The 245,638-nt window shown below is 40.6% G+C and overlaps 5 protein-coding genes and 1 pseudogene across 9 annotated transcripts; 2 read left to right on the plus strand and 4 right to left on the minus strand.

The window, feature by feature from the left end:
- Positions 1-21,533: 21,533 nt before the first annotated feature.
- On the plus strand, positions 21,534-95,559 carry pdxdc1 (pyridoxal-dependent decarboxylase domain containing 1). Of its 3 annotated transcripts, none has more exons than XM_072268829.1 (23): positions 21,535-21,746; positions 32,931-33,004; positions 35,537-35,605; positions 40,793-40,873; positions 51,958-52,107; positions 56,964-57,153; positions 62,633-62,701; positions 62,936-63,014; positions 64,128-64,212; positions 65,367-65,415; positions 65,918-66,019; positions 66,286-66,411; positions 72,098-72,148; positions 77,621-77,684; positions 82,923-83,011; positions 83,179-83,284; positions 84,069-84,240; positions 84,949-85,067; positions 86,234-86,355; positions 91,173-91,265; positions 93,102-93,198; positions 94,319-94,423; positions 94,808-95,559. In XM_072268829.1, exons 1-23 carry the CDS (start codon positions 21,726-21,728, stop codon positions 95,110-95,112), a joined length of 2,418 nt encoding a protein of 805 aa, XP_072124930.1. In that variant the 5' UTR covers positions 21,535-21,725; the 3' UTR covers positions 95,113-95,559. The 3 variants fall into 3 exon arrangements, with proteins under 3 accessions (XP_072124933.1, XP_072124930.1, XP_072124932.1); XM_072268831.1 differs by having other exon boundaries at positions 51,961-52,107; XM_072268832.1 differs by lacking the exon at positions 35,537-35,605 and having other exon boundaries at positions 21,534-21,746.
- Positions 93,873-117,102, minus strand: ntan1 (N-terminal asparagine amidase). 2 transcript variants are annotated; one of them, XM_072268837.1, is made up of 10 exons: positions 116,944-117,100; positions 111,549-111,651; positions 110,457-110,522; positions 109,714-109,822; positions 104,592-104,665; positions 99,101-99,154; positions 98,307-98,360; positions 96,550-96,647; positions 96,331-96,444; positions 93,873-96,242 (listed from the first exon to the last, which is right to left on the minus strand). In XM_072268837.1, the coding sequence occupies exons 1-10, from the start codon at positions 117,022-117,024 to the stop codon at positions 96,072-96,074; spliced, it is 924 nt and encodes a 307-aa protein (XP_072124938.1). In that variant the 5' UTR covers positions 117,025-117,100; the 3' UTR covers positions 93,873-96,071. The 2 variants fall into 2 exon arrangements, with proteins under 2 accessions (XP_072124938.1, XP_072124939.1); XM_072268838.1 differs by lacking the exon at positions 98,307-98,360 and having other exon boundaries at positions 116,944-117,102.
- LOC140203508 (U4 spliceosomal RNA) lies at positions 94,505-94,635 on the plus strand (annotated as a pseudogene).
- A 6,607-nt stretch (positions 117,103-123,709) lies between the features above and the next one.
- On the minus strand, positions 123,710-165,255 carry rrn3 (RRN3 homolog, RNA polymerase I transcription factor). The gene is made up of 18 exons (XM_072268833.1): positions 165,150-165,255; positions 152,707-152,812; positions 152,563-152,619; positions 151,895-151,984; positions 151,573-151,702; positions 149,634-149,693; positions 147,425-147,488; positions 144,481-144,550; positions 142,655-142,753; positions 141,466-141,558; positions 139,483-139,609; positions 138,163-138,293; positions 136,143-136,273; positions 133,452-133,636; positions 132,647-132,755; positions 127,490-127,642; positions 126,853-126,940; positions 123,710-125,031 (listed from the first exon to the last, which is right to left on the minus strand). Exons 2-18 carry the CDS (start codon positions 152,797-152,799, stop codon positions 124,873-124,875), a joined length of 1,839 nt encoding a protein of 612 aa, XP_072124934.1. The 5' UTR covers positions 152,800-152,812; positions 165,150-165,255; the 3' UTR covers positions 123,710-124,872.
- A 15,092-nt stretch (positions 165,256-180,347) lies between these two features.
- Positions 180,348-189,579, minus strand: LOC140203467 (transmembrane protein 238). The gene is made up of 2 exons (XM_072269531.1): positions 188,955-189,579; positions 180,348-182,255 (listed from the first exon to the last, which is right to left on the minus strand). Exon 1 carries the CDS (start codon positions 189,464-189,466, stop codon positions 188,960-188,962), a length of 507 nt encoding a protein of 168 aa, XP_072125632.1. The 5' UTR covers positions 189,467-189,579; the 3' UTR covers positions 180,348-182,255; positions 188,955-188,959.
- A 22,134-nt stretch (positions 189,580-211,713) lies between these two features.
- Positions 211,714-241,605, minus strand: rsl1d1 (ribosomal L1 domain containing 1). 2 transcript variants are annotated; one of them, XM_072268840.1, is made up of 9 exons: positions 241,519-241,605; positions 236,411-236,550; positions 231,653-231,791; positions 228,021-228,169; positions 226,841-226,942; positions 218,995-219,088; positions 218,176-218,301; positions 214,030-214,236; positions 211,714-212,469 (listed from the first exon to the last, which is right to left on the minus strand). In XM_072268840.1, the coding sequence occupies exons 1-9, from the start codon at positions 241,543-241,545 to the stop codon at positions 212,146-212,148; spliced, it is 1,308 nt and encodes a 435-aa protein (XP_072124941.1). In that variant the 5' UTR covers positions 241,546-241,605; the 3' UTR covers positions 211,714-212,145. The 2 variants fall into 2 exon arrangements, with proteins under 2 accessions (XP_072124941.1, XP_072124940.1); XM_072268839.1 differs by lacking the exon at positions 241,519-241,605 and adding an exon at positions 236,747-236,891.
- Positions 241,606-245,638: the final 4,033 nt, after the last annotated feature.

Below are 245,638 nucleotides of genomic sequence, written 5' to 3' on the forward strand. Positions count from 1 at the left end.
CCGGTGAGGAAAGGCGAATTACCGGCACTAGCTTTTGGGCGGAGACTAGCTTGCTCCAGCCAGATGACATTGGCACGCCGTACCTTGGTGACTTTGCAAATGCTTCCGCGCCGAGCAGCTGAAAGTCGGAGACTATAAACTACCAGTTCAGCCGAGAATAAATTGCCTCTAATCACCAAGGCCAAGGGACACGGGAAAACAGGGAACCAAAGGGAAACAGGGAGTCAACAGTCCGGAATGTAACATAAACAAAGAAAATTTAAAGAGACCCCGATCCGGACCATGTCAGTGCATACAGGTGTGTGTCCATGTGGTCAGTACGTCCAGGTGGTCAGTACATCCAAGTGTGTGCCCAGGTGGACAGTGCATCCAGGTGTGTGCCAATGTGGACAGTATGTCCAGGTGTGTGTCCATGTGGTCAATGCATCCAGGTGTGTGTCCATGCATGTGTGTCTTAATTTTCATTCATCCTGGCCCTTTTTGAATTGGACAAAGACCTCACACAATTAAATTTGTGTGAAAGCTGATGTGCAACGTCCATTAGTAAAAAAAAAATTCAAACCAGACATGTTCCTTGCAGCTGGAGGAGAGGTGAGTCATCTGTAATCCCCAGGGATCACCTAAGGAGAGAACATTGTTTGAAAAGCAAGGTGTTGCTTGATAACATTGACGATGATATTCTCCATTTCTGTGCTGGTGATTGAGATGGCAGTGATTAGCTGGAATGGATTTATCCTGCTTTTGTACACAGGACATACTGCAGCTGGGTAATTGCACACAATATCAGGTGCATTCTAGTTGTAGTTGTCCTGGAACTTATGGGCTGGAGTTTCAGTGAGTTGTGGAGTGCAGGTTGTCAGTACTGCAGCTGGGATATTAATTGATCACATTGCCTTTCCTGCAACCAGTGTAGTCGGCTGCTTCTTGATATACTTCTTTTTTGTTTTATTGCGGTTGGCAACCAGCTTTCAGTGCATTACCGCCACCTGCTAGACTGCTTGTGTTCCAACCAAGTATGTTCTGGAGTTCTCTTCTTTAGACAATCTAGTTCAGCCTGCAGTTCTCTATTAGCATCACTCTGTAGTTGCAATTCCTCGTGAATGCTTAATGTGTTCATTAGATAATGCCGCAAACTGCTATTCCTCCCTCATTTTGTCATGTTTTCGTGTAGTTGCATTACCTCAATTACATTGATTTCATCCACATCACTTGTAAGACTAAAATCGTCTTGTTAAAGAATAGTAATTATCGCACATTACACTTGTAAAATTGCTGTTTTTCCAAGTCTATCTGCTTTTCCAGGTTTTCCTTTTCTTGGATCGTAGCCTGCAGTTGTTTACTGAGACCTCGGAGTTCTTCATTTGCTTCCATGTTTTCATTTTATAATCTGAATGTAGATAATTCACTTTGCAACAAATTCCTTTTCCTTTTGTATCCTTATAATAATTTCCTCCATTTTCCAATCTCTTTCCAACTCACCATTGTTCTTGTCAGATACTTCTATTTGTTGTTGGAGTTCTGCACATTTACCCTGGGCTTCAACCATAAAATCTGAGGATTTTCCTTAAATTCTCAAACATTTCTTAAATTCTTGACCATTTGCAATAATTATACTGCCATTAAGATTCCATCTCCCCTGCCTGTGAACTGTTGGATCCTCCATTCAGCGTTTCCTTGACTTTTTCCCACCTAATCCCTTTAATACCAAGATACTTTTCTGCAGACTTGACGATGATTTTAATTTTCTCAGTCCTTTTTCTTGTTTGTCCTGAACAATTAATTGCATCCACCATAAAAAGCACGAAATCCTTTCTACTCATTAATAGTGTATCCTTATTTTTCATATTACAGCTCTCACAATTCAGCAGTTTATTATTCCCTGTATTTGTTTGCTTGACAGCCTTTTTTTCATCAAATTCTTTCACTGCCTCTGCATAACTGATTCCTTGAGTTACTTTTACATATTGTATCTCAGCCGCCTTCTTACTATGAATGCACCCTCGATAAGCTGCGCTGTGTTCCTCGCCACAATTGCAGAATTTCAGCCTAGCTCCCACTTCACATTTCCCATATTCATGTACTCCAGCACATCTCCCACATCCTTGTTTTCCTCTGCAGACCGCCACAATGTGCCCAAATTTCTGACATTTATAGCATCTTAAAATGTGGTGGTATATATATTCTAACCGCATAACACATATACCCTAAGTAAATGTTACTCAGCAATCTCTCTTCATCATAGTTAATCATTACCGATAAACTATCTCACTTTTTCCTATTTCTTGTAAATTTCAAATGTTTGGCCTCAATAATTTTTGCTCCTTTTATGTTCTGTTTAATCTCATCCATGGTAACTTTTGTTGGTATCCTCGAAATAACTCCCCTAGTCCACTTTATATTGTTGGGTATTGAGCATTGTACTTCTTTGCCGTCTATTTTACATAATCTTAACACTTTCCCTTGCTGAGCTCTATCCCGACAAATCACTAATAGCGATCCATTTCGTAAAATCTTTGCTCCTTTAATCTCGCCTATAATTTTGTTGAGCATCTTCGTCAAACGAATCAGGTTCCAATCACCAAAAGATTGTCTTCATTTAGTTTTATAATTGGTTTAATTTCGTCTTCTTTCCATTGTTTTGCTGTCCTGTTTTGATCATCCACTGACTCCTCAGAGTTTGATATCCCATACCTCTGCTTTCTTTTCTTCCTCTTTCCATTCTGTTCCTCTTTCCCACCGACCTCCATCTCTAGTTCACTTCCACTCTCACCAAAAACTTCCTTCAACATCTTGGCTCTTTCCTTGATGTTCTCTCTCTCTGCGATTTTCCAGTCACAACTCTGGCCTTCTCAGACTCCCAGCCCCACTCCTTCTTGATATACATTCTAATCCAATTAATTTATATAAACTCAGTGGTCACTTTATTAGGTACACCTGCTCATTAATACAAATACCTAATCAGCCAATCATATTGTATCAGAATCAGGTTTATTATCACTGGCATGCGTTGTGAAATTTGTTAACTTAGCAGCAGCAGTATAATGCAATACATGATAACACAGAAAGAAAAATAAAATAAGTAAATCAATTACAGTAAGTATGTATATATATAATTAAAGACAGTGCAAAAACAAATATATATTTATTAAAAAGTGAGGTAGTGTTCATGGGTTCAATTTCCATTTAGGAATCGTATGACAGAGGGAAACAAACTGTTCCTGAATCACTGAGTGTGTGTCTTCAGGCTTCTGTACCTCCTTCCTGATGGTAACAGTGAGAAGAGGGCATGTCCTGGGTGATGGGGGTCCTTAATAATGGGTGTCGCCTGAGGAACCACTCCTTGAAGATGTCTTGGACACTGTGGAGGCTGGTACCCAAGATGGGGTTGACTAATTTTATAATTTTCTGTAGCTTCTTTTGATCCTGTGCAGTAGCACCCCCCCCCCATCCCCTCCCCCTCCCCCCATACCAGACAGTGATGCAGGTTGTCAAATGCTCCCCATGGTACATCTACAGAAGTTTTCGAGTGTTTTAGATAACAAACCAATCTCTTCAAACTTCTAATGCAATATAGCCACTGCCTTACCTTCTTTATAACTGCATTGATGTGTTGGGATCAAGTTAGATCCTCAGAGATCTTGAAACCCCAGAACGTGAAATTGCTCACTCTCTCCACTTCTGATCCCTCTATGAGGATTGGTTTGTAATCCCTTGTCTTACCCTTTCTAAAGTCCACAACTAGCTCTTTTATCTTACTGAGGCTGAGTACAAGTTTGTTGCAGCAACACCACTCAAATAGCCGGTATATCTTACTCCTGTATGCCCTCTCTATCTGGGATTCCACCAACAATGGTTGTATCATCAGCAAATTTATACATGATATTTGAGTTATACCTAGCCACACAGTCATGGGCATAGAGGAAGTAGAGCAGTGGGCTAAGCACACATCCCTGAGGTGTGCCAGTGTTGATCGTCAGCGAGGAGGAGACATTATCACCAATCTGCATAGATTGTGGTCTTCCGGTTAGGAAGCTGAAGATTCAATTGCAGAGGGAGGTACAGAGGCCCAGATTCTGTGGCTTGCCAATCAGGACTGCGGGAATGATGGTGTTAAAGACTGTACTACAGTCAACAAACAGCATCCTGACATAGGAGTTTGTATTGTCCAGGTGACTTAAGCCGTGTGAAGAGCCTCTGAGATTGCGTCTGCTGTTGACCTATTGTGGTGATAGAGAAATTGCAATGGGTCCAGGTCCTTGCTGAGGCAGGAGTTCATTCTAGCAATGACCAACCTCTCAAAGCATTTTATCCCCATAGATGTGAGTGCTACTGGACAATAGTCATTAAGGCAGCTCACACTACTCTTCTTAGGCACTGGTATAATTGCTGACTTTTTGAAGCAGGTAGGAACTTCTGACCATACAGTGAGAGGTTGAAAATTTCCTTGAACACTCCCGCCAATTGCTTGGCACAAGTTTTCAGAGCCTTACCAGGAACTCCACTGGGGCCTGCCACCTTGCGATAGTTCACCCTCCTTAAAGGGTGACATCGGCCTCCGAGACAGAGGTCGCAGGGTCACTGTGTGCAGCAAGGATCTTCACAGCTGTAGTTATATTCTCCTTTTCATTGTAGCAACTCAATGCATAAAAACATGGTCAAGAGAGTCAGTTGTTCATCAGTCCAATTATCAGGATGAGGAAGAAATGTGATCCAAGTGACTTTGATTGGTACCACAAGGAGTGGTTCAAGTATCTCAGAAACCGCCAATCTCTTAGGATTTCCGTGCACAGCAGTCCCTAGAATTTACAGAGAGTGGTACAAAAAAACAAACAAAAAATATCAGCAAGTTGCAGTTCTTTGGGTGAGGAATGGCCAGATAGGTTTAAGCTGACAGGAAGACAACAGTAACTCATATAACAACACGTTGCAACAGTGGTGTGCAAAAGAGCAATTCTGAACGCACAGCACATCAGAAACCCACAAACGTACACTCAGTAGCCACTTTATTTTACAGCGGGTACCTAATAAAGTAGCTACTGATTGTATATAATAGTAATTGCATTCGACAGTAATGACAGAGTGAGGCATGTCATTAAGGCAGTTCACACTACTTGTAACCATAAATTTCTACTGCTGTTCATAGTCCATAGAGGGTCATGGATGCTGAGTTTTGAGCTGACAAATCTGATCTGAATCTATCACATTTAGCATGATTGATATATTGTAGATGCCTTTCTACCACAATACTTTATGTATTTACTCCATTCAAATAATTGTTTTTCCATTATCCCTTCTGAAGTGGATATCCCTCTATCTTCCTGCGTTACGCTCCTCCAATAGTTTCTTGTTCACTCCCTTCAATCTATCTATGTACCTTTGTGCACATTCTTTGTGTCCTCCTCACAGCTTACATAAGGACTTTTTCTCTGTGTTAATACATTTATTTACAAACGCACAGTTCATTCATCTAAGTCAATGGAATAGAGGTTAAATAGCTGAATACCAGGCACCGATTTCTGAAGTCCCACATGATGATTGATAGCTGATGCAAAAGTGACCCAATTCTTTGTTTGCCATAAGTTAGCCAACCTCCTATTTGTGCCAATATGTCTCCAAAATCATGCACACTCTCTTTTTTCAGTAAACTTCCATGTGGTATTTAATTGAATTCTCTCTGAAAATCCAAAATATACATCTATTTCTAACCTTTATGCACCTATTTGTACACCTTCAAAGATCTCTGTCAAAAAAATTGTCACACAGGAGTTCCCTTTCATAAATCCATGTTAACTCCACATGACTGTTCTGTGATTTTCCGAATAGCTTGCTGTTACTTCATTAATAATTGATTCCATCATTTTTCCAAAGACAGATGTTAGGCTCAGATGTCAGATGTTTGAAATGTAAAGTGGCAGATTTCAGTCATGATGCAGAAACAAAAAGAGCCATAAGTCTTGTCACTTAGACTTGACTTTACAGCATTGGCTCTGATGAGTAACTGTGGTTGCAGTGTGAGGCCTGGGTGAATGTGGTTGTTAATGGTATCATGAAATCAAATAAACTAAAACTGTATCTTGAGAGAAAACAAGCCTCCAAGAGCTTTATGGAGCAGAATTATATTTAGCTAAAAGGATGGTTAAAGGTATTCAAAGAAACTTGCTCACAGTGCAAGTGTAAGTGGTTAATGATAACACACTCAAAATGCTGGAGGAACTCAGCAGGCCAGGCAGCATCTATTGAAAAGAGTAAACAGTCGATGTTTCCAGCTGAGATCCTTCATCAGTACTAGAAAGAAAGAGGAGCAGTCAGAGTAAGAAGGTGGGGAAGGGGAGGAAGGAGTACAGTTAGTAGGTGATAGGTGAAACCAGGAGAGGTGGAGTGGTGAAATAAAGAGCTGGGAAGTTGATTGGTGAAAGGGATAAAGGGCTAGAGAAGGGGAATCTGACAGGAGAGGACAGAAGACCATGGAAGAAAGGGAAGGAGGAATAGAACCAGAGGGAGATGATGGACAGGTAAAGAGATAAGACCATAAGATATAGGATTAGAATAAGGTCATTTGGCCCATCGAGTCTGCTCTGCCATTTCATCGTGGTGATCTATTTTCCCTCTTAGCTCCAATCGCCTGCCTTCCCCAATATTCCTGCATGCCCTGATAAATCAATAATCTATCAACCTCTTCCTTAAGTATATATAAAAATGGCCTCCATAGCGGCCTATGGCAACAAATTCTGTAGGTTCATCACTTTCTGGCTAAAGAAAGTCCTCCTCATCTCTGTTCTAAAAGGACGTTCCTGAATTCTGAGGCTGTGTCTACTGATCTTAGATTCTCCCACCTCAGGAAACATCCTCTCCACATCCACTCCATCAAAGCCTGTAACCATTCGATAAGTGTCAATTAGGTCACCCCCTCATAATACAACAATACATCTTTGCTTTTATATTTTAGTCAGTGGCAACTCCATTGACAACTCCAACTAAGAGATGCACAGGCCCATTTGTCTGGACCACCGAAGTGGAGGCTGCTTTTGCAGAACTTAAATAATGGTTCACACCAGCTCCCATCTTGGTCTCACCTAACCTGGATGTTCCCTTCACTGTGGAGATGGATACCTTGGACATCAGAATGGGTGCACAGTAAACTGCACCCATGTGCATTCTTCTCCATGTGGCTATCCTTGGCAGGGAAAAACTGACATCAGGAATCAGGGAGCTATTAGCAGTCAAGTTGGCATTGGAGAAAATGCATCATGACATCCAAGATATATTTTTCAGGCACCCAGCACCATTCCTTGGGTCCAAATCCTTTCCAATCCATAAGGTATTACTAAACATCCTGAACAAGTCATGAGTCCAGAATTCTTTTTACGGTGAAGACCTGTTTCCAATCTACACCTGGGTGAGGCTGATGGTAGTGGGCTCAATGGGCTTTAATTTGGAAATGTGGAAAGTGGGATTGATCTTGAGGGTCTTGAGGAGCTGCAAGGTGTAAGCCACTAGATTTACTTTTTTGAGAACTTTGAAGGGTCCAATGAACTTGGATGCCAATTTCCTAGGCTCCACCCAGAGAGGCAAATCCTGAGTCGACAGCCAGACCTGTTGCCCAGGCTGCAAAACTGGTCCCAGTCTTTTCTTGTGGTTAGCCTTTATTTCAGACTTCCAGGTAGAGGCTAACAAAATCACTCTTGCCCAAGTCCATTTCTCCTTGCAGCGTCAGATGAGATCTTTGGCTGCAGAAACCCCAACCTCAGCCTCCTGCTCAGGGAGGAGTGGCAGAGAATACCCAAACTGGCATTCAAAAGAGGACATGCCGTAAAGTGCTGTGAGTGACCTCTGCCCACATCAAATGGTCGTTCCACTTGTCTGGTCTTTCAGAGGTCAGACATCTTAGGGTATGTTTCATATATTGGTATACTTGCTCCCGGCCATTGGACTGCGAGTGAAACCCAGAGAAAAGACTCGCTGTTGCCCCAATCAACTTGCAAAATGCCCTCCAGAAATGTGATGTGAATTGTGGACCATGATATGTGATTATGTCCACCAGAAAACCATGGATTCTGAAGCCCTGGTCCTGGACAATTTCTGCCGTCTCTGCCGCAGATGGTAACTTGTCCAAGGCAATAAATCTGCAGGCCTTTGAAAATCAATCAACAATCGCCATGATGATGATCTTCCCCCTGGAAGGTGAAAGACTCGTGACAAAGTCCATGGTCAGTCCGGAACAGGTAGAGGATGGAGGAATTTTTGAGATCTAGTATGGGGCTCCTTGTTCCGGGTGCACACCTCGTATGGCTGCATTGTCAAACCTCTTTCGCCATTCCAGGTCACCACTACCTTTTCTTGGTGAACTTGAGAGTCCTGGCAATTCCTGAGTGAGCGGTCATTCTCAATGAATGTCCACGCTGGAGTACCCGTGACCTGATGGAAATTGGGACAAACAGTCAACCCAGAGGACCAACCTTAGGAGTCTCCCCTTGTGCCTGGGCCTTGCAAACTAGTTCATTGATTCCCTAATGGCTTGGTGCTATCACCTTAGCTTGGGGCAAAATGTTGGTAGGTTGCTCCTCTCCTTTGGTTTCATCAAACTGATGAGACAACGCATCTGCTTTTTGATTCTTGCACCCTGGTCAATATGTCAGGACAAAGTTAAAATACTTGAAGAAAAGAGGCCACCTGGCCTGCTGGGAATTCAGTCGCTTAATCTACTGAATGTAAAACAGGTTTTTGTAGTCTGTCCGAACAATAAAAGGGTTCTTGGCCCCCTCAAGCCAGTGATGCATTTCCTCCAATGCCAACTTAACTGCTAATGGCTCCTGATCCCTGATGTCAGTTTCTCTCTGCCAAGGATAGCCACCTGGAGAAGAATGCATATAGGTGCAGTTTACTGTGCACCCATTCCGAATGTCCAAGGTATCCATCTCCACAATGAAGGGAAGATCCAGGTTAGGTGAGACCGAGATGGAAGCTGATGTGAACCGCTGTTTAAGCTCTGCAAAAGCAGCCTCCACTTCGGTGGCCCAGACAAAGGGGCCCGTGCATCTCTTAGTTAGAGTTGTCAATGGAGCTGCCACTGAGCTGAAGTTCCTGATGAACTTCCAGTAAAAGTTAGCAAACCCCAGGAATCATTGAACTTGGTTGACACTGGATGGTTGTGGCCAATCTCTGACTACCTGGGTGGGTCTTCGTAGAGTCCACCTTGAGATTGTCATTGGAGATGATGAAACCCAAAAATGAAATGGTTGTCATGTGAAATTTGGACTTCTCCAACTTGACACGAAGTCCATGGCCTACAAGCCTCTTTTAAATCTCCCTGACATGAGCAACATGGACTTCAAGAATAGGACATTATCCAAGTAGAAAAAGGCATACTTATGGAGAGTATCCCAGAACACATCATTTATAAAGGCCTGAAAAACTGCTGGAGCGTGAGCAAAGCTGAACGGCATAACCAGGTACTCATAGTGCCCTGTCAGTGTATTGAATGCAGTCTTCCACTCATCACCTTCCCTTATACAGACCAGATTGTACGCACTCTGTAGATCTAGCTTAGTGAATACTCTTGCCCCTTGGAGAATCTCAAAGGCAGTATCCATGAGTGGAAGGGATAATGATTCTACAATGTTATGCAATTTAATCCTTTATAATCAATACATGCCCACAGGCTCCCATCATTCTCTTGTTCAAAGAAGAAGACTGTACTGTCTGGTGAGGTGGAGGGCTGAATGAATCCCATAGCAAGAGCTTCCTTTATACATTCTTCCATTGCACTTCTCTCTGGATCTGAGAGCGCATATAATCCACCACGTATAATCCACCACGCAGAAGACGTGTACCAGGCAGAAGATCTATAGCACAGTCATAGGGTCAGTGAGGTGGAAGAGTCAAGGCCCTTCCCTTGCTGAAGACCTCTTCCAAGTCCTTGTATACAGAAGGAATTTTGACTGGCCTGGGTGTTGCAAGTTTTTCTGAGCCCTTCTTCAAGGACGACACCTGAGGCTTCTTAGGTGGTTTGACCGACCTCCGAGTCTCCTCCCTGAGTTCACTAGACTCTGGCGTATCCTCAGCCGACAGGAATGAGGTGCTACAGATGATCCTTGTGCCACTAGGAACAAGCTCCTGGGGTCTGTGATTAGGAGTCTTCCCTTTAGTTGGGACTTGGCGGCTGGATCCCCTGGGCTTTGGGTCACCTCCCACTGAAGTCGGTCCCCTTTCTGATCTTTGGTTTCGGGAAAGTCTGGGGATTGGAACACCACGCCACAAACGTACCCTCTTGCAATGACTGGCCCAAGCAATGATCCTTCCCTTTCCCCCCACTCCCACCAGTCCACAAATGGGTCATGCTGGGACAGCCAATGGTACTCAAGGGTCAGGAGTGGTGATTCAATGATGTAAAAACTAATGTCTTCCACGTGATCCCCTGTCCTCATCTGCAAGACCACAGACTGTTGCTGGATCTCCCCAAAACCTAGCAGGTGGCCGTCCACGACGGTTGCAGGCATGGATAGGCTCAACTCCCACTGAGTCGACGGGCGGTTCCTAAGTCCAGAAAATTACCTGTTGCCTCAGAATCTACAAAAGCCTTCAGCTGCCTCAAGTTCTTACCCCAGGTGAACTCCTCCTTCAAAATGAAACTAGAATCCATGGGATTGGGAATAGTGGTTGCCACCGTCACAGTCCTCCTGATACTGGATGGTCTTAACAGCTCTCAAGATGGCTGTGGCTTCGGACGTTCCCTGCAGTAATAGCAGCTGCCTTGGGGACCTCTCATCAGTGGAGAGTCTTGTGTAACCGATCTGCATAGGCTCGACAAAGTCCTGGTAGGAGACGGATTGGTCCTGGTCTAAGATTAGGGGGTGGAATTGGAATCACAATGGATTGAGGCTGGCCTTGGGCTAGGCCTCTTCGGCCTTGCATTGTAGTCCCTCATACGCCAGACAATCAAGATAGTGATCCAGGTGCAAGACAGGAGAGATTGATTGATAAACAAGTATTGGAGAAGAGTGAAAGAGGGTGAATAGCAAAAGTAGGTCTGGCTGGAATGTTGGATGGATAAGCAAATAAATATTAGAGATTACCAGGAAAAAAAGAAACACAAGTTTTTAAATCAACAATTTTAGCAAAATTAGCTTTGATAAAAATTCCCCTAGCATAATGACTTTTCATCTCCATTGTTTGTTGCTCCAGATTCCAGCATCTGCAGACTCTTTTGTCTCTTTTGATAAAAAAAATGTTCCTCTTCAGTCAGTCCCTTGATCTTGAGGGTGATTTGATTTTGTGAGTTCTGAGGTGGCTGGATGGGAGCAGAATTAGACCCTTTGGGCCATTGAGTCTGCATTGAAATTTAATTATGGCTGATTTATACCAGGAATATGGGACTTGTAGCCTGGTCCAGAAAAGAAGCAGGTGGAGTGCATGGAGAAGTTGTGTGGGTAGCTTAAGACGAGGTGTACATCTTCCATTGCCAACACAGAGCTTCTGTGTGGTCCCCAAGACATGGCCTCAAAGTTCTCTCACCTTCCTCAATACCCCTTCTCCGCTTTAAGTGACTGTGGGCTAGAAATTCCCAGGAGTCAGTGAGGATATATCTGCAGTGTCAGATAAGTACAGTATTTCAAAACCAAGATTTTATATTAGAAAAAAAATGTTTTGCTCAAATATTCAAAGATTCAAAGTGCATTTATTATCAAAGTATGTGCACAGCATGGAACCCTGAGGTTTGTCTTTCTGCAAACAAAAACATCAAACGCCCACCATGCAAAAAAGAGAACAAATCACACAAATGGCGAAGAGTGAGTGAATAACACACAGAATATTAGACATCAAACTGCAGAGTCCTTGAAATGCTCTAAGAGTGTTCAGCTTAGTTCAGTTCAGTCTAGCACTGTGCTGTTCATTGACTGTGTGCCGCAGAGCCAGTCCACACAGAAGCACCCCAGTCAAAACACGCAAAGATAGAAAAACAGAGTAACCAGAAACACACGTAGCATGAACTGCAGAGTCCTCCAGAATGAGTACACAGCCACGAGGCGTGCCAATCAAACTTTGCAGCGTGAGGAAGATTCGTGCATTTTCGTCCTGCAGCAAGAGAGGGAGGCTGGTCAAACGCAGGCTGAACACCCACTCACCTTCCACTCTCATCCTCGTCGGTTTCAATCTTGCTCGACGCTGTAATCGGCGAGGGGTAGTGGAGCCAATCGTGGGTGCGCGCTCCACCTTTTTGGCCCCACTCTCGACCTTGCTGAATTCCCTTGGAGAAGGGAAAAACCACTAGACTGCTTAGTCAACCCAAAAATGCATCATCAATATGTAAATTACAGGCTCCCATCACACGCACTTTAGCAGTGGATGCATATTTAAAAGAAGAAGAAGTAGTTTTGTGAACTTTCTGCTGGACGTCACCATTGGTCGCATTGTTTGTTGGCGCCATCTTGTTATAATCTAATACTTACATTGAATTTTGTATTGGGAAGAGCCTTAATCCATACGTTTCCTCCAGTCCGGCTTAAACAATGAAACCATCTATTTTAAAAGAGCTGGTCATGGCTTTACTGAGACTTCAATGGCAACTGGGTACAGAATAGCAGTTTGGTTTATAAGTTTTTGCCCGTATTGCTCTACACCAGCCACCAGGTGGCAGACAAACAGGTTAGGCACAATTCTCCTTGTTACTGAGGCGTTTCCCCATTCTGCAATTTTAGAAGCTGGAACAATTAACATTCAGGCCACACATGGCACTTCATTCCACTGTAAACTCATTACAAAATAAATAGATATCTTACATTGTTCTATTCTTTACCTTTCGGTTCAGGTCCATACAGTAATCTTTCACTTTCTCTTGTAACACTATTGTGATGTAAGAGTAAAACAGATAGAATGTAAGTCTCTTTACAAATGATTAAGGAGAAAATTACATTTGATACCAGTTCCAACTAATATATCACATCACACTTGAATGCTTTCTTTTCAGAATTGGCAGATTGGTGAAATGAGTAGATAGAATTTAATCCCTCTCACTCTCAATCCTCCCAATTTCTAAGTCTATTCTTTCCATTTCTCCCTCAAATCCTTCCTTATCCTGCCTCTTCCTTGCATCTTGTCACCTGAACCCTTTCTTCCTTCCTAGCAGAGGCGTCTTTCTTTTGTCTCTTTGGGCCTCCGTTCATCACCTGTCACTCCACCACCCTGCATCAACTCAACCCAACCCTCTAGATTTCCATGCCCGCCATGACGCTGACCTCTTCTTCTGTCACCTACGTCTCCGAGCCTACTTCTTTGGCAAGGATTCCCCTCCCCCTACTGATGACCCTTTCTCCTGTCTTCAACCCTCCTCCTCCTCCTGGACTCTCCACCCGGGCCTTCAACCTGCACTCGATCTTTTTATCTCCAACTGTGGCCGAGACATCAACCATCTCAACTTCACCACTCCTCTCTCCTGTTCCAACCTCACTCCCTCTGAACGCACTGCCCTCCACTCTCTCCACACTAATTCCAACCTCACTATCAAACCCGCCGACAAAGGTGGTGCTGTAGTAGTCTGGCAGACGGACCTCTACCTCACTGAGGCCAAACGGCAGCTCTCTGACACCTCCTCTTACTTACCCCTGGAACAGGACCCCACCAAAAAACATCAAACCCATTGTTTCCCGTACCATCACCGCCCTTATCAACTCCGGAGACCTTCCATCCTCAGCCGCTTTGCTTTGGACCCTCTAGATTCCCTGTGCCCTCTCTTGGTCTCCAGTTCTCTCTGCTGTCACTGACTCACTAACTCGTTAGGGATGAGGTGAGGCTTTATATTGCAGTTTCTAGTCGGCAGGTAGTGACCATTGGAGCCACTGTAGTGCTGGCTTAGTGAGGTCCAAGGGCAATATTGTATTGCGACTCAGGGACACTGCTACAGTACTTTATATAGTCCTAATCAAGGGAAAGTGGAAAGGGTGAGCAACTTCAAATTCTTGGCTATCAACATCTCAGGGGATCTATCCTGGGCCCAACATATTGACACAATCACAAAGTAGCCATGAAAGCCGCCATGTTTCATTAGGAGTTTGACACCAAAGTCTCCAGCAGATTACTATAGGTGTACTGCGAAGAACATTCTGACTGGTTGCATCACCTCCTGGTATGGAGGCTCCAACGTATGGGATCGAAAAAGCCTGCAGAAGGTTGTAGACTCAACCAATCCATCACAAACCTCCCCATCACTGAGGACATCTTTAAAAGGTGATGCTTCAAGAACATGCCATCTATTATTAACGACCCTCACCATCCAGGACAGCCCCTCAGGGAGGGGTTACAAGAGCCTGAAGACCCACACTCAACATTTTAGAACAGCTTCTTTCTCTTTGCCATCAGATTTCTGAATGGTCCTTGAACCCATGAAATTTATTAGCCCTGCACAATTTTGCTCTCTTTTCGCACAATGTTTTATATTTCTTATAGTAATTTAGTAATTTTTTTAATGTATTACACTGTGGTGCCGCTACAAAACAACAAATTTCGTGTCAGGATTTACTGAGTATGCTCACAAGAAAATGAATCTCAGGTTTGTATATTGTGACATATACGTATTTTGATAATAAATTTACTTTGAACTTATAAATATCTTTGATAATCATGGACAATTGAAGACAGTCCAAAAAGCCAATGAGAACAGGAGTTGGATGAATTTCAGAAGATGGTGGTAGTTACCAATGTACCTGCACTAAGCATATACAATTGTGAATCTAGTGCGGGAGATGTATGATTTGATCCATTAGTCAGAATAAGACAAGAAGTAGGGTGTGGGAAATAAAGCAAAGTGATTAAAGAATTATCTTTCATGAAGAGTCTTAGAGGAAGTGTGGTTCCTGAAGCCAGATAAATCTGCCCAAGGCTCCATAACTGAAGCTTCATTTTTCACTTCTAAATTCCATGAACCCCACAGCAATAGCATCATATCTTAGTTTTCAGTCATATGTCTTTGAAATCCTCAAAACGTTTCCATAAGACCATAAGACATAGGAGCAGAATTAGGCCACCCGGCCCATCGAGTCTGCTCCACCATTCCATCATGGCTGACTTATTAGCCCTCTCAGCCCCCTTCTTCCCATAACCTTTGATGTCCTGACTAATCAAGAACCTATCAATCTCCATTTTAAATACTGTATACTCAATGATTTGGCCTCTGCAGCCATCTGTGGCTATAAATTCCACTGATTTATTACCCTCTGGCTAAAGAGGGTCTCCTCATCTCTGTTCTGAAGATCCCCTTGTTCTGAGGCTGTGCCCTCTGGTCATATACACTCCCACTTAAGGGAACACCTTCTCCACAATCATTGTATCTAGGCCTTTCAATATTCGATAGCTTTCAATGCAATTCACCCCCCCACAATTCTCCTAAACTCCAGTGAATACAGGCCCAGATAAGGGGCACAAAACATCTCATAATACTCCAAGTGCAGTCTGACCAATACCTTATAAAGCCAAACAACAGGAATTCTGCAGATGCTAGAAATTCAAGCAACACACATCAAAGTTGCTGGTGAACGCAGCAGGCCAGGCAGCATCTCTAGGAAGAGGTGCAGTCGACGTTTCAGGCCGAGACCCTTCGTCAGGACTAACTGAAGGAAGAGTGAGTAAGGGATTTGAAACGTCGACTGCACCTCTTCCTAGAGATGCTGCCTGGCCTGCTGCGTTCACCAGCAACTTTGATGTGTGTTACCTTATAAAGCCTCAGCATTGCATCCTTGCATTTATATTCTAGTCTGCTCAAAATGAATGCTAACATTGCAATTAACTCCCTTGCGAATGACTCAACTTGCAAGTTAACCTTTAGGGAACTCTGCACAAGGACTCCCAAGTCACTTTGCGCCTCTGATTTCTGAATTTTCTTCCCATCTAGAAAATTGTCTATGCTTTTATTCCTTCTGCCAAAGTGCATGACCATATACCTCCCACTACTATACTCCACCTGTCACTTCTTTGTCCTTTCTCCTAATCTGTTTAAGTCTAAGGTCCTTGTAAATAACACAACTTGTTGCATCTTCTACCTTGATTTGCCTACTTGTTGCAAGTTCTTCTGTGACGTGCTTTTGGAGATCTGCTTCAGTAAAGATTTCAATTACATTCCAGAAGAAATATTATAAATTGACTGAATAATTTTAAAATAAACCTCTGCAGATATTTAAGATAAAATAAATATTACAATTTAATGTTACTTTAATGAGCTTGTTAGTGATATGTTATTCTGGGCTGCTAAAGATCCACGTTGCCATCTGTAGGTGGTAGCCCTTCTCAACATGAAATTTGTATCTAAAGAAACAAATACTCTGGGATGCTTCACTGAGAAAAATTAAATGCAACTGAACTGAAGGAAAATATCAAGAAACATTATATACCAAAGTCAAGAGGCTTTTAAATACCAAAAGACTTTGCAAGAACTATCTTTGAATGAAATTCTTAGAGCAAAGGGAAGAAAATGTACCAACAGACCTAGGTCAGTGGAGGTGAACATATTGATTTAGTAAATTCAAGATTGTTTATTGTCATTATTCAGCAAGTGAGTGCAAAGGAAAGCAGAATGATTGTTACTCAGGATCCAATGCAGCATTAAAAAACGCAATGCCACAAATAACACAATGAAAAAAACAAAAAACACCATATAACTATAAATATAAATAAATAAGCAATGTAATGCCTAATATTCATGAATGGATTACTAAATGAAACATGCGAGTCTTCAAAGTATTTTATCACAGTTTCAAAAAAGCGCATAAATACATCTCGGGCAGTTCCCTTTTTGAAAGCCATCTGACTTCTGTATGCAACAGCAAGGGTTCAAACTGTTCAACGTTCACAATACAAAGCTCTCAAAATAGTTGGGAATTGAGAGCTTGAGACTTGATTTTATTTACCACTGTGATAATGGTATTCAATGATTTGTGCAATGATTTAGGCTTTTTGTGACAAAATGTCTGTGAATTACACAGCGAATAGCAAATATGTTGCATACAGCCTTTTTTTCAAGTAAGTAATAACCATTTGGTGGCATCCTGTCATTGATGTACCCCATCTGTGTACAAGTCAGAAACTTGGTGAGCAGAATGTCCTTTTTGAAAAATTACTCAAGAGTCCAAAATATTGACTCATGTCTTTTTCTCGTCCCCTTGAAAGTAACAAATTCTGAGCCATGCTTTCATCTTTTATGAAGCAAATATAACCAAGAAGCAAAGATTAATTGACTCATCCAACTGGAGAACAAATTCTGTTGCCCTAAATATGATGCACAATGTGTCTTCCATGTTCTCAGACATTTCATCTATTTGTCTTTGAACAGAGTTGTCGCTGAGCGGAATCGCTTTAATAATTTGGTCTGATGGCTATCCAAAACCATACTCAGAACTCACTTAATGCTGGCAGAATCAGTTCTAATACAATTACATGGGAAGACTCCAGCAAGTTTCTACAGTTGCACCATGGAGAGCATTCTAAGTGATCACCATCTAATATGGAGGGGCCACTCGGGAAGATCAGAAAAAGCTGCAGAAACTTGTAAACTCAGCCATCTCCTTCAGCGGCATTACCCTCCCCGGCATCAAGGACACCTTCAAAAAGCAATGCCTCAAGAAGGTGGCATCAATTATTAAGGAACCCATCACTCAGGACATGCCCTCTTCTCGTGCTATCACCAGGGAGGAAGTACACGCGCCTGAAGACACACTCAACATTTCAGGAACAGATTCTCCATCAGATTTATGAATGAGCAATGAACTCACTACCTCATTATTTTTAAAATTTCTTTTTGTACTAACTTAATTTAATTATATATATATATCTCTTCCAGTATTTATAGATTTAAAACAATTATCTATTGCAATTCACGACATATGCCAATGATATTAAACCTGATTCTGATTCTGAATACAGGCTTCGATAATATCAGTGCTACACCGTTCACAACGGTCAGGGCTTCTTTGAATGTAGCCAGAACATTTGCACCCACAGAACTCCAAAGGATAAGGGAGGAACTAGGAGCATCTGAGTTATATTTACATGGATATGGAACAGCTAGGCTGCAAAGGCATCAAAGACACAAGAGACTGCAGATGCTGGAATCTGGAGCAAAAAATGAGCCACTGGGGGAACTCAGAGTTCAGGCAGTATCTGTGGAGGGAAACCAACAATTGACATTTTGGGTCAAGGCCCTTCATTCTGCTGCTTGACCTCCAGAATTCCTCCAAAGTTCAAAGTAAATTTATTATCAAAGTATACGTCACCATATAAAACCCTGAGATACATTTTCTTGGGGGCACACACAGTAAATTCAAGAAACACGATAGAATCAATGAAACACCACAACCAACAGGATAAATAAGCAACCAATGTGCAAAATACAACAAACTATGCAAATATAAAAGAGAGAAAATAAATAAATAAGCAATAAATATCAGGAACATGAGACGAAAGTGAGTCCATAAGTCGTGGGAACAGTTCAGTGATGGGGCGGGTGAAGTTGAGTGAGATTATCCCTCCTGGTTTAACAGCCTGATGGTTGAGGGGTAATAACTGTCCCTGAACCTGGTAGTGTGGGTCCTGAGCATCCTGTACTTTCTTCCTGATAGCAGAGATGAGAAGAGAGCATGGCCTGGGTGGTGGGGGTCCTTGATGCAGTTTTCCTTCAACAGCGCTCTGTGCAGATGTGTTCAATGGTGGGGACGGCCTTACCCGTGATGGACTAGGCCAAACCCAATACTTTTTGTAGGATTTTCCGTTCAGGGGCATTGGTGTTTCCATACCAGGCCACGATGCAACCAGTCAGTGTACTCTCCACCACACATCGATAGAAGCTTGTCAATGTTTTAGATGTCAATATTTTATATGTACAATGAAAGGAGGAAATAAAGTAAGGCATATCATGCATAACAATGAATCATCAACTCAAATTTCCTTCAGAGCCACTGCTTAAAATTGAACACTGCAACGTGATAGCCTAGTGCTGATGCCAGAGAAGTTTCATGACATGCTTTGTTCAGCTAAATCTGGAAGGGAAGTTGAAGGAGGCTATTGAAACAACCAAATATCCCAACTCATACTTGTTGGTTCAAATTACACAAGGTGCGTGTGCTGATGCTGCTTGATAGGTCAGAGTTGAGAAAATGGGATGATGGAAAAATAAAACTATTACAATTTGTGTTAAGTGTAGATGAGCGATTCAGAAAGTTTCATATAAGCAGTTTGATCTCAGTGCAGGATATCGAAGAAGATCCAAAATTAGGTATATCCTTAAAGTGGGTGCTGCTATTATTGAATAGTTAATACAGAACATGACTGAATAGAATTGGGAAATGACTCAGCAAGACTTCAAAAATTACAGAATCTCCTACTGAACAATATCTGCAGAGTCTCCAGGATCAACACCATGTTGTTAAGATTATTAAAGAGAATACAAAAAAAATTGACATGTAAACCAGTTTTGGATATGTAGATAAGTGAAACCTTTCACAACATTTCTCATGTTTTAGCCCATAAGACATAGGAGCAGAATCAGGCCATTCAGCCCATTGAGTCTGCTCCTCCATTCCATCATGGCTGATCCCAGATTCCACTCAACCCCATACACCTGCCTTCTCACCATATCCTTTGATGCTCTGACCTTATTTTGTGCAGTAAGGACCTTGATTAAACTAACAATATACATTTTAGAATTCTGCATGCTTGTTGAGTCATATACAATGGAAATAGGCTCTTTGGCTTTAATGGCCCGCACTGACCATAGAATCCTCTTTGCTAGTCCCAACATTGATTGGGAAACTGCTTCACTGAGCACCTGCACTCCGTCTACCAGAAAGAGCGGAATCTCCCAGCGGCCACCATCTCAATTCTTCTTCTCATTCCTATTCTGACATGTTCATCCATGGCCTCCTCTACAGTCACGATGAGGCAGCAGTCAGGTTGCAGGAGTAGCACCTTATATTCCGTCTAGGTAGCCTCCAACCTGATGGCATGGATGTTGACTTCTCGAACTTCCAGTAATTGCCCCCCCTTCACCATTCCCCCATTCCTAATTCCCTCTCTCAACTTATCTCCTTACCATAACCTCCCTCTGTAAGCACCCTTGTAAGTCTGTTCTGCACCCTGTCCAGCTTGATGGTGCTCATCCTGCACCAGGGTGACCAAAACTGTACACAATAAATGTTAGTGTATAAGAAATATGGGCAAATATAATTATAAACCATATAAAGCTTGCTGTTAAACAGCCATTGCAAACACTATTCTTGTCCATAATTTGCTAAAGGTAACCAATTGCATTCTGGCCCAACCTAACTTTCTGTACTTTAACCTGTAATAAAGATATAACAATGCTTTAACTGTATTACTGTATGCTGAGTGTTGTTAATGTTTAATGAATGCTAATATCATCAATGTACATCCTGAAATAAGACCAGGGTTGTTTATTTATCTATATTACTATTAAAGCCTTTGATAAGCAAGCAAACTTCATACCTGAACAATGGATAAAACATTTCAACTAAATATTAAAAGGTAAAATACTCAACAGGTCAAGTGGCAGGAGAAAAACTCACTTAATTCTAAATTAAAAGATACATACTGTATTGATTCCAAAGGAAATTACAGTGTCACAGAAGCATGACAATTGCACAGATATACAAATATATAAATTTTAGAAGAGAAGCAAGAAAGAATAAAAATTAAGTTACTTAAACAACCTAACAGGAGGTGGTCATCTCTTCCCCAGCTGTAGGTTGACTCATTATAGATCCTAATGGCTGAGGGTAAGAATGGCCTCATATAGTCTATTACTAAAAGTGCTCCTATGTTCAGCCAAGGTAACATGCAGAGGGTGAGAAACATTGTCCAGAATTGCCAGCATTTTCCGGAGGGTCCTTTGTTCTACCACAGCCTGCAGTGTGTCCAGTTTGACTCCTTTAACAGAGTCAGCCTTTCTTATCAGTTTATTGATCCTGTTGGCATCTCCCATGTCGATGTCATTGCTGCAGCACACCACCGCGTAGAAGATTGTACTGGTGACAACAGACTGGTAGAACATGTGAGGGAGAGGCCTGCATACTCCAAAGGACCTCAGTCTCCTCAGGAATTAAAGGGGACTCTGGCCCTTCTTGGACACAGCCTCTGTGTTGGTGACAACAGACTGGTAGAACCTGGAAACTTTCAACAGTCAGGGAGCATTAATGGAAGAGGAAATAGTTTAAACTTTAGGTCGAAGACACTTCGGCATGTTTGTCCTTCCTTTGAGTTTCCTGTTTTTATTTCAGATTTCCGGCATCCATACCTATTCACCTGCTGGGATTATGATACATTCCAGTAAGGGCAACCTTTCCTTTTTAGAGGCGTAGTGATTTAATGGTACAACAAAAGCAGTTATGGGTTAGCAGAGTAAAAGGCGACCAGCAAAAGGGTAACTCGTTCGAGGGAAGAATTCCAGGAACAGGGTATCGAACTCCGGAGCAGAGTCGGTGATTGACGGGTGGGGGGGGGGGAATTCTGGGATGCGCGCGCAGCTGCCCTCCCACCGCCCCCCCCCCGGGAGGGACGGGCGCCTGGTAACGTCAGCTGCCAGCGTGGAAACGGAGCTGATGGCGGAGACTGGAGCTGGCTTCTGGCCGTGGGAGTAGCGGCGAACGCTGGTCAACAGGCCGTCAGCCCGGGGCAATCCGCCCACTGATATTCAAAAGAAATCTCTCCGCCCAACAGAGAAGAAAATCATCATGGACCGTTCCTTGGAGAAGGTACGGAGGGTTTGAGGTAGGAGGGAGGCGTTGCGGAGGTAAACAGGGATGAAGGGCCCTGGTGTCAGTGGTTCAAGGCCAGAGGACGAACGCATCCCATCAGTGCCTCGGCTCTTGGAATTACTCGGTTTTCACCTCGCTTCTTTATAAAGCATTAAATAGCAGCCTGTGCTTTGGGATGCCATTTAATTTTCCAGACCTTTATTTCCGGGTGGCGAACTCTAGGGCCTAGGAGGAGTTCGGCGAGATCTGATGGTTAAAGAAACTTCCTGCTGCGATGGGCTTGAAGTTCTTCGCATCCCCGTTGTCCAAAGTCACGAACTTTGTGGATTTCTGGAATAAAACTACAAACGCTGCAGAGATCGAATTTATAAAAAAAAACTTAACCTTAAAAATTTGCTATGTTGTAGACTTAGTGTTTTGGTCAAAACTGAGCATGTTTTATAATTAACTCCTATGCACGTACACTGAATTGTGTAAAGGCAGTATTAAGATACGGGACTGGTAAACTTCAAGGGATATTCTGTACTTTTACTATAATTATAAACTGTCGAACTATAAAGTGTGGCACGCCGAAATATTTTGGTTTTGCTCTGTTTGAAATGGAGAAACACCATTACCATTTTGGTGTGACTGATAAAGACATTAGATTGTGTAGGACGTTACATCACTTTTATTCAAGTTGAATGGAATACATTCATTATCATAGTAGGAGGCTCCTACTATGTGGTATGCTAAGCATCTATGAATAATAGACCTTGTATTTAAAAAAATGAGTTCTGGATTGGACTGGAGAGCAATACTATTCGGAGTTTTGTATTGGTGACTGGTTATTCATTCAGTAATTAGAGAATTAGTTCAGGATTGTCTGTAAGCAGAATTTAGGAATGAAAACATTTATTTACATAATTATGTCTTTACTTTTTGAAACTTTTTAAGCATGCATAGAATTAGAGCACCTTGTTGCATTAAATCATATTTATGTAATTTTGTTGTATCCGATGGATAGTAGTGAAAAAAGATCTAGAGAACTTGTTACATCTGGTTTATACTCTTTAAAGTTCTCAAATCTCCAATGTGTGAGCTGACTTTCTGAGCAGCAGGGTGCGGAGAGGGTGGTCAGTGGGAGAGTGGTGCTCTTGTACTGCTTATTTTAATGAATCTTATAGAAGTTTGGTATTTGTTTCAGTAGTTTATATTAACTCTTCAAGATTCAAAGTACATTTATTATCAAAGTATGCATGCAGGATACAATCCTGAGATTCATCTTCCCACAGACAGCCACGGAATGAAACGTTGTATCATTTTTAATGCATGCATTTCTAAATGACAATAATCGAGGACTGAGTGTCCTCATAATCTAAAACAAGGAAAACCATGGAACCCGTACAAAGAAAAACGTCAAACCCCCAACACGCAAAAAAACTAATAGCGCAAACGGCAAAAAAAGCAAATGAAAAGCACAGAACATAAACCACTGACGCACAAAGTCATCGAAAGAGTCCAGACATATTCAGTACAGCTCAGTTCAACCTAGCACTGTGTTGTTCATTATTTGAGGTCCACCTTGATCAAAATTGCATAAAATAGCAACAAAAAAGGAGCAACCAGAAACACATCACAACTTGAACCACAGAGTCCAATCCACATATCACGTTGAATCAACCTTGCCCGAGACCTAAGCATGGAGCAGGAGGGAGAGAGAAACAGTTCATATGCAAGCACCTTCCTCCAGGAGCAGTGGGCAAAAAGGAGAGAGAAGCTGTCACGCGCAGACACTGTATATGTCCACGAGCTATCTGATTTTGCATGCTCAGTTGATAAAAGAAATAATTATTTGGGTTATTTTCTGTCCGTAAGGATTTTAAAATTATGTAGCTAATTGGTAAGTATAACCTTGTTATTGCTTATCTTGTGTGGTGGACACATTTAAGGAGCACAAATCTTTTTGGAGAGAAATTAATTTTTTGAGATATTAAGAAGAGGACATCTAGAAAAGAATAAATGATCTTGACAAAAAAACTTAAATTATAACAAAGTGTTGTGGATATTAACAGCTAAGGCTGGAACTGCAGAGGGAGAAATGGAATTAAAGTTTCAGGATGATGACTTTTCATTACTTGGGAAAAATTAGAAAGTAAATCTTTTTAGCTGCCGAGAGGTATCAGAATCGAGTATCTTATTGCTGGTGTGTGTCATGAAATTTGTTGTTTTTAGACAGCAGTACATTGCAATACATAATTTTAAAAATCTATAAATTATAGTAAGTATATATATTAAATAAGTAGTGTAAAAAGAGGGGGAAATAGTGAGGTGTTCATGGGTTCATTGTCCATTCAGCGATCTGATGGAGGGGAAGAAGCTGTTCCTGAAACATTGAGTGTGTGTCTTCAGGCTCCCTGATGGTAGTAATGAGAAGAGGGCATGTCCTAGGTGATGGGGGTCCTTAATAATGGATGCCACCTTCTTGAGGCATCACCTTTTGAAGGTATCCTCTGCTGGGGAGGCCAGTGCCCCTGATGGAGCTGGATGAGTTTATAACTTCCTGCAGCCTTTTCCAATCCTGTGAAGTGGCCCCTCCATATCAGACAGCAACGCAGCCAGTTAGGATGCTTTCCACGGTACATCTGTAGACATCTGTGAGAGTCTTTGGTGACATACCAAGTCTCCTCAAACTCCTAATGAAATTTAGCTGCTGTTGTGTGTGTATTGCATCAGTATGTTGGGCTCAGGATAGATCTTCAGAGATGTCGACACCCAGGAACTTGAAACAGCTTATCTTTTCCACTGCTGATCCCTTGATAAGGACTGGTGTTTGTTCCCTCAACTTCCCCTTCCTGCACTCCACAGTCAATTCCTTGGTGATGAGTGTAAGATTGTTGTTGTGACACCACTCAACCAGCTGATCTATCTCACTCCTGAACCACCACCTTATCACCAACACTTGTGGATGTAGAGAGTAGAGCAGTGGGTTAAACACACATCCTAGAGGTGTACTGATGTGGATTAACAGCAAGGAAGGGATGTTATTTCCAATCTACACAGACTGTGGTCTCCACAGGAGAGAGAACAAGGGTAATGTCTGTGATAGGCTGGATCTGCCTGGAAAATGTTTGGAATGCAGTGGGAGTGTTTTGTGGAAACAGTGGTAGAGATGTTGGAATTGAAATACAGAGCACTGGTTGCTGGAAATCTACAGTAATTGTTTATGTCTGAGGTATCTTAGCAGATCAGAGAGTATTTGTAGAGGGGAAAATAGAGTAGTCAGTTTCAGTTCTCAGACCTGCTGACAACTGCAGTGTTGTTTGGTGAAGCACCCTCTAACTCAGAGCCTGAATAGTAGTTCCTTGATACCTCCTTCTACTTTGACCATTATTTCCTATACAATCACTGACTTTGTTTCTCTCCACAGTCTCCATAGTTCCCAAACCATAGAGAGTAGCCCTCTCCTCCTTCTCAAGATTCACAAGTAGGGCCATCCCAGCAGAACTACTTCTGTCTATTCTTTCTTATTTCTTCCTACCTTGACTCTGTCCTTCATCACCTTGTTTAGTCTCCAGGATATGCGGAAGAGCCTTTGTCTCAGTCCTACTTGGATCCCTTTCTTTACCTCTTTACCGGTACATTGATGACTGAACTTTGAATAGTCTTCAGAATATGTGTTCCCGTGAACAAGAGCACTAATGGGGGCCATTATTGAATTGGTATCACTGACCTCACTTTTGCTAGGGGCTGGTATGAACTGCTGCCCTCCCTGCTCCTATACAGAGAAATAAGTGTGAACTCCTGCCATGCTGGGAAACTGAGGACCAGGAATCCATTGTGAATCCCCGCCAGGCTGCTGTTGTGTCTGGAGCCTGACATGACTCCCTGCATTTTGCTGGCATTCATGGATCAGTGAATTACCGAAAGCTCAATGTGGAGAAGTGTGGGTGGGTGAACAGTGCAATGGCTCATAGTTTAGTGCTGCACCATGATGGGCCATTACTGGTGATTGGTAAATCTCACAACATGTGTTTGGAGATCCCATAGGATCCAGGCACCAATATCAACAGATAAGAACCAGGATCAGGTTTATTTTCATTGACAAATATTGTGAAATTTGTTTCGCAATAGCAGTACATATAAATTACACTAAAATATTTATTAAAAAATAAGTTGCGCAAAAAGAGAGCAAAATTCTAGTGCAGTGTTCATGAATTCATTGATCATTCAGAAATTTGAGACAGAGAGGAAGAAGCTGTTCCTAAAATATTGAGTGTTGAGTGACTGGTTACCAATAAGGATCCACAGTCACTATGTCAGTTATGGTGCAGCTCTGAGCACCACAGCTCAGCACTGAATGGCTGCAGTATTTGCACACCAGCCTCCCTATTTCCTTCCACTCCACCACCACCACAGTTAACAAGCTGTCTGTTCCTTTTTCTGCATTCCTGCCCTTACCCACCAGAGTTCCTCCTCTCTTACTTTTGATCTTAACAGTAGGAATCAAAGTCAAGTTTATTGTAATTTGGACAAGAATGGGTGCAATTAAAACTTGCAGCAGCATCACAGGTGCATAATATTAAGTACACAACATTCACAAGAAAAACAAATTAATGATTATTATACAAAGGTATGCAAGAAAGAATACAGTTTGAACACAAAGTCCATTGGTGTGCAAAATGGTCATAGTATTGCTGTAGTATTAGGGTTGTGTGGGTTGGTTCAAGAACTGACCCCTCTCCAGTTAAATGATCATCCTGTATTACTTCCACCAAATTTAATATGATACCACCATCAGACATCCCCTTTTCTTCCCTTCCCCCTCTACTTTCAGCACTTCAAAGAGCTTGTTCCCTCTGCGATTTCTTGATTTACTCCTTTATCTGCACTAGCAATCAATCTTCTTGTGTCACTTTCATCCCATGCAATTATAGGTTTGCAAAACCTACTCTGTATCCTCTTTCCATAGAAAATTCCTGTCCTACTGAATTTTTCAAGCAACAGCACTTGTATTTCACTGTTCCAATGCCATTCTTTTCTTCTCTCATTCCTCTTCTCATTCATCTACCCCCCCCCACAGACCTGCTGCAGTTAACAAGCTTTCACATTTTCTTGCAGTCTTCACCACTATTTGTATAAGCCTCTTGTCTCTGCCCTGTTGTAAGCATTGCGTGTCCCTCTGCCTTGCACCATTGCTGACAACTAAAGATACAATTTTTTTCCTAATTTTTCCCTGTTTTGAAGAACTTTACCTTTATTTCAACTTTATTGTCTGGCTTGAGTATTTCCAGAACTTTTATTTAAGTTTCCAATATCTATATTTTTTATTTGCTTTTCATTTAAGTTATTTATAGCTTGGCTTAATATTAATTACACGTCATAAATGCTAAAACATGGAATTTGTTGCTACAAAGCAGTAAAAGCCAAACTTGCTACTTTAACTATACAGTTATATAGATAAGCTATCCTGGTATTTGTGGTAATCTTTTAACAATGAATCCAGTTCTCTCCACGGCAAATTGCCAAACTGGATTTATTGTTTACTAAATTTTGTGCTAAGGCATCCTGCTTCCCTATCCAGAAACTTTTATGCAACTCTACTTTTAATATTCTGCAGAACAAGAGATTAGAAGCAATACTAACATTTCACATATGTTCCAGGAGCCAGTCATTTTAAAAAAGGAGTGCAGCTTGTATCCTTCTACAATGGTCACTGAATTTGAAGGTTATTTTTCTTTGACGTAGTGAAATGAAATTGTGAAGTTAGTAAGTTCAATACGTCTTGTGTCATTGCAACGTTGCATTTTTGGCATAAAGATTTCTCTATGTGTTCATTTGAGTTATGTTAGAGAAATGGTATTCCCCCCCCCCCCCCCACCCAGCAGTTTTGAAAATTATCTGGACTTTGTAAATATGGCTGCCATTATCCTATGTTTGCGGTTACCAACAATGATGAAATGGCCTTCGGAGAGGAGATGGAAGAACTTGAGATCTGCCAAGCAAATAACTTCTTCCTCAATGTCAATAAGACAAAGGCCTTGGTTATCGACTTTTGAGAGCTCGCACCACTTATACCCTTCCTTACCTCGGTGGCACAGCTGTGGAATCTGCAAACAGTTTCAAATGCCTGGGAGTACATCTCACTTACACAATCTGGGAAGCTCACCAACACCTCTAATTTCTGAGGAGGCTGAAGAGAACTGGGCCATACACAGCTATACTCATGTCCCCTATAGATGCTCAATAGAAAGCATCTTAACATGCTGCATCACTGCAGGGTATGGAAACTGCACTGCTGCAGACAGGAAGGTTCTATGATGGGTAGTCAAAACTGCCCAATGCATCACTGGCACTAGCCTACCCACCATCAAGGACATGTTTCCAAAAAGGTACTAGAAAAGAGCCAGTAGCATCATGAATGATACCACCAACCCTGCTCATTGATTGTCCCACTCCCATCAGGAAAGAGGCTCCATAGCATCCAAATCAGGACCACCAGATTCAAAAACAGTTACTTTCCCCAACTAGTAAAGTTGATCAACACCTCCAGCCACTAACCACTAACCCACCCTTCCCACCACCACTACTTTATTATTCCCTGTCGGAGTCATCTTGTGTCCAGACTTCCCTGTGCCTAGGGTCATTTTATGTATATAAGCTGTCTTATGTACTTACATTTATTGTTTTTTTTAATTATTGTGTTGTTTATCTTATTGTGCTATTTCTTTGGATCCAGAGTAACAATTACTTCATTCTTCTTTACACTTGTGTGCTGGAAATGGCATTAAACAATCTTGAATTTTCCAATGCAAGCTTTGTAGTTATGAAAGTGTTAATGGCTGAGGGCAAAATGAACTAAAGAATTGCTTTGAAATTCACTATTGAACTTCTGGTACTGACATGATTGTGTAAAAAGTTTTGAAACAATGAAGATGATTTACAGTAATAAATCAGAAGACATCACATTGCAGAATGCTTATTCCTTTCTGTCTGCACTAATGTTGGCTGTTTTTCTATGTGGATGGGTACACATAAGAGATGTTTTAAAAGGTATTGAAAGAAAGGTCATTACAAATTACACAATTGTTTTAATTTTGAGAAACTGGGTGCAGTATTTCAAGTTTTTATCTGCCTAAAATTAACAATCATGTAAATTTCTGAAGAGTTGGGTTGATTTTATATTCATGTTTAATCAGCAGCTCTTTATAAAATGTTAAAACCTGTGAAACAGACTAAATAAGTGTACTTTCTACAACAATTTTCTTGTCTCTGATTATGCAACCTTTAACACAATAAATTGGTGGATGTACTGTACAGTTTTAAATTAAATGTTTTTAAAAAGATTAAAATATTTTTAAAAATTGAATCTTTGCTGTATGTGACATAACTGAAGTTCACAGTGGATAAATATGTCCAGTAGGTAATTGAGTGCTGCCAATGATTTAAATAAAAAGATTTAAAGTCACAAAGAATAACCTTTTTGGTCTTTTCCTTCACATTACAATATTTAAACTTGTAACTTTAAGACTCCAGTTTGCTTAAGATGAAATTCTAATGAAGAGCACTTGTAGGTTGCTTTACTGGTTGTTTAGTCACTGTCATTGTTCACATCTTTCATCTGTCCACAACAGTGAACAATGCATACATTTCGCACTTCTCAGCTCATGTTTAGCTCTGATAGCCGGTATAGAACATTTTAAAGGAAATTTTATGTATTTAATAATGGGGAAACTGCAAAGTTAAAATCTATGTTAATCGTTTATCTCTTCACCATTTTCAGTCCCGCAGGGAAATACTGAGAGACTATTGTTTAATTCATAGAAAATTTAGAATACTTACGTGGAGGATATTCAGTAGTGAGCATTCTATTTGAACTAAGAAATTTTTTTTAAAAAACATTGTTTTCAAAGTTTTTAACTTTAAGTGCATATTAAGCTTTGGTTGCTGTACAAAAGATTATTCATGATCTCAAAACATTGTTAGTAGAGATTTAGGATGAGAAATTTTAGACAAGTAGAACCCATGTAGTGGCAACTATCACTTCATATTTGCATGTAAAGCATAGCGAGGAAGGTGGGTTGTATGCAAACATTAATAAAATTAAATGATAATTTAAACCTTTTTTATAATGATGCTAACTGTAAGTATTAATCATATCCCACTGAAACATTGTAAATATTCTATGAAACTATGGTGCTTGAAAACTTAAGATATTTACTAACAGTGTTGGCAATTAAGGGCAACGCACAAAATGCTGGAGGAACTGGCAGATCAGGCAGCATCTATAGAAATGAATAAACCGTCTATGTTATGGGCTGAGACTCGTCTGCAGGTCTGGAAAGGAAGGAGAAAGATCCCAGAATGAAAAGGTGGATGAGGGGAAGGAGGACTAGCTGTAAGGTGATGGGTAAAGTCAGGTGGGTGGAAATGGTGAAGGGCCAGGGAAGAAGGAGGGGCACCAGAGGGAGGTGGTACTGGTAGGCATGTGAGGAAAAGCGGCAAGAGGCCAGTATGGGGAATAAAACAAGAGGGGAGGGGGGAAATTACTAGAAGGAGAAATCAATGCTTACGCCATCAGGTTGGAGGTGACCTAGATGGAAATATGAAGTTGAATTCACTCTTCTCAGGCTTCCAGCTGGGTACAGGTATCAATTTTAACTGGAGTTTCGATGTCAAACTCTGCCATCTTCATTAGGAATGATGCCTAGTCCAATGGTATATGTACGCCCATCATCTGTTCCTCCTGATTGGATGAGGATTAACCAATCAGGTTCCTGCTGACCCACCTTGTTTACAATCAAATTCCAGTTCTTAGAGCGAGAGCCTCATCTTTGTTTTTAAAAAAATTCTTTAATTTTATTTCAATGGCTTCCTTCACCAGGCTATTGGCGCAGCACAGTAGTTTTGTGCCTTCGAAGTTAATCCTATGGCTATTGTGAATGCAATGTTCTGCTATGTGCCAATTTCTCCAGGTAACCCAAATGTACTCAATTGTAAACAAAGTGGGACAGCAGAAATCTGATTGGATGAGGACTAGCCAATCAGGAGGATGAACGAACAATGGAGGTATATATACCACTGGAATAGACATGTCTGGATGTCATCCTCGATGAAGGATTTATTGTCATTTAATGCATGCATTTCTAAATGACAATAAACGAGGACTGAGTGTCCTCATAATCTAATCTAATATACACTGGGAAAGCACTGGATCCTTTTTCTTTCATCTCTGTGGGAATATGAAGTGTTGCTCCTCCAGCCTGAAAGTGTCCTAATTGTGGCAAAAGAGGATACCGTAGACCAATTTGTTGGAATGGGAACAGAAATGGGGATAGGAATTAAAATAGTTGGCCACAGGGAAATTCTGCTTTTGGTGGATGGAGCAGAGGTGCTTGACAAAGCGGTCCCCCATTTCAGATCAAGTCTCACTAAAGTACAGGAGGCCACATTGAGAGCACTGGATACAATAGATGAGCCCATCAGATTCACAGGTGAAGTGTTGCCTCCCCTAGAAGGACTGTTTGGGGCCCTGAATGGAGATAAAGGTGGAAATGAATGAGCATGTACATCGTTTCTGTCACTTGCAGGAATATGTGCCAGAGGGAAGATTTATGGAGGTGAATGGATGGACAAGTGAATCAGCGGGAGTAAACCCTGTAGAAAGTGAAGAGTGGGGAGGGGTGTGGAGGTAAAGATGTGTTTAGGGGTAGGATCCCGTTAAAGATGGCGGAAGACGTAGCGATAGATATGTTGGATGCGGAAGCTCGTGGGATGGTAGGTGAGGACGAGGAACTCTATCCCTGTTAAGGTGGTGGGAAGAAGGGGTGAGCATGAGTGTCCAGGAAAGGGAGGGGATGCAGGTGAAGACAGCCTCAGTTGTGGAGGAAGGGAAACCCCATTCTTTGAAAAATGAGGACATCTCTGATGTCCTGGAAAGGGAAGCCTCATCCTAGGAACAGATGTAACAGAGGTGAAAGAACTGAGAAAAGGGAATAGCATTTTTACAGGAGACGGTGGGAAGAGGTAAAGACAACATAGCTGTGGGAATCGGTAGATTTATAAAAGATGTTGGTGGACAGTTTGTCTCTAGAGTTGGAGACAGAGATCAAGAAAGGAGAAAGAGGTTTCAGAAATTGGACTAACTATGAAGTAGTTATTACCAGTTGCGCTCTTTTCATTCCAAGCTGATTTCTGTTTTGCAGGATCACAAGTGGTGTTATAACTGTCTGATGTAACATTGGACTAGTGCAGCATCCTTGAGGTGGTCGCTGTAATTTCATTTCAATACCACATGGTGTTTAACTCCATTCATCTTTTTAAGATAAACACTTAAATAAGGAGCCGTAGGATGCTGACCTGAATATGTCAAGCAAATGAGAAATTAAATGGTACCATGTATTTAGTGAAATTTACTGTCATTCAAGTTACACTATTTATTTTTCTACTTATGAAGGACTGCTAATGGCTATTACAGGCTATTTGGCAGAAAATTGCGGTATTTTAGGGAGTTGATAAGCCACAATAATATTGCATTAACATCTACGTTATTTGGATTATTTAGCACGCTGGCACAACTCATCCAAGAAGATAAAAGGTTCCAAGCTGAGTCATTGTAACCTCATGTGCTCGATACATCATTTATGTCTTCATGCTTTGTCTCAAATTATCTGATCACCATCATAAGTACTTTGACATAACAATAAATAGGCACTTTTGAAGCACAATTCATTTTGCAAGCTTCAGGCTTTGAATTGTATTGGAATATTTTTTTCTGACTGCAGGAACACAGTATGAAAATTTTGTGAAATCCCATTCATATTGTCGTAGCTTGCTGTAATATTCATGATTCTCTGCATAATGCATTTTTAAATCCATTTGATTTAAAGACTGAAGTGGCAGTGTCCAAATATTATTTGTTTGACTCAGCCTCCAGTTTTAGTCAGAATAGTTGACTAAACAAAGGTCAATTGTTTGACCATTGTCTATACAATGGTCATGTAAGTTGGCTTTTGCCATACATTTCAATGTTCCACTATCTTATGCTTTACTATCAGGAAGTAAGCTCTGATCAGGAAATTAATGCAGCTGGCAGTTATTTCTCACGCCCTCTCAATGGGAGTGCAACACACCTACACCTATTTTAGAACCACTATTTTGCATATTTAATAAAAGGCAAATATTTACACACTTTCTTGACAGATGGTGGACCCTACATTAGCTGAGATGGGCAAAAATCTTAATGAAGCCATGAAGATGCTGGAGGAGACTCAAAGGTTAGTTTGGAACTTTTATGATATACTGTAAATAATTTGTTTTTCTTGAAAGGTTTGGGCCAGCTTTAAGATTTTCTTAAACGTAGGAAGTAAAAGATAACTTAAAGTTAAAATGATCTTTTCTGTGCTTCTAAGGATGCTGCACAACCACATGGCACATTTAAATATGTTGGGACAAACTTGCAAGTTAATTCCAACTCATCTGAATTTACCTGCTGTAGATGTGGAAGGCCAATAATAGATGACAGTAGTTAAAACCAGATTAGATTTGTACTATCAGACTACTTTCAATTATCAGCAAAGTGATGCATGTTATTGACAATGTCATCAAGCAGCACTTACTCAACAATGAACTAGTCTCCAAAGCCTAGTTTGGGTTTTACCAGCACCATGGCTTGAAATCTTGCCATTGCCCTGATCTGTAGATGAAGCAACTGAACTCCAGAAGTGAGGTGATGGTGACAACCCTTGATATCATGGCAGCACTTAATTGAGCTTGGTGACATGGTATTGTGTTAAAACTGAAGTCAATGGAAGTCAAAAGGGAGGAAAAAAAATTTCACTGGATGTACCTCCGTACACTGGATGTAGTTGTTGAAGGTTAGTCATTTCATTTCCAATAGTGGTGTTCCTTCCGAGTAATGCCTTTGGCCAAGCTACCATAAGCTGCCTCATCAATGAAGTTCAGAGGTAGAAATGTTCATTGATAATAGTGCCACATTCACTTCCACTCACAACTCCTGAGCAGTGAAGCAGTGCGTGCACACATGCAACAGGACAACATTCAGGCATGGTCTAATGAGTGGCAAATAACAGTTGGGTCACATGAGTGCTAGATAGTGAACATTCTGAACAAAAGGGAGGCTAACCACTTGTCTTTTGATGTTATTACCATCACTTAGTCCCCCGCCATCAACATCCTTAGTGTATCCATCGAGCCGACATTCACTTGGGCCCTCTATAAATGTGACTGCAAGACCACTTCAGAGACTGAGTATCCTGCGGCAAGTGACGATACTCTGACACTCCAAGTAATCCATAAAGCATAAATTGGGAATGTGGTAGATTATTGTCCATTCCAGGATGAGTACAGCACCAACAATTCAAAAGATGTTTGATAGTATCCAGAACAAAGCAGCTTGCCAGCTTGATTGACACTCATCAACCACACTAACAGTTACTACTTCGTCCACCATCAACATACAATAGGTGCATTGTTTACAGTGCATTTTGTAAATGGAAATTACTCTCTGCAACACTACTTCACAAATGTACAGTTTCTACTACCATTAGGAAGGATGGGGCAACAGGTACATCACTACCTGCTGCGCACCATTCTGACAGTAATCATCGTCGTGTTTAAATCTAAAATTTACTAACCAAATAACACTGTGGGAGTACCTCCACTTGGAAGATTGTAGCTATTCAAACTGGCAGCTTACTACCAGAACTTCAAGAATAATTAGGACAATGAGTGCTGACCTTGCCAGTGGCATTCTGATCCCAAAATGAAATTAATAAACTTGGTACAGCATGAAAGGTAATGAGATCTCCAATAATGCATTGTAATTCCCTAAATATATTTCTGGTCGCTGGTTATCACAGTTCGATGATTGTGCCCCTAACATTAAAAAAAATGAAATCAATTGAAAATAAAATAACTAAAATATAAACTACCACTTTAATAAAATAGCTAATTGTGATCAAATTTTTTACCAATAAATAAAGCCACAGTGATTTACATTTTGGCAAAAGGAGCTTGCTTTTACCTTTTTCTTGTGGTTCCTCAGTCTCCATTGAAATTAATGGTGCTGCAGATCCTGTGGAAGGTCAAATATGTGGTAAATCCAAATGTTTGAGATCATGGAGAATCAAGCAGTAGAACACCTTGACATACACAGATCCAACTATGTACACATAAGTAACTTTGATCTTAAGACATTTAAACAGGTAAACATTTGTTGTTCTATTCAGCGCCCCTGTTATTTACTTGCAAGATATAATTTTTCTTCTGATAAACTTGATTGTTTCTTAGATATTCAGTACTCGTCCTGTATTTATTTGCCTCACTTACCACATTTGGACAAATTACCTCAATAATGTCATCAAGTTTGTCTAAACTCCATTTCCTCTTATCAATGTTTATTCTCCCAATAGTTTATCATTTAAACCATTATATTCAGCATTGAGGCAATTGTATACTGGATTAAGTAATTGTGGAGAAAAATGAAAGCATCAAATTTATTTCTTTGATCAGTGGTTCAATCAGGACTGCAAAAAATATTTTGGATTCATTGTTGTACATTTTATAAGGGCTATTTCTTTAAAAATTACTAAGATATATGAAGTAAGATCCACATGCTAATGCAATTGAATTTATTCAGTTGGCTATTAAATTGTGTTTCAGTAAATTTCCTTTTATTTATATGTGTGAATGTTCAATTTAATATTATACCAAAAAAATAAGGGAGCCATTGCATGTTTGTAAAATTTTCAAATTAAGAACTACTTCATCTTTACTGATCAAATTAGGGAGGTGGATGAAGAAAGAGAGAAAAAGCGATTTTCTAGAAAAGATATTCCTGGTCCTTTGCAGGGAAGGTGAGTAATGTTATTTGTAAATGACTTTAATTTTCTTCTTTTGCTATTTCAGATTGAGGTTTTCGTACATTGGCACTGTTCATGGAAACATGACCTGACTAAAAGTTCTTTTAAAAGATTTTTTTTTCGGTGTAGTTTAGATGCTACAGTTCTCCCAAAAAGCAATTTTGTCTATACCACATTTATTGAATTCCTTGCATTGATATTTACAGAGCTATTTATATTTTGCTACACCTGATTGGCAATTTAATTCATACTACTTAGTAAAGCATCCCAATGCATGTAGGGAATAAGAATAATGAGATAGAAATAAAAAGAGGGTTAGTGTTGGTAAAAGATTTAAGTCTGAGGAGATCTTAAAAAGGGAAAGATGGCAGTCAGTCTAGATTTGACAGAACTATTTCTGAGTGTGGGGGAAGTAAATGGCTGAAGTAAATTAAAAGGCTAGAGTTAGAAGAAAGACAAGATTAGAAGGCTGTTGTGAGGGTAGCAAACATTTATCAATTAAAAATAGAATTTTGAAGTTGATTTGCAGATAATGTTGGACTCAATGAAATTGGCAGCCATAGGGCTGATAGAGAAATAGGCTTGTGTGTGTACAAGAATCTGTGGAATAAAGTGCTATTGGTAAGTATAGCATTCAGATCTAATTCTGAAGTGAGGTTGATGTGGAAAACTGTGTGATAGTTGAATTATTCACAATTGCATCTCCACTTGGTGTGACTGAGATTCTCATTTGTTCAAGACTAGTTTTCAGCTAGTCAGTTAGAAGGGACCATGATCACTGAGGATATTGGCAAAAGATTAGAAGTGGAGTGGCTGTAGTACATCTAGAATTGGTTACATATTACCAGTAACAAGGGAAATGAAAAGCAAATTGAAACTTTGGGCAAGAATTATTTGTATATCATTCACACATGTGGATATTTCTGGTATTGCTGTTATTAATTGCCCTTTGGACCATCTGTCAGTGACAAACAATCATTATGGATGAAGCACTGTCATGTTTAGTTCTTATCAGTACAAGATACTACAATTGAGATAAAACTGCAGGGAGTTGCTGTGAAGTAAATGTTTACATTAGGCACTGTAGAGTAATCAGTGAAAGTAAAGCAGTTTGCTCCCTAGTATATGCTGTCAAGTCCAGGAACTCCAGTTTCATGTTTCACTTAACACATGACTCACAGATGAGTGGAGCATAGACATTTACTGTTTAGAAGTCCTTAGAAGTTCTTTGAGTCTTCATCACCAGATCTAATTTGATCAGCCAGGCTAAGTTTAACCAATGCACACAAAATGTTGGAGGAACTCAGCAGGCCCGACAGCATCTATGGAAACGAGTAAACAGTCAATGTTTCAGGCTGAGACCCATCATTGGGCTAAGTTTAATAGTAGGCATGGACTCAGTGGGCTAAGGACCTATTTCCATGCTGCCTGATGGTATGACTCTGACTCTAGTCTATAACAGCAAAAAAAATGTGGATACCAGTATACCTACTAGCATTGATACTAAGACTGCAATAACAATCTCACCTGGTCCCTCAGTACCACCTTTTAGACCAAGAAACCACGGTAGCATCTCCACTTCCTGAGGAGATTGAAGTGAGCAGCCCCCCTCCCCCCAAACATTCTAACCAATTTTTACTGAAACACCATCGAGAGTGTCCTAAAACGGGCTGCATTACAAGGCATCTGACCTCAAGTCCCTATAAAGGATTGCGAGGACTACTGAGAGAATCATTGGGTTCCCATCTTCTGGCTATTAGAGGTACTTATCAGGAGTCCCATGTACCCAGGGCCCTTGCATTGATTTGAATTGAATCGACTTTATTACTTACACCCTTCACATACATGAGGAGTAAAAATCTTTACATTACGTCTCCACCAAAATGCGCAATGTGCAATTTGTAGTAGTTTATAATAAATAGTATGTACAACAGGACAGTCAATATAACATAGAAATGCAGTTGTGTCAGCATGAATTACTTGTTCTGATGGCCTGGTAGAAGAAGCTGCGCAGAGCCTATTGGTCCTGGCTTTTATACTGTGGTACCGTTTCCTGGATGGTAGCAGCTGGACCAGTTTGTGGTTGGGGTGACTCAGGTCCCCAATGATTCTTCAGGCTCTTTTTACATACCTGTCTTTGTAAATGTCTTGAATAGTGGGCAGTTCACATCTATAGATGCACTGGGCTGTCCGCACCACTGTCTGCAGAGTCCTGTGATTGAGGGAAGTACAGTTCCCATGCCAGACAGTGATGCAGCCAGTCAGGATGCTCTCAATTATACCCCTGTAGAAAGTCCTTAGGATTTGGGGACCTGTACCAAACTTCTTTAGCTGTCCCTCCCATCTATTCAGCAATCTCTTTGATTCCCCACCATCAAGGGGGCATTAGGACAAGAACTGCATCTTCTCCCAGTTCATAAGATGACTGAACTCTCTGCCACCACCCAGGTCTCACCTCACATGAAGCACCAGAGTGTTATACTTTTTTGCTTTTTAACTTGAGTTGGAAATGCACCTTATTTATTAATTGTGATAATATTACTTTGTGTTATTGTTTGAGTTACATGAACTGTGTTGTGCACCCTAGTTCAGAGGAATGTTTTGTTTGGTGCTATACGCATGTACGGTTGAATGACTGAACATAACTTGAAGTTATCAACCCCTCCGTGTATGTGATAGCTCGTATATAAGCTTTGACTGTAAACTCGAATGCATCACTGGCAGCAGCCTACCCACCATCAAGGGCACGTATACAGAAAGGTGTCGGAAAAGGGCTAGTAACTTCATGAAGGATCTCACCCATCCTGCTCATGGACTGTTTGCCCCACTCCCATCAGTGAGGAGGCTATGTGGAATTCACAGTAGGAACACCAGACTCAAAAACAGTTACTTTCCCCAAGCAGTAAGGCTGATCAACACCTCCACCCACTAACCCACCCCTCCATGCCCCCAACCTCCACTCTTTATCACTTCCTGTCAGTCACCTTATGTACGTACACTCCTGTGCCTAGCATCACTATATGGAAATACAATTGATGTATATAAACTAACTTATGAATTTATATTTATTGTCTTTTTATTATTGTGTTCTTAATCTTGTTTTTGTTTTGTGCTGCATTGGATCCGGAGTAACAATTATTTTGTTCTCCATTGTACATATCCTGGAAATGACATTAAACAATTTTGAATCTTGAACACATTCCTGAGTCCACACCAGCTTGTCCACGCCAGCTCCAGTCACATACAATCTAACATTTGCCATCATAAGATATAAAATGTAATCCAGCTCATGGCAAGTGAGGATCACCAGACCCACAGGAGTGGGTGAGCTCTGGAGGAACATGCCATATTGACCAACACTTCCTGTAATACACAGCATAAATTGCAAGCATGCAAATCTTACAATAGCATATCAACCAATAACAAGGTCTTAGTGTGTTTCTCAGATTAAACTGCCAGATGAATTTTATGGGACTTGCATTTTAAGCATTTGAATTTTACTTATGAAATGTGATTTGCTTGAATTATGCCACTTAAGCAAACATTTATGGGAATATTATGTTTTCAATTAGTTTTAATCACAGAACTTGAAAATTAAAAATGTTTTCACATGGCAAATACACTCAGTGGCCAATTTATTAGTTACACCATTATACCTGCTTGTTAATGCAAATATCCAGTCAAATTTTGTAGCAACAACTCAATGCAGAAAAGCATGCAGACTCGGTCAAGAGGTTCTGTTGTTCAGAGCAAACATCAGAATGGGGAAGAAATGTGATCAGGGTGACTTTGTGGAATGATAGTTGGTGGCCTGATTATCTCAAGCTGTTGATCTCCTGGAATTTTTATGCACAACAGTCTCTAGAGTTTTCGGAAAATGAGGCAAAAAAAACAAAAAAAAATCCAGCGAGCAGCAGTTCTGTGGGTGAAAACGCCTTGTTAATGAGAGAGGTCAGAGGAGAATGACCAGACTGGTTCAAGCTGACAGGATGGCAACAATAACACAAATAACCCAGTGTGGTAACAGTGACACAAGTAACCACACATTATAACAGTGGTGTGCAGAAGTGCATCTCTGAACGGACAAACGTTGAATCTTGAATTGGATAGGACACAGCAACAGAAGACCACACAGGGTTCCACTCCTGAAACAAATAAAGTGGGCGCTAAATGTATATACATTTAAGTTAGGATATTGAACTAATTAATTTTTTAAATGATCTGTATATTAAGAAACCAATGTTTAAGTCTTAGTTCTCCAATAATCTTTCAGTCTCTGCACTGCTTCTAGATTAATACCCAGAGATACAGTAAGTGTATTTCATTGTGAAAATCTCTTTTATGGAAATACTTTAAAGCTAATGGTAATAAATATGCTGTATTAATGCAGGGAATTTGACAGTGAGCTAGTTTTCTGAGAATTTTTGTCTTGTTAAACTAATACTAGAGTTTACAGTGGAAACCCATTCTCATTAGTTTTGAAAAAATCTTAGTTTTTTTAAATAACGTGTTTCCATGGATTCACTAAAAAGTGCCACTGCAAAATGTGTAGATACAATACAAGCAGTCGTCAGATTATGTCAGGGTTCTGTCCTGGGAACTGTTCATAATCCACACTGTTCGTAAGTCAGAAATGAGCAATGACTTGTGTGTGGGAGACGATCACAGAAGCAGATGTGATGGGAGAGTGAGTAGGCACAGGAAGAATAATTGCCAGCTTGCCTTACTGATTGAGTGAGCAAGTGGGTCTGCTTGGTGCTCCCAGCTCTGTTGTAGTTTGGGAGGGAATGGGAATGAGGTTGAAAGTGAAGAAAGGAAGCATGTGGAAGTGCCTGTTTCCACCTGGCAGAAGATGCCTGGAGCTCCGCAGCATCCTGCAAATCAATCTCACTTGTCTCCCAAATGTATTCCTATGTACAGGATGTTTATTAGTTGAAGCTTTGTTATCCAGGGAGGAACTGTTTTTTTTAACTTTTAAAGGTGAACTACATTTTAAAATTTAACATTTTAGATGATGGCTCTATTGGAAACAAAATCTTAAATACTGCATAGACTAAAACCCATCCTCCAAAAATGGCATTTCCATTGAGAAAACAAATAGTTCTGCCTTCCAGTTTCAATCGACAAATTGATTTTAATTAAGTGATATTTGTTTTATTTTAAACATTTTTTTATTCACAGTGGACAGGACATGGCAACTATTCTTCAACTAGTACAGAACCTTATGCATGGAGAGGATGAGGAGGAATCACAGTCAATTCGGTAAGCTATTATAGTCTCCAAGGGGCAAAGTAAACCAATGTTTTTATGTATCTGAGTTGTGCAGATAAAACTTGGTATTGTTTTCTGCTTGGAAATGGAGAGAAGTTTGACTCGTTCAGCAAATTATTTGTAACTATTACTACTCAGTGGCAGAGTGTATGAAACAATCATTTTGAGCAAAAGATATCAACTCTTTATAATTACAGGCAAGCATCTACAGAAATCCCAGAGCTTATTTAGTCACCTACATAGTGTCACAGAGAGTAGATGTAAAGAAATTGGAGATTCATCTGTGTTTGACATGAAGTGAAGGAAAATGCCTTTTCTGAGTTAAATATCTTTTGAAGAAAGTAAGTTGGGATGAATGAATGTTGTGATTTTATTTGACCAGCTTATCTAGGCCCCTAGTTTGTGCGAATAACTACCAGCTCCATACGTAGCATCTTAAATTTTAGTTGATCATAAAATCATACAGCATGGCAACACGTCATTTACCCCAACTTGTGGCAGTGTAGTGGTGCTGCTGTCTCACAGGTCCAGTCGTCTGGGTTCAAACTTGATTTCTAGTGCTGCCTACGTGGAGTTTGCATATTCCTCTTGTGACCCATATTGGTTGCCTTTGGGGTTGGGGGCAGGCTCCAATTTCCTCCTATACAGGTTTCCCCCGCCATCCGAAGGTAGAGCGTTCCTATGAAATGGTTTGTAAGCCGGAATGTCGTAAAGTGAAGAAGCAATTACCATTTATTTATGTTGTGAGTGTTCGCAGACCCAAAAATAACCTACCACATCATGCCAAATAACACATAAAACCTAAAATAACAGTAACAAATAGTAAAAGCAGGAATGATATGATAAATACACAGCTTATATAAAGTAGAAGTACTTTTCCATAATCATTGTCTGAACTGTTCTCCGTAGCGAAAATCTCACGCAAGTGCTGTTGGCAAAAACACGGTGCAAACGCTCTCGGCAGAAAATCTCACGCAAGCGCTGTTGGCAGAAACTCTCTCTCCAGTAACCTTTAAGCTATGAAGCTGCCAAATCATACCAAATAACACGTCAAAATACACAGCCGATATAAAGTAGAAATAATGCATGTACAGTGTAGTATCACTTACTGGAATTGGGAAAGCGCGGAGCACACTGATGGTGGTGTGTTAGGCTGAGTCGTCGGAGTTTGGGTGGTGCAGTGGCCCCCATCCTTCGAGCAGCGAACCGATACCGGTCCGCGAAGCATGCAGCGGTAGCCGGGAGACACACAGCACATCTTTAAGAAAAAAGCCGTAATAAACATGCTAATTAATTAGGTGCCGCCCAGCATGTAATTGTCGGCTCAGATCAGTGCCAATTACCGATTGCATCGCCTCTGATCTGGGCCGACAATTATGTGCCGGGCGGCACCTAATTAATTAGCATGTCTATTTTGGCTTTTTTCTTAAAGATGTGCTGTGTGTCTCCCGGCTGCTGCTGCATTCTACGCGAATCGGTATCTGTCCACGGCCTGGGTGTTGGGGTGGTGGGACACTGGGGTGTCATCTCGTCGTGTGTTTCCATTAGAGCAGGCAGCTCATCTTCTCCTATGACTGCCCGCCTCAATGTTGAAGGTCGAGGTTCGTCGTCTGCTGTGGCTGATGTGGAAGGCTTGCTTGACTTCTGAGCATTGCGCATTTTTCTGTCATACAGTTCTTTGTAAGCACTCAAACCATCCTGCAAATATCCCCTAAACCGATGTACCCTTTCAAAATTAAAGTCGTACTTTATCATTACTCATTCGGTTTCGATTGTTATCCTTTCCTCTTCCAATTGCATCACCTCTTCATCTATCAGTTCTTGGTCATGGGATGCCAAAACCTCTTCAGCATCATCTTCGTCAGCTTCCACAAGCCAAACTCACTTAGTCCTTACTTCATTCACCATGATGAAAATACTTAATTATGTCTAGTTTTACGCTAAGTGTAACACCCTTACGAGCTCTTACAGGTTTTTCTGATATCATAGAACTCATCTTGCAAATGGCTGCTCAGAGGCACGTGTTTAAGCAATGCCGGCGAGAATGCAGTTCGGAATCCAGGGGAGAGCGGCTGCTCGGGGCACGCGCTGCTTTTTCCGTAACAGTGAAAACACCTTCTGTTAGCGAAAACAGGGTACTAATGTAGGTCTTTCATAACAGTGAGGTTTTGTAAAGCGAACGTTCGAAAAGCGGGGGACACCTGTATCCCACAGACATGGAAGCTGTAAATTCAGCACTGTAAGTTGCTCCTAGTGTGTGGGAAGAATAAAATGAGGTTAATGTTGAAATAGTATAATGGATGCTTGATGGTTGCCCTAATGAGAGGCTAGGGAAGAAATAGTGGAGGCCCTTGTTGTTTCCTTTGTTAACCACTGGCAATGTTCCTGAAGATTTAGAAGCTAACAGGCCTGGAAGGCTGAATTCATTTCAGGGGAAGTTGCTAGAGAGAAATTCGGTAGGACAAGATCTACAGTAAAGACCTGAATGGAAATAGTCAGCATGATTTTGCACATTGGTGTTTGTCAGTCCTTGTCTGTTTATGTAAAGTTTTTCATAAAATTGTGTTGTATTTCTTTTTTCTTGTAAATGCAATGCCTGTAAGAAAATAAATCTCAAGATGGTAGGAGGTTACGTGTGACAAATCTTTCTGAGTTTTTTAAAGAGGCACCTAAGGAAATGGATGTTGTCTTCATGGACTTCATTAAGGCCTTTGACAAGGTCCTGCGTGGCAGGCTGACTTGGAAGGTTATTGTGCGATATTCAAGGGGAGCTAGTGAGGGTGATTCAGAATTTGGTTGATGATAGAAAGCAGAGGGTGATGGCTGAAGGTTGATTCTTTGACTGGAGACCTGTAACTAGTGGGATACCCAAGGGTGGGTGTTGGAACTTCTGTTATTCATTATTTCTATAAAAGGTTTGGATTTGAATTAACATAGCATGATTAGAAAGTTTGCTGATGATACTAAGTTAGGGGGACAATGAATTTCAAAGAGCTATTGGTCAGTGAGAGAAACATGCTGAAGGATTGCAAAAGGATTCGAAGCGAGAAGGCTGCAAGTGGAACGGCTAAGGATTTTCGGAGTGAAGGCATTTTACTACTCAGGGTAAACATGGAAACATAGAAAATAGGTGCAGGAGTATGCCATTCAGCCCTTCGAGCCTGTACCACCATTCAGTATGATCATGGCTGATCATCCAACTCAGAACCCTGTACCAGCCTTCTCTCCATACCCCCTGATCTCTTTGGCCACAAGAGCCATATCTAACTCCTTAAATATAGCCAATGAACTGGCCTCAACTGTTTCCTGTGGCAGAGAATTCCACAGATTAAAGAGAGGCAAGAATGCGCAGGCGCGTGACGTCAGACAGTAGAGTGGGAAAATTTTAAAAGAAGACTGCCATATCCAGCAGGCAACGTGCAGAGTGAAAGCGTAGCAGAGTGATAGGGCTTTGGCTCAAACAGGTTTAGGCGGTAACAGGGTGAGGTAGGTTTACCTGTGTTAATTGCGGAAAGGAAGTATGTGTGTGAGGCTGCTGTTCTGTGCTTGGTGTCAGATGTGGGAAGTCCTGGAGTCTCCCAGCCTCCCGTACGGCTATATCTGCACCCGGTGTGCGGAGCTGCAGCTCCTAAGGGACCGAGTTAGGGAACTGGATGACCTTCGTCTGGTCAGGGAGAGCGAGGAGGTGATAGAAAGGAGTTATAGGCAGGTGGTCACACTGGGGCCATGGGACACAGACAAGTGGGTAACAGTCTGGATAGGGAAGGGCAAGAAGCAGGTGCTAGAGAGTACCCCTGTGGCTCTCCCCCGAACAATAAATCCTGTTTTGAGTACTGTTTGGGGGTGGTGGTGGTGGGGGGGGGGGAGACAGCCTGCCTAGGGGAAATAACAGTGGCCGTGGCTCTGGCACAGAGTCCGGCCCTGTTGCTCAGAAGGGTAGGGAAAGGAAGAGAAAGGCAGTAGTGATAGGGGACTCTATAGTTAGGGGGTCAGACAGGTGATTCTGTGGATGCAGGAAAGAAACTCAGATAGTAGTTTGCCTCCCAGGTGTCAGGGTCCGGGATGTTTCAGATCGCGCCCACGATATTCTGCAGTGGGAGGGAGAACAGCCAGAGGTCGTGGTACATATTGGTACCAATGACATAGATAGGAAAAGGGAAGAGGTCCTGAAAACAGACCACGGAGTTAGGAGGGAAGTTGAGAGCAGGACCGCAAAGGTAGTAATCTCAGGATTACTGCCTGTGCCACGTGATAGTGAGTATAGGAATAGAATGAGGTGGAGGATAAATGGGTGGCTGAGGAATTGGAGCAGGGGACAGGAATTCAGATTTCTGGATCATTGAGACCTCTTTTAGGGCAGGTGTGACCTGTACAAAAAGGACAGGTTGCATTTGAATCCCGGGGGACCAATATCCTGGCGGGGAGGTTTGCTAAGGCTACCGGGAAGAGTTTAAACTAGAATTGTTGGGGGGTGGGAACCGAACTGAAAAGACTGGGGAAGAGGCAGTTGGTTCACAAATAGAGAAAGCTTGGAGACAGTGTGTGAGGGAGGATAGGCAGGTGATAGAAAAGGGACGTGCTCAGACGGACGGTTTGAGATGTGTCTATTTTAATGCAAGGAGTATTGTGAACAAATCGGATGAGCTTAGAGTGTGGATCAGTACTTGGAGCTATGATGTGGTGGCCATTACAGAGACTTGTATGGCTCAGGGACCGGAATGGTTACTTCAAGTGCTGGGTTTTAAATGTTTCAGAAAGGATAGAGAGGGAGGCGAAAGAGGTGCAGGCGTGGCACTGTTGATCAGAGATAGTGTCATGGCTGCAGAAAAGGTGGACGTCATGGAGGGATTGTCTAAGGAGTCTCTGTGGGTGGAGGTTAGGAACAGGAAGGGGTCAATAGCCCTACTGGGTGTTTTTTTACAGGCTGCCCAATAGTAACAGGGATATCAAGGAGCAGATAGGAAAACAGATCCTGGAAAGGTGTAGTAATAATAATGATAAAGTATGTTAAAAGGTTAACACGGTTATTAAACATAGCAGCCTGTTCTTTGTCTCTGCGAGAAACCTTGATGACCGACAGATGTGTGACTTTTGTTAGAGCACTATTTCTTCTTGAAGATAGTCAGCTAGGGTTTTAAGATGCTTATCTCCTTGTGTAGTCATGCATAGAGATAGGACAGCTTCAGTCTGTTCTGTGTGTATAAGCCATTATGACTATTTTGTAATTTGTCTTTCGGGGCTGTCATGTAGTAAATAACTTCAAGTGCCTCCAGCCTGTCTTGTGTGGAGGGGTGGGGGTATCTGGATGAATATATCTGTGTTGTGAGGGGAATTGTTAGTTAGTGGATTGTGCAGGAACAGTCATAGACTGTTCCTGTTTGAGCGACTAACTGAGTAAGCCCCGAGTGCTTGGAATAAAGAGTTTGTACTTATACGGTCTCTGAGTGACTTTATCCGGATTCGACTTCCACAATAACAGAGTTGTTGTGGTGGGAGATTTTAGTTTCCCAAATATCGATTGGCACCTCCCTAGAGCAAGGGGTTTAGGTGGGGTGGAGTTTGCTAGGTGTGTTCAGGAAGGTTTCTTGACACAATATGTCTACAATTAAGCCTGTAAGAAGAGAGACTGTACTTGATTTGGTATTGGGAAATGAACCTGGTTAGGTGTCAGATCTCTCAGTGGAAGAGCATTTTGGAGATGGTGATCATAATTCTAAATCCTTTACAATAGCATTGGAGAGAGATAGGAACAGACAAGTTAGAAAAGTGTTTAATTAGAGTAAGGAGAATTATGAGGCTATCAGGCAGGAACTTGAAAGCTTAAATTGGGAGCAGATGTTCTCAGGGAAAGATATGGAAGAAGTATGGCAAATGTTCAGGAGATATTTGTGTGGAGTTCTGCATAGGTACATTCTAATGAGACAGGAAAGTTACAGTAGGGTACAGGAACTGTGGTGTACAAAGGCTGTGGTAAATCTAGTCAAGAAGAAAAGAAGAGCTTACGAAAGGTTCAGAGAGCTAGGTAATGTTAGAGATCTAGAAGGTTATAAGGCTAACAGGAAGGAGCTTAAGAAGGAAATTGGGAGAACCAGAAGGGGCCATGAGAAGGCCTTGGCGGGCAGGATTAAGGAAAACCCCAAGGCATTCTACAAGAATGTGAAGAGCAAGAGGATAAGACATGAAAGAATAGGACCTATCAAGTGTGACAGTGGGAAAGTGTGTATGGAACCAGAGGAAATAGCAGAGGTACTTAATACTTTAATTCAGTACTCACTATAGAAAAGGATCTTGGTGATTGTTGTGATGATTTGCACTAGACTGAAAAGCTTGAGCATGTAGATATTAAGAAACAGGATGTGCTGGAGCTTTTGGAAAGCATCAAGTTGGAAAAGTCACCGGGACCGGATGAGATTTACCCCAGGCTACTGTGGGAGGCGAGGGAGGAGATTGCTGAGCCTCTGGCAATGATCTTTGAATCATCAATGGGGACAGGAGAAGTTCCAGAGGATTGGAGGGTTGCGGATGTTGTTCTCTTATTCAAGAAAAGGAGTAGAGATAGCCCAGGAATTTATAGACCAGTGAGTCTTACTTCAGTGGTTGGTAAGTTGATGAAGAAGATCCTGAGAGGCAGGATTTATGAACATTTGGAGAGGTATAATATGATTAGGAATAATCAGCATGGCTTTGTCAAGCGCAGGTCATACATTACGAGCCTGATTGAATTTTTTGAGGATGTGACTAAACACATTGATGAAGGAAGAGCAGTAGATGTAGTGTATATGGATTTCAGCAAGGCATTTGATAAGGTACCCCATGCAAGGCTTACTGAGAAAGTAAGGAGGCATTGGATCCGAGGGGACATTGCTTTGTGGATCCAGAACTGGTTTGCCCACAGGAGGTAAGGAGTGGTTGTAGATGGGTCATATTCTGCATGGAGGTCAGTGACCAGTGGTGTCCCTCAGGGATCTGTTCTGGGACCCTTACTCTGTGATTTTTATAAATGACCTGGATGAGGAAGTGGAGGGATGGGTTAGTGAGTTTGCTGATGACACAAAGGTTGGAGGTGTTGTGGATAGTGTGGAGGGCTGTCAGAGGTTACAGCGGGACATTGATAGGATGCAAAACTGGGCTGAGAAGTGGCAGATGGAGTTCAACCCAAATAAGTGTGAAGTGGTTCATCTTGGTAGGTCAAATATGAAGTCAGAATATAGTATTAATAGTAAGACTCTTGGCAGTGTGGAGGATCAGGGGGATCTTGGGGTCTGAGTTCATAGGATACTCAAAGCTGCTGTGCAGGTTGACTCTGTGGTTAAGAAGGCATATGGTGTATTGGCCTTCATCAATCGTGGAATTAAACTTAGGAGCCGAGAGGTAATGTTGCAGCTATATAGGACCCTGATCAGACCCCACTTGGAGTACTGCGTTCAGTTCTGGTCACCTCACTACAGGAAGGATGTGGAAACCATAGAAAGTGTGCAGAGAAGGTTTACAAGGATGTTGCCTGGATTGGGGAGCATGCCTTATGAAAACAGGTTGAGTGAACTCAGCCTTTTCTCCTTGGAGTGATGGAGGATGAGAGGTGACCTGATAGAGGTGTATAAGATGATGAAAGGTGTTGATCATGTGGATAGTCAGAGGCTTTTCCCCAGGGCTGAAATGGCTGCTGCAAGAGGGCACGGGTTTAAGGTGCTTTGGAGTAGGTACAGAGGAGATGTCGGGTAAGTTTATTACGCAGAGAATGGTGAGTGTGTGGAATGGGCTGCTGGCAATGGTGGTGGAGGTGGATAAGATAGGGTCTTATAGAGGGCTATGGGTTACCCTCGTAATTTCTAAGATAGGGACATGTTTGGCACAACTTTGTGGGCCGAAGGGCCTGTATTGTGCTGTAGGTTTTCTATTTTTTCTATAAATGGATTTTAATTTTAGGTAAATGTAAGTTGATGCATTTTGAACAGTAACACTAGGATAGGACCTATACAGTGAATGGAAGGGCACTGCTGAGTGCTGTGGAATGAAGGAACCTGGGAGTACAATTGCACAATTTGCTGAAAGTGGCCATGGAAGTACACCAGTAAGTGATATAGGCACGTGGCATGCTGCCCTTTATTCAGGTCATTGCTTTTAGTAGTGTGGGCATTATGTTGTAACTATACAAGTTGTTGGTGAAACCTCACTTGGACAGTTTTGATCACCCTGTTCTAGAAGAGACAGTGTCAAACTGGAGAAGGTGCAGAAACAAATTGCAAGGATTCTTCCATGACTAAAGGGCCTGAGTTATAGCGAGAGGCTGGCTACACTGGACATTGAAAGGTTGGAGAATGAGGGGTGATCTCACAGGAATTTTATAAAATTAATGGATATGGATAAGGCGGATGGTTCCCAGGGTTTCCCAGGGTAGGGGAGTTCAAAACTGGAGAGCATAGATATAAGAGAGGAGAGATTTAAACAAGATCTGAGAGATAACTTTACACAGAAGTTAGTAAGTACCTGCTATGAGCTGCCAGATGAAGTGATTGAGATGGGTACAATTGCGACATTTAAGAGACATTTGGAGGGCCAAATGTGCCAGCTGGGACTAGCAACGAGGATACTCTGCTCAGAATGGACCTGTTACGCCTAAGGTCTCTTTCCGTGCTGTATTACTTTGACATTATGATCTTGAGCTGAAGGGACAGTTTCTATTGTATGATGTGATTTGTGAGGAGTGTGTAGTAAGTTAGGAACTTCAAAGAATTTGAAAATATCGACAGTCATCTTGAATGTTAGAATGAAAATGAAGATTTGGAGGGTGTAGTCATCGAAAGCATTGTATGAATGCAGTCCATTATCTGCGCTAGGTGTCTCTACTGATTTTTGTTTGCAGTCAGTAGGGGAAAAAACACTGCAGTGTACACTGGTTGAATTCCTCTGGTAAATATTAGGAACTAATACAGTTTTATAGTACTGTATTAGTAGTGTTCTAATTTGTTCTGTATTTCATTTAAATATGTAATTGTTTTACTCAGTTGATTAGATAGTGTGTCTTTTTGTACCTTTTTAACTATTTCCATGAAACTTTGGCTAATTGGGCTGCTGCTTAAATGTACTGGCCCAGATGTGTCCTAGTTAACTAGAATCCACTGTTTAGTATGGTAGTGACACCACTTGAATGGGGACACCATGGAGGTTCTAGTGCAGGCAAAAATGAAGTTGGCATGAAAATTTTTTGAAGCGTGATTCTCTTCTGATAACTCCATAAACACATCGAAATAGATGCCATCTACAAACTCTTAAGAGCCAAAGAAATGCAAGCCAATAGAATTCAAGTGTCAACTGAAGGGGTAACCAATCAGGACTGAGGCAAGCAAATGAGGGCTTGTATAAATGTGAGCATTCCCAGAGTGAAGCACCAAAACCTGCTCACTGAGGATGTCACCTCGTCTGATGAAACACCTGCAGGCTAATTTCCAAGCTTGGCAAACACCATAACATCAAATGGAATCTACTATATTAAAGGTAGACATTAGTGGATTTTTAATTATTATACCGAGAAATGTGGGATAAGAACAGAAATTATGACATTGAGGGCGATTTGAGAACCTGAATGGCCTCCTATTTCACGTAGTCCTTGTATTCAAGTTGTTTGCACACACTTGAGTGCTAGAAATGCATTTGTGGAAAGGTTAGCCAGGGCACATAAGAAGATACAGTCTCGCAGGATATAACACCATTAAAAGGTAAATGAAGATATGAGGTAGTACAATTAAGGAACTATTTCAATCAAGTTTACATTTCCTTAAATTCTGTCCAGTGTTTGAGAACCATCTTAAGAAAATTTCTGAAAAATATCAACAGAGCTCTGCTGAGCCAAAAAAAACTTCTTTACGGGTCCAATAAGACAGGGGTCCCCAATCCTTTTTTGCACCGCGGACCGGTTTAATATTGACAATATTCTTATGGACCGGCCGACCTGTGTGTGTATGTGTGTGTGGGGGGGGGGGGGTGTTCAAGTAGGGTCAAACTCACCTGAACATGTCTTTTACAGTTATGGTTGCCAACTTTCTCACTCCCAAATAAGGGACAAAAGTAGCAGTCAAATCCCGGGACACTTTACCCCAGGAAAGACTACCATGACCATGAAGCCTTGCGCGGGCATCTGTGCACATGTGTGACGTGCACATGTGATGTGCGCATGCGCGTACGTGCCGATTTCCTCCCCCCCAACAAATCGGTTTTGCCTTCATCTTCCGGACTATACTGTATATACATTATTTCTACTTTATACAGGCTGTGTATTTATCCTATCATTACTGCTTTTACTGTATGTTAGTGTTATTTTCGGTTTTATGTGTAATTTGGTAGGTTACTTTTTGGATCTGGGAATGCTCAAAAAATTTTTCCCATATAAATTAATGGTAATTGCTTCTTCGCTTTACGCCATTTCAGCACAAAAGGTGTCATAGGAATGCTCTACCTTAGCGGGGGAAATAAGGGCGGTCCCGTATGGGACAAACCAATTTAGCCCAATATACGGGATGTCCTGGCAAATACGGGACAGTTGGCAACCCTATGTTCAAGTTCAACAGTGCGTGACAGGGAATGAAGAAAGGTGCAGCTGACTCATATTGTTTCCTCGCGGCCCAGTAGCACATGCTTTGCGGCCTGGTAGCACATGCTTTGTGGCCCTGTACCGGTCCGCGGCCCGGTGGTTGGGGACCACTGCAATAAGATGCAAGTATATTTCCAAAACCAGTATATAGGGGATCTGTCTTCAATTGAGATGTGTATTTCTACTGAACAATGCAATGAGTGAAATGTATAAAAATTCATAAATTGCTGATCAGCGGAGTAATTTAACACTGGGCCACAAGCACTTGGTGTTACCTGTAAGGCATCTTCAATGGGGAAGATTGAAGGAAGGGAAAATGTTCATCTGAAAACCCTTCTATGACATTCCCATGACTATTACATTTGATATTATTATGTTGGAGACATAATGTGTTGGTAGTCTAGGTGTTATTAATTAATTGTTCAAATGTTTTATTTTAACATATTTTGAATGGAAGAGACTTCTTAAACTACAGATCTCTATTTAGCAGATTACAGAATGTTGGTGAACAAGGTCACATTTCCTTATTGGGTCATAGTTTGGCGGCGTATATTTCTGTGCTGGACAAAGAAAGATTGCGAAAATTAACCACAAGGATTTTGTCAGATACTACACTCTGGCTCTGCAGACTTTTCAGGTAACTTCTTGGCAATGCAAAGCTCAAGTGATTATGTACTCTACTTATTTAAGGTAACTAAATATTCTAACATTCTCCCAAAAGGTGATAGCTGTCAATTTTTTTTACTAGCAGTTAATTATACTGTAATTTTTTTAAATCATTTTACCTTTGTGAAATCTGCATAATTGCATGTGTTCTACTGGAACAACATTGTTCAGACTCTATAATGTTCTCTGTATAATTCTCTTCAGAGAATTTTCTTCTTTGTAATAAAAGATTTTTTAAAAGTAAAATAAAATCAACTTAAAGCAAATTGAATGTTAAGTTATTTGAAATCAAAATATTCCAAAGCAGTTAATTTTATACCTGCATGCTTTGTTTGGAAAGATTACAAAAACAATTCTCAGATTGGTAAGTTTTTTCATAAAATGGTGTGCTTTCATCCATTGATTTATTTGATGTACATTAAAACTAAGAATTTATTTGAGTACAACACAAAACAAATGTATCATCTCTTTGATAATTTAAAGAAAAAATTCTCAATTTTATTTAGTTGTAAACCTAACCCTCATGGAATACATGCATTAACTATTCGGTATTTCACAGTTCTGTTGTATTTTAATGCTGTATTAAGATGTCCTAATATAAATCTGGCCTTCTGTACAAAATAGTTGTAGGTATCATTTGCAAGAATAAGTGGAATCATTTTGTTCTATGAGTTCGTCCTATATTTTCTTTTTTTAAAAAAAGGAAAATAATTTGTTTCATTATTGCCTGTTTTTCTGGTAGGATAACTGTTTAGTTTTGTTTCTATAGAAAGAAAGGAATGTGAATGCTAAAATATACTATCAGAGGGACCCTCAAAATAAAGAGTTGATCAATTTCAGAGGCTTTTAAAATTATGGATGACTTCTATAAAGCAGGCAACATAATATTGATGGGGAAGGTAGTGATGAAAGATTACTGTTATTCTTAAAGGGTTAGAGAAATGTTGAGACGTAAAATAAAATCAAGAGTATGTATCACATTTGGTGGCTATCTTCTTTCCAGTTTTGACTGCAGTCTGTTACAGAGTCGGCCTGGAAACATCAAAAGCAGATGATCTCATTCACACTTTCACAATGATAAATCACTTAGTGAATACTGTACAGGACCCAAACACTTATTATATTACAGCCTTGTAATAGATCCCACTTGTCATTTCATACTAACCAATGGTGCAGAAGCCAAGGGTGATCATAGTGTATGAAGGAAGAAAATTTCAAGAGCACAGATGAATGAGACTAGCATTCATTAATATGGCCTACATCACTAAACTAAGGTAGTATTGTCTGTCATTATTTTTATAATACTTAGATTTTGTGATATTTTATACGTAAATAACAAAGCCTGTTTTCCATTTAAGAAGTGAAAAACAAGAGTTGGTTAAAGCATAAATTATGTTGAAGAGTGCAAAGACAAATTGGAAATCATATCCTTGTGAAAAGGGGAAGTTAAATTTGCAGATGGCGGGAGCAAAAAGCAACAGCAGGGAAGATTGAAAAATCTGTAATGGAAATTTGATATAGGATTGTAAGTAAAGTATTCAGGATTGTTAGAGAAGGTGGTGAGGGTATAAGGACGGGGGGGGGCGGGGGGGGTGATAGTGGAAAATAAATAGATCAAGGATAATACTACAATTATTTCAAACTAAGGGCTGTTGAGATCTGGAAGGTAAACCAAAAATAGTATTTAATCAAAACAAGATACGATTGGACCATTTTTTTAAAAGGATACACGATACACGTCCAAGGATACACGGTGTATCGGAAGGATAGGAAGGTAGGCAGAGGGGGAGGCGTGGCTTTATTGGTAAGAAATGATATTAAATCATTAGAGAGAGGTGATATAGGATCGGAAGGTGCGGAATCTTTATGGGTTGAGCTAAGAAATAGCAGGGGTAAAAGGACCCTGATGGCAGTTATTTATAGGCCTCCAAATAGCTGCAGGGATGTGGACTACAAATTACAACTGGAAATAGAAAAGGCTTGTCAGAAGGGCAGTGTTATGATAATTGTGGGGCATTTTAACATGCAAGTGGTTTGGGAAAATCAGGTCGGCACTGTATCTCAAGAGAGAGAATTTGTAGAATGTCCACGAGATGGCTTTTTAGAACAGCTTGTTGTTGAGCCCTCTAGGGGATTGGCTGTACTGGATTGGGTATTGTGTAATGAACCGGAGGTGATTGGAGAGATTGAGGTGAAGGAACCCTTAGGAGGCAGTGATCATAACATGATTGAGTTCACTGTGAAATTTGAAAAAGAGAAGCCGAAATCTGATGTGTCGGTATTTCAGTGGAGTAAAGGAAATTACAGTGGCATAAGAGAGGAACTGGCCAAAGTTGACCGGAAAGGGACACTGGCGGGAAAGACAGCAGAGCAGCAGTGGCTGGAGTTTATGTGAGAAATGAGGAAGGTGTAAGACAGGTATATTCCAAAAAAGAAGAAATTTTTGAGTGGGAAAAGGATGCAACCGTGGTTGACAAGAGAAGTCAAAGCCAAAATTAAAGTAAAGGAGAGGGCATACAAGGAAGCAAAAATTAGTGGGAAGACAGATGATTGGGAAGTTTTTAAAAGCTTACAGAAGGAAACCAAGAAGGTCATTTAAGAGGGAAAAGATTAACTATGAAAGGAAGCTAGCAAATAATATCAAAGAGGATACTAAAAGCTTTTTCAAGTATATAAAGAGTAAAAGACAGGTGAGAGTAGATATAGGACCGATAGAAAATGATGCTGGTGAAATTGTAATGGGAGATAAGGAGATGGCAGAGGAACTGAACGAGTATTTTGCATCAGTCTTCATTGAGGGAGACATCAGCAGTATACCGGACATTCAAGGGTGGCAGGGAAGAGAAGTGTGCACAGTCACAATTACGACAAAGGAAGTACTCAGGAAGCTGAATACTCTAAAGGTAGATAAATCTCCTGGACCAGATGGAATGCACCCGCGTGTTCTGAAGGAAGTAGCTGTGGAGATTGCAGAGGCATTAGCGATGATCTTTCAAAAGTCGATAGATACTGGCATGGTTCCGGAGGACTGGAAGATTGCAAATGTCACACCTCTATTTAAGAAGGGGGCAAGGAAGCAAAAAGGAAATAATAGACCTGTTAGCTTGACATCGGTGGTTGGGAAGTTGTTGGAGTCGATTGTCAAGGATGAGGTTACAGAGTACCTGGAGGCGTATGACAAGATAGGCAGAACTCAGCATGGATTCCTTAAAGGAAAATCCTGCCTGACAAACCTATTACAATTTTTTGAGGAAATTACCAGTAGGCTAAACAAGGGAGATGCAGTGGATATTGTATATTTGGATTTTCAGAAGGCCTTTGACAAGGTGCAACACATGAGGCTACTTAACAAGATAAGAGCCCATGGAATTACGGGAAAGTTACATACGTGGATAGAGCGTTGGCTGATTGGCAGGAAACAGAGAGGGAATAAAGGGATCCTATTCTGGTTGGCTGCCGGTTACCAGTGGTGTTCCACAGGGGTCCGTGTTGGGGCCACTTGTTTTTACATTGTACATCAATGATTTGGATTATGGAATAGATGGCTTTGTGGCTAAGTTTGCTGACGATACGAAGATAGGTGGAGGGGCCGGTAGTGCTGAGGAAACGGAGAGTCTGCAGAGAGACTTGGATAGATTGGAAGAATGGGCAAAGAAGTGGCAAATGAAATACAATGTTGGAAAGTGTATGGTTATGCACTTTGGCAAAAAGAAATAAACAGGCAGACTATTATTTAAATGGGGAAAGAATTCAAAGTTCTGAGATGCAACGGGTCTTGGGAGTCCTCGTACAGGATACCCTTAAAGTTAACCTCCAGGTTGAGTCAGTAGTGAAGAAGGCGAATGCAATGTTGGTATTCATTTCTAGAGGAATAGAGTATAGGAGCAGGGATGTGATGTTGAGGCTGTATAAGGCGCTTGTGAGACCTCACTTGGAGTACAGTGGGCAGTTTTGGTCTTCTTATTTAAGAAAGGATGTACTGACGTTGGAGAGGGTACAGAGAATATTCACTAGAATGATTCTGGGAATGAGAGGGTTAACATATGAGGAACGTTTGTCTGCTCTTGGACTGTATTCCTTGGAGTTTAGAAGAATCAGGGGAGACCTCATAGAAACATTTCGAATGTTGAAAGGCATGGACAGAGTGGATGTGGCAAAGTTGTTTCCCATGATGGGGGAGTCTAGTACGAGAGGGCATGACTTGAGGATTGAAGGGCGCTCATTCAGAACAGAAATGCGAAGAAGTTTTTTTAGTCAGAGGGTGGTGAATTTATGAAATTTGTTGCCATGGGCAGCAGTGGAGGCCAAGTCATTGCGTGGATTTCAGGCAGAGATTAATAGATATCTGAGTAGCCAGGGCATTGAAAGGCGGGGGAGTGGGACTAAATGGCAGAATGGATCAGCTCATGATAAAATGGCGGAGTAGACTCGATGGGCCGAATGGTCGACTTCTGCTCCTCTGTCTTATGGTCTTAAGAAGTAACTAATCATGTACTCGTGACGAATTTGGAAAGATGCAAGGGGAGAGATGGTTTATACAATTTAACCGTACAGATCTTAAAAAGAATCTAGAGAGGTGTGGTGTGCCACGTGGTTTTCTTCTGTTCAATAAACTGTAATTTTATTACATTCTCAGGTTTAGAATTCTGTTGAAGTCTCATTCAAGGCTGTAGCTTCAGGTGGTTCCAAATTTACCATCTGTCTTCTCACTTTTATGAGAAGGGATAGTTTAAACTTGCTCAATGGGTGGGAATTTATTCCAGATTTTATAGATGAGCATTATATTTGAAATGCATGATAATGAATTTAGACATCTAATTTGTTCAGGTATGAAAATGGTTCTGCCTATTATCATGAAGATGATCGAGAAGGTGTGTTGAAAGTCTGCAAACTCGCCATTCACTCAAACTATGAAGACTATGCAACAGAAGGTTTTAATGTCTTGCACAGGAAATTACCTGTACTGTATATCAGTGCTGCAAGCAGAACGGGTCTGGGCCAGTATATCTGCAATCAGGTAAAATACGTTACTACATTACATGCAAGATGGCAGATTAAATGGAATTAATTAATTTTGATTTATTATGTTTTGAAAGGATTAGACATGAATAGATAGTCAGATCTGAGGAATGCCATCCAGTGTATTCTTTCTGTTCAGCTTTTGGAAATGTACTTGCATTTATGTTTCTGAAATTTTCTACCATTTTCTGTAAACTTAAAAGCATAAGGGAACAAAATAATTGTGACAATACTGAACAAAGAAATAGCTTCCAGTAAATATACCCTGAGTTAGGGTAACCGTCTGGTGAAGGTATGACTGATCTCCAAAAACTGCCTATATTAATTTTGTGGCCTTAAAAATAACTTCAAACAAAGCAATTAAATGACAGTGGCATTTGTAGGAAAATTGTGCTTTCCAAGAACTGAGCTGATGAAAATAGACAATTAACAGCCCATTCCATTGATGAGTCTGCACAGGTAGTAGAGCAAAATCTAAAATTCACATTTTAATTATTGCACTTAAAGTAAAAGGTGCATAGACACGTGATCAAATGAAAAATAAAAATATAACGAGCAAGCTTAAACTTTTTATTCCAGAAATCATGTTTTAAAATGTTGCTTTTTGAAATATCCTGGTTATGAAATTGGAATTCCATACTTGTGTGAAAAAAGTACAAAAGTTAAAGTTAACTGAGCGATAATTGTTTCATGCAACACACATCAAAGTTGCTGGTGAATGCAGCAGACCAGGCAGCATCTCCAGGAGGAGGTACAGTTGACGTTTCGGGCCGAGACCCTTCGTCAGAACTAACTGAAAGAAGAGCTAGTAAGAGATTTGAAAGGGGGAGGGGGAGATCCAAAATGATAGGAGAAGACAGGAGGGGGAGGGATGGAGCCAAGAGCTGGACGGGTGATTGGCAAAAGGATATGAGAGGATCATGGGACAGGAGGCCCAGGGAGAAAGAAAAGGGGGAGAGGGGGGAAAAAACACAGAGGATGGGCAAGGGGTATAGTCAGAGGGACAGAGGGAGAAAAAGAAGAGTGAGAGGAAGAATGTGTGTATATAAATAAATAACAGATGGGGTACGAGGGGAGGTGGGGCATTAGCGGAAGTTAGAGAAGTCAGTGTTCATGCCATCAGATTGGAGGCTACCCAGACGGAATATAAGGTGTTGTTCCTCCAACCTGAGTGTGGCTTCATCTTTACAGTAGAGGAGGCCGTGGATAGACATATCAGAATGGGAATGGGATGTGGAATTAAAATGTGTGGCCACTGGGAGATCCTGCTTTCTCTGGCGGACAGAGCGTAGGTGTTCAGCAAAATGATCTCCCAGTCTGCGTCGGGTCTCGCCAATATATAGAAGGCCACATCGGGAGCACTGGACACAGTATATCACCCCAGCCGACTCACAGGTGAAGTGTCGCCTCACCTGGAAGGACTCCTCTACTGTGAAGATGAAGCCACAGTCAGGTTGGAGGAACAACACCTTATATTCTGTCTGGGTAGCTTCCAACCTGATGGCATGAACTTCCGCTAATGCTCCACCTCCCCCTCGTACCCCTTCTGTTATTTATTTATATACACACATTCTTTCTCTCTCTCTCTCTCTCTCTCTCTCTCCTTTTTCTCCTCTCTCCTTTTTCTCCCTCTGTCCCTCTGACTATACCCCTTGCCCATCCTCTGGGTTTTTCCCCCCTCCCCCTTTTCCTTCTCCCTGGGCCTCCTGTCCCATGATCCTCTCATATCCCTTTTGCCAATCACCTGTCCAGCTCTTGGCTCCATCCCTCCCCCTTCTGTCTTCTCCTATCATTTTGGATCTCCCCCTCCCCCTCCCACTTTCAAATCTCTTACTAGCTCTTCCTTCAGTTAGTCCTGACGAAGGGTCTCAACCCAAAATGTCGACTGTACTTCTTCCTAGAGATGGTGCCTGGCCTGCTGCGTTCACCAGCAACTTTGATGTGTGTTGCTTGAATTTCCAGCGTCTGCAGAATTCCTCGTGTTTAAATAATTGTTTCATCAAGGTTTAGTATTTTATTGGTTTTTATAACACTATGATTAGTGTGCACAGAAGTGAACTTCAAGTCAGTGGGCACTGATACCAAATATCCATGATTATCTTCACTGGCTCAAACAGCTCTGATGTTTGCATTTGTGTCTGGAACACTATGCCCAATGCAAGTGCAGGATCGATAATAACTACTGTTTAACTGGAGTGTTAAACAGTAGTTATTACCAGTAGGGAGTGTTTAACTGGAAAATTGCAAGAAAGAAATTGCTTTCGTTCTTGCACAATATTAACAACCCATTGGTACTTCATTGGCAGTAGATGTGGTCTACTTGGATTTTCAGAAGGCCTTTGACAAGGTGCCGCACATCAGGCTGCTTAACAAGATAAGAGCCCATGGAATTATAGGGAAGTTACTAGCATGGGTGGAGCATTGGCTGATCGGCAGAAAACAGAGAGCTGGGAATAAAGAGATCCTATTCTGGCTGGCTGCCGGCTACCAGTGGAGTTCCACAGGGGTCGGTGTTGGGAGCACTGCTTTTTACGATGTGCGGATTATGGGATTAATGGATTTGTGGCTAAATTTGCCTTTGATACAAAGATAGGTGGAGGAACAGGTGGTTTTGAGAAACAGAGCCTGAAGAGAGACTTAGATGGTTTAGGGGAATGGGCAGAGTGGCAAATGAAATACAATGTTGAAAAGTGTATTGTCATGCACCTTGGTGGAAGAAATAAACGGGCAGACTATTATTTAGATGGGGAGAGAATTCAAAATCCAAAGATGCAAAGGGACTTGGGAGCCCTTGTGCAGGGTAACCTGAAGGTTAACCTCCAGGTTCAGTAGGTGGAGAAGAAGGCGAATGCAATGTTAGCATTCATTTCTAGAGGTATAGAATATAGGAGCAAGGATGTGATGTTGAGGCTTTATAAGGCACTCGTGAGACACTTGGAGTATTGTGTACAGTTTTGGGTCCTTATTTTAGAAAGGATATACTGACATTGGAGAGGGTTCAGAGAAGATTCACGAGAATGATTCCAGGAATGAAAGGGTTATCGTATGAGGAATGTCTGGCAGTTCTTGGGCTGTATTCCCTGGAGTTCAGGAGAAGGAGAGGGTATCTCATAGAAGCATTCCGAATGTTAATAGGCCTGAACAGATTAGATATGGCAAAGTTATTTCCTATGGTAGGGGAGTCTAGGACAGGAAGGACACAACTTCAAGATTGAAGGACGTCCATTTGGAACAGAGATGCGGAGAAATTACCTTAGTCAGAGGATGGTAAATCTGTGGAATTTGTTGCCACGAGCAGCTGTGGAGGCCAAGTCATTGGGTGCAATTAAGGTAGACATAGATAGGTTCCTGAGTAGCCAGGGCATCAAAGGGTACTGGGAGAAGGCAGAGGAGTGGGGATGACTGGAAGAATTGGATCAGCCCATGATTGAATGGTGGAGCAGACTAGATGGGCCGAATGGCCGACTTCTGCTCCTTTGTCTTGTGGTCTTAGTTTGAATAATGAACCATATAAAAGAAATTCGCATTATTTACTTTAGACCAGACTGAAATGTGTCACTAGAAAAACCAATTGATGAATATTAATTTGTCATTCAGGATCATTGTAGCTTTTTATAAATTTAGTTTATTTGTGACTTGAGGTGAATTTGCCTCATAAATTTTACAAATTTGTGTAAGTGGCCCTTGTAAAACATATATGGAAGAAAAGTTGTGCCTCGCCCTACTTATTCCAGAATCTGGTGATGTGATCTGAGCAGCAACAAATCCCATGGTGACATCATGTGGACAATTGTTAAGTAGCAGAGCCCCAGTGGCAGCTTTATTAGTATACCATCTGAGCATGATTCTTAAGTTTATAGAAATATTATGGAGCTCTGCCTCAGGACATCATACAATCCTGATAACCCATTCCATCCATGCTAGGTAACAGATGTTTATCTATACTAATCCCATTTCCCAGCAATTGGCCTGTTGCCCTTTATTCTATGGTTTCCACACAAATACTTAAATGTTGTCTGGGTAACTGCATCCACCACATCCTTGGGTAGTGAGATTCAGGTTTCAGCTACCTCCTGGGCAAAAAATACTTCCTTGGATCTTTTCTAAATCCCCTACCCCTGACCTTATAGCGGCCCTCTCTTGGTAGACATCACCTTTGAAGAGGAAAATATTCTCATTATCCTCCTATTTTTGCAAAATTCAGCCAGGTCTACCTTGCCCTGCCACTTGACAAAGGAAAGAAAACTGGCTTATCTGGTCTTTCTTCATAGCTAAAATACTCCATTAGTGCAAATTCCTGGTAAATCTCCTCTGCATTGACTCTAGTGCAGTCATATCCATAAATTAGTTCAAAAATAAGAAATAAATACACCTAAAACTTGTCATTAAAAGCACTACTGCAAAAGAGAAATAATGTTTAGAAAGTAATTTGCATTCTCCTTGCATTAATCTCCAACCTTGTATTTTAAGATTAAGGGAAAAATATTTAAGGTTAGTGGGTAATTGAGCAATACAACTTCATGAGCATAAGCTTTTTAAAACTGCGTCATTTTACAATTTTTTTTTGTTGCGCATTCGTCAATAGAACTAAGTTAGGAAACTTAACTGCACAGCTCTTAATTAATCAAAGCTCACACTTTATTGTGTCTTCACAAACAACAACATAACTATGTTAACCCCAGGACAACAACTTAAAACATGAATTCTACTGTTCTCCTTGTATCAATACTCACTCAGACCACTCTTCCAATTTAAAACCCTGAAATAGGGAATCTCAGTTTAGTATCTATGCTGTGCACAATGATGAAGTGATCTGTAGTCTATGCAAACCCTTCAGATCAATTTAATTATTGCCACCTGGTTAATTCCTGAAACCCATAATACTCCTACAAATTATACAAGTTTAACTAAGTACAGAAACTTGGGCTTTTATAATTGTAATGCTGCAAGCTCTCAATAAGTCTTGAACTTCTAAGTTTGGTAGCACTTATGAAACAGCAATAGTTTAATGAGCTGGCCCAAGATTATTAGATTAGATTATGAGAACACTCAGTCCTCTTTTATTGTCATTTAGAAATGCATACATGCATTAAGAAATGATACAATGTTTCTCCGGAGTGATATCACAGAAAACAGGACAAACCAAAGTCTAACACTGACAGAACCACATAATTATAACATATAGTTACAGCAGTGCAAAGCAATACCATAATTTGATGAAGAACAAACCATGAGCACGGTAAATAAGGTCTCAAAAGGCCCCGAGTCGATCGACTCCCGAGTCCCCGATAGCAGGCGGCAAAAGGGAGAAACTCCCTGCGATAAGCCTCCAGGCACCGTCAACTTGCCGATGCCTTGGAAGCAGCCGACCACAGCTGACAATTCGTTCTAAATTGCTAATATTTAGTTATGAGAAGATGGGGAACTGCAGTAGACATTAATAATTAAATTGTATGCTTTTTATCTTTGTATTTCAGCTTGGTCTCCCTATTTCTTGTATGTGTAGTGTTCCTTGTAACACTATGTTTGGATCTCAGCATCAAATGGTAAGTTTGTAATAAATGGCAAGTGGAGAACGACAGGGAATTTGTGCTTTTAATGTTCACCTGTTTTGGGTAACTCCATTACGATACCACCGAGCCCAAACAGATTATGTACTTGTACTGACTGCAGCAGAATTGCAAATTCCAATCCCTTTTCCCTAGCATTATTATGTATGATATTGTTATGGAAACTCAATTTGTGCTATCTTAGTAATTTATCATTCATTGTTTTGACAGGATGTAGCCTTACTGGAAAGGCTCATTAAAGATGATATTGATTGTGGAAAGTTTCCTCTTTTACTTGTTGCCAATGCAGGTATGCTGTAAGAACACGCTTTGCTTTAAAAAAAAAGATTATCACCTTAATTACCAGTGCTTCCAGAAGTTATCCATGCAGCATTCGTGGGTTAAGGGGGAATGATGTCGTCTTTATTCGTATGTCTAAATCATGAGTGCACAGATGCTTTTGGTCTTAAGATTAATCCCTGCAGCACCCATCTTTTGTCTGCAACCTAATCATAATCTCAGTATCCTTGTCTTCACAAACCACGTAGCTTGCCTTTGTTCCAGTGTTTGCAATTATGGCAACCTGCTTGAGCCTATAACACCTCCATTTTTTCACCCACCCTCCGCCCCATCTCACCATACTTTCACATATCATCATTCTTGCTTTGAGTTGCTTGCTGTTGAAATATTTGTGCATGCCTTTGTCATCTCCAGGCGTACATTCCATACCCTTGCACCTGAGTTAGCACATCCAAAGCTATTTCCTATGTTACTTGTGCTTCAAATATTGCTTATCCATATATCTTTCTGATGTTTATTTACTTTGGCCCCAGCTTTCCCAAAACCACCTGTTGTAAATTTACATCCTTGGTTTGAAAACACCTCGTAGTTAGTTTTATCTGTTTCTTTAATTTTGTTTAACAAATCCCCTGGAAGCAGTTTTTCTTTAACTTGGTCACCTTGTGCTGTGCTAGTTAGTCACTAGACCATGTTTCTTTTCATGCCCTCTGTTTAAGAGCTTCTTTGCAGGCCATCTCCATGACATAGTGTTTGGTTAACTCTTTGGCCACGGTATACCTCTGCAATTTCTCTTCCATCCTCAAGAGTACTGAATTATTGATCCGCTGGCACATGATGTTGCACATGACGTGAGTGCGTTAGTTGATGCTTATTCACTGCTGGAATCCTGTAGGCAGCGTATGCAACACTGATACGATTATCAGCTCTAGGATCTAGAATTTAAAAACAGAGAGCCTTTATTTCAATTTATTCCCACTAACACAAAAGCCTATTAAACAGGAAGGTTTTGTACTTATTTTAAAGTTAGTACCTCCACTGAGATCCGCTGCAGGCACAGCTATTGGAGATCTATTTGAACTGTTATTTTTAATAACATGCAGTTTTTAAAAACTTTTTATTTTAGGCACACCAGGTGCAGGACATACAGATAAACTTGTGCGATTGAAGGAGCTCTGCAGTCAGTACAAGATGTGGCTGCATGTAGAAGGGTAAGAATAAGTACCTCTAGAAAGTCCCTGCTGAATTTAATGTGACTCCTTAACTAAATAATGTTCTTGTTCCATGAAAACACATACTATATTGTTATTACATACAGGTAGGAAAGTACTTAAATGATTGGAGGTTTACTGTCCTTAATCAAGTTGATGTGTCACAATGACATCAAATAGGAAGAATATATTAATCTGCACTAGAGGCAGATAGAATGATAGTACTCTATTAAGTGCATATTTGTAACTAATATGATTGTAGAACAAAATAAGGCACAGGAGGAAGCCATAAAGTTTTTTGGAAGTCACCACATCATTCTGATTGCCTTTGTCACCCTCTGTTATCTGATTTTTTTTAAAATCAAATCCGGCTGGTTAAATAGCATTTTTAACTTTTCACAAGTTTGTATGGTAATCTTTTCTTCCCAAAAGTTAGTCTCATTACATGTCTGATCCTAATATTGCTGCAAGTACTGATCCAACACTCTTTTTGAAAGCCACAATTGAATCCACCTCCAGTCGTGCTGTCCGGCATTACATTCCAGATACCTACCACTTTTGATGATACCACTTTTTTTGCCACCCACTATAAATCTGCATGCTTTAGCTCCCGATCCTTTTATCAATAGGAACTGTTTCTCTCTTTCTACCTTCTCTAGGCCCCTTTATTTCCCCCCACCCCCCAATATCTCTAACAAATAGTTTCTCAACATTTCCAGTCTAACAAGTATCATATTATCTTTCACCATAATCTAGCCTTTTCATTATCCTCCTTACTATACCTATAGGTTCAAGCATTGTTTGAAAGTTTTGTAATACTCAAATGGACTCGCCGCACTAACCCAAGGAACATTACCATAAACTTTGGCTTCGCTTTCTGTTTTTGAAACAATTCCTTACCTATCATGTTAATCTCCCTTTTATTCAATTTGTTTGTCTTGTTAGCAAAAGTATAATGTATCTTATACAACTCCTTTTGGAAATTCACAAACAGCACATCAGTCAAGTTGCTTCATCACCTTCTGTTACTGATCAAAAATTTTAAATTGAGCTGGTTAAGTAACACTTAGCCTTTCTCAAATCTCCTCAAAAGCTTTCACTAATCTCTGGTGTATAGCTGAAATCATTTTTATTTTTTTGTTTTTGTATTGCAGTGTTAATTTGGCCACATTGACACTTGGTTATGTTTCTTCATCTGTACTGGTTAGTATCATTTTCAGTTGTGATGTACATCTAAGTTAATGCATTTTTGAAATTCATATGATCTTTAAAGGCTCTTAGAACTTGAATTATTCTGTTATGTACTAGTATTCATTCCAAAACAATGTGGAAGGCAAATACTATACAATTCACACAAAATGTTTGAGGAACTCGGCAAGCCAGGCAGCAATCTATGGAGGAGAATAAACAGTTGATGTTTCTGACTGAGACCCTTCATCGGGTCTGGAAAGGAAGGGAGCAGAAGACAGAATGTGGGAGGAGGGAAAGTAGTAGAAACTAGCAGGTGATAGGTTGGGGAGGTTTAAGGCAAATAGTGTATTACTTTTAGAAAGCTTTGAGACCAAGTATTGTTTTAAATTATGAAATGAGTCCTCAATGTATGACTTTACTTTTTTACATGGATTTGTTAGGGTTTATTAATTAAATTAATTGAATATTGCATTAGACTGTGTTCAGTGCCGGTTTTGACTCTCTCTTTTTGTAGGCTGCAACTAAGTGTGACAGCGTGACCTTGACTTTAGGACCCTGGTTGGGTCTCCCTGCTGTGCCTGCAGTGACATTATATAGACATGAGGATCCCTCACTGGTGAGTAGTTGCTATATTGACTAATAGGTGGGGGGGAGGGGGAGAGAGTTAAGAATTTATGCATGGAATCTAATTCATATTCTGAAATAAGTAGTAACTTAATATTTATAGTCATAAATATTTGCATCGTTTTCGACTTAAAATCCAGTAAAAGAATTCCAAGCTATTACAAGTAAAAATTTCTAGAAGAAGCTAGTACAGTCCAAATTTAAAAGATTATTCAAAGTTTTTGAATTTTAGAATATGTCCTGTACTTTTTATTTTAGTCTTTAGCTGCAGGCCTCACCACAAGTCAACCAGTTGAGAAACTTCGAGCTTTGCCTCTCTGGCTGTCTCTGCAATACTTGGGACACGATGGAATAGTTGACAGAATCAAGTTTGCTTCTCAGTTGGTAAGTGTTAACTTTGATTTCTGTTATTTTATTCCTATTGATTTTATCTGTGCTGTTTATCCGAAGAGTGGTATTTCAGATCTGCTAAAATGAAAACTAATAATTGTTATAAATCTGTGCATCGTCTTTTGGATGATAAGAATTAGTGTTTGAATCATAGTTGTAGAATCATACAGTGTGAAAACAGGCCCTACAGCCCTACTCGATGATGGTGACTGAATTGCCCAACAAACTTCACCCCTCTGTGATCTCTGCTACCCTCCAACTCTCAACCATGTCCACTGCCTTCCATCTGTGATCTCTGCTGCCCTCCGACTCTTCCTGAAGCCATCTTGCATTCCTGTTGAGTTTCATATTGTCAGTAAGCTTGAATTACACATTCAGTACCCTCATCTAAATTTATTTTCAATAGAAAGGACAAGACCTAAACACTGCTTATTGAATGCCTCTGTAGTCGCAGTCTCCCATGCAGAAAAGATTATTCCTTCTGTGTATGTTAGCATTCTCTCTGTACATGATATTATATTGCCCCCCCCAAACCCATGAAGTCTATTTTTGCATCGTAATCCCTTGGCACTTTATTGAAAACTTGAAAATCCGAATGCATGAAGTTTACTTGCTGAGGGTGGGTAAAGATTATGGTGATCTATCCTTAAATAGAATTCACCCAATCATTATATTGTTATTACACTGTTTATAATTTATTTTCTTCCTGTAATTTGTAAGCTTATCTAAGAACTTGAGGACAAATGAGAATATTAAGTGGTGTTTTAAGAGGATGTGTAAATGGAAAAGCAGAGTTTGACTTATGTGGAACATAGGTTAGAAAGACATGATGTGAAACAGTCTAATCATTAGCTGAGGCTTATCTGTCAACACAGTCAGATCAAAATGTTGACAACCTAACTAGTAATGAGATATTGAACCTAGGTATTATGCTATACTTGACATTTTATATACCTTTGTCTTTCTTTAGCTTTTATATTTTCGTGCAAGATGTGTAAATGCAAAATTATTACTTAAGATCTCTGAAGGAAAAGTGGAAATCTGAAATAAAAATGTTGTAAATGCTTCCTAACTGCAGTTTGAACTTATTGAGTCTAGAAAGCTCTAATTGGACTTGTTTGAAGATGAGATGTTCTCCTTGAGCTTCATTGGCAGTATGGGAGCAGTAGGTGGTAGAGTAGAAAGATTACTGATGAAGTGAGACAGTTAAAATGTCTGTGAGTAGAAACTTTTGGTTTTGCCTGGCAAATGAATAGTGATGTTCTGCAAAAATCACATAATTTGCTTTTGCTCCGCAATAAAAAAGAAACCGTGGTGAGAAGTGAGTATGTCACGCTAAGTTGAAAGCAGCACAAGCAAGCAGCTTCTTCATATGAACAAAGTATTTGGGATGCTGAACAGTGAAGGGATAAAACAGTGGGCAGGGAAAAGGAAGAGTGAAGCAGAGCATCTCGGAAAGAGCAGTCTGTTTGGATTGTTGTTTTGAAGAAAGGTTGATGTGTCCATTGGTGAAATCCAATCAGAAGTATTGAGATTAACGTTCATTTTATTGTCAAAGTACGCGTGTTCAATGAAACTCTGATATTCAACTTCTCCAGATAGCCATGAAATACAGAAAAACCATGGGAGTTGTTGAGAAAAAAGAGATCCATTCTCCCCCCCCCCGCACGAAAAGGAAAAGGAAACAAAATTTGCAAACTCCAAACCACCCCCCCACCCCCGCTCCCTCATACAAAAAACTTAACAGATCGTCCACATGGAAAACAGCAGCTGGAACATAAAAAAAACCTCAAGCCCCCAACCCTCATTCACAAAAGAACAGCAACAATAACATCAAAGCCCCCAACCTCCTCCCTCCCTCGCACAAAATAACAGCAACAATAGCATCAGAGCCCCTAACTCCTCCTCTCACACACACAAAATTAACAGATTACCCACAGAGGAAAAACACCAACAAGAACATCAACCCCAAGTCCCCAACTCCTTCCGCGCAAAAGAAGTTCTATGTCGCCCACCCGCCAATCAGCAACAAGAAAGAAAACATCAAAAACTGAAAGAGACCTATGCAAAGTACAGTCCAATAATCACATAAATCTCAGAATTTTGAAAACAACCTCCTGTTAGCATGGAGGAGAGGAGCTGCATGAATTCGGACCTTCTGTGAAGGGTAATCACCATGCCAAGTCTGAATGCCACCAACCTGGCTACCAACCACTATTAACCCCATGGCCTCTGTGGAGAGCAACCACTGACCTCTTCCACAGTCATCTCAATGTGTTGAATGTGAAGTTAGATGGAATAAAGAACAAAGGGGAAACAAAGTATTTTCTGTGTCTTCATGCTAACATTCATCCAACAAGGGCACCTGTATCCCTTTGCATCAGAGCCCTGTGGTCTCTCAACATTTAGCTAAGTAGCTTTATTTTTCCTAACAAAAATGGTGAATTTTACACATTTTGTTTCATTCTATAAGATCTTTGCCCATCGATTTAATCTGTCTATGCCACTCTGCAGCTACCTTATGTTCTCTTTTCCGTGTGTCATCAACAAATTGAATAACATTTCCTTGAGTCTTTCCATCCAAGTTGAGCCCCAGCACCTATGCCTACGGCACACCTCTTGTTCCATCTTGGCAGCCGGTAAAATATCAATTTATGTCTACTCTTGTTTCTACCCAGTAAATCTGTCTCTTAAGTTTTTAATGGGCTTCGGTTCACATGTTGGTAAAGGATAGTGAGGACTGCTGAGGACCATTAGGGTCTCTCTTTCAGCCATTATAGATAATTATCAGGAGTGCTGGGCATGCAGGGCCCTTAGCATTGTCAATGATCCCTTCCATTTGTCGAACAATTACCTTGACCCCCTACCATCAGGCAGGAGGTACCATGGCATTGGGACAAGAACTGTTAGGATAAGAAACAGCTTCTCCCCCCAGGCTGCAAGTCTTTTGAACTCCCTGCCACCACCCACGTTTCATCACATATGAAGCCCCTTTAGTGTTATATTGTTTACTTTTTAACTTGTCTATGCACCTTATTTGTTAATTTATTTGCGGTCATCTTACTTAGTTATGTGTGTGAGTTATATGTATTGTTGTGCACCTTGGTCTGGAGGAATGTTGTCTTGTTTGGCAGTGTATGTGTGCATGGTTGAATGACAACTTGTACTCTAGTAGATAACTTGTTCCCTTTACAATATGTATAGACGTGTCCATGTTTTGAACCATACTTCAAAAAAGCAGTTAATAGTGATTTTTATTAATACTTGCATCAAAAAAAGATTAGCTGCTTTTTTTTCCCCTGTAAAATATAGTTGACTCAGCACCAATACTAGCTAGTGGACAGAACAGACTCAGTTTTAGGCATCCTTTCTAAACTTTTTTAGTAAACAGTGATTCAGCTACGTTGTATGGGTTGCACAGTTGGCTGTTCATTGGGTCAAACGGAAGAATCACATTCCATTTTACAGAAATATGATTCCTTTATAACCACATCTTTTCTGTTAGGAATTCTAACTCCTTTGTATTTGTGGAGGGGTGAAGAATATCTCACCATCTTTATTGTAACTTACTCTTGATGTATTGCACTGACATTTTAACCAAATACTCCGTGGGAAATAATTAAAAGTAGTTGTATGGATCATTCGAAGTTCTAATTCACCTTCTAGATGTAACCATACTGAATGGGTGTGAGGAGTGATATTTGGAGCCTTGAAGATCAGTTATGGGAGTCGTACTCTTCTAATTTAAAATAATGCCTTGGAATCAAAAGCTCAAAGCAAAATTTTTAAACATGGATACCAATCTTGGAAAGAGGGAATTGAATCTGAAGGGAATACTAAAGTAGTACAACTTATTTGGAAAAATATATATAATTGAGTGAAAATGGATAAAATTTGATGGTGTTGCAGATCAAAAGGAAAGATGGAAATTTGAGTTAGTAAATGGTGAAATTGGGAGATGTTTTGGAGTAATGAGCATTAGTTTTAATGTATACACGTGTTAATGAAATAGCAACCAAAGCAAATTATTAGTAGACAAAATAATGCCCTTAATTATAGGAAATTTATTTATTTGAGAGAGAGACAATGTGGAGTGGGCCCTTCTAGTCTTTTAACCACCCCTGTCTTCATCTGCAGACTTGGCCAGAAAGCCATCATTTGGATAAAATTCCATCATCCAGATCATTGAGATATAACATAAAAAGAAGCTACCCCAACACCGACCCCTATGGCACACCACTTGCCACTGGCAGCCAACCAGAAAAAGCCCCCTGTATTCCTCCTTTTGCCTCTTGCCAATCAGCCAATCTTCCATTCATTCTAGTACCTTTCCTGTAATGCCATGGGCTCTTGTTAAGCAACCTCATGTGCAGCACCTTGTTAAAGGCTTCCTCAAGCAACATCCACTGGCTGTCCTTTGTCTGTCCTGCCTGTTATTTCTTCAAAGAATTCCAATAGATTTGTCAGCAAAGGTTCCCCTTAAGAAAACTATACTCTTTGACCTATTTTATCATGTCCCTCCAAGTACCCCAAAACCTCATCCTTAATAATAGACTCCAAAATCTTTCCAACCCCTGAAGTCTAGTCTGATGTTTGAATTGAACTCTGAACTCCATTGCCCCAAGCTGTAATAGCACAGTGCTACTCGTTACACTACCTTGAGCCAAATTGCACAGTGATCAGGTAAATTCTTGAGTATTATGTTCAGTTTTTAGTCACTGAATCTCAAGCAAACTTATAGGCCTTGATCAGGCAGAGGGATCACTGAGCTGGCCCAGGGTTCTTCATGTACTGTGGTTGTGAGGAAAATTACAAACTTGCTCTTTGCAGTTTCAAGGAAAGTTGGACATGGTAATTGTGGAACACTAAATTAGCTGAAGTAGGGCACCAGAGTAGCGTAGCGATTAGCACAATGCTGTTACATCTTTGAGGCGTTGGAGTTCAATTCTGATATCAAGTGCTGGAGTTTGTATATCCTTGTATGAACATGTGGGTTTCCTCTGGTGCTCCAGTTTCTTCTCACAGTCCAAAGACGTACTAGTTTGCAGTTTAATTGGTCATTGTTAATTTTCCTGTAATTAGACTAGCATTAAATCAATGGGTTGCTGGCAGGCTGGCTAAGGGCTGGAATGGCCTATTCCATGCTGTATATTTACCTAAATAAAGAAAGAAACAGACTTAAATAAGTGATTGACAAACTTAGTTCCTGTATCAGGATTTTCCTCTTCCTTGGAGCACAATGGAATTCAGAATAGAGGGGTTAGAAATAGTTAAATTCATTGATGTAATCATTTTCTGTTCTTGTAGATAAACTGTGGTAGAAATGATTACCTTGTGATAGGAATTTTGCTGAGCATTTGTGTATAGTAAGGAATATGCTTTCTATTTCATTCAGAACCATTTTGTGTTTTTTTTTGGCTGTACTAAATTAGCACTCCTGAAGTGCAAGTAGAGAACTCTTTTGTTTATCTTGTACTGCCTTCAGAATGTATCTTATTAATATCAATTGGTTTGGACCCACTCTGGTTAAAGTGTTTAAATAATTTATCAACACCCAAGGTTAAAACGGTGTTGTTTGAATGAGGCATTGAAGGATTTTCCCTTTGTATAAAGGAGCAAAATTTGTTGGTGAAATTGGGGAAAAAATGAATGCAATAACCATTACATTTATCTTTTTCAGAGTCAAAGACTACTGGAAAACTTAAAAAAATTAAGTTCTATCAGAACCTCGGTATGTATTGTGTTTTTGTTTTTGGCACCATATATGATTGATTCAGTCAAAGTGCTGTGTCATTATTAGAAACAAACTTCCAGACAAGTAATAGTTCAAGAGTTTCTTTGGTTAATTATTAGTCCCTGTTGATACGGTAGATAAATGTAATTGCTTGCTACCTGTACTCTAGAAATTACATTTATTTTAAGCAAACACTTTTGCAGGATGTTATGTCAATGCAATTTTTCAACTTCTTGCCACTTATTTAATATCAAGCAGAAAAAAGGTTCTCTATATCAGTGCGTTCAGCTTTGCAAACCAATATTTCCCTGCACCTGATTTGATTTGATTCCACTTTAAAGTATTGAGTTAGTTGACATTTACTTACATTTAAAATTTCAGGTAACAAACAGCTAATAATAAATCCATTTTGCTGAGTAATAAATTAATGCAAATTGAATGGTCTTGTATTTGTAATACCTATTTTTTAAAATTCAGAATATATTGAGCAAATCTGTCAACTCTATTTCTACAATATAGCCAAGAAAAACTTATGCTGCATAGTGTGTAAACACCATAATTATTTTTCTGAATGCTTTGCAAAGAAAGTGCATGAATGTTCTGCTTTTTGCGTTGTATACCTTGACATTTATGGATGTGGTTTTAATCTTCTGTTTAAGCCTTTAGATGGGAACACATAGCACATGGAAGTTGCAAGGCTGTGTAGAAATAGTATCACCAGAAAATTAGCTCCTGAAGTTAGGAGTGTTGCTGTATCAGGAGATGTTGTGGGTTAAGAACTTGCTTGTCAGGAATATAGATGAAGAGAGTTGCTTAAGTAGCTAGGTGTAAATGGGTTGAAGTTTGGGGATCACCACGTGCATATTAGAACAACTGCTAATGACAAGAAGTACAAATACATCGCTACCATGGTGAGGCAGGATCGGGAATTGTTAATGTTGCAAAGAATAATACATGCAAGTGATAGAAAGAATATAGGAGTAGAGTTTCAGCCCAAGATCAAATTGGTAAAAGAGATTGCAGAAGGTTGACTTCAGCTTTAAGTAGACAATGTAATTTGAGCAAGGTTATGAAGTTAGTGGGAGAAACTAAAGGTGAAACATGGTGTGCTATTTACTTCTTTGCTTGTTGCTTAATTTATTCATTATCAAAGTTTTCTCTTTTGTATATTGGAAAGGGCTTTTCATTCCATCTCTCCCTGCGCATCTCTCTCGGTGCACCTCTGCCTGTCCTGCTCTGCCGGATGGTCCCTGGTGAAGAGAATTAGCTGCTTTATCAAAAGAAAATCTAGAATTTTGGTGTATACGTATTTTGGTTAAAGCACACGCACTGACGTCAAAACTGTTTGATTATTTGGCCACTGATCGTGCATTCAGATGTAATTATTGTAGTAGTCTGTGAATTATCTTCTATTTATAATGTTTAATGTTTTGTAATAAAGCTGGTCTCACTAAATCATTTCAGGAAATAATCACCAAACCCAAGGAAATGGTATTTACTGGAAAATCTGTAGGGAATATCTTGGGGGAGATTATTTTGGCAATAGTAGGTGGGATTAAAATATCACTAGCTAAACTGTTTTGACTTGCATCTAATTCTTTTTGAACTATTAATTATATGCTGTTAAAAGATGTAAAGTGACATGATCCATTCAAATTCCAACTTTCTAACTTCAGCTTTTTAGAATATTACTATCTACAGTATTAATAAATACAAATGTAATTATGTGTAGATGGCAGGGATTGGTTCATTGTACTTGTTGCAAGCTGCATGCAATGTAAGTCACTTTGCTGTAGGTTGCTTTTCAAAATGGCTGCTGATTGGAGTAATAATGTGAAGTTTTCCAGCAAAAGGAATATCTCCAGCTGCTGTTGCAGATAGCTTTTCAAAATGTTCACTCTAAAAATATTTCCTAAATTGAAATAGTCTAGATGATTAGATGAAATATTTCCTAGTTTGAATAGCTTAACCGAAAAAATGAAGGCAGATGAACCAAATTTAAAGTTGACTGTGAATCTGTTTTGGGAAAAATTGTTTTAAGGTTTCATAACATTAATTCTTTCACAATTTAAATGGTGATTGATTATGATGCTTCATCCAATCATACCAAATGGTTATTTGTGATCTATGCTGTATAGCCTTCTATCAGTACTACAAAAATATCCCCATTGAGGCATATAGATCCAAGTGTTTGTCATTGCAAGCATACATGAAATTTATATTCTGTAAATTCTATTTGAAAATGTTGTGGATTGTGAATGGATCATGTGCAAATAATTCCTATTGGCTGTTCTTTTGTATACTAATAGTACTTCGAATGCTCACTGTCAGACTGTTTACAAGTTGCTGTATATGCATGGCAAGTTATGCATGTAATGAAATGTTCATTTTATTTTGTTAGAGAAAATGGTGAAAAAATGTTTACTAATTGCATGGCAATGAAAGGCCTTTGACATATCAAAGAACATAATGAAAGCATGCTATTAAATACTTTATACAATAATGTAAACAACTACAGTGACAGGATGGGTAAAAGATCAAAATGTATTTAAAGCCTGTGTTAATCCTTTGCCTTCAGAGTCCTATCATATATTTAAGCATAAAGTTTCATATCTTGTCAGAAACTTATTAAAGTTGTTCACTTTTTAGCTTTTTAAAATTAATGTAAACATTGATTTTTAAGGCATACTTTTTTTTACACGAAAAGCTAATATTATAATCAAAACTTATAGATGTTTTGTCTGATGGCAAAGTTTTAAACAGTCTATTGCACCATTCATCAGATCTTTGCGGCAGTAGATTCAGACTCCATCCCAATTAAGAGTAGCTACAGTTAAGGTAGGGAACCTTATGGAATCCTGAAATTGTTCTCAGAATTGAAGTTGCTTGATCATCACAATTTTACTTCTGTGTTGTCTGTTGATGATTCTAAAGCTGCTGATGCTTATGTTTGGCTTTATTTTTTTTAATTATGTATCAGTTAGGTAAATATGTTGTTCATTCAATCCCAGTATATATCATCTGGAAACAGTACACTGCAAGGCCTTGTAATTTGGTAACTTTAATGTTAAATGGGATCATGACAGCAGTGATATTGTGTTAATAATAAAACGTTATTCCAGTAGGTAAAAAGAAATTACTGGACAAGATTTGTTGTTAATTTCCCAAACAAATAATCAAACATATACTGTAATTATCAGACAAGAATGGACACTTGAACTTGAACCACTATCATGTTGAGTTCCAAGAACTGAGCTAAAGTAAGGCAGGGTTAGTTTTGACAAGAACCAAAATACTAATATTCATGTTTGCCTTCCATACTTCTGTTTGGTTTGGCAATTGTACTGTAGGAACAACAGGTGTTCCTCCTGTAGCCGCAAGAAGCAAAGCTGGAATTTTGTGTATTATTGCCTGTTTATTCAAGTTTATTTAAACAAAAAAAATTGTAGACTTCTGAAGTTTGTTCCAGCTAATTCAAATTTAGACACTGCTTTACACTGCATTAACTACTTGCAAAGTTGCATCTCAGGTAGAAATTAGGACCGATGACTAAAGGATCATTTATAAATGTGGACTGTCAGAAATTATTGAAGAATGGATGAGAAAATACGTATTTTGGTGTGCTTGCAAGGGAAAGCGTGGAGAACAAAGTAATTGGAGTGGGAGCTTACAAGGAAAAGTTTTGGAACTTGGTCTAATGCAGGCAGGTGGGTGAGTAGAAAAGGAAGAATAGAGGAAGGTACGGAGATCCAAATGAGGATGTGGTTGTAATATATTCACTGGGAAAACTTGGAAGTTAGTGTGAGACAAGGGTTTGCCTTTACACAAGATGAAAATAAGATGATTTTGTTGTAAGTACCTTGCTTCTGGAAAACAGAAAAGGTAGAGATGAATCAAATCTAGTCATAATCAGAATGATTGAAGTAAGGAGTTGGAAATGAGTGATTTTGTTGATAATTTGCTTCTGGGCTATTTAGAATTCTAAGGTTTTGTAATCTTCTGATTTAGCCTGATTGGGTGTATAGAGAAGGAATTGAAATAGGTAATAAGATAGCAAAGGTGAAGTTTGGAAGTGAAAATAATGGCGGAGGATAAAATAATTACTTTGAACTTTATTTTAATATAGTTAATTTTATGTTAGTGAAACAATTTTTTTAATCAACAACACATTTTTCACTGCCTCATAGTTTCCTCTTTCCATCCAAGAGTCAAGTCCTAATTCTTGCTATATATTTTTCTTTCCTTGTCAAATTCCTTTCTGTTCCCTTCTCTTCTGAAGACGTTAATTCCTTGCTGGATGCCGCTCACCTATTAGTACTTCGTTCAGTTGGCCTTTCATGTCAGCCATGACGGTGAGTGCCAGCAGGATAATCAGTTGTTGGAAACATTGGTTTGATACTGTCTTCGCCTGAGGTCCATATAGCAGCATCCAGCAAAGGCTGCTGGATAACTGTCAGGAGACGAACATTTTGGCTAACCCTCTGAAAATTGAAAGCATTGAATCTCCCTGTATGAAATCTAATTTGGCTCAGCATCAAAGATCTAACTTCATAATCCCTTTCCTAATGTATTGGGAAATCCAGTGTTTTGCTATGCATTATTGTCCTTATCATTTTGTTGACTTTAAAAAAAAATCATTTTAATGTTCTGATTTGTCTGTTTTCCAATGCTGAACTGACCTAACCACAATTCCAGAACTGACACCCACATTCCTCCCTTGACTGGCTGAAAGTTGCTTTTAATGTGGTTCTTTCAAGAGTCATGTGTTAGGTTATTAGCAATGAACCTACACATCAGACAAGTGAGTTTCTTAAGTGTTGCATTTGCTCAGTGAAAGAACACTCTGAATGTGCTTATTTAATTGTTGACATTCAGTTATGTAGTTAATGCTGCAAGATTAATTCTGTTCAGTAAAATGGCAGAACATTTTGGATATCAGGGATCATGCATGGATGTTCTGTCTGTAATAAGGAAGTACAAAATAATATTGATTGCAGTATTTTTAAACTCTTAGGATGGAGCATGTGTATGTGGATCCCACTGCATCAGTCTTTATATTTTTAGTCTTTTAACCTTAAGAAAAATAACTCCTAAAATTAGAAAATGTCAAAGGCTTTTTATTACTACTTTTAGACCACATTTTGCAGTTTTGTGTTTGAAGTAAGGATTGAATTGGAACCAAAAGAGCATTTATGGTTAGAAATTGGTTTATGGGCTCTGTTCACCTGTTGCGCTGTGATCAAAGTGGAGTTCAGTGTTTTTAGAATCAGACTGCGAGAACAACCTTAAGTACCGGTTCTCTTTCAATATTAGTGGTTAGATTTTACCATAAAGATCATTGCAACTAATTGATAAATGATTTTGGTTTTAAAACTGTCCAATAATCATGTCCATAAACCAAATATTCAAATATTATTTCTTCTTGATATTGATGGGGGACTTAATGTTTCTTTTCTTTTTAATTACAAGGTTGAAGATGAACTGAATTCTCCAGTGGTAGTTTTCAGATTTGTCCAAGAACAGCTGAAATCTTGTAAGAAGCCTGAACAATTCATGCTTGGCAACTATTGTTTAGTTCATTAAATCTCTATTACCATCAGTCACTAAAATGTAGCATTTCATGCTTAAAATGGAATACTTATGTGTCAGTTAACTCACTTATTTCTGTATCAAGTTTCAAAACCTCTCTTTAGAACTTCAGCGCATAATTTAGTAGTAGTGAGGGATGGTGATCAATTTCTGTCTTTTGGGTGAAGTATTAAATCTCTCTGCCTCTTCACTTTCCACAGGATAAGTTATTATTATCATTGAATCTCCGTTGCTTACATGGGTAAATTTGTCTATTCTATGACAAGAGTGGGAGTCAGCTTCTGATTGTTGAGAGCTGTGCATTTTTAGGCATTGTACTGCTTTGGGGGAAATGTGACTATCTATTCAGATTGTAATGCCATGGATAGTCCAAGAAAAAATGAGATTGCGTGCATGGTCTCAGAAATGAGAATCTTGGATAATGATGACCTGTGAGCATTGGGTTGGTAGGGTGATAGTACCAGACAGAATACTAATTCAAGTGTAGATAGAAATAATTAAGTTTCAGCTTCTACCAGATCTTCAGGACACAAGAATACAAGAAAATCAGAGTAGAAAGAGGCCACCAGACCCCACCATTTAATGTGATTGTGGCTGTTTTGTGCTGACCTCAACTCCGGTTCTGTGTCAATTCTTCATACCTCTCTCCTTCTCAATCTAGCAAATATTTGTCCACCTCCACTTTAAATATTTCTAATGATCTAGTTTACACCACCTACAAAGAATTCTAGAGATTCACCGTCCTCCGCAAGAAGGAATTCCTAGATATGTCAGTTTTAAGTGATCAGTATCTTATCTTTCATTCATGCCCCTTGTTCAAGACTTACCCAGTAGTGAAAACTTATTGACATTTACCCTGTTAAGCCCTTTTAGGATCTTGTCTGTTTGATAAGGTCACTACTCATTCTTCTAAACTCTAAGGAATACAAGCTCAAACTCAACTGTTCAATCTTTTTTGGTTGCTGCTGTGTCATGTCATGAGGTCCCCCTTTCCGGTAGGTGCATGACTCCACTGAATTGTGCCCACTCCTTGCTAAGTTCATCTGCAGTACATTAGTTGTCACAAATACCATGCCTGCTGGAACAGAGAGCAGCTAAGAAAATCAGCACTTCACTTCAGGTGATTTGATTCTGACGGGGGGCGGGGGGTGGTGTTTATTGTGTCGATGATTGATATGAGTAAATCCAGCCTATTTATGGTTGCGTGCAATTTAATCCAACGAATTGAAAGATGGGCATCATTTCCAGTAATAAAATAGAATTCCTTGGACTAGTCAGTCCTTACATGCACTGTTATATTTATTCCAAATATCAGCAGTAGCTTTTCCACAATTTGAAAATAAATCAGTTGTAATCGAACACAGAACAGTACAGCACAGGAACAGACCCTTCAGTCCACATTGTTGTACTGAACCAAATAAATTAGTCATCAAATGGCCAACTAATGCCCTCTGCCTAAACAGTGTCCATATCCTTCTATTTTTCTCACTATGAGTGTCACTATTCATAACAAAGAAAATCACAAAATTAACATTTTGAAGTAGCCATCACCTTGCTCCCAAGAGCAAGAGGTGGTGTCAGGATCGATACTTACATTGGCTTCAGTTTAATAGTTGAAAGCAGCGGTAGGGTTTGTAGAAAAACTATAACAAATACTGTAGAAACAAAGAGAATTAACACCTCAGGTCAAAGGCACTACATCAAACTCTTCTTGCACCTGAAACATTGACCTTGGTTCTGTTTCCACAGATGCTGTCTGACCTGTTAAGGAATCTTTAATCATTTTCAGTTTTAATTCAGATTTCCAGCACTTGCAGTGCTTTTTTTAATTTGTAGTTGAATTTTATCTTCTTACAAATCTTTTATCTTCTGTGGGCAAGTTAAAAGCATTTTTCTGAGTATTGGAAAAGAATGCCTGAAAAGCTGCCTTTGTGGTGCTCATTCCTTAAACTCCTTGTTTTCCATGACCTATCAACTCACTTGAAAATTTACCAATGAATCTCTTTCCATTGCCTTTAAAGGGAGTAGATTCAATATCACTATAATTCATTCTGAAATCAAATTTCTCGTTGAAATTGCTAATGGTCATCAAAAAGTGCTGAAGGTGATCAGTGGATTTGGCACCATTCAAGGAGCGAGTGAAAGAGAGTAACTGCTGGAGTTAAAGCCTTTTCATTAGGAATAGGAAACAGACTTTGAGGGCAAGAGAGAACAAAAGAAATGGTATGTGATGGTATGGAATACAAGCGTACATGTAAGGAAAGTACTGTGGATCTTGGAAATGCTGGTCCTCTGGAAAATATTGCTGTCAGGGCTCAATTCAATAATGTGCCCAATCAGGTGTTGATATGTTTTTCTGCAAGCTTACATTGACTTTTCTTAGAACAATGTACAAGGGCAAAGACAAAAAGAAATCAAGTGACAAGCAACTGTAAGCTCGGAATTGCCCTTGCAGATCTTTTTTTAATGTATACAATGCTGGTAAGAAGTATTTCCACCCCCACTCCCCAAGGTTTTCATGTTTTATTGTTTTACAACACTGAATTACAGTGGATTTAATTTAGCTTTTTTGATACTGATCACAGTGAAGACTCTTCTGTGTCAAAGTGAAAACAAATTTCTACAATTTGGTCTAAATTTAGTACAATTATTAAATACAAAATAATTGATTATATAATTACTCACCCCTTTCAAGTCAATGTTTAGTAGATGCACCCTTGGCAGCAATTACAGCCTTAAGTCTGTGTGGATAGGTCTCTATGAGCTTTGCACATCTGGACTCAACAATTTTCCCCCATTCTTCCTTACAAAACTGTTCAAGCTCTGACAGATGCATGGGGATCTTGAGTGAACAGCCCTTTAAGTCCAGCCACAAATTCTCAGTTGGTTTGAGGTCTGGACTCTGACTTAGCCACTCCAGGACATTAATTTTGTTGTTTTTAAGCTATTCCTGTGAGGCTTTGGCTTTATGCTTGGGGTCATTGTCTTGCTGGAAAACAAAATCTTCTCTCAAGTCGCAGTTCTCTTGCAGACTGCATCAGGTTTTCCTCCAGGATTTTTCTGTATTTTGCTGCATTCACAAGTCCTCCAGGGCCTGCTGCAGTGAAGCGTCCTCACAGCATGATGCAGGCACTATTTTCTTCATGGTAGGGATGGTGTGTTTTTGATGATGTGTGGTGTTTGGCTTATGCCAAACATAACGTTTAGTCTGATGGCCAAAAAACTCAATTTTGGTTTCATCAGACCATAGAACCTTCTTCCAACTGACTTCGGAGTGTCCCACATGCCTTCTGGCAAACCCTAGCCGAGATTTCATGTGAGGTTTTTTTTCAACAGTGGCTTTCTCTTTGCAACTCTCCCATGAAGCTTCTGGGCAACAATTATATGTGCAGTCTCTCCCACTGAAGCTTGTAACTCCTCTAGAGTTGTCATAGGTCTCTTGGTGGATTCCCTCACTAGTCCCCTTCTTACTCAGTCACTCAGTTTTTGTGGACCATCTGCTCTAGGCAGATTTACAGCTGTGCCACATTCTTTCCACTTCTTAATGATTGACTTAACTACACTCCAAGTGATATTCAGTGACTTGGAAATTTTCTCACATCCATCTCCTGAATTGTGCTTTTCAATAACCTTTTTACAGAGTTGCTTGGAGTGCTTTTTTGTCTTCATGGTGTAGTTCTTGCCAGGACACTGCAGTTGGACCTTCCAGATAAATGTGTATTTTTACTACAATCAATTGAAGCACCTAGACTGCATACAGGAGATGTCCATTTAACTAATTATGTGACTCTTAAAAACCAGTTGGCTGCACCAGTGATGATTTTGTGTGCCGTATTAAAAGGGGTCAATTATTTTGTGTTTTATATTTGTAATTAATTTGTATCACTTTGTAAAGATCTGTTTTTACTTTGGCAAAAAAGAGTCTTTTTCTGTTGATTTGTGTTTTAAAAAAAAAGCCAAATTAAATCCAATGTGATTCAATGTTGTAAAACAATAAAACATGAAAACTTAAGGGGCGGGGATACTTGTTATAGGCACTGTATATTTAGGATCTAGGTATTGCTGCCAAAACTAGCATTGTGAGAGTACCAGAAGGACTGCAGCAGTTCAAGCCAACGATGCTGTTAGGTAGGGAGTTCTATGATTTAGATCCAGTGGTGTTGAAGATGTTTGATTTAAAGGGGAGCCTGCAGAACATTGGCATTTCTGACCTAATGATGGAGAGGAGATCATTGAAGATGGCTAAGTGTATGCCAATACTCTGAACTCTGGCAAGTATGGTTTGGGTCTAGGGGAGATTGACAGCAACAACAACCTTTCTGTATACAAAGTATGACTCCAACAACTGGAGTGTTCTTCCTTTTGACGCCCCTTGACTTCAGTTCCACAGAGCACATTGATTCCTCCCTCAGTCAAGTAGGTGTTCTGCAGAGCAGTCATCCAAAGTGCAAAGCCTCCACTATGGTAGAGGAGCCAGTGTTAGGACGGTGAATGTAGTGTACGAAATTGAACAAACTGTAGGTAAATTACTGCTTTATCTGGAAAGTGGATGTTGAGAGAGGAAGTAAGATGGTGGACATCGCATTGCAGGAAAATTGTGTGGAACATTGGAGAGGAAGTAAGATGGTGGACATTGCATTGCAGGAAAATTGTGTGGAACATTGATCGCAATGAAATTGTGCACACATTGTTTTTGTACTGTACTTTTCCCTTCCATGGCACGTAGAGTAGAATTTGGGAAATGTCACAGCTGTTTACATGGTGTTGTACACAGCAATGGCCTCTTCCATCTCACTGCCTACGCCAGGTATCAAATGCCTAATTTCATTTACCAGTATTTGATTCATAGCTTTCGATACCTTCACAACTTGGAACATTCATCTTCACTAACTACACAGCCATTGTATTCCAGGCCCCCCTGGGTAGGAAAAGTTCTTCCTAGGATTTCTTCTAAACCTGCTGCCTCTTACCCTAAACCTGTGCCCTCTAGCTAGGCAGCTATGCAAAAGAGAATGGTTTCCTGTCAATACGACTCATAATATTGCATACCTTTATTGGTATTTCTGCCCTCCCCCAACCCCATTAGCTTCCTAAATGTCAGTGAATTTTGAGAAAAATAATAAATCCAAACAGATCTGCAGAAATTCTTTGTAACTTCTGATCTTTTTATGAACAATTTCAGTTGTAAATGGGGCTCAATATCAAACTGCTGCAGCTCCAGAATCCATGAAAGACTGTGAAAGTGAGATTGGGGATGCACTGAATCGTTGGGTAAGAATTTAATATAAAATTGGTGTTTTATTAAATGAATTCATCTTATCACAGATTATCATAAAATTTAGTATCTTTTTGGATCAATTGCAACTTAAGAAATTCAAAATAAGTTAATAATAAATACATTTTTAAAAATATTTTGTACTTTGTATTTCCGTTAACAGTTAGGAGAACAGCTCGGGCAATTGGTTCCAATAAGTGGTATAAATGTTGTTGAACTTGAAGATGAGGGAGTCTGCATCCGATTTAGTCCATTGATGACAGCAGCAGGTGAGTGAAGAATATCTTAGGTTTGGCATCTAGTGTAACTATTTTCTTAGTTTTTTTAGTCATCTTGAGTTAACATAAATTTTGGGCTGTTGCTCTGTGATATTGGATATTTATCTTTCCTCTGGTTGTAAAGGATTCCAGACGGAATTAGGGAAAGAACTTTCCAAGTAACAACTTTTTCTGAATTCAATTTTAGATGACAGGACAAAATTAAGATATTAGCCATGCTACCACTACTTCACCCAGTCTGTAGCTAGAGCTGTACACAGTATTGAACTACTAAATGTATATCAGAGTTTTATCTTGGCTGGATGGATATTTTACCTGAGCCATATTACAGTGCAATTTCTGGTGCTGATTCCAGTGGTCTGCTGCAATCAGTGGGGTCTATAGGAATATTAGGCGGATGAAATCTTTCACACTTTCATGAAAAGGTTTCACCAGTTTTCATACAAATCTATATGCATAAATTTAGATCTGTATTGGTCTGATTTCATTAATATTTTGTCTTTATACTTATTTTATACTCCTTATCAATTTGTTTATCTTGTAATCTTTGTTTCATGTTAAAATGTTATTTGAACATTTTAATGTATTTGCAGGTTTCAGTTATTCAATGAATTGATAGACTCTTGTTTAACAATGTTGCATGTTTATGAAAGAATTTATTTTATTTAATCTTAGATCTATAAAAAATCTGTATAGTGTGATGTTCAATAAACATTTATTTGGTATTTTGTATTCTTTTGCCATTTACTCTAAAGAGATTCACATATTTTTCCAGTTTTAAACACCAAGCCAGAACATGTGGACCAATTGGCTGAACATCTGAAAGCAAAAATTCCCATGCTTATTAGCACCTTGCAACTTCGAGAAGAATTTAAACAGGAGGTTTACAGGACAACTGGCCTTTCATATGTTGAAGATCTGAGTTGGCCTGGATTAGGTGCTATACGGTAAGCCTGGCAAAATGTGTCTAATCAAAGATATTTTTCCTGGATATACCTACAAGATGTGCATTGTAGTCAGTTATAGAGATAAGAATAAGAATGTAGAGAGACCCATGTTCTGTGCTTCTAAATCCAGACTCTGCAAGCCAATAATATTAACTAATAAATTGGACCATGAAATTAGCATAAAGTAAAATTCTTCTGATCAGTCTGAAGTACAGAATTGTCCAAGATTTCCTTGCCCAATACCATTAGTTACTTGGAGTATTAGAAAATGTTTTTGTTTCCACATTAATAAATATGTCCTTCCTCTGGTCTGCTTAAATATGGTGTCTGATATCACTGCAGTTATAGTTCCCAAGATTTCTTTTATTTATTGATAAATTGTCATATTAAGATCTCTTAACCATGTTTATTTTCTGCATTTTTCTCCACTTATTTGAAAAATTCTCGCACCAAAACGGGTTCCAAATCTTTTTTGTGCCATGGACCAGTACCATTAAATAAGGTGTCTCTGGAGCCCAGATTGGAAATCCCTATTTCAAAACAATAATATCTATTCTTCTCTCCCATTGTAGTCCTCTCCATTGGAATGGACTACTTTTGAATCCTCCCAAAACAAACACAAATGTGAAATGCTAACTTAGTCAAGAGACAACCAATGAGTTGTACAGAGTTCAAATAATAATACTGAACTATGCAAATTACCTGCAGGTATGAAATTAACAATGAAGACCCTGACCCTGCGAAACATTCACTGGAGATGGAAAAAATTGCTATAGGATCGCTAAAGAAATTGAAGGAACTTGACTCCGATGTGCTGTTCTCAACAGGTTTGAATATTCTTCCATCTGTAGAATTAAATGTGTAAAGCAAATTGGGTAGAAAATATGCAGCATAGTTATTTAACTGCCCTAATATCCAGAGACCAGGATGGAACATTAATTCAAATCCCATTGTGGCAGGTGGTGAATTGAAATTGGGATCAGTATTAGTGACCCTGAAACTACTGTTTTAAAACCCACCTAGTTCATAAACGTCTAACTATATGTGGACCCAGACCTCCTAATGTGTGGTTTAGAGCACAATACTTCAAAATGGCTTCATAAGTCACTCTGTCCAGAACTGTTAGGGATGGGTATTAAATGGTCTCAAAACTCAGATCCTGTGAGCAATTTAAAAAAAAATTTATCCATTTCTGATATGGGAAGAGTACATAGGAGAGCAAAAACTTGTTGTAAAGGAGAGGAAAGGAGAGATTATTCTACAGTAGAAGGGTGTTGGGTGAAATCCTAGTTAGCAGGAGAATGAAACTACCACATTTTCATTCTAATTTCCATTAAAAATTACTAAACTTTGAGAAAGAAACTTATTTTTGCAGATTTTTTTTTAGTCTGAAGTAAAAAAAATAATGCTGTAGACCTCAACAGGTCAGGCAGCCCCAGCAGATAGAAAGGCAGTTATTATTTTAGGTTTAAAACCCTTCATCAGAATTCATTGATGTCATATCATTGGTTAAAGTCACAGCAAGTAATTATTTTGGCTTGCAGGCAGTGTTTCTAATTCAGAAGTTTGTTTCTTCTAACAACTTTTCCGGGTTGAATCCAGTACATCTGACTTGGATACAGTTCTGTTTGAAGCAATGAGTGCTTCATTGCAAGTTAGTCGACATAATAAATGACATTATGGGATGGAACAAGGATAGAAGCTTTGGATATTATATCCTTGTAGCAAAACTCCTGTGCACTTGCTAGTCACTTCAGGCACCCACTTTATGGTTGTACAAAACTGACCAGAAGAAAAGTATTTGATGTATTAAAATGGAAATGAAGACATTTTATAATATCTGCATAAATTTGTAGAAAAGGAATGTTGAATGTTGTACTTAATATTGAAAATGGAAATGTACTTATTTGAGGGATATTATAATTACAATTTTGGCTAAGTTCTTATCCCATATACAACAGTTAATATTCACTTTGATATTTTGAATTTGTAGGGCCTGAGTTTGGAGGGGAGAAGAATGCCATTTATATTGGTATGGTAACTGATAATTTAGATGTGCCAGAACTTGTGGAGACCATTGCAGCAACAGGGAAAGAAATAGAGGAAAGTTCAAAGGTCTGTACAACAGTTTCAGTTGTCCTTTGTCAGCCAATTTAATTTGTTTGATATAGAGCAGTACAGCACAATACAGAACAGGCCCTTTGGCCCAGAAAACTCTGCCAACCTTTTAACCCACTCCAAGGTCGATCTAAGTCTTCCCTCCCAGATAGTAAAAAGATTTACTTTTTCAAAACTTAATTTATGTATTAATAGCTATAACATTCTTTATAATTGTTCAAAAATGCATTTAAAATTAACAGCACTGTTCTTCAAGAAGTTGAGTTGTATTATCCAGAAGGTGCAGTACACAACATTCAAGTATGCACCAACTGACAGCCCGAGCTGCTGTCATCTTAGTTGTCATCAGTACTTGTCATCTTAGGGGTACAGAAGCTTTCTTCTGTCCCATTCAGCCATTAACAGTCTTTCCTTTAGGCATACCATCTGTTCTAAGGAATCCCTGATATACCTCCAGTGTAGCAGAAGTGTGTAAAACCAGGAATGATGTTATAGAGGTGAGACACCACCCTTCCTAATTCCCATCCAACAAGTCTTGTGGATCAGTCTGCTGTAGGATTATGAGCCTAAGTCCAGATCGAGATCCCTCTGCAGTCCTGAGTACTGCTGTCCAGGTTCTTTCCTGGTACTAGCCACAATTACAGTGAGCCCTTAAGGCACAATGAGTTGCGTGAAGTTCCTTCATTTGTAATTGTTATTAAAGACTGAAGTATGCACAACTTGAAATATCGAGGTTGTGGAAAATGTTTGCCCTTGAAAGTGTGAACAGCTCACCATGTGTATATATAGAAAATAATACTTGTATTTTTAAGTGGCTTGGACAAAACAATATGTTTCTCATCAATTGCACTTCAAAATAGTAATTACACACATCTGAATTAGAACCTTGAGAAGATTACTCAGCTCCTCCACCTTTTCTATTTCTCATCAAACTATACCTGTCTTAACACTTCTGCATTGGATTTGTATCAGGAGTTCCTTGGAACAGATGGCATGTCTCAAGCTAAGTACTTGAACATTGATTACTTCCTCCATCCTTTGGAGAGAGTTAGAAGGAATTGCCATACTCTGGGAGAATTTTTTTTTCTGCATATCTTAAACGGTTATTCCATTGTCCCCCCACTGTTGTAACTCAGTGCATTTTTATATTTATATATACGCACACACTGCGTACACTCTGAAGTGTAATTAATGAGGAATTGTTGAAATTTGGTACTAGATCAATTTCAGTCAGTGACTGAGGCATTAGCCAGTTTCCCATTATCCCTGTCAATGCAGCTTAACCTTCCTGGAAGACTGCTAAATTGTCATCCATGAGGAACGAACAACCAGTTCTTTAGCATTGCAACACATTGATTAGTAACACTTGGTGACCAACATTGCACTCAGAGTGCGATATGAGATTAAGCCAGTGACAGTTGAGGGTGATGATAAATGAATAAAGTGCTGCCTAGAGGGAAGCAACAGTATAACTGGGAAATTAAAGTTTTCATGTGCTTTATTTCTGCGAAGTAGTCCTACAGTGAAAAATGATCAGAAATTTAAATAACACACATCAAGGTTGCTGGTGAACGCAGCAGGCCAGGCAGCATCTGTAGGAAGAGGTGCAATCGACGTTTCAGGCCGAGACCCTTCGTCAGGACTAACTGAAGGAAGAGTGAGAGGGGGAGGGGGAGATCCAAAATGATAGGAGGAGGGGGAGGGATAGAGCCAAGAGCTGGACAGGTGATTGGCAAAAGGGATATGAGAGGATCATGGGACAGGAGGTTCGGGAAGAAAGACAGGGGGGGGGAACCCAGAGGATGGGCAAGAGGTATATTCAGAGGGACAGAGGGAGAAAAAGGGGAGTGAGAGAAAGAATATGTGCATAAAAATAAGTAACAGATGGGGTACGTGGGGGAGGTGGGGCCTTAGCGGAAGTTAGAGAAGTCAATGTTCATGCCATCAGGTTGGAGGCTACCCAGACAGAATATAAGGTGTTGTTCCTCCAACCTGAGTGTGGCTTCATCTTTACAGTAGAGGAGGCCGTGGATAGACATGTCAGAATGGGAATGGGATGTGGAATTAAAATGTGTGGCCACTGGGAGATCCTGCTTTCTCTGGCGGACAGCGTAGATGTTCAGCAAAGCGGTCTCCCAGTCTGCGTCGGGTCTCGCCAATATATAAAAGGCCACATCGGGAGCACCGGACGCAGTATATCACCCCAGTCGACTCACAGGTGAAGTGTTGCCTCACCTGGAAGGACTGTTTGGGGCCCTGAATGGTGGTAAGGGAGGAAGTGTAAGGGCATGTGTAGCACTTGTTCCGCTTACATGGATAAGTGCCAGGACGGAGATCAGTGGGGAGGGATGGGGGGGACGAATGGACAAGGGAGTTGCGTAAGGAGCGATCCCTGCGGAATGCAGAGAGAGGGGGGGAGGGAAAGATGTGCTTAGTGGTGGGATCCCGTTGGAGGTGGCGGAAGTTACGGAGAATAATATGTTGGACCCGGAGGCTGGTGGGGTGGTAGGTGAGGACCAGAGGAACCCTATTCCTAGTGGGGTGGCGGGAGGATGGAGTGAGAGCAGATGTACGTGAAATGGGGGAGATGCGTTTAAAAGCAGAGTTGATAGTGGAGGAAGGGAAGCCCCTTTCTTTAAAAAATGAAGACATCTCCCTCGTCCTAGAATGAAAAGCCTCATCCTGAGAGCAGATGCGGCGGAGACGGAGGAATTGCGAGAAGGGGATGGCGTTTTTGCAAGAGACAGGGTGAGAAGAGGAATAGTTCAGATAGCTGTGAGAGTCAGTAGGCTTATAGTAGACATCAGTGGATAAGCTGTCTCCAGAGACAGAAAGATCTAGAAAGGGGAGGGAGGTGTCGGAGGCAGAACGCTCTGTCCTCAGTAAGTGCCTCACATTTGTCTCCCTTCGCCCACACCTCAGCGAGTTCCGTGTTCGCCATGATGCGGAACTTTTCTTCTGCTGTCTCCGTCTCCGAGCCTACTTCTTCGGCAAGGACTCTTCCACCCCCACCGATGACCCCTTCTCCCGTCTTCAATCCTCCTCTTCTTCATGGACACCCCGCTCTGGTCTTCTGCCTGCTCTGGATCTCTTTATCGCTAATTGCTGACGGGACATCAACCGTCTCGAATTCACCGCACCTTGTCCCCAAGCATGCAGAACTCGTTGACTTTATTAACTTTGCTTCCAACTTTCACCCTGCCCTCAAGTTTACCTGGTCCATTTCCAACACCTCCCTCCCCTTTCTAGATCTTTCTGTCTCTGTCTCTGGAGACAGCTTATCCACTGATGTCTACTATAAGCCTACTGACTCTCACAGCTATCTGAACTATTCCTCTTCTCACGCTGTTTCTTGCAAAAACGCCATCCCCCTTCTCGCAATTCCTCCGTCTCAGCCGCATCTGCTCTCAGGATGAGGCTTTTCATTCTAGGACGAGGGAGATGTGTTCCTTTTTTAAAGAAAGGGGCTTCCCTTCCTCCACTATCAACTCTGCTCTTAAATGCATCTCCCCCATTTCACGTACACCTGCTCTCACTCCATCCTCCCGCCACCCCACTAGGAATAGGGTTCCTCTGGTCCTCACCTACCACCCCACCAGCCTCCGGGTCCAACATATTATTCTCCGTAACTTCCGCCACCTCCAACTGGATCCCACCACTAAGCACATCTTTCCCTCCCCCCCCCTCTGCATTCCGCAGGGATTGCTCCTTACGCAACTCCCTTGTCCATTCATCCCCCCCCCATCCCACCCCACTGATCTCCCTCCTGGCACTTATCCGTGTAAGCGGAACAAGTGCTACACATGCCCTTACACTTCCTCCCTTACCACCATTCAGGGCCCCAAACAGTCCTTCCAGGTGAGGCAACACTTCATCTGTGAGTCGACTGGGGTGATATTCTGCGTCCGGTGCTCCCGATGTGGCCTTTTATATATTGGCGAGACCCGACGCAGACCGGGAGACCGCTTTGCTGAACATCTACACTCTGTCCGCTAGAGAAAGCAGGATCCCCCAGTGGCCACGCATTTTAATTCCACATCCCATTCCCATTCTGACATGTCTATCCACGGCCTCCTCTACTGTAAAGATGAAGCCACACTCAGGTTGGAGGAACAACACCTTATATTCTGTCTGGGTAGCCTCCAACCTGATGGCATGAATGTCGACTTCTCTAACTTCCGCTAAGGCCCCACCTCCCCCATCTGTTACTTATTTTTATGCACACATTCTTTCTCTCACTCTCCTTTTTCTCCCTCTGTCCCTCTGAATATACCTCTTGCCCATCCTCTGGGTCCCCCCCCCCTTGTCTTTCTTCCCAGACCTCCTGTCCCATGATCCTCTCGTATCCCCTTTTGCCTATCACCTGTCCAGCTCTTGGCTCCATCCCTCCCCCTCCTGTCTTCTCCTATCATTTTGGATCTCCCCCTCCCCCTCCAACTTTCAAATCCCTTACTCACTCTTCCTTCAGTTAGTCCTGACGAAGGGTCTCGGCCTGAAACGTCGACTGTACCTCTTCCTACAGATGTTGCCTGGCCTGCTGCATTCACCAGCAACTTTGATGTGTGTTGCAGAAATTTAAATGTTGGCTTTTTTTGAAAGATACTGAAGTAAGATTTTTTCCTATTCTTTTTCACTCTTTGAATGGGTTGGACCATGAGCTTTTTCCTTGTTTAGTTGAATTAGTCCATGGGTTGAGCAGAGACGCACAAATTCAAGTCTCTGGTAAACTGTGGCATAGTTAAAGAAATACTTGGACTTTTAATGTTCAGTTCGAGCACCAACAATATTATCTAAACTTTGTATTTGTTTTGAAGTTGTTGGAGAACATGACTGAGATAGTGCGAAAAGGAATTGTTGAAGCAGAGCAACAGCTCCAAAAGGCCAGTGAGGATAAACTCCTTGAAGAAGTAGGTACAAATACTTCCAGCTAATGTTTCAGTATACTGGATTTTATTTTTTTGAATGCAAAAGCAAAATTCTGCACATGCTGGTATTCTGAAATTAAAGCAAATATTGCACAAAATAGTAGATTAGGCACCATTTATAAGGAAGGAGAGTATTATTGTGATATCTTTTTCCATGGATATTTCCTAAACTGCTGAGTTTTTCCTGCATTTTTTTTTGGGTTCTAAACATAATTGGTAACAATGTAGATTGCACCTTTAATGAGTAGTGTGTATTTTTACCCAATGAAATGTTGATAGTTGTATCATTCAGTTAAAAATCTTCAAATTAGCTCTTTAAAAAATCACAACCTAGTTATATTAATATAAAATGTAGTGCTAGAGCTATGTGTAGAAGTAGAACATTACAATTCAAACTTTGACGGTCTTTCCAATCATGTTTCTTGGCTGTCTTCAAATTTGAAAATAAGAATTGTGCAAATTATTGCTGCTCTCTTCCAGTGCCGGAGGAGCAGACAACATAATTCAGGTGTCACTATAGCTTATTTTTACTGGTCCCAACTAGTACTCATTATATCACTCCAACTTCCGTAACAAAGTTTGTGCATGTTTTAAAAAAATAGCAAAAATTACGAAGTAGAATGAGAGATCAAGATTGGCAGATCTTTATCATATGAGTTTTATAACAGCCAGAGGAAAGCTGTCTTTGACTCTGCTGGTGTGTGTTCGTATAACAGCCAGAAGAAAGCTGTCTTGACCCTGCTGGTGTGTGTTGGTATAACAGCCAGAGGAAAGCTGTCCTTGACTCTGCTGCTGGTGTGTGCTCTCAGGCTTTTGGATCTACTGCCCGATGGAAGATGGGAGAAGAGAGCAAGCAGGATGTGAGGAGTCTTTAGTTATGTTGGCTGATTTCCCAAGGCAGCAGGAAGTGTGGACAAGAGTCAGTGGAGGGGAGTTTTTTTTTTTTGCTGGACTTGCCTGTGTTCACAACTTTCTGCAAGTTCTCATGATCTTGGGCAGAACAGTTGCCATGCCAAGCTGTGATGGATCCAGAAAGAATGCTTTCTTTGATGCATCTCTACAATATTAGTGAGGACATTATTATCAGGCCAAATTTCCTTAGCCTTCTGTGGAAGTGAAGTAGCAGTGTGCTTTTTTAGCCATAGCACCTACATGGCTGACTGAGCTGGAATAAATTGATGATATTTACACCTAGGAACATGAAGCTCACAACTATCTGCACCTTAGAACAATTAATAGAGATTGGGGTGTGTACTCCATCTTGCTTCCTTATGTCAGTGATCCCCTCATTTGTTCTGCTGACTTTGAGGCAGAGGTTGTTGTCTTGATATCATGTCATGTCTTAATGTTAACCAATGCATCATCTCATTTATGCTGCTTTGGAATGTGTGAAAATGTTTGAGAATTGCTAGGCATATCCACAGTGGGAATTGACATTCAGTGAGCTTTGAAGGATGTTATTAAAAATAATTGTTATTTGAAATTATTTCAGCTGAATTTTGTTAGAATATTTGCCCTTAGGGAGCAAAAGTAATTCTACAGGCAAATTCTCATATGTCAGTCTGAGAAGAATGAGCATGGTTTTTTATTTTAATGTAAAATGTTTTGTTTTAATACCAGTAATTTGATTTTAATGTGAGCTGACATTTCAAATATACCAAGAGACTTAATAATTGCAAATTAATTTACAGCTTGTAGCTGGTGATAACAGTATCATCCATCAGCTTCAAGTTTAATAGCACAGGCCAATTTTAAATAAAGGCAAGAATATAACTATTTATATTTGCTTATTTATTGTCATTTTCTACCTTTTTGAAGGGAGTTCTGCGACAGATTCCTGTAGTTGGCTCAGTGCTGAATTGGCTGTCTCCAATACAGAGCTCAATTAAAGGAAGATCATTTAATCTTGCAGGAGGTGAGATATCAGTTGTTAATGTTTTTTCTTAATTATACTCTAGGTTTTAGGTTTCATAATTCATTCAAAACTTTCTCTCAATGAATTAAATATTTTAACAATGGTTCTAAGCAAGTTCATTTAAAGTGAATAATGGTTCTGATCCAATATAATTTTACTTCTGAGGAAGTTCAGGGATTTTGACTGGGTGATGATGATGGTTATATTTCCAAGTACAGATAATGTGGTGGAGTATAACTTGCAGATGTGATGTCCTTGTCAATCTAAATGGTGGTGGTCGTCATGTGCTTGGGAGACAATAGATTCCATTTTGCCTGTGTTTTATACTCAGTATTGGTGGGTGCCATCCTTGCCATCAAATAAGGAGATTCTATTCCAGAGTTAACCAAGAGAATTAATTGTAGGGGCTCTGGCTAATTTTTCTCCACCCCTGCATTTGGTTTGTTGTTACATTTGGAAGGGAAGTGGAAGATTAATCAGGTGAAGTTCCTGAAGTTGAACTTCAGTGTATGTTACAGTACTAGTTTCCACCAACTGTACCAATTTAAGATAAAGTGCAATCCAACCATCAGTTCCACCATTTTGCAATCTGACTGGTGTAGGGGATCTCCCCTAGCAAATTGATGCCATCCATCTTTAAGCATTATTTCAACATGAGGCAAATACAACAGAGCATTTTTTCATCGGTACAAGATGGCACTTTATTTTAATAACAGGACAGAATCCTCAGTACAGATTAAAATGTTAAATGAGTACATATATATATTGCTGAATATGCATCATATGCTAAAATAAGTATTTTTTAGTAAATCTCTATTTAAATGCTAAAAATCATTCTTACTTGTAGTTGAGCACAAGTTTGATTGAAATGTTGTAAAATCAGTGTGGTGTTTGTTAATTTTCCATGCTATTTGTAAAACCTCAGGTTTTACAATTTCTGCTGTTTGACATTTTAGTTCATTTTCCCTTCTAAAGCATCATCAGTTTTTTAAGAAGTGTTAACCACTGCTGATTGGTGCATTTCACCTCAATAAATGGATATCCAATTTTTAATAATCTAGCTAGAAAGTTATCTTTGAACTTGTATAGTAACATTTTTTTCTTTTTCTTGGTTTTGCAGGTTTACTGGAGTCAACAGAGAATGTGCTTGCAACAAAAGCCCAGACTTCTCAAGGAACCCCACCTGCAACACCCACAGTTGTTCACACTAAACATAAATTACCAGGTGTGTTTTTGGTTTTCATATTCTTAATGAGTTTGTTAGCTCTACGGATCATTTCTTCATCTTAAATAAGTGTGATTCTTCAGCTTTGCACAGTGGCAGTATCGTAGCCGATGAGGTTTACCTGAGGTGTCATTATTGCTTATTGAAGACTTTTCTCAATACCCCACTATGATGACTTGAAAAATGTGTGATTCTGAAAGTAAAATCATTGGAACAATGAAGCCAACATAAAACAAAAATATAGAAATTGGGGGGGGGGGGGGGAGAGGAACTGCAATTGCTCAAAAGTTGATGTATTGTTATTAGTCAATACCTATTCAAATCTTTAAACTGATTAAGTTACTAGTATCAATGACAGACATGTTATGTAACTTGTGCCTTTAGGACAGAAAATGTTTCGAAGGTCATCCAAGACTTCTGCTTCAGATATGATCAGTGAAACTTCTTCAGTGAGTCACACAGAGGAAGTGGGGGAATCCAAAGTCAAGCATGAAGAAACCAGACTTGACTTTGAAAATGATGTTCACAAAGCCTCTGAATCTTCTGCTCAGCTGAATGTTAACTTGGACCTTCCTTCAGACTGTGACCCAGAAAAAACTGATACAAGTGGTATCAACATACCAGTGGTTCACCCAAGCTCTGTACCAACAGAAGCTGATGAAGGTGTGGAGGAAGAAAGTCTTAGATAAAACAACTAAAAACACCCTTTTTTTTTTAGCAGTAAGACCTCAAATTGGGAAAAATGGATTCTAAGTGAACTGTGCCATATAATACAGTATGACACTACTGTTAAATGCCTTTAATTAGGATTTGCACATGACTGTGACATGACTAGGAATTTCATGTTTCCCCATTGGAAGTTTGATTTTAACTCTAGTGGAGGCAGGGAAGTGGGGTGAATCTTAAGTGCAATTGTTCTGTTTTCTGTAAAGTGCTAAGAAACTGATACTTTCCTTCCTACATTGCAGTAGAATGAAGTATGCTAATTTCCTTATGAATAGGTTAAATTGTAATTATTTTAAAAATTAAAACTATTGCTGTTAATTTTGCACATGGGTAATTTTTGTCCTTTAACTGTATATTCTCTCTGTACATCTTAATTTAAAAATAAAGCCTATGCTTGAATGTAATTTAAGCTTCAAGCAAATATTGGTGTTTGGATTTTTAGTTCACAAAAATCAATTAAATTATTTGAATGAAATTGAGGTTTATTTGGGGAAAAATGCAGTGTTTATGGTTTTAAAGGTATTGATATCTGCTATTCTGTCCCTCTGCACATTGAATGTGAAGATTTCTGTCACCACAATATTCTGTGGAAAGGTTCAAATAATTTAGGTGTTTAAGAAGACTGATGGGGGGAGGGGGGTAAGAGTTCAGGAATAATTCAAAAGGCTATACCTCACAAAATCAAACTTATTATAGATGGCATCAATAAAATGATTGCAGTATTTTCACACGGACCCTCTTCCAATCTGTCACAACTTCAAAGAACCGCAGCAGAGTGTTTTGTGATATTGTCATTGACGAAATTCCTACAGCCTAACATGTTAATTGAATGGAAATATCAGTTTGAATGGTCAAGCCTTCAAGTTCAACACTTTTAATGATTAGAAGGAATAACAACATTTAGGGGTAAATGGTACAAACTTCAGCTAGCATAATGGAGCCTCCGCCAAACACCATCTGCAGTTTTTTTGTAGTTCCTGGGCTTGCTGTTTGGAAATGGTGCCTCTTCTGGAACAGCGCTTAGGAATTTTAAAACATTCTTCCAGTGCTTTATGAAGTGTGGTGGTTCAACCAGCGGGGATGTTGAAAAATACTTAAAGAAATATTCAAAATTAAGTGATTAGAGATAAAAAGAAATACTTGATACAATTTACTACTTTCTGATGAGTAACTTACTTTACCTCTAACAGCACATGATCAGGCTGCTGCAACCAGAATTTGGCATGTGGAAATGGCTTCCACTCATATGGTTCAATCTGCAATTCTTCCACTTTTGAATCATAAATTGACATCATCTGCAAGGATGAAACAAACACAAGGTCATTTCTACATTGCCACATCAGCTCTGTGGTTTAAAGTAACATGAAAATGACAGCTTTTGAGGCAACTTTGAAGCTTACCGGACCTGCCAGAAAAGTCCGAGCAGAACGAATATCCTCATCTGGACCCCTCTCTGGGAAGGTTGCTTGAAAGATATCACCAGTTTTCACATCTACAGCTGATGAATAATTAAATATACAGTAACAATTAATTTCATTAATTTAAGCAGCCCTAGGCAATTAATACAGCAAGACAGCATTTCATACTGATAGACATTCTGCATGTGTGGCGCGTGGCCAAGTGGTTAGGGCATTGGACTGGCGATCTGAAGGTCCTGGGTTCGAGCCTTGGCTGAGGCAGCGTGTGTGTCCTTCAGCAAGGCACTTAACCACACAATGCTCTGGTCTACCCAACTGAGAATGGATACTGGCAAAAATGCTGGGGGTTAACCTCATGATAGATGGGCGTCCTATTGGGGGTGAGGGGGAGAGAAGAGGAGTCTCATACTCTCAGTTGCTTCACGCCACAGAAACCGCCTGATGGGGCATAAGGCTTATGCCAGACTTGAGTATTTAAAACACATTCTGAATGGATACTTTAAAAACTTTTGTTTTCCCCCTTCCCCTAATCTAAAGAGCCCATAATCAGTCACTTTACATACTTGTATGATATTTGTGGAACCAACAATATAAATAGCTCATTGCCACGTTGGACTGTGAATTACTCCAAGTTAGATTTTCACCAATTGCTTTGATCAAGTGAAAAAACAACAGATCAAATATTGGATTCCAGTTAATTGGGCCATCTGCTTAATTCAGACAAACATTTTTCTAACCAACATCAGTCACGTGCATGTCATTAGCCGTTAGACACTACATCATACCTAGAGGGAACAGTTTAAGACTGTGAGTGTGTGTCCAGAAACAAAGATTTTTGTCACAGATAATAAGTAATAAACAGATAATTCCAAACTGTTTTGCTCTCTGCTGTTTCAGCTGCAGAGATGCCAGATACGGCCTTGAGATGCCAGAAATGGCTGGAAGTGAAAATGAAATGATTTCACTACTTTAAGCTAGGAATTACAAAGAATTAAGATATTGACAATCATCTTGAATGTTACTAAAATGAAGATTTGGAAAATGCAATTGTCAAAAGTACTGTTTGAAGGCAATCCTCTATCTGCATTGATTTTGTTCATTTACAGTCAAAAGAACACATCAGCATTCAGTGAACTCTGCTGCTGAAAAACATTAGGAACTAACAGTTTTATAGCACTGTAGTTTTGGTAATGTTCTAATTTATACTGTAATTCATTTAAATACACAACTGTTACTCAGTTAAATGGTACTTTGTCTTTTTTTAAAAAAATACCTTTTTAACTTTTCATGAAACTTTGGCTAATTGGAGCAGCCACTTAATTGGGCCTAAATGTCCTGGTCCCAATATGTCCCAATTAACCAGAATCCATTGTACTTCCCTTTAACGAGGCTGTCCGGCCATGTGAATATTCTCAAAATTGTGGTTTGTATTCTGTATTATAGGAATAAAAGATGATCAACTTGGAACACTTCCAAACCAATATTTGATTATATTTATTCAAATGCAAAGCAAATAGGTTTTGCCTGCTATGGACAAACAACCTGGCAATATTCAGGATGGAGTTGAGAGAACATTCACTTGGATAAGGGCTTCCGTGACTCAGAACCATTTCACAGCAGAAATTGGCTGGTCCAGTGGATTGACAAAAATAAGTACTCCGGATGCAGGAGTGATTTGGATATTTCAAATTGTAAACATGAAATTATGGTAAAACAGAAAAATGCAACAAAATATTCACCTATTCCATATATCACAGGCCAGTGAGTATTTTGCTGCTTCACATCATTAAGCTCTACAAAAGAAAATGTTTCAAGAAGGTTATTTTATGCCATTGTCACTTGCTCTTCAGTTAGTTTAGAAGTGAGGTACAGGGATCAGAAATTGAAACAATTTGCATACAATGTACATTTCATGCATTAAGAATGAACTTCACAACAAATGCAAATACTGTGCCCTAAAATATAGGCAATTTACAAATGTAGAGCTGACAAGCTGCACATTACTAGGTCCAACTGGTTGCAATCTGCCATAATTAGTTGGCACAGGTGGTTGTGGAGGCCAGGTCACTGGGTGCGTTTAAGGCGGAGATTAGTCAGGGTGTAAAAGGTTATGGGGAGAAGGCAGAAGAATGGGATTAAGAGGGAAATGGATCAGCTATCATGAAATGGTGATGAGGCTCAATTATTCATGAAGGGCAAGAACTAGCATGTGGCAAAGGAAAGAAAAAAATTGTATCTCTGCTCCAGCACAAATAGACTCGAAACAGTTGAGATGCAGTAAGCTAGAGCTAGTAATGGAATTCAATGATCCTGCAGAGCCTAAAGGGGTTTCAAAACATGACAATGCAGTTTGATTAACATGTGGGAGGCAGAGTACCTTTCTGCAAAAGTCAGTGGGTTTCTGTTGACATTAAATGTAGAAAATATAAAAAACATTGCTTAGGCAATTTTGTTTAAAAGGAATCCACATAAAACGGTCAAATTCTAATTCCCCCATCCTTAATGCAAATAACTTAAGGAAAACAACTTTTACCTGTTACACAGTAGGTTTCTAAATGAATCTTCTCTGACTGACTGTTCAAAGCTTCTGCAAACGGATACAAGGTATATGACATTAAACAAAATGCTGACTTTTTGGTTTGCAGATACCCGATTTACTGCTAACAGATTTTGATACAAGTCAGGATAACCAGGTGCCAAACTTCACTGTCAAATTAGTGATAAGACAAACATCAGCTGGGTATAGAATAGGCATTTCTATCAATAATTCTAGAGAGTTTACAAGATTAGACTTGCTACTGACACTGATGCGCATTTTCTAAAAGCTTAGGATATATAATTCTTAAAAGTACTTGGCCAGCATAATTAATAAATTCTGACAAAATAGTTACCAGACTGTGTTGCATAGCACAGTGACTTTTTTTTAATTTTTTTTTAAATGGAAAGTCTGTTCATTAGTTTTAGAACAAGATTTTCTCTGGCATAGCTGAATCTTACAGACCAGGAGCTAACTTTTGCCACAAAATGGAACCATTCAGCCCATAGGGTGAATGCTGGTCCCCACCATAGCAATCCCATCCAGGAGTTCCCAACCTTTTTTTTTACACCACGGACCCCTACCATTAACCAAAGGGTTTGGGAACTCCAAGTTGGTAACTCCTGCCATTTTCCCCCCTCTTGCAAGTCATCTTATTCCCATTTTTGGTTTCTTTGCCATTTACCTACACCAGAGTACAATTTACAGTAGCTGATTAACATGTCAGCATGTATGAGAGAAAGATCAGAGCACATTATGATTGGGAGAGCATTCAAACCCCCCAAATAAGCAGCATCTGGAGGTCAGGATCAAATGAGAACATCTCCCTCGTGTCCATTAATTTACCCAGATTCTACTACTACCCAACGACACAAGGGATAAGGATACCCACCAACCTGCTGAGTTCCTCCAGCAATGTGTGTACTGCTCTGGATTTCCAGAATCTCTTGTGTTTATATTAGCTAGTTAACATATCAGTACGTCATTGGTATATGGGAGGAAAATGGAGCAACTGATCAGACAGAACATAAAAATTTAACAGGTATAACAACAAAGGTCAAACATCAATAAGTTTTACAACTTGCAAAACTGGTCTTACTCCTTTCCATGTAATTTTATTTCTTTACCACGGGACTATATTCTTTTCTCACTGAGCATCAAATTCCTTAAACAACAGGAATTCTGCAGATGCTGGAAATTCAAGCAACACACATCAAAGTTGCTGGTGAACGCAGCAGGCCAGGCAGCATCTCTAGGAAGAGGTACAGTCGACGTTTCAGGCAGAGACCCTTCGTCAGGACTAACTGAAGGAAGAGTAAGAGATTTGAAAGTGGGAAGGGGAGGGGGAGCTCCGAAATGATAGGAGAAGACAGGAGGGGGAGGGATGGAGCCAAGAGCTGGACAGGTGATTGGCAAAAGGGATATGAGAGGATCATGGGACAGGAGGTCTGGGAAGAAAGACAAGGAAGGGGGGAACCAGAGAATGGGCAAGGGGTATATTCAGAGGGACAGGGGGAGAAAAAGGAGAGTGAGAGAAAGAATGTGTGTATAAAAATAAATAACAGACGGGGTACAAGGGGGAGGTGGGGCATTAGCGGAAGTTAGAGAAGTCGATGTTCATGCCATCAGGTTGGAGGCTACCCATACCATTCCACATCCCATTCCCATTCTGACATGTCTATCCACGGCCTCCTCTACTGTAAAGATGAAGCTACACTCAGGTTGGAGGAACAACATCTTATATTCCGTCTGGGTAGCCTCCAACCTGATGGCATGAACATCGATTTCTCTAACTTCCGCTAATGCCCCACCTCCCCCATCGTACCCCGTCTTATTTATTTTTATACACACATTCTTTCTCTCACTCTTTTTCTCTCTCTGTCCCTCTGAATATACCCCTTGCCCATCCTCTGGTCCCCCCCCACCTTGTCTTTCTTCCCGGACCTCCTGTCCCATGATCCTCTCATATCCTTTTTACCAATCACCTGCCAGCTCTTGGCTCCATCCCTCCCCCTCCTGTCTTCTCCTATAATTTTGGATCTCCCCCTCCCCTTCCCACTTTCAAATCCCTTACTCACTCTTCCTTCAGTTAGTCCTGACGAAGGGTCTCGGCCTGAAACATCGACTGTACCTCTTCCTAGAGATGCTGCCTGGCCTGCTGCGTTCACCAGCAACTTTGATGTGTGTTGATCAAATTCCTTCCTATTTTATGTACCAGTTACTTCCATTTGCTCCAATAATTCCCACCTTCTTTCATTCAATCACTTTATAACCACCTCAAAGGCATGCCATTTCTGCTTCCTCATCCCTGTTCGCTGGCGGCTCCCCTCAAGTATTAGCACCAGTGCAATATTTCGCACATGATAAAATACCATGCACAAAGACTTTACCCAAATCGCGATCATCTCATTAGTTACAAACAATTCCCTAAGCTGCCACTTGAATTCAGATAATACCTGCCGTAGAAGAACCTGGCCTGATTGGAGTCATGGAGTCAAAGAGAACTACAGCACAAAAACAGGCCTTTCAACCCATCTAGTCCATTTATACCCCTCATTTTTTGTATACCTCTATCAAATCTCCCCTCGTTATTTTCTGGCAAAGTCCTAACCTATTCAACCTTTCCCTGTAACTCAGGTACTCAAGACCTGGCAACATCCTTGTAAATTTTCCTTAGCACTTTCAATTTTATTGACATCTTCCCTATAGGTAGGTGACAAGAACTGCACATAATACTCCAAATTAGGCCTCATCAACATCTTATACAACTTCAACATAACATCCCAACTCCTGTTCTCAATACTTTGATTTACAAAGGCAGATATGCCAAACAGCTCTTTTTACGACTCTGTCTACCTGTTAAGTGCAGCAAGTTGACTCGGGTCTTCTGCAATGTCTCCAAAGGTATTGCTGTCAGTTATCTGCAAAGCTTCTTTTTATACATTTTTCTATCTCTCAGATATCAATTACTATTATTATAAAAGTCAGCTCCTTTATATGCATGTACATTTTTAAACTTCAAATTCCTGTTGGCACCATTCCATAAAGATTTTAATCACCATTTCTGTGACATCCAGGTTTGCATCTCTACAGTTTACCAAACTGTCTATAAATTCCACAATGTCACAGGATGTTTCTATCAGAACATTCTCGTCTGTTTTCCTGTCCTTCCCCTCACAGAACTATATTGGCACAACTCTCAGGCATCGATAACTTGAACAGACTTCAAATTGCTTCATTAGTTCCTTACTGCTCACCATAGGTAGGATTAAATTAATTTGCAGATCTTCAATGATATACAAGCAAAATACAAAGCCACAGGAGATATTAATGCGCTTCCTAATGATAAAGAAACCACCAGTAATCACGTTATCTTGTGTTGCTGAAACTTCCAAAAGCTCAAATGGTAATACCCCAAAGGATATTGATGCAGATACAACTTCTGAATCAATGTTAGTGGAAAGCCCATTCCAAGTTTCTTAAACCAGAAAGCAATCTTTACTCACATAGCAAGACACAAATTAACTATCTCCCTCTATTTAGTCAAGGACAGACACTCCAAAATTGAATAGTGAAAACATTCTGCTTTTATCTAAACTACAGTATCAATTCAAGTTAAAGTTTAACCCAGAATGGGAGGTGGGACAACTTGTTTATTGTAACAAGGAAAAATGAGTGGTAGAAAAGTGGTTTATGCAAATGTACTTTCAAGCCATTCATTGTCATGAGATATTTTTGAACCATAAATGTCATAGCATATAAAATATTATGAATAAGAGGAAAATAAAAGAGTTATTGAGGAGAGCCAAAAGAAATAAGAGTTCAGAAAGGCAAAGTGATTAATGTGGGCAATGAGAGACTTATACATTTGCCAGATTCATATTCCACAACAAATTTCGCACCCTCAGTAAACTCTTGTTTATTAAAACTGTAAAGCTCCGCTATATTGGCTCGTATATGTCTAGAGGAAATCCCGCCCGGCGCCCGCCTGGACGCTCCCCGCTTGGTCGGTTGCTGTACCACTGCCACACAAATCGGTCCCAAACATCAATCATCAGCCAGCACACACAGTACGTTGTACCAAGTACACTTTATAGATATTACTCAGTCTATGAAATTAATATCAGTTCGATACAGAAAAGGAAGTAATGGAAAAAGGTGCCAGACTTATCAAAGTTCAAGGTCTTCGTGCACAAGTTGGAGCTCAGAAAGTTCTTCGGAACCACCCGGACCCCGTCGACTCGCGGTTCGGGATCACCCGGAGTGATCGATTGGTGCCTTCCCGCACGTCCGTCATCCTCCCCGTCTCTCGTCCAACGCCCCGCCAAAAACCCCGTCCACAGTCATATGAGACAGCATTATCACCCCAAGAAATGATAACATGAACACCCACTAGCTAATAGCACCCTGCTGTCTGTACTAACCCAAGCAAATGTCTGGCTAGAGACTTTCTCAGCATCTAACATAACATAGAAGCCATTTTAACCCACATACACAGCAGTTTAAAAGATTAACATAACAAAGAAGCCATTTTAAATTTAACATACAAAGAAGAAACCCCGTACAAGAACACTACTGCATGTATCTGAACTTCCCATTAAGCCATCAACTGTTTATTGGCCTTCATTGGCCCAAAACCTCGACTTCAAAATTCTTATTGTATTGAAGCTCCTCCAACACCTTGCAGCAAAAGCACCCCGTGCCCTCCAATCATTAATGAGTCCAACCCTGCCAGTCATATGCTCCCTACACTGGGATTCTAGCAAATCTTCTGAATCAAGTAAAATAAACATAATATATCCACCAACTGCAGAACTGATCACCCCTTGAAAACAATGGATCTTGCACTGTTCTTCATTTGAATTTAGTAAACTGTTTAACAATTAGCTGCATCTCGTCCTCAAGGGAAACAAGAAATCTCATCCAGCTGACTCATTGAAAGTAGACACAGTGAACAAAATAACAAGATCTTGTTGTACCAGTACAAATTGTTATATAACACCATTAACAAAAGAAACATCATACAACAACATCTACATTCAAAAATAAATTCAAAGTTGCTTTTGAATGCAAAAAGCTTGATCAAGAAAGTATTTACAGAAGCTGCTCAAGGAATGGAGAATTCCAGAAGTTTGAGGTCAGTCAGAAGATAGTGACAAACTGAACTAGGAAATTGGGACTGTACAAGAGACTAGAACTGGAGGAATGCATCTCAGAGATTACGAAATGGAGAGAATTTAAAAATCACTCACATTATACACACCCCTCCTGGAAAATTTACTTTCTTAGTAATGGTGGTCCATTTGAAACAAACATAACAAATACAAGACCAAAGACAAAAGATACTAAACTATCAGCATTTTTAAAACAACAATTTTGATCATGTATTGGTTGTCCTTTCTCATTTTCCACCACAGATGTTCTAGCATTGTACATATGTGCATGTGAAACTAAAATTCCAGTAGTAAACTAACAGATTAATACCTACCAAGCAGTTCTAGGGTGAGCTTCTGAGATAGGTACCCTTCATCCATGAAACCTCCTACAAGGTGAACTTCATATCTAAAAACACAAAATTACACCATTTCAATGAGAACTTCTGGAAGGAAATACTTAACTAATTTAGAAATTAGTGGATTAATGGAAGTTTTACAGTTTTTCCCCCAGTCATACCAGTTCCTAGACAAAAGCACAAGAGGAGAAGAGGAAACTGGGAAGTTTTTATCTCAGAATACACGTTTGGGAATGTTGGCTAGTCCTGGTGGCATCTGGGAGACCCCAAACAATCCATCCTACTACTCTAGTTGCAATCCCCTCAACAGCAATCTAAAACTTGGCAGCCTCTGATAATCTAAAAAAAATAGAAAAATGCTCAGTTGGCCAGGGTGCATCCATGGAGAAATGTTTAGTGTTTCAAGTTAAAAGACCATCCTCAGAGCTGTGAAAAGTTAGAAAGAAGACAAGTCACAGAAAACATACAGGGAGAACAAAAGAGAAGTTTTGCTGGTTTAGATCAAAAGGAGATTAATTAACTTTAAATTATCAGAAAGGAAGGGGGAGATGTAATGCTGGAAGTGTAAAACAAGACTATACATTGAGAAAAAGATTGGGAGAAACAGTGAATGAGTGGCTGAAGGATTAGTGACGGATGGAGGCTTTCAATTTCTGCGTCAATAAGACTGCTCGTGGAAGGTTGGGCTTGTGTAAACTGAACAAATTGTACCAGAGCTGTAGGAAGGTTTGTTCACGTGATTGGGAAAGGATTATACCAATTAGACAAAGGAATGGAGCACAGACTATAGAACAGGGTGTGATACAGTGAAATGTTGAAAGAAAACCAAGTCAATCATTAGGTGAAGCAAACAGGGGTGGAATAAGCTAAATGGGAGAAATGCAAGACTAGATTACATTTGTTATAATAAAGGCTCTGGCTGTTGAGGCAGATAAATGCAAGAGTTCCAATCAACTCACAGGAATACATTGCTGTCAAGCCAAGATGATGGGCTAGTAATTCAACATTCCAGGATATAGAATTTTCACAGGTGACAATGGCATGTGTAAAAGAGGATGTGGCATTACTGTATGATCAAGTTCCAAGGGAGGATGTCTTAGAAGGCTCTTCAAATGAAATCATATGGGTGGAACAGGAATCTGAAGGAGGCAATCATTTTGCTGGGGCTTCACTATGGGCCCTCTCAACAGTCAGGAGACAAGAGAACATGTAAATAATTCAGGGATACAAAAATTTTAAGTTCAAGTAGATGATTGCAACTTCCCAAATATCAACTAAAACTTTGATGTGCAGGCTTGGGGGCTGGGTTGTGGTATTTTTCAAATACATCCACGAGCATTTTTTTTCTGGCCAATCCAACTAGAGAAAGTTGCAGTACTAGACACAATTTTAGGAAATGCAGCTGAGTGAGTGGGGTGCATTTCAGATACAGTGATCATAACTCTGCAAGTTTCAGGGTTGTTATGGAAAAGGGCCAAGAATGGTCTGGAAATTAAGCTTGTGGATTGGGAAGCGGCAGGAGGGTGGGAGATAGGGATGGAGCCACCTTCAATATCGTAAGACAGGACCTGGCAAAGGCATACAGGGATCACTAAGTCTAGCATTTAAACGTGAAACAGTGAGAATGCCAGACCAATGAGTTCCCATGAGGGTGAAATGAAAGGAGAGCAAACTCAGCCTGACCCACTCAGTCCTTCCAACATTTTCTGCTTTCATTTCAGATTTACAGCACCTGCAATTATTCTTTTTGCATTCCAAATAATACAAATAAGGTCACCGCATTACCTAGAAAGCATGTTTGGCTCCCCAGGTGGCAGGAAAATGGAAAGTAAAAGGGCAAGCCCTGCCACTGCACGAGAGGAAGACACGAGCTAGGGAGCTGGAGATGAACCAAGGCATCCTGGAGGGAGTGGTCCCTTTGGAACGCTGATAGTGAAGGGAAGGAGGTACCATCTTGAGGATTCAAGAAATATGTTGAACAAAGAAACAAGTGGGGTGGAAGATGAGAAAAAGGGGAACTTTATTATCAGTAAACAGAAACTCTGTGCCCATTATGAAAGAGGAATCATATCCTGATAAAAGTTCCAGACCTGAAACATTAGTTATTTCTTGTTCCACAATGCTGCCCAATTTATTTAGTATTTCCAGTGTCTTCTGATTTTCCCTCTTATTTTTTAGAACCTCATTGTTCTGAGCAGAGTGGGGGGGTGGGATTGTAAATATATTTGAGAATCTTGGAGGCAGATACAGGGTCAAAAGACATTTTTAAAATAATAGATATGATGGAGGTGGAGAAAAAGGGAGAATGGAAGATAGATCTTGCAGGAAACAAGGTTAGATAAAATGCAGTCAAGATAATTGTGCAAGCCCACTGGCTCACAGCCAACGTTCTTGTGCCAACTCCTCTCCTGAAACAGACACAGACGTTGAAAAAATATTGGACATTGCATATGACAAAATTGGAAATTAACAGCAAAGTTCATAAATTACTCAATTTCAACTTGAAATCAGAATTCACTATTACAAGACCATAAGATATAGGAGCAGAAGTAGGCCAATCGGCCCATCGAGTCTGCTCCACCATTCAATCATGGGCTGATCCAATTCTCCCAGTCATCCCCACTCCCCTGCCTTCTTGGCTAATCAAGAACCCATCTATCTCTGCCTTAAATGCACCCAATGACTTGGCCTCCACAGCCATCCGTGGCAACAAATTCCACAGATTTACCACATTGTTATATCAATGTAACATAAAAATAGGGGAGACCACCCCCCACAATCAACATGTGGAATCAAAATAAGGTTTGTTCCACATATCTCACATTGAAAAATTCTATGGGCTGCCACGGATATGGTGTTACTTGAAGGAAGCAAGAGGGATTAACGGAGAATTGATTCAATGTGAGAAAAAAAAAATGTTCAGCCAGGCAAAAGAGAAGGCAGTGGTCTCCTTTCCTTAGGGAGAAACAAGGCCTTCAAAATCATCTGACACATTTTCCCAAGACTATCTTAACAATAAGGGTAAAGCACTTCTATAGCATGTGCATGTCCCACACCAATGAACGCCATTAGTATTGTTTGTTCATTATGCGCTATGTCCTATGACATGGGCGATCATGGCTTTTCCGTGGCCATGGTTGTTCTTGGCAAATTTTTCTACAGTAGTTTGCCATTGCTTTCTGGGAAGTGTCTTTACAAGAGGGGTGACCCTATCCTTGATCAGTACTCTTCAGGGATTGTCTGCCTGGCATCAGCAGTCACATAACCAGGGCTCGTGATGGCACCAGCTGCTCACACGACCATCCACACCCCCCATGGCTTGACATGACCTTACTGGGGGGCTAGGCAGGTGGTACACCTTGCCCAATGGTGACCTGCAGGCTAGCCAATGGAAGGAGCGCTTTATACCTGCTTTGGTAGAGCCATATCTACACCCCGTTACCCAACTGTTTGTATATGCATTGATTTTTGTACCCATTGGAAGATTATTTTTGTCGCATGTACATCAAAACATACAGTGAAATGTGTCATTTACGTCACTGACTAACACAGTCTGTTCTCTAATGCAGTCTGGGAAGTGTATACATTTAGTGTTACACTGAATTACTGCTGCATTTGCAATGACAAGTTTAAAAACAGAAATGCTCAGGCAGGAGGCAGCCTGCAAATGTTCCTATGCTTCTGGCACCAACATAGTATGCTCTCAATTTACTAAACCTAACCCATACGTCTTTGGCATATGGGAGGAAACCAGGGCACCCCAGAAACTCACTCAGTCAAGGGCAGAACGTACAAACTTCTTACAGACAGCACAGGAACTGAACCCTGATTTTACAGCTAAGATCGTAAAGCTTTATGTTAATTGCTATGTGACTGTCCAAAAGCAGTCTGTCAAATGTTTGCATTTTAGTACCAAATTAATGCTAAATTTGCAAAGACAAGTTTAAACAAAACAGTGAAACATAAAGCAAGGATAAAAATCTTAAACGACTTTGACTCTTTAATATCAAAAGATAAGACAATTTGCTGTTCAGTCTAGCTCCTGAAAATCCTTCAGACCTTTAAAATCACACCATATTCCCTGACTAAATTCTAAAGAGGAAAGAAGAAAACCGGGAAATATATCAGAATAACAGATAATTACAGAAACATAAATACATGTGCAAAACATTTGGATACCTGCCAGTCCTGGCGATGAGTGGCCACTGTCTTTAACTGAGGGTGTTCCAAGCATTCCTACACCTTCCCTTGTCAAAATGTACCAAGACCTCTCCAGAACAACAGGTCAAAGGAAAAATAATGCAAGTGCTGAAAATCTGAATAATAATAATTAAATCTGAATTGTAGTCAGCTATGGAGGGGAATAAACAATTGATGTTCTGGACCGACACCTTTCATCATTAGTGGAAAGGAACATTTAGCAGACCAGGAGCTGCTACAACCAGAGACACAGACTTAACCTTCATGCCAAATTGCAACATTTCTATTTCTGAACATGACTATTCGCTCCTGCTCCAAAACCATATGGTGTGAGTGGATAGATCAAGAATTGGGTATTATGAAAACCCATCTGGAGCCAACCACATTTATACTTTTCTCCCTCCCCAAGCCTACACGTCACACTTATTGCTGTGGAAATGTCATTGACCCGGAATTATTTCTCTCCTAGTGGATGCCATCTACTCTGCTGAACGACCCCAGCACTTGTTTTAATTTCAGATTTTCAGCATCTGCAGGTTTTGTTTTTGCTCTTCAATTAACAATTACAGGTCGACCTTCACTAATCTAACTACCTGTAATCCAGTTCCTTTGATAATCCGGCACTCATTATGCTTAATGTGATCCTTCTGTAATTCGGCATTTTTTTAGATTATGAGGACACACAGTCCTCTTTTATTGTCATTTAGTAATGCATGCATTAAGAAATGATACAATGTTTTCCCAGAATGATATCAGAATGATTTCACTAATCCAGCACTCCTCAGGTCCCAATAGTGCCGGATTAGTGAAGGTCAACCTGTACTTACTGTTTTGAGATCCTGTAAATAAAAATATAAAATTTGCCATTATTTTCATTTTTCATGTACTGAGACCATACCTCCCATGGCTGAATCCATCTGACAAGGACTTGACAGCATTTAGCATTTTGGACACACACACTGCTGTATCCATTCCATCACAGTGTCCCAAAGCTGTAGCTCCACACCCTAAAAAAAACATAAGTAAGAAAGAAATAGACCAGATAACTCATCAACTTTAACACACCAGTCACCCTCAGCTTCCCATTAATCCAAAAACCTAACCATCTCAGTCTCAAATACATCCCATGATTCAGCCTCCACAGCCCGCAGCAATAGAAAACTCCATAAATTACCCGACAGATAATTAAATTCCTCTTCATGTATCCAATGGGTCCACCTCCTATTCAGAAAGAACAGGTTTCTGCTCTCCCACATTGTTGACAATCGAATTCCAGTTCTTACTTAGAGTGAGACCTTCGTCTTTATCAAAATTCTTTTCCTCTAGTTTTATTTTCACTGGCTTCCTTTACCAGGCAGTTCCAAAAACCACTGGTGCAGCACAGTAGTTTTGTGCCATTCAAGTCAATTCTATGGTCGTTGCAGTGTTCAGTGACCACCGATTCAGACCACGACCATAAGACACAGGAGCAGAATTAGGCCATTCAGCCCATTGAGTCTGCTCCACCATTCCATCAGGGCTGATCCCAGATCCCACTCAACCCCATACACTGCCTTCTCGATACCTCTGGACAACCCAAACAGGCACAATGCTGTATGTTCACATAGCTCATTTAAACTCCTGTACAACTTCCCTCGTTACCTGTGTGCCGCAGAGTCACCATATGGCAAGTAGTTGCATCTTCTGTTCCAAGTATAGATACAGAGCCTGTGGTCAAAATATCAGAATCAGGTTTAGTATCACTGGCATATGTCAAGAAATTTGTTGTTTTGCAGCAGCAGTACATAATAGAATTATAAATTACAATAACATGTCAAAACCTTTGCTTCATACTAGAGAATAAGAATACTTTTAAGCAGCTCTTAATTGGCCCTCCTAAGCAGCTAGGAGTTTCTATTTCTTTTCTTAAACATTTTGGGACAGTGGGTTAGAACTTAGCTTTTATACACAACAGAACAAAGATCTCCACTGCTCAAAGTCCATTGTTCCGCACCTGACACAATGCTACATTAAAATGATGCACTCGGACTGCAGAGCAACACAATTACATACCGGTAACTAAAAAAATATTCTAATGTTTAAAAAAAAAAGCATGCACGAATGGGAAGTCATTAGGAAGAAGATTTAGCAGCCCTAGAATAGTAATGAATTTCCAGGTCTTAAACTTTATTTTGAGAAGTGGAAGATGTCCATGTGTGTATACGATTCACATCAGAAAGCCACTTTACACCAGCACCAGTATTGACAGAGCAAAGGTTTAGGGACAAGAGCAAAGAAGTTCCAAGATGTTTGGAGATCAGTCTCTGCTGCAAAAACTTGGGCCATAGAATACTAATATACACACACATCTATATCACCAGTGTGATGGTCTGTCGGACAATTCTGAAGTTGTGGACCATATGAAACCAGGATTGTTCTTTACTCTTCAAACAAAAATTACAAATCTTTCCCGACGGAACCTGACATTGTGAAGTGAACCGAAAAGGAGAATAAGAGTGAATAAACATAGTGATGGATGTGACTATTAGCCGAATTAATTGTATAGCAAGCTTAAAGAGCAATTGTTCCGAGATAGCATTGCTTAGCTAGTAAGGAGTCATATGCTTGGGATGGTTAAAAAAAAACTTAAATCTATTAGATCTGATTCTTAAAGTAATTCGCAGCAATAAGAGAATGCGGATGGTCAAGTAGATTCTTGTAACCATCTTTAGAAAGTGAAATGTTGATGCTTACCATCCTGAGGAGTTGTTGCTGCAAATTCCCTTTGCTGAATATATAGAAGACCTTTAGAGTCCACCTTGACAGCTGGTTTTGATTTCAAAGTTTCTGCACCTTCCTGCACAAGATAAAAGCATCAGATTTTTTTGAAACATAAATTTACCTTAAGTTGCACAAAATAACTGCACTTCTTGTCAAGATGTCCATTTCTTCATAAATTACAACAACTCTTACTTTAATTGCAATACTGTGGAAACTGCAGGTTCCACCACAATTGGTTAAACTATCTGAGCTATTGCTGTTGTTGGGGTCTCTGGTTTCCGTCTCAGCTTTTCCCGGGATCTCGGATCTACCTCTCAACCAGTCCTAAACCCCAAACTCTACAGTAGACTCCACAAACTGAACAATTACACCCTTGCCTGGAGTAATGAACGGTGGTGCACCAAGCGATATGTAATGAAATTAAAACTCAGAAGTTACTAAGGTAACACACGCCAAAGCTATGATGCAATGGCAAGATTTAAATGTTCTAAAATAAGTCATAAAATGTAATTCAACCTGATACCTACCCTCCACCCCCTCCAGCAAGCAGAGCGAGTTTTATTTAATACATTATTATAATTCAGTAAAAGTATTTTCCTGCAATTTTGCTGGTCTAGTTTGTAAGTCTGCCACAACTTTATAAAATTCACTCCACAGTTAGGGCAGGAAAGCCCTTAATGACCAGATTATAGGGTAGTTTCAAGGTATGAATGTTCTTTTCCAATCAGCAATGAAATATTTCACTAACCTATTGATCCACTTTCTTTAATAATGATTTAACCAAATTAATACCAGAAAAGTGGATAAATACAACATCTTGAGATAATAAGATTTTGACCCTTTAAAGTCTGTTAGTATTTAGATTGCTCTCAACACAGAGCAGAGTTTATTCAAAGTCATGCTTGTTCAGAGAGGAGCTCACACTAAGGATGCATGCTATGCTTGGTAATCATGACTGAACCTCTTATTCCTGATATCAGAAATCTGCCATAATGCAAGTTCCATATGTAATTATCCCACTAGATATCAAAGTTCAAAGTAAAGTTAATATCAATGTATATGTCACCACATACTACACCAAGATTAAGAAATGCAATAGAATCAATGAAGAACTACACACAAAGACTGACAAACAAACAACTTGCAAGAGACAATCTGTGCAAATATAAAAATAGTAATAATAATATAAATAAATAATACCAAGAACCAAAAGTTGTAGAGTCCTTGAAAGTGAGTCGAGAGGTTGTGGGATTAGTTCAGGTGAGTGATCCATGCTGGTTTAAAAATAATAACTGTTCCTGATCCTACAGGAAGTAGTGGATATGGCCCAGTCCATCACATCAAAGCCCTCCCCACCACTGAGTACACCTACAAGAAGCGTTGTCGCAGAAAAGTAGCATTTATCATCAGGGACCCCGACTACCCAGTCATGCACTCTTCTTGTTGCTGCCATCAGGAATGTGGCACAGGAGCCTCAGGACTCCTGAGGACATTTTCAGAAGGCCTTTGACAAGGTGCCAAACGAGGCTACTTAACAAGATAAAAGCCCATGGAATTACGGGAAAGTTACATACGTGGATAGTTTGGCAGGAAACAGAGTGGGAATAAAGGGATCCTATTCTGATTGGCTGCCAGTTACCAGTGGTGTTCCACAGGGGTCCGTGTTGGGGCCGCTTCTTTTTACATTGTACATCAACGATTTGGATTATGGAATAGATGGCTTTGTGGCTAAGTTTGCTGACGATACAAAGATAGGTGGAGGGGTCGGTAGTGCTGAGGAAATGGAGAGTCTGCAGAGAGACTTGGATAGATTGGAAGAATGGGCAAAGAAGTGGCAAATGAAATACAATGTTGTAAAGTGTATGGTTATGCACTTTGGCAGAAGAAATAAACAGGCAGACTATTATTTAAATGGGGAGAGAATTCAAAGTTCTGAGATGCCACAAGACTTGGGAGTCCTCGTACAGGATACCCTTAAGGTTAACCTCCAGGTTGAGTCGGTGGTGAAGAAGTCAAATGCAATGTTGGCATTCATTTCTAGAGGAATAGAGTATAGGAGCAGGAATGTGATGTTGAGACTCTATAAGGCACTGGTGAGACCTCACTTGGACTACTGTGGGCAGTTTTGGTCTCCTTATTTAAGAAAGGATGTGCTAACATTGGAGAAGGTACAGAGAAGATTCACTAGAATGATTCCGGGAATGAGAGGGCTGACATATGAGCAACGTTTGTCCGCTCTTGGACCGTATTCCTTGGAGTTTAGAGGAATGAGGGGAGACCTCAGAAACATTTCGAATGTTGAAAGGCATGGACAGAGTGGATGTGGCAAAGTTGTTTCCCATGATGGGGGAGTCTAGTACGAGAGGGCATGACTTAAGGATTGAAGGGTGCCCGTTCAGAACAGAGATGCGAACAAATTTTTTTAGCCAGAGGGTGGTGAATCTATGGAATTTGTTGCCACGAGTGGCAGTGGAGGTCAATTCATTGGGTGTATTTAAGGCAGAAACTGATAGGTATCTGAGTAGCCAGGGCATCGAAGGTTATGGTGAGAAGGCGGGGGAGTGGGACTAAATGGGAGAATGGATCAGCTCATGATAAAATGGTGCAGCAGACTCGATGGGCCGAATAGCTGACTTCTGCTCCTTTGTCTTATGGTCTAACTCACCACCAGGTTCAAGAACAGTTTCTTTCTTCCTTTTAGCATTTGCAGAGTTTGCTGTCTTTTGCACACTGTTGGTGCAGTCTTTCATCGATTCAATTATGTTTATTAATCTATTATGGATTTACTGAGTATGCCCAAAAGAAAATGAATCTTTGATCATAAATTTACTGTGAACTTTGAACCTGAGGATCCTGCACCTCCTTCCTAATGGCAGCAGCAAGAACAGTAGCTTCACTGTGGCAGGGCTCCTTGTAGATGTGCTCAATGGCGGGGAAGGCGTTTCCTGTGATGGACTGGGCTGCACCCACTATTTCTGTAGGCCCTTCCTTTCTTGGTCATTGTTGTTTCCATATCAGGCTGTGATGTAACCAGTCAGAACAGTGTCCATCGATAAAAGTTGTCACAGCTTTAGACAATTTGGAATAAACACACCAAGTTCAATGCGTGATTGCCCGGACCTCTGAGGTTCAATGCCTGTTCTGTTCCAAGTTGCTGATGGTTATCAAAACTGCAAGTGCCAAGAAAGGAATGGTCAGCATTTTCAATCTTGCTTACAGTCTAGTGCTGCCCACTGAAATAGTCACATGTTTAAGATAACTGAAAATATTACAAAAACAGCAAAACATGTGTTAATAGCAAACATTCAGAATTACGAACCATTTAGAAAAAACCTTCACACCACTGTTAGAATCAGCAATTTCCAAATTCTGATTTATGAAACAGTATATCACAGCCAAGTACAATAAAACCCAATCAGTGATGTCCAAAGAGCTAAAACATACCTTTGGAAGGACAAACTCCAAGGCAGAGTACAAAGTAAATGGCAGGATACTTGGTAGTGTGGAGGAGCAGAGGGATCTGGGGGTACATGTCCACAGATCCCTGAAAGTTGCCTCACAGGTGGATAGGGTAGTTAAGAAAGCTTATGGGGTGTTAGCTTTCATAAGTCGAAGGATAGAGTTTAAGAGTCGCAATGTAATGATGCAGCTCTATAAAACTCTGGTTAGGCCACAATTGGAGTACTGTGTCCAGTTCTGGTCGCCTCACTATATAGGAAGGATGTGGAAGCATTGGAAAGGGTACAGAGGAGATTTACCAGGATGCTGCCTGGTTTAGAGTGTATGCATTATGATCAGAGATTAAGGGAGGTAGGGCTTTACTCTTTGGAGAGGAGGAGGATGAGAGGAGATATGATAGAGGTGTACAAAATAATAAGAGGAATAGATAGAGTGGATAGCCAGTGCCTCTTCCCCAGGACACCACTGCTCAATACAAGAGGACATGGCTTTAAGGTAAGGGGTGGGAAGTTCAAGGGGAATATTAGAGGAAGGTTTTTTTAATCAGAGAGTGGTTGGTGCGTGGAATGCACTGCCTGAGTCAGTGATGGAGGCTGATACACTAGTGAAGTTTAAGAGACTACTAGACAGGTATACAGAGGAATTTAAGGTGGGGGGTTATAAAGGAGACAGGGTTTGAGGGTCAGCACAACATTGTGGGCCAAATGGCCTGTAATCTGCTGTACTATTCTATGTTCTATATACCTTTCTTGTCCTTCCTTTCCCTTCACCCAAGGTCCAAAGTACCCATTCAATGTAAAGCAAAGGGTTGATATTGTACATCACCACTGGGTCAGCAAGAATGTCTTTGAACTTCTGGTAACCACCTCTCAACACTCTAGTCCCACTAACTTTGGTCTTTTATTCTGTTCCAATTAACCTTTGAACAAGCTCAAGAAACATCTTCTGAATCGCCATTAGATGTCCCCATCAAATTGAACAATTTCAGATACCCAGCCATTCCAGTCTTGTATCTCCCATTTTCAGAACTCAGATTCTCCTACCCCCAATTCCCCCTTTCTTTCTTAATAGTTCAGGTCATAATATCCCTGTAAATTATCCATATTGTAAGGTGGTTGGGGAGAAGGGGGAAGAAAGAGAATCAAAATAGGCAGGTAAGAAAGAACAAGTTACGGGAAAGTAAGTGACGAATAGGACTAATGGAGTTGCCTCCAGTCAGCATAAACTCATTGAGCCAAAGCTTCTCTTTCTAATGCCACAAGAAAATAGGGCAATACGATGTGGATGTCGCTTATTAACACACTCTCTCTCTCTTCGGTTGTCCATCGAAATCCGATGACAACGTCCACTTCTTTGACGGCGAGATCTTTGATGACTGTACAGTCCTATCCTGGACCCACAAGCTCTATTGCAGGTGGGACATGTATATGTAGTAGCGGTGGCAACCATGGCTGCATTTCTCCTGGCTCTCTTCTGCTGTCTTCTGGTTGTTCTTTCCATCTCCTACACGGCTATCGACACGTAGTACGGTCAGCAGCAACATCCTCCAGGTCCTCGGGTCCGATCTTGCACTTCCTTAAAGCATTGTTATTAACACAAGGCACCCCAAAGCACTCGGGGAAAAAAAGCTAACCGGGAAAAGTGTTTCCTTTCGAAATGGGTAAATCAGCTAGTTTGTACACAAACAAGCTGACAAAAAAATAAGTAACAGGAAGATGTTTCATTTTGTGAGGCTAAAGGTTAAACGTTGCCATTAAAGAGCAAGAACACAGCGAGTGCATTCGCCCAAGCCGCCGACTGAGAGCTTCTCCCTTCAGTTGCCGGCTCTCTCGCCTTCTTCCCCGCTCAGCTAAACGGGCAGGTAAGTGAGCCAAAGCGCACGGCACCTAGACGGAAAGCACTCACTCACCTTTAACTTGGAATAACGCTCAATGAACTCCCTAGTGGACGAAGGTAAGCTTATGGGTTGGTCGTTGAGAAGAAGCGGCATCTTGCAGCTCTGTAGTCCCCTGCCCCGCCGCCACCAGTCAGCTACGTCGCTCCAGCTGCATTGCTTTATGGGAATTGTAGGCACCTCCCCTCTCAGACGTACTAATGGGCAGGGAAGGCGTCGGTGACAAATGCTAAATCCCACGATGTACGGCAGCACCCCAGCTCTCCCTACTGTTCGTGTACTGCAGTGCTAGTTCAGAAGTTCGCTACGTGTGGAAGTCTCTCTTCCTTAGTTTTATAGCTAAGTTTCCTCCTGTGGAAATATACCGATTCCTCCATTACTAACGCAAGAGATGACTAAAGTACTTTGACAACAGACTAATGTGGTACATCACGCATTTCTTTGCAAAAATATGGTAATGGTTTTGAGAATGTTTTTTTAACCGTGTCTAATAATTTACGCTGTAGAGAAAATGCATTAACTGTACATATCGTTTTTGCTGCACATTGTAATATTGGCTGCCTTTAAAATCTGTGGAAATTCCTCTCAGAAGTTTTCGACCTGAAATGTTAAGAGTTGTTTCGCTCGACGGGCCACTTCCAGTATTTTGGTTGAATAACATACCAATATTTGTATAGACTTAATAGCTAATGCTATTATTTAAGATTGTAATTAGTATAATATCCAAATAATCGTTCTGCACCCCTAATTCCCGAATTCATATGAATATGCTCGCCAACTATCTACATTGAGCTAGTTACGCTATTGCAATAAATTGCAAAGAGAGCCCAGGGCAGAGACACAAGACAAAGCAGATGGAGCACGACACAAAGGAGCTTAAGGAACCCAGCGAGTCAGGCAACTCGGTGACGGGAAATGAATATTCCACGTTTTACGTCGAGACCCTTCATCCGGACTGGAAAGAACAAGGGCAGATGGCCAGATTGGACTGTGATTTTTACCAGATCTGTTTACTTAAAATGATCTGACAAACTGTAAAAATAAATGATCGAGCAAACACTTGGGGGGGGGGGTAAAAAACATCATAAATACGAGAAAATCTGCAGATGCGGGAAATCCAACTCACAAAATGCTGGAGGACCTTAACAGGTCAGGCAGCATCTACGGAAATGTAAAAATAGTCGACGTTTCGGGCCGAGACACTTCTTCAGGACTGGAAAGGATTGTGGGGGTAGGGGGAGGGGTGATCTGCTGTTCCTTTGGAGTAATCGGCTGCGTGGAGAGAGGGGGCTGCTACATGGGCAACAGCTTGCTCTGCATGCCGTACTGCCCTGGCTTGCCCATCATGTAGATAGCATGGACGACCCCGATCAACAGAGGCCTCAGTTGTCGCAAACCAAAATCTGCAACGATATTTGCGAAGGGGAAGTGGATATTATTTCTTAGAGTACAATTAAAAACATTGATATTAAATTATTAAGATTCAATTGTGTCAGATGTGAAAAGTTGATTAGTCAAAAGAAGTACTATTCTAGCGTTCAGTTTTGTATTTAATTACAAGAAGTTCCTGGTATTTGTGGGCTTCACAAACTCCATTTTAGCTCTCCAATATATCAAAGTAATGAGAAGATTTAAAAAAAAAATAAGCAGCATTTTCAACTGTGGGATAAAATTTCAAGATTCATTAATCAAAGTTTATTTATTATCAAAGAATATATAAATAATATAACCTTGAGACTGCAGTATCAAAATAGTAAGTCAAAGCAACAAGAGAATCCAGCAGAAAGCTCTTTTAACAGGAGGGAGATGTTTATAGGGAAGTTAACACTCCCAGAAAGAGATGTTGAGGCTCAGTAACTCCAGCGTTATGCTAAAATGGACCTATTAAGCCAAGAAGGCTGTTGTACTTTGTATTATAATCCATATAATTACTCAATATAAATAAAACTATTCTGTGGCAGGAAATAAAAAGATAACTTTGAAAGCACAGCTAATATGAACTTTTTATGCACATAGAGACAGAAGCAGGGAGTTTGTTTTTGTATTTTGAATGCATTCATGCATTTTGCAAACAATATTTTAAAATTCATTCTGTGGCACCTTGTTCTACAGTGAGTTTTTGTGTCTTGTTTTTTCTGCATGTCTGGACTGTGACCTCTACTCAGGGAGGGCCCATGCCATTGAAAGGATTAATTCCAGGACTGTCATTTTCACCTGGGAGGAAACAAAGTGTCCGTTATTATCAGCCTTACAAAGGTTTAAATAATTCTCGTTTGGCCAATTTCCCCCTGCTCAAGCACACCAGTTGTTTTTCTCTTGTACTGATACCCAGTGAGTGGCTGTGTCTCCATTTACCACAGTCTTCCCCTTTGCAAACCAGAGAATTTGGAATGTAGCACCAATACTTTCCCTCCCACTGTGGGAGCCTTTTCTCTGGTCCTGGGGTGCACTTGATCATCCTGTTTAGTGGTGATCCTTGGAGTAAATGTCTGTTACTCGGGTTGTACAAGGCCTGGGATACTACAATCAGCCACCCCTGTGAGGTGTAAGTTGGTGTCAATAAACGAAACTCTCGTTTTAAAAGTCCATTCACTCTTTCAATCAGCTTGGCGGTAATAAGAGTACCTGGTATGCCTAATGAATGGCCTTACTGGCAGCCCAGTCTCTCTCAGCTTGTCCAGAGAAATGAAACGTGTCATCCAATTGCATCGCTTGAGGGTCCCCATCATAACTAATTGAGTCCTGCAAACCCTATAGAGTACGGTCTTGATCAGCTTGTCAAGGAATTGTTATTAAAAAACCTGAGTAGATGTCAACAGCATAGTACCGTCTACCAGAGGTCCGATGTAATCAATCTACCGCAGCTGGACTGGACTTTTTATTGTGGTCAGTTGGCTTCTCATGAAGTTTTTTTTTAATCGTCTAATATCCCAACTTCCGTAGTCAGGTACACTGATAATGGTAAACCTCGTTGCTTAGCCCATTCAGTTGTAACCATACACGCCCAGATGACCAGCCATGTTACGTGTCTATTGTCCCAACACACGGGATTCAAGGGTGTACTCGTACTAACTGGTCCACTTTATTAATAAAGGTGGTAGACAGAGAGGAATCTTTCTGGTGGGCGTCTACATGGAAAGCAGTGGTCTTCATTCGATGGACTGTTTTCCAGATCTGTTCCCAGAGTGCCTGCCCCCACAGGGGCTTTCCCTGTACAGTATCTACAATTCCCTTTTCTGCCGCCCTGCCATTTGCCGCTGCCCAAGAGTCTGTGTATATAGGCAGCCGATCTGCTTCCGCGCTGCCGTGCAAGGTGACTGCCACCGGTTCAGTTCAGCTAGCTGGCCGGAACCGCCCTCTCCCTGCGCCGCAAAACCCTCTTCGTTCAGCGCAGCTGATGTCTACCCCTGGACACCGGCTTTCCGGGGTCTGGGGCCGTCCATAAACCAGGCATGGTGTTTATCCGCTTCAGAGAGCTGTCGGTTGGACACTCCCCATGTAAAAGGAAGGGGAGGCGTTGGGATAGGGAATTCGACCGTCTGTGTGTGTCTATCCACAGGCGTGTGGGCTACACCTGTGTGTAATTTGCCAACCCTCTCTGGACCCTTATTTGCTCGCTTTGCGATGTACCACTTTCACTTCACAACGGAGGCTTGCTCTGCTTTCTCACCCTGTTAGTAGGTCTCTCCGGGAGCGCCTACGTTATAATGCGTCTCATAATTACTCCGCTTCCCTCTCGGGGATCCGCCGTCTCCACTAACGTCCAATAGGCGTGTATCGTAGTGTAGGAGCAAATCGTGGAATGTTCACCCCGTTTTGTCTTCTCCCACCCCCCTCCATAAACTTTATACAGCGTTGTTCTGATGTACGGGTACCTGTAGCTCAAATGGCAATCGGGGTAAACAAGGGACAGGGGGCGGGGCCTGAGCCATTGTTTCCTTGGCAGCCTCGAACGCCTGTTGTTCTGCATACCACGGAAAAGTTGCTTCCCCACCCCCAGTTACTTTGTGTAGGGGTCGCAGGCAGCAGGACCGTTAGGTGTGGTATGTGCCGCCTCCAGTAGCCTAATTGCCCCGCAAACCTTTGGGTCTCTTGCTTATTTGTGGGGGTAGCCATTTCAGCCATTTTATTTCGGTTCTTTTTTCCCGGATCACTTAAGGTCCCGAGACACACTGCGTGCCCAGGCCTTCCTGACTCGGTCCCCTGTATTTTCTATGGATCCGTTCCTTATGTGGCTTACCAGCACGTCCAGGACTCCAGCTATTCCCTCCTCAGTGGGTTCCCGGAGCAGGAGGGCTGTCTGTATAATCAGGTGACAGCTTACTGGGGATGCATCGAGATCTCGAGCTATCAGACCGTGGCACAAGTTAGGGCTGTGCCCATTCTTATCAGGCAATCTGGTAAAAGTGCGTTGTCTGCTTTCCCATGTAAAGGCAAACTGGTAAGACCGTAACACATGGGCCATTCGGCCAATCGAGTCTGCTGTGCCGTTCTATTACCTTCTAAACCCCATTTTCCTGCCTTCTCCCCATAACCTTTCACACCCTGACTTCCCAAAAATCTATAAAACTCCACTTTAAGTACACTCAATGACTTGGCCTCTAGAGCCGCCTGTGGCAATGAATTCCACAGATTCACCACCCTCTGGATAACAATATTCCTCTTCTCTGTTCTAAATGGATGCCTTTCTATTCTGAGGCAGTGTCCTCTGGTCTTAGACTCTGCCACCAAAGAAAACAGCTTCTCCATATCCGCTCTATCCAGGCCTTTCAACATTCGATAGGTTTCAATGAGATTCCCTCCTTATTCTTCTAAATTCCACCAAGTACAGGCCAGATCCATCAAACGCTCCTCATATGATGTCTTTCAATCATTTCTGTGAACCTCCTCTGAACCCTCTCCAATGTCACCACATCCTCTTAGATACCAGGTCCAGGAGTGCCCACAATATTCCAAGTAAGACCTCACCAATGCATTATAAAGCCCCAGCATTACATCCTTGTTTTTATATTCTAGTCCTCTCAAAATGAATTCTAAAATTGCATTTGCCTTTCTCACCATCGACTCAACTTGCAAGTTAACCTTCAGGGAATCCTGCTCAAGGTCTCCCAAGTCTCTTTGCACTTTGGGTTTTTGAATTTTCTCTGTTTAGAAAATAGTCTCCACTTTTATTCCTTCTACCAAAGTGCATGACCACACACTTCCTGACACTATTCCATCTGCCAGTTCTATGCCCATTCTCCTAATCTGTGCAAGTTCTTCTGCAGACTCCCTGCTTCCTCAACACAACCTGCCCCTCCACGTATCTTCGTACTGTTCACAAGCTTGGCCACAAAGCCATCAATTCCGTCATCCAAATCATTGACATACAAAATAAAAAGAACAGTCCCAACCCACGTCCCTGTGAAACACTAGTCTCCGGCAGCCAACCAGGAGAGGCTCCCTTTATTCCCAATCTTTGCCTCCTGCCAATCAGCCAATGCTCCCAGTCCTGATGAAGGGTCTCGGCCCAAAACATCGACTGTACTTCTTCCTATAGATGCCGCCTGGCCTGCTGCATTCTACCAGCATTTTGTGTGTGTTGAATGCTCCATCCATGCTAGTATCTTTCCTGTAACACCATGGACTCTTTATCTTTGAAAATCCAACTGATCTTGTGACTCTGATGACAGGGGAATGGAGAAGAATGTGTTGGCCAGATCTATTAGAGCATACCATTTCTTGTCTTCCTGTGATATCATTTCCAAAGTCACTATGTCCAGGGCAGCAGCAGTTAATGGAGGTTCATATTTATTTAGCTGGTGATAATCAACCGCCATCCTTCAGCTGCAGCCTGATTACTAATACTATCATCCACTAAGAGCTGATCTGCAGAATGCCAACAAACCTTCATGCAGCCTTTTCCCTCCCCTCTCAATAAAGCTGCACCTTCTCGACATACCATAAGACCATAAGATATAGGAGAAGTAGACCATTTGGCCCATCGACTCTGCTCCGCCAGCTTGTCTGTATCTTTAACTCTAGCACTAACACTAGTCCTAACAGTGGATTCTTTTTTTCTCTCTCTCTTTCTCTCGCACACACCCTTAAAGACTACTTGTATTAGTACATTCCCATGTATTCCCAAGTATTTACTGCCTACACCAGCACAATGATCTCACAGCGCAATGTTTTCACTATTATGGCTGTAGACGTACTCCTTTCTCAAAACATTACTGTAGACTGGTTCTCTTGTACTTTCTCAAAACAATCCCATTCTAAGCCAATCACAAACAAGAGAAAATCTGCAGATGCTGGAAATCCAAGCAACACACACACACACACACACACACACACACACACAATGCTGGAGGAACTCAGCATGCCAGGCAGCATCTATGGGAAAAAGTACAGTCTTTCTCGGCCCGAAATGTCGACTGTACTTTTTTCTATTTTGTCTTACAGAATTCCATTTTATTTTAGCATATACCAAGGAGGAATCACATTTAACTCTTTCCTTACAGCAGGCTGTTTTAAAAAGCAAGTTGGCACTGTATATAATATGGTCACTTTACACCAAACTCAGTAAACAAGACACCTTATTGCTTTTAACTGGTACCTTTCAAAGTATTAGATATTAGAAGGCTAAGTATAAAATAACAGATGAATGGGTAGATTGGATGCAATATCACAGGCATACATTAAATTCTAAAATTGATTCAAACATCTGAACAAAAGTAGAAAATGCAGGAAAACTATTATAGATGCTATAAACAATTGAATAATGAATTAGTCACTCAAATCCAAGAGAATGCAAAATTTAATCAGATATCTACAATTTGAACCTTTGAAAACTGAAGATTTTTTTTTACAAAACAAGTATCTGCCTGGTATAAATGAATGACAACAAAATGAACAGGATACACTTTACTGAGGTGGTGCAAACCATAAAGGTTAAATTATTCTGGCATCAAAATACACAAAGAAATAACAAGTTTTGCCATTCTTGGATGTTCTGAAACATGAGTAAGATCTCCATTCACTGTCATCACATCATGACTAAAGTGTAACCCAAACTGAATACCAGACATTAGTTTAGCAGCAGTTAACTAAGATAGCAATAATTTAAAGCCAGACAGATAAAAAAGATCACTACATTTTACAGTTGGTAATCTACTTCCAGTTTTTGCTACAATTCAGACAGGAAAATAATTCTCAATGCATTTTGCAAAGATTCCAACTTTAAAATTGAGAATTCTGGAAAGAGCAACTTCTGAATATTGGGCTTTGAAGTTTCATCTAGAGTTGATGAATTTGTTAATTTTCAAAACAACTATTGTTCTTAATTAGATTTCCAGCATTCAAATTTTTCCTTTTTACTTCTATGAACGAATTGTACTTCTAATCAGCTGCTTAGTTTAAAATAGCCAAATCGAGTAGATGAATAGCTACGAGAAAACAAAGGGTAATAAAATGGAGATTGGTTTTGCTTCCCTGCATCCAATCTCTCCCACTCTTCCCAAAATCGCAAAGAGAAAAGTATTTCAAACATTAACAATCCTGTCATAATTAGAGTAAATCAGCCACAGGGATTGCAGTTTAAACACTACTATTTGGAAACTGCCATCATTGGTTCTACATATATTCCTGGACTTCCCTAATCCGGAAAGAAAATAAATTTGAACCCCCAACTTGAGAATCAAACAACTTCCAAACCAAAGATAATTTTTAAAAAAAGACAAATTGTTTTAAAATATAGTAAACATGTACAAATTACTATGTACACAAATATACAAAATATACACAATTGATGAATTAATGAATATTTGCATAGTAAAACAAAATAAAAATAGTCTAGACAAAAGCCAACTTCTATTTATGAAAATTATAAACAAGTTCCTATATGGATACTCCTCCATTTTATTTCTATGAAGCCATATCTGAAAATTTGTATATTTATCTCATTTATAGTTGTTCAGAGCTGATGCAGTGGAAAGTAACAGGAGAACCCATGCTGTTAGGACTTTGCACATTGGACTCAAAAGAATTTGGTATGATCCCAAAAGTCTCACTGTGCAACGACTCTCCTTTTAAGAAATCATCCTCTTCATCTTCAGCAGAATCCTATAAATTGATAGTCAGGGAAAAACTATTAAATACTTGAAAATCAGACCAATACAAAACAGATTCACATTTTACATTAAACAATAAATTATCCTTTGTTCAATTTAGCTTTTCCAAAGTTCTTCATCTCTAGAACAACCATCTTGAGCATTATAATCTCCAGTCAAGTAAATAGGTTGCCCGTCTTTAGGTTAAAAGTAGCTCCTAGTTGAAGTGAAAGATAACAACTATCATTTTCTTTAAGTGTAACCACCTTAGTCCTTACCTTATGAGATTCAATACTGATGTGCCCCGAAATATAAATAGCAACATTTCTTGAACATATTCTGACTGCCTAGCAGTTGCACCTGTTGACATTTAAGCATGTCAGCCCTTAGCAATAACTTGGGAAAAAAGGGATTTCGTTAAATATTTTCTTTAACAGTTCCTAGGATGCATATGGTGTTCGAAGAAAACAAAACCAAAGTAATGGCAGGTAGGGAATGTTATTTTACTTAACATACAATCACCACTTGCAAACAGGCCATCTGGCCCATAACGTCAACAAATAGACACACACCTGTATACCATCTTCCAGCACTTGGCCAGTAACGTTCTATGCCTAAGGCTTATCTGGACAATTCTTAAATGCTATTAGTGAGTCTGCTTCCACCACTCTCTCAGGTAGTGCATTTCACATTATCACCATTCTCTGGCAAAAAATATCCCTTCTAAATCTCTTACCCCAAATTTATATTTTCTAGATTTCTCTACCTCTGACATAGTGATAAATTTACTGCAATTTATCCTATCTACACCTTTTTCCTCAATTATATCCCCTTTTAATCTCTTCCATTCTGGGGAAAACCGATCTAGATTCCCTAGTCTCTCTTCATAACTGTGTAACACACCATCCCAGGCCACATTCTGGTCAATCTCCTCTGCACCCTCTCCAGTACTATCACATCTTCCCATCGTGATGATCTGAATTATGTTAGAGTGATTTTTGGGTTTGGACAGATACATTTAGCAATTGACTTTGGCTACCAGGCTTCACATCTGAATATGTATTGTGGATTTAATTTGGAGTACAGCTCTGAACAATAGGTTCCTAAAGGCAGTGAAACCCAGACCAGACAATGCTGATTAAAATTGTCCTTTGATGTTTGGCACATAAAATATCCGGCCCCATGTTGGGCCAGCCAGACCTTTTGACCGAAAACGTCTCCGTATGATGCCTGCTATACCTTGTTTTGTCGAATAAGGAAGAAGCTTTGTATCTACCAGTAATTTTTTTCATTCACACAACAAGAAATTGTATGCAGCTAAGTTTTCACCAGTTTAATAAAATTATATAATCTCCTTACTTTTAAACTCCTGATTAATTCTTACTTAAATTTAATAAAGTAATGGTTCAAAGAATATCAATATGAGTTAGAGTTTAACTCCTATAGTTATTGAACAATACTATAGTATCTTTCAATCTAGTACATTTAGTACTAAAGGGAAATTGTTATCTGGTGTTTCTTTGCTCATACTTTCTAGTGATACAGAGTTCAGTGGAAACTTATCAGCTGAGCTCTGAGCCTTTTGTTTAATAACCACCAGAACAGTGGTCTTTTCATCATCACAACTGTTCAAATGGCTGCTATCTGCTGGATAAGTCTCTCATGGGCGAATTTTTCTTTGCAAAAAGAGAAATAATGGATTGCTATTTACATACAGAATAAAAGTCTATGAATACGCACTCATGAAAAACAAGCCAATACAGTAAAATATTCTCCCACTAAGTGTTATTGCACTGCAGTAAAAATATATTCTGTTGGTATCGGATCTACCCACCTGCTTTGTGATTTTCTGTGAAACCTGAATATCCTGAAAGCTTAAATCCTCCCAGACCTGATAAATACCTTCAAAGGTTTTCTTAGATCTGTCAGATAAAAAAAAACTGTCATCTGTACTCAAGTAATAATGAAACAAATCATACACATGTTGAATCATTATGACTTCTGTATATTTCAAGTAAAAGATAACAAATACACTTTGGCAGTGCATAAGTTACTAATATTGTTTTAATAAAGTACAAATTGTTGATACTAATTCAAGGGGAAGGAAATGGGAAGAAACCTGTGGCTCTCAGAAACAAAGATGTGAAATATTAAACAGCTGAAAAGGGCATTTTCAAAGTGAAATCACATAGATTCAAAAACATAGAAAGCAGGGAAATACATTGTTCTCCTCCAGTAGTCTGTATCACACCTGCTGTTAAGCTCCATGACATTCCTCCCATCTGCCCTACATTTCTTCAACTTTCAGTCTCTTTCTATTCCATTTTCTCCTACTATTATTACCTAGTTTCCTTTTTCATGTATCCATATCAGCCTCAACAAATGTGAACAAATTCCATTTCCTATTTTTACTAAAGCAATTCACCCTTATTTCATTTCAGATTTAACATCAAATACTGATGTTCACAAACCTTTTAAGAATATAAGGATCAAAGGGAAAGAAGCAATCCAGCGGATTAGTGCAAACCTGCACCAAGTCACCTCCAACACCACTCCTGACAATTGGTATGAGCTGTCGATTGTTTCGTTCAATAATTGTGTAGCAGAAGACTAACTGATACTTCCTGCAATAAAAATATTGGATTAACTTGGTTAGATATTGCTCTCGCTTAATTTACGCATATATCAATTGGCCTTAAAATATTTTAACACAACTTGACCCAATGAATGATGTCACATCGTGGAAAGCCCCCACTCCCCTGAGGAACAGGCACCATCCAGCCACAGTCAAGGTGAGGAGGATCCTAGCCAGGGTAAATCCACGCAAAACTGCAGGGCCGAACAATGTACCTGGTCAGATACTGAGGGATTATGTAGCCTAACTAACAGAAGTCTTAACAGACATCTTTAATAACTCTTTGCAATAGTCCACTGTCCCTGCAGACTTTAAGGCAGCCACCATCATTTGGTGCTCAAGACAGCGACAGTGACTGGTCGAAATGATCACTGTCCTGTGGCACTGACCTCAACAATTATGAAGTGCTTTCAGTGGCCGGTAATGGATTGTATAAAATGTTTTAAGTAAATTTGTTATCAAAGTGCGCTAATGTCACCATATACAACTCTGAGATTCATTTTCTTGTGGGCATTCACGGTAAACTGGTCTGAGAAGTGGCAGATGGAGTTCAACCCAGATAAGTGTGACGTGGTTCATCTTGGTAGGTCAAATATGATGGCAGAATATAGTATTATCTATCCTCTGAAGCAGGTAGGTACTTTAGAATACTGAAGTAAGAGGTTAAAGATATCAGTGAACACTCCAGCCAGTTGATCAGCATGGGTCTTTAGTACTCGGCCAGGTACTCCACCTGGGCCGAATGCTTTCTGTGGGTTCACCCTCCTTTCACGTCAGCCCCAGAGGCTGAAATCACGGGGTCATTGAGGGCTGTGGGAGTTCGTGAAGGTGCCTCCACATTTTGACAGTCAAGCTAGCATAAAAGGCATTGAACTCATCTGGGACCAAAACCTTGTTGTCGTCTATGTCACTTGGTGTTACTTTGTAGGAGATGATAGCATTCAAGCCATCAAGCATCCTTTAGTGATTCAGGTTTGGTCTGGAATTTCTGAAGGTTGTACATGGACCTCTTGTACTTTACTTGGTCACCAGGCATGAATGTCACCGATCTGGCCCTCAGCAGATTGCTGATCTCATGGCTTATCTGGGGCTTCTGGTTAGGGGAGACTCTGAATGATGTTGTGGGAACACACTCATCTACAACTGTTTTTATAAAGGCCATGACAACTGTTGTGCATTGGTTCAAGCCCTCTGAGTCCTTGAACACAGCCCACTCCACCAACTCGAAGCAATTCCACTGCCGCTAGTCTGCCTAAAGAGCAAGCAGAGATGCAGACAGAAGGACAGCCAGATGATCAGATCTCCCACAATGCGGTCTAGGGATGGAACGGTAGGCACTGCAAATCATAGTTAACAGTGGCTAAGTGTGTTGGGATCCTTTGTGCTGTAGATGACTTGTTGATGATAATTGGGCAGAGATTTCTTCAAACAAGCCTGAGTGAAGATTCTGGCAATGAATTGAAAGGTGTCAGGATAGGCTGTTTCTTGTTTGCTGACTCGACTCTCAGTACCTCAAATATGGTCAGGATCATGGAAGAGAACTCTCCTGGTAAGTACAACAGTCAGCACTTAAATCATTAGATGTTCAAGGCCGGAGGGAGGGTGGGGGGTTGAACCAGAGTGTGACAGACCGATTATTGCTTTCAGAGATTCGTGTAGCCAATGCACATTTCCAACAATAAAAGTCAAATCCATGTCAAATATCTTTTTCATTTTTCCTGATTATATTAAATAATTTAACTTTGTTTTTAATTGAATGTTAATATTTCTTGAATGCTGCTATCAAAAAGGCCAAATCTCCTAAAAAGCTGGAGAGTACAAAAACATGTTTTGTTTGCTGTCGGATCTTCTTTCTGCAGCTCTGTGGGCAATGTTCATTCTGGGTCACTACATCCCGGCAGGTAGGACCTCAACATTTAGGATCAAAATGATAATTACCAACCATAAACACTAGCAGATCCAAAGAAACATCAGGACATGGATCAGCAAAAAGCATGGTCTGACTTGCCACTGCAGTTAATTCTGGCTGTCTCTGGTTTAAATTGCTCATAGTAGTCCAAGACATGATTTAACCTCGGTCATCAATTACAACAAAAAACAGAAGTTGGATGAATTTCTTTTACCTGTTTTTCTACTTAAGCAGTAACAGAGATTTTGTTGTATGGACATTTTCAGTATTCTCTGGGCTCAATGGTGGTAAAACATACACTGACTATTGTAATTATGTAAATTATCATGACTTCACACTAAATGGAAAGCTTATTGGAAAAATCTTGATGGTGTTCTCTGAAACTTTCAATTACTTGATTAATAGAAGAAAAATTATGACATTATATCCAATTTTATCATGAGACAACCTGCCAAAATATCACCAGCACCAGTGTATCTGGAATTCTCTAATCCCAACCAAAGGTGACGTTACAACACACTCTCAATGGTGCTGATGCTGCTTATGTAGATCTGTAATGCTGAAATCGTAATTATTTTTGAGGCATTCACATTATACATACCATATGTTTATTTAGTGATAAACAAAGAGATTTCAGATATTGCTTTAGGGTTAACTTTACAACCGCAAACACGAGGAAATCTGCAGATGCTGGAATTTCAAGCAACACACACAAAAACTGCTGGTGAACGCAGCAGGCCAGGCAGCATCTATAGGAAGAGGTACAGTCGACGTTTCGGGCCGAGACCCTTCGTCAGGACTAACTGAAAGAAGAGATAGTAAGATATTTGAAAGTGGGAGGGGGACAGGGAGATCCGAAATGATAGGAAAAGACAGGAGGGGGAGGGATGGAGCTAAGAGCTGGAAAGTTGATTGGCAAAAGGGATATGAGGCTGGAGAAGGGAGAGGATCATGGGACGGGAGGCCTAGGGAGAAAGAAAGGAGGAGCGGGGAAGTCCAGAGGATGGGCAAGGAGTATAGTGAGAGGGACAGAGGAAGAAAGAGAGAGAGAGAGAGAGAGAGAGAAAAAAATTAATAATAAATAAATAACGGATGGGGTACGAGGGGGAGGTGGGGCATTAACGGAAGTTAGAGAAGTCAATGTTCATGCCAGCAGGTTGGAGGCTACCCAGACGGAATATAAGGTGTTGTTCCTCCAACCTGAGTGTGGCTTCATCTTGACAGTAGAGGGGACTCTAGCACCGCTCTGCTCCGTCTAGCAGAATTAGTCCTTACTCTTAATTTCTCCTTTGGCTCCAAACTAAAGGTGCAGCCATGGGCACCCATATGGGTCCCAGCTATGCCTGACTTTTTGTTGGCTTTGTGGAACAATCCATGTTCCAAGCCTATACTGGTATCTGTCCCCCACTTTTCCTTCGCTACATCGACGACTGCATTGGCGCTGCTTCCTGCACGCATGCTGAGCTCGTTGACTTCATTAACTTTGCCTCCAACTTTCAACCTGCCCTCAAGTTTACCCGGTCCATTTCCGATACTTCCCTCCCCTTTCCTGATATTTCTGTCTATCTCTGGAGACAGCTTATCTACTGATGTCTACTATAAGCCTACCGACTCTCACAGCTATCTGGACTATTCCTCTTCTCACCCTGTTTCTTGCAAAAATGCCATCCCCTTCTCGCGATTCCTCCGTCTCCGCCGCATCTGCTCTCAGGATGAGGCTTTTCATTCCAGGACGAAGGAGATGTCCTCCTTTTTTAAAGAAAGGGGCTTCCCTTCCTCCACTATCAACTCTGCTCTTAAACGCATCTCCCCCATTTCACGCACATCCGCTCTCACCCCATTCTCCCGCCACCCCACTAGGGATAGGGTTCCTCTTGTCCTCACCTACCACCCCACCAGCCTCCGGGTCCAACATATAATTCTCCGTAACATCTGCCACCTCCAACAGGATCTCACCATTAAGCACATCTTTCCCTCCCCCCACCCCCCACTTCCCGCAGGGATCGCTCCCTACGCTACTCCCTTGTCCATTCGTCCCCCCCATCCCTTCCCACCAATTTCCCTCCCAGCACTTATCTCTGTAAGCAGAACAAGTGCTACACATACCCTTACACTCCCTCACCACTATTCAGGGCCCCAGACAGTCCTTCCGGGTGAGGCGACACTTCACCTGTGAGTCGGCTGGGGTGATATACTGCGTCTGGTGCTCCTGATGCGGCCTTCTATATATTGGCGAGACCCGGCGCAGGCTGAGAGACTGTTTCCCTGAACACCTACGCTCTGTCTGCCAGAGAAAGCAGGATCTCCCAGTGGCCACACATTTTAATTCCACATCCCATTCCCATTCTGACATGTCTATCCACGGCCTCCTCTACTGTAAAGATGAAACTACACTCAGGTTAGAGGAACACCACCTTATATTCCATCTGGGTAGCCTCCAACCTGATGGTATGAACATTGACTTCTCAAACTTCCATTGATGCCCCACCTCCCGCTCGTACCCCATCCCTTATTTATTTTATTATTATTATTAATTTTTTTTTCTCTCTCTCTCTCTCCTTTTTCTCCCTCTGTCTCTCTCACTATACTCTTTGCCCTTCCTCTGGGCTTCCCCCCTCCTCCTTCCTTTCTCCCTGGGCCTCCTGTCCCATGATCCTCTCATATCCCTTTTGCCTATCACCTGTCCAGCTCTTGGCTCCACCACCCCCCCCCCCCGTCTTCTCCTACCATTTTGGATCTCCCCCTCCCACTTCCAAATCTCTTACTATCTCTTCTTCCAGTTAGTCCTGACGAAGAGACTCAGCCCGAAACGTCGACTGTACCTCTTCCTAGAGATGCTGCCTGGCCTGCTGCGTTCACCAGCATTTTTTGTGTGTGCTGCTTTAACTTTACAATGTGTTATATTAATCACTTTTTCCAAGGCTTTTGCTTTTGATGTTATTTTTATACAAGCTGTTTGAGTATCAGGGGTCCCTATCTATAAATACTTAAATACATTACACAATTCAGATATGGAATGCAATGTCAAGCAGTCTTTGTACTTGGCTCCAAGATATTATATTACCAATATCCAATACTACTCACCTAGTAATAGCAGCGAACAAGTTGACAACAGAAGGTAAACAAACTTTCAGTGGGTTCAGTTGGCACATTACTATACGTTCAAAATTTAGATTTTGTAAGTATGTCAAACCTGTACAGAAAGGCAAATAAATATGTAAATATTTAATTTCAAAGCTACTTTAGCATTCATTTTACAATGCAAAATTAATGACATCCTTAAAAGGGCTTCAACAGAAATTAAATAAAACATGCATAATACTTTAAGTTCTCAGTCTTTTTATTGACTGTACCAATGTTATGCAACAGCTGTCCACTGATGGTTGTGTATATAAAGTCAGTACTGACTGGATCTCTCTGCCTTTCTGCTGGGCTCAAAGCAGTATACCATTTATTTATAACAGCAGCCCAAGCCAAACTACATTGTCAATATCTGACACCACTGTAAATACATTCCACTGTATTTTCTATCATTCTCAAGTGAGTGGATCAATTGGCTGTGGACCCTTACAAGGTTTCACTTGTTCTATTCAAACAAAAAACAGCAATAAATGATGATTCTGATTTCCCCTCCCTTAATATGACACAGCAAAGGAAATAGAATGTTTGACATTCAAAGAGTAACATTATCCATACAGCAACATTACTGGGACAAACTACGCTCTGGAAACATGCAAGTGTAAATCTGTTTTATACCGCTGTGGCGTGCAATGCTCATTATTCCTGCCACTTCATTCGTGCTGTATTTTCCATTTTGACCATGTATTTTAGATAATAACCTGCACTCTTTCAAATGATTATCAAATTTACTACCAAACTAATCAGTTACCTTTCTTCAGATTTCCATCCAGTAACTGTTTGCAATGGAATATGAAGATGTAAAACACAGCTTGGCAAGCAGAGTAGAATGACCCATGGAGAGCCACGTCACAATAACCCTTTGTTCCAGCATCTTGGCTGTCAATATAGTGGTGTAACCAGGGGACCAGCAGATCCAAACAAGCCTTCACAGTGCTAATCAAGAAAATGAAATCTTACTCAATACATTAGTTCTTTATTGGTGCATAAAAGACAATAAGAATTTAATTATCGTGTATTTACTTCCAATTAATTCAAATGCTCTAGCTACCAATTACATTACTTCATAATTTAAAAAAAAACTTATTCCATTACTTGCATCTTTATTTTGGAATTAGAGTAGTTCAATCAATCGCAAGTATTTATACTGCAATGTGATAATTACTGCACGACAACCAATCTGGCTCTAAAATTATGGAAGACAGTGACCAATCAAGATTTAAACAAAAAATATATCGTCCTTTATCTTTCAACTCCCTTCCATGGACCTCAAGAACTTCAGTAGGATTAGCACGAGTAGAACATAAAGCAGTTCAAACCTGCTCTCCCAATATCACCTTCACCAAAGTCCCCATGACCAGATATTTCTGGACAGCAAGAGTATTGACCTCAATGCTAAACTGACTGCACATAATGACATTCTGGAACACAGAAACTCAAAAATTCACAGCTCTCTGGACAGGGAAACCCAAAGATCCACATCTCCATGACAGAAGAGGCTTCTCTTTGGCCTTCCTTACCCTAAGATTATTCCCAACAGCAAACATCCCTTAGCATATACTCTGTTAATTCCCACAGGATCCTGAAGCTTTCCAAAAGATCTCCTCTCAATGCTTTGAATGTACTGATCAATCTATTCAATATTTAAGGCAACCCAATAAGACATGGTTTTTCCCAGGTGCTTCAGTTTCCTCCCACAGTCCAAAGACGTATCGGGTAGATTAATTGGTCATTGTAAATTGTGCCATGATTAGGGTAGGGTTAATCGGATTTGTTGGGGGTTGCTGGGGCCACCTGGCTTGAAGGGCCAGAAGGGCCTACTCCACACTGTATCGCTAATTAATTAAAGATAAAATCATAACTACACTACCCTGAACTCCTCTGCGTTACCTTCAGAGAATGAACAAAGCACTCAGAACCGAGCAACACTCACGTGCAGTCTCAACGAGTATCTATGTAGCAACTCTTGCTTTCTTTTAACCTCCCTCCTTGTAACAGAGGCAAAATTTCTCACTTGCTTTCCTATTTATTTACCTGCACACTAAATTTGTTTCTTTTACAAGCTTAATCCATCTTTTTCCCCCTACACATTATTTTACTTATGCAAATCTATTATTTTAATTACTTAATAATTAACGTTGTTCAGTAAGGATACTTCAACCTGATGGTTCGAAAAGCTTCCTACTCTGGAAACCTTTTGGAGAGACATTTTTAATATTATCTCCAAGGTATTGAATATAGACATCTCTCCTCACCCTATTACTGCTATCTTTGGACTACCTAAAATTTCCAGTAATCTTTCTCCTTCAGCCCGTAGAATGATTGCATTTCTTACTTTAATGGCGAAAAGATGTATCTTACAACATTGGAAAGAGCTTAATGCTCCAACTACCTTTTTTTGGTTTTCTCATACGATATTATGCTTGAATTTGGAGAAAATTAGAAGCAATCTTTATGATTCCTCACTTAAATTTGAACAGACCTGGAGATCTTTTATTCAATATTTTCATTTAATGTAATTTTTTTTCTCCTCTTTTTCTGCTCCATATTTATATACCCTTCTTGTTTTTTTTTACTGTTTTTAATGGAGGTCGGGACTGAGGACGTGATTTTATGTTTTTTAACTCTGCTTGGTTCCAAGTTAGCCCATTGCTTTGCTTTGCTTTTAGTTAGTTGCACGGTGGTTTTTTTTGGGGTTTTTTTTCCTTTTCTCTATTGATATATATATATAAAAATTAGTATACTATTATGTTACCTTATTATGTTATGTTTAAATTACATTGTTTGTATCATTTTTTTTGTATTAATACCTCCTGTTATTTTATTATATTCTAACAGTGTATTAGTGCCTATATGGCTTACCTTTTTGTATACTTATTCAATAAAAAGATTTAAAAAGGAAAAGCTTCACTGCTCTTTGTAGTTGGTTCATTATTGTTACATGTACTGAGATACAGTGGAAAATATGGTTTTGCATGCTATCCATACAGATCATTTCACCAGATCGGTACATTAGGGAAAAGCAATAACAGAATGCAGAATATAGTGTTACAGTTACAGAGAAGGTGCAGAATAGGCAGGCAATAAGGTGCAAGGTCATGACGAGGTAGCCTTTGTCCTTTTTCCATGCTAAAAATTCCCTGTAGAGACAACAGTGCTGGAAAAGATGCTGGGAGGGGAAATATTAGGCTCAGGACAGTCTATGGCTAACTGTGGCAAGTTGAACAATCAGTGCTGATTCTACACACCTGAAAGGGCATTCTAGGACATAAAGACATCATCCAACAATATTGCTCATTGTTAATGTGCCAGTCTTCACATGCAAAATTAAAACTTATAACTGAATCACAATCATGAACTGAGCTGCCCACATGATGAGTTTGGCATCTGATTGCATTATAATTTTATTATAACACACCATACAGTGAAACAGTTCACTTACGCCAGAGGAATATACGATGCTCTGGCCAGAAAACTTCCAATATAACTTGCAGCTGTTTGTCTCATTACTGCAGGATTATTCGGATTCTGAAGCATCTTCCAAAGATGTTCCAGGAAAGCCTCTGCCAGTCCCTGAAAAATTGCAACAAGGTAACAATCAGCACCTTATTCCTAATGTTATGATCTAATTTAAAGCATTTAAAACCATTTCCTACTATAATATTGTTATTTGTAGGCCTCCTGCAATAAGCTACAATTAACTGTTAAGTGTAAAAAATGTTGACAAATCAAAACTTTAAAGTTAAGCTGGTCTTCTGAACACTTATTAAATTCTGGTATATAGAAGCAGTACATTTGCAGATCTTTCCCCTGGGAAAAATAGGAATCATTCAAAACAGTACAAACTGTAAAGCAACACACACAAAATGTTGGCAGCATCTATGGAAAAAGAGTACAGTCAATGTTTCAGACCAAAACCCTTCAGCAGGATTGAAGAAAAAAGATTAATAGTAGATTTAAAGAGTGGGGAGAAAATACAAGGTGATAGGTGAAACTGGGAGGGGTGAAGTAAAAAGCTGGGAAGTTGATTGGTGAAACAGATACAGGGCTGGAGAAGAAGGAATCTAATAAAAGAGGACAGAAGGCCATGAAAGAAAGAAAAAGAGGGAGGAGCATCAGAGGAATGCACTGAGATAAGATGAGAGAAGGAAAAGGGGATGGAAATAGAGAAGGAGGGGGTTCAAGAAATCAATCATCATGACTGGGATTTCCAGAGCAATGAACTTCCCAGCTCTTTACTTCAAAATCTGCCCCCCCTCCAAGTTTCACCTATCACCTTGTGTTTCTTCCTCCCTTGCCCCAACCTTCTAACTGACTCATTTTTTTGTTAACCTGTCCTGCTGAAACATCAAAATGTTGACTGTACTCTTTTTGATAGATGCTGCCTGGCCTGCTGAGTTCCTCCAGCATTTTGTGTGTGTTGCTTGGATTTCCAGCATCTGCAGATTTTCTCTTGTTTCTGACTGTAAAGATTTCACTTTAAGTACCCACTTGAATGTGCCACAAAAATTTCTTTCCATAGTAAATATCTCCAATGATGTCTTTTCATTGGTAGTGAAAAGCACTTTTGCCCAGATTGATCCATTTTATTATGATTTCTCAATAGTTAGTGGTAGTACATTTAAATTACAGACTAGTTAATATCGGTATCAGAATCCAAGGGAAAGACATTGGTTCTATAAGTCTGGGCAATGCAGATGTATTAGTTCTGACTGTAAGATAGTTAACACTGCAACTAACAGATCCAAAGTATCAAGGAAGATATTTAATTAAATTCCAAAACCCAACATGACTAGCATCTTGGAACAATCATCTGGAATGATAAATGTAGCTGGGTTAGAGTGGGATGAATGATTCTGTGAACATCCCTTTAACAGAGTTTATACACACAGCAGCTTCCAAGAGCGAGTTGAAAATAGTCAATATATTCTGCATACCCACCATGGAGAGACTACTTTTTAAATTGCATTCCCAGTATAATAATTGACTACGTTTCAGGATGATGCAAGCAGTATGGGTGATCGTTATATAACTGATCAACTCAAGAAGATAGTATCTATTGCTAAGGACTGTCACCATCTGGGCCCTGCCCTCCACTCGTTACTGCCAGCAGGGAAAAGATACAGGAGCCTGAAGGTGCACAATCAATGATTAAGAAGCAGCTTCTCTTCCTCTGCCATCAGATTTCAGTATGGTCCATGAACACTACTTTGCTTTTCATTTTTTGCACCATTTATTTTGTATTTTTTAAAAATTTTGATGCTTTCATTACTGTACTGCTGCCAGAAAACAAATTTCATGTTATATAGGAAAGACAATAAGTATGACTCCGATATCTGTATTTATCCATTAGTCATTAAAAAACAATGAGGGATGGGGTCTATGTAAAATTCTGCAATATCTCTTCATTTATTCTTGCTTTTCAAACCCTAAAATCAATTCATGAATTATTTGGCACTCACCAGCTTGAAACTGCAGATGTAGAACATGAAAAACTGAACATGACAAGAAGCATGAGTGGGTAGAACCAGTTTATCAAACACCACTAACAAGTCACGGTACAAGTCTTTTGTCCTGGTTATCATCAACTCACCTGCATAAAAAGAAAAGGTAAACATAGCAAATTAAATAATAACAAAAGAAACACATCTCTAGTATTTGATGCTATTCATTGTCTTCAATCCTGTATTGAATTGTAATGAATCACTTGTGTCTAATGAATGAGAGTGTAAGAAATTGTATTATAAAAGCATAAATAAGAAATCTGAAATCGTAACCAAAAAAATGCTGGAAAGCCTAAGAAATCAGGCAATTTCTCTAAAGAAACAAAGGTAAATGGATTGAGCAGAATCAGTATGAGTTATGAAAAGAAATTTACATTTGGCTAAACTAATGGAATTCTTTGAATGGAATGGATGAGAAAACTAGTGGATTTTTTTCCTTTTGGACTTCATGTGCTCCAACCTTCTAGACAGGATTTTACAAAGTTGGGGATAATATACGAACAAGACTGAGAACTGGTTGTTGGATAGAATGTTAAGAGGAGGAATAAATGTCTTTCTCAGGTTGATAAGCTGCAACTAGTGGGACAACACAGGAATCAGTGTTTAACTACTGCTATTCAGGATCTAAAACCATCAAAGCTTTCGTTAACCCAAGCATTAATTTTTACAGCACACGAAAAGCTGGAGCAGGCAGCATCTGTGGAGGGAAATGGACATGGACAATCAACATTCCCAGTTGAGACCCTTCATCTCGAGTCCAGATAAAGACCCAAGATGTTGACTGTCCATTTTCCTCCATAGACGCTACCTGACCTGTTGAGTTCTTCCAGCCTTTTGTGTTGCTCCAGCTTCCAGCAACTGCAGTCTCCTGTGTCCCCAATATCTTTTCCAAACCACCTCTGAAGCTCAACTTAAACTCATAATCAAACCTACCTATTTTCACTTGCAATGAAAGCAGTAGGACCATCATCACCAATTCCCAGTTGCAAGGAATGGAAAAACCCTGGTGCATGTTTACAAATTTTTTTCTGACTTTGGCTAATCTTATCCCTGAAACCTCGAAACCTCTGGACCCTTTGTGTGCCCCTACAAGCCCTTGCAGTAGCATTTCTAACTTCTTGGGACCAGTTTTGGACTTGCCTACTAGAATTTCCTGACTAAATCTTTTTGACAATCTGTTTTTTTTACATGTGCTGCACATTACATGCTCTCTTCTGTGAAACATTTGGATCTTTTGTGACGAAAAAGACTCATAGAACAGCAAGTTACAATTAGTACCATTGACATAGCAAACATCCTTTATGTAGGCCAGCAAAACACACATCAGAATGTCCAATCGTTCAGCCACTGGGTGAGCCATCACATCACTATTCAGTAAGATCAAATTAGTTTTCTCATCTTCATCCTGTTGAGGAAAATTTCCAAAGTCAGCAAGTAGGAAAGCACAAGTAGATTGCATGTAATTTTACACTGTACCCTCCAAAATGACATTTTTCCCAGGAATAGACAACATTGTAGGCTGGAAATCCTACATTGCATTGATTTTCAAATGATGCCAGGAGGAAACTGACATTCAGCAATCATTTTCATTACTTTTGTTCCAAATTTGTTTTGTCAATCAAATGTAGAGATGGAGTTCAAGGAGTTAGAAAGTCAAATTGATTACGTGCAATACACTTTCCAAGATCCAGACATAGTTTATGCATTAATTATTCAAAATGGCATGCCTTAAATTTACTTTCTGAATTCAAGTAATAGGTAATTTTTAAAACTCAGTCAAAAATGTACTGCACTGAAACAGCCATTTGATCCACCAGGACCTTTTTGCCTGTCTATACTTTTTTCTCAATAGGTCCATATCTTTCTAGGCCCTGCCTTTTTAAATACATGTCTAAATGTCTCTCAAAAATAGTGATTGCATCCAATTTCACCATATGCTCTAGCAGCATTCAATCTCTTGTGTTAAAAAATATTCCCCACAAATTCCCATTAAAACTCCTTCCTCTTATGCATGCCTTCATTGTTTTTCATAATCCTACCACGGGAAGAGTTCTTATAATTTTATTTACCTCTATCAGGTCACCCATCAGCTTTGTCTGCTCCAGGGAAAAAAGGCCCAAAGGCCCAGTTTATCTAATCTTTCTCTGTAACTTAAATTCTTCAATCTAGACAACATCCTGATGAATCTCCTCTGCACTCTATGCAGTGCAACTACAACGTTCCCATTTAATATATATTAACTGTACTACTGTGGAAAAACTACATAATATGAACAAAGGAAAGCACTAACAACAGGAATTCTGCAGATGCTGGAAATTCAAGCAACACACATCAAAGTTGCTGGTGAACGCAGCAGGCCAGGCTGCATCTCTAGGAAGAGGTACAGTCGACGTCTCAGGCCGAGACCCTTCATCAGGGTTTTCCCTGACGAAGGGTCTCGGCCTGAAACGTCGACTGTACCTCTTCCTAGAGATGCTGCCTGGCCTGCTGCGTTCACCAGCAACGTTAAAGGAAAGCACTGTTCAAATTGTGGTGTCATGCACGAGCGATCTTTAAATCCACCTTATTGACAAAATACAAGATAAAGGATAGGCTTTTCAATTTGGTAGCCAGGCCACAGACCTCAAAGCACACTGTCCACTGATTTCTAGCATTCTCTTTCACATAAGTTTCCTTTTAACCATCAACTATCATTACTCCTTTATTGTAGAAGACCTTGTTTCCACCATAAAGCAGATAGCACAATTTTTACAGATAATCAGATAGGAATTGATGAATTAGTCAATTCACTGATAACATCAGAGAAATCCACAACAGCACATCCTATTAAGAATCTTTGTATCAATGACAATGACTCCCAGATGTTCATGTTTAACCTACATTTCCAAAGGCAGCCGTCAGAACTTCTCATTTAGAATCTGAGCAGTGGTAACTCCATCATTATTCTAATCTATATCATTTACCAACTCATACTTAAAAGGCTTATCAAGTACTATTCTGTGCTATCAAATTAATATTTAAAAACTAATCAGTATCACCTCCAGCATTTACCTAAAATGCACAGGACGGCAGTATCAATGCAAATGAGGAAAGGTACTTATGACCCACCCTGACTAATAAAAGTGGGAGAAGTTCGTTAAAGGACTTAGCATTGTAGGTGTATGTAAATTTGTGGCAATAATGAGAGGACTTGAGCAATAGCTCATTTGTTTGCATTCAATTATCAAGTTAAAAGAAAATCTTAAGAGCCAAAATACTTACCATATCAAAGAGGCCTTCTTCTATGCACGAAGAGGGCCCATTATCAGCAGCAGTTTCTTCTGCATCTTCAATATCATTGCGTGAGGCATTCACCTAAGAAAGTCAAAGGACCAGTATTACACATCCCAAAAGCTGAAACCTAATTGATTTTAAACTAAAGAAAAGTTGGGGCCTCATTAATAATAAACACCATTAAGACCATTTCCATTAGAGCTTCCCCAGTGTATCGATAACACAAATTTCTTTTGGTTGTAGTTTTCCTTTCTCCAAAGCAAAGTAAAAAAAATATATATTTGGTTTTGCTTAATGGTTTCCTTCTTTCAGACATCCAAAACTGCTTTGCAGTCAAATATAATTATTTCAGTTTGGTCACCACTGAAATTTGTTAAACATGGGAGTCAATTTTCACACAGCTGGCTCCCATGTCATTGGTAATTTAATCAGTTTTTTTCTTAAATGTTGATTGAGAGATAATATTAGTCAGGATATGGTGCAAGTCCCCTCTAAATTAATGCCAACATATCTTTCTTCAGCTGTCGCCACAGTTTAATATTGCTTCCAAACACCTTATTCTCTCACGACCATCATGGATACATAGGGTCATTTTCCAGCATTCTTCAGACTCTGGATCATTTCTTAATAATAGAGACAGTTAGCTAATGTCTCGCAAGCATTTTTTTTTTAAAAAAAGGGTGATAAAAATAGGGAATTTATAGACAAGTTGAAGACCGATATTGATACTGAGGAAAATGACACTAAAGATGCAATGGCAGAACATCTGGAATATAGTGATGGGAGTGGCCAAGTCACCATGGATTTCTGAAAGGGGAATTCTGCCCGACAAATTCTCTGTAACTATTGTGTATCGTAGAGTTGATTAAAGAAGTTCTGAGAATGTGGGGTTTTCACACTTTCACAAAGAAACTGATGATCAAAATTAAAGAACATGGGATTGAGTACCAAGTACTGATATGGATAGAGAACTAATTGGGAGAGAGGAAGCAGAGTAGGAATAAAAAAGTGTCCTTTTCCGAGTGACAGACAATGACAGTTCTTAGACAAGCATCTATTTAAACTACAATTTTTTCCAAAATAGCATTTAAAATTTTGAAAAGTGTTACTTTAAAGCCTGAAGTTCCATAGAAACATCAACAAGCACTAGTTAAAAATTTTACTTTCAGCTCCTTACATCCAGCTTTAATAATTTTTCTACGACCAGTTCCAAGATCTCCAGGCGCAACACTGGAAAATATATCGTGATCCTTAGTAAATTGTGCACATAACATTCCTAAGAAAAAAGATAAGAAACATGTATTTATACCCCTTTAAACTTCATACCATATTAGCTTTCTAATATCATATTAAAAGAATTAACCTCTAACAAAACTATAACTTTTCAGTTTAAAACACTTGATGATAACTATCTGGCTAACACAAAGGAAGGTTATTCTTTGTTAATTCTCATCTTCTGACAAAAAGGAAGCAGTCCAACTAATGCTAATAGCCTAGGAAAAAAATGCTGTGACATATGGAAGAAAATACAACACAACAAATTTACTGGATTTATTAAACTATCCCTGCTTGAAACATTCAAATACAAATATTTGTTAATGCCAAAGTTAAATTTCTCTGCAAAGCTAGGACCATCAAGTCATTATACAACTTAATCACATTGGTCATAATTACTGTAACCATTTCTGTAGCATTATTGCTACTGTTAACATTATCCAAAACACAGAAAACACATTTCCCAATTTCAGGATCCATATTGTTGGCACCCCTTTATCAATCCAACTTATTTGAAATCTGTCAAAAATCTTTAATGGCTAGCTTTATTTATCACATTGTTCCCAAAGTGGTATCACAGGTAGACAAGGTAGCGAAGAAGGCTTTTGGCATTCTTGGCCTTCACCAGTCAAGGCATTGAAGATGGAAGTTGGATATTATACTGTAATTGTACAAGATGTTGGTAAGATCACAGTAAGCATTTTGGTCACTCTGGTACAAGAAAGATACCGCTAAGCCGTAAAGTTTCCGCCGAGAATGCACAAGGATGTTGCCAGGACTCAAAGGATGAGGTTAAAGGGAAAGTTGTCCAGGCTTGGACTGTATTCCTTGGAGTGCTGGAGTCTGAGGGGTGATCTTATGGAGACTTATAAAATCATGAGGGGCATCATAAATAATGTGAATGCACACAATCCTTATCATAGGGTTAAAAATCAAGAACCAGAATACATAGGTTTAAGGGGAGAGGGGAAAGATTTAACCTGAAGGGCAACTTTTCACACAAAGAGTGATACATATATAGAACAAGTGGGTAAGGCGGGTACAATAACAAAACTTCAAAAGTATTTAGATAGGCATTTGGATATCAAAGTCTGAGTGAGATATGGGTCAAATATGAGCAAATTGAACAAGCTCAGATGGGCCTCTTATTCTGCATAGATGAGTTGGGCAGAAAATTGATGGTTTGGTTGGAACGATGTAATTAAAAAAACTTTAATCACTGACTAGCAACAATTAGTCACATTAAGTTAGTTATAATTAATTTGATAGGCTCACTAAGTAACAAACATTTACAAATATACTTACTTTAGGGCTTTTCCCTTTGGAGAGATGGATGATAAGTGACTTGATAGAGGTGTAAAAGATGACAAGAGGCATAGATCAAGTGGACAGCCAGAGACTTTTTCCCAGCACGGATATGACAAATATGAGGAGGCATAACTTTAAGGTGTTTTAAGGAAAGTATAGGGCGGATGTTACGAGGTAGGTTTTTACAGAGACTGGTAGGTGTGTGGAATGCTCTGTGATGGTACAGGCAGATACATTAGGAACATTTAAGAAACTCTTAAATGGATGACAGAAAAATTTAGGACTATGTGGGAGACCAGGGTTACATTGAGCTTAAAGTTAAAGGGTTGGGACAACGTCGTAGGCTGAAGGGTCTATACTGTGCTGTACAGTTCTATGTCCTATGTTCTTGAATTAAATAATAAAATTAAACTTACGCACCAGGGTTCTGGCGGATTTGTTAACATACGGAAACTTTTCAGCTAGTATCGGCATCAAAAATTGTGGTGTTCTGCCAAGAGAAAACAAGAAGCTTTGGTTCAATATGGAAATTGTAAAACTGAAGAGCTCCCACACAAATAACAAGAGGCATCTGTTGAGCACCTTTAATATGGAAAAACATCACGAGACATCACAAGACTCAAAAAGATTGGATACTAAAGAGTGATTTGTTCCGTTTATTCATTACTAATTTATATCAGGGATTACTCAAACTCTTATGCCTGAAAGCATCATTCTTTGAAGCAAGAACAAACAGGAAGGATTAAACAATAGGGACCAAAGGCTTTCTCCTATGCTGGCCTAAAAGCAGTCAATTGAAACAATGAACAATTCCAAATCAACTTGTTAATTTTTACTTAAAATGCACAAATAAACAATAAGAAATTTTCACAATCACTTTCCCAATGTCCTTCCACTATGAGACACCATAACATTTTAATTATAGCCACAAACAACAGGAATTCTGCAGATGCTGGAAATTCAAGCAACACACATCAAAGTTGCTGGTGAATGCAGCAGGCCAGGCAGCATCTCTAGGAAGAGGTACAGTCGACGTTTCAGGCCGAGACCCTTCGTCAGGACTAACTGAAGGAAGAGTTAGTAAAAGATTTAATTGTGCACATAACATTCCTAAGAATCTCTTACTAACTCTTCCTTCAGTTAGTCCTGGCGAAGGGTCTCGGCCTGAAACGTCGACTGTACCTCTTCCTAGAGATGCTGTCTGGCCTGCTGCGTTCACCAGCAACTTTGATGTGTGTTGCTTAATTATAGCCACTCTGTTCCAGTTACGGCATCCAAACTTGCTCAACCAGAGAATGAATCAGTTTTGTTACCACTGATAATTGTGTTATGTCAAAGACTCAAAGTACATTTGTTAACAAAATACATATACAGAATACAACCCCAAGGTTCATCCTCCCACAGAGAGCCAGGAAAGAAAGAAACACCGTGGAACCCGTTGAAAGAAAACATTGGACACCCAACAAGCGACAAAAGAACAATTTGTTGTTTTGTGGTAGCAGTACAGTGCAAGACATAAAAAATTACTATTAAATTACAATGAGAAACAAATAATCACTGCAAAAGAGGAATAAAGAGGAGAAATACACATGAAAATCCTCTTGCCCCAAGGAAATTTCGTATATTTTAAAGTGGAAGTCAACAATATAGTTATAGAATGGAGTGAAACATTGATGAACCTGCAAAAGAACCATCTTCCCATTAAATATTTGAAATCGTACATATTTATGTGCTTTACCAAATTATACTCTATTCTCTTAGAGTCATTTCAGCCTTCCATAGGATAAACTAAAAAAAATGAACTTAATAATGCTGCATTTTAATATTTTAATTATGAAAATGCATTTTATATTATAATGGCTAATCCCTGAGAAGCCTAATGGAGCAATCTAAATAATCCAAATTTTTTAAAAAACATGGTGTATTATTATATCCAGACTACAGCTAACACATTAACATATCTAAGCAACACAAAACTTACACACTAATGGGTAGAGAAAACATAGTGTGACACTGCCATCTACTAGTGGTGTACTGGAAAACCCTTCAACATTAATTCAAATTGCAGCAACAAATCTCAAATTGAGTCACTGCACTCACTTTCACTAATTATTTGATTAGCATACCTAATGCGTACTGTAAATATGTATTTAATGAATATACATTTAATGTAATTCAGTTTTTCATTTGTGTATTATGTGTTTCATTGTACTGCTGCCGCAAAGTTAACAAATTTCACTACATATGCCGGTGATACCATTCTGATTCTGAACTACAGTAACTATAAACTAAATTATCTTAAGCATCAACCTATAAAATCGGGTCAAATTATTCAGTTGATCCAACAGTTTGTCTGTGTTGTGAAGTACAGTATGCAGTTCAGAGAGTTAGCCCCAACAAGATAAATCCAAATACGAAATCTTGAGTTGAAAGTATTCAGAATAAGTAAAAATCCAAATTGTCATTAAGTACGATTAGCACAACAACGGAATACTGTCCTGATTCCACACAAAACGTTTAAGTAAAAACCAATCTGCATAATGAGTCCTAAAGTAATTGTTGTTCAATTTAGAAGTGTACAACAAACTGTATTACAACTATCTGCATCCAATTTTGTTCACTGACCTGTTACCCAATCTCACCCTCAATGACTCACTAGGTTGCTAATACCTAACCAGCATTTACATTCTCACTGCCTCATTAGTACTAAAAGGAAAACTAATCTGCTTCACTCAGATAGCACACTCAGCAGGACTGGGCTTTAACTCTGATAAAGAATGCAAAGAATTAGAGCTATAAAATCAAACTTCTCCCAAGAGATTTTCATCTTCAAAAAAAAAATTTTTGCCCAAACCAGCCAGTTCTAAACATAGTTAGGTTTTAAAACGATGAATTATTTTGTCCTGTAAATATACTTTAAAATAGTTAATGATAATGCTATGAGAAAAATTTAAAAGTAGCTATGAGATCAAAATTTGAGCTAATGAGGAATTCTATTCTCAGTCAAAGAGAAATACAGAGAATCTATATCTTCAATGTAGCCAATAGACTGGTCCGGGACTTATTTTCCATCTGGCATAGTTTTGCATTTTGTTGTTTGATTGTTAGGGTTTTTTGTATTGCTATATTTACACTCTATCCTTGGTTGGTGCGGCTGTAACGAAATCAAATTTCCCTCGGGATTAATAAAGTATATCTATCTATCTATCTATCACTTCATTAAACTTAGAAAATAAAGCAAATATATTAATCAGCAAAAAGAACTGCTTTTCCATTGTCCTTCATTGTGTACGCTCATTTAAACTCTGTTCCACTTTACTCACTGAAAGTACAAATTAACTAAATAGCAATACGAGATACTTACGAGGGTACATATTTTGCTATCATCTGCAAAGCTCGATGACAGATGTCAAAATTTCGGGAAAGATCTATAAAGTAAAAATAAGTTAAGAATTTCTAACTGCTAATAAGGCATGGCAGATATATCCTTTAAATCAGGGCTTCCCAAACTTTTTTTGTGTCATGGAGCTTTACCATTAACCGAGGGGCCCATGGACCCCAGGTAGGGTACTCCCAACTTAAATGAACAGAACAAGAAAATGATTAATGGTACCTCACAATGCTTCTGAAAATCAATGCAATACATTACATTTGTTCAAAACATAGGAAACATTTAGCATAAGCATTGGTTGAAGAACATTCAAGGGCTGGTCCACAATGACAAACCCACCATTCTGAACACCTAGATTCAGCAGAACTATAGATTATCAAACAGATCCAGATTTTCTCCCCAAGGCAACGTAGCAACAACAAGATAGGATCCACTGTCTGCAGGTTTTGATAATTCAGTACAATTTATGAGGTAAAAGTTCTTAATATCTTCCTTCTGCGGAGTAACAATTACTTTGGCAATAACAAACTGCTGGAGAATTTCAATGGATCCATAAGGGGGAAGGAATTGTCAATGTTTTGGATTCAGACTCTGCATCAGGACTGAGAGTGGAAGAAAGATAACAAGGTGAAAGACGAAAGGGAGAGGCATGAGACAGGGGCTAGTAGGTAGACAAACGAGGGGTGAAGGACGTTGGTAGATGGCGACAGGTGGGGGATAGGTGGAAGCAAATGAGGAAAAGGCAGATGGAGCCAAGTAGGGGAATTGGAGGATATAAAACAGAAACACAAACACTGCCAGTTTTGGAATGTAGAAAGGTAATTGATGAGACAAAGGATAGACAGAGAGGAAGGGAGAAGTGGACCAGGAAGTCAAGGATAAAGTAATCCTTGCAGAGGACAAAAAGAGGTGGGAAAGGGAAAAAGTATCTTCTGATGGGATCCCATTGCAGCTGGCAGAAATGCTGGATGTGGAGGCTAGTAAGATGAAAGTCAAGGTCTAGGGGAACTCTATCTCTGTTGTTTTGCCAATTTTATTGCTCTCAATTCCAATATACAGTCACCTACAATGCAGCAAAAAAAAATCCAATGGAAGTGATAGGAACCATAAATGACACTGAGTTTAAAGGCATGAATATAAAGCATTACAGTATCAAATTTAAAGCATCCACTCTTGAATAAAGATAAATGAAACTAATTAATTTAGAAATGAATGACAGATACAAGATGGTTGTCCTTGAATACCAAAGAACCATTACTGAGATTCGTGATACACTCACATTATGAATGAATTACATATGGAAAGTATCCTGTACTAAACGTACTCCTATTTTCAAAGGTTGTAGAAAAAACAAAATATGCCTCACACATCCATAGTTCCTGCAAATTAATTTCCAAGAGAAATGTAAAATTCTTACTGACTAACATAATCCAAATGGACTGTTGAATACTTTACAAAACGTTATACTTGGGCTGCAGAGGAACTTCAAGTCTGTCCATTAAAGATTTTTCCCAAAGCGTAACGCCTTGGAGATTCCCAAACAACAGGAATTCTGCAGATGCTGGAAATTCAAGCAACACACATAAAAGTTGCTGGCGAACGCAGCAGGCCAGGCAGCATCTCTAGGAAGAGGTGCAGTCGACGTTTCAGGCCAAGACCCTTCGTCAGGACGAAGGGTTGGAGATTCATGGCTTCAAGGGTTGAAGCCTTGGAGATTCATGGCTTTTGGATAAGGGCCAAAATATAATGAAAGAAACCTTTTATTTTTTTTTTTAAAAAAGGTTCAATTTAAAAAGGGGAATTTTAAGTGCATGGGGCATCAGTCATGGAATCCCTACAGATGATAACTTTCATCACCAATTAAGGCCAAAACGCAGATGATTCAAAATGACAAGTCTGCTGAATCAGAGACGTAACAGTAAATACAAAATCAATTATGCAAAATCTATAAGGACAGAAAATAACAAATGAAACTGTCAAGATAATACATTGAAGCATAAGTTACCATAGACTGGAACTGCACTGGGAATATTGTTAATAAAATTTAGACTACGTGCTTCATTATGTTATGCTTTTTAATTTAGGTATCAGTTTAAATTTTCAGGAAATATGTTTACTCATTACAGATACTAAAACAATGATTTGTATTCACTGTTCAAGCAACATGTCTAAGAAAACTTACCAACATCTTCGTCCTCAGAGTCCGAGATATCCACACCGTTTTCTTGGATAATGATTCTCGCTATAAAGCACAGATTTAAAAGGATTTATATTTAAAATATTGGGCTATGAAAATGAAGAGTTTACCATCAACTGCAAAATGATACAATTGTTTTTCTACTTTTCACCAGATGTCTAGTTTACTTTTCAAAATAAGTCACACTCCAGTAAATCCAGTACAGTCGTCAGTCTCTCCCATTTATCACATAACAACTTTTCAAACTTTCCCACAAAGCAAATATCATCGAGCCATTTTCAAGATGTTGCTCTCACCTGTCATTTACTTTCCGAATTGTCTATGTATCTGCTTAGTGAATGAAACAAACCCACACTACCAAGTGACAATAGTTTATGTAGATTCAAAACATACAATTTCATGCCTTCCACTACTCCAGCAAAGCATGGGGTCACAAACATTAGACATCAACATTCAGAACTTGAGTTGATCCCTCTTACTACCTCTTTCCAATCCATAGTGTCCAAAACTGCAAATCGCAAGTCAGGACCTTGCCCATTGTCAGCCACATTAAATAATCACTGGTTCCCACTTCAGAAAATCTCTTCTACTTCAGTTGAATATCAGTCCCATTTTGTCTCTGTGCTACTGGGTTCAAAATCAGCACTAACTTTTCAAAGTGCCAGCTACAGAAAATGCCACCAAATCATCTGCACTTTCAGCAAAAGGCAATGATCTATAAGGAAGTAAACTTAAGGGTAAAAAAGTTTGTAGATTATAGTTGTTTACAAAAGCAAATCTATCAACACACACCCAACAAAATCATTCTGCACTGAAAAACAAGTACATGAAAAAAATTAAGTTTATTTTTTATTTAGAGGTACAGCACAGTAAAAGGCCCTTCCAGACCACTGAGCCCACACTGTCCAATTGCATCCATGTAACCAATTAATCTACTAATCCATACCTCTCTGGAATGTGGGAGGAAACCGGAGCACCCAGAGGAAACCCATGCAATCACGGAGAGAATGTACAAACTCCTTATAGACAGCAATGGGAATTGAACCCAGATCACTCGCACCGTAATAGCATTATGCTAACTCCTACACTACCTGCAGCTCACAGTTCTATTTTGTTGGTTTTCAGAACTGAGGCCATGATTAAGAGGGATGGCTGGAGACATTTGTATTGTGCCGCTAGAGGTGAAATTCTTAGACTGGCACAAGACAGACAAAAGTAAAAACATTTCCCAAAAATGTTTTCATTAATCAAGAACAAAAATTGGAGGTTCAAAGATGATCAGGAAAAAGTGATAACCAACTTCAACTGAAACACATAACCCAGCAAATACACTTTTTAAAATATAGGCTACCCTGTCAAATACATTGATGCCGATGCTGAAGATGTTCTACGAGTCTGTGGTGGCCAGTGCTATCATGTTTGCTGTTGTGTGCTGGGGCAGCAGGCTGAGGGTAGCAGACACCAACAGAATCAACAAACTCATCCGTAAGGCCAGTGATGTTGTGGGGATGGAACTGGACTCTCTGACGGTGGTGTCTGAAAAGAGGATGCTGTCCAAGTTGCATGCCATCTTGGTCAATGTCTCCCATCCACTACATAATGTACTGGGTGGGCACAGGAGTACATTCAGCCAGAGACTCTTTCCACCGAGATGCAGCACAGAGCGTCATAGGAAGTCATTCCTGCCTGTGGCCATCAAACTTTACAACTCCTCCCTTGGAGGGTCAGACACCCTGAGCCAATAGGCTGGTCCTGGACTTATTTCATAATTTACTAGCATAATTTACATACTACTATTTAACTATTTAAGGTTCTATTACTATTTATTATTTATGGTGCAACTGTAATGAAAACCAATTTCCCCAGGGATCAATAAAATATGACTATGACTACTATATTAAAAATAAAGCAAATACATTTTTACCTGGTACAAAATTGGAGATGATCATATTGAGGCAAGACCTCAGGTAGACTGTCTGTGCTGACACTAAGTTGCTTAAAAAGGCCAAGTATTCCTCAACCACCAACACACTTCGACATAACCATGGCAGCTTCTGAAATACATTTAAGTAATCAGATAAGGCACTTAGTTCAATAAAATATGAAAGTTTACACATCTTAAACAAATCTTGTCAAGACAAAATATCAAAATGGCAAAATTACAGAACAAAGCCATCAATAAATGCTAGTCTACAGTGAAGCAAAGCAAAAATTCTATTTGTGAAATAAAATGTGAAGAAACTAACCAGTATTTTGCTAACGAGATACTCAAAATCTTTTGTCAGTTGTGTTACAGAGGCACGGAATTCCTGAAGCCAGTTGATTATTTGATCATCCTGAGAAGAGATATGCATAGAATCAGAAATTTCAAACTTTGACAGAAATGACAGCTAATCAGTTCATCTAACTTCTGTCAGTACACCAAGACACTGATTGAAGTATTTTTTAAAAATCTATTTATATAGTGTCTAAAAATATCTTCTGAGTGCCCCAGGGAATGTATTACAGCAAATCAGTTACTTTGAAGAGCTATCACAGTCATGAAGACAATGCCCCAGCCAAGCTGCACAATTCTCAAATAAAATGAATGTTGAACGTAGTGGTCCTAACAGTGCATCGTGCATCACACAGCAGAGCCTGAAAAGATCATTCCCGAAAAGATTTTAAAGGTGTTAAGATGTAACAGGAGCATCACTGAATCAGCTCAAGAGGTATCAATGTACCTCATTAAGAAGTCAAATCAGACAATGGCTCCAGATTTACACTAGACTGATTGACGTGATGCAAATGTGGTATTAGATTTGTCATAATAATGATATATGAATCAAATAATGATTGGTTAGTAATTGCAAGGGTTCAAGGACAAATAAACAAAATGTTAGCTGATAAAAAAACACAAGTTTAAAAACACTACCTTTATTTCGGGATCAACCAGCTGAGTCATCAGCAAATTATAATCTGCAGCATCCCCCTTAAGAGAAAAGCAGAATACAAATCAAACATCCAAATAGGCAATGAAATTTCCTATATGCAGATAGAAGTATTTTAATTTGTTTACCTGCTTATACTTCTTTAGAGTTTCAGAAACAGTTCCACCAAATCGAACAGTTTTCCTTGGTGGGGAATTAAGGAATTCACTCTCACCCAACATTGTCAATGAAAACCTTCAGAAAATTAGAAACAATTATTTGTAAATTGTATCCAGCTTCCTCTTTCCTCTTTCTGAATCTACAACACATTTATTTCCTCAAAGATCTGCCATTCAATTCCTGCAAACCGTAGCCCAAATGTCAACCTCCTTTCCTCAGTTCAACATATCTCCTTGTCAGGAACTCTTAAGCACCAGTCTATTATGTGGCAACCTGTCAAATGCCTTCCAGACATCTAAATAAACTGCACCTATATGTTCTTTCCTATGAACACTAGTTGTTACAGCCTCAAAAGATTTCTAGCAAATTTGTCAAATGATTTATCTTTGTAAAACCATGTTGATTGGTTTGATTACATTAAAACTTTCCAAATGACTAGCTTTTTCTTGCTTGATTAGTAATGAGAGCATCTGCTGGACCTCCACAGGAGGGTTTAACTGGTGGGAGGGAGGAGGATGCAAATCAGAAGTGAGGCAGATGAGACAAAATTCAATGTCAGTGTCTGCAGATGAGACAGGCAGCAGCATGACAGGGAGTGAAGAAAGAACGTTGAATTAAGTTGCATTTATTTCAACACAAGAGGCCTGACAGGTAAAGCAAACGAACTGAGGACATGAATAGCTGCATTGGATATTATCGTTACAGAAACAAGGCTAAGGAAGGGGCAAAGCTGGCAGCTAGATGTTCCAGGGTATGGGTGTTATGGTGGGATGGAGGTGGGGGAGAAAGGAAGGGCAGTTTCATTTCTGATTAAGAAGATTGTCAAAGTAATAGTCTAAGATGAAATTACTTAAAGATCATCCAGTGAGACTTTATGGGTGAAATTAAAAGGGGGTGGTCACTTTGTTGTACTATAGGCTCACTAACAGGCAATGGAAATTAAAGGAACAAATCTGCAGGGAGATTGCAAGAGTAATCGAGTTTTCAGAGTAGAAGATGTTAACTTTCCTTATATAGACTATGAAAGGCATAGTGGTAAGGGCTTAGATGGTATGGAATTTGTTAAGTGTGTTCAGGAAAATTCTCTCAGACGATATACAGAAGGCCCTACTAAGGAGAAGGCACAGATTGATTTACTCTTGAGAAATAAGGCAGGACAAGTTACTGAGGTGTCAACGGAAGAGCACTTTGGGACCATAGATCATAGTCCTATTAGTGTCAAAATATTTATTTATTAAGAGATACAGTGCAGAATAGGCCCTTGCAGCCGTGTTGTCCAGCAACCACCAACAACCTCTGATTTTACCCTAACTTAATCACAGGTCAATTTACAATGACAAATTAACCTACTAACAAGTACGTCTTTGGACTGGTCCACAAGTTCCAAATTGGGGGAAGTTTTGCCAGTATTAAAAAAGACCCTTGCAAAAAGTTTATTGGAATAGGTTGCTTGCAAGCAATGGGAATTGGGAAGTAAGTGGGAGGTGTCAGAAACTCATGATCCGCATCTTCCTGGTAGAGTGAAGGACAAGGCTGTCAGGAACCCTGGACGAGGAGGAATATTGATGCTCTTGTCAGGAAAAGTTGGGCATAGGTCAGGTATTATAGGTAGTTTGGATCATGGAGGACTTTTGGGGATACAGGAGTACACTCAGAAGGGCAAAAAGAGGGCATGAGACAGGGTTGACAAAGTATGCTTCAAGGAGATTTTATAAGTTGTTACATAACCCGTAACCGGTTAAAGAAGCAGCAGAAATGGAAAACATCTTGGAGTCTGGTATTGCTGTTAACTAACGCTACTTTATCAGTAACTACGCAATACAGTAATATAAAATCAGATAAATCAAACAGGTTAGCAAAGTTCATGCATATATAAGTGTGGAAGTATATAAAAGCCAAGCTTCTTCAAGCTTAGGAGGTAAATGGATATGTCTTACGATGATGGCTAAAGTTCAGTTTGGATTATTGAGTTGGGTAGTGTTGGAAAAAGGGGTGGGAAGAGAGGGAGAGGGAGAGGGAGAGGGAGAGGGAGAGGGAGAGGGAGAGGGAGAGGGAGAGGGAGAGGGAGAGGGAGAGGGAGAGGGAGAGGGAGAGGGAGAGGGAGAGGGAGAGGGAGAGGGAGAGGGAGAGGGAGAGGGAGAGGGAGAGGGAGAGGGAGAGGGAGAGGGAGAGGGAGAGGGAGAGGGAGAGGGAGAGGGAGAGGGAGAGGGAGAGGGAGAGGGAGAGGGAGGTGAGAGAGAGGGTGAGAGAGAGGGTGAGAGAGAGGGTGAGAGAGAGTTTAGTTCTTCAGGTAAGTTGATGCCGTCGATTCTTCGTTGTCCTCCGATATCCTTTAAAAGTCACCGAATGTGACTACAACAAGGGGACCGTCTTCTGTGGTGGAGTTATCAACCCAGGTGAGGGTTGGACACACTAGTAACTTCCCACCGGTCACCCCTTTTCCTCATTGCGAGAGCCACTGATCAATTCTCCTGATCGATCCTCCAGAAACCCACCTTTCTGCGGGTATACAACAAAGCTCATCCAGTGTCCAAAACCATGTCTGTCTAACAACCAGCTGACCTTGTATTTATCTCAGCATGCTGAACACCAGCTGTCCATCAAGTAGCTCCTCCCTTCTCTCTCTGTAGGAACTCAGAAGCTGGCAGTGTCCTTGCAGAAATCCCAAACAAACTGTGAGCAGTCTTTCTCTCCCTCTCTCTCTCGGTACCAAGCTGTTTGTGCTGTACAGCTGTACACTCTCTCTCTCTATTTTTAAAGGCACAGTCCATAAGGGATAATTCAGTATCCCGTCACAAAGTGAAAGAGAAGATTGGCAGCTCTGGTTGGCTGCTTGCTTGCAGCCATTGTGTGTGAATACTTTGAAAAGGTGATTTTCTTCTCGAGGTCTATGCCACTGGAAAACATTGGTTTACCAAAAGGGGACAAATATGGATCAAATCCTCGATTATCACAGCAATCACTTCAACTGCCACAAACAAAGTTGCACTCGAATGCTATTCAACCAAGTGGAAACAAACTGAAGCAGCGCAGACCTCAAGAAGAAAGAAGAAAATCACCTTATCAAAGTACTCACATTCAATGGCTATCCAAAATACTTCATCAGAAGGCGTCACGTCCGGAGAAACAGCCATTTAACTCCTACTCAACAGACAAGAAAGCTAACCCAACCGTACATCATAAATATTTCCCAAATGACAGCAAGAGTACTCCAAGTAGACAGAATAATGGCAGCACATAAACTCGGCACAACCATCAAATCTCTTGTCTCAAGACCCAAAGGTCCAACAGCCCACATGGAGAGAACAAACGTAATATACCAGATCCAATGTGGAGACTGCCCCAAACACTCTGTAGGGCAGGTGGGGAGAAAACTACCCACAAGGCTACATGAACATCTGCTAGCCATAAGAAGACACGATCCTCTGTCACCCATCTCAGAACATGAAGACCAAGAAAGTCAGAAGTTCATCTGGGTAACTACAAAAACCCTAGCAGAAGCACAAAACAAGAAATCAAGAGACTTCTTAGAAACTTGGTTCTCAATGGAAGACTCTAGTAACAAGCATATTGAACTGGACACAATTTACGAACCTTTGCACCTGCAGGATCGGGACTGAGGGATGAGCTGCAGACACCCAAGGAACCATCGCTCACAACGACTGATAACCAGGGAATCAGGCCAGCGTAAACCATTCAGCTATCTGATTGTCTGGGACCCAGAAGCCAACCAAACAGAACAATGAGTCGGACCAATATAAACCCAACCACCCCCAGCAATAACACTCAATTGTGCCCTGACGATGTCACCTCGACAAGGCGATGGAACATTTGCAACCTAACCAGCAGGCTTGGCGAATAACCCTACAAACATGATTTTATAAGTATATCAAGGGAGAAAAAGAGTAACCAAAGACAGAATAGGACCTCTCTTTGTGTGGAACCTCAGGAGATGGGTAAGGTCCTCAATGGTTATGTCTCTAGTTTTTAGGTGGAGAAGAATATGACAACCTTGCGATAATTTATAGGGATGTCTTGGGGATAGTCCACATTATGGCATAGGAGGTACTGGATGTTTAAGACATATGAAGGTAGGCAAGTCACTAGGTACATCCAAACATACTGTGGGAAGCTACAGAAGAAATTCTGGGAGCCCAGGCTGAGATATATGCACCAGCATTAGCAATGGGTGAAATGCTGGAAGACTGGAGGGTGGCTAATGTTGTGTCTTAAGGACTGCAAAGAACATGGGAACCACAAACTAGTAACACTGACATCTGTGGAGGGTAAGCTACTGAAGGAGATTCTGAGGTTTAAGATATGCCAGCCCTTGTAAAGACTGGGGTGGATAAGGGATAGTCAGAATGGCTTTGTGCATGGGAGATCATGTATCACAAATTTGAGTTCTTCTGAAAAAGTAACTAAGTTAGATGAAGGCAGGGTGTTGCACATAGTTTACATGGACTTCAGTAAGGCCTTTGATAAGGTTCCACATGGTAGGCTGCTATGGAAAGTTAGGTCACATGGGATTGAGGGAGAGCTAGCTAATTGGATACAGAACTGGCTTAAAGGTGAAAGCAGAGGGTGACTGTCAAGATGAAGCCACACCCAGGTTGGAGGAACAACACCTTATATTCCATCTGGGTAGCCTCCAACCTGATGGCATGAACATTGACTTTCAAACTTCCGCTAATGCCCCACCTCCCCCTCGTACCCCATCCGTTATTCATTTATATACACACATTCTTTTTCTCTCTCTCCTTTTTCTCCCTCTGTCCCTCTCACTATACCCCTTGCCCATCCTCTGTGTTTTCCCCCCTCCCCCTTTTCTTTCTCCCTAGGCCTCCTGTCCCATGATCCTCCCATATCCCTTTTGCCAATCACCTGTCCAGCTCTTGGCTCCATCCCTCCCCCTCTTGTCTTCTCCTATCATTTTGGATCTCCCCCTCCCCCTCCCACTTTCAAATCTCTTACTAGCTCTTCTTTCAGTTAGTCCTGACGAAGGGTCTCGGCCGGAAACGTCGACTGTACCTCTTCCTAGAGATTCTGCCTGGTCTGCTGCGTTCACCAGCAACTTTGATGTATGTTGGTGATAATGGGAGCTTGTTTATCAGACTGGAGATCTCTAACTATACTGGACAGTAATTTTTTTTTTGAAAGTGTTGCTTCCTCAGAAATTATCTGTGGTTACGATAGACCACTTGAAGCTGAACACAAATACAATTTCAGGTTACTTATATCATGTAGGACTTTGGAGAAACAAGAAATTAGCAACTATGTGGGCAGCACTCGCAAGAGGGCACCACTCAAGCTACGATTGAACACGAAGAGCAATACCCACAGAGTCTCCCGAGAGGGGGGCAGGATGAGAGACTCAAAGGGACGGTCAACTGGCAATGGCCAGGACAGGAAACACGACTATGAGGAAGCTAAAGCAAACAACACTGACCAAAGAGGAATTCACAGTAAGGTGTCATTGTGGGAAAGTCTGCAAAAACATCAGCGGGCTCAAGATACACCAGAGCAGGTCTAGATGTGGATCAATTGTGACCCAAGTGCAGCGCACAGACTTAGTATCCAGTGAGACGAAGGAGAATCCCAGCCAGAAAGCACCCCACAGAGCTGAAGATCTCTCCGTACTTGAGTCGCCTCAGCACCAAATAACGGACCAAGTGAGTTCCTCTTCCGCTACTGCAATCCATTCGTCAAGGAAAGACAGGATCAAATGGCCTAGATCGTCAGACAACATCGCCTGGATGCAGTTCGATGATGATTTAGACGGCACCCTGGAAGTTGCCTTAGCAGGTCCAGTACACAGAAAGATCGACTCACTCACAGCCATAGCGAACAATCTAGCTAAGGAATGATTCGGCCCAATGGAGCGGAAAAGCCTGCCCGAGTTATCGCGGCATTGAAATAGGAGGGAAAGGGAGGTTCGTCGCTTGAGGCAAATTAAAGATGCTCAACAAGAGGTTTAAAACCAGCTTACCGGCCTAAAAAGAAAGTATCAAGGACTTAACCAGTATGCTGCGGGAAAAGCTGTGCAAACTCTGGAGGGTCTACGACAGCAAAATAGGAAGAAAGAGAAAAGGCAAGCGCAGTTTGTGAGAGATCCATTCAGCTTCACCAGGACTCTTCTTGGCCAACAAAGATCTGGTATACTATCCAGCTCGAAGCCAGAGGTAGAAGAGTTCCTGCGGGAGGCACACAGCGACCCACGGAGGGGTGAGGGACCAGGAGCCAATCGGGCTGTGCGTAGACCGGAAAAACCATCAATTGAGCTGAACGTGAAGGAGCCTACGTGGCAGGAAATCCAGGACATCATCCTGAAAGCTAAAGCATCAGCTGCCCCAGGCCCAAGCGGTGTACCTTATAAGGTGTGTAAGAAATGCCCAAAACTTCTTCGGAGACTGTGGAAGGTCATGAGAAAGACCTGGGCCAAAGGTACTATTCCATCAAGTTGGAAACTGGCACAGGGATGCTTTATTCCAAAGGAAGAGGACTCTTCCACAATTGCCCAGTTTAGGACAATTTCTCTCCTTGATGTGGAATGTAAGAATTTCTTTTCTGTGCTCATAAGAAGGCTGACTTCTTACATGACGCAGAACCGCTATATCAACACATCCATCCAGAAAGTCAGTATTCCAGGCTTTTCGGGGTGTCTGGAACACACCTCAGTGATTAGCCATTTGATCCCTGAGGCCAAGCAGAAAAAAGGCGACCTAACAGTTGTCTGGTTAGACCTTGTGAACGCCTGTGGGTCTTTTCCACATGACCTCATCCTAGAAGGACTCGACCACTACTACATCCCACTGGCTATTCAAGACATGATCACCAGCTACCTAGGAGGATTCAAACTCAGATTTACATCAGCCCATTTCACAACTAGTTGGCAGGACCTCCAGAAGGGGATTCCAACAGGGTGCACCATCTCCCCCACCCTATTTATTATGGGAATGAACCTCCTAATATCAGCAGATGTAACCCGAGGCCCAACACTGGAGTCGGGCATTGTTCAGCCAGCTCTACGAGGGTTAATGGACGACATCACTATAACAACTATGTCACATGTCCAAGCAAGATGAGTATTGGAAACCCTGGACAATGTAGCCACTTGGGCGAGGATGTCCTTCAAGGCCAAGAAGTCCAGGTGTATGGTGATCAGAATGGGCAAAGTTATAGTAAGTTTAGCCTCCAAGTTCAGGGTAAGGTCATCCCTTCCATTGAAGATAACCCAATAAAGTGCTTGGGGAAGTGGTTTAATGTGTCACTGACAGATGGGGCCAATGTCACCAATGCTGTGAAGCAGACAGACGAATGGCTGAAGAAGATCGACAAATCCAGACTTCCCGGTAAATTCAAGACCTAGCTGTACCAATACAGCATTCTGCCCAGGTTTCTCTGGCTCTTCTCTGCCTTCACGTAGAGGGCATTGAGAGGAAGACCAACAAGCACCTGCGGAGATGGTTGGGAGTTCCCCAAGCTTCTCTTCAGTGGGCCTCTATATTCGATCTGGGCAACTGCAGCTTCCCCCGTCATCTGTTGTGGAGGAATTCAAGGCGGCAAAATGCAGAGCCTTATTAAGCTTGAGAGATTCCAATGACATCTTGGTAAAGCAACCAGGCGTTACAACCAGATCTGGACGCAAGTGAGCAGCCAATGCAGCTGTGGAGGCAGTGTGTTCTCTGAAGCTGCGTGATATCATTGGCAACCTCTGCGTTGGGCGGCAAGGCCTCGGCTCAGTTGACTTCCAGCAGTGGGGAAACGCAAGCATAAGGAACAGGCGAGACATGGTACAGACTGAAGCACGGATCTGTGAGGAAGAGAAGCGGATGTCAAAGGCAGTGGAACAAGGGTCCCAGGGTGCCTGGACAAAATGGGATCTGCCCATGCGCAAGATCTCATGGGCAGAGTGACGGAGACTGGAGCCCTTCCGTATTTCCTTCCTCTTGCGATCCGTGTATGACACCCTTCCTTCGCCATTACATCTGTACACATGGGGGATGAGAGAGGACCTGAACTGTAAGCTCTGTGGTCAAAAGGGGACATTGGCTCATATACTGTCCGGGTGTAAAACAGCTCCAACTCAAGGACGGCATAGGTAGCGCCATGATAAGGTGCTTCTGGCTCTTGCTGACACACTAGAGCGGGAGAGATGCAAGAAGAGGACGGCTGGCACAGACTTGAGGAAGGCCATCACCTTCATCAAAGAGGGAGCTAGGCCTTTCGTAACCAAACAACCAAAGCCCAATCTGCTGCTAACGGCCAAGTCCTGGGAAATGAGGGTCGATGTGGGAAGGAGGATGTAGTTCCCGGATGTGGTGCACACAACCCTACGCCTGGACATTGTACTGTGGTCAACCGAAGACAAGAAAATAATTCTGGTTGAGCTGACTGTGCCATGGGAGGAGGGATGAGAAGAGGCCCATGAGAGAAAGGTCTTGAAGTACCAACCCTTAGTGCAGGAGTATAAAGACAAGGGACGGCAGGCATGGTTGTTCCCTGTGGAGATTGGCTGCAGAGGTTTCCCAGCCAAATCAGCATGGCGGTTGTTGTCAGATCTGGGTCTGGACGAAACAAGCAAAAAACAAGCAGCATGTAGGATGGGGTAAGAGGCAGAACGAGCTTCTTGTTGGATTTGGAGTAGGTGACAGGAGGGGAGCTGGAAGCCAGGAACAGATGGGCAGTGATTTGGCCACCACAGCCGGCCCACCAACTGGAGAGTGTTGTGGTTAAGGGTGGAAACACTCTGTGAAGGTTGGGGACCACCTGATGATATCCACTCCTGGCTGAAGACTATGGTTACCTAATAAGGTATCTGGAGAATGCACCCTAACAGGTGTATATAACAAGCAAACTGAATATATACTTAGTTGCACAACGCTGCTGACACTTTGCAATAGTTCAGCTAAGCTAAAAACGTTTTGTTGATGATTTTCATTTGTTTCACCAATTTTAAAAAAGTAATCTTGCTTAAAATATTACAGAATTGTGTCATCTTTAACCTTATGCCTTTTGGAAATCAGGTCATCTTTTACTCGCTTAGCTATTCACAGTAACAGAAATTTTGATCGGGGTGCCCAAACTATTGCATGCCACTGTACATGTAAATGCAATGCGTGTGTGTGTGTGTGTGTGTGTGTGTGTGTGTGTGTGTGTGTGTGTGTGTGTGTGTGTGTGTGTGTTGCTTTTATACCCTAAAACCTGTCCTGCCATGCAGCATCTGCCCTGCCTAAGCATGCCTGGACAAGACAAAAAACTTCTCAGTTTACACTGTGAGCAACATTGTAACTGACTTGAATTATGAAATGAAATAAAAAATATAGGCGACTTCCAAAGAATGGTGCATGATAGGAAAGTTTCATGGTGGTTTTCATAATCATCAGCCCAAAATCCATAAGGTACATCCGAAAGTATTCAGGAAGCAAAGTCTTTGTTCTTCAGTGCTATTGGTATTTCCCAGGGGTTGGTATTAGTTCCATTACTATTTGTCATCTATATCAGTGATTTGTAGGATCAAGTGCTCTTAACAGTGAAGGTGGACATCAGGGTTTACTGAGGGATCTTGATCAGCTGGATTAGTGAGCCGAGGAATGGCAAATAGACTAAGAACAATGTGTTGCAATTGGAAAGACAAATCAAGGTAGGATATTCATAGTAAACAGTACAAATTGGAGAATATTGTAGAACAGAGGGACCAGAGGATGACCAGTATATGGAATGAGAGGTTTTTTGATAAAGGGTCCAGTTCTTTCCCGGCATATATGACAAGTGACCTCTTTCTTGGCTTCAAGCCGGGTACAGGTATTGATTATAACCAACAGAATCATGTCCGGGCAAGTCTAATAATACCACCGGACTAAACTTGCCCAGGCATCATCCCTGAAGATGGCAGAGTCTGTCATCAAAATTGATACCTGTACCCGGCTTGAAGCCGAGAAGAGTCTTCTGAGCTGTTTTTGTTCTTCTTCCCCTCTGTCATTTGATTTCTGAATGCATATTACACACATGAAAAGCACCTCACTACTTTTTTTGCATTATTTAATCTAGCTCTTTAATATATATACACTACTGTAAGCTCTTTAATATATCTACACTACTGTAATTTACAGTTTATTTTTCTCTATTGTTACATATTGCTATGTACTGCTGCCACCTGAACAACAAATTTCACGACATGCCGGTGATATTAAACCTAATTCTGATACATAGGAAGTGGCTGAAGCAGATACATTAATGACACTTAAAAGGTACTTGTGTAGGTATGGATAGGAAAGATTTACAAATATGGGCCAAATGCAGGATAATAGGACTAACTTAGATAGATATCTTGGTTGGTATAGATCAAAAGCAACAACCAGCCTGTGACAACACTGTATGATTCTACTTGCCAGGAACTGGTGTTAAGAGCCTGATCATCTCAAGGAACAATCTGTCAAAAGTTTATTAAACCTCTTTGATCTACCCTTGGCAAGAAGATCGACATTTGCACAAATACATTTACTCTTCTACATAGCTTTTCACAAGAGAAGCCATCAAAATATTCGCTTTCCTGGTTACGTGCTGCACTTGTGTAGTAACTGTGGTTATGTCCACAGCGAGTCAGTATTTAACATCCAGTCAAATCGACTTAAAACCAACCCTCAACTCTACAGCCTTATCTTTAGAGAAGAAACGCCAAGACCGTTTATGTCCTTGCTTCCCTTTCTCTAGATATACGACCAAGTTGCCCGAATGGCTGTAATCATGGACGGAAGGCTAACCGTGCCAGAGTTGAGACGGGGGTCGGAGGTCGCGGGTCGCCCACTCACCGCAGGAGAGGGCGGCCAGGAATCGCGTTCTCGGCGGAGATGGTGGGGGGGGGGCGCAGTCGCACTCTCGCCCGGGGCTGGGGGACGGGACGGCACGGTGGTCGGGGGGGGCGCAGTCGCACTCTCGCCCGGGGCTGGGTGACGGGACGGCGGAGATGGTGGGGGGGGGGCGCAGTCGCGCTCTCGCCCGGGGGTCGGGGACGGGACGGCGGAGATGGTGGGGGGGGGGCGCAGTCGCACTCTCGCCCGGGGCTGGGGGACGGGACGGCGGAGATGGTGGGGGGGGCGCAGTCGCGCTCTCGCCCGGGGGTCGGGGACGGGACGGCGGAGATGGTGGGGGGGGGCGCAGTCGCACTCTCGCCCGGGGCTGGGTGACGGGACGGCGGACGGTGGTCGGGGGGGGGGGGGCGCAGTCGCACTCTCGCCCAGGGCTGGGTGACGGGACGGCGGACGGTGGTCGGGGGGGGGGCGCAGTCGCACTCTCGCCCGGGGGTGGGGGACGGGACGGCGGACGGTGGTCGGGGGGGGGGGGCGTAGTCGCACTCTCGCCTGGGGGTGGGGGACGGGACGGCGGAGATGGTGGGGGGGGGGGCGCAGTCGCACTCTCGCCCGGGGCTGGGGGACGGGACGGCACGGTGGTCGGGGGGGGGGGGCGTAGTCGCACTCTCGCCTGGGGGTGGGGGACGGGACGGCGGAGATGGTGGGGGGGGGGGGGGCGCAGTCGCACTCTCGCCCGGGGCTGGGGGACGGGACGGCGGACGGTGGTCGGAGGGGGGGCGCAGTCGCACTCTCGCCCGGGGCTGGGGGACGGGACGGCGGAGATGGTGGGGGGGGGCGCAGTCGCACTCTCGCCCGGGGCTGGGGGACGGGACGGCACGGTGGTCGGGGGGGGGCGCAGTCGCACTCTCGCCCGGGGCTGGGGGACGGGACGGCGGACGGTGGTCGGAGGGGGGGCGCAGTCGCACTCTCGCCCGGGGGTCGGGGACGGGACGGCGGAGATGGTGGGGGGGGGGCGCAGTCGCACTCTCGCCCGGGGCTGGGGGACGGGACGGCGGACGGTGGTCGGAGGGGGGGCGCAGTCGCGCTCTCGCCCGGGGCTGGGGGACGGGACGGCGGACGGTGGTCGGAGGGGGGGCGCAGTCGCACTCTCGCCCGGGGGTGAGGGGCGGGACGGCGGACGGTGATCGGGGAGGGGGGGCGCAGTCGCGCTCTCGCCCAGGGCTGGGTGACGGGACGGCGGACGGTGGTCGGGGGGGGGGGGCGCAGTCGCACTCTCGCCCGGAGGTGGGGGACGGGACGGCGGAGATGGTGGGGGGGGGGCGCAGTCGCGCTCTCGCCCGGGGCTGGGTGACGGGACGGCACGGTGGTCGGGGGGGGGCGCAGTCGCACTCTCGCCCGGGGCTGGGGGACGGGACGGCGGACGGTGGTCGGGGGTTGCATGCTTGCCGGGCACTCATTTCTGCTTTGCCCATGAACCAGGCCTGCAACCCTCTCTCCACCGGCTTCAGACTCCGTCTTGGATTCCCAGGGCTTCCCGTTCGTCCTCAGAGCCAAGAGGCGCCCGGTACCATCGGGTGAGCGGGTGCTGTTGCGACACGTACCTGTGACGGGCTAATCTGGGACCGTGTGCTCGGTTTATCTGCTGCCAACACAGGCGACCGGCCTTCGCGCCATGCTCCTGCCCGGAAACACGAACACTTCTTCCGGAAGAACATCACCCACAGCACAGCCAGCAACTCCTCCCTCAGCGCATCGTCTGTCATGTGTAAAACCGAGGTAGCTGTCAATATTCAGCAGGTCGTGCCGTGTCAGTGAAGAGAGAAAGTACTGTACTAACTTTGAAGTCAATGATTACTTTACTAGAGCTTCAGTACAATATCCGTTTGAAAAGAGATTCACTAGACTAATTTCTGACTTGAAACGGTGATCCTATCATGAGCAGCTAAATAGTATTGATCCATTTTCTTTGGCGTTTGGAAGAATGGATGATATAATTGATAGATATGAAATCGTGACTGGGTAAATGTCAAGATGTTTCCACTAATGGGAAGTTTTGAATGATAGCACAAGAAATGCACACATTCTTCCTCTGAGTGCATGGTTTTCCTTCCATACCCCAAAGATGTACACTTGGCCATTGTAAATTAAACATAGTGTGGATGAGTGGCAGAATCTGATGGGAATGCGGGGAGAACAGGTTAGAGGGAAAATTAGCTGGGTAATGGAAATGCTTTGTGAGTCAGCGTAGACTGAGATGATATGGAAATAATGCTGGTCAGATACATAAGAATAATCCCAAGGGAGAGCCAAATAAAATGAGGAAACAGTGGGAAGAATTGCAGGAAATACTTTGACTAATAAGTAGAAGTGATCACATTCAGCTGGACAATACAAGAGCTGGGCACTTCACACTCAGTGGATACTTTATTAGGTACACCTGCTCATTAATGCAAATATCTAATCAGCCAATCATGTGGCAGCAACTCAATGCATTTTAGCATGAAGACATGGTCAAGAGGTTCAGTTCAAACATCAGAAAGGGGAAGAAATGTGATTGAAATGACTTTGACCGTGGAATTAGATTAGATTAAACTTTATTGTCATTGTGCCGAGTACAGATACAAAGCCAATGAAATGCATTTAGCATCTGACCAGAAATGCAAAGAATAGTGTTATTTACAAAATAACTGTGAATAAAAAAATTGCTACAGTACACAAATATAAAAGTACTGAGACAGTACAATACGGATGCAATACTGCTTAGCGCTGTGATGAGAGGTTCAGCAGTATCACAGCCTCAAGGAAGAAGCTCTTCCTGTGCCTGTTGGTGCAGAAGCAGAGGCTCCTGTAGTGCCTACCGGATGGGAGGAGAGTAAAGAGGTCATGGTTACGGTGAGATGCATCCCTGATAATGCTTTTCGCCCTGCCTAGGCAGCATTTATGGTAGATGTTCTCAATGGTGGGCAATTGGGTGCCGATAATGGTAGATGGTGCTGTTGGGGAGTTTTCTAGCGTTATGTGAATATAGCAGATATGAATTCAAACAAGAACTAGATTTCAGTTCTTACTGTAAATGTAAATTCAGGAAGCTTTGAATTAGCCTTCATTTTTTTTGTAAGTAGAGAATTGAAATTAGAAGCACAGGCTGCTTCATAGACTATGAAATTACATATTCAAGAGCCAAAATGTGGCTAAGTTATTTGCGCCATGGTGACTTGAGTTCAAGCTAGCAGACCAAACGGATATTGTCACTTAGCACATCAAACATGGTCGCAGGTATGGACAACTAATAGTTTTTCTGTACTCAAGAGAAGCTCTAACAACATTAATTTTGTGTATCCGGCTGTCTGTTATCAAAAGGTTTTAGAATATTTGTGTTAATTAGTCTCCCCCAAAGGTGTTTGGGTTTTCAAAGGTGTCTTATCATTTAAAATGTGTTTCCACTATGTATCTCAAAGGAACCATTTATCAACCCAAAGTACTGAAGTAACCAATGTCATTATAATGATTAAAATTGTTTTGAATCACCTGCTGTTCAAGTTTGCTGATGACACCATATCAAAGATGTGATGAATCAACATACAGGAGAGAGACTGAAAATGTGTCACAACAACAACCTCTCACTCAATGTCAGCAAAACTAAGGAACTGATGGTAGACTTCAGGAGAGGAAACCAGAGGTCCATGCGACAGTCCTCATTGGAGGATCGGTGGTGAAGAGGGTGAGTAGCTTTAAATTGCCCTCAGCCCTACCAGCAGTTGACTTGCTGCTGTTGTCCCATTCCCCTGCTACTTTAAACCCTCCCAAGTAGCACTAGCAAAGCACTTGGTGAAGATATTGGTTCCCCTCTAGTTCAAATGCAGATGGTCTTGTTTATACAGATCCCACTCGTCCTGAAAGAGAACATAACAATCTGTAAATCTGAAACTTTCTATCCTGCACCATTAGTCACAGATCGAGCAGCAGTATAGTTTCTATTTCTCCCCTCGCTAGCACATGATACTGTAGTAATGCTGAGATTACAATCCTGCAAGTCATGATTTTTAACCTTATACCTAGCTCCTTAAAATCCCTTTGCATCATTGCTACATCATCAGTATTTAAAACTCAACCTTTGGCTGTTCGACCTCACCTCTCAGAATATCCTGTACCCACTGCAAGACATCCTCGATCCTGACATCAGGGAGGCAACAGACCATTCTGGAGTCCCGATTAAGGCAGTTTCTGTACCGCAAAGTGATGTGCAGAAGTGCCTATCTGCACCCCTTACTATTGAGCTCCCTATTACTATTTCATCTTTCCCTCCTTTGATTCAGAGCCAGGCATGGCCTCTGACCTGGTCATCTCTCCCAACAGTATCCAAAGGGGTACAGACCTATTAGTGAGGGAAACATCCATGGAAGATCTCTGCTCTGTCTGCCTACTATCCTTGCTTCTTCTGGTGGTCACCCATCTATCATGTAGCTTGCACCTGACGTATAACCACCTCACTAAAGCTCTCATCTATGATATCCTTCATGATCCTGAGTACATCTAACTCCAGCTCTAGTTCCTTCATCCAGTCTGCCAGACATCGTCAGGGTGACTTTCCACATCTTGTAGGAGGTGCATTTTACTGCCCTGACTGCCAATTAATCTACACTGTCAAAGATCATAGATTAACAGGGAAGTAAAAACCTTACCAGATTCTTACCCTCTCTTCATCTGTGCCTCATCACCCATGCCCCTCAAGCCAGTGCCTCAGCTCCCCAATCCGACACTGTCCCACTTTGACAATGACCACTGCAAATCTTGATGACTGTGGTCTTTATTTCTTAAGAACATAATTGGGATGGCGAGAAGATTTTGAAAGATCTTCATAGCTGTGATCTTCTGGCTTCAGTCCATTAAATAATTGAAGCCGCGTGAATGTGCATTTGCCTGCACTTAAGCAAATGCTAAGTGGAATAGGAAAATGTCTAACCACCTCAAGAGGAATGCTACTTAGCTCTGGCACAACTCTTGTGGTGGTCTCAGCAGCCCAACAGACCGTGTGAGATAGCATGCAGGATACTTATACCAAAACAGAGAATTAAAAGCAGATATAAAAAAGGAAAATAGGGAGTGGAAATAATCCAGAAAATGTGTAGCTCAGCAGACACACCGAAGATGTCTCCTCATATGATGACGAAACATTTGCAAGTAATTTGCCGAGATCAGAGAACAACTCAACCCAACCAAAATAGGAAGTGCTTAGCAGGTCAAAACAATAGCAGTTTTAAGAGGCTTTTTAGATAGACACATGAAGATGCAGGGAATAGAAGGATATGAATTGTTTACAGGCAGAAAATATTTAGTTTAATTTGGCTTCATGTTCAGTGCAGATATTGTCGGCTGAAAGACCTGTTCCTGTACATTTCTATGTCTAAGCAGGTAATGTAGGTTTGAATTTACATACAAGTCAAACAAGGTAAGAACAGATCTTCTTTCCTGGAGAACAGAAAAGGTGTTTTTGAAGTGGACTGCAGATTCTTATCTATAATTTGATTAGATGAACCAAACTGGTAAGGGTATTGCAAAAGAAGAATTTAAGAAGTGCAACAGGGATTGCTTCTTATGTTGTAAAATTTACCCTTGATTTTTTTTCCGTGAGTGATGAAGAATGACTGAAAAGAGATGTTGTGGTTAAATATCCCTGATGACAATATGATAAATTCCAGCTGTACTTTGAGGTTTGAAAGGCCTAGTAGCCTCCTAATGCTCCTATGCTCTTGTGTTCTTCTCTGTTCTTGCACAGGTTCCATATGGGTAGAATTTGGAAGGATGATCACTTTACTGGGGTATATCATAGGCCGCCCAATAGTCAGTTGGAATTAGAAGAACAGACATGAAAGCAAATTACAAAAATGTGTAAGAGCATATCTTAGATGTATCTTCCTCTGCAAGTGGATACTTGACTTCCTCATTAGTAGATCTCAGTTGGCGAGGATTGTTAACAACTCTGCTCACTAACCATCAACACAGGTGCACCTCAATGCTGCATGCTTCGCTCCCTGCTGTACTCCCCATACACACATGACTATGTGACTAAGTACACCTCCAATGCCATTTACAAATTCGCCAACACCACCACTGTTTTTGGATGAATCACAGATGACGACGAGTCAGCCTTCTGGAGGAAGGTAGGTAACCTGGTTGAGTAGTGCCTCAACAGCAAACTCTCACTTAACATTTAAAAAAAAACAAGAGATGCAATCCCAAGGAAAACCTACCTGTGTCTTTACTTTCTTAAAGTAACCAAAAAGTCTAACAAACTTCTACAGATGTATTGTTGAAAGTATCCTGACTGGTTGTATCATGATCTGGTACAACAATTCAAACACACAGGCACGTAAGAAGTTGCTGGGCAGTTGTAGACACTGCGTCATATATCACAGGCATATTCCTCTCCACCATTAATAGTATCTTTGTGTGGCACTGCATCAAAAAAGCAAAATCTATCATGAAGGATTTCCACCATCCAGGCCATGCCATCTTCTTGCAACTAAAATTGAACAGGAGATACAGAAACCTGAGGATCTAAACCTCCTGGTTCAATAATGGCTAATTCCCTTCAATCTTTTGGTTCTTGAACTAACCAACACAACCCTAAGCACTAGAATTTAGCAACACTATGACCATTTTAATCTCTGCACAAAATAGGTCTTTGTTTTTATTTTCATTCTAATTGTGTTCTTCCATGTAAAAATTGTGTTTAATTTATTTAAATTAAACAGAGAGCTGAGTTGGGGTCAAAATTGTGGAGCACCATTATTAAGAATAATCATGGTGGAGGTGTTACTTGCTAATTGCAGTCCGTTGGTCAGGAAGTCATGAATCTAGTTGCAGAGGGAGGCACTGAATCCTAGGGTCCAGATTATAGTGACAAGTTTGCTTAGAATTGTATTACTGAAGATGGAACTATAGTCAATAAAAAATAGTCTGATATAGATGTCTTTACTGTCCAGATACTCCAGAGACAGGTATTGGGTCAGGAAGACAGAAACAGGTGAATTTATTATGGGGAACAAGGAAATAGCAGACGAGTTGAACAGGTACTTTGGATCTGTCTTCACTAGGGAAGACACAAACAATCTCCCAGATGTAATACTGGCCGGAGGACCGAGGGTAACAGAGGAACTGAAGGAGATTCACATTAGACAGAAAATGGTGTTGGATAGACTGATGGGACAGAAGGCTGATAAATCCCCAAGGTCTGATGGTCTGCACCCTAGGGTACTTAAGGAGGTGGCCCTCTAGAAATCGCGGACGCATCGGTAATTATTTTCCAATGTTCTATAGATTCAGGATCAGTTCCTGAGGACTGGAGGGTAGCTAGTGTTATCCCACTTTTTAAGAAAGGAGGGAGAGAGGAAACAGGGAATTATAGACCAGTTAGCCTGACATCAATGGTGGGGAAGATGCTGGAGTCAATTATAAAGGATGAAATAGCGGCACATTTGGATAGCAGTAACAGGATCAGTCCGAGTCAGCATGGATTTACGAAGGGGAAATCATGCTTGACTAATCTTCTGGAATTTCTTGAGGATGTAACAATGAAAGTGGACAAGAGAGAGCCAGTGGATGTAGTGTACCTGGACTTTAAGGAAGCCTTTGATAAGGTCCCACATAGGAGATTAGTGGGCAAAATTAGAGCACATGGTATTGGGGGTAGGGTACTGACATGGATCATAAATTGGTTGGCAGACAGGAAACAAAGAGTAGGGATTAACAGGTCCCTTTCAGAATGGCAGGCAGTGACTAGTGGGCTACCGCAAGGCTCGGTGCTGGGACCGCAGCTATTTACAATATACATTAATGCTTTAGATGAAGGGATTAAAAGTAACATTAGCAGATTTGCAGATAACACAAAGCTGGGTGGCAGTGTGAAATGTGCGGAGGATGTTGAGATAGTGCAGGATGACTTGTGCAGGTTGGGTGAGTGGGCAGATGTATGGCAGATGCTGTTTAATGTGGATAAGTGTGAGGTTATCCACTCTGGTGACAAGAGCAGGAACACAGATTACTGTTTGAATGGTGTCAAGTTCGGAAAAGGGGAAGTGCAATGAGATCTTGGTGTCCTTGTTCATCAGTCACTGAAAGTAAGCATGCAGGTACAGCAGGCAGTGAAGAAAGCCAATGGCATGTTGGCCTTCATAACAAGGGGAGTTGAGTATAGGAGCAAAGAGGTCCTTCTGCAGTTGTACAGGTCCCTGGTGAGACCACACCTGGAGCATTGTGTACAGTTTTGGTCTCCAAATTTGAGGAAGGACATTCTTGCTATTGAGGGAGTGCAGCGGATGTTCACGAGGTTAATTCTCGGGATGGCAGGACTGTCATATGCTGAAAGATTGGAATGACTGGGCTTGTATACACTGGAATTTAGAAGGATGAGATGGGATCTGATTGAAACATATAAGATTATTAAGGGATTGGACACACTAGAGGCAGGAATCATGTTCCCGATGTTGGGGGAGTCCAGAACCAGAGGCCACAATTTAAGAATAAGGGGTAGGCCATTTAGAACGGAGTTGAAGAAAAACTTTTTCACCCAGAGAGTTGTGGATCTGTGGAATGCTCTGCCTCAGAAGGCAGTGGAGGCCAATTCTCTGGATGCTTTCAAGAAAGAGTTAGATAGAGCTCTTAATGATAGCAGAGTCAGGGGATATGGGGAGAAGGCAGGAACGGGGTACTGATTGTGGATGACCAGCCATGATCACAGTGAATGGCGGTGCTGGCTCGAAGGACCGAATGGCCTACTCCTGCACCTATTGTCTATTGTCTATTGAAACTGAAGTGCTGATAAGGTGTAATTTTTTTGGAGGAACATGTGGCTCCTTTGGCTGGCACACAGTGGTTCAGGACCAATGAGGGTTCTGCTGAAGCAGGAGAGGACTCTGGATTTGATGTACGCTAACGTTAAGGATGCATACAGCTCCTCTCCCCTCCCCCCATTGGGAAGGTCAGATCACAACCTGGTGCATCTAAAATGTGCTACGTGCCTCTGGTGAAGAGTAAACCTGCAACCTCGAGGACAGTAAGGAAATGGTCGGAGGAGGCTTATGAGGCGCTCCAGGGTTGTTTTGAGGTGACAGACTGGCAGGCACTATGTGAGCCACATGGAGAGGATATTGATGGGCTCACAGAGTGCATCACTGATTACATCAACTTCTGTGTGGGCTGCAATGTTCCGACAAGAACTATCCTTTGCTATTCAAATAACAAGCCATGGGTAACAAAGGACATTAAGGACATCCTGAATGCTAAAAAGAGGGCGTTTAGAGATGGAAATAGGGAGGAGCTGAGGGCAATACAGAGGGGACCCGAAAGCCAGGATCAGGGAGGCTAAAGACAGGTATAGGAGGAAGCTTGAGTGGAAACTCCAGCAGAACAACATGAGAGAGGTCTGGAGTGGGATGAGGACCATCACTGGGTTCCAGCAAACTAGCAACAGAGGAGCTGAAGTCAGTGTGGACAGGGCCAACAAACTTAACCTGTTCTTTAACAGATTTGACATTGTGTCCCCTGCCCATCCCCCACATGAGTCACCTGTTGTCGGCCTTCAACCAACACATATTCTACTCTCCCCTCCTACCCCTCCTCACAGTCCCCCACCCTGCTCTCATGACTATACCCCTTCCCCACACGAAACCACCATGGTGGGCTTCACAGCTGAACAGGTGAGAAGACAGCTGAAACGTCTCAACCCAAGCAAGGCTGCAGGACCGGATGGTGTCAGTACCAGGGTGCTCAAAGCCTGTGCCCCTCAGCTATGTAGAGTACTTCACCATGTATTCAACCCGAGCCTGAGGCTCCAGAGGGTTCTTGTGCTGTGGAAGACGTCCTGCCTCATCCCTGTGCCAAAGACGCCGTGCCCCAGCAGCCTCAGTGACTACAAACCAGTGGCATTGACCTCCCATGAAGGCTCTGGAGAGACTTGTTCTGGAGCTGCTCCGGCCTATGGTTAGGCCACACTTAGATCCCCTCCAGTTCGCCTACCAGCCCCGACTAGGAGTTGAGGATGCCATCGTCTACCTGCTGAATATTGTCTATGCCCACCTGGACAAGCCAGCGAGCACTGTGAGGGTCATGTATTTTGACTTCTCCAGTGCCTTCAACACCATCCGCCCTGCTCTGCTGGGGGAGAAGCTGACAGTGATGCAGGTGGATGCTTTCCTGGTGTCATGGATTCTTGATTACCCGACTGGCAGACCACAGTACGTGTGCTTGCAACACTGTGTGTCCAACAGAGTGATCAGCAGCACTGGGGCTCCACAGGGGACTGTCTTGTCTCCCTTTCTCTTCACCATTTACACCTCGGACTTCAACTACTGCACAGAGCCTTGTCATCTTCAAAAGTTTTCTGATGACTCTGACATAGTTGGATGCATCAGCAAGGGAGATGAGGCTGAGTACAGGGCTACGGTAGGAAACTTTGTCACATGGTGTGAGCAGAATTATCTGCAGCTTAATGTGAAAAAGACTAAGGAGCTGGTGGTAGACCTGAGGAGAGCTAAGGCACAGGTGACCTCTGTTTCCATCCAGGGGGTCAGTGTGGGCATGGTGGATGATTACAAATACCTGGGGATACGAATTGACAATAAACTGGACTGATCAAGGAACACTGACGCTGTGTACAAGAAGAGTCAGAGCCGTCTCTATTTCCTGAGGAGACTGAGGTCCTTTAACATCTGTCGGACGATGCTGAGGATGTTCTACGAGTCTGTGGTGGCCAGTGCTATCATGTTTGCTGTTGTGTGCTGGGGCAGCAGGCTGAGGGTAGCAGACACCAACAGAATCAACAAACTCATTCGTAAGGCCAATGATGTTGTGGGGATGGAACTGGACTCTCTTACGGTGGTGTCTGAAAAGAGGATGCTGTCCAAGTTGCATGCCATCTTGGACAATGTCACCCATCCACTACATAAGGTACTGGTGGGCACAGGAGTACATTCGGCCAGAGACTCATTCCACCGAGATACAACACAGAGCGTCATAGGAAGCCATTCCTGCCTGTGGCCATCAAACTTTACCCTTGGAGGGTCAGACACCCTGAGCCAATAGGCTGGTCCTGGACTTATTTCCTGGCATAATTTACATATTACTATTTAATTATTTATGGTTTATTACTATTTAATTATTTATGGTGCAACTGTAACGAAAACCAATCTCTCCCAGGATCAATAAAGTATGACTATGACTATGCCTAGAAAAGGAGGGATATCTTGCACCTACTGGAGAGTAATCTTCTAATTTGTTTCTTCTATAGCATTCTGTGTTACTCTGAGTGGGTTTTAGCCTTCCTCATATTCCTAACTCTGACTAAGCAAATCCCAGAAAAATGCCCATGATGAAATCTTCCTTTCCTCTGGTGATCAATATAAGACTATTATAAGTATCAAATACTTAGGCAAAGTTCTCAGAAAGTTCTCCAGACAAATATTGTTGGAATTTTGGCAAAGTGTCCCATGAGATCTCCTAAGTATTTCAGAAGTGTTCTTTCAGATCTTCAGTAATAATGACCATGAACCATTACTATTTTAAACAGAAGAGCATGAAAGACTTTGAAATAGACAGTTGTCCAAAACCAGGTCAGTGTGTTATGCGTTGGAACTTGTTAAAAAGATTAGCTTCCAAAATTCTGTGTAACTTCTTTAATAACTGTTAGCAATTTACTTTAGTTTTTGAACTAATTTCTAAACAAGTAGAATCTGCAACTCTTTTACCAAGGTGCCATGTTGGTCAAATAACAGATTAATTCAGCACTAGAGTTTAAAGATGCACCTTAATACTTGTGTGGTGCCTGAAGCATTCAGTGAAATTTGACTTCCATTATCACTTGTCATGTCGTGTAAGAAAATCTCGATGCAGTATCCAGTGTCTGACCTGAGTACTAACTTATAGAATGAAAACACTTACTTAGAACTTAATTATGTTTTAATTTTACCTTGATACCTATCTGCTGGATAATTAATTGTGAACATTATTATAAGAAAATTTTATTTTTAAATGTTCATACTGTTCTTCTGTATTTGAACTGGAAGTTAGAATTGTGACAAAGAGCTTTTAATTAACTCTCCAAATTTCATTATCTCTGTTTCTATTAAATGGAAAATATTGACTTTTAAATGTACTTTTTCAGTGCTAATGATAAATATCAAAAGAATTGTTGCAATGACCTTGATGCTGACAGAGGTAATTGTATTAAGTGGAAAGTTAACTATTGGTGACACTAATACGAGAAAGTCTGCAGATGCTTGAAATCCAAGGCAACACACACAAAATGCTGGAGGAACTCAGCGGGTCAGGCAGCATCTGTGGAAATGAATAAACAGTCAATGGTATTTCCAGAGATGCTGCCTGACCTGCTGAGTTCCACCAGCACTTTGTGTGTGTTGCTATTGATTACACCACCAAAATGCTTCAAGTCATTCACAGAGCTACAACATCTACATTCAATATATCTAAAACTACATTATTCAGAGCTTCAGATCAGCTTATTAGACTCATTGGAAGGCAAGGCGTTCAGCTATTTGGATGGAGCCATGCTTAAAAGATGCCCTATCCAATTTATATGATATCGTCAAAAGGAATGAATATGTTGGCTCAGAAATACAGTATTTCCATACATGTATGCATTGAGTTGTGCATGGAACTTATCCCAGATATGTTGTGTCCGATGGGGATATATTAAACTAGTCCGTAAGTAATGTTAAAGGTTGCTTGAATTCTTTATACTGCAGTTTTGGAGGTAAGTACTTGATTCAGACAATGTGTCTATTAATTGAATCATCATAAGGGATGTAATTAATATCTATAGAAGATAACAGAATCCTGTGCAGTTTCTGGAAATGTCTATGTTGATTGCCCCAGAGGCCATGTCAGGCAAGACCTGGGAATAAAATAGACCAGTAAAAGCACCTGGGAGAGTGTAACATGAGCATCATAGTTACTGAGTGTAGGAGATAAAGCTTAGCAACACCACTCACATGATCCACACTTACTTCATTCTCCCATATCAGGTAAACATTATTATTTGTACTCAGCTACATTATATCTTATTAATACCATATTTGATGATATAATGTTTTTATGTCTAACTAAACACTCCATTAGAAAATCAGTATAGAGCACATTACAACATTTCTCGGAAATATGCACCTACACATTCAATGAAGTACAGACTTTTTGCTCAAATCTAGATTCCTCAGGTGTCAGTGAAGTGACTTAGCAGTAATTTTTTGGTGTTTGTTGAAAAAGTATATTGGGAGGACTATGGCCTGTTCTTCATATAATGCCATGGAATGTTTTACAAGCTATTGACTTCATTTTCAGCAGAAAAAAAAATCATCTAAAACAACCAACTCACTCTTACTATTGCACTGGCTGTCTAAATCCCTTTTGCAGATATGTTTTGCATAGAACATGAGACGAGAACATTTACAATATGTTAGACCATAAGATCATTTGAAGCAGAATTAGACCATTCAGCCTGTCAGGTCTTCACCATTCAATCACGGCTGATTTATTTTTCCTCTCAACCCCATTTGCCTGTTAATTCTCCCTATACCCCTTGATGCCATTCATAATAAAGAACCTAGCAACCTCCGCTTTAAATATACCCAATGACTTGACCTCTACAACCATTTGTGGCAATGAATTCCACAGATTCACTACCTTCTGGCTAAAGATGGGCGGTGAATCTGTCCTAAAGTGATGTCCCCTGTTCCTAGACTATTAAAAACATCCTCTCCATGCCCACTCTGTGTAGGCCGTTCATACTGTGCTGTGTGCGTTTATATTATTAGGGAAATATTCTGTTATTTCCTAGCAGCTGAGCTACTATGAACTAAACAACCATAAACCTCTACATGAAACAATCAGCTATATGGTAGATCTATATTACTGCTATTTATATAAGTTCAGGCATACTTTTAGTTGGGGTTTAGCAGGGGTTTGGCATGGGGTCTCAAAAATAAAAACGGTCTTAGAATCCAGTTTCTAATCAGACCTAAGGACCACTAGAAGGAATAGGTTCAACTATAGACAGTTCGACAGTTGCCAAGTCTAACTAGGTAGAGCACAGATGAAAAATTAATATTTTAAGCAAAGCTCGACGCTGCTTCACGTGGCAAAAGATCAAGAAAAGTCAAAGCATCCAAGGGAGAGTGATAAATTTGATCCAAGATTGGCTCAGTTGCAATACGTAGAGGGTAATGGTTTATGGCTGACTTGATGACTAGTTACCAGTAGTGTTCCACAAGGCATTTGTGGAATGTGAAATACTGGAAGATGTTGGGTTAAGTAATTTCCAAGGACAATTTCTTCAGAGAGGTTCATTACGTAATCTGTTCATAGAGTCATAGAGAGATACAGCATGGAAACAGACCTTTCAGCCACCAGCCACCATTTACACTAATTCCACTTTTTATTTTCCTAATATCCTCATGAACACCCTCCCAGTTTCTGCCACTCATTTATACACCAGGGAATACTCACGGTGGCCAATGAACCTACCACTTCATATACGTTTGGGATGTAGGAGAAAACCCAGCAAACAGTCACAGGGACAACATGCAAAGTCCACACAGACAGCATCTGAGGCCAGAGATGAATCCTAGCCCCTGGTACTGTGAGGCAGTGCCTCCTGTGCATGCTTAAAAATAAGTAAGACTTTTCACAAACAAAATTGAAAGACATTGAGCTCTCTAAAAGGTTTGCAACAAGTAAATTCAGCCATAAAACAAGTCACATGCATTTGATTTGTTAAAAAGAGTGAAATAAAGGTATAATACATTAATTGTGTTACTCAGTGATTGGGATAAATGGTGGAATGTAGCAAGTGTGGATAGCAGCTAGGCTCATTTATGTCTCCGCTTCCTGGCCAATAAACCCAACAGGTTGAGAGGATGGCTGAGTGTAAGCAGCAAGGTCAGAGACCTCTTGCTACCTAGTAGTGGAGGGAGGGGGAGAGAGAGATCATGGACTCAGGTAGAGTGGTGGTGATCATTTACAGAGGAAGAACAATATAGCTGAAGGGAGGCTCAAACCGCAAAGTGACCTCATCATGGGGTCTGATAAAGCAGAGGACACGACCAATCATAGGCATGACTTGGGGCTGAGTGGGCAGTGCAGGAGGATTGGTTAGAGGGGAATCCAATATGAATGGTAGGTCAGAAAAAGGAGTGCTTCCTTCAACACTACCCCATTCCTTGCAGGACGCATTAGAGCTAGAAATGTAATCACCTACTTGATCACCCTCCATCATCTGCTGGGTTTCCCAGCCTCTCGAAAACCTGGCATGCAGGATTAAAAGAAAAGCTATGGCACTCAATCTCATTGTTAGGGGAGCCAATTAACTCAATTAATTAATCAGTCACTATCAAAATAGAAGTCAGATACCTACGAGGTGAGTTAATGGGATCTCAAGTTCCTTGATTTTTTTAATCCTAGCTGTTCCCTCCATGTCTTGTCTGAGCTGACAATGGTTATCACTCCGCACAATGTGTCAAATGTCCCATTTTAGAATATATAAGCCATGAATAAAAGTAATATACACTTCCCGGTGATGAATTGAGATCTACTTTGAATTAATGATTAATTTAACTGAGCAACAACCTTTATTACATTTCCCATTATACAGATCCAACATCCTTTTAGGGTCATTTTACTTGTGTTTCCGGAGATATTGGAGAGACAGGATTAATTAAAGAGCTTTACATAAGAACATTAGAAATAGGAGCAGGAGTAGGCCATCTGGCCCATCGAGCAAGCTTCACCATTCAATAAGATCGTGGCTGATCTGACCATGGACTCATCTCCAGCTACCTGCCTTTTCTCCACAGCCCTTAATTCCCCTACTATGCAAAAATATAGTGAAAGGGAGATCTGGTGTAATTAATTCGATACCATTTTTTTAAAGAGGTAACTGTGTTGAGAAGATTGGTATATGTAGCCTAAGAAGATGCATGCTTTAGCCAGGGTTTCGAATGTAGGAGTAGGAAGGTTATCATACAGCTATATAAAGCATAATTTAGACCACAGTTGGAGGACTGTGTACATTTTCCTTCCTTGACAGAAAGGAACTGATTGCACTGGAGATAGTGCAGAGGAAAGTCACCACCAGAGTGCTTGGTTTGTGTCTCAGAAATGAGGAGAGACAGGACAGGCTGGATGTGCTTCGGACCAGAGGAAACTGAAGCGGGGGAGGGGGGGCCTGATAGAGATGTGCCACGTTATAAGAGGCCTAAGCAGACCAGATGGTGGGAAACATTTTCCTATTGCAGAGCTGCCTAAAATAAAACACATGGGTTTAGAGTAAGGATAGGAGTTTTAGAGGGAACATGAGAAAGAACTAATGTCATCCAGAGGGTTTTTGAAACTTGAACATATTGCCCGAGGGGCTGCTGGAAATAAAGACTCCCCCAATAGTTAAGTTTTTTATTTAGCACTTAAAAAGTCTTGGCATGGGGAAGGTTACAGTGTGAGAGCTGGAAAATGTCATTGCTGTAGAACGGTACTTGATGGCCATGTTGGACTAAAGGGCCAATTTTGCTATATGATTCTGTAACTCTATTATACCTTTACTTTCAAATAACACACTAGCTTAATTAATTTTTTTGAAGTCATGTCTGGTTGTTAGTGTTTAAACTGGAACTGGTGTTGCAGGATGTAATTGATCACAAAAACAAACTTCGATCATACTTTTGTGACCAAGTAATTTTCATGCATGGAGAAATAATAAATAGAGAAATAATAAAAAGCTGCTGCCAACTATTAAAAAATTAGCAGATGAAACTTTAATTGTAACTTCCTTTCAATGATGGACACATTCCACCTTTGTTATTTACAGTATATTTAAGAGTCTACAAGATTTGAACTTACCATTTTAAAATATGCATAAAGCAAGAAGAGTTAACAATGATGAATAAAAATACTCAGAAAAGGGCATACAGTCAGCCAACAGAAATCTAAGCACTACCATTATATTAGCAGGGACAACTTTTTTCTCACTTTAAAGACAAATATAATGAAACTGAAATCATAATTGTAATAAATGTTTTACATTTAATAAGTTATAGAACATAAAGCAGTGTAATCTAAAGCTCTCTAATTATAATTAATTTAGTAGCTTCTTCATTTCTTTTAAATTAACAATGCAGTGATTATGGAAGTATTAATTTCTATTAGAATATTTATGAGACACATATAAATGAATAGTTATGATATGTTACAAGATGCAAATTCTGATGAGTTTAAATTATGATAGCCTGGGTTATGAGGTAGCAATAATATCAAAACACCAGCATTCATCAGCATTATTCCATACAACACACATTAGATTTGAAATATAATTGTGAATGGTTTATTGTACAAATCCCAAGGATCATGCTGGTGCTCCAGTACTCTTGTCTAATCAAAAATCACTTACACTGATGTGAATTTAATGAATTCAAAAGGCAATTATGCTTTCTAAGGATGGTGAAAATTTTGTACTTAGTGAACACTCTGAACCTAATCAACTACTTTTACGAATGTACCGTATACTGTAAGTATTTCAAAATATAAGGTACTTTAAATAAAAAAATAAACATAGTTTAGAAAAGTAGTGTATTCCCCTCTGCCATTTGATTCTTTGGACACTACCTCACTTTTTTAAAAAATATACAGTATTTCCATTTTTGCACATTTTTTAAAATCTATTCAATATACATAATTGATTTGTTTTTTTTTTCTCTGCTAGATTATGTATTGTATTGAACTGCTGCTGCTAAGTTAACAAATTTCACATCACATGCTGGTGATAATAAACCTGATCCTGATTGCATTTCTATCTAAATCATAATTCTGTGTTTTAATCTGTATTTAGTTCCTGGTATATTATACTAAAAATAAACTTTAAATCAATGTTCCCTCTAATTTCTTCTACAGCTGCTTGGCTAAACCATTGCTCTGTTCAGGGAATTTTTACACAGCCTTAAAACTGTGTGGTGCTTTAATAAAACATTATATAGAAGAAAATTTCGCCTGCACAGCAACAAAGGCTATGTGCACAGGAGCATTTCTGTTACATGCAGCCCACATACCCTCGCAGCTTAGAGGGCACAGTGCTTAAATTGTGATTTTTGCTTCCTTGTACGCTGCTTGTGAGAAGTCTTTAATGTGATTGTTTGCTCAGTCAAACTGATTACATTTTCATCTGATATATCTCAGTGGTCTCTTTGAACTGATGCCTGTTGCTAATTGACTCTGAAAGAGAGGATGCTCTTGCCATAATTTTTTGGGGAAAGCTTCTTTCTGGCACCTTCATCAAATCCTATATGGTGGCATGTAAGAAACTGTGATAATTTATAATAACATAACAAAAATTATAATTATATTTTAACCTACAAAATGAATTTTTATCTAAATCCGCAAAGTGAACTATGTTACATATAAATGCAACATAGTTATTAAAGCACCAATTAAAACAGTCAATTCAGATCAGCGAAATGATCTTCAATTAACATTCATTGATCAGTAGTTTTCATTCTCTAGAAAAGAAACGGCAAGAATAGCAAGTAATATAGTGTATAATGTCAGAACAGCTAAATCCCCTTCCTAAAGATATATAACAATATTAAATAAATGTAAACTGACAGCCAACATTCAGACTTCTGCAATTCTTCTTTTCATGCTGGTAATGGGTTCTGTAAAAATATAAATCAGAATCAATTATTCTGGATTTACAGATACTAACATGAAAGAAACACAAATACATTCATGAAGGGCAACAAAGGTACACAGTATTAATGCCCAGCTTCATCATTAGTGGTTCGAAAGCAAGATGACTAACTGAGCCAGTATGACTGCAAAAAGACATGCCTCTGACTTTATGGTATCCCGTGAGAGAAACAACAAGTGGGAAGAAAAAAAAACTCATCAAAACCAAATCACTTGCAGATGGTTTGTCCATGGTATTATTTGTAGGACTGGTTGCCACTTCTGGAGACAAGTACCTTTCAAGGATTACATGCTTTTTAATGTGTGAAGCTACAACATGCAAATAATTCAGATCAAACTACCAACTCAAAACTGTACAGCTGTGAAGTTCTGCTGTCCATTAGTAACACCACTATTAGATTCCAGTGAAACCCTCTTCTACTGGGCATCTCTGGAAATGCAGCTCATTAGTCCCTCGTTAACAGCCACTGGATTCTGCGGCGAGAAACCCACCCTTCTCAGACTCCGTATATCTGAGGTGTATATGACCTTGGTCCCGCCAAACCTGTGAGGTTGGAATGTCTGGCCTACCCAAACCCCATGTGATTTACTGCCCCCCTGAAATTGTCTGTCAGGAAGAAGTAACAGATCGTACACTGCATACGATTATAAAGAAATAATACTTATGAACATTAACAAAAAGAGTTATTAAAGAAAAAAAACAAAAAAGAGACCATTATAATTAAACAGTTAAATGTGCACATAAGTTGGAGCTCATCTTGAACCTATCTGCAACTCACACACTGGACCCCTGGTCTGTGTGAAAGCACACACCACCTTCCGAATGTTGCTCAAAATCCATCTGGAACAAACAGGCTCTCCCACAGGAGTATCGGTCCTTCCTCACTGAATCTGTTCATCTGCACAAAGCACCTTGTGCAACAGGGACAGCATCCTCAGCCATCTTCCCTCCTGTCTTCTCCCAGATCCACCAAAAAAACCTCGACCAGTGTTCCTCATAAAACCTCTCCTCTCCACCTAGTATTCTCTGATTCCACCATCCTGAATGGCTGACACCAGATTCCTAAGTTGAACAACAAAGCCCTGTATCTCAGCTCAAACCCAAACAAGCTGAAAGCAGAACAGATTGCTCTTGCAGAACTGCTAAAATGAAATACATATAAGCATAGCAGTAAAAGTCTTAACCAGGGCATTACACCATTATTTTCTGAAATCTCATGGTTCAACATATTTCATTCCACAGGATTATCATCAAAACAGGAATTAACCCTGGTTGATTGAGGAGTGTAGAAGGCATCACAGGAAATGGATAAGAATGAAATGCCACTCTGGTAATGATAACACACTGGACATTTTTTATATGCCAAATAGTAGAAACAGTGTGTTCCATGAACATCACAGTTTTCAATTTTTGCAAAGCCCAGTAAGTGGGTGCACAGGATGAAGCTGAAGGCCTTTGCAATATTCCTCATTCAGTAGGGTCAAGTTCATCATCAATTTCAGCTTTATCCTGAGGTGCTCACAATCACAGGAGGGAGTCTCCGGCCAATTTGATCCACTCCATGTGATTGACCATATAGGATACTGTAAAGGTAATCCCTCAATCACAATAATTTGTGTCTGCCATCAACAAAAGGCATTGCAGAAACCTGGTGAGCTTAAGCATCAAACCCCTAACTATTTTACAAATACATTTCCATGGGCTCATTATTACTGGGTCAAAACCCTAAAATCCCCCCCCCCTTCAGTTGGATCTCAAGGATGTACAGTAACAGCTTGCGATCACACCCACATCCGATGAATGAATTCAAAAATCATTCTGAGCCATTAATGATCTTCACAAGGGGAATCAGAGCACTGAGGAAGATATCAGTGTATTCATAGAATTTCTTCCCAATCCATAAATCATTAAATCTTGACTTTTTTTTCCGGTAACATAGATCATTTGCAGAGACCTGGTAAAATGCGAGTCCAATCATTTGGCTGTGCTGATCTCAGTCCCAACAAGGATACAACAACTGGTATCCCAGGAGCAAATACAAAAGTGTAACCAAGATTTTCACTTGTGACCACAGCTAATGGTGTACAAGTACGAATGTTTGTTATGGGCACGAAGTGAAGTTATGATTACCTTGTATTGCTTGAATTTGGAAATACAAGAAAATCAATTGCCAGAGAAAATATCTGCAAGTACTTCTATTCAAAATCTAATTTTATTTTTGTTTAAACTGGTAAACATAAAATTGTGTAATATTGATTAAAAGTATGCAGTCTTTATCCTCCAATGTTCCTATGTTCAACACATTCATGTTATTCAATGTACAGGCTCAGGGAAAACAAGTTGAAACCCTTCCTTCATTTCAGTTTTAAATTCATCCTAATTGTGGGGGTATAAACAGAATACAAAATAAGGTGTAGTATGAATTACCTACCACACTATCTTGTCCTATCAATCTACATTTTCCCTATATTCCACCCATTAATGATATATCATCTCCCTCCATACCAAGTTGGTTCTGTTCTTAAATCTGCAGTCTCTCAATGTCTCCTTTTTGGATATTAGCTCCATGTGAGGATTTATGCAGTGCACTCAAGATCAAGGGTTCACAACCTTTTCTATGCCCCAGATCCCTACCATTAACCGAGGGGTCCGTGGATCCCAGGTTGGGAACCCTGGCTCTAGATTAAGGTTCCAATGCAATATCAGGAGCGATAACTTATGGTCGAGGATTATACCTTAATTTGAAAATTTCCATGACCCCCTTTAATTAATGAACAATAAAGATATCATTTTTGGTTTAACACAGTCAGAAAACAGTTTATGAATATCATTTTCATAATCTCTATTTTTGAACTAGTACTTCTGTGACAAAAGCCCTCAAAAGGCTTCCAAAGCTTTATACCCAAAATCTGAAGCAATCTTCCACCTGGAGTCTGACACACCCTGACCCCCTATTGTTTGCATCCTATTTAGATGAATGCCAGTGTATCATTCAACATTTTTTTATGCAATAGTTTTTATTAAGCTCTATCATGGGCACCAAACTTCTAACTTGTTTCTGGAATCAAAAAAGGTATGTATAGTACATCTATCATAGCCTTAAACACTCAATCTGCTTGTGTCTCTTCTTTACAGTCCTTAAGAAAGGTCTCGACCTGCCTCCTGCCACCTGTCTCCATCCTTCCATAGATGCTGCCTAACCCACTGTATTTTGTGTGTGTTGATCTCATTTTCCAACATCTGCAGTCTCTCTTCCATCTCCCCTTTGTAGTTTCTTACAACTTATTTTTCCTTCTAATTTACTGCAAACTTGGATACACAACTCAATCTTCCTTCATTCAATTCACAAATATGCTGAGACCACAGTACACATTGGCTGAGTAATACTATATATCACCTTTCACCTGAGACATTTCCTTTCTCGTTTGTTTAGCACTGAGAATGGGTACCAAGTAGTGAGACTGTGAGTGGAATCAATGCAAAAGGGATCTTGCAGCATTATCCATACAGGCATGCATTACTGATAGCCCTACAGTGCCAGGAACCTGGCACAAGACCCTGCTCTCCCCAAAGCTATGCTGTGCTGTGCCAGCAGCACACTTGAGGGCTCAGCCCTCTGCTACCATGGTGCGACAATGAACTAGTTAAAGTGATCTCATCAATGCATGGCTCAATCTGATTTGAGCCACCTCGGCAATGTATAATGTCTACCTGTAAGGCCTGGTGTCGATCAGGCTAGGACAAGTGGTACAAAAATCAAGTGCTGAAACTCTGGGCTCAGGACTGCATTCTGGCTACCCTAGAAACTCTGGCCTGGTGCAGGGGACAGACAGCAGTTGTTCCATGTGTTGATATATAACCTGAGTTGCATCACCTCCTCTTGGAAGGTAACAGATGTCCATCTTGTCATCACAATGAAATCTCTGAGCTGGGAGAGCCATGCAGCTGAAATAAAGAGAGAAGGAGACAGCAACTTCCATCACATCCAACAGGAGATGATGAGAGAGATCACACGAGGCAGGAAAGAGAAACAGAAAAGGTAGGAATACCCTAACATCCATGAGGTATGAGAACAGAATTAGGCCATTCGATCACGGCTGATTTATTTTCCCTCTCAACCCCATTCTCTTGTTTTCTCCCTATAACCTTTGATGCCCTTACTAATGAAAAAAACTATTAACCTCCGTTTTAAATGTGCCAAATGACTTAGCCTCTAGAGCCAATTGTGGCAATGAATTCCATAGATTCACCACCCTCTGGCTAAAGAAATTCCACCCAATCTCTGTTCCTTCTATAGTGAGGTTGTGCCTTTCAATATTTGGTATGCTTCAATTATTCTTCTAACTTCAGCAAGTACAGACCCTAAGTCATCAAACACCCCTCACGCATTAGCCTTTTCAATCCTGTAGAACTCTTCTGGACCCTCTCCAAAGCCAGCACATTCTTCCTTGGAGAAGAGCCTCAAAATTGCTCACAATACTCCAAATGCAGTCTGACCAGTGCCGTATGAACTCTCAGCATTACATCCTTGCTTTTATATTCTAGTCCTCTCAAAAAGAATTCTAACATTGCATTTCCCTTCCTTACTACTGACCCAGCCTGCAAGTTAACCTTTGGGGAATTCTGTACTAGGACTCCCAAGTCCCATTGCACCTTTGATTTCTGAATTTGCTGCCCATTTAGAAAATAGTCTATGCCTTTATTCCTTAAACCAAAGTGCATGACTGTACACTTCCCTATGCTGTATTCCATCTACCATTTCTGTAAATTGTCCAAGTCCTTCTGCAAATCCCCTGCTTCCTTAACATGACTCACTCTCCTACTTATTTTTATTATCATCCACAAACTGGCCACAAAGCCATCAATTCCATCGTCCAGATCATGAACATCTTCTCAGTAAATCCAAGAATTCTAACAGATTTACAAGTATCCCTCATTCTACTCCAGGGAACATTTCTTATTCTTCTGAGGTTCCTTTGAGAAGATAGCTCTGACCCTTCTATTTGAATCACTTCTGTTCATTACTTGACAGTGTTCCTGAGATCAGAACTGAAGGCAAAATCTGGCCTCAGAAGAATAATAAATGTTCTGTGGAGTACAACTAAGAAAATCCAGAGCTTCTGTCTTGAATAGCAGTCTTTTAAACTGCTGGTCTCCACTAGCATGTCCATTATGCCGTATGGCTAAGTTCCCCTTTATGACAAGAAAAACATAAACATCAGTTCCTGGGGGTGATAATACTGGATCCTATCTAACTGAAGATTGAGAGAACTTGGTCATCTCTCACTGCTTTCATTGTGGAACCTCTATCTTCATTATGGAGCCTCTGCATTTCCACTTGTAGTGTTAGTGTAGCAATTACTTCTGCTCAGTAAAAAAAGAGCACACCAACATTATAGGTGCCTGTCTCTGTAATCCTCCATATCTGTAACAAAAACCTTGCTACATTAAAAGTTCTTTTCATTTAGTTATTGTGCTATATATATTTTTGATTTGATTTTGTTCCATTATTAAACTGAAGTTATGCTTTACTACTATAACATAGATTTTAGATAGTTTTGCTATTTAAAATAGAATTTATTTGAAAGTCAAAGGAAATTGATGTTGGACATTTTACTTTGAATGTAAGTAAAATTGGTGAAATATATATGTATTTTGCGGATTACGTAGTAATAAAAGATATAAGTGTACAATCAGTTTACTCTTAAGCCGAATGATTTGCATATTTTGGCTCTTATTTCTGTTTTAGCCAGAAGAGTCTTGTTGCTTAAATGGAAAGATGCCGCTCCGGCTACTCGTGCCCACTGGTTGATTGATGTTATGTCATGTTTAAATCTAGAGAAGATTAGGTGTTCTATTTCTATACCTAGACAAGATTTTGGAACTACTTTCACAATTTTCGATTCGTTCAGCAATGAAGATGGCTATTATATGTTTGAATTTACGACTATATGTCAGAGATTTTTTTTCTTTTCTTTTAACCAAACAGCTGTTTTCTGTTTTACCCCCTCTCGTTTTTTCTATTTTGTTATGGGGTTTTGTTTTTGCTTTAGATTAGAATAAAATATACCTTTTCAATATTATGGTTAATTTACAATACATAGCTATGGGGAAATTCAATCTTGTTTCTGTTTCCATAATACCATAATGTATTTTGTATTCGTCTATGCAAGTAATTAATAAAAATATTGAAAAAGAAAATAAAGATATAAGATCATGTGACTAGTGGTACAGCGCGTTTCCGGCTTATCAGCACTTTCAATTGGACAACAGTGAGGTAGAAACAGGATGAGAGAAAGTTGCTGGTCACTGAGGGCAATCAGTTTCAATTATGGTGTCACGAAACAGCACAGAGGAATGCAAGGATGATAGTGTTCAACTTTCACACAAATCGTCCCTGTCTAAAGTCTTTAAAACATGCGAAACCCTTCGAGGGCCTTGCCCGCCTGCAGAACAGATTTTCGAAAACCAAGTTGGATTGAAGTCCCCACCCAGTAAAACACTGCACTGTAAACAGCTCAGTTCTCACCCGTCGATTTCCCAATGGCCCAGTGATAGGAACGGTTAATTATTAACCACGGGGGCAAACTCTCCATGCAAAGTAAAAATATAACTTTAAAGCGATTTATTTCGCTAAAGTGGATTAATCAACACCATTACCCACCAGGTTCAGATGGCTAGGTTTCCTGCGTCTGTCGCTTTGCCCATCGGGCTGAAATTCACCTCGGAGCTGACAGAAGCAGAGAGGGTCTTCAGAGGCGTATCACTGGCGCAGAGATTAACTGGACTCTCTTTCTTCCTGGGACCCATCGAGCGGACCGGCTCCCTGGTCCGGTTGGTCACCGTGCCGGGCGGCATCCTGCCCTCCTTGCTCCTAAAACTTCGCGAGATTCTCATGGAGACACTCCTGAAGAATCCTGTCAACTTAGTCTCCTTCTTGAGACCCACGTCGTCTTCCAACTCTTCGAGCGGCACTTCGATGTTGCCTGTGTACCAGAAGATCCACCAGATCAAGCTCATGAAGATCACGATGGAGCCGGCGTAGATCAGGAAGTCGTAGAAGAAAATGTTACAGAACACGCCGATGAGTAGCACGGTCAGCCCCACCGCGTCGAAGACGATCGCCAGCCAAAAGGCGCAGACACAGCGACCCAGGCCAGCCTGCAGGAACGCCATAGCCTTTCGCCTGCCTGCCGTCCCCCCACAGGTAATGGCGGGGGAAAGGTCGCAGCCAACACCGTCAGCCCATTCACCTGGGCGCAGCACCTGGCTGCGCGTCACCTGTGGGCGGAGCGAGTGCGTCCAGAAGGAGGAAGCCGTGATTGTGGCTCCACTTGCGGTACAAGTTGTGCACGTTGACTTGGAATCCACTCGAGCAGAGAGAGTGTCGGAACGCAGACCCAAGACCATTTACAGTTGTTTTTTTTTCCCCATTTTCCAAACCACCCTCGCCACAGCCTTTCTTTTCCCAAAGAGACGCGGGAGACTGCGGAAGCTGGAATTTGGAGGGACAGTCAGCAGGAGGAACTCTGCGGGTCGAGCAGCGTATGTGAGGATTGTCGTCGGTCCCGATGCAAGTTTTCTTTCAGAAATGTTAATAGTTCCTTCATTCCCCTCCTCCCACAGACTCTCCTCGACCCGTTCGGCTGAGCTCCTCCAGCAAATTGTTTGATGCTCCTTAAATTTCCAAGCCGACGTATTAATATTCTTGCAATAAAGACACATTTGGGAAATTCTCTAATTCTTTATCATACCCATTTAAATATTTGAGTGCCTTCGCTTATGGAAGTTAGGAATTCACTGGTTTCTGGATAAAACAAAGGTTCTAAGATTCATTTATTATCAAAGTATACAGCTCTGAAATTCTTCTTCTCCAGAAACCCATGAAACCAAGAAAAGAAAGGCAGCACGATCATCAACCCCAAATACCTTCTCCCGGTACAAAAAAAAACAGAAACGGAATGGGCACAACGATCCCAAAAATCCCCCTCCCGCACACGCAAAAAAAGGAGAAAAAGCAAGCGTAAAAAACACTGATTACAAAAAATCCGTAAGACTAAAAAAAGTCCACAGTCCAAAACACGCAGCATTTCCTCCTCTCCATATCAGAGCAATCTCACCTGCGATTAAAAAAAGGCATTCTCCCCTCTCGGTGAAGAGCGATAAAACAACACAGGCCTTGCCTGCTTCATAGTCACCCCCGTTATAAAGGATAATTTCCATAAGGTTGAAACTCCTTGCTGTTCTCAAACGATGTACGATGTGTCCTGTAAGTTCTCTGTGCAAATTATAAAGGTAAGTGTGACATCAAAGCTGACAGACAGCAGATGGTGGGCTGCTTTATTTTTAAATTAATATTGTGCTTCCACAACGGAACTTTTACACCAAGAAGCAACCCCGCCCCTGGTTTCACTTATCACAAATATGAGAAAATCTGCAGATGCTGGAAATCCAAAGCAACACACACAAAATGCTAGAGGAGCTCAGCCGGCCAGATGGCATCTATAGAAAAGAGTAAACAGTCAGTGTTTCAGCCAGAGTTCTGATCAAGGGTTTCAGCCCATAACGTTTACCCGTTTCCATCGATGCTGCCTGGCCTGCTGAGTTCATTCAACATTTTGTGCGAGTTACTTTACCTGTCACCTGCCAGATTGTATTCCCTCCCCTCCCCCACCTCTTGTCCTGGGTTCTTAACCCTTTCCAATCCTGAAATGTCGACTGGTTACTCTTTTCCATCGATGTTGGCTGTCCTGCTGAGTTTCCCCAACATTTTGTGTGTGTTACTCATTGGAATTTGCATTGCAGTGTAAAGAGCAGATAAATCACATCTGCGACTCCGATTACCAGGTCGCCTCAAGTTTGCTCTTGATGGCAACTGCATGAACCTTCAAAGCTGTAGGTTCCTGGAGGGTCATTTCTCACACTGTGGATCATTTCTCAGACTTAGACAAGAAAAGTTACTTCTCGACTCTAACATTAAAAATTGCCATTTGTAAGGATGTGTGAGCAATAATTTCACAGAATAGTCCCACTTGTCCTATAAGCAACATGAGTCTGCTTTTCTGCCACTGGGGCTCTGCTGATCAATGGATATCTATTAAAATAATAGGAATTAAATATTAAAATAATAAATATGATGTGGATGAACACACTACTATCAGCATCAGAATCATATTTCTTTTATCTTGTAGTGTAACATCTAATGACAGGCCACTCACACTCAAGCTGTTGTGGCCATTAAGCAAAGGTTTCACATACACTTATTGGAATTGCAGCCAAATTCGGTGCTTTATGGTAAAATTGAATGGTTGGCAACTGAACCTTATTTATTTGTGCATTATGGTTTAACATTGTGACCTCTTTTTGGTAAAGCACCGACTCTCACTGTGCTCTCCATGTAAAAGTAACAAGTAAACTATTTGCAAAAGAGATTTTAAAGCTGTATACATACATCTATTGATGCTTCTGGACATATCTTCAGTGATGTTCCTGGAATCATCGGGTGTTTCGGGTCTTTCAACATCATACAACCTCCTCCAGGTGACCCAGCCGGGGCTGATCAGACCCCAGCTTGTGTCCAGATGGCTAGCTACTTATGACTCCATGGCTTCCCTCTTTTCAGCCACAGCCATCTTGAGGCCCTCTCTGCCGCATCGGTGGTACTGCGGATGGCTCTCCTCTTCCTCTCTCCCTCAATGCCCAAAATGCTGAAGGCTCTAACTAAAGGCGCTATCAGGAGTTTTTGGGTCTGATCCCAGGTAGGATTAGAGCATAGTGTACTGCAGCACAGAAACAAGCCCTTCAGGCCGACCTGACCTTCATCCCATCTACCTTCACCAGGACCGTATCTCTCCAAATCCCTCCTGTCCAGGTACCTATCCAAACTTCTCTTAAATGTTGCAATTGAACCCGCAACTACCAATTCTGCTGGCAGCTTGTTCCACCCTCACACCATCCTCTGAGTGAAGATGTTTTTCCTCAGATTCCTCTGAAATATTTCACCTTTCACCCTAAGCCTTTGACCTCTGGTTGTAGTAGCGTCCAGTCTAAAGGGAAAGCCTGCATTTGTTCCCCCAATCTATACCACACATAATTTTGTATACCTCTAAACGAATTCCTCTCATTCTCCTGCGTTACATGGAAAAAGTCCTAACCTATTCAACCTTTCACGATAACTCAGGTCCTCAGGTCCTTGTAAATTTTCTCTGCACTACTTAAAGCCTGTTGATATTTTTCCTGTGAGTAGATGGCAGAACTATACACAAGTTCTGCATATTCTAACTTCAGCCTCACCAACATCTTATAGAATTTCAACATAATATCCTAATTCCTGTACTCTGTGCTCTGATTAATGAAGGCCAATGTGCTAGAAGCTCTCTTTATGACCCTGTCTACCTGTGATATCACTTTCAAGGAATTAAGGGTCTGTATTCTCAAGTCCCCTCATCCTACAGCATATCTCTGAGCCTTATCATTCACTGTGTAAGTTCTATGCTGGTTGTCCTCCAAAAGTGCAACACTACATACTTTTTTTTGCATGAAATTCCATTTGCCATTTTTCAGCCCATTTTCCAACTGGCCCAGATCATGCTGCAATGCTTGATAGCCTTCACCGTTGTCTTCTATGCCCCCAGTATTGGCATTGTCTGCAGATTTACTGGTCCAGTTTGCCCATTATCATCGAAATCATTAACAGGGATGACAATCAACTTCACACCCGGCAGCAATCCCACCAGCACAGCACTACTCACAGACCTCCAGTCAGAGAGACAGTCCTCTCATAACACTCTCAGGCTTCTCCCACTAGGTCAGTGTTGGATCCTGAATGCCAAGTGACATGACCTTCAGAATTAGTCCCCCATGCAGGGCTCTGTCAAAGAAGCTTGCTAAAATCTAGGTCAACCATATCCTTTGCCTTCCCTTCCTCAATCTTTTTGATAACCTCCTCAAAAAACTCTGTAAGATTAGACATGATTGATCAAGCACAAATCCCTAATTAGATCCCTTCTCTTCAAATACTTATGTAGCCTGTCTCTTAGAATATTTGCCAATAATTTACCCATGACTGATGTCAGGCTCACTGTCCTGTAACTTCCCAATTTATTCTTAGAATCATTCTTGAACAACAGAACAGCATTAGCTATCCTCCAGTTCTTCAGCACCTCACCTGTGGCTAAGGACATTTTAAATATGTCTGCCAAAGCCCCTGCAATTTCTGCACTAGCCTCTCACAAGATCCGAGAGGACACCTTGTCAGTTCCTGGGCATTTATCCACCTTAATTCATTGCACGACGGTGAGAACCTCCTCTCCCATAATTAGGATAGGGTCTATGACCTGATGATTGTTTTGCTGCAGTTATATAATCTCTGTACCCGTGTCCCAAGTAAATGCAGATGCAAAAAAATTCATTTGAGATCTTCCCCATCTCCTTTGGCTCCATGCAAATATGACGACAAGGGGATGAATTTTGTCCCTTGCTAAACTTTTGCTTTTAATATAGCCATAGTAACCCTTGGGATTCTTTTTCACTTTGTCTATGAGAGCAACCTCATATCCTCTTCCAGCCCTCTTGATTTCACTCTTAAGTGTTCTTTTGTGTTTCTTATACTTTTGCCAGCAGATAATCTGTTAAATTTAGCTCCTTAATAAAGGATTACACATCCAAAACGTTCAAAAGGGCAAACTGGTTAAGTGTTCCTAGTTAACTTTCATTACACGCACTGTACGTTAGATGTTTGAATAGACTCAAATTTAGGTTATTATCTTACAACTTTTTATTTCCTAAAATATCTCAGGAAAACCCCTCAACCAAAGTCTTCCTTATGTGTCAAATAGCAATTCTTAAAATATATTTCAATTATTACAGAAAGTATTTTAGCTTTATTTTCGATTACATGGAATATTATAATATGATGTGAACTTAATGTTCGCTCTGTCGATTAAATCAAAAAAATTAAAACATTATATCTATTAAGTACCATTGTGAATAAAACTTTACTGCATAATGTAAAGGGGGGGATGGATAGTGTAATTATGATAGAGGACATACAAGACATTGGAACCACGTGATTAAGCAGTTTCTACTTGAGTGCTCGCAAGGGCAGATACCTTGACAGCATTTAAGGATATTTAAATGAGCACTTGAATCGTCCAAGTGTAGAAGGCTATTGTAATAGGTGCTAGTACATGGGAATGAGTATAGATGGGTACATGATGGTTAGCATGGATATGATGGGCAGAAGGGTCCATTTTGAGCTCTATGATCAAATAGCCCTGAATATATAGGTTTTAATTTTCATTTGTTCTCTTGTACCCCAATCATTATTCCTCTTGTATTTCAATTGTCAAGACTTAGAAACTACTATATTAGGAAAATAAAGGCTGGGCTACAGGAGCAATATAGACTGAAGTTCATTGGAATGGGAGACTGACAAAGGCAAAAAGTGCAGATTGGTGAGGGACATACCAATGTTAGGAGCTCTCACTTTCGCCCAAGTCTCAATTAGTGTAGAGGAATGGGCACAGGATCATGGATTGGCCAGGGGAGTTTGCCTTGCTCGTTAACACCTCAATCACCTTCATAAATCCACACCAACATCATAATAAGTGCACAAAATACAGTAAATATCCAGGAGATCAGGCAGAATTTGAGTTATACAGCATGGAAACAAGCTCTTTGTCCCAACTCACTGATCGAGTTGTTTACTTCAGCTGGTCTCATTTCCCCACAGTTGGCCAATATCTAAACTGTTCCTTTCCATTTACCTGTCTAAATGTCTCTTAAATGTTGCATTTATACCTGCCTCTGAAGCCTCCCCTGGCAGCTCATTCCATGTACTTATGTACCACACTCTGCGTGGAAACATTGCCCCTCACATCCTTTTTGAATCCTTCCCCTCAACTTGAACCTTGCCCTCTAGGTTTGGATTCCACTGCCCCTGGAAAAAGACTGTGACCCGTCACCTTAACAGTGCCCCTTATGATTGTATCAATCCAAATAAGGTCACTGCTCAGCTCCTGTGCTCCAGGGAAACAAGCTCCAGCCTACCCAGTCATTCTTTATAATCCTACAGTAACTTGATTGTGAACCTTTTCTGCACTCTCTCCTGCGAAATGTCATGCTTCTCTTAGTAAGGCGGCCAGAACTACAGGCAAAACTCGAATTTAAGGAAAAAGATAAAACCAAATAAAACAAGTCTGGGCTGGTGGCAATCACTAAGTGCACATTTGTTTCCTGAACCCAGAAAACATATTGTACATCTTTGAAATCACCATTTTCCGTCCATTATAGGAATTCCACTTCTGAACTGGGAGAGGGGTCGAGGATTGTTGGGGGAGGATCGTGATTATTAGACAACCTTGTTCCGCTTAGGGTACGAGGTGTAAGCGAGTTATGATCTCGAAAGTGAAGAGTTAAAGGTTTTGAGCTGATCGTTGATAAACGAGTTGGGAACTCCCAGCTTATTGCCAGACGAAATGTGGGTGTAGTGACGCAGATAAGCCACCAGAGAGTGAGGTTTATGCACTGAGAGGACGGGACAGAAACTCAGCAGAGCGACGTTCCCTTTGAACTATGCGTGTGTCCGATCAACCCATGTTGGCTCTAGCATCAGGCAGCGGGCTGTCGGGCGTACAGTTTCCTCACTAATCCATTCTGTCTGATCTTCTCCTTAACGATCGGGATCCACACGAGTCCGGTGACCATGAACATCAATCCAATGGAGAGACAAACTGGTCCGAGGACGTACGGGACCTCGACCGCTCGAATGAAGTACAGGATAGTGAGGGTGACTCCCGCCAACAAGGCAAAAACTCCAATGATGAAGACGGTAACGGGTTTGTAATAGTAGACACAGTTGGTGTACCCCTCGCGCTCAGACGCATCGCGGGGCTCAGCTCGAAGCTCTGGGCGGGATTGTGACCCTCCTGAAGAGTAGTAGGTCCTCGTGCTTGTCTGTAAGGAGAATTGATCTGAGCCAAACTGCTCGGTCGAGCTCAGGGCTACGAGTTGCATTTTCCTAGAAATCTGCGGAAGTAAAAATACGTGCAATCAGTCGAAAGACATTGTTGGCATATCACGATAAAAGATTGATCTTCCGTACTGTCTGATCTGTCCCATATATGTAATGCCATGTGAACGATCATTCGGATTTCGGCTTGTCATTACTGTGCTCATCAAAAAATCATCCAGTAGCCCAGCACCGGGCAGCAGTTTCTCTCTCCTCAGATGCCGCTTGACCTGGAATTTTTCAGCAATCTTTTATTACTTCAGATTTCTACCAACTGTATATTACAGTTCCAGTATTCCCTTCCTCTCTCCCTTATTCGCGACCTCCTGCTGACACAGTAGATACAATTATGAAGCCTTCACACCGTTCTGTCAGCCACCACCAGTTTATGCCAACAGAAAATGGCGTGCTCTGTCTGTCAGACACCCCCCGGGAAAAGAAAAAGAATGAATGTCTCAAGTCAAAGAGCCTTCTAAAAAAAACAGGAGAAAAATAACACAAAGTTTCACGGAGAGCAGTGCAGAGACGGATAGGACAAAGGAAATATACCCAACAGGGCTGTTATGGTGACAAGTTGTCGATGAAGATACCTGGTTGACAGATTAATGAGAGAAGCAAACAAAGAGACGCATATAAGCTGTGAAGTCAGGGTCAGAATTTCTAAGAGAAGCCCTGCTCTTCGGGTAATATCAGTGGAAAGAAAAAAAAACCTAAATATTACAGAAGGATAACCCACAACATAACTGCTGTGCTTCCAGACTTTCTGGTTCAATCCTGCTGAAGAGTCTCGGCCCGAAACATCAACTGTTTACTCTTTTCCATAGGTGCAGCCTGACCTGCTGAGTCTCTCCAGCATTTTGTGTGTGTTGCTTTGGATTTCCAGCACCTGCAGATTTTCTCGTTTCTCTTTTTATTTCTGATTTTCAGCATTTTCGGTTTGTTTTCATTCATCAACATATGTCATCCATTTTCTCCTCATTTCCATCCTATTACAGACACTACCTTCACACTCTCCAGCTTCCCCCTTCCCTACAACTGCATTCTTGATTTCTAACTTCCCCAGTTCTGACTGAAGGCCATTGACCTGAACCATTAACTCCATTTCTCTCACTGCAATGCTAACCAGCCAACCAAATATTTAAGGAATTGCACATTCTTAATTTTACTATGAGTTTGTCTTGCAAAATCAAAATAATTTGTTGGAAAAGTAAGTAACACATGTCTTGATGATAAAAATTGCACAGATGTACTATTGCTGGTATGTGTCCTTATCACCCACTATAATCTTCAAATTTAATTTTTAATGTTCAAGATTTGACTTTAAATATTACCTTTTGGGACCAGCTTATTTTATTGAAAGTTCAGATTTTTCATTTCTGAAACATGACTCATGGGATTTAAGGGAGATCTATTAGGAACAAACCAATTTGTCACCACCACATGCAAGGTAGCAACGGGACCGGTTCTAAACCTTTGGACCAGTGGGCTGGTTCCAGTGAGGCTCCACCACTGAAAAATAAGCCCCCATTGTTTATCACCATTAACTAATACACGTATAAGATTTATTTCAATTATGTCACCGATAGTCCTTTAGCTACCCTCCACAAATGTATATTTGGAACAATAGAATATATGAAATAGATTGAGACAGTCACAATTCCTTTAAGTCAGCTCTGTTGTTAAATCTCTCTCTATTCCCTATAGTCTTTGAATTCTCTGTAGCTCCCAATTCGATCTGTCTCAGCCTTGCATACTATATATTCAAATAATTTTGTCTATTATGTTCTGATTTTTGTCATCCCTGGGTTTGATGCCCTTTGTTGACTCCACAATCATAATTTTTTAGCTGTAGCCTTATACCTAAATTCACTTGTGGCCCTTTTCCACTGTATACGTGAGCTTCCACTGGCTCTGTAATCCATTGAACTCTGTTCCCACAATGGCCATTACATGTTCATTTATTGTTCCATTTTCTCCAACATCGGTAGCAAATGCTCCAGTCACCTGAATTCCACTTTCTTAAGTTCTCTTCAAAAACTCTCTAACATTCCCTTTTGCTTGTCCATTGAAAAATCTGTTTGGACCTATTTCTTTCACAAAACTTTCAACTGGATCTCCTAACCCTGCCTTGGTTTTCCCCATTTCATTCTTGTCCCAGTTCTTCCAAATACTCTTTATGATATATTTGTCTTGTCAAAGTTGCATATAAATGTAAGTTATTGAATTAATCAACATATTTACAAATATCACCTTTAGAGTCCATCGTTTTCCATCAAAACTTCCATGCTCCCCTTAGCCTGAGATGGATACAGTAGGGGATTATAAGGGAATCAAGCGTGTGGCAGGAAAATGAGGCCGAGGCTGACATGATGTAATAACCTTTTTTTATGCCATGGACCACAACCATTAATGGATGGATCTGTGGACCCCAGGTTGGGAAACCCTGATCTAGTTAAATTGTGAAGCAGCTTTTTGAGGCTGTATGGCCCACACAAGATACTGATGATAATGAAGTCTTCTCCTATGGGTAACCTGCATAGGGATCTAAATGTACTTGCCTGGACAATATATCTCGAGTATGGGAAAACTGAGAAGAGAAAGATAAAACAAGATTTTCATCTATATGGCATTTTTCAATGGCTACAGACAAACAAATGTCTGAAAGGAAGGATGCACTTCATGACCTCGGGATGTCCTGACTACTCTGCAGTTTCTGTACTAACAATATAGTGCAGTACCAAGGTGCACTGTCTGCTGTGGACGACTTACTACACAGTCAGTTTCCATTTGCAATCAGATGAGTAACTGAACCTTAGAGTTACAGATTCAAACAGGCCCTTTGCCCAAGTGGTTCCTGGTCCCTGCTATTCTGGTTGCCCATGTTTGGCCCATAACCGTCCAAGACCTTCCCCTCCGTGTACCTATCCAAATGGCTCTTAAACATTGCGATATTACCTACCTTGGCCACTTCATTTGGCTGCTCATTCCCAGCACTCACAACTCTTAATGCAAAGAAGTTTCCTCTCAGGTCTCTCTTTACATCTCTCCCTTCTTATAATTGTATCTGTACCTTCTCATTTTGGATTCCCCAACCATGGGGAAAAGATTACAACTGGCCACGTTATCCAACCCCTCCTGATGTTATAAACTTCTCTGAGATCCCCTCTCATCCTCCTGCGTTCCAGGGAATAAAGACGGAGTTCGGCCAACCTCTCCCTGTAACTCAGGCCCAGCAGTCCAGGCACCATCTCCATAAACCTCCTCTGCACCCTCTCCAACTTGATACAGTAAGCTCTTTTCTACAACAGGGTGACCGAAACTACACAATACTCCGTGTGTGAGGTCTCACCAACAACTTAAATAACTGCAATACTGTGTAATATCTCTACTCCAAAGACCAAATCTTTATGTATATTTAAAGGAAACATTGATAGATTCTTGATTGGTCAGGGCATGAAGGGATACAGGGAGAAGGCAGGAGATTGGGGCTGAGAGGAAAATTGGATCAGCCAAATGGCCTGCCTGCTCCTATATCTTATGGGTGTATGGCCTCCTAAACACAGTGCCAGCATGCTAAACAGTTTCTTCACCACCCTGTCTATGGGCATGGTCACTTTCAGTGTGCCCTGCACTTGTACTGCCAGGTCACTCTGTTCCACAACTCTGGGCAGTGCCCTTCCATTCACTGTATAAATCTGATACCTTCTGAACAGGAAGAGACATCACAGATTCATCCAGTCAGCATTCGTGTGATCGTGATCCACATTCTATTATGATCCAGTGATACCTCAGTAAGGATTAGAATTATCATGATCTTCCTAAACCCCGTGGAACAGAAACATTTTTATAAGGATTTGAAAAATGGCACTAAGGATGTGTATTTTGTAAATAATCTGGAATATAAACAGTGCATTTCATTCCCTGAAATATCTTTTTTTTGCGTTAGGAGGTGTTCTCACCTAACAGCGGTGAAATAACTTCAGTGGCGCTCTCTCTGATACCGGCACTCTAACTGACCCGATGCCGTTAGCTGCAGAGCTGACACGGATGAGCTAGTTCTGTCCACTAGGTTCAGTGAACCTAGGGAGCGTTGAGGGGAACGTGGGAAGAACGAAATGCGATTCGTGTTGGTCAGCGCGGAGCGGGAGAGTGGAAGGCCGTATTTCCGTGGTGTATTACAGTACTCCAGTCTCTCACCTTATTAATTACTTGATTCCAACCCGGTTTTCCCGCTTCTTTGATTGGACTGCTTGCTTTGAGCTCACTTTTGGCCCTGGGATACAAAATTCAATAACACCAAAGTGTAAACCGGCACATTGAGAAACATTGCGGCAGATATCTGGCTATGGGTTGGCGAAGTAAGGACGCATTTAAATAATAATCAACACGCGCGAGAGCCGCGCAATGACGCAAGCCAGTGAAAAAACTTGAGAATATTGAGGATGAGATAGAAACCAGGTGTAACTTAACTAGTCTGATTATCCCTATGGTGAAATTGGTCGTGCAATGTCATGGAGTCAGAAAGACTCTCTCTTGGATGAAATGGTGAAGTAGACTTGATGGGCCGAATGGCCTAATTCTGTTCCTATATCACACAAAAAGCCGGAGGAACTCAGCAGGTCAGGCAGCATCTTTGGAAAAGTGTGCAGTCGACATTTCGGGCAGGACTGTTGACTCATTTCCATAGATGCTGCCTGGCCTGCTGAGTTCCTCCAGCATTTTGTGTGTGCGGCTTGGATTTCCAGCATCTGCAGATTTTCTCCCGTTTCTGTTCCTATATCTTATGGTCTTGACATATTTTGATCGTCTTCACATCTTTTTATATTTGATCCGCCTGCGCTTTTTATGCAACTTTATTTTACGCTTCAATCACGATTTTTGTTTCAATGCGGTATAAAGCTAACTGAAACAAATGCTTTTTTCAGAATGGATAACAATATAGCCAGTCCTATGAAACAGTTACTTACGACGAATAGCTTAACCATAAGACCATAAGCCATTCGGCCCATCGAACCTGCTCCGCCATTCGATCACGGCTGATTTATTATCCCTCTCAACCCTATTCTCCCACCTTCTCCCTGTGACATTGGACACCCTGACTAATCTAGATCCTATAAGCCTCCGCTTTAAGTATACACAGAAAATGTATATACAATATACCAAACATGTTTTTCTTGCCGATATTTTGCGGTAAGTTTTCAACCTAGTTGGTCATCTTGGCGTTCGAAAGTTCCAAAAAGATCAGGCGATTGGAGTTAGGGGATTTCAAGCAATACAAAAACTGCTGAGTTGGACAGCGTCGGAGGGAAAGGACGGTCGACGTTTCGGATCTAGACCCTGAGTCAGGATTTCGACCCGAAAGGTCTACGTCCCCACCTCCACCCCCCGCCACATACAAACGCACACACACACACTCACAGATGCTGCTCGATGCTCTGTAGTGACCCCAGCAGGTTCCAGCATCTGCAGTCTCCTGTCTGTACTGAAGGATTTAATTTGCTACTATGTAACCAATGTGTCGATATTTACACAGATACCTGAATGATCTGTATGGAATATCGCCGTACAGTCTGAAATTTCGGTACCTCGTTTACAATCGACTGTGAAGTCGTTTCATCTGAAGCCGACCCTGACCCTGACCCATTCTGCACGGGAGGAAAGAAGAAGAGAGAGGCGGGATGCGGGGGGGGGGGAGGCGCGAAGTTGACGTTCACGATTTCTTATCGAGGTTATATACTTTACTTACTTTGCGACTTTAGATTGCGCCCGGCAAACACTTTATACCTGCGATGGAACAGGTGACGGGGAGATATTGCAACAATTCAGCAAAAGTTTCATTGTCGGACTGATGCTGAGCATAAAAACACCATTCTGTTTTCCGCAGCACCAGCGGCTGTGCATAGGGCAGGAAAGAGCCAACCCCCAAAGGAGGCGCTATTACTTTCGCCCAGCATTTATCATGCGCGGCGCTAGTCACAATTACCATTGACACGGTTAGAGAAAGACTTCATTTTACAGCAAGATAAAGTAATTCTTCGAATCCTTTCAGCTGACGTTAAAATGATTAAGTCACATTTTCCCCTAATTATCGAATACTCCAGTCGCAAGAAAATATTTATTTTCTCTTGCATACAATAACTATTAATCGCAAATTGGTTTTCCCTCCATGTGACAAAAGACGACAATTTGTGACGATTGTTCTGTCCTAATACTGCGGGACTCATACAAAGGCGAAGTTAATTACGCAAACCACTCTAAAGTTTTCCAGTTGCGCAACGTAAAAGAGCAGATAACCAGAAGTTTCGTTATGGTGAAGCATCAGCAGAGGAAACGGGGTAAGAGAGACCCAGAGGTGGAGGGAGGACATTCCAGAACGGGGTCTTGCTGGTCTCCAGAATATACTGTGGGACGAGCGAGGGTCCAGAATGAAAAGAAACCAGGCATCTGAGAGAGTAACTTTCAACGACCGCGGAAAGATTTCAAAATATGATAATAGAAGTTGTCCTTGCTGGGAATTTTTAATTGGAACCTTGTTGTGAGATAGCAGACGGGTAGACAAGTTTAAAGAGGGAGAATGAGTCAAGCTGAGCAGACAAGCTCTGGGGTAAATCAATGCGATCAAATTGGGCGATGCAGCGGCCTTAACGATGATGCAAACACGGAAGATTTTCTCAAGGTGAAATTGGACACCGAGTTTGCAAACTCGTTCTCATTTATAGTTCCCAGCCAGAGGAATCAGTAGCAAAGGAATTTCAGACAAGTTAGACCGTAGAAGGTCCAAAGTGATGGTGCAGGAATTGTTGTTATATATGGAACTGAAGGACTGTGAATCCTCTTCGGGAGATTCTCTGGCTACAACTGAATGGGTAAGAATGGAACTAGGTGGGTGAAACCATAGCCAGCTCGTCAATATGTAGTGGCCACAGAGGAAGATGGTTTTGTCAGAGCTAAGAGGTTTAGGAAGGGAGAGAAGGGTTCTGTCACTTTCTCACAATCGTCGTGAGTGATTGTGATAACAGTCGTGATCAGTGGTAATCGCAGATTTATGGAAGCAAGGGATTACCGGGGGTACTAGCGGAAGCAGGCAGTTGCGGGGGGTGGGGGGAGTTCGGGAGGCTTTTAGATACATACGCGAATATGAAGGGAATGGAGGGGTATGGATAATAAACAGGAGGAAGACATTTAGTGCAAATTGGCGTCAGGGCGGATTGGCTTGTCCAGTTCTGTAGAGTTCTATGTTCTGTGTAAGGTCTGGACAGATATTCGGGGGGCGGTAATAGCTTCAAATACCCCTGAGGGCAGGTGGAGATAATATGGAAGGGGCGAGCAGTAAAAGGGTTTCCGTGTGAAGGGAGAAATGATAATGGTAAATTTAAAGGAGATGGGAAGACTTTCTCAAGAGCGAGAACACGTATGATGTAGGCCAGAAAGAGAACTTGGTTGGTTAGAAACTTCATGGTGTGAGGATCGGGGAACAGAAAACTCCCCGGACAAAGTAAGTTTGAAGAACTAGGTGTATATAATTTTTAAAAAAATGGAGGTGCAAGATCAGGACTGGGGCACAAAGTTGATTTATTTCAGCACAGTGAAGGTACAGAAGTAGTCAAGCAAGGAGGGTCTTAATCTTGGGAACAAATCATAGATTTCCTCGCATGTGGGTTGGGTTCTGAAGTTGTTGCAACGTGTAAATTTGCGCTGAATTATTGCATCGATTTAAAAAAGACCTTTCCTGACGCGGTAGTTGGTCGTCTGTCAGCTAGCACCTGTCGTCAGGTGTCTTTGTTAATATTGTACTTTTCAATATTCACGGATTAAATCTTGCGGCGTCATCTGCGAGGACCTGGCGATCACAGCTGCTCACGTTGAGCTCTTCCGGATAGCAAGATATACTGTAGTTTATACACACTGAAAATCACAGGTAAATAACAACATGCGCAAATCCTGCTCTGGAGAGATTTAGTTTTCTACACCAACGGAAGAATGTACTAATAAACTACAAGCCTTAAGAAAACCCTTCCTCACAACGGTCCAGAAAATAATTAAAAGACATACATCGTTGGCGAGAATTCTGAGGCGTGAATATTTTTACTTGGTGGGAGACTAGAGTCTACCTTACCACCTGTAGCCTATGAACTTAGAACAGATTCAGCCTGCTGACTGTACGTTCCTGTCACAAATTCAGCCGAAAACGATCATTCAACGCAGAGAAATAAGTTACGATGAAAGGTAAACTATTCGCTATGATTCCGTGCATCACAAAGGACAATACGTATCCGCCAGATGCTTTTTCAGGCGGTTTAAACAGGTGCAGATGACAAGGTTGTAGGATCCCTCTCATTCAAAACTGTTTAAACATTTTATATATATATATATATATATACATACACATATGATTTCATAATTCGTGCAGTGAAGCAGTATTCTAAATAGATAGCCTACTGTAATAAGCGGCACTTCACAACAATTCACATCTACATCTTAAAGACGTGTCGCAATAGATCCAGACTCAGTTCCAACAGGTCATAAAGAAGAACAGGAGAGTAATCTAGGATTTTGGGATAAAAGCAAACCGCAGAAGCATCTATACCTATGTAACATGGAAAGGCTGGCGAAAGTGAACGTGCATACAGAAAATAATACAGATTAAAAGTTAATGTAGGTCGCCTTCAGAGTGAAACAGGAGAAGTAAAACTGGGAATAAAGGGGACAGCAGGGAAATTAACAAGATATTTCATGCTAGTCTTCAATGAAAAAAAATCCTAGAAATTGCGGGAAAAATGGTCTAGCATGAACTAGGAGCTGAAATCGTTGGCAATAGATGTGAATCAGAGATGTTAATAGGATCGAAATCCAATAAAGCTTGCACTCTAAAATATTGAAAGGGATAGAAATGGATAGTAGGTTGCTCGCTTACACTTAACATAAATCACCACAGAATGGATAGGAGCAAATGTAATATCCACTATTTAAGATGAAGGAAAAAAACCAGGATCAACTGGCATAACCTGACATAAAGGCAATCTATTCGGTGGCAACAGGATATTTAGAGATTATAATGGATTTGACAGAATCAGCATGGATTTATCAGAGAGAGTTCATGTTTATTAAAACTGTTAACCTTTTTTTTAGTTTGTGTGATCTGCAAACTTAGAGATATTAATGATTAGGTTGAGGGAATTAACTGGTATATGTATTGTGAATAGCTGGGATTTCAATCTTTTTACCTCAGTAATCACTGCCTGCATTTCACAGAGACAAATATATTTCTAATCTTTTGTTTCCTATTAGCCAACTAGTTCTCTGTCCGAGTCAGTATTTTATCCCCAATCCCACGTGCTTTAATTTTGTATATAAATTTCTTGTGCAGAACTTTATCCAAAGCCTTCTGGAAATGTAGATACCTCATATCCACTGGTTCTCCCTTATCAATTCTGCTGGTTACATCCTGAAAAAATAACTACAAATATGATTTCTCTTTTAACTTTCTCTGAGTCTGTCCCTCAACTTCAAATACTCTGCTATTTCATCTTCTATAAGGAAAACTGGCATTTTCTCCATTACCACCAAAGCCAGATGAACTAGTCCGTAATTCCTTGCTTTCTGTCTACTTTCTTTTTAAAATAGTAAGATTACAGTGGCTACCCTCCAATATCATTGTAACTCTTCCAGAATCTAAAGCATGTCGGAAAGAGGACAGCAAGCGTCCATAAGAAGCTATTTAAAAAATAAATCACAGCACACCATACTGGTATGGATTGAGGACTGGTTAACAGGTAGAAACTGAGAGCAAGAATAATCCATTGAATGGGAGATTGTGATCTGTGGGATGCTAGGATCCCAGCTATTCACCAACTAGATCAATGACTTGAAAGAAGGAATTAAAAACAACATATCCGAGCTTGCTGGTGGACAGCAGCAAGAATTGTAAGAAAACCTTCAGGAGGATGTAGGCAGGTAAAATGAGTGGGCACTGTGTGGCAGGTGGCATTGTGCAGTAAAATGGGCAGTCAAGTTTGTGCACTTTGGAAATAAACAAACCACTAGAATAGTGAATTTTAAATTATGAAAGATTGTGGAGGTCGGTACTCAGAAGGACTTGAGGTCCTTGCAGAGAAATTACTGACAGTTAATACGTAGGTACAGTTAGGAAGTCCAAGGGTCTTCATTATAAGAGAATGTGAATAGGAGTGCGAGGCTGCCTCACTGAAGTTATGCAGAGCCCTGGTTGTAAGCAAGCAACTTGCAATGGAGGTGTGCACACTAAGTTTCACCAGGCTGATTTCTGGGAGAGGAAAGATCAAGCAGACTGGGTCTACTGTATATGCTCTAGATAGCAGAATGAGCGGTGGTCTTATCAAAACTTACAAAACGCATACAAGGCTGCAGAGTAGGTAGAGGGATAGTGGATCCCCATGACTGGTAGCTTCAGAAATTCAGCCATTTGGGACTGAGGGAGCTCTTCAGTCAGACAGTGGCAAATCTTTGGAATTCTCTACTAAGCAAGGCTGTGGAGGCTCATTTTCAGCTTCTTTTCAAACAGAGATAAACAGACCTTTGGAGATTAAAGAATCAAGACTTATAGGGTTATTACAGGAATGTGGTGCTTAAGAAAAAGATCAGCCATGACTTTGTTTAACTGCAGGGCAGGCCTGGGGGGAATCAGACCGTTAGCATTTACCTTCTGTTCTTATGTCATTATTTCCATTTCTTATGTGATCTTGCTGGCTTCTAAGTCATGCTATCATTTATTGTCAGGCACATGGAATACTTAGAACACTTTTACTCAGCTCAGTCACCAGAAGTTTTGAATCCTCTGTGGAAAGATGAGCTATTTCATCCACATGTATACATAACTTCTAAGGGTTGTCAAAAATCAAGAGAGTATCATTTGCCATTTCCTTTTTTTTTAATAATTAAAACTGTTTATTTCAATGTGACTGTGTCCAGTGTGTGGCTTTCTTTTTTTTAATTTTATTTTTATTTGGATAAGGAATTCACAAATATCATGTACTTTTTTCACACATATAACCTTTTCCATTTTTTTATATGTATTAAACTACAATTATTTATACATTCTTAAGTACACATTGAGATGATATAAAAGGAAAATAAACACTTAAATAGATAATTATGTACTGTGGTAAATCTAACCTATTAGGCTAAGGCAATGGTATTAGTTGTTAAGAAAAATGGTAATAATAGTTTCCATATAACCCTTCTGGACCATTTCCACTGGTCCAAAATGTTGTATATAAGCCTATGTAACAACCATTGTAGGTGTTTATATCCTAATTTGTTCATGCTTGCTCCTGCCCGCAGACATAACTATCCAATCCCTATGTACTTATTTACTTAATTTTTTCATTTTTTTATCCCTTTCCCAAATCTTTCCCTTTACTTGTGTTAATTCTCTATTTTCCAAAAGAAAACAAAAAAAAAGACATTTAGACTAGGGGTGCTTATGTTAGCAATATTACTGTGTTGGTGAGAAGAGCAGTATAAATCATTAGGAGAGTCATCTAAAGTCTGCTCGCATTGGGGTTATATATTCAATCCATTTATTCCAGATTTGATAAAATTTTTCTTTTTGAATTCTCAGGAAGTAAGTCAACTTTTCCATTTTAAATATTTCCAAGATAATTTCGTGCCAATCTTCTAATGTAGGTGGTATTGGATTTAGCCATTTTCTAGTGATTGATTTCTTACTTGCCGCTAAGAGGGCCTGCAGCAACTTTATATCTTCCTTCTGTTCAAGAAACAATACATGCCCCAAATAGAGCGTCTCAAAGTTCAGAGGTCATTTGCCATTTCCATGGCAACCCATGAGTCTGCACAATTCTCTTAATGCATTTTATGTAGTAGGTGTTGAAGATAGATTTCTTTGTAAGGTCCTTAGTTGCTGCTGCATACAAAGAATTATTCATTAGTGACAGCTAGTAGTACAAGGAAATGTTTGTGTTTGAATAATTGTTTATGTTGTAAGGGAGCACCAGTAACAGCTACATATGGTACTGTCAGACATAACTAACCTTACATGGAATGTAGAAAAGTGTGAGCTAAATGATAGTTCTCTCTGTTATGAACATCTCATATTAAAAAAGGAAATATCACAAACATTTGCTTCTTGAATATAAATGGAAAGCAATTCATAATACCTGATATAAACTAGCTACCCTCAAAAGTTTTGTTTCAGTTATAAACAACAACCCCTTGCTAGGAATGAACAAAATTAATTTTAAAATACAAAGCAATTCTAAATATTGCAGTTAGTAAATTTATTGTTGGGAGAACATGGTCCGTGCTAATCCTTGTATTTGAAGTTTTTAAATTTGTTTGCTGACCAACTGCTTAAATCATATGTAACCAGAGCTTCAGGCAAAGACAAGTTTTATATACATCCGCCAAATGAGTGGTAATAATCTCAGCAACATGCACAAAATGCTGGAGGAACTCAGCAGGCCAGGCAGCATCTGTGGAAAAGAGTAAACTGTCAATATTTTGGGGCCTGAAACTTTGACTGTTTACTCTTTTCCATAGTTACTGTCTGGCCTGTTGAGCTGCTCCAGCATTTTGTGTGTGTTGCTCGGATTGCCAGCATTTGCAGATTTTCTCGTATTAGCAATAATCTCATTTCAGCAGCTTCTAGAAATGGTATTTTTCACTGCAAATCAGAATCAGATTTAGTATCACCAGCATATATCGTGAAATTTGTTAACTTAGCGGCAGCAGTACAATATAGAGAGAGAAAAAAAATAAGTGTGCGTGTGTCTTCAGGCTTCTGTACCTCCTTTCTGATGATAACAGTGAGAAAAGGGCATGTCCTAGGTAATGGGCCTTAATAATGGATGCTGCCTTTCTGAAACACCACTCCTTGTAGATGTCTTGGATACTACAGAGGCTAGTACCCAAGATGGAGCTGACTAATATTACCACTTTCTGAGTGACCCACTGGATCTGAACAGCTAACTTCCCTATAACCTGGTGCTCATTTGCATTTTTTACTGAAGTCATTAGATTGTGATCAATTCAGGAATAATAAACCAGAACAGTGCACTGCGTATCCTTCAAGTCAAGTCCACGGGTTTGACTCTAAAAAGCCAAAGACTGGGGACTCCTTGCTCTTTATGGTTCAGATTATACACAAGAGCAGTTACTTAGACTGTTGAAATATTCTAATTATTTTTTAAACTTGCAAATACAGTGGATTCCAGTTAATTGAGACACATCAGGACCAGTACACTTTGGTCCAATTAAATGGTTTCCCCATTAGCTGAAGTTTCATGGAATTAGTTAGGGTATGAGAGACAAATTATCATTTAACTGAGTAATAAGCCATGCAGTTAAATATAGAACAAATGAGACGACCACCAATACTACAAGTGGTTATCCATCGTATCCAAAAACAACAGAAGACCTATGTGGAAGGTTTTAAAGTGGAAATGCTGTTGCACTGGGGCAGTTCTGCTCTTTTGACTTTGGAAGTCCACATCCAGTGGTACAAGTAGACGTCACAACTGGCATCTTTCCTGGTTGCAGTGTTTCGTCAAGCTCTTTGCTCTCCACAGAACATTGCAGAGTAACATCCCTCACCATTGGATCTCACCTGCCCAGTCTGCCAATGCCAACTTTGTGTGCTAAGGTGGGAATGTCCCTATCTCCCCAAGGGTATGAGACCCGCCAGCTACCCCCCACCCAGTTTGACTGTCAAAGGTAACATTGAAGATGATTGCTGATACCCTGAATTTTTTTGTAGTTCACAACTTGTTGAAGTAGTTAAGTCATTTAATTTTCCTCCTGGCTGTCTCTGGCTCTCCAAGGCTCAATGTGAAACTGCAGTGAGCAGAACAGTTATGAGTTGTCTTACTGCTTATGTCTCACCAACTATCAGTGACAAAGATCGCTGCTTTATAAACCCAATACATGCAACCAAGGCTATTTAAAAACGACTCTGAGCAGAGTGTAGGGGCTAATGGCCACACAAGTGCACGTGACTGACGCTAGTCAGAACCTGTTCAGCAAGTCTCCCAGGGTTGTCCCGACTAACTGGAATCCACTGTACTACTTAACCAAGAAAGATTGAAATTGAACTTGCCTGTGAAATGCACAACTCAATCTTCCATAACTAAGCAATGTCAGAAGACATTTTACATACATCTACTTGAGAAAATCAAGACACACAACAAAGGCCTGAAGTACAAAGCACAATTCAAAAGAAAGGTTTTATTTGGTTTCTGGAAGTTTAATATACTATTAATACACAAAATTCTGACATGAGTTTATATTTCAATTGACAGTTCTCATGGCAAATGTTCCACACAGGGTAACAAATGAAAAAGAGCCAAATTCAACACAAATATGGGCATATATTAAATAGTACTGAATTAAATTCCCATACATTAGAAGTTGAATAGAATTCTTGCAATGGATTCCCCCATTACACTGGTGTCATTAAAAGTTAACGATCTGCCTTGCCCAATACACCTCATACAGAAAATTAAAAAACATCTTTGCACAGTTTCAACAAAATACATTAGTCCATATCAAAATTTAAGCAACAATTGGCCATTCTGGTCACTCCCCTGTCAATGCACGAATTCTGTAACTGTTCCGTTTACACAGTCATTCCTATGTAATGGATATCTGACTTTACTGAATCAAGGGCAAGACTGCTGTATTGCTCTTCTATGGAGCAACAAAATCCTCCATTTTGCCTCTGTCAAAGTAAAGACATTCAATCAACACCGGAACATACCAAGTTCATGTCCTTCATACAAGAGCAAACATGTTATTAAAGTCCATTGAACTCTTGCTCCATGCAAATAGCTATGCTGAGCTAGCAGAAGAAAGTACGCGATGAACCCCAAGGTGATTACCACTGAGAGGATAACACGGAGGATTCCAAGTTTTCACCCTTGATTATTTATATCCCCTTGGAAAGTCAGAACTGCTTGAATCCAACAGGCTGCTGTTCCAAAGCCAATGGCGATGACTGCACCAACGTTATGTACTATTCTATCATTAGACAGCTGAAAATTCGCTACTATTGTCATTCCAAAAGATGATAGAGAAAGTGTTATCAGCCCAAAGATATTGAGCCATGGTTTCATCACTTTTGCTTTAAGCTGTGAATAACGGAGGATAGCAACAGCAGTCACTAGAAACGCTGTCATATTCATTACTTGGCTAAAAATACAGCTTTCAGGAGGGGTATCACCTGCAATACTTAAAAAAGGAGGGTGTAAATTGCATTTCTGTTTCCTTTCCAGTAAGTCAAGTCACATATCTTTTGGTTTCTATATGCAAGTACGTACATAGTCCAGAATCCAGCTGCTGCAAGGACAGTAATTATAACAGGTTCAAGTATCCAGCAACTGCAGTTCTTCATTTTCTGACTAATAATCTGCTTCCTCTCCATGCCTCTGCAGCCTCCCAACTGACACTCAACGCAAACTCCCACTCATGCCTCACCACAGCCATGAAAATGGCTTAGAAAATGGCAGAGAAAATATGGTGTGATGAGGAGAGGGATAACCAGTTATACATATGGTAGAGAAATTAAAACGTACTATAAATGTCAAATATTTCTGATTACTGTAATGAGCATGTACCCTTTCAATTTACTGTAAAACTTTGAATTCTTTATTCCCATGAAAGATGCACAGATGACTAGAGATGTTTTTATACAGTTACCAAAGTGATCAATGAAAGATTTCATTTACATTATTAAACTTGTGCATTTATACAATTATAATAAACAATGTTTCCCCCCCACTCGTAGTAAAGAATTTATTGACAGTTTTTGAATAAAAATGAATTCCCCTACTCAAAAATACATAGGTAATATTCATACAGACTGTGGAATCTTTTGCTTTTGTTTCTGTTTGGGTGTGTTCATTGTTTTTGGGATTCCTACCGACTTCCGCTCATGCTTTTTAGCGATTTTCTTATGAATACTTTTCTCCAAAGAGGAATCTTTTTTCTTCACTTCTCGTTTTGGTGTCTCAAGGCCTTTCTCTTTTTTCCCCGGAGTATGCAATTGTAGACTCTCTGGATTTTTGTTAGGTGTTTTCTGCGTTTTTTTGCCCTTCATTTGCGTTGATTTCTTACCAACTGGGGTCTCATTTTCATCAACTGCTTTCGGTGCGCTGTGGCTTTGTCCTTGCAATTTCTGCTCAGTGAAAGAAGGAACAAATACAAGTCAAAAAACATGTGATGTGAAAGAGAATTAAAATCAGTGTAATAGTACAGAACTAAAACGTACTATAAACGCATTATATTCTTTGATTACTGCAATGACATCTAATTTCCATAAATGGCACTAGTTCGCTTTGAATTAATAAAGCCTCACAGTGAAGTGTCCTTGTGGCACACACTCAAAGTAGAATAAAAATTCTTTCAGTTTTCAACTCTTCACTGTTAGTACAATCAAATCAGCTAAAATTTGCTTGACTTCTGCTAACTTTATAAACAGTCAAGTATATTCTACAAGGCGCCACTTTGGCAAAAATTTCTTCAACGTGAGAGCTGCACTACTAAATTAACTCATTGTTTAGTGCTCTGATGACTTGCCCACTCTCTCCTTTATTTTACATTTTGTCTTACTTTGCCCAATTCTGTGCCTAACATATCTCAACATATTGTTCCCTCCAGCCATATTCACTTATTTCCTTTTCTTCTACTCATGATTTCTATCTTTTGATAACACAGGAGGCTACTTGTCCTATCAGCACCCAGCAAAGCATCCATCTGTATCATTCTTTCAATCTGTGTACTGTGCTTTCTTTGGTTCTGCTCGTTTTCTGTCCTGCCTATGCTAGGTCTACAAGTCTTGCCTGGTCAGTGATTTTTTTTTACCTCCAAATCTCCTCTCTCTTCAGTTAATCCTTTCTTTCTGTAGCTTAGCTCGATTAAAAAATATTTATCAATCTTCAGTTTCTCGTCTACTTGCCAGATGTCTTACTCATGCTAAATCTCTTCCTCTTTCAATGACCATTCCCTGACCATTGTTTTACAGCCTCATTCTCATGTATGCCTGCCTGCATCGTTTCACTTATGCTCTGTCATATTCACCCCGTCCTTCTCTTTCTCTAATATTTGTTTTTCTCTAATATTTCATTCCCTGACCATTGTTTTACAGCCTCATTCTCATGTATGCCTGCCTGCATCATTTCACTTATGCTCTGTCATATTCACCCCGTCCTTCTCTTTCTCTAATATTTGTTTTTCTCTAATATTTCATTCCCTGACCATTGTTTTACAGCCTCATTCTCATGTATGCCTGCCTGCATCATTTCACTTATGCTCTGTCATATTCTCTAATATTTCATTCTCTGCCTGCATCATTTCACTTATGCTCTGTCATATTCTCTAATATTTCATTCCCTGACCATTGTTTTACAGCCTCATTCTCATGTATGCCTGCCTGCATCATTTCACTTATGCTCTGTCATATTCTCCCCGTCCTTCTCTTTCTCTAATATTTGTTTTGTGCTCCCCTAATGCCTTTCCACCACATTACTGTTGTCTCATTTAATCTTTTAATTTTTTTTTTTTAGTTCTCTTGCTTTGTCTATTTCGTACCAACTACCTGGATAAACTGACCAAATAATTAGACACTCAACTTAAAATATTCAAGCCAGTGAAATTAGTACACCAGCACATCATGCAAGGGCATGATTATCTCCAACAGAGAAAGCACAAAGAAAATCTACAGCACTGAGGCACTTACTTGCAATTTTGCTTTCTTTGCAGGTATTTGCTCTTCAATAGGAACCAGCTGCGGTATTTCTTCATCCGCGCTATGTTTCTGAGCAACAGAAGGCTTTGTGCTTTCTGCAATTTCTTCCACTGCTTCAAGGGCACTGGTAACCTCAGATGATACTAGGTCAGTTGGAACTTCAAAATTCCCAGCTTTTGTTGTTTTCTTCTGTTTACTCTGATTAGAAAATTTATTTATAAGAAAATATGAGCACTTTCATCACTACATTAATCATCCTTCAGTACATTGGCTACTTTGCAGTTCTCACCAATTTACTGTGCTTAGCTCATGACTTCTGCTTACTGAATATTTTCCAGCTAAGAATATTTCTCAGAGATAAGATCTCAAATCACAACTTACGTTTGACATTCCTACCGACCATGAAGTTTAATATTTCATTTCACAATTATTTGTTGAGACTGAGAGACAAGTTATTAATTGTGCTATTCTTCAAACTGAGATACACCTCACAAGAAGCCTTTACTTTCATGCCAGGAGACCAATAATTGGGACTTGCACATTGACTGAAATTCAAATGACAACAATCCCGAGTATCATCAAGTTTTAATTTGCTTCTGTACCAGAAACAGATATTCACTGATCAAAGCATGCAATTCAATCCATGTTAAGGCTTTGCCAGCACACCCTGGAATGTTCTGTTATATCTAAAGCTTCATTTTATGCCAAAGCTGAGGAAAGATTTAAAAGGTCAGATCACTTTAAGGAGGATGAGGAAATGCAGACAATTCATCCAATTCTGGCCATGGATTTTGGATTGTTTTGATTGCCTCAGAAAAATAACAAATTCTGAAGTGACTGTTGAGATTTGTTCACTTCAGAGGGAGTAACTTTTAAGGAATGAACAGACTTGATTGTCTCATTCTTTCACAAAATTTGATAGAAATTGACAATATATAACATTCTATGTGATAAAATCAACCGTTTCAGAAAGAATATAATCCAGCAAAATTGGATGCCAAGACGAATTTTGGGAGGGGTGACCAAAAGCTGGGACATAGGGTTTAATGAGAAGTAGGAGGAGAAGAGGGCATTTGGGAAGGAATTCCAAGATACACAAGGAGAAAACAGGAGGAATAATCACCTTTGGGATCCACATGGAGAGAGAAAATGCACTGAAGATCAGTGCCAGATGAAAGGAAACTTAGATTGAGGAGTTTTTGAGAAGTTGGAACGTCAACAGTTGAGGCAATTTAATGTTCAAGTTGCATTGGGAATAGAACACAAATTTACAAAACAGATAGTGACGGGAATGAGGCTGAGACACAGAGAGACAGGCAGCAAAAATCCAAATTAGCCAAAGCATACCATGGCAGAAAATAACAGCAATGTTTGGTTCAAAGAAATGGATAACATTTCTGTAGCAGACGGACTGGAGGAGGAAATGGAAACAAAGCTGGCAAGAACTGGTTGTTGCACCCTGAGACAATGTTGGTAAAGAATGAAATCAGACCATAAGATATAGGAGCAGAATTAGGTCACTTGGCTGAGTCTGCTCCGCCATTTCATCATGGCTGATCCAATTTTCCCCTCAGCCCCAAATTCCTGCCTTCTCCCCGTATCCCTTCAAGCCCTGACTAATCAAGAATCTATCAACCACTGCCTTAAATATACATTAAGACTTAGCTTCCACAGCTGCCTGTTGCAATGAATTCCACAGATTCACCACTCTCTGGCTAAAGAAATTCCTCCTTTTCTCTGCTCTAGAAGGACACCTCTCTATTCTGAGGCTGTGTCCTCCCACCATGCTCTCCACATTCACTCTATCAAGGCCCTTCACTATTTGATAGGTTTCAATGAGATCAACCCTCATTCTTCTGAATTCTAGTGAATACAGGCCGAGAGCCATCAAATGCTCCATCAAAAGCCACTAATTCCATCATCAAAATCATTGATATATTAACACAGTCGGCCCTAACCACTAGTTACTGGCAGCCGACCAGAAAAGGCTCCCTTTATTCCCACTCTTTGCCTCCTACCGATCAGCCACTGCTTTATCCATGCTTGAATACCTCTTATAATACCATGGGCTCATAGCTTGTTAAGCGGCCTCATGTGGCACCTTGTCATAGGCCTTCTGAAAATACAAGTACACAACATCCATCGATTCTCTTTTGTCTATTCTGATTGTTATTTCTTCAATTAATTTCAACAGATTCAACAACAAAATCAGGCAAGATTTTCCCTTGAGGAAACCATGCTGACTATGGCCTATTTTATCACGTGCCTCCAAGTACCTCGAAATCACATACTTAACAATCGACTCCAACGTATTCCCAACCACTGAGGTCAGACTAACTGGCCTATAATTTCTGTTCCTCTGCCTCTCTCTTCTTGAAGAGTGGAGTGACATTTGCAATTTTCCAGTCTTCCAGAACCATTCCAGAATCTAGTGATTCTTGAAAGATCATTACTAATACCTCCACAATCTCTTCAGCCACCTCCTTCAGAACTCTGATGTGTACACCATCTGATCCAGGTGACTTATCTACCTTCAGACTTTTCAGTTTCCCAACAACCTTCTCTCTAGTAATGGCAACTTCACACACTTCACGACCCCTGAATAGTGAACATAATAAATAGTGATGGCTTCGCTCATCCTAAAATTTAGCTAGGAAAAAAACTGCAACAGCAGCAAGCCAGAAGAATCAGAAACATATTTATTATCACCGGCACATGTTGTGAAATTGGTTAATTAGAAGAATCACATTGAGACTGCTGCACCATAAAAACGCTGATTTTCTAGCTCGCCAGCTTCCTTATCTAATTTCCAGCCTCTCTGACTTCATTTGAATTCAGAGACTACTAGCCTGACATATACCCAACAGCTAAACATCCTCAGCCCTCAGAGGGCGAAAAGGCTGATTTCTTATTGGAAATTGCAGCTCTTCTGAAACCAGGTAAAAGGACAATGATAGGGGATGGTTGACCACTACACTCATGTGTCGTCAGTATATTCAAAGAAAATAAAACTAGACAGCAGCACTGGAGATAAGAAAGTTAACTGATAATAAAAAGGTCAGGAACACCAGGGACAATACTGTTGGCCAGGAAGTGTGGAGGATGTGGATGGAGGAAATGCAACAAACTAAAATGAGAAATGACATCAGTAAAATCTATTAACCTAGCCAAAAGTTATAAAGCATTGGAGGATGAGTGGCGTTGGTAGATATTGTCACTATCACAGAAGAAATGGTACACTCCTTTTATTGCTACTTCAACGCAGAGACAAGGATCTGTACGTACACTCACAAGAAGTTGCAGCCACTGGAACACAATAATGCTTCCAAAGACTTGAGAGAGAAAATAGGTTAGAGCTTACAAAGTCAGAATGGATGGATGGATGGGAGGGGTGTGTGTGTGTGTGCGTGTGCGTGTGCGTGTGTAGGATGACAATGATAACACCAGAGAAAAAGCTGTGAGCTCACAATACAAGGTGGAATAGGAGTGGTGAAGAAGATCGAGTCCTAGGAAGTTTGCATTGATCATTAAGGTAGTTAGGGAAGCAACATATGATCACAAAGCAGACAAAATTTGTCCAGAAGTTCCTCATTGTTGTCAGCAAGTGGGATTTTAACATGTATTCTCATGTCATTCCTCAGATTTCTTCCAGACAGTTCCAGTTACAGATTCAAATTGTAATATTCTGGCTTCTAATCTTAAAAGTTCATGGGCTCAAGTTCCAGTCCAGAAACCAGACTGCAAAATATATTCAAACTGCAAAGGCAATGTTGCACATTGAGTTTCTATCACTTGGTTGAAGACAAATTGTTCTTTCAAGTGGACACAAGACTTCATCACTCTAAAATTAGGCAAGGTTCTTCATTCATCTGTCGCCTCCCATCACAAGAGAGATTCCAAAATTACTCATTACTATTTGCAAAACCTTATTAAAAAGTGAAGTTGACTGTCTGGTTAACCTTGAAGGACAGTAACATTCTGAGGGATAATATGCTCACTGGCTCATCATGCCTCTTCGTCAAGCACCCCAAATTTCTGTCAAGTGACATAGATGGCTATATGAATAGAAATAGTTATTGCAAAACTCACCTTTTCTGTATAGTAAATGAGTGTACACTATGACCAACTTATACTTACTGTTTTGTTTTGTTTCTTGGGATTCTTCTTCTGAAGTTCCTTAAGGTTATACATATTTGATGTATATATAGGAAGTGCAGGAGAATTGGAGGTTTTCAGGTGAAGAACTTTCACATTTTTCCATTGCTGTGGCACAGAAAAAAATTATTTAGGCAAGTTAGGAAAATAGATAGACGGTTAAGCAACCCTCATGATCTTCGGAAGATAAATAAAAAATAATAATTTCCCCAGACCAATGCTGTGTAACTTCTCTGTGAGCTTACTTAAAAAAATTCAAAGTGCTATTTGTAATTACAATTACAGATATGATAATATTAAGATAATCAGGTGCATTATACCTTGAAACAAGACTAGTAACGCTGAGTTCAAAGATCCCTAAGCCACCTTGTGCAGAGTACAAAAATGCATGAGAAGGCTAATGGCCAAGGACTAGAATTCAATTTCCATTTTGATTGTCAAAATTAAAGTTGCAGAATTCCAAAATTTATCCACCCCAAACTGCTCAGTCATGAAAATAAACATATGACTGTTTCTGCATTTAATCTTCTCTGTCCTGATCTATTAATTCCAACTTCCTATAACAATAAATTTACAGTTTGACCATTAAAACAGGTTTCAGCAATGTTCACAGCATCTAAATAAAAATGTTTTAAATGCTCGTTAAACCATGTCACCTGCAACATTTTAGTACACCGCACTCAAAGGTAACAACTCTAAATATAGTACAAGAGTTGGAGGAATGGTAGGCCAGAAACCAAAAATTGAAGTATGACGACAAAATTATCCAAACAAGCTCATAAAAAGTAATTTCAAACATACCTGGGGCAACTTTGCTTCGATAGTCTGGACAGCAGCAGTTACATTTTCCACTATTTCCTCCAACTTCATCCCAGTGTGAGCTACCTGAGAAGCACTACCAGGAAAAGAGGAAATTTGCCAAATCTTCATACTCAATAAAGGACAACTACTAATGCATTTTGCTCAAAAACATCAGAGAACTGCTTGTGCTGGAAATCAGAAATCAAATAAAAAAATGCTGGAAACACTCAGCAGACTTGGTAATACTTATAGAAACATAAACTCAGGTTGATGGCCCCTTGCCAAAGATGGGAAGACAGAAAATAAGGTAGCTTCATGTTGCAGAATACGCCAGGGAGGGATGGGGTAGACAAGTGGAACCTCCTTAATAGTCTAAAACCATGGTTTCTACGAAAATAAGTTCCAGAGGCCTTTTGGTTGATGAACTGATGGGAGTAATGAGAGAGAGAAAATTAATAAAATCTTTAAACGGAGGATAATTAGAGAATGAGAACACTAATATTGCAAAGCACAGAGCTACAGGACATGTCTATGTCAGGCTGTGCTGATGGAGAAAATAAAACTGAGTCTGCAAGTGCTATCAGTCTGGAACAACATCTACAAATGCAGGAGGAACTGAGCAGGTCAGGCAGCATCAACTGATGCAACTGAACAGCTGAACAGCTGTAGGACACTTCAGCCCAAGGTACCTCACCTGAACTGGAAAAAAAGAAGGCAGAAGCCACAATAAAAGGGTAGGAGGAGGAGCAGGAGCTGGCAGGTGAATCTGGGTGAAGGGAAGGCAGGAGCGAGGGTTGAAAATGGGGATAACATGAGAAGCTGGGAGGTGGTAGGTGGAAAGAGGAACCTGACTGAACAATAGACCATGGAATAAAGGGAAGGACGTGAGGAACCAGAGGAGAAGGTGATGGGCATATCTTCGAGTGCAGGGAGGGAAAAGAGAATGGGTAAAAGGGCCACTGAGATAAGGGTGGGCTGGAAATTGAGGTTAATGGAAGTTGAGAAATCGATGCTGGTGTCATTAGGTTAGAGATTACCAAGACGAAATATGAGGTGCGTTCTTCCGAGGTGTTTCTGGCCTCATCGTTGAAGGTAGTTGAGTTCATGGAAAGGCACATCACTGCAGGAATGGGAAATGGAATTAAAATGGTTGGCTGGCCACTGGGAGATTCTGGCTGCTGTAATGGATTGAGCAAAGACATCCAATGAAGCCCCCACCAATCTGCATTGTGTCTCACTGATGCAGAGGAGGCAGTACAGGGAGCTCTGGGTACATTGAACGACATGGAAAAGCTGAGGAGGTAATCCAAGCTGAACTGAAAGAGGAACTATTCCACTTATCCTGTAAAGGTGTGCCACAGGGATCAGTGCTGGGTCCATTGTTATTTGTCATCTATATCAATGATCTGGATGATAATGTGGTAAATTGGATTAGCAAGTTTGCTGATGATACAAAGATTGGAGGTGTAGTAGACAGTGAGGAAGGTTTTCAGAGCCTGCAGAGGAACTTGGACCAGCTGGAAAAATGGGCTGAAAAATGGCAGATGGAGTTTAATACTGGCAAGTGTGAGGTATTGCACGTTGGAAGGACAAACCAACGTAGAACATACAGGGTTAATGGTAAGGCACTGAGGAGTGCAGTGGAACAGAGGGATCTGGGAATACAGATACAAAATTCCCTAAAAGTGTCATCACAGGTAGATAGGGTCGTAAAGAGAGCTTTTGGTACATTGGCCTTTATTAATCAAAGTATTGAGTATAACAGCTGGAATGTTATGATGAGGTTGTATAAGGCATTGGTGAGGCCGAATCTGGAGTATTGTGTTCAGTTTTGGTCACCAAATTACAGGAAGCATATTAATAAGGTTGAAAGAGTGCAGAGAAGGTTTACAAGGATGTTGCCGGGACTTGAGAAACACAGTTACAGAGAAAGGTTGAATAGGTTAGAACTTTATTCCCTGGAGCGTAGAAGAATGAGGGGAGATTTGATAGAGGTATATAAAATCATGATGGGTATAGATAGAGTGAATGCAAGCAGGCTTTTTCCACTGAGGCAAGTGGAGAAAAAAACCAGAGGACATGGGTTAAGGGTGAGGGGGGAAAAGTTTAAAGGGAACATTAGGGGGGGCTTCTTCACACAGAGAGTGGTGGGAGTATGGAATGAGCTGCTAGACGAGGTGGTAAATGCGGGTTCTTTTTTAACATTTAAGAATAAATTGGTTATCCCTCTGAACTGAGGCGGGTCGGTGCTCAGGCCTCACTGTGGGAAGTCGGGAAAAATTTTCAAATGTTGCACGTTCAAAAATGTCTAGGGTGTGGTTATATGTCTTGGTTTACTGTTGAGAAGGGATTGCTTGCTGTTTGGTTAGAAAAGGAAAGTGTTTTTTTTCTACTAGAGAAAAATGCAAACTGAATTGGTAAAAATAATTTCCTATAATGTTAATGGGGTTTTGAATCCAATTAAGAGAAATAAGATTATGTCTAAATTGAAAAAAGAGAGGGCACAAATAGCTTTCCTCCAGGAAACACATATGAGCCAATCTGAACATGGAAAATTAAAAAGAATGAGCTTTAAGCATGTATTTTATTCATCATATAAATTGAGTCACAAAAGAGGGGTAGCTACTTTAATATCAAGTACTCTTAATTATGAACATATTTCAGAGACTAGAGACAAAGAAGGACGGTTTGTAAAAATCACAGGAAGAATAGAAGGTACAGAAATAACATTGCTGAATGTTTATGCTCCTCCAGTTGTGAATGGTCATTTTATAGACACATTTTTGACCTAATGGTCAGTTCTCAAGGGGTAGTAATTTGTGGAGGGGATTTTAATATTAGATTAAATCCTATATTAGATTCTTCAAGAATGGTTACTCAGAATAAACCTCTGACTCGGAAAGTGAATTCATTGATGGAGGAGTTGGGAATTATAGATGTCTGGAGGGAATTACACCCTACTAGTAAAGATTATACATATTACTCTTTCCCTCATTCAGCCTATTCAAGGGTAGACTATTTCTTTATCTTTAATACAGATAGACTCAGGATAAAAAACTATAATATTGCAACAATTGATCTGTTGGATCATAGCCCAGTCTCTATGTCTCTAATCCTGGAAAGGAAAATGAGGAAAACACTATTGAGGCTAAACTCACATATACTCAATAACCCGAAAGTAATGGAGAGATTAAGGGGAAAAATCAAAGAATATCTAGACCTTAATGACACGGGAGAAACATCACCAGTGATCTTATGGGATACATTGAAAATTATTTCCATTACCACTCACATGAAAAAAATCAATGCACAAAAATTAGCAGACCTTCAAGGAAAATTAAAACAACTTCAAGTTGTAGATAGCAACAAAAGTAATTCAAATCGAAAACAGGAAATTAGGAAATTGCAAAGTGAAATTGACGATATTTATACGTTGGAAACTCAAAGAAATTTTCTTTACCTGAGACAAAAGAATTATGAAGTAGGAGGTAAATCAGCTAGATTATTAGCATATAAATTACAAAAACAACAAGCAGACAATACAATTCATAAAATAAAGAATCCAAAGACAAAGCTTGTGGAGAGTACAATAGGGAAAATTCAAGAGAGTTTTGAAACATATTATCGAGAGCTGTACTCCCAACCCCGGGCCCCCAATGAGCCCTATATAGACAGTGTATTGAATTTTTTAGATCTACCTAAACTTACAGATTTACAAAATGCAAGTTTATTAGAACCAGTAACTGTCAAAGAACTGAACGTGGCCATCTCTAGGTTAAAGGCTGGAAAGTCCCCGGGTTCTGATGGGTTTACCTCAGAGTGGTATAAGTCCCTGAAGACACAGTTAGCCCCATTACTACTTAACACCTTTAATTGGATCTTGCAGAGAGGAGAAACTCCACCTTCCTGGAGAGAAGCGATTATTTCAATTATTCCTAAAGAGGGTAAAGATAAACTAGAATGTGGCAATTATCGGCCAATTAGTGTTAACTTAGATTACAAACTATTTACATCTATATTAGCGCGCAGATTGGAAAAGCTTTTACCTGGCCTAATCCATTTAGACCAGACTGGATTTATTCAACAAAGACAAACACAGGATTACATAAGGAGAACTCTGCACATATTAGAACAGGTTAATAAGAACGAGACAGAGACAATGGTAGTAGGATTGGACGCTGAGAAAGCTTTTGATTCGGTTAGTTGGGCATTCCTATACAGAGTGTTAGGAAGATTCGGCTTTCAAGAAAAGTTTATTAAAGTAATTCAGACTCTATATGACAGCCCTACAGCCCGAATTAAGATAAATGGGGACCTCTCTGACTCCTTCATCTTAGAGAGAGGCACTAGACAGGGGTGCCCAATTTCTCCTCTCCTTTTTGCACTATATATTGAACCGCTTGCCCAACTAATAAGACAGAGCGAAATCGTAAAAGGTATCAAGGTGGCAGGGATTGAACAGAAAGTGGCGTTATTCGCAGATGATGTTTTGGTCTATCTGAGTGAACCAGAAAAATCATTTATAGGATTGTTTACACTGTTGGATGACTTGGGAAAATATCAGGTTATAAAATAAATGTAAAGAAAACGCAGGTTATGTCCCTAAATTATACACCATCCAAAAAATTGCAGGATACATATGATCTTAAGTGGGAAGCTAAATCATTAAAATATTTAGGAATAACCCTGCCGAAGGATCTTTCAACACTGTCACAGGTAAATTATGGGCCATTAATCTCAGAGATAAAAGCAGATATGCATAGATGGAATCTTATCCCCTTTTTAAGTTTAAATTCAAGGATAAATACTATAAAAATGAATATTCTTCCTCGGTTATTGTACCTTTTCCGTACTTTACCGGTGGAGGTGGATGATAATCAATTCAGGGAATGGGACAAATGGATTTCCCGCTTCATTTGGCAAGGAAAGAAACCTAGAATTTGATATAACACCTTACAGTTAGGGAAGGAAGGAGGAGGTATGGTTCTTCCTTGCCTGAGAAATTATTTTTATGCCTCACAGATAACCTCTCTGTTATATTGGTGTAATAGGGAATATAAGGCTAGGTGGAAGGAAATAGAATTTGGATTAGTTGACAGTTTTCCTTTTCAGGCCTCAGTAGCTGACAAAGGATTGATGGCCCAGTTGGAAAAATTTAAAAACACTTGGATAAATCTTACATTAAAAGTATGGCAGAAGGTGGTTAATTCATGTGGAATTAATAACATGTTAAAACTCTTTAGATGGTGTGCATATGATACCGAATTCCTTCCCAACAGAGGAGATAAAAGATTTGAACTATGGATAAAGAAAGGTCTTACAACCTACCTCTCATTTATAGATAAAAGAGTATTACAAAGTTTCCAAATCCTGCAGGACAAACATGGCCTAGAACATAATGATTTTTTTTAGGTACCTTCAAGTACGACACTATGTTAACCAGAGTTGTAGATATACAGACCTATCAACAGTAGAATTAGAATTTTTCAAGATTCTGAATTCGGCTTGCAGTTCAATACCTAGTAAATCAGTTTCTCGATTATATAATGCACTCTCCCATGCTAAAAATGTAAATACACTGTATATTAAAGAGAAGTGGGAGAAAGAAGCGGGGTTGGTACTTTCAGAGGAAGCTTGGGAGAAAATCTGCAGCTTTCAATGGTCCTCGACTAATTCTTTGACTTGGAGAGAACATTGTTGGAAAAACATTATAAGATACTTCAAGACCCCATATCAGGAAAAATATAAAGATACAAATGTGATGTGTTGGAGAAGGTGCGGCTCCAAGGAGGTAAATCATTTTCATATTTTTTGGGATTGCCCTAAATTAAGTCTATTTTGGGAAGGTATTCATAGAACATTAGTTAAGGTACTTCGGTCCCAGATACCTCTGAACTTTGAGACGCTCTATTTGGGGCATGTATTGTTTCCTGAACAAAAGGAAGATATAAAGTTGCTGCAGGCCCTCTTAGCGGCAAGTAAGAAATCAATCACTAGAAAATGGCTAAATCCAATACCACCTACATTAGAAGATTGGTACGAAATTATCTTGGAAATATTTAAAATGGAAAAGTTGACTTACTCCCTGAGAACTCAAAAAGAAAAATTTTATCAAATCTGGAATAAATGGATTGAATATATAACCCCAATGCGAGCAGACTTTAGATGACTCTCCTAATGATTTATACTGCTCTTCTCACCAACACAGTAATATTGCTAATGTAAGCACCCCTAGTCTAAATGTTTGTTTTTTTTGTTTTCTTTTGAAAAATAGAGAATTAACACAAGTAAAGGGAAAGATTTGGGAAAGGGATAAAAAAAATGAAAAAATTAAGTAAGTAAGTACATAGGGATTGGATAATTATGTCTGCGGGCAGGAGCAAGCATGAACAAATTAGGATATAAACACCTACAATGGTTGATACATAGGCTTATATACAACATTTTGGACCAGTGGAAATGGTCCAGAAGGGTTATATGGAAACTATTATTACCATTTTTCTTAACAACTAATTTCATTACTTCGCCTAATAGGTTAGATTTACCACAGTACATAATTTTTCCTTTTATATCATCTCAATGTGTACTTAAGAATGTATAAATAATTGTAGTTTTATACATATAAAAAAATGGAAAAGGTTATATGTGTGAAAAAAGTACATGATATTTGTGAATTCCTTATCCAAATAAAAATAAAATTAAAAAAAAAGAATAAATTGGACAGATATATGGATGGGAGGTGTATGGAGGGATATGGTCCGTGTGCAGGTCAGTGGGACTAGGCAGAAAATGGTTCGGCACAGCCAAGAAGGGCCAAAGGGCCGGTTTCTGTGCTGTAGTTTCTATGGTTCTAAGAGACAGGTACAGATCAGGAGGCACTAAACAGGAAGGAAGGAAAGAAAGAAAGAAGAGAGAGTAAGACCATTACTCTAAATGAACACAATCAACAAGATATGATTTCTTTCTCTCTTTCCATGTGCACAGCCTGATCTGCTGGGCACGTTCCACAACTCAGCATTTCAAACCTTCTATGCTCCTTTGTTTTGTGTTCTCTAATAATCTCTACAATTTTTCCCTATAATGACCCTGGGCCCACCAAGTATTCCATTTGTCCTTTCCACACCTACATTCACTGCAACTTGAAATCAAAGTGTTTTCTTTTTTCCCTAGTTCTGACAAAAGTCCTTCGGCTGAAATATTAACTGCTTGACTTGCCACAAAAGCTGTCTGACACATCCTCAGCATTTTCCACTCTTGAAGTTCCCAAAATTAATTATTGTACCAATGTCTGTGAAGCAAGGCATTATCTTATTCAGCACCTAAAATTCATTCTTGCCTACAGAGTAATGACAAAATTAATATACGCTTAGAAGTTCCTCCTTATTTTTTTCCAATTTAAGAATTTTTAATATTTTTGACTGCTGACAGGACAGTAGACTGAATCGAAGATTGGGATTGCTATTTTATTTACCAAAATTTAGGGGAGAAAGGAATTGGGATTCTTGCATTGTCTTAAGTGATAGTGAGAAAAGATTCTAAATCTAGGGAGCACCCAACACCAAAGCATTCATGCAGGTACATCCCATACTGAGTTCAATGGGATTCCAATGCAAAATAAATGTGACCGTCAGTCATTAGATACATGGGAACTGTCCACAGGAAACACTAAACTGTGCATGACAATCTGTAAATCCAAAAATTTGGATTTTTACAAACACATTCATTTACCAATCTCATTCAGAACCGTTTTGTAACTGAAAACAAATAAAAATCTTGCAAGCTTAGGCCAGAAAACAGATTCTCTCAAATACTAAAAAATGTATTTTTTAAAAGCCCTAATACTCACTAACAGCTGCCCTTGCTGTTGATTGGAAGGATTGTACCCTGGATTTTCTTATTCAGTTCCTTTGCAAAATTCTTTGAAGACAGTTTTACTGACAGAGGTACTCTGAAAATAAAGAACAAAAATCAAAATCAAGTCCATGCTAACTACATTGGCTTCAGACAATATATTGTTCAGTTCAACTGTACCTGAGAGCTTCTAGGTAGTGTGGACTACCTACAGAATTTTGATCCACGTACTACAATTAAAATTATACTGAACAAAAATACATGTATATTTCTGATTTCCATATTAAAATTTACAATAAAACACACTTCTTTGTGGATCATGAAGTTAGGGACAGAGCCACTTAAGAGATTCCTCAGAAAGACGATTTTTACTGCAGCTGACAACATAACCAAAATTGTAACAGCCATCCAAAGAAAGGCAAACATAAGTAACAATGGGCAGCCTATTTTACATATAGCTTGTTCAACATGGAGCCTAAAAGAGAGTAGACTCTCACTGTAGATGCCCCAGGGTGTAGTAGTCTAGGTTTACAATTGAGGAAACACTACAAGGGCCTGTCATTCTGGCGAGGAGTTATTGTCCTACCCACCCTTAATGCAAAAAAAATCTCGAAGTGTAATTCAAGAAATGCAAAGCAGTTCTTCCAGTGGGTCAATATCTATCCCACAGTCAATATTTACCTCAATGCTGTTGTGAAGCTTTTGTGTACACAAATTGGCCACCTCATTTCCCTAAACTATAACATCGATTACACATTGAAACTCAATAGTTGGGAAGAGCTTAGCGTAAGGCACAATACATACGAAAACTTTTTTTTAAAAACTGAAACTAAACCTTAAACTTGTTGGTATGAATGTAGCAAACAGAATTCTGCCCTGTATCATCATAAGTTTGAAAGTACTCTCTGCTGGGATAGCAATATACAAATTTAATAATTATTTCTGTATCTCAGTGATGAAACCGTCGCCCAAATCATCCACTTCATTATTGAAAAATTGTGCATTTACAGAAAGCCACTGTTTGAATGAGGAAAAGCAACCACAAGAAACAAATAAATAAACTTATTTATTTTATATCGCATTCAAAGAACTGCTGAAGGCTCAAAATTCAATGAGATCGATACCTGGGCAATGTTTAATGTAATAAGACACCATGGCTAATTTACATCACTTACTTTTTAGACTTGTAAAAATGTTTCCCCACATGAGAAGGTAAAAGTCGTCTGATTCGATCATCAGCCAGGAACAGATCAAATCTGCTCAGTAAGCGACGTTTTGCTTCAAATGATTTGTACTCAGTCTTCAGAATCTTATATGGAATGACCTAACAAAATAAAACGTAGGTTAACATTATACTAATTTGCCACTTATGGTGTCACTCAATTATGTTTGAGATGAAACTCAACTTTTATTGCTTTTCTGGACACTTAACCTGGGAATGAAAGATTAGGCCCATGCAATGTAGAAATTTATTAAACCTTTTAAGGTCTTTGCTCTATCCTTTATTACTGCAATAAATATTTAACTTTACAATCTTACAAAGTGAATGAAAATGATCAGGAACGAGTGCATTTACATTAAGATTCAATGCAAAAAAAATTATCAAGTCCTAAAAGGACCAGAAAAGTTAAACAACAAAATAACACAAGCTTTGATAAATTGAGCACCATTTGTTATTTGACAAATTTTACCTTCAGACCAATAATAACATGCTTGAAATTAATATAAGCAATTAAAGCAGAATACAATTTCCAAAGAAAACAGAAAGAGATACACAGGAAGAACCAGCTAGAATCTCCAACAAGAACATTTCATTGATTATCCTTGACTATGGAAATGATTTACCTCTTTAATTTTACACACTTTATTCCTCTAATGGCTTTAATTGCTGCAGCTTCATTTTTGTATCCAATGGTGTACACTAACCGTAGGAAATTTCAGAAGCAGTCAACAAACTATATCTGAGGTCAATTTGAACAGAGTAAAAATCAGACTACCTATCGAACTGTTTCTCTACTCATCAGTTAATGTGCAGAATTAGTCCTTTTCTCAATCCTGAGCATGCCTCCAAAGGAATGCATGGTGCACAGATTGGGGTTAATTGCAGACCAGGAAACATTCCATTGACCTGAGATGTCTCCACATGCACAAATGTAGCTCTCAAACAGCAGTGATTAACACTCACTTTGGGTGCGTTGGTTTGATGACCTAGGTATTTGAAAATTATATGTAACTCAGGCTACGTCCACACTACGCCGGATAATTTTGAAAACGCCGGTTTCAAGTAAAAACGACAGGCGTCCACACTAAGTGTTTTTCAAAATATCTCTGTCCACATTAGGCGGATATTTGGTTGAATCTCCTCCTACTGGGCATGCGCAGGACACACAGAAAACAAGCGAAGAGGAAATGATATACTTGGTGCACGTTTGTCCAGTTACAGAGTAGAAAAACTTTAAAGGAATTTCTCTTGGCTGTCGCGCAGGAGGACTTAAAACTTAAAAAAAACAAATACTGGAGCGTATGGAGGCAACCAACAGGGAGTTCACGGACAGTATGACCCGGCTGACGACGAACATTGAAAAACTGACTGACTCTGTTGCATTAATAAAGCATCTTGTTAAATGTATAAAACATGCCTGCATCAGTGTTATCTTGTACTTCCATACAATGTTACATTAGGCTGTTACACATCTATTGTCAGAGAAGTACTTGCATAAATAGGTAAACCACCTTCATACAAGCAAGGACAGAAAACAGGGCGAAGTGAATATACTTATTCACTTCTTGACTTCGTTGTTAAAACAACGAACATCTGTTCCGGCACGTCATGACAGCGTTTTTAAATAGTCAAAAAAACTCACTTTACAATGTAACTCTCACGTCGTTCACACCGACTGCGTGTTATAACAGCCGTACGGCAGTGCTTGTACAGTACCAAGCAGAAGCAGAAAAAAGCATTGTTGTTGTGTTGTCATGACAACATTTTTAAATCTCTCCGGTTATCCTGTACACACTACGCCGGATATTAAGCGTTTTCAGATTTATTCACTCCGGAGAGTGTTTTCGAAAATCTCTGTTTTCGGGGGCTGAAAACGCCGGCTCAGTGTGGACGGGAGGGCAAAACGAAGAGAAAAGGCTTCGATTTCAAAATTATCTGGTGTAGTGTGGACGTACCCTCAAAAGAAGTATTATGTAACTTTAGAAAAAGTCCTGTTGTTACCTTTGTTCATTAACATATAAAAATGTGATGTACTGTTGGGCCAGGGAGCCTCTTCTTCCAAAAGTGTTCGAGTATGATGCCTGCTTGTTTTACTGAATAAAGATTTCCATATCCACCAGCTTCAGTGTCTCACCAGTGACTTTGTTAACAGTCACACATTTGGGGGCTCACCCAGGATATGAACCTGGGACCTCTCGCACCCAAAATATTTAATTTCCCTTCCCCACACTTTAAAAATCAATACAAAGGATAAAAAGTGACGCAGGCATTGGCCTGCTAGTTTGATGCTCATGAGCTGTTCTATCAGTGACCACTATGACAATTAGGCAAGAGTTAAAGAGTTACAAGATTTTGAAGGGTAATACACATGGAAACGTACATCAACAAACAAGAGCTTAAACAGAGGCTTTGAGAGGTTGACCACGACTAGAATTAACTCCTGCCTGAGCAATAATGTGGACCTGCAGCAATTTACTGATCACTGCAACAGGGCTGCAGCAGATACAATCTCAATGGCTGTCCACTTTGCTTGGAGCACTTACACAACTGCAAGATCTATTTAAGGCTACTATTTATCGATTACAGCTCGGTGTTCAACACCATAATTCCTTCAGTACCAATAACCAAGCTTCAAATCCAGGACTCTGTCCTTCCTCTGAAACTGGATCCTCACCTTCTTCACTGAGTCAGTACAGATTAGTAATAACACCTGCTCCTTCCTGACTATCAAGACTATCAACCATAATATGTGCTTAGCCCACTGCTCTACTCCTTCCAAAAACCCACGACTGTGTGGCTAAGCACATCTCAAATTCAGTAATGACATCACATCGTGAATTTCAAGATGATGATGATGAGGAGGCTTCCGGGAGTGAGGTAGACTGGCTGTTTGAGTGGTGGTGTTGCAACAACAATCTCACACTCCAATGTCGGCAAGGGTGAGCAGCTTCAAGTTTCAGGGTATCACTATCTATCCTGGGACTAACAATTCCATGCAATCATGAAGAAGGCATGTCAGCGGCTCGACTTCATTAGGAGTTTGAGGAGATCTGGAATGTCACCAAAGACACTTACAAATTTATATAGATGTACAGTGGAAAGTATTCTAAGTGGCTGCATCACAGCTTGGTATGGAACGTTCAATGCACAGTATCGCAAGAAGCTGTAGAGGTTTATAGATGCAGCCAGCTTCATCACGGGCACAACCTATACCACCATTGAGGATATCTTCAAGATGTGGTACCCAAGAAGGTGGCACCTATTGTTAAGCACCCTCATCTTTCAGGACAGGCCCTCTTCCTGTTGAAGTCCCACACTCAACAATTTAGGAACAGCTTCTTCCCCTCTGCCACCAATCAGATTTCTCAATGGTCTATGAATATTACCTCATCGTTCTTTTGTTTTCACCATTTATGTTTGTAATATCGGGACTTTTATGGCTTTGCACTGTACTGTTGCCACAAAACAAACTTCACCTCAATGCCAGTGATAATAAATCTGATTCAGATGTCTTCACACAGATAATTTCACTTCTAAGAGGCAAACTGAAACAGTATTTATTAGTTGCCCAAATTTGAAGCCTACCTGTGTAACATTCTTAAATCCATGCTTATCAAGAAGTTTTCTATAGAATTTTTGAGTCTGATCAGCATTCATGTTTGGTTCATCTTTGGTGAATAGGCAAATTTCCTTTGTTTCTGATCGAATTTTATGAGGCAAAATTCTGCAAATAAAGAAGTTCAAAATTATCCACAAAATCTTCCCACCCATGTTTTTTTTAAAAGAGTTGAATTTTCAAAGTGCAGAGTTACATAGTACTACGTAATAAAACTGAAAATTAAATCATACAGTTTACTACAGCTTCCTACCTCACCTCCTTCATGTATATTGTGCTCCCGTTTGTAAACTTAGAATACTGCTACCTATTAATGCATGCTGTCACTATCAAATATTATTCAATTTGAAAATGTCAAGCTTGCATCAGTTCTCTTCAGTTACAGGTCCCCCCCCCCCCCCCATCCGAAGGTAGAGCGTTCCTATGAAGCGGTTCATAAGCCAGAAAGTCGTAAAGCGAAGAAGCAATTAGCATTTATTTATATGGGAACATTTTGTGAGCATTCGCAGACCCAAAAATAACGTACCAAATCATGCCAAATAACACATAAAACCTAAAATAACAGTAACATATAGTAAAAACAAGAATGATATGATAGATACACAGCTTATATAAAGTAGAAATACCTTTCCACAATTATTGCCTGAACTGTTTTCTGTAGCGAATATCTCACGCAAGCGCCATCGGCAAAAACACAGCGCAAGTGCTCTCCAGTAACCTTTAAGCTATGAAGCTGCCAAATCATACCAAACAACACGTAAAAATACACAACCGATATCAAGTAGAAATAATGTATGTACAGTGTAGTATCACTTACCGGAATCGGGAAGACAGTGCCGAGCACACTGATGATGGTGTGTTAGACCGAGTCGTCAGAGGTTGGGGTGGTGCAGTGGCCCCCACCTTCCGTGCAGCAAACCGATATCGATTCGTGGAGAATGCAGCGGTAGTCTGGAGGTACACAGCACATCTTTAAGAAAAAAGCCAAAATAAACAAGCTAATTAATTAGGTGCCACCCGGCACGTAATTGTCGGCCCAGATCAGTGCCGATTCCGTCACCTCTGATCTGGGCCGACATTTACGTGTCGGGCGGCACCTAATTAATTAGCATGTTTATTTCCGCTTTTTTCTTAAAGATATGCTGTGTGCCTCCCAGCTACTGCTGCATTCTCCGCGAATCAGTATCTGTCCGCGGCCTGGGTCTTGGGGTGGTGGGACACTGGGGTGTCATCTTGTTGCCTGTTTCCATTAGAGCACCATCTTCTCCTATGACTGCCCGTCTCAATGTCGAAGGTCGAGGTTTGTTGTCTGCTGTGGTTGATGTGAAAGGCTTGCTTGACTGCTAAGCCTCGCGCATTTTTCTACCATACAGTTCTTTGTAAGCACTCAAACCATCCTGCAAATATCCCCTAAACCGACGTACCCCTTCAAAATTAAAGTCATACTTTATCATTACTCATTCGGTTTCAATTGTTATCCTTTCCTCTTCCAATTGCATCAGCTCTTCATCTATCAGTTCTTGGTCATGGGATGCCAAAACCTCTTCAACATCATCTTTGTCAGCTTCCACAAGCCAAACTCACTTAGTCCTTACTTCGTTCACCATGATCAAAAGGCTTAATTATGTCTAGTTTTATACTAAGTGTAACACCCTTACGAGCTCTTTCGAGCTTTTCCGATACCATAGAACTCATCTTGCAAACGGCTGCTCACAGGCACGTGTTTAAGCAATACCGGCAGGAATGCCGTTCCAAATCCAGGGGAGAGCGGCTACTCAGGGCGCACACTGCCTTTTATTGCGCGCTGTTTTTTTCGTAACAGTGAAAACACCTTCTGTAGCGAAAACCGGGTACTAATGTAGGTCTTTTGTAACAGTGAGGTTTCGTAAAGCGAACGTTCGAAAAGCGGGGGACACCTGTACTTGATGAGGTAACCGTAGCCTTTGGTCAGGAGCAGATGTTGTCAGGTACACTCCAGTTGGTGGTCAGCAGTGGTGGCTAAGTCACTGCGCATCTGTTCCTGACTTCCACCTCACCTCAACTCAGTGGTGGGTGCGTGGAATGCACTGCCAGTGAAGGTAGCAGATAAAATAGGGTCTTTTAAGAGATTCTTAGATAGGTACATGGAGCTTAGAAAAATAGAAGGTTATGCAGTAGGGAACTTCTAGATCACTTCTAGAGTAGGTTACATGGTCAGTGCAACATTGTGAGCCGAAGGGCCTGTAATGTGCTGTAGCTTTTTTATGTTCAACTCCTTTTTACTGCTCCATAACCAGCATGGGGCTCTTTCTGCCTCCTCTTCCATCCTGCAAGCTGCTTGGTTCTTGCTCTTTTCATCAAGGCCCAGTGCAGACAGCAATCTCCATGGAGACCCTGCCAGGAACCCTCCAGTCAATCTCCACGAGAATAGCCATGCCTGGCCATCCTTTGTCCCCGCATTCCTGGACAAACGACTGGTACTTCAGGGCTTCCTTTTGTGAGCCTCCTCACATCCTTCCTCCCATGGTCCTCATGGTTCGACACCTCTAACTGCACCATGTCACGTCTATCTCCTGCACTTGCACCCCCTCCACCCCATTGCTGGAAGTCTGCAGAGTCGAGGGCTGGCCTTCCCAGCATGAACATTACAGCCATGTTAAAAATGGGGTGAAGGTAGACAGGCAGACAGACTCCATTTATGGAACTATTTGTTTATTAGAACTGAAAGTTTTATTTCTTAAAATAGCTTTCTGCAGTTGCTTCTAAAATTAATCTGTGACCCGCTGAAACATCCTAATTTGCTGATTTGATTGAGTTACTTTAAGAGGGAAGAATTATTCCTATCACAAATTTTGGAAGAGACCCCTTGGTGAACTGCACACCAGGGCAGTCACTCAAGTTAAGTGGTCAATCTTTAAGTAAGGAAAGCTGTAACTACTGCTGGCTCAATGCTAAGTGCAAATTCTGAGCCAACATTACAATGCCTTGAACTTAATTTATTTGGATGACTAATGCTGTCCAAACATAAACCACAGCGCAGGATTTCAAAAGGGTGGCAAACGAGACTGTTCTTGACATCACGGGGAATACAGTCCAGCTGTATCTGGGACAAAGGAAGATAGCTGTGCTTGTTAGAAGTTAGTCTTACCTCTTGCAATGCAAAAATCAGTCCATGCATAAATTCCTCAGGGAAGGGTACTGGTCACAAATATCTTAGCAAATGAAGCAACCTATGCTCACATGCAGTAACAGCAGATATGTAAACACAGACGTGTATGGCAATGGCCAGTTCGAATGAGAGAATCTAACCACCTACCCTTGACATTGAACTGAAGCAGCTGCATCAATAAGAGACTAACCTCATGACACTCCTTTCCAGACCATAAAACACAGGAGCAGGTTTTGGTCATTCGGCCCATCAAGTCTGCTCCACCATTCGATCATGGCTGATTTAAATTTTCTTCTCAACCCCATTATCCCACTTTCTCCCTGTAACCCTGGACATTCTTACTAATCGAGAGCCTGTCAATGTTTTGGGTATATTTAAAGCAGACCTCACAGCTGCCTGTGGCGATGAACTCCACAAACTCATCACCCCTGACTGAAGAAATTCCCCATCATCTCCGTTCTAAAGGGATGTCCAAGTCACTTCCACCATCTACAAAGCACAAGTCAGGATCGTGTTGGAATACACCCAACTTGCCCAGATCAGTGTGGCACTAATGATTCTCAAGAAACTGAACACCATTCAGGCATTCCACCAAAGTCTGTAGACGTTCATTCCCTCTGCCACTGACACACAGTGGCTGCAGTGTGTACCATGTACAAAATACAGTGCAGTTCCTTGTCCACGCTTCTGCAACAACTCTTGAATCTGATCTTTATCAGCAGGAAGAACAGAACATAGAATAGTACAGCACAGTACAGGCCCTTCGGCCCACATTGTTGTGCCGACCCTCAAACTCTGCCTTCCATATAACCACCCCACCTTAAATTCTTCCATAGAATAGGGGCAGGAGATGTCCATGAGTACTGCAACAGGATGGTTCCCCTCAGGACATACATCACCCTGACTTAGAAATGTTTTGCTGATGTGTCCAAATCCTGCAACTCCCCTCCAGATACACCGTAGCAGCTCAAGAGGTGGCTCATCCACGCCTTTTCAAGAGCACTTAGACATGGACAATAAATTCTGGGCTTGCCAGCATACCCAGATCCTGAAAATCATTAATATATTTTGATCCATTTACTTGCACAATTAAAATCTACTCACAACAAATAGAAATTCTATTTTTTTTTGCAACAAGTAGCTTTACATCTAGTGGGTTAAAATGGTATAACTAAAGATAGGTCACTATGGAGTTAGCTGGTTACCTCTTTTACACAAGCCCTTTTTCAGCCTTGGCTCAAAACATGACATTAGAGTTGTGTGGTAAACACTTCAGAGATTAAAATCACATTTTAGTACTCATGGAATAAAATACTGCGTAGATTACTTTTTTGACAGCATTCTAGTCAAACAATGATCTTCATTCTTCAGATAGTATACACATCTATAGAGGATTTAATAGCCTACACAATTTCCTTCCAAACATGCTGAAAGGCTCCAGTAATGAATCACGTTTTGTTCTGCTCAATTTCATCTTCGTACTTCACCCATTCTGCTCCCTAACCTCTTGTTAACAGAAACCACAGCTTGAGGCTGTATAAAATATAAACAAGGAATTAATCTCCTTTGGTTTACTTACATTTTTATTGTTTGCTCCCACTTTGGAATCTTCCAAACTGTGACATTTAGCTGTATAGTCTCATCTTCATTCAGAAATAGCTTTGTGTCACTTTTGTTTTTCTTCACATATTCCTTCAATGCATTAATAGCCTTGCGTACCTGGCGAAATGAGGCAGTGAAGGGAACAGAGATCAGTCCAAAAGAACAAATCCATTTTAGGATAACAGGCACTTCAATTACAAACTCAAATAAAGTGCACCCAGTGATGCACATTTTAAAATTCCTTAATAATCTATTGTGATTTGCGCATCACTTAAAATCACATTCTTCTATCGCCAAGTCACAAAGTACGTACTGTAGATATAAACAAGTATTTGGGAGTCTGGTGGAATAGATCTGACAGCTGCTCAGGGCTGCAAGCATCTTCTACCATGTGTGAACACAATTCATGACATTTCCAAAGTGCTGGGATTGCAAACAGTTCCCCATGCCCAAATCTGAGGAGGACCTCGATTACAGATGCTCATCATTGGCTGTTTTCTCTCTTTACCTACAGAAAGAATTATAATCAATGCAAGAACCCTTCCATTCCCACCCAAAAATCTGTGACACCCCACCAAGCAAGTTAAATGGAAATTAAGGCAATGTTTTTAAATACTATTAAGTGACTTTATCCATAGTACTTCCTGGCAATAACCATTACAACTGGATAGATTTTCAGAACAATTTCAAAACTTCAGCATCTTCTTGCAGATCAATTAATTCCAGCATAATATATCCCATCTACTACTTTTTAATCACAGAACTCCCCAATAGATCTACTTATATGACCACATTGACTATCCAATTTTATTTTTTAATAGTAACTAAACCAATGGTAGGTTTTCTTTCCATTATTTATCCATACAGTACCAACCTTTCAGAAGAACAGCCCATTTCCAACTTGCAAACTGTTGGAGAACGAACGGTTCACAGGAGGGGAAGAATGTCGTAACCTCTGGGAGTTCTCTGGAATCCCGGTTAATCAGTGCAGCTACTTAATTGGGACAACTCTTAAAGAACAAAAACTAATCAAGAAAATAGCTGGGATTTCCGTCATTTATTTGGGATACGACACCACTTAATTGGGACAGGAGACTTACTGAAAAGTTTCTAACTAGCAACATCGCTTGTAATGGCTGTTGGACTCTACATCCTACTTAGAGCAAACAGTTTTTAAGTTGTGTCAGTTGCATATGTTTGTGATTAAAAAAAGTGATTTTTGGGAGTACTTTATGCAGGAAGACAATAAAAGCAGTGCATTTTAAGCACTAGATGTTTGTGCTGATTTTGTTCATTTACAATCAAAAGAACATAGCAGGGTACACAGGATGAAATTCTCCGTTGATAACTATTAGGAACTAATACATTGTTTCATACTTGTGCGATCCATGGGAGTCTCATCACTTACACCGCCACTATCTTGGAAGAAGTGCTGGAGGCGAGGGAGAAGGGCTGGCGTCCTGGTGAAGCTGAGACGGCACGCAAATTGGCCACTGCTCCCTAGCATACTGCTGGCTAACATTCAGTCCCTGGATAACAAGCTGCGCGAACTGAGAGCCAGAATCTCCTACCAGTGGGAAACAAAGGAATGTAACATTTTATGCTTCGTGGAGACCTAGCTGATGGAGGAGATACCGGACCACGCTATCAAGCCCTCTGGATTCTCCCTGTTCCGGGTGGACAGGTCAAAAAACCTCTCTGGGAAGAGTAAAGGAGGAGGGGTATGCTTCATGGTCAACAATGCTTGGTGCTACCCCAGAATGTGCATGCTCTCAAATCCATTTGTTCCCCAGACCTGGAGTACTTGGTGCTGCTGTGCAGACCTTACTGGCTGCCTAGGGATTTCACGGCTGTTATCATCACAGCAGTGTACATTCCGGCGCAGGCTGATACTGACCTGGCTCTCAAGGAACTGTACGAGACCATCAACACGCTGGAGACTGCACATCCAGAGGCTGCCTTCATCATCGCCGGTGACTTTAGTTGAGTATTGCTGACGAAAGTGTCTAAAGTTTTGTTAACACATCCAGGTGAGCACTTGTGGAGATACACACTTGACCGCTGCTACACTCCCTTCTGCAATGCTTACAAAGCTCTCCTTCGCCCAGCTTTTGGAAAATCAGATCATTCTTCGATCCTGCTTTGCTCACGTCGATTGGAATGTCTTTCATGATGAGGATGTCTCTGAGTTCACCTGCTTCATCCGGAAGTGCAACAACAATGTTGTCCCCCAGAAGTCGGTCAGGGTCTTCCCGAACTAGAAACCCTGGATCAATACTTCCGTGCGAGCAGCACTTACCACACGACACAGAGCTTACACTGCCGGCAATCAGCAGGAACTCAAGAAAAGCAGCTACAATCTGCGCAAAGCTACCAAGGCTGTGAAATAACAACACAGGAACAAGATGGAGTCAAGATTCACAATGAATAGCACACACAGGACTTGTGGCGAGGGCTGCATACCATCGCAGACTTCAACGCCAAAGGTAGTGGTGCCGCCAACATTGCGGCCTCTCTCCTAGATGAGCTCAATCGCTTTTACACTCGGTTCGATGTCGCTAACGCTGACCCTCCGAGGAAAGACAACCTGCAACCTGGTCATCTGAAGTATGCAGGTGTTTCCAACGAGTGGACAGACGCAAGGCTGTGGGACCAGACGGCATCCCAGGGCGAATACTCAGGATGTGCGCAGCACAACTGGCAGGTGTGTTTACAGACATTTTTAATCTCTCCCTCTCCCAGAGTAGAGTGTCCTCCTGCTTCAAATTATCCACCATTGCCCCGTACCAAAAAAGACCAAGGTAACATGCCTGAACAACTTTCGTCCTGTCGCATTCACCTCAATAAGCAAATGCTTTCAGAGGCTGGTCAAGGATTACACCTGCAGCTTGCTACCACCCAGACTGGACCCCCTACAATTCGCCTACTGACACAACTGATCAACAGACGATGCAATAGCCACTGCTCTACACACCATCCTAACACATCTGGAGAAGGATGCTTATGTGAGAATGCTGTTCTTGGACTACAGTTCAGCATTCAACACCATAATTCCATCCAGGCTCGACAGGAAGCTCAGAGACCCTGCCTTGTGCAGCTGGATCCTGGACTTCCTGTCAGATTGCCAGCAGGTGGCAAGAGTGGGCTCCCTCACTTCCACCCTTCTGACTCTCAACACAGGAGCCCCTCAGGGCTATGTACTGTCCCCTCCTTTACTCCCTGTATACCCATGACTGTGTCGCAACCCACAGCTCTAATCTGCTAATTAAATTTGCCAATGCCACTATACTGATTGGCCTAATCTCAAACAATATTGAGGTGGCCTGCAGGGAAGAAGTCACCTCTCTGACACAGTGGTGTCAAGAAAACAACCTCTCTCTTATAATGTCACAAGAACAAAGGAGCTGGTTGTGGACTACAGGAGGAATGGAGACAGGCTAACCCCTATTGACATCAATGGATCTGGGTTGAGAGGGTAAACAGTTATAAGTTCCTTGGCATCCACACTGCCGAGGACCTCATGTGGTCTGTGCACACCAGCTGTTTGGTGATAAAGGCATAACAGCGCCTCTTTCACCTCAGACGGTTGAGGAAGTTTGGTGTGGGCCCCCAAATCCTAAGAACTTTCTACAGGGGCACAACTGAGATCAGCCTGACTGGCTGCATCACTGCCTGGTATGGAAACTGTACTTCCCTTAATCGCAGGATTCTGCAGAGAGTAGTGCAGACAGCCCAGCGCATCTGTAGTTGTGAACTTCCCATGATTCAGAACATTTACAAAGACAGGTGTGAAAAGGCCCAAAGGTTCACTGGAGACCCAAGTCACCCCAACCACAATCTATTCCAGCTGATACCATCTGGGAAACGGTAACGCAGTATAAAAGCCAGGACCAACAGGCTCCAGGACAGCTTCTTCCACCAGGCCATCAGACTGATTAACTCACGCTGATTTGAGTGTATTTCTATGTTACAGTGACTGTTCTATTTATTATAAATTACTCTAACTGCACATTTAGACGGAGACGTAACGTAAAAATTTTTACTCATGTATGTGAAGGATGTAAGAAATAAAGTCAATTTAATACTACTGTATCAATATTGGTAGCGTTCTAATTTCTGTATTTCATTTAAAAACATAATTTATTACTCAGTTAAAGGAGTAGCTTGTCTTTTTAAAACTATTTCCATGAAGTTTTGGCAAATTGGCGTAGCCGCTTAATTGGGCCAAAATACACTGGCCCCGATGTGTCCCAATTAACCAGAATCATTTTTTTAAAAATACGCTGTCCAAAGGAAAGAGTTTTAGTTCTAATCTAGTAACTGTAGCCTTCAGTTAGTCCTGACGAAGGGTCTCGGCCCGAAACGTCGACTGTACCTCTTCCTATAGATGCTGCCTGGCCTGCTGCGTTCACCAGCAACTCTTATGTGTGATGCTTGAATTTCCAGCATCTGCAGAATTCCTCGTGTTTACTGTAGCCCCTCGTTCTTTTCCATAATACACCATGGATCCTCACTACTGGCTTCAAGTTCGAAGTACCAATGAAGTTGAAAACTGGCCCATTGTTTTCTATGGGACTTCTCAGAAACTAAAAATCATCCAAGGAAAAATTCTCAAGGGAAACTGAGTTAACAAGTAAATGTTAAAAGGAGACAAAAAAAAACTGCAGATACTGCAGCAAAAATAAACTGCTGGAGATTAGTTTTGGGTCTGTGGGATGTGAACAGCAGTCGACTTTTCAGGTTGAGACCCTTCACCAATACCTCCTGACCGATATTTCCAGCATTCCCCGTTGTGTTTTTTTTTATATTTTCGATTTCCAAATCTGTATTTCATTTTTGAACGTTTTGCGGAAACTCCGTTTGTAAACCGACGGCCCGCTGAATTCAGCCGCCCCGACCCCAAGTCGTGCGGGGCAAACAACGTGCGCTGCTCGGCGGCAGAGGGAGGCCTTGCCAGACCCAATCATCTCCCACTGTACCCACAGCCAACCGCCTGCTTCACCTCGCACCGCTACCTTTCATACCCCCCGCCCCACACCAGTTGAAAGCCAAAGGAAAGCGTCCGAGCTCCGTCCATTCCCGTACCTGCTCCGTATCCACCGCCTCCATCATCTCCACGTGTGGCGTCCCCACTGAATGCCGTCACGACCTTCAACAACCAAACTTTATCGACAGCACGGCAGGCGAGCGCTGCGGCCACCAGGGGGAGTCGCGGGCAGCCAAGTCTTCCGCAGTAGAAAACTCATTTGAATAATTATCGACGCAAACACGAGGAATTCTGCAGATACTGAATTATTTTATACATTTCTAACCGTTCTCAACAAGACAACAGAGTGTTGGAAGAACAGCAGTGTAAAAAAATTAATAGTGAAAAAAGTTTAAAACTTCCATTTTCACTTTTTTTTACAACTTCTACTCAAGCGGGTCCTGGACTCGATGATTTATTTCATCTGGGATCTGAACTGATGGATGAAGCCAATGTAGGACCTATACATTCTTTCACAGGTCGGGCAGGTGGGAAGAAGCCTGGGCGCACCTTCCGCCGGTAAATTCCGGGTTCCATGTGCGCTCCCTTCAAATGGACTCATCGCTGCCGTTTCTCTGTTTTCAGCGGTCGGTTATTCGCAAGAATCGGTGGGAGGGTAGATAATTTTTAAAAAAACAAGCAGGCTTTGAGCATGTCCTTCAACCTTTTCACACGTATAGAGTTTCAGTCTATTTCAGGGGTCCATAGAAGGACTTGCGGAGGATGTAGCTGTCCTACGTACGTAGTTGACTGAGTGAAATAAAGGTTTCAGTGCTGGAAGTTAGATTTGGGAGAAAACGGACATTTGTTCACCTATCCTTTGGATTTAAAGGATTTTGTGAAGGCAGCATTCACCTTCGCAAACCCCTGAGATATGTATCATTACTAATTTAAGACTCGAAATTTACAGGATGACAAGAATCAATACTGACAATATGCCGCGAATTTTAAAACAGATTTGAGGTCTTGATCCACACTTCTTCAGGCAACTGACAATAGTGACCCGCAAACTTTGATCATTGGTATCTGTCTTTACAACGAGGATCCTAGTGGCATTTTCAGGGAATAAGTTTCATGACACATGCCGGTGCTTATAAAGCTGATTCTGGGATCTCACTATAAAACCATTACACAGTGACAGCATATTGGCAGAGCATCTCTGCTAATATTTGGGTCAAAATTCATCCTCTGATACATCTCAGCAACTCAGTTTCGCCATCAGCCTCAGAGGGCAGACAAAGAAATAGTATCTATACCATTATTGAGATTTGGATGGCAAGGATTCCGGAGGGTGTCACTCTAGGATGAAATACTTCTCATTAGTCCTGTGAAGTAGCTCCACGCCAGAAGCAACCTGGCTATAGTGCAGTTTAGCAGAAAGATTGGAGAAATATAAACCTCAGGGTGATACTATTGCCTTTTACAGAGGTTCCTTGGCTTGGCCACGCTCACCTAGTTCTGCCGCATCTGTCCACTTACTGGAATTATCATTCCTGCACCTTCAGCAGTGGGTGCTCGCTATGAGTGTAGCCAGTTATAGGACCAGGGTTTAAACAGAACATAGGCACACAATGCTTAGAACAGTATTAGGTGTATCCCGAGAACAATGGGAATGGATGAATCTGGGACAGGACCTGAAATGAGCCATTTATGGTTAAAGTTGTATGATGGGAGGGAAATGAAATGATGGTTAGATGCTTACAATACAGTGGAAATAGTGGTAATGAAATGCTGGAAGGAGGATTATGTGTGAGGTCAGATTGCCATAGAAATGCATACAGGAAGTGAATCACGTGGCCAAGCCTTACAGGAATGTCACCAAAACTGTCTGCATCCTGGTTGGAAAGTAAACTAAACCATGAAATATGATTGATCATTCTTTCCATATATTTCTTCAGTAAATCTACTAACTTCAGGCTGTAAGATATCAAAATTATGCCAGGGCCAGATTATCTCAAGACAAAATAATGGAATCTGTATGGAAGTGGTGGAAATTAGAAATTTAACTACTTTTAAGTGCAGAGATAGCTTTTTTATAACTTCAGGAACACATTAAACTATTTTAAAAACGGGTAAATACACAAAATGTTGACATTTATACTTTAATTTAGGAGAAAAAATGATCTTAAGCAGGTTGCTGTTCTAGATATGAGTTTTTGTTGTAAAAACAAATGGAAAGACAATTGAATAGCTAGACGTTTGCCAAATGAGTTTTATCTAAAACACACAATTCCTCATTTAAATTATCCTTGTCACTCTGGCCATTTCACCTTTATCCTTGCATTAAACACAAACCAAATTTCAAGTCAGGCAGACATCAACAGATTTCAGGCAAATAATTCTGCATAATTCATGTGCAGTTACAAAACACTTGGTTTTGGTCTTTTCGCCACATTGCCATATAACCCTGATCTATCTCAGAATACTTTGCTTTGCACGTATGAAATGGAGAAACAGCACAGAAAATCTCCAACTTCACCCATCAGAAACCAGTGTTTTAATTACTATGATATTCTTCAAATTATCCATCCCCTAGAGTCAATGCATAAGGATCTTGGAACTGAAGACTTCAGACTAGGACAGGCTTTTCCTCAGTTCCTAACTAGAGGCCCTAAATCAATGCTGAAACATTTCCAATTAAATCCAATTGAATCTCTTTGGTACAATTAACTACAATCTATAACCAGAGGTCAATTGAAAACATTTCAGTGCAACAGCAGCAATGCACCCTTCCCTTGTCATACAAATAATAAAAATTAGAAGGGACCATGGAGTACAGAATGGAAATTTTCAAATCAAATTTGATCTTTTGAAGGAAAACAATGTCCAAAGCAGGTGGTGTATAAAGTAAGCATAGATTTCATAATACACTGATCAATGTGAATTTTTCTTTCCTGCATTCAATTTCCTTCCATTCCCACGGCCTATGAAAAAGTCAAGTTTTTAAAATGGTGAAAACGAACTTTCCTCCTATGCAGCCAGAATCCAGCTTAATGCTAACGTCAATGAGTTTAGCACAGCCACATGTATTTGTTAGGATTTTCCAAGAGTTACATGTAGCTCTTTGCTATCCAAACCTGAAAACCTTTGGGGAGAACGCAGTATTTAATTATAACACTGTTCTGATCCTGTGAGTATGAATAAATGATTTCATATAAACACCTTCAACAAAACTTTATTGCAATTTCACACTATGTGATGTACAATTTCACAACATACAACCTCATCTTGGGAATCAAGGTCAATTAGGCAAATTTGGGCTGGATTAATGTGCATTCATCTGTGAAGAGCCAGCATTTCAATACAAATGAAAGACTTGTCTGTACAGTCAGATGCAGTTAAATCACCCATTGGCCACAAGACTATTGCCCTAGGAACTCACCAAAGTAAAGATATTCCATTGCACAGTTTATTTGTAATGAAAATTTGCCCATATTACAACAGTCTTATGATCACTTTACCTTTCCATTGCTTGATTAATTAAATGAATCATACAACACATTGCATTCTAAGCAGATTCTAAGTACAACTTGGACAAAAAGAGTTATTTCAGCAACTTATAGTTCAGTTAAATGGATAAATTCAGCAAGTTGATACAACTTTCTGCTTCTAGCTTTCAACAGATATTGAATACCATGCATTTTAGTGAACAATATCTTGAATGTCACCAAGGTAACTCAGTCATCTAGTTACCTGTTTAGTCCAGTTGCCATAAGGCTATAAACACTATAAGAAATGAGAGGCAAGTATATACAAATATATAAAAGACAAGTGGAAATATGTCCGTTGTTTGTGCTGAATGCACATAAGTAATTGCAGCTGAGAGTTATAATCCACTTCCAAAAATTGGCTTCACTGACTTTGTTCAAGCCAAACTTCAGAAGCAAAATACAAGGTGTAGCCACAACCATTCACACATATTTAGACCAGGTGACTGCTGACTTTCTGATCACAGGATGGGCATTGATTTTGACACGTGCCAACCTTCCACAGACCTAGCTGAAATCAAACTTGTCATTGCACTTATCTTTGACAATGCATTGACCAGTGCAGATTTCAATACCCAATATGGATAGAAAACACTTTCAAAACAAGAGTGGCTAAACAGATCAAGGCAGATTATGAAAAAAGGTTTTGCTCTGCCAGGTATTAATTAGCAACCTATGATCTGTACAACCT

Source organism: Mobula birostris, chromosome 9 (genome assembly GCF_030028105.1).
Source record: "Mobula birostris isolate sMobBir1 chromosome 9, sMobBir1.hap1, whole genome shotgun sequence".
In the NCBI taxonomy this organism is placed as follows: Eukaryota; Metazoa; Chordata; class Chondrichthyes; order Myliobatiformes; family Myliobatidae; genus Mobula; species Mobula birostris.

Bases quoted from the DNA above. Each gene is read 5' to 3' on its own strand.
- pdxdc1 (XM_072268829.1), top strand. From the start codon at position 21,726: ATGGACCGTTCCTTGGAGAAG. The intron at 21,747-32,930 runs GTACGGAGGGTT...CTTTCTTGACAG, and splicing joins TGGACCGTTCCTTGGAGAAG to ATGGTGGACCCTACATTAGC. The intron at 83,285-84,068 runs GTGAGTGAAGAA...ATATTTTTCCAG, and splicing joins TCCATTGATGACAGCAGCAG to TTTTAAACACCAAGCCAGAA.
- ntan1 (XM_072268837.1), bottom strand. From the start codon at position 117,024: ATGCCGCTTCTTCTCAACGACCAACCCATAAGCTTACCTTCGTCCACT. The intron at 96,648-98,306 runs GTGAATATTTTG...ATTATTCATCAG, and splicing joins GCCTGTGATATATGGAATAG to CTGTAGATGTGAAAACTGGT. The intron at 96,243-96,330 runs GTAAAGTAAGTT...TATTTCTTTAAG, and splicing joins CTGATCATGTGCTGTTAGAG to TATTTTTCAACATCCCCGCT.
- rrn3 (XM_072268833.1), bottom strand. From the start codon at position 152,799: ATGTTGGGTGAGAGTGAATTCCTTAATTCCCCACCAAGGAAAACTGTT. The intron at 132,756-133,451 runs GTAACTGATTAG...CTTTCTGTACAG, and splicing joins GGATGGAAATCTGAAGAAAG to GTTTGACATACTTACAAAAT. The intron at 126,941-127,489 runs GTTTGTGAACAT...TTTATCTGACAG, and splicing joins GATCCTTATATTCTTAAAAG to ATCTAAGAAAACCTTTGAAG.
- LOC140203467 (XM_072269531.1), bottom strand. From the start codon at position 189,466: ATGGCGTTCCTGCAGGCTGGCCTGGGTCGCTGTGTCTGCGCCTTTTGG.
- rsl1d1 (XM_072268839.1), bottom strand. From the start codon at position 236,824: ATGGTAGAAGATGCTTGCAGCCCTGAGCAGCTGTCAGATCTATTCCAC. The intron at 231,792-236,410 runs GTAAGTAAACCA...CTTTATTTGCAG, and splicing joins TGGGAGCAAACAATAAAAAT to AATTTTGCCTCATAAAATTC. The intron at 218,302-218,994 runs GTATGTTTGAAA...TCTGTGCCACAG, and splicing joins TCGAAGCAAAGTTGCCCCAG to CAATGGAAAAATGTGAAAGT.